We start from the raw sequence: 288,358 nt of genomic DNA, 5'->3' as shown, positions 1-288,358 counted from the left end.
AGCGGCCCAGGCCATCAGTTGCCCAGAGACAGGGTTTCGGCCATTATCTGTGCAGAAGGCATAACACTGGCTCTACAACAATCACACCCCCTTATCCCACCATCTAGATCCTGAGTAATGCATAGGGGAAACTGAGGCACCCACACAGTGTTCAGAGAAAACATTAAGAACATTCCCACTTCGTAACACCTGTATACAACTAGTTATGTACTTTAAAGGGTGTAAAATAATCAAGTATTGTGCTAAACATAATGATACTCCATACTGACCACCAAATTTAAGGTGCATGTTTTTTCCCCTCAGGTGAGGGCTCTGGGGTGGGGCTGGGGCTGAGGGGTTCACAGTGCAGGAGGGTGCTCAGGGTTGGGGTGCTGGGGGCACAGGCTCTGAGGTGGGGCATGGCTGGGGATAAGGAACTTGGGGTGCAGACAGGCTGCCCTAGGGCTAGGGCCAGAGAGGACTCCCCCACCCCCCACTGGCAGCAGCAAGCTCCAGGGAAGGGACCCTCCTCTTCCCCACCCCACCCCCCCAGGAGCACACTCACTCTGCACCACGGTCACTGCACATGCTCCTAGGGCCTCTCTCAGGTCCAGAAAGCCCACCTGCCTCCCCATGGTGGGTACCGGCGAGGGGGGTTGCCATCACGTGTGACCTCCCCTGCTGCTGCCCCTCACCATAGCCTCACTGGGGATGGGGGATGGGGCTGCCTCTGGCCCACCGTGGGGCAGGAGAGGGGACTGCAGGGTTGTGGCTGGGGTGGGAGGGTAGGGTGTCACAAAATTCACCCAAGCCCCAGCTGCTCAGGTCTAGGAAGCCCCCCTCCCCCATATCCCCTGTGGAGGGTGGGTGGGTGCTGGGGGAGGGGACTGCCATCACATGTGGCTTCCTTCCTCCCCTGCTGCAGCCTGCTGCCCCTCGCCCTAGCTTCACTGGGGATGGGGCTGCCCCTTGCCCAGCATTGGGCAGGAGTGGGGGCTGCAGAGGGGGAGGGCGTGGATCACAGGTTCAAACCTCACTGAAGCCCCAGCAGCTGCTCAGGTGAGTGAGGTCCACTCCAGATGTCCATCTCCTGGCTGCAAGTCCCCTTGGCATCTCCTCCAGGTGGGAGCGGGGGGACGGGAAAGAGGTGCGTGCCTCCTCCTCTCTCCCTCTCCCCCTCCTGAGGTGCTCCAACAGTCTGCCCGCTGCTGCTCTCTATAGCCTTAGGCAGAAGCAGCAGCAGCCGCAACACAAGCAATTGAGAGAGACACTAGCTGATTTTTTTTCAGGCAGGTAAGCTCCGAGGTGGGGGGGCGGGGGCAACGCTTCAGGGCGCGGGGGTGGAGGGCGCTCCAGGCAGAGCCAGGGAAGAAACTCAGCTCCAAATATTGGTGGAGCACAGCCCCCAGCCTTGAATATTCCTGGTGCTCGAGCACTTCGAGCTCATATAACTTGCCACCCCTGGTGAAGCTGCATCTGCCAGTGAAGAGGCAGCAAAAGCCTACCCCGAACAATTAAAGAAAATCATAGAAGAAAAGAGCTATCTTCCGGAACAAGTTTTTAATGCTGATGAGATTGGGCTTTTCTGGAAAAAACTGCCCAATTGCACTCACATTTCAAAATCAGAAAGACAAGCCCCTGGCTTCAAAGCAGCTAAAGACTGTGTGACTGTGTTATTTTGTGGCAATGGGGCTGGGCATTTAATAAAGCCGGGATTGCTCTACAGGGCTGCAAATACCTATGCCCTAAAAGGCAAGAACAAAAATCTCTTGCCTGTGTTCTGGCAATCAAATAAAAAGACTTGGGTGACGGCAGTATTATTTCTGGATTGGTTCCACAAGTGTTTCATTCCGGAGGTCAAGCGGTACCTCAAAGAGAAAGGACTTGACTTGGAAGTGTTGCTGATTGTAGACAATGTTCCTGGCTACCCTGCAGCACTCCAGTTTGCACATAATGACATTGAAGTCATGTTTCTCCCCCCCAATACCACCTCCATCCTCCAACCTCTCAACAAAGGCGTGAATCGCTGTTTCAAGGCCACGTACACGAGACTTAGGTTCTCACAGATACGTAGCACTGTGGCTGCTGATCCCAATCTTAATATGATGGAGTGTTGGAAGTCCTTCAACATTGTGGATTGCATCACTTACATTAAACAGGCAATGGATGCAATCAAGCTTGAAACAGTCAATGCATGTTGGCGAAACCTATGGAAGGAATGTGTAAATGATTTTAAGAGTTTCCCAACCATTGAAAAAGAAGTGAACTGCATTGTTCAGGTGGCCAGGCAAGCGGGTGGTGATGGTTTTGTCGACATCCTTGAGGAAGAAATTGAAAAATTAATTGAGAGCCATAGAGAAACATTGACTAACGAAGAGTTAGAGGAACTGATAAAATTGTCTACAGAAGATGAAGATGATGATGATGAACAGGAAGAGACAGCAAGTTGGAAATTGCTGAAGTATTCCAAACAGTGAAACAATTGAATGATTTAATTTCTGAATATGATCCCTCTATGGAACAAAGCCTCAAAATCACATGTAGTATTAGGAACGATTTGAGACCATATCAAGAAATGTTAGAGCAGCTCAAGAGACAACAGCGACAGTTGCTGATCACCATGTTTTTCAAGGAAAAACAGCCAGCAGCAGATGACCTTATGCAATCAACTTCTCGAGCTGAACCAGAGCCAACCACTTCGTCTACAACTTGTTCTCTGTCACCCAAGCTCTCCATCACCTCCATTTCCTAGATTGATATCAAGCCCTGATTACCCCCTGTAATTAAAAATACAGTACTGTAAAATTATATTTTGCATATGTACTCTATATACAGTACATTACTGTATACATTATACATATTACTGTACAGGGTTGTATGCACAAAACCATGTACAGTATACTGTACTTTATATGCGATTTAAGGGATTTTAAAGGGTTATTTTGACTATATGCAATTTTCACCTTACGTGCTGACTTTAGAACCTAACACCCGCATAAGATGCGACTCCACTGTATCTTCCATTTCCTGATGTATAAATAGAATACAAATTATTAGCAAATGCACATACCCCCTTCCCCTGACCAAACTAGCCCCTGGGAGCAAGAGCTCATCTCTATTCTCCAGTGCCCCGTTTCAGTGCCAGAGATGCCCAGCTGATCTTTGAATGTGCTCACAAACACCAGGGATAAAAGCACCTAGAGGACAAAGGAGCCTAAGTCTAATTGACTTTCAGGGGAACATAGACCCCTAGAGGGCGAGGTCCTGAAAGGTGTGTGGACATCTAACCCCCACTGATTTCTGTCTGGGTCTTAAGACACTTTTGAAAATGGGGCACAGACTGCAAAATCACGTAGGCCCTTTTTGCATTTTTTTTTTCAAAATCCTTCACCTAAAACAAACACACAAACAAAATACCCAACAAATAAGAGTGACCTATTTATGTACAAAACACGTTAATGTGGGCTTGGAAAATCTATTATTCAAATAATGAATTATGTTTAGAGTATCTAGTTTTCCTTAGAGTGAAACTTGTATAAGTGATAACTCTCCCTGTTCTCTGGAGGTCTCTTTCATGAGCTGTATGTTCAGAGATACCACCTTCAGTTCCAGAAATTAAGGTGAGGAAGTTGCTTGCAGTTGTTTTGAGAACGGTGAAAAGTGAGTGTACTGACTCCCAAAAAGATGCTTACAAATGTACTCTGTTGTTTTGCAGATCATGTACCCTTTCCCCTGGCATATTCCCTAAGTACCCAGTGTTCTCCAGAAGACTTCACTACTGGAAATGGTAAAGTGTTATTCCGTCAGCATATTCGGGGCATTTCTGAATGTGCTTTCATTAAAGACAATACATGTGAGAATCACAAATCTGCATAGCAGGGCCCAGTGACTTTGTAGGTGGAAGAGGTGACTAACACTTGTCTGTGAAACTTTCATTCCTTATTACCCTATCACATGGGGATTGGCCCCTTTGGGGGGGTGGTCCCCACCTGTGACTAATTAGCAGATTAGTTGACTGCAGGAGCAAGGGAAAGCAAACAAGCCTGTCTGGCTCTTATAGGAGTCCAAGGCTCAGAACAAGGGGGTGGGTGGGCTGAACGAGATGAGGGGACCATCTCTGGGAACTGTAGCCGATGTTGGGCTGAGGATCTACTTTATGCTGACATTTTTGACAACACTTCTGGTCAGCCAATACATTATGCCCTGAGGCAAGGGCCTGAAACCGACCCTGGGATGATATTGATGTTTCCTTGGCTAGTGGGAGCCCAGCAGCTTCCATGTGGTGGAGAATGCAGGCCAAGGATTGGGCCTTGGGTGTCTGGTGAGGCCCCCACTCCTAATAAATGGAAAGGATGGAGAACATTCTCTGCCTGCTGATGCTGAACCGGAATAACAGCTCCCTCCTGCAAAGTCAACAAAGAAGCAGAAGTCTCAAACACCAGCAGCAGAAGTAGTTCCTGAGAGTAATTTTCACAACTGTATTTTGCCCCAAATTCTCCCAGCCAGATGTGTACATTACATCATCCAGGAAGAAGAGTGATTTCCAGAGCTGGGGAGGACTTGTAGGTGCTGGAAGATGGGCTGAGTCGCCTTTGAGCAGGCCCCCAAAGTGATTCTGTGCGAGATGGCCTCTCTCAGATCCAAATGGAGGCTTATGGAGCACTGACTGCTTTGCATTTTAGTGTGGTCCACACAGGGGCAGAGCTACGGTGGCCCAACTAAAATGCACAGTCAACACAGGCTCTCCATGGGCCTCTCCATGCATCTCAGAGGGGCTTTCCCAGCTGCCCCTGCACCATGTGTAAAATAACCAGCGTTTAACCCAAGATAAGGAAAATGTGTGCCTCTGGGAGGTAACATACATAATGGTTCTGTGAAAAGGACTTTGCTTTGATTTTGATCTTGATATAATGAATTAACTGCAGCTCCTAGTTAATAAGAAGATTAGAAGAGAATTAGAACTCAAAACTGTCCTCAAAGATATTACAGCCCAATCAACTATAATTCAACAGGGACTGTGAGTTCAGAGCCTTGCTGATGAGACACTGAGTCCTAATCATGGAAATGAGCCATGGAAAGTCACTCATTTCAGCTGTTTCCTAGCAACACAGCCAACTATTAACAAATGCATGCACAAGAAGAGAAATTTGGACTTCTGCTTTTACTTTGTCTTGGCTTTACTTCCAGTGTGTTTGTAGTCAGACATGAAAGATGACTTTGATTGTTTCCATCTTCTCTTTCTGACAAGGTGAACTCCAACTCACCGAACGTTCCCCAGCTAATCTTGGTTTTGCCTGCACATGTGAGAAGATGCATTGCTATGTATGCAAATAAGGAGATCAAGGTCAGTGAAATGTACACAGAGAAATCTCATCCATTTACAGTAACTCCGCCTAGCACCTTGCATAGCTAATTATTTATGCATTCTTCCTCCTAGTTATCTGCACAACACTTTGTTCATTGTCCATCCTGCCTATCATTTTCCATCAACTTGCCCTTCTAGTTCTTGAGCAGACAGTCTCCTGATTTAGGGGCTGATCCAGCTCCCACTGAAGTCAGAGGTACAATTATTATTGCTTGGCTTTGACCACTAGGTCTGGCTGCCCATGACCTGGCTCTGACAGTGGACCAGGACCCCTTTGTACTAGAGGGGTACAGACACAGAACAATGCTCAGGTCATTTATTTCCTGCATTAAGAACATAAGAACAGCCAGACTGGGTCAGATCAAAGGTCCATCTAGCCCAGTATCCCGTCTTCCGACTGTGGCCAATGCCAGGTGCATCAAAGGGAATGAACAGAACAAGTGATCATCAAGTGATTTCTCCCAGGTCACCTATTCCCATATCCCCGTCCCCCAGTCATCTCTTTTCCAAGCTGAAAGGTCCCAGCCCTTTTAATTTCTCCTCAGATGGAAGTTGTTCCACACCCCTAATCATTTTTGTTGCCTTTTCTGTACATTTTCCAGTTCCAATGTATCTTTTTAGAGATGTGGTGACCAGATCTGCATGCAGTATTCAAGATATGTGTCAAGGTATTTTCCCCCCAGTTTGAACTTTAGCGTCCAAAAGTGGGGACCTGCATGTACCCTTCTAAACTTAATTCCTAGCTTAGACCTGATAGCGCCGCCACCAGCCAAAATATAGTGTTTGGCACACTTTCTGTTCTCCCAAAACCTTCCCTAGGGAACCCAAGACCCAAACCTCTTGGGTCTTAAAACAAGGAGAAATAAACCATCCCCCATCCTTTCCCCTTCCCAGACTTTCCCCTCCCTGGGCTACCCTGAGAGACTATACTGATCCAAACTCCTTGGATCTTAAAACAGAGAGGAATTAACCTTCCCCCTCTCTTTCCCCCTACCAATTCCTGGTGAGTTCAGACCCAATCCCCTTGGGTCTTAAACAAGGGGAAAAAAATCAATCAGGTTCTTAAAAAAGAAAGCTTTTAATTAAAGAAAGAAAAAAGCAAAAATTATCTCTGTAAAATTAGGATGGAAAAATGTTTACAGGGTATTCAGCTCATATAGACTAGAGGGACTTCCTCCCCCTTAGCCTGAGATTAAAAGTTACAGCGAACAGAGGTAAAACTCCTTCCAACAAAATACACATTCACAAGTTAAGAAAACAAACATAAGACTAATCCACCTTTTCTAGCTAATACTTACTATTTTGAACATGAGAGACTGTTTCAGAAAGATTGGAGAAAGACCTGGTTGCACGTCTGGCCCCTCTTAGCCCCAAGAGCGAACAACAAACAAAACAAACAGCACAAACAAAGACTTCCCTCCACAGAGATTTGAAAGTATCTTGTCCCCCCATTGGTCCTCTGGTCAAGTGTCAGCTAGGTTCACTGAGCTTCTTAACCCTTTACAGGTAAAAGAGACATTAACCCTTAACCATCTGTTTATGACAATATGGGTGTACCATGGATTTATATAGAGGCATTATGATCAGGGCCAGCGCTACTGTTTTTGCCGCCCCAAGCAGCACGCCAAATTGCCGCTGCGGGCAGCTGAAGACAGAAGCTGCCGCCCAATTGCCGCCGCTGCGGAAATGCGCGTGCCACCCTAGTGGCACAAGGACTGCCCCAGCTGTCCGCAGCGGCAATTCGGCGCGCTGCTTGGGGCAAGGGCGGGTGCAAGGAAGTTTTGTGCCCTAGGCGAAACTTCCACCTTGCACCACCCCACCCCAAGCCCTGTGGCAGCTCTTTGACCCCCTGCCCTGAGGCGCCCACCTAACCCCGCAGCAGCTCCCCACCTCTGCCCTGAGGTGCCCCCAGCTGTTTGGAGCCGTAAGCCTGGGAGGAAGAGAAGCAGAGCAGGCGGGCATGCTCAGGGGAGGAGGCGGAGCAGAGGTGAGCTGGGGCGAGGAGCGGTTCCCCTGCGTGCCATGCCCCCCCTTACTTGCTGCAGGCAGCCCTCCCCGCGCCCCCCTGCCCCAGGTCCCTCCGGCTAAATGCCGACGACGACTGGGGTGGCCAAAGATCTAGCCGCCATGGACGCCGCCGAAGGACCCGAAATACCGCCCCCCAAATGCTAGTGCCTTAGGCAACTGCCTAGGTTGCCTAATGGTTTGCACTGGTCCTGCTTGGGGCCACAGAAACACACGGGCTGCTGCCCCCTGCAGATTGCCGCCCCAAGCACCTGCTTGGAATGCTGGTGCCTGGAGCCGGCCCTGATTATGATCGCAGAGTTAGGGGTGCCTGCATTATCCTTGTCAGCGTTCTGTCTTTCTGCTGCAAAGCCCTTAGAGTCCTGTAATGGCTTTCTAGCAAACATGCTTTCCAGACTTAGGGTCAGATCCTGTTCGCCTGATGCATACAACTAGACTTCGATGTGACTTACATAAGATTAGCAGAATTTTTCCCTTAATGGAAAGTATTAGGGTTCTATAGTGACCTTACAATGGAAGTGTTCTCCGCCCCCACTCCTTTCCTATGCAGCTGCACACATCTGCCATGTGTCACCTAGTGGCTAGGGAACTGACGTAGAACGCAGGAGGTGTGGGTTAATTCCCAGCTCCGCTAGTGAGTTTCTGGGCAACCCTGGCTACATCAATTCCCTCACTATACCTCAGTTTCCTATCTGTAACACGGCGATGATACGACCTTTCGTATTGCGCTTTGAGATCGAAAGATGAAACTGCTAGATGAGACCTAGATACTATTATTGCTGTTGCTTCTAAATCTATCATAGCCACAATAGGCAATTAACAATCCTGAATAATTAAACAACACACCTGAAAAGCTCTTTTAAAAATTTTGTGAAATAATAGCTGCATCCAAATGGGTTAAAAATTTCTTTTGGACATTTCACCTCTTCAATAACATTAATCCATTTCTCTTTTTTGAATAGGTCGCCTGCGTAGCTGGAGTTTGGAAGCAATATGGTGATGTAACTCAACCAGTTTCACTTTTGCTCCTAACCTTATCTTAGCAAGGCATGTGTCACAGAGTCCTGTGTTGATACATGCAGTAGAATTTGATTCAGTGTAGTGTATGGTCTGCTAATAGTGTCCCATACAGTTTACTTTAGTGGTGTCAGAAAGCTGCTTTTCATACATCAGGAAACGTCTGTCTTTTGTCAGCTGCCTGAAGGGTCCCACTCACTGAACCCAGTTATCTTTCAATGATTTGGGCTAAGAATTGTTTCCATATCGTTGTGGATTTTCCTGTTACTCTGAATAAGAAGCCCTGATCTAGTGCATGTTCTGGTTTGCTTTCCACGTGGCAAGCAGCACAAATACACACAGGTTTTCTTTTATTCATTAGAAACATTGTGTGCAGATCATGCACATCCTACAATGGCACAGGTAGCACCAGGAATTTAAACACCTGTGTCAACATAACTGCTAACTATGCCTGCCAGTGACCTGGTTATGCTTAACAGAACATGTCAGCAGAGAGAGAAAATAATGCATAGAAGGTGAACAAGAATTAGGTCTAATAAAAGGAAGTTTTTGGAATGGCAATGAAACTTACAGGCCAGCAAGTGGAAAAGAGTGAAATCTTCATAACAAATTGTTAGTTTAAAAAATCATCCAGTGCTTTCATAGGCTGAATACTACTGTAGTTAATGGGTGTTTTGTGTGAGTAAGTACTGGCAGACTTCAAAGGTGAATCAAAGGGTTTTTCTACCTTCCAAAACCTGAGTGTAGTCATTCAAGAGTCTGTTTCCTAGAAATGAGCGAGTTGCGTTTTTCATGTGTTTCTAGAGCCCTTTGCTCTAGTCAAATGCAAGCCCCTGAAATCAAAGTTTTTTTCACAACTAGTACGTTGTACTGCTTTAACTATAGTGGTATATTAGTATGGTTAAACCGTACAACCTCCCTTACTGTCCCCCTCAGCCCCCCTAAAGGAATGCAAATGCTTTATTCTGGCAATAGCTCTGCCTGTACAGGAAGAGACATAACGATACCGGTATTAGGCACTGTTATACTGAGATAACTGCATCCACCCTTGGTTGCACTGGTATAATTGCATCAATTAAAAAATCACAGTCAGGCCTGATTGACCCTTCAAAGTCGTACCATTCTATGTACTGGCAGGTAAGCAAAGGGAAAACAACTTTTAAAAAAATATTTATTTTATGTGGTGTAGCTTTGTTATTTTAGAGACCTGAATGGGTCGTGTTTAAATGAGGAAAGGGAGCATGAGATCTGTTACTTTAAAAGTTTTCTGGCTGTATTCCTCAGAGTCTGTCTGAATAATGGAGCTCAGCCTTGACGGAGGCAAGGAGACAACAGCCATTGAATACAGCAAAAAAATCCGAACAAAAGACAGGAAACGGATCATAACACACGTACGAGTAGAGTGTGAGGCTGAGGGGTGGGGGGAGAGGAGGACTGCAAAGAGCTGTACCTAGGAAAGGAGACAATAGCACATATACTCTTCATTAATCTAGGCAAAGCTTTGCTCCTATTACTGCCATCCTTGTCTCTCCCCCTCACGTGTGTTCTACAACCTCATTGTGCCAAGGCCCCATTTAGACTGTAAATGTACATAGGGGACTGCCTGTATTTTTATGTGTACGATGCTTATATAATGAGGTCCTGATATTGACTGGGGCCTCTGTGCGCAAGTGGAATAAATGCTATTGCAGCTAACTGGTAATGTTAGAGTACAGAAGACCTCCACGGAGACCGTATGTTCTTGGCTTTGTGGTGAAAAGTAAAACAAATGGGATGGACAAACGAATACTCACCCAGCTTGAAACTCCTGCATGTCGGCCTTTTTTTTATTTTACATTTTCGAGGCTATATCTGCAAGGAATAGGACTTTAAAAACAAAAGGGGCTGAGATTCTTCTGGCTTTGCAATTCAGCAAAGGCCAAGTCTACATACATACCTACTCTAGGCAGGGAACACTTGCATAATTCACTTGTGATATCACAGTGTTTTCATCACCTGGAAATCCCTCAGGGCTCTGAGCTCAGGTGTGATAACTGCCTCACTTTCGCTTTCCCTTTCCAAACACTTTGCTGCTCTTTGCTGGGTGACAGCAGAGCTGGGGGGGGGGGGTTTGCCCTAGATTAAAGCAAAATGAACTTTCATATTATTTTTCTGAACCAGAAAAAGCCTTTGGGTATAAAAGCAAGAGCCGTGGAGAAGAAAAACCACATTCAGAGCCAAGAGAGAGGCAAAGCAGCCCTGAGACACAAGAGGCAACTAAAGCAACATCCCAGCAAATACACACCAAGATAAGGGTGACTAGTCTGGAGCCTCTCCTTGCTACATGATTTCTCTTTACTGAGTGATTATATTGTGCTCTATGGTAGACAGCAAGGAATGAGTGTTGTACAAGCAAAGTGCATTACATCTGTAATGTGTTATTAACAGCTGAATATTTAAACAAAAAAAACCCCTCTGATTCATGAATATTTTCCTGGAGAAAATCAGAGTTCAAGTTGCTATGATCTGTATGGTGTTTTAGTTTTGTATCTAGAGAATTGTTGGGTACTTGCAAAAAGTGTTTGCCTACCCCCAAAACTTTGACAAATGATGTTTCATACAGAAATGTGCATGGATTAAAAATAGTTCTGTCATCAAAGTATGGAGAGGAAACAATGCCCTGTGACTTAGGAGACCAGCAACAAAATATACGACTATCAAATTGAAAATAGACACAAAACAGTCATCAATTAAAAAATTAGGATTAGTTCACACTTTGCTGTACTAAAAGAAGCAAGATAAATCTGTAACAAATGCTATAGAATGATGTACCCTGCCACACTTACTAGCTACTTTATTGTTTGGCGACATCGTGTGCAAGTATTTACAACAGCTGAAGTCTGAAGGGTAGTCTGAAAAGAACAGATAATTCTGCTGAATGTCAATAAGTTAGTGTAAGAAAAAGAAGAAAACATCACTTTCGTCAGCTATTTCATTTCACAACCAATGAAATGAACTGGTTGGCTTGAGGAAGGCTTGAGAAATGGCAACAATTGTTTTACTTCCCAGTCCTCTATAGGAAGCCACAGATCAGAGCTGAGCATTTTACTGATTCTGTGTCACCAGCTGCCTCCTGCAGTAGATTTAACAATGTTTTAGAAACAATAAAAGGAAAATTTAGAGCTAGGTTTGTCTCCAGTGCAGGCCTAGCTTATAAGACACTATCTAACTCGCTGGCTGGTAAGCCTTGCAGCCTGGCATGGCAGTGATGTATCTCTCCCATTCTGTCTCCGGTAGGGAAAATGGTGAACGTAAGCTACAAAGTTCTCTTTGCTCTGGCCATCTGGACGGTGACAACAGAGGCCTTTCCCAAAGGCGCTGAGAGGACAAAATGCCACCTCGCAAAATACAAATCCCTGCCACCTCGGGAACTGGAGGCCTTCAAGAAAGCCAAGGACAAATTTGTAAGTGTGAAGAACATACACTGGGCAATAAGAGCACTGTGAGCCCTAGGCTGTCATCTGAACAGCGGCCCGCTCTGCATGTCCCTCTGGACTCAGGAACGAAGCTCAAAACCAACTACCAAGAAGGGTTTGGCTTTACTTTTCTGCCAGCTCGAGCACCCTGCTGGCAAGCACCAGGTCTCTAGCACAGCGCCTGCTGAACCCAGGTCCTCTCCTCACTGGAGGAGAATGACAAAGCACAGTTTAAACTTGGTCATGCATACCCCTGTCATATCCCTTGTGAATACCAGCCCTCGGGGTACAAGGGAGACATCTGATGTCAGCATCTCGTCTCCCTGCATCTCCACTGGGATTGCGTGGAGAGAACTGAGAGAAGAACTAGTACAGGTTTGTTCCTGCTCCTGCATAAATGTGGGTGTCTGTTCTTTCCTTCTGCCTCCAGGAGGACATGATGCTGTTGTCAGACCGAAAATGCAGCATCAGGATTTTCCACCGGAACTGGGAAGTCAAAGAGCTGTCGGTATGAAAAATCTCAGCCAAGAGGTACAAGAAGGTCACATTCCAGCACAGGGGTTCTTAAACTGGGGGCTGGGACCCCTCAGGGGGTCGCAAGGTTATTACATGGAGGGTTGTGAGCTGTCAGTCTCCCTCCCAAATCCTGCTTTGCAGCCAGCATTCATAATGGTGTTAAATATATTTTAAAGGGTTTTTAATTTATAAGGGGGGTTGCACTCAGAGGCCTACTATATGAAAGGGGTCACCAGTAGAAAAATTTGAGAACCACTGTTCTAGCAGATGGTTCTTTCCTAACATGTGTCCCTTTCTCACTGAATCTGATCTCACTTAGTGCTTGTGCTAATCTGACACATGGCACTTTGACCATTGATTTTGTAGTCATTGATTTAGTCAGGAGCATGTCAGATCTGACTGTGGCTCTTTCTCAGTGTAAATAAGGGTGTAACCAGGCGGTCTCACCCCCGCAGCGCCTCCTGCTGGTCACTTTAGGAATTAGCTCAATATTCCAGCTCGGAGCACCCTCTGCAGGCCAGTAATCCACCTGTCCCAGCTGGCCCCTGTGTCACTTTCTGGACCTGGTGCCCTTTTACATGGGGTTCTGCCCCCTGGCAGTAACCCCTTTTCCTTAGGGCTTCCCCTCCCTGGGAACCCCCCACCCTCTATCCCCACTTTGCTTCAGTATTGGCTACTGCCAGTCATTGTCTAGCCCCATGCCCTGGGGCAGACTGCACTATCAGCCACTTATCATCAGCAAAAGGGTTTGGACCTGCTGCCTTGGCCTACCCATGGGTTGCACCCTGCAACCCCAGTACCTCTTGGCCTAATCCTAGGCCGCAGCCTGGGGCTTTCCAGGCAGGAGCTCCCCAGCTCCACTGGCTTTCCCCAGCCCTGCTCCACGCTAGGTACCTTATCTAGTTCCCAGCAGCCAGGCCCTACTCCCTCTACAGCCAGAGGAAGACTCTTTTTGCTTCTGGCTCCCCTGGCCTTCTTATACAGCCTTATTGCTCAGTTTGGGGCGTGGCCCCCAGCTGCAGCCACTCCCGCCATCAGCCCAGGCTTCTGGCTCCAGCTCCAGTCCCCTCCTGGGCTGTTTTAAGCAGCAAAGGGCAGGAGCGGGTAACCACCCCGCTACAAAGGGTCACCCCACTTCCTCACCCTCGTGTCCCGCCCCGATACGAAGTGGAGGGACCTCCTGCCACCTCTGGAGGGTGAGGAGCCCCGGTGGGTCAGCCTCTACTCCACCTTGGTCCCAAGGCCCACTGGGGATATCAGTTGGCGGCTCCTTCATGGGGCCGTGAGCACCCCCTCACCTTCAGTTCAGGTGCCTTCTCACTGGCTATAAACTGGTGTCAAGAAAGATATGTGGAGATGAAGCTGTTTCCAATCAGGAGTGATTTTCATATTTCATTTATTGACAAATCAAGAAAGCCTTGAGTAGCTTTAGAAAATCTCCTGTTTCAATCTAGTCTACTCGCCCCTACGCATGGGAATTTCTAGTCCTGTATCTGCACAGCTGTGCATCTTTCTCCCATAGACACTCTCTTACCTACAAGTTTCTCTCCCCAGGTGCACGATAGTCATCCTGGTAGAGAAGGAGCTAGACTTTACCACTAACGTGCTGGAGAACGTTGAGGACCCCAGTCTGTCCAAGCTGCTCTCAAGGCTGCTAGAAATCCTGACGCAGATCAGGGGGGACCTGAGGGACTGTGTGAGTATTCAGTGCCAGATTTCTCTTTCAGTGCCAAATGTGAATCTCTTCGAGGAGAACCCTTAGGAATTCCCAACTAGAGCTGCTTGTCCTTGTATCAGCAAATACTTGCATGTGGCTCTTGCTTTGCGTCCATCCGTATATAGGACATTGAAAGCAGAAGTAGTTGATATGATATGCACAAGGATAGCAGCCTAGACTATGTCAGGGCAAGAACTGCTCTGCACCTGGAAAGAAAGGGCTTTGGTCCACTGTCGGCTGAAATCTCTGGGCACCAACCCATCTGTATCAACTTTGTTTTCAGACCAGACAGACTCATTCTCATCGACACTCCAGGAGGCTGAACAATTGGCTCCAAAATTTCCATGAGAGCAAAGAGACAGTGAGTAGTCATTGGAGACAATGAGGAAAGTGAACTTCCATGCAAATTAGAGATGGAACAAGCCTACTGGCTTCCCATCCAGAGGCCAGAGTGGGATTACTGTAATGTATTCTGTGGTGCCTTGTCCGGTCTGTTTCAATAATCCCAGGACTGTAGTTGTGCACAAATCTAGTAGATCTCAATAAAAAAAGCTTCCTGTGTCTGCTGCTAGACTGACTGTCTCTTCCCGGCACAGCCTGTAAGAAGATTATACCACCAGGAATTTTGACCCTTTGCAATAAATCAGGCTTTTTAGGAAATGAGGGGTGGAGCAGGGAGATTTCTATCATTATTATCTCTTAGATTTTATTTGTAAATAATGCAATAAAATGAGCCTGTTGATCTATTCAGATCCACTGTGCAATGACGTCACAGACTACAGCAACAGCTAATGTATGGTTTGAATTATGTTGCATTTCATGATCGCAAATTCAATTGCAGTTTGCGTGTGCATCTGCTTGTGTTACAGAAATCCACATTCACATTACTCTGTTTCCAGCATTCACCCTCTTTCCACATCTTCTGTGCTTCTTCTAGATATGCACTTGCCTCCTACTTATGCAACATATCCGTGGTGGCTTTAATTTGGCCCCATTCACGCTTCTTGTTGTAAATATTCTCTCATTTCCCAGGAAACACCTAACTGCCTGGAAGCATCTGTGACCCTCAATATCTTCCGCCTGCTGAACGAAGACTTGAGATGTGCAGCCTACATGGAGCTCTGTGTCTAGCATCTGGTCTCTGCAGTGCCCGTGTCCACATCTACTCTACAGACTGGAGAGTCTTTAGCCTGAGAGCACTGCATACATATTGGGAGAAGACGTGTGTGAACCAGGAACATTCATCTTCTTCCTCTGGCTTCTGATCATAGATCCCCAAGCAAACTGATATCATCCTTTTATGCCAAAGAATTACACAACAGTTGACCTCCAGGTTACTCCAATTTCCAGCTGGTACAGCCCTCTAGACTCCTTAGACTTCACAAGGATTTGGTCCTCTGGGGATATTATTTATTGAATGTAATTGTGTTGTCACTATATAAAAGCATTTTAGTCAGAGTAACATATCCCAAAATATTGGAAACATTTAATAAGGTTTAATTTTTTAAAAAACAACACTCCAGTTCTAGGTTTTATACACTAGTCATGGCTTCAGGTCTCTTAGAAACAACCTCAGGAAATGAATTAATATTGAAGTTTGGAAGTTCTTACTGTACAGATCCTCGACAGCTGTATTTATACAGAGTATATTTTTACCTTGCTGCTTCTTTATGTATTACCCAACTGAGAAGAGTAATTGGTTTGTATAACTTCCCATCTTGAACCAAAGTGTTACTTATTATGGATCAGCTATTTATTGTTATGTATTTATCTGTTATGAAGATTGTGCCTTTTTATCTATAATTGTGAACAAATAAAATTGTTTTCCCAGGCCTTGGCATTCCTGTCTTTTAAGCTGTAAACAGAAAATTGGGTAATAAAACCCAGCTCCAATACGGTGCTGTGCAGCAGTAGATCCCAAAGTGCTTGACAAAGGAAGTCATTTTCATTATTCCTGATTTCACAGATGGGGAACTAAGGCACAGAGAGGCAAAGTGCTTGTCCAAGATCACTCAGAAGGCCAGTGACAGAGCCAAGAATGCTGAGAGCTGGTCTCACACTCTAACCACTAGGCCACACTGCCTCCCTCTTGCATTGTGAAGCTGCTTGTTTTTGGATCATCCTCACTGCACTTCCAAACACACAACTAAAAGTAAAAAGAGAGATGTGACTCTTGTCTTTTCTCCTTCCTTTTGGCATTACCATTAGAGCTAGACCAGGGGTAGGCAACCAATGACACGCGTGCCAAAGGCGGCCAGCAAGCTGATTTTCAGTAGCACTCACACTGTCTGGGTCCTGGCTACCGGTCCGAGGGGCTCTGTATTTTAATTTAATTTTAAATGAAGCTTCTTAAACATTTTAAAAACCTTATTTATTTTACAAACAACAATAGTTTAGTTCTATATTATAGACTTATAGAAAGAGACCTTCTAAAAATGTTAAAATGTATTACTGGCACACAAAACCTAAATGAAGACTCGGCACACCACTTCTGAAAGGTTGCCGACCCCTGAGCTAGACAAACGTTCCCTGAGGAATCCAGACTCAGTTTCTGTGGCTGTCGATTCCATAAGAAGCTGGAACCTCAGACCAAACTCACAGGTTGCACACCATTTCAGAGCAACCCTGAGAGGACTTCTGCACTCATGGCAAATTCCAAGCAAAAACTAAGCTCCTACTTTGTGGCTTGCAAAGTTCACATGTGACAAGATTGCAAAACAGACAGGTTCCCACTGAACTGACAGCAATACCCCTGAACTGACAGTGCCGACTCCTGGAGCTCAGTGTAGATTGCTTTCCCCACAACAGCTGCTTTAACTACACACTGATCGGAGACTTTTAAAATACCAACCGGAAGGACTGTCACATTTTTCCCTGAATGCAAGAGTCATTCAGCTTCGCTCTAATCTCCACTCTTTGCCTTACAGGATGGAGGCCGGATGTCTCCGCTGAATGGTAGAGTTGGCACTGCCACTCTGGTGTACTGTGCTTGACCTGACCACAAAGGCATGGCTTCACTTGCTACTGGCTGGTTTTTGGATGGAACAGGCAGTAATGGATGCTAAACTGTATTATACTATTCAGTCACGAGGTGCTGTGTGCAAAATACCTTATTTAAAACTTACTGAGTCATACCTGGTAGAGTATTAAAGAATCTTATGTTGAACATATCTGGTATATATAAGCAAGGTCTGTAACCAGGCCATTGCTGGTACAGGAGAACATGACTTGTTGTCAGGAGTAAACTAAGAACAGAAACAGAAGGAAAACAGCACCAAAGGTTGTAGACAGAAGGAACAGAGCAAGAAAGGTTGCAGGATCTCATCAACATGCCACTCTTCAATGTCCCAGAGAATGTCTACTTTGGCAAACCTTTGCAATGGACAGGCTGGAAACAATATTTTGCAAGATTTCACATTGCTTCCAAGGTCCACAAAGAAATGAGATATGCAGGTATATTCTTTCATTTATGCTGTGGAGACGCAGGCAAAGTATATCTCTAAATCCTTTGATTTTTACTCAAGACAGTCACAAATAAGACTATGCAAGTATTCTGACTATGGTTCATGCATTCGTTATACATTAGAGATAAGTGGTTTATGAAAGCTTGAGAATTCAAGAGCCATGGGAAAATGTTGAATGTTTCATAAGAATTCTGCATACTCTGGCTGAAAACTGTGATCGTGGTAATGCAAAACATGAAATATCAGACAGTCTAGTTATTGCATTAACAGATTAAAAACCTTTCATAGGAGCTACCACTGAAAGATTTAATCTTAGCCACAGCTATTCAAATAACAAAGCCATTGGAGCTGGTGAGACAGCAAAAGCAATAGCAACTCGCTGACTTGAAAAGCAAAAAAACTAGCTTAGAAGCTGTTAACAGATGCAGCATGAGAATTAAAAGTCATTATCAGAGAGCTCCGTGACTAAGAGGGACAGATTCAACCTATATCAACAAGGTGTGGAAAAAGTCATAGTCCAAGAAATGATGCATTTTCAGCCAGAAACACATGGTATACTAAATGCACAAAATATGGACATTTTTCACCTGTTTGCTGCATCAAAGCAGTCAGGGAGTTGATCATATTACAGACAATTAAGAGTCATTGTTTCTGGGATCTATCACTTGGCATAATATAGACCCTGCCCGGTGAGTGAAACTAAATATTTTTGGCAAGACTGTTGATTTTCAAATTAACTCAGGAACTGACATCACAATCATCTCAGTTAATTAAAAGGATCCAGGGGAGCAAGACGCTCACCAGGCATGACATATATAGGCTAAGTGCAAGTTAGACTGGGTTAGACGGTTCTGAGATAGATGCAGCCAGAAACAGTCAGAGATGTGACTGGTATGAGAGGACAACAGAAGAGGCGGTAAGGTTGAAGAAAGAAGTATTCTATAGAGTCTTTGTCAACCAGCTTCTCTGCCCAATAGGCCCATGCACTCACAGCCCAACTGCAACAATTCCTTACTAGGCCTGGAAGAAATGAAAGGGGGCGAGTTCCCTCACTACAGTGGTTTGAACAGTTACAAGAAAAGATACATGTGCTGGTTCCAACTCTGCAACTTCGGCCACTCCTCATGCTGAATACAAGTGTATCCTTGCCCTGGGGGTGACTCGGGCCGAGACCTTGGCCTGCCCTTGGTAAGCCGTCCCTTTGTGGAGGGAAATTAAGTATTGGCTTGTAGGTCCCACTGGCCACAGTTCAGACTTGTTGCTGGTGATTTAACTGGGAGTCTCTGTGAATTTTCTTCCTGTTGGTCACCTGTCAGAGCCTCTGTTGCAAGCTACCTGCTAACAAACCCCTCTTGACACATAACCCTTATTTATGTCAGTACCTCTGAAAACACACAGCCCCTCCCCAGTGGTGAAGAAGAGTCCTTCTCTACACAAGTGCCCTGGCTCTGGAGTACCATGGAAGGCTGCTACCTCTGTGCCTCCACCCTCCAGTCTCTGCTGTTTCCCCCAGGCTATATTGTACTATTGCTGCAGTTTCTAATAATCTCCTGCCAGCTTCGGCCTGCTCCCCTGCGACACTCCCATTCAGCCTGGCCCAGCTCTAAGGCTGCTGGTTCTCAGCATCCCTGGCCCAGATCTCAGACAGCCTGTGGCTGGCTCTTTCTCCTTGCTGATCAGTGATGACTCGCAGAGTCACTCCTGAGAGTGGGGGAAAAAGTGAATGAAAAGGCTGCTCACTAGATTATTACAATAACACAGCAAACCTGGAAACTGGGCAATGCTAAGATTAGAAACAGAACTTGCCTACTCTAGGGCAAGGAAACCTTGCATCATTTGGTCATGATGTCATGCAGAAGTTCCCTCACCTGGGAATCTCTGGCAGTGGTAGTGGCAGGAGGGCAGAGGGTTATGAGCTAGATGCACCCGCCGTACTTTCACTTTCCAGTTTACATTGATCAAGCAGCAACATTAACGTGCGGGTTTTTCTCTTTTGACTAACGGAAAAAAAGATTTCATTTTGTTTTTTCCTAGAGAGTATAAAAGCAAGAGCAATGGAAAAGAGAGGCAACATTCACAGACCCAAGGGAGGACAAGCAACCCTGAGGAAGAAGAAGGGACTAAAGCGATTTCCCAGCAAACATGCTCCAAGGTACGTGCCACTAAGTCTGGGGTTTCTATCTAGCATCTGAGCTAACTAGACTGATCTGCCGTGATCTACTCTGAAGAGTGAGGCTCAAACATTATCCATCCCTCTAAGTATCTGACCAGTTTAGTTTCTATTATTAGTGCTGGGGGTTGTAAATTAAGAGGCCTGATCTGAAAACATTTGTGAATAAAAGAGTTGAGTTTGCTCAACTGTGATCTTTGGGGTCAACCTACCAATATATATATATTTGATTGTAGCCCTCACCTTCCTGCACCCCTTCTTCCCCCACTTTGTCAGACTGTTAACAATACAAGTTATACTCCTTGTAATCTGGAAATGGAGTGATGCGTGGAATTCCCCTTTCTGATTCAACAGGAAAAATGATGGGTTGCAAACTGCTCCTGGTCCTGACCCTATGGACAATGTCTACAGAGGCCTTTCGCAGAGGTGCTCCAATGAAGAAGTGCCACCTCTCAAAATACAAGTCCCTGCCACCCCGGGAACTGGAGACCTTCAAGAATGTCAAGGACAGATTTGTAAGTGCAAAGAAGACACATAGGTAGGGCAATAATAGTAATGTGAGTGCTAGGCTGTAGTTTCAACAGCAGCCTTCTATGCATATTATTATGGGCAGACAAAATAAGATGGGAGGCATATGCTTAGGAAAAGTTGGGGTATAGAGTTGCAGATAAAATAAAAGTCTCTCTGTCTGGATCTTCTTTTTTGGTGATTCCCCACCCAGTCTTAGTTAAGAAAGGGCAAAGCTCAGAATGTTCAGCTCCAGCAACAATTCAGATATTTGGGGAATGGGGATCATAGATGTGGAGAGAGTTATGTACAGGGCAGGAAGGTGGAAACTGATCTAAGGCAGAATCACAGATTAGACAATAGCAGGGAAAGAATGGGATTCTTACTATTAGAAAGGAGCTAGGAGAGAAAGTAGAGACAATCTGTCTAAGTGGGTGCTCCTGATCCGAGTCAGGCTAAGGAAGCTAGGGCCTGGCCAGCTCAGATTTCTTATAGAGTCAGTCGTCCTTAATCTTAAATCTCAAAAAGTTCTGAAAGGGGTTCAAACTCTGTCCTGAGTTATCATCAAACCTAGAGAATGAGACCCAGGTTTTAACTATCTGTGGTCTTTCCTTTCCAAAGAAAACTGAGTCTGGTCCCTTAAACAGACATTCTGAGGAGCCCAAATTCATGTCATGCCATCAAGCAGCATTAGAGAGATCAAGTCACTTATTTTTAAGTTGTGCAAACATTCCATGTTAACTAACGCTGAAGCTGAGGAAGTGCACCACTCAGCTTAGTGCTTAAGTTATCCTCCTTGTCAAGAGTTAAAGGATGCCGGTTCTCAGTTAAACTCCTGCACAAATGCAGTTCACAACGTGAAACCAGCAAAGCAATATGACAAGAGTGTGTTATTGACATCTGTCCTGTCTTTGGCACCTTCTTGGAAAGAGCCAGGACTCTAGGACAGCAGTATTGTTAGGGGATCAAGGTGTTGAGTCAAATTCTGCCAGGATTTTGCACCTTTGCTTGTCTCAGCGGGATTATATGATGTAACTGAGGGCAGAATTTGACACTTTCTCCCCTGCTTTGCTTCCTTTACACATTTCCCTGTGTTCTCATTTTGTGCCTCCAGGAGGACATCATGCTGTTGTCAGACCGAAAATGCAACACCAAGATTTTCCACCGGAACTGGGAAGTCAAAGAGCTGTCGGTAAGCAAGACCTCTGCCAAGAGAGACGAGGTTTCAAAATAGCACTTGCTTCTTTCCAAAGTTGCAGTACTGTCTCTTTCCAAGCTAGATTCTGATTTCAGGTGATCCTTTTGTAGATTCAGAATAACATGGACAGGGACTCCTCCACACCTGTCTTTTTCATCTATTTCCAGTCTGAACTTGGTTAACCTCCTTCACATAAACAGCTCCCAGTTGTGTGGCAGGAAATCCTCAGTTTCTGTGTTTTTGTTTCCCACGAGAGAATGTTTTAGTTCTCTAAAACCATATCCACATCTATGTACAGCCTGTCTGAAGATCCAGAAACCGTTCTCCAAATCACCAGCAAAAAAAAAAAAAAAAATGCTTGCACTGCCCAAATATGTCTTCAGACTTTTGTAACATAAAAAAAGTTTGAGATGGATCTGAAGCATAAAATGTTGTTGGATTCCAAGGAAGGAAGGTGTAAGTAACAGAGTCCAAGGGTTCATGACTAGCAGGCTCTGTGTGCAGAGAGGATTCATACCTCCCCTGCATCTTAGGTCTCTTCCCATTGGCCATGGCTTTGGAAAGTCTCCTTAAGCAAGCCACTCCTACCTGCTGCAAACACAGACATTCCTTATCTCCATGTCTGCCATTCCCCTGGACACACTGTTTTACCTGCACATTTTCTCCCTAGGTGCACGACAGAGTGATCCTGGTAAAGGAGGAGCTGCACCTCATTATTGATGTGCTGGAGAACATTAGGGATCCCAGTCTGTCTGAGCTGCTCGGGAGGCCATTAGAAATTCTGAAACAAATCAGAGAGGACTTGAAGAGCTGCGTGAGTGTTGGATTGCAAATGTCTTTTGCCACAGTGGGGCTGGGAGTTGTCTATTGAACTCCCAACAGCACTAATTTCTTAAGTGGATCCAGGATCTAGTAATCCTTGTGCCACTAATTGTGGACTTTGGTTTGCACTCCTCTGTATAACAATGAAAGTATCTGGATTACGTAGCTGCTGTGTGCCTTGCTCATATAAATAATCTAATTAGCTAATTAACTTGATTAACTAATTAGGGACAGATGATGCCCGACTGCTCTGCTACTGTGCAAGTGGGTACGTCCTCATGTTTGGCTCCTGGGGTGTAGTTTGGTATCACTGCAGACACTGTATCTGTAGCATAGCTCCTGTTGTTTCCATGCACCCCCCAGAACATCGCAGTGAGGTACGGAGGAGCCGGGAGGAGGCAGACCCATGGCTGGCTGCATACACTGGGGGAGTATGCTGCACTCCTGCTCAGCTCTGGGGCATGTTCTGTTTCTATTAAGTGGAGTTCCTCCCAGAGCTCTTCTGGGCAGTACAAGGCATTCCTCCCCCTACAGAGAGCTATTCCCACAGATCTCAGTAAAGCCCTTAGTTAATGCTTCAAGCACTTCTGAAGTTGAAAAATACCATACAAATGCTTGGTATTATTAATAGAACACAGCAGGTTAACATGGAATCCACATGTCTAAAGAACGAGATAAACTCAATCAAACCAATTTGTGCCTCAGGTCTTGTACCAAGAGGAAGGAGGCTCAGCCACTGTTCCTGAAATCTCTACTCATGTGCTCTACTCTGCTTCATGTATTGATTTTCTTTTCAGACCAGACATCAGCCTGACAACCATCAACGCTCCGGGAGGCTGACTAGCTGGCTCCAAAAATTCCACGCAGCCAAGAAGATGGTGAGTACATTTGGCAAACACACATGACGAACTTTCATCACATGTTAGTGGGAACAAATCTATACAGAATCATCAGCTCCATTCCCTTCCCATGGGGCCACAGCAGGATGGTGCCCTGTATATTGTCCCAGGCCTTCTGCAGTCTAGATGTCTTGAGGCTGAATTAGTTCAGAAAGCTGGTAAATCTCTCATATCAGAAAGGGTCATTACATCTGCTGCAGACTATAACAGACCTGGCATCCAGAAAACAGCCATTACCTTGTGGCCTAGTTTGGGTCCTTCCATAGGATGCAAATAGCAGAGTTTCACGTGGTGTCTGATCCTCCATTGCTTTGCACCTTATACTTGATGCAAAGTATTTATATTTGTGAAAAATGCTGCTGAATCTGAAATTTGCCCTCCCTCACACTGTTGGTAGAGCTTTACACCAACTTGCTATTTGCTTTGAAGAGGTGTAGATGCTGGGCTGAGAAATGGGAAAAGAGGCTCAGAGATAATTCGTTCATACAGATCTGCCAATCCTAGGCCTTCCTAGGAATCAGATATAGCCAAAGATAATACCCTTCAAATTTGCTATTACCCCAGATCAACCTCACTGGTTAATGTAATAGACTACAGCACATGTTGTTATATACTTAGAATTACAGCACATTAGAGCACCATGTAAATGAGTATTTCCTTAGGTTAGAGTGTTTGTAAGGTCTTGTCTACACAGAGACATCCAGGAAAATTAATCTGAATTAACTAGAGATGTGAGTTTGAAGTGGATTAGTTAAACTGCACTAAATCTCTATATGGATGCTGTTATTCAGAGTTAAAGTTATTTCTGGAAGTGAAGTGAAGTGACCAAATTAAGACCACTTTAATTTTGAATGAGGATGTTTACACGGGGATTTAATGCCATTTAACTAACTCATTTCAAATTCACACAGTTAATTCAGAATATCTTTCTTAGATGTCCCTGTAGACACTGCTCTGTTCACCCTTTTTCTGCATGCTCTGTGATCCCTATTTATTTGCACCTCCCACCTCCATCAGGCCCATGGTAGCTTTCACTGGCCCATTGCTAACCAGCCATTCTCTGTTACAAATGCGTTCACTCCCTCTCTCCTATCCCAGGAAACTCCAGGGTGCCTGGAAGCATCTGTGGTCCTCAATCTCTTCCGACTGCTGAATGAAGACTTGAAGTGTGCAGCCTACATGGAGTCCTGCACCTAAACACCAGGTCTTTACACCGTCTCACCTCATGCATCTAATCAGACACTGCAGAGCCCAGCAAATGGGAACCCTGAATCCTTCCTACAGGACACTGTATTTTAACCACCTTGGCTCTTTCCACCTTGGTATTTTACCATGGATACCCTCACCCATGATCTCTGAACAAAAGATTCAACAGACCTCTCCGACTCCAGTTGCCAGTAACTGATTGGTTCCAGGCCAATTCCTTAACTGCAGCTAAAGTCTAGGGCCTGTGCCCCCTGAGATCAATGGGAGATTTATTTCAGGGTGATTAAAATTTGGCTCTGGGGGATAATATTATTTATTGTTTTGGTTTATTGCTACACAAAACTATTTGCCAATAGTATGTTAAGTGTTGCCGTTATTTATATTAATTTAAAGAACTAGTTTTTTCACCCTGTTTCTTTGATTTACAGACTAGGGAGTATTTCATTAGTGTCTTAGAAAGATGCTGGAAAACACAGTAATTTTGATGCATGGAAGGTGTTGCTGTATTAGACAGATTCTGAGAATCTATTTTTGTTTCACTGGCTGACATCATGTTAAGCCATCTGATGCCATCCTTATTTAAACAAATCTGATTTTTATTTAAGTTATTTATTGTATCTATCATGTATTTATGTGCATATTTATCAAATGGACTGTTTTTATAATATTTAATGTAAAACTGGAAGATGTAAAATAAAAAGTGAAATGATACAAATTGACAGTTGGCCCTCTGCTTGCTGACTGCAGTATGTTCTCATCTCATCACCTCCAAAAATAGAAACCAGCAAAAGTGATTAGAGGCAGGGAAGTACTTCCAGATAAGGAGAAATTGGGGACATTAATACTGCTTAGATTAGCTGGATGGTGAGAGGGGACATAACAAAGATACTTAAAATAATGAAAAGTATAAAGTTATAGGTATGTTCCCACTATAGCACTTTTTATATGCATTTTGCATCACTTTGCATGTGTGTAAATGACACTACATTGTTCAGGAAAGCAGAGGATCAAGCCTGGACTCTCTAAATGTTGGTGAAGTATCATCGTCTTCCCCATGAGGATGAAATTCTGGAATTAAAAGCAAAAAATATTTTGGCTCTGAAGGACATATTCCCAGTTTGATTTAAAGTGACAGTATTGTCAACCCCACAAATTCAAAAATCATTAGTCAGGTCCCCCCCAAATCACAAGATTGCCTTTAAAATCATGAGATTTTTTTTTTTTTTTAAATAATACATGATGGGTTCTTTTGTAATTGTCTGCTGGTTATTGAGACTTTTGGGAGTCAGGTTTATTAGCCCTTTTCCTCAATCATAAGGCCTAGAAATATATATTTTTTATTTTAAATCAAAGCTGAGAGTCACACATAATCACTTGATCTAGGAGCTGGGGCTTTAAGAATAACACCAAATATCACAAGATTCAGAAAAACTCACAAGGTCTGGCAGCACTGCAAGATAACCTGCCTTTTACCAGGATAGTCCCATGTCTCAAGGGGCTGTCCAGCAAATTTGGAATTTGAGAACAAGACACCTAAGGGTCCTATTTTATGCTTAGTACAGCCCCTCATATCACCACTTCTGGAGGGAGCCGAGCTGTGGGATGTCAAATGCAGGAGCTCCAGGCTTGGCAACACATCAGGACAGGCAGGTGGTGGTGGTAGTGCCTGGTGATTGGTACCGGCATCACCCAGGCCAGGAGGAATAAAACCCAGTTGGCGACAGCAGCCCAGGAGACAAAGGAGGTAGGTGCAGAGAATGGCCTTCCCATGGGGGTGGGTGAGAAGGGAAAGGAGAGGCCCTGGTCCCCTGAGCTCTTAGCTGAACGTTTACAGACCAGCAGGAAACAGATGGGGAGACTTCACATAAGGGATTGGTTGATGCAGGTTTCCTCAGGGGTGATCAGTGGCAACCAGTATCAGAAGGGTAGCCGTGTTAATTTGGATCTGTAAAAAGTGACAAAGAGTCCTGTGGCACCTTGTAGACTAACAGATGTATTGGAGCATGAGCTTTTGTGAGTGAATACCCACTTCATCGGATATAACCAGGTGAATGATCTGTGAGAGTTGGGGGAGGAGGGCAGGGTGTGTGAGGCCCTGGGGGGCAGTGGGGGTTGAAGGAAGGAAGGAAGGAAGGGGGGTCACAGAGACCGGACGTGTGGGGCCCTAGGTGTGAGGGTTGGAGGTGAGAGTCTAACTGTGGCAGGGGGCGTGGGGAAGCATGAGGGTTGAAGGCAAGAGTATTACGAAGAAAGGGTGTGGGGCCCTGGGGGGTTGGAGATGAGGGTGTCACAGAGGCAGCGGGTGTGAGCCCTGAGGGGAGTGTGCAGGTTGGAGGCGGGGGGTTCACAGGTGCAAAGTATGGGTGGGGCCCTGGGGGTGTTGGAGGCAGGGGGGTGTCACAGAGGCTGGAGGAGTGGGACCCCGTGGGCAGTGTGGGGGTTGGAGGTAAGGGGTGTCACAGAGGCTGGGGGAGTGGGGCCCTGGGGGCAGTGTGGGGGTTGGAGGTGTGGGTGTCACAGAGGCTGGGGAGTGGGGCCCTGGGGGGCAGTGTGGGGGTTGGAGGTGTGGGTGTCACAGAGGCTGGGGGAGTGGGGCCCTGGGGGCAGTGTGGGTGTCAGATGCGAGGGTGTCACAGAGGCTGGGGGAGTGGGGCCCTGGGGGCAGTGTGGGGGTTGGAGGTGTGGGTGTCACAGAGGCTGGGGGAGTGGGGCCCTGGGGGCAGTGTGGGGGTTGGAGGTGTGGGTGTCACAGAGGCTGGGGGAGTGGGGCCCTGGGGGCAGTGTGGGGGTTGGAGGTGTGGGTGTCACAGAGGCTAGGGGAGTGGGGCCCTGGGGGTAGTGTGGGGGTTGGAGGTGTGGGTGTCACAGAGGCTGGGGGAGTGGGGCTCTGGGGGCAGTGTGGGGGTTGGAGGTGTGGGTGTCACAGAGGCTGGGGGAGTGGGGCCCTGGGGGCAGTGTGGGGGTTGGAGGTGTGGGTGTCACAGAGGCTGGGGGAGTGGGGCTCTGGGGGCAGTGTGGGGGTTGGAGGTGTGGGTGTCACAGAGGCTGGGGGAGTGGGGCTCTGGGGGTAGTGTGGGGGTTGGAGGTGTGGGTGTCACAGAGGCTGGGGAGTGGGGCCCTGGGGGCAGTGTGGGGGTTGGAGGTGTGGGTGTCACAGAGGCTGGGGGAGTGGGGCCCTGGGGGTAGTGTGGGGGTTGGAGGTGTGGGTGTCACAGAGGCTGGGGGTGTGGGGCCCTGGGGGGCAGTGTGGGGGTTTGAGGTGTGGGTGTCACAGAGGCTGGGGGAGTGGGGCCCTGGGGGCAGTGTGGGGGTTGGAGGTGTGGGTGTCACAGAGGCTGGGGGAGTGGGGCCCTGGGGGCAGTGTGGGGGTTGGAGGTGTGGGTGTCACAGAGGCTGGGGGAGTGGGGCTCTGGGGGCAGTGTGGGGGTTGGAGGTGTGGGTGTCACAGAGGCTGGGGAGTGGGGCTCTGGGGGCAGTGTGGGGGTTGGAGGTGTGGGTGTCACAGAGGCAGAGGTGTGGGGACCTGGGGGCAGTGTGGGGGTTGGAGGTGTGGGTGTCACAGAGGCTGGGGGAGTGGGGCCCTGGGGGTAGTGTGGGGGTTGGAGGTGTGGGTGTCACAGAGGCTGGGGGAGTGGGGCTCTGGGGGCAGTGTGGGGGTTGGAGGTAAGGGGTGTCACAGAGGCTGGAGGAGTGAGGCCCTGGGGGCAGTGTGGGGGTTGGAGGTGTGGGTGTCACAGAGGCTGGGGGAGTGGGGCCCTGGGGGCAGTGTGGGGGTTGGAGGTGTGGGTGTCACAGAGGCTGGGGGAGTGGGGCCCTGGGCGCAGTGTGGGTGTCAGATGCGAGGGTGTCACAGAGGCTGGGGGTGTGGGGCCCTGGGGGCAGTGTGGGGGTTGGAGGTGTGGGTGTCACAGAGGCTGGGGGAGTGGGGCTCTGGGGGCAGTGTGGGGGTTGGAGGTGTGGGTGTCACAGAGGCTGGGGGAGTGGGGCCCTGGGGGTAGTGTGGGGGTTGGAGGTGTGGGTGTCACAGAGGCTGGGGGAGTGGGGCTCTGGGGGCAGTGTGGGGGTTGGAGGTGTGGGTGTCACAGAGGCTGGGGGAGTGGGGCCCCGGGGGCAGTGTGGGGGTTGGAGGTGTGGGTGTCACAGAGGCTGGGGGAGTGGGGCCCCGGGGGCAGTGTGGGGGTTGGAGGTGTGGGTGTCACAGAGGCTGGGGGAGTGGGGCTCTGGGGGCAGTGTGGGGGTTGGAGGTGTGGGTGTCACAGAGGCTGGGGGTGTGGGGCTCTGGGGGCAGTGTGGGTGTCAGATGCGAGGGTGTCACAGAGGCTGGGGGTGTGGGGCCCTGTGGGCAGTGTGGGGGTTGGAGGTGTGAGTGTCACAGAGGCTGGGGGAGTGGGGCCCTGGGGGCAGTGTGGGGGTTGGAGGTGTGGGTGTCACAGAGGCTGGGGGAGTGGGGCCCTGTGGGCAGAGTGGGGGTTGGAGGTGTGGGTGTCACAGAGGCTGGGGGAGTGGGGCCCTGGGGGCAGTGTGGGGGTTGGAGGTGTGGGTGTCACAGAGGCTGGGGGAGTGGGGCCCTGGGGGGTAGTGTGGGGGTTGGAGGTGTGGGTGTCACAGAGCCTGGGGGAGTGGGGCCCTGGGGGCAGTGTGGGGGTTGGAGGTGTGGGTGTCACAGAGGCTGGGGGAGTGGGGCTCTGGGGGCAGTGTGGGGGTTGGAGGTGTGAGTGTCACAGAGGCTGGGGGTGTGGGGCCCTGGGGGCAGTGTGGGGGTTGGAGGTAAGGGGTGTCACAGAGGCTGGGGGAGTGGGGCTCTGGGGGCAGTGTGGGGGTTGGAGGTGTGGGTGTCACAGAGGCTGGGGGTGTGGGGCCCTGTGGGCAGTGTGGGGGTTGGAGGTGTGAGTGTCACAGAGGCTGGGGGAGTGGGGCCCTGGGGGCAGTGTGGGGGTTGGAGGTGTGGGTGTCACAGAGGCTGGGGGAGTGGGGCCCTGTGGGCAGAGTGGGGGTTGGAGGTGTGGGTGTCACAGAGGCTGGGGGAGTGGGGCTCTGGGGGCAGTGTGGGGGTTGGAGGTGTGGGTGTCACAGAGGCTGGGGGAGTGGGGCCCTGGGGGCAGTGTGGGGGTTGGAGGTGTGGGTGTCACAGAGGCTGGGGGAGTGGGGCTCTGGGGGCAGTGTGGGGGTTGGAGGTGTGGGTGTCACAGAGGCTGGGGGAGTGGGGCCCTGGGGGTAGTGTGGGGGTTGGAGGTGTGGGTGTCACAGAGGCTGGGGGTGTGGGGCCCTGGGGGGCAGTGTGGGGGTTGGAGGTAAGGGGTGTCACAGAGGCTGGAGGAGTGAGGCCCTGGGGGCAGTGTGGGGGTTGGAGGTGTGGGTGTCACAGAGGCTGGGGGAGTGGGGCTCTGGGGGCAGTGTGGGGGTTGGAGGTGTGGGTGTCACAGAGGCTGGGGGTGTGGGGCCCTGGGGGCAGTGTGGGGGTTGGAGGTGTGGGTGTCACAGAGGCTGGGGGAGTGGGGCCCTGGGGGCAGTGTGGGTGTCAGATGCGAGGGTGTCACAGAGGCTGGGGGAGTGGGGCCCTGGGGGTAGTGTGGGGGTTGGAGGTGTGGGTGTCACAGAGGCTGGGGGAGTGGGGCTCTGGGGGCAGTGTGGGGGTTGGAGGTGTGGGTGTCACAGAGGCTGGGGGAGTGGGGCCCTGGGGGTAGTGTGGGGGTTGGAGGTGTGGGTGTCACAGAGGCTGGGGGAGTGGGGCTCTGGGGGCAGTGTGGGGGTTGGAGGTGTGGGTGTCACAGAGGCTGGGGGAGTGGGGCCCTGGGGGGCAGTGTGGGGGTTGGAGGTGTGGGTGTCACAGAGGCTGGGGGAGTGGGGCTCTGGGGGCAGTGTGGGGGTTGGAGGTGTGGGTGTCACAGAGGCAGAGGTGTGGGGACCTGGGGGCAGTGTGGGGGTTGGAGGTATGGGTGTCACAGAGGCTGGGGGAGTGGGGCCCTGGGGGTAGTGTGGGGGTTGGAGGTGTGGGTGTCACAGAGGCTGGGGGTGTGGGGCACTGGGGGCAGTGTGGGGGTTGGAGGTAAGGGGTGTCACAGAGGCTGGAGGAGTGAGGCCCTGGGGGCAGTGTGGGGGTTGGAGGTGTGGGTGTCACAGAGGCTGGGGGAGTGGGGCTCTGGGGGCAGTGTGGGGGTTGGAGGTGTGGGTGTCACAGAGGCTGGGGGAGTGGGCCCTGGGGGCAGTGTGGGGGTTGGAGGTGTGGGTGTCACAGAGGCTGGGGGAGTGGGGCCCTGGGGGCAGTGTGGGTGTCAGATGCGAGGGTGTCACAGAGGCTGGGGGAGTGGGGCCCTGGGGGTAGTGTGGGGGTTGGAGGTGTGGGTGTCACAGAGGCTGGGGGAGTGGGGCTCTGGGGGCAGTGTGGGGGTTGGAGGTGTGGGTGTCACAGAGGCTGGGGGAGTGGGGCCCTGGGGGTAGTGTGGGGGTTGGAGGTGTGGGTGTCACAGAGGCTGGGGGAGTGGGGCCCTGGGGGCAGTGTGGGGGTTGGAGGTAAGGGGTGTCACAGAGGCTGGGGGAGTGGGGCCCTGGGGGGCAGTGTGGGGGTTGGAGGTGTGGGTGTCACAGAGGCTGGGGGAGTGGGGCTCTGGGGGCAGTGTGGGGGTTGGAGGTGTGGGTGTCACAGAGGCTGGGGGAGTGGGGCCCTGGGGGCAGTGTGGGTGTCAGATGCGAGGGTGTCACAGAGGCTGGGGGAGTGAGGCCCTGGGGACAGTGTGGGGGTTGGAGGTGTGGGTGTCACAGAGGCTGGGGGAGTGGGGCTCTGGGGGCAGTGTGGGGGTTGGAGGTGTGGGTGTCACAGAGGCTGGGGGAGTGGGGCTCTGGGGGCAGTGTGGGTGTCAGATGCGAGGGTGTCACAGAGGCTGGGGGAGTGAGGCCCTGGGGGCAGTGTGGGGGTTGGAGGTGTGGGTGTCACAGAGGCTGGGGGTGTGGGGCCCTGGGGGGCAGTGTGGGGGTTGGAGGTGTGGGTGTCACAGAGTCTGGGGGAGTGGGGCTCTGGGGGCAGTGTGGGTGTCAGATGCGAGGGTGTCACAGAGGCTGGGGGAGTGGGGCCCTGGGGGCAGTGTGGGGGGTTGGAGGTGTGGGTGTCACAGAGGCTGGGGGAGTGGGGCTCTGGGGGCATTGTGGGGGTTGGAAGTGTGGGTGTCAGAGAGGCAGAGGTGTGGGGACCTGGGGGCAGTGTGGGGGTTGGAGGTGTGGGTGTCACAGAGGCTGGGGGCATGGGGCTCTGGGGGCAGTGTGGGTGTCAGATGCGAGGGTGTCACAGAGGCTGGGGGAGTGAGGCCCTGGGGGCAGTGTGGGGGTTGGAGGTGTGGGTGTCACAGAGGCTGGGGGTGTGGGGCCCTGGGGGGCAGTGTGGGGGTTGGAGGTGTGGGTGTCACAGAGGCTGGGGGTGTGGGGCCCTGGGGGGCAGTGTGGGGGTTGGAGGTGTGGGTGTCACAGAGGCTGGGGGAGTGGGGCCCTGGGGGCAGTGTGGGGGTTGGAGGTGTGGGTGTCACAGAGGCTGGGGGTGTGGGGCCCTGGGGGGCAGTGTGGGGGTTGGAGGTGTGGGTGTCACAGAGGCTGGGGGAGTGGGGCCCTGGGGGGCAGTGTGGGGGTTGGAGGTGTGGGTGTCACAGAGGCTGGGGGAGTGGGGCCCTGGGGGCAGTGTGGGGGTTGGAGGTGTGGGTGTCACAGAGGCTGGGGGTGTGGGGCCCTGGGGGCAGTGTGGGGGTTGGAGGTGTGGGTGTCACAGAGGCTGGGGGAGTGGGGCCCCAGGGGCAGTGTGGGGGATGGAGGTGTGGGTGTCACAGAGGCAGAGGTGTGGGGCCCTGGGGGCAGTGTGGGGGTTGGAGGTGTGGGTGTCACAGAGGCTGGGGGAGTGGGGCCCCAGGGGCAGTGTGGGGGTTGGAGGTGTGGGTGTCACAGAGGCTGGGGGAGTGGGGCTCTGGGGGCAGTGTGGGGGTTGGAGGTGTGGGTGTCACAGACGCTTGGGGAGTGGGGCCCCAGGGGCAGTGTGGGGGTTGGAGGTGTGGTTGTCACAGAGGCTGGGGGAGTGGGGCCCTGGGGGCAGTGTGGGGGTTGGAGGTGTGGTTGTCACAGAGGCTGGGGGAGTGGGGCCCTGGGGGGCAGTGTGGGGGTTGGAGGTGTGGGTGTCACAGAGGCAGAGGTGTGGGGACCTGGGGGCAGTGTGGGGGATGGAGCCGTGGGGGACACAGAGGCGGGTTCTGGAGCCTGGTGGGGAGTTGAAAATGGTGGCCATCTTGGCTTATGAGAAGCTAAGTTGAGGGGGTGGGAGGGGGGCTCAGGACATTATTCGGGAGCAGGAAGAGGGGTGAAGTCTGGCTCGGGGGAAGGGAGCTGGGCGTGAGGCAGGGGACTCCTGAGTGCAGTGGAGGAAGCTGCTGCATCAAGTGCTAAGGATTTGGGAGAGGAACGCCGCCCTCCTCCTCTCTCTGCCCCCCGCCCCATGAAACACGCGTATCCTCCTGCTGGGATGAAGCCACATCAGCCTAGACGGGCTGAGAGCGTGGTCCTTGGAGCTGACTGGGCCTTTCCAAAGGGGCTCTGGCCCCAGCACAACCCACCAGCTCCTTGCCACAATTTAGCTCCATCCTCTGGGGGCAGGGAGCCCGCCTCCACTCCATTGGCCACAGGTTCATTGCACTCACAGGGGGGTGGCTTACATTACTTCCCTTCTGCTATAACAGAGGTGGGCAAACTACGGCCCATGGGCCACATCTGGCCTGCAGGACTGTTCTGCCCGGCCCCTGAGCTCCTGGCTGAGGAGGCTAGCCCCCAGTCCCCCCTCCCCTGCAGGCACGCTGGGTGGCGGGGCTGCGCACTCATACCAGGCAGCTCAGCAGCATGGCTGGCTCTGGGAGGCGCAGCTCCAGACAAGCTGCTCTGAGTGGCATGGTAAGAGGGCTGGGGGTCTGGATATGGGGCAGGGGGTCCTGAGGGGTAGTCAGGGGACAGGGAGCGCAGGGGTTGGATGGGTGGAGGGGTCTGAGGGGAGCAGTCAGGGAAGGGAAAGTAGGAGGGGTCAGATAGGGGGTGGGGACCAGGCTGTTTGGGGAGGCACAGCCTTCCCTACCCGGTCCTTCATACAGTTTCGCACACTGATGTGGCCCTTGGGCCAAAAAGTTTGCCCACCCCTGTGCTATAATAATTTATGCTGAGCCTTATCCTATACCATTCATTCTAGGGCGACAGTACTACTATGCATATGGTAAAGGGACCACTATTAGGAGAATTATGGAACTGGGTCATTGGTTGGTAGCTCACAAGCCTGTCCCCAGGTTGAAGGAAATCAAAAGCATCTGAACATATTCCTTGCCTGTAGCCATGGTGCATTGGTTGCTTTGGAGCTGAGCTGCAGGTAAGTGTTGAGCTGAGCATCACATGCCATCAGTAGGAAAGGAAGGGAGCTGGTGAGGGATGTGTGTGCTCCATGTTACCTCTGGGGTCCTGTTTGCTCTGACCAGCAATATTGAGCTGGCTCTCCTGTGAGGTTAAACAGAAGAATGCTCCTTGTGGGGCTGGCTGCGTGCAGTTCTTCTGTTTGTGTAGAGGTCTATGGAGTGAACACCCCATCCAGAGTGTTCTGCAGCTAATGTTTACAAATGTGATTTCTTCTCTTAACAATTAGAGCTGAGTGAGTAATTCACAGCCAGGGAATTTTGCCTCTATTTCTGTTTGCAAAATTCCTGCAAACCAATAACAAACACACTTGAGAATATTGCTTAGGAAAACATTCAACATCTTTTTGTTTACCCTATGGCTTGTTAGTCAACAAAACATTACATTTGAGCCATGAGACCTAAAACTGAGTGGCTTCATAATAATATCTAGCTGTTATATAGTGTTTTTCACCAGTAAAGCTTAGCATGCTTTACAAAGGACAATAGTATCATTATCCACATTTTACAGCTGGGGAAACTGAGGCACAGAGCAGCAAAGTGACTTGCCTAAGATCACCCAGGAGGCCATAAGTCATGTGATATGATAGCACTTCTATCCTTGTGTAGATGAGCATAAGTTATGAAACCAGATGTCAGAGAATCATAGAATATCAGGGTTAAAAGGGACCTCAGGAGGTCATCTAGTCCAACCCCCTGCTCAAAGCAGGACCAATTCCCAACTAAATCATCCCAGCCAGGGCTTTCTCAAGCCTGACCTTAAAAGCCTCTGAGGAAGGAGATTCCACCACCTCCCTAGGTAACGCATTCAAGTGCTTCACTACCTCCTAGTGAAAAAGCTTTTCCTAATATCCAACCTAAATCTGCCCCACTGCAACTTGAGACTATTACTCCTTGTTCTGTCATCTGGTACCACTGCGAATAGTCTAGATCCATCCTCTTTGGAACCCCCTTTCAGGTAGCTGAAAGCAGCTATCAAATCTCCCCTCATTCTTCTCTTCTGCAGACTAAACAGTCCCAGTTCCCTCAGCCTCTCCTCATAAGTCATGTGCTCCAGCCCCCTAATCATTTTTCTTGCCCTCCGCTGGACTCTTTCCAATTTCTCCACATCCTGCTTGTACTGTGGGGCTCAAAACTGGACACAGTACTCCAGATGAGGCCTCACCAATGTCAGATGGAGGGGAATGATCACATCCCTTGATCTGCTGGCAATGCCCCTATTTATACAGCCCAAAATGCCATTAGCCTTCTTGGCAACAAGGACGCACTGTTGACTCACATTCAGTTTTTCGTCCACTGTAACCCCTATGTCCTTTTCTGCAGACACTCTCAGAAAGTAAATTTACTGTTCACTCATTACAAAAACCTGCAAATGTGTATGCTTAACATTTGCATTCTCTGATCATTTATGCTGTTAATTCTCAATTACACCAGTGTTTGTGGAAAGCAAACACAACAGGAGTATGAACACAGCCAGTGTAAATGTGTTTAAAATTCAAACAAATTTTAATGGAAATTGTTTTGCAGTATTTTTCCAAGCCTAGTAACAAGTTACTTACTAAGCTGGCTTGTCTTTTTATTTCAAATGAGCCCTGTTGAATTGGCCCTATACACCCATGAAGATCCAAACTTGTCTTTGCATGCACTTGCTTGGGATTGCTGCCGGTTACAATCTGATCTCAGTTAAAGTAAGAAAATAGGAAAGCTATAGTATTTCTCATTTTAACATCTCTACTGAAGGATATTCAGCCACTGGCACTACAGGGGTAGGATTTGAATGCTCTACTTTTGACATCCTAGGCTTGGATATTATTGCCACACCAGGAAGCCACCTCATAAACTCAAAGAATCTGTATTACTTTACAAAAACAACAAGGAGTCCGGTGGCACCTTAAAGACTGACAGATTTATTGGGCATAAGCTTTCGTGGGTAAAACGCCCACTTCTTCAGATGCACTGAATTGTGGACACTGGTATTATTATTTATACCTTGTATTACCGTTCACATCTGCTGATGGAGTTGGGTATTATCGAAGTTCTCTTTTGTTATATTGAGTGAGTAGATCTCATGGGGGAATATTCACTTAAGGCTGCATTCTCAGTGGATGTGGTAAAGATACTCTCCATTATTACAGCTCAGTGAACTCACCCTGAGACAGTGGAAGCAGCAGTATCTGAGATTCCCATACTTCTTCTATACTGTGATAACACAGGAACTGGGCTGGATGCTGATAACCAAAATCAGGATCTGTCCCACCATGATCATTGCAGTCAATTAAGGGCTTTCATTGTTTTACTCTGGCAGTCATTTCTTCTAGTAATGACAGGAACAGGTATGTTAGCCCCAGGCTAACCAAATCCCTAGGACCCTGGTAACCAAATGGCAGTTGCTCCAGGTTAATCAAGACACCTGGGGCCAATTAAGAGCTTTCTAGAAGGCAGTGGAGATAGCTACATTGATTGGGCCACCAGAAGCCAATCAAGGGCTGGCTGGAACTAGTTAAAAACCTCCCAGTTAGTCAGTGAGATTTATGTGTGATTTGCTGGGAGCAAGAGGTGCAAGGAGCTGAGAATGAGATATGTATTGCTGGAGGATTGAGGAGTACAAGCATTATCAGACATCAGGAGGAAGGTCCTGTGGTGAGGATAAAGAAGGTGTTTGGAGGAGGCTATGAGGAAGTAGCCCAGGGAGTTGTAGTTGTCATGCAGCTGTTACAGGCGGCGCTATAGACAGTTGCAATCCACAGGGCCCTGGGCTGGAACCCAGAGTAGAGGGTGGGCCTGGGTTCCCCTCCCACTCCCCAACCTTCCCACCTCCTGATCCAACACAGGAGGAGTTGACCCAGACTGTGGGTTCCACCAGAGGGGAAGTTCACTGAGGTGAGCAAATCCGCCAGTAAGCGCAGGACCCACCAAGGTAGAGGAGGAACTTTGTCACACTATGTAAGCATGTCAGTAGCTTACCCCCCACCCCTGACCCATGATGCCTGTTCCAAAGCTGCCTCTTTCTTGACCATATCTCTTACACCAAGGGCCAAAATGGGTAAGAGGGAGGCACAGAGCCACTACTGCATCTGCGTCCCCTCCAAAGCTACTAGGGAAATTCCAGGTTAGCAGTTATGACAGCTTTGCACCAAGCTTTGTGCTTCCAAAGTAGGTAAAGCAGCTTGAATGAAACTGAGAATCAGCTCCCAGAGCAAAATATCAGTGTTGGTTGGCACAGAGCTGATGTAAGCCCATGGTGAGTGTGTGATACACGTCCCTGATCCAGAGGACATGAGTCTGTTACAGCTGCAGCTAAAGACGCATGCCTTTTTAGCTCAAACTGTAACAGCTCATGCTTTTGTCTCTGGGGGACTTGGTTCAGTCCTGGGTGTGGTGGACAAGATGGCAGCTATTGCATTAGCACACAGTGTTTTTTCCCCCTCTGTTGGCAAAGCCAACCCAACATTTAATCTTATGATTTTTAAGCCAGTCTGGTGATTTTCCAAGGCTTGACTCATAATTTTTAAACACCTTACCAGTATCCCTTTTAAAGGGAAACTGGTAATGTGTGTAAAGCACAACTCCAGAATCAGTTCCACCCATTCCATTGGCTAAGGCTGCATTACAGGTATGTTAAAGCCAAAAATACGCATGTGTCACATAGTATTAATCTAGCCCTTCTAGTCAGCCATAGCAATTATCCATTCCAGATTTGTTTCATGTAAGGTAAAATATGTCTAGTGGCTGAAATAAGAGTATCCATAGCCCAGCTCCTCAAAGATATCTGGGTGCCTAACTCCCAGTGGCATTTGGAACCTGAATACCTTTAAGGACCTGGGCCCACGTAATTAAATTAAACTGGGTCAGATCCACTGGTACTTTCTAGCTGCTTGGGTCCACTCCAGTGACTCAAAGCAGCCATGAACTCTGCTACTTACCCAGACAGTTTAACTGGGGTTACTGGTGCCTTGTGCTGTGTGAGCAGCTGGTGCATACTAGTTAATCTGCCTCACTCTTTTCTCACAGAATTACTGTATCTTCAGAATGAAGCTTAACATGATTATTACTATATGGATTTGCTAATAGAATTTTCCCTTTTTGGGACACAATATTGCCATAGGCCCTTGCCAATATTTTAGCTCAGAATTAACCACTCCATAACAATCTGAGTTACAACAGCGTTTATAATAATCACATGTATCGCTGTGCCAAACAGTTACTCTTCATATTAGCTAGTGTATTAAGTATTTAATGAAATTGGGACACAAGGAGACTAATAGCTCATTCTATGTTATAAATCAATAGCTAGGGCACATGCTGTTAACATTTCACTTCTTTTAATTAAATAGAATATTTGGAGGCTACGCTAGATTTGAATTAACTCAGTTGTAATTTAAGTTTACTGCTGTTAAAGCAAATTTTAATCAGAAAAATGACTATTTTTGAGGAAAATCACTGATAATATGGATGTTTTTTATTATAAATCATCTCCAGTTTTGTACAAGTAGTTACTAGCAGCGGGAGGTCTAATTCCTTGATTGTGCCTGTGAATCAGACAATGAGAAACCTGAGGGCTGGCATTTATACGTGCCCCATTTCAGTGCCAGTGATGCCCAGCTGATCTTTGAATGTGCTCACAAACACCAGGGATAAAAGCACCTAAAGGACCAAGCAGCCTAAGTCCAATTTCCTTTCAGGGGAATGTAGACCCCAAAAGCCCATATCCTGAAAGGTGTGTGGACACGTAACCCCCACTGATTTCCATCTGGGTCTTAAGACATTTTTGAAAATGGGGCACAGACTCCAAAATCACATAAGCCCTTTTGAATGCAAAATCCTTCACCTAAAATAAACACACAAACAAAATACCCAACAAATAAGAGTGACCTCTTTATGTACAAAACACATTAATGTGGGCTTGGAAAATCTGTTCAAATAATGAATTATATCTACAGTATCTAGTTTTCCTTAGAGTGAAACTTGTATAAGAGATAACTCTCCTTGTTCTCTGGAGGTCTCTTTCATGAGCTGTATGTTCAGAGATACCACCTTCAATTCCAGAAATTAAGGTGAGGAAGTTGCTTGCAGTTGTTTTGAGAACAGTGAAAAGTGAGTGTACTGACTCCCAAAAAGATGCTTACAAATGTACTCTGTTGTTTTGCAGACCATGTACCCTTTCCCCTGGCATATTCCCTAAGTACCCAGTGTTCTCCAGAAGACTTCATTACTGGAAATGGTAAAGTGTTATTCCATCAGCATCTTCAGGGCATTTCTGAATGTGCTTTCATCAAAGACAATACATGTGAGAATCACAAATCTGCATAGCAGGGCCCAGTGACTTTGTAGGAGGAAAAAGTGACTAAATACTTGTCTGTGAAACTTTCATTCCTTATTACCCTATCACATGGGGCTTGGCCCCTCTAGGGGAGATGGTCTCCACCTGTGACTAATTACCTGCCTCACTGGTAAGGCTGAGGGTCAGAAGAGCACCTGGTCCTTGAAAGGACCAGCAAGAACTGCAGATTAGTTGACTGCAGGAGCAAGGGAAAGTGAGTCTGTCTGGCTCTTGTAGGAGTCCAAGGCTCAGGACAAAGGGTGAGGGGGCTGAATGAGGTGAGGGGACTGTCTCTGGGAACTGTAGCCCATGTTGGGCTGAGGATCTACTTTGTGCTGACACTTTTGACAACACTTCTGGTTAGCCAATACATTATGCCCTGAGGCAAGGGCCTGAAACCAACCCTGGGATGATATTGATGCTTTCTTGGCAAGTGGGAGCCCAGCAGCTTCCATGTGGTGGAGAATGCGGGCCAAGGATTGGGCCTTGGGTGTCTGGTGGGGCCCCCACTCCTAGTAAATGGAAAGGATGGAGAACATTCTCTGCCTGCTGATGGCTGAACAGGAATAACAGCTCCCCTCCTGCACAGTCAACAAAGAAGCAGAAGTCTCAAACACCAGCAGCAGTTCCTGAGAGTAACTTTCGCAACTGTATTTTGCCCCAAATTCTCCCAGCCAGGTGTGTACATTACATCTTACAGGAAGAAGAGTGATCCCCAGAGTGGAGGAGGCCTTGTAGGTGCTGGAAGATGGGCTGGATCTCAGCTGAGCAGGCCCCCATAGTGATTCTGTGTGAGATGGCCTCTCTCAGATCCAAATGGAGGCTTATGGAGCACTGACTGCTTTGCATTTTAGTGTGGTCCACACAGGGGCAGAGCTATGGTGGCCCAACTAAAATCCACACAGTCAACACAGGCTCTCTATGGGCCTCCCCAGGGACCTCAGAGAGGCTTTCCTGGCTACCCCTGCACCATGTGTAAAAGAACCAGCATTTGACCAAAGATAAGGGAAAATGTGTGACTCCGGGAAGTAACAGACATAATAGTGCTGTGAAAAGGACTTTGCTTTGAAACTCTGGTGTGATGTTATGTTTTGATCTTGATACAGTGAATTAACTGCAGCTTCTAGTTAATAAGAAAATTAGAAGAGAATTAGAACTCAACTGTCCTCAGAGATGTTACAGCCCGATCAACTATAATACAACAGGGACTGTGAGTTCAGAGCCTTGCTGATGAGACACTGAGTCCTAATCATGGAAATCAGCCATGGAAAGTCACTCATTTCAGCTGTTTCCTAGCAACACAGCCAACTATTAACAAATGCATGCACAAGAAGAGAAATTTGGACTTCTGCTTTTACTTTGTCTTGGCTTTACTTCCAGTGTGTTTGTAGTCAGACATGAAAGATGACTTTGATTGTTTCCATCTTCTCTTTCTGACAAGGTGAACTCCAACTCACCGAACGTTCCCCAGCTAATCTTGGTTTGGCCTGCACATGTGAGAAGATGCATTGCTATGCATGCAAATAAGGAGATCAAGGTCAGTGAAATGTACACAGAGAAATCTCATCCATTTACAGTAACTCCGCCTAGCACCTTGCATAGCTAATTATTTATGTATTCTTCCTCCTAGTTATCTGCACAACACTTTGTTCATTGTCCATCCTGCCTATCATTTTCCATCAACTTGCCCTTCTAGTTGTTGAGCAGACTGTCTCCTGATTTAGGGGCTGATCCAACTCCCACTGAAGTCAGAGGTACAATTATTATTGCTTGGCTTTGACCACCAGGTCTGGCTGCCCATGACCTGGCTCTGACAGTGGACCAGGAACACTTTGCGCTAGAGCGGTACAGACACTGAACAATGCTCAGGTCATTTATTTCCTGTCTTAAGAACAGCCAGACTGGATCAGACCAAAGGTCCATCTAGCCCAGTATCCTGTCTTCTGACTGTGGCCAATGCTAGGTGCATCAGAGAGAATGAACAGAACAGGTGATCATCAAGTGATTTGTCCCAGGTCATCCATTCCCAGCTTCTGGCAAATAGAGGCTAAGGACACTGCCTGCCCATCCTGGCTAAATGCCATTGCCGGATCTTTCCTTTATGAACTTGTCTAGTTCTTTTTTTAAACTCTATTATAGTCTTGGCCTTCACAACATCCTCTGGCAAAGAGTTCCACAGGTTGACTGTGCATTGTGTGAGAAAAATACTTCCCTTTGTTTGTTTTAAACCTGTTGGCTATTAATTTCACTTGGTGACCCCTAGTTCTTGTGTTATGAGAAGGAGTAAATAACACTTCCTTTCTACTTTCTCCACACCAATCATGATTTTATAGACCTCTATCATATCCCCCCTTAGTCATCTCTTTTCCAAGCTGAAAAGTCCCAGCCTTTTTAATTTCTCCTCAATGGAAGTTATTCCACATCCCTAATCATTTTTGTTGCCTTTTTCTGTACTTTTTCCAGTTCCAGTATATCTTTTAGAGATATGGTGACCAGATCTGCATGCAGTATTCAAGATATGGGTGTTCCATGGATTTATATAGAGGCATTATGATCGGAGTGTTAGGGGTGCCTGCATTATCCTTATCAGCTTTCTGTCTTTCTGCTGCAAAGCCCTTAGAGTCCCGTAATGGCTTTCTAGCAAACTGCTTTCCAGACTTAGCGTCAGATCCTGTTCTCCTGACGCATACAACTAGACTTCGATGTGACTTGCATAAGATGAGCAGAATTTTTCCCTTAATGGAAAGTATTAGGGTTCTATAGTGACCTTACAATGGAAGTGTTCTCCGCCCCCACTCCTTTCCTATACAGCTGCACACATCTGCCATGTGTCACCTAGTGGCTAGGGAACTGACGTAGAACGCAGGAGGTGTGGGTTAATTCCCAGCTCCGCTAGTGAGTTTCTGGGCAACCCTGGCCACATCAATTCCCGCATTAATACTTCAGTTTCCCATCTGTAACATGGCAATGATACTGACCTTTCGTATAGTGCTTTGAGATCGAAAGATGAAACTGCTAGATGAGACCTAGATACTATATTGCTGTTGCTTCTAACTCTATCATAGCCACAATAGGCAATTAACAATCCTGAATAATTAAACACACCTGAAAAGTTCTTTTAAAAACTCTTGTGAAATAATAGCTGCATCCAAATGGGTTAAAAATTTCTTTTGAACATTTCACCTCTTCAATACCATTAATACATTTCCCTTTTTTGAATAGGTAGCCTGCATAGCTGGAGTTCGGAAACAATATGGTGATGTAACTCAACCAGTTTCACTTTTGCTCCTAACCTTATCTTAGCAAGGCATGTGTCAGAGTCCTGTGTTGATATATGCAGTAGAATTTGATTCAGTGTAGTGTATGGTCTGTTAATAGTGTCTCATACAGTTTACTTTAGTGGTGTCAGAAAGCCGCTTTTCATACATCAGGAAACATCTGTCTTTTGTCAGCTACCTGAAGGGTCCCACTCACTGAACCCAGTTATCTTTCAATGATTTGGGCTAAGAATTGTTTCCATATAGTTGTGGATTTTCCTGTTACTCTGAACAAGGAGACCTGATCTAATGCATGTTCTCGTTTGCTTTCCACATGGCAAGCAGCACGAATATACACAGGTTTCATTTTATTCATTAGAAACGTTGTGCGCAGATCATGCACATCCTACAATGGCACAGGTAGCACCAGGAATTTAAACATCTGTGTCAACATAACAGCAGAGAGATAAAATAATGCACAGAAAGTGAACAGAATAAGAGGAAGTTTCTGGAAAGGCAATGAACCTTAGAGGCCAGCAAGTGGAAGGGAGTGAAATCTTCGTAACAAATTGTTAGTTTAAAAAATCATCCAATCCCACTATTGAGAGAGTTTACAGAGACTTGGGCATGGGAAGCTTCGTGTCTGCAGTGCGTTCATAGGCTGAACACTACTGAAGTTAATGGGTGTTTTGTGTGAGTAAGTACTGGCAGACTTCAAAGGTGAATCAAAGGGTTTTTCTACTTTCCAAAACCTGAGTGTAGTCATTCAAGAGTCTGTTTCCTAGAAATGAGCGAGCTGCGTTTTTCATGTGTTTCTAGAGCCCTTTGCTCTAGTCAAATGCAAGCCCCTGAAATCAAAGTTTTTTTCACAACTAGTACGTTGTACTGCTTTAACTATAGTGGTATATTGGTATGGTTAAACCGTACAACCTCCTTTACCGTCCCCCTCAGCCCCCCTAAAGGAACGCAGATGCTTTTTACCAGCAATAGCTCTGCCTGTACAGGAAGACACATAATGATACTGGTATCAGGTACTGTTATGCTGAGAACTGCATCCACACTTGGTTGTACTGGTATAATTGCATCAATTAAAAAATCAGTCAGGCCTGATTGACCCTTCAAAGTCGTACCATTCTATGTACTGGCAGGTAAGTAAAGAGAAAACAACTTTTAAAAAAATATTTATTTTATGTAGCATTGCTTTATTTTAGAGACCCAAATGGGTCGCGTTTAAATGAGGAAAGGGAGCATGAGATCTGTTACTTTAAAAGTTGTCTGGCTGTATTCCTCGGAGTCTGTCTGAATGGAGCTCAGCCTTAACAGAGGCAAGGAGACAACAGCCATTGAATACAACCAAAAGATCAGAACAAAAGACAGGAAACAGATCATAACACACATACGAGTACAGTGTGAGGCTGAGGGGTGGGGGGAGGGGAGGACTGCAAAGAGCTGTACCTAGGAAAGGAGACAATAGCGCTCATACTCTTCATTAATCCAGGCAAAGCTTTGCTCCTATTACTGCCATCCTTGTCTCTCCCCCTCACTTGTGTTCTACAACCCCATTGTGCCAAGGTCCCATTTAGACTGTAAATGTACATAGGGGACTGCCTGTATTTTTATGTGTACGATGCTTACATAATGAGGCCCTGATCTTGACTGGGGCCTTTATGCATGAGTGGAATAAATGCTACTGCAGCTAACTGGTAATGTTAGAGTACAGAAGACCTCCATGGAGACCATATGTTCTTGGCTTTGTGGTGAAAAGTAAGACAAATGGGATGGACAAACGAATACCCACCCAGCTTGAAACTCCTGCATATTGGCCTTAACTGTAGTCTGCAGTGCACCTCTATGGTGTATCTAGACATTAAAGGCCAGCGCTGGTTTGCTGTGAGTAACCTGTGATCTGCAGGAGATTGGTGAGAAGGTTCCAACCCTTCTGATCACTTTACATTTTCGAGGCTATATCTGCAAGGAATAGGGCTTTAAAAAGAAAGGAGCTGAGATTCTTCTGGCTTTGCAATTCAGCAAAGGCCAAGTCTACATACATACCTACTCTAGGCAGGGAACATTTACATAGTTCACTTGTGATGTCACAGGGTTTTCATCACCTGGAAATCCCTCAGGGCTCTGAGCTCAGGTGTGATAACTGCCTCACTTTCCCTTTCCCTTTCCCTTTCCAAACACTCTGCTGCTCTTCGCTGGGTGACAGCAGAGCTTGGGGGGGTTTTTTGCCCTAGATTAAAGCAAAATGAACTTTCATGTTTTTCTGAACCAGAAAAAGCCTTTGGGTATAAAAGCAAGAGCCATTGAGAAGAAAAACCACACTCAGAGCCAAGAGAGAGGCAAAGCAGCCCTGAGACACAAGAGGCAACTAAAGCAACATCCCTGCAAATACACACCAAGATAAGGGTGACTAGTCTGGAGCCTCTCCTTGCTGCACGATTTCTCTTTACTGAGTGATTATATTGCTCTCTATGGTAGAGAGCAAAGAATGAGTGTTGCATAAGCAAAGTGTATTACACCTGTAATGTGTTATTAATGGCTGAATATTCAAACAAAAACCCCTCTGATTCATGAATATTTTCCTGGAGAAAATCAGAGTTCAAGTTGCTATGATCTGTTTGGTGTTTTAGTTTTGTATCTGGAGAATTGTTGGGTACTTGCAAAAAGTGTTTGCCTACTCCCAAAACTTTCACAAGTGGTATTTCATACAAAACCGTGCAGGGACTAAAAATAGTTCAGTCATCAAATTATGGAGCAGAAACAATGCCCTGTGACTTAGGAGACCAGCAACAAAATATACAATGACTATCAAATTGCAAACAGACACAAAACAGTCAGTAGCCTGAAAATTCTTTGTCAGAATTATTTGGCAAGTAGCATAACATTGGGATTAGTTCACACTTTGCTGTGCTAAAAGAAGCAAGATAAATCTGTAACAAATGCTATAGGATGATGTACCCTGCCACACTTACTAGCTACTTTATTGTTTGGTGACATCGTGTGCAAGTATTTACAACAGCTGAAGTCTGAAGGGTAGTCTAAAAAGAACAGATAATTCTGTTGAATGTCAATAAGTTAGTATAAGAAAAAGAAGACAATATCACTTTCATCAGCTATTTCACAACCAATGAAATGAATTGGTTGACTTGAGGAAGGCTTGAGAAATGGCAACATTTGTTTTACTTCCCAGTCCTCTATAGGAAGCCACAGATCAGAGCTGAGCATTTTACTGATTCTGTGTCACCAGCTGCCTCCTAGGGTAGATTTAACAATGTTTTAGGAAACAGTAAAAGGAAAATTTAGAGGTAGGTTTGTCTCCAGTGCAGGCCTAGCTTATGAGACACCATCTAACTCGCTGGCTGGTAAGCCTTGCAACCTGGCATGGCAGTGATGTATCGCTCCCGTTCTGTCTCTGGTAGGGAAAATGGTGAATGTAAGCTACCAAGTTCTCTTTGCTCTGGCCATCTGGACGATGACGACAGAGGCCTTTCCCAAAGGCGCTGAGATGACAAAATGCCACCTCGCAAAATACACTGGGAACTGGAGGCCTTCAAGAAAGCCAAGGACAAATTTGTAAGTGTGAAGAACATACACTGGGCAATAAGAGCACTGTGAGCCCTAGGCTGTCATCTGAACAGCGGCCCGCTCTGCATGTCCCTCTGGACTCAGGAAAGAAGCTCAAAACCAACTACCAAGAAGGGTTTGGTTTTACTTTTCTGCCAGCCCGAGCACCATACTGGCAAGCACCAGAGCTCCAGAACAGCACCTGCTGAACCAAGGTCCTTTCCTCACTGGAGAATGACAAAGCCCAGTTTAAGCTTGGTCACGCATATCCCTCTCACATCCCTTGTGAATACCAGCCCTCGAGGTATAAGGGAGACACTTGATGTCACCATCTCATCTCCCTGCATCACCGCTGGGATTGTGTGGAGAGAACTGAGGGAAGAACTAGTACAGGTTTGTTCCTGCTCCTACATAAATATGGGTGTCTGTTCTTTCCTTCTGCCTCCAGGAGGACATGATGCTGTTGTCAGACCGAAAATGCAGCACCAGGATTTTCCACCAGAACTGGGAAGTCAAAGAGCTGTCGGTATGAAAAATCTCAGCCAAGGGGTACAAGAAGGTCACATTCCAGCACAGGGGTTCTTAAAGTGGGGGCTGGGACCCCTCAGGGGTTCATAACGTTGTTACCTGGAGGGTCGTGAGTTGTCAGTCTCCATCCCAAATCCTGACTTGCAGCCAGCATTCATAATGGTGTTTAAATTAAAAACCCTTTAAAATATATTTATAAGGGGGCTTGCACTCAGAGGCTTGCTATGTGAAAGGGGTCACCAGTAGAAAAGTTTGAGAACCACGTGTGGCAAATTGCCGGTACTGTTATGGTGGGTCTCGCGCTTTCTCTTCTTTGGGGAAGGTTCAGGGCACCATTGCTTGCCTCTGAACCAGTGTTTTAATTACCCCACTAGCCTCCTTGAGGAGGGGAGTGGAAAGGGAGAGACCTGGGCCCACCTTCTTCTCCAGGTCCCAACCCAGGGGCCCTGAGGTTTGTGGTGAACCACCTGAGCTAGCGGTTCCTTCCCCTGGGCTACTTCCCTCTCCTGCCCTTCAGCTTGTGAAGGGGCTTCTTGCCCTCCTTCTACATATCCTAGGTAAGGGGCACCTGGCTTTTCTTTTGGATTTCTCAGCCCACCACAGCACTCCTCCAAACTTTCCTTTTGTCTCTCTTCAAAACTGTTCTCTTCAACTCCTTCAAACTGCTCTCTGCTCCAACTCCCACACTGTCTGACTGAAGCAGGGGTTTTTATCACATGACTGGCTTCAGGTGCTCTAGTTAATCTATAGCAAACCTTCCTCTCCTTGCAGGGAATAAGGATCCCTGCTAACACTCTCCTGCTACCCTCTGGCCATGCTGTATCACACACTGTTCTAGCAGATGGTTCTTTCCTAACCTGTCCCTTTCTCACTGAATCTGATCTCACTTAGTGCTTGTGCTAATCTGACACATGGCACTTTGACCATTGATTTTGTAGTCACTGATTTAGTCAGGAGCATGTCAGATCTGACTGCGGCTCTTTCTCAGTGTAGATAAGGGTCACCCCTCACCTTCAGTTCAGGTGCCTTCTCATTGGCTATAAACTGTTGTCAAGAAAGATATGTGGAGATGAAGCTGTTTCCAGTCAGGAGTGATTTTCATATTTCATTTATTGACAAATCAAGAAAGCCCTGAGTAGCTTTGAAACAGGGGATTTTCTAATCTAGTCTACCCGCTCCTACACATGTGAATTTCTAGACCTGTATCTGCACAGCTGTGCGTCTTTTTCCCATAGACACTCTTACCTACAAGTTTCTCTCCCCAGGTGCACAATAGTCATCCTGGTAGAGAAGGAGCTAGACTTTACCACTAATGTGCTGGAGAACGTTGAGGACCACAGTCTGTCCAAGCTGCTCTGAAGGCTGCTAGAAATCCTGATGCAGATCAGAGGGGACATGAGGGGCTGCTTGAGTATTCAGTGCCAGATTTCTCTTTCAGTGCCAGATGTGAATCTCTTTGAGGAGAACCCTTAGGAATTTCCCAACTGGAGCTGCTTGTCCTTGTATCAGCAAATACTTGCATGTGGCTCTTGCTTTGCGTCCATCCGTATATAGGACATTGAAAGCAGAAGTAGTTGATGTGATATGCACAAGGATAGCGGCCTAGACTATGTCAGGGCAAGAACTGCTCTGCGCCTGGAGAGAAAGGGCTTTGGTCCACTGTTGGCTGTAATCTCTGTGCACCAACCCATCTGTATCAACTTCGTTTTCAGACCAGACAAACCCATTCTCATCGACACTCCAGGAGGCTGAACAATTGGCTCCAAAATTTCCATGAGAGCAAAGAGACAGTGAGTAGTCATTGAAGACAATGAGGAAAGTGAACTTCCATGCAAATTAGAGATGGAATAAGCCTACTGGCTTCCCATCCAGAGGCCAGAGCGGGATTACTGTAATGTATTCTGTGGTGCCTTGTCTGGTCTGTTTCAATAATCCCAGGACTATAGTTGTGCACAAATCTAGTAGATCTCAATAAAAAAAGCTTCTTGTGTCTGCTGCTAGACTGACTGTCTCTTCCCAGCACAGCCTGTAAGATTATACCACCAGGAATTTTGACCCTTTGCAATAAATCAGGCTTTTTAGGAAATGAGGGGTGGAGCAGGGAGATTTCTATTGTTATTATCTCTTAGATTTTATTTGTAAATAATGCAATAAAATGAGCTTGTTGATCTATTCAGATCCACTGTGCAATGACATCATAGCCTACAGCAACAGCTAGTGTATGGTTTGAATTATGTTGCATTTCATGATTGCATATTCAATTGCAGTTTGCAGGTGCATCTGCTTGGGTTACAGAAATCCACATTCACATTGCTCTGTTTCCAGCATTCACCCTCTTTCCACATCATCTGTGCTTCTTCTAGATATGCAGTTGCCTCCTACTTATGCAACATACCCATGGTGGTTTTAATTTACCCCATTCACACTTCCTGTTGTAAATATTCTCTCATTTCCCAGGAAACACCTGGCTGCCTGGAAGCATCTGTGACCCTCAATATCTTCCGGCTGCTGAACGAAAACTTGAGATGCGCAGCCTACATGGAGCTCTGTGTGTAGCTATCTGGTCTCTACAGTGCCCGTGTCCATATCTACTTAGAGACCAGAGAGCCCCTAGCCTGAACGCACTGCAACATATTGGGAGAAGACGTGTGAACCAGGAACATTCATCTTCTCCCTCTGGCTTCTGATCATAGATCCCCAAGCAAACTGATTTCATCCTTTTATGCCAAAGAATTACACAACAGTTGGCCTCCAGGTTACTCCAATTTCCAGCTGGTACAGCCCTCTAGACTTCTTAGACTTCACTAGGATTTGGTCCTCTGGGGATATTATTTATTGAATGTAATTGTGTTGTCACTATATGAAAGCATTTTAGTCAGAGTAACATATCCCAAAATATTGGAAACATTTAATAAGCTTTAATTTAAAAAAAAACAACACTCCAGTTCTAGGCTTTACACACTAGTCATGGCTTCAGGTCTCTTAGAAACAACCTCAGGAAATGAATTAATAATTGAAGTTTGGAAGTTCTTACTGTACAGATCCTTGACAGCTGTATTTATATAGAGTATATTTTTGTCTTGCTGCTGCTTTACATACTATTATCCAACTAAGAAGAGTAATTGGTTTGTATAACTTCCTGACTTGAACCAAAGTGTTACTTATTATGGATCAGCTATTTATTTTTATGTATTTATCTGTTATGAAGATTGTGCCTTTTTATCTATAATTGTGAACAAATTGTTTTCCCAGGCCTTGGCATTCCTGTCTTTTAAGCTGTAAACAGAAAATTGGGTAATAAAACTGACCTCCAATACGGTGCTGTGCAGGAGTACATTCCAAAGTGCTTTACAAAGGAAGTCATTCTCATTATTCCTGATTTCACAGATGGGGAACTAAGGCACAGAGAGGCAAAGTGCTTGTCCAAGATCACTCAGCAGGCCAGTGACAGAGCTAAGAATCCTGAGAGCTGATCTTACACTCTAACCACTAGGCAACACTGCCTCCCTCTGAGTGTAGATTGCTTTCCCCCCAATATCTGCTTTAACTATATACTGATTGGAGACTTTTAAAATACCAACAAGGAGGTCTGTCACATTTTTTTCTGAGCACAAGAGTTATTTCAGCCTTGCTCTCATCTCCACTCCTTCCCTTAGAGGATGGAGGCCAGATGTCTCTGTTGGATCCTAGTATTAGCACTGCCACTGCATAGTGCCTCCTCTTTCCCCAGCATATATAGAATAAATATACTTGAAAGACATAACATGTCACAGTGTTACTGAGAAACTGAAGTGCACTTTTCCTCACTTTGGTATTCCAGAACAACTAGTGACAGACAACAGACCACAATTCATTGCAGTAGAATTTAAGTCAATCTGAACATGTTACTAGCAGCCCACATTACTCACAAGTGAAAAAAGAACTGAGAGACCTGTACGCTGCACTATAGCGTGGATAGAAAACTGGCTAGATCATCGGGCTCAATGGATAGCGATCAATGGCTCTGTGTCTAGTTGGCAGCCAGTATCAAGCAGAGTGTCCCAAGGGTTAGTCCTGGGGCTGGTTTTGTTCACTATCTTCATTAATGATCTAGAGGATGGTGTAGACTGCACTCTCAGCAAATTCGCAGATGACTCTAAACTGGGAGGAGTGGTAGACACGCTGGAGGGTAGGGATAGGATACAGAGTGACCTAGACAAATTAGAGGATTGAGCCAAAAGAAATCTGATGAGGTTCAACAAGAATAAGCGCAGAGTCCTGCACTTAGGACAGAAGAATCCCATGCACTGCTACAGACTAGGGGCTGAATGGCTAGGCAGCAGTTCTGCAGAAAAGGACCTAGAGGTTACAGTGGACGGGAAGCTGGAGATGAGTCAACAGTGTGCCCTTGTTGCCAAGAAGGCTAACGGCATTTGGGGCTGTATAAGTAGGGGCATTGCCAACAGATTGAGTGGCGTGCTTATTCCCCTCTATTCGGCACTGGTGAGGCCTCATCTAGAGTACTGTGTCCAGTTTTGGGCCCCACACTACAAGAAGAATGTGGAAAAATTGGAAAGAATCCAGCGGAGGGCAAGAAAAATGATTAGGGGGCTGGAGCACATGATTTATGAGGAGATGTTGAGGGAACTGGGATTGTTTAGTCTGCAGAAGAGAAGAATGAGGGGGGATTTGGTAGCTGCTTTCAACTACCTGAAAGCGGGTTCCAAAGAGGATGGATCTAGACTGTTCTCAGTGGTACCAGATGACAGAACAAGGAGCAATGGTTTCAAGTTGCAGTGCGGGAGGATTAGGTTGGATATTAGGAAAAGCTTTTTCAGTAGGAGTGTGGTGAAGCACTGGGATGCGTTACCTAGGGAGGTGGTGAAATCTCCTTCCTTAGAGATTTTTAAGGTCAGGCCTGACGAAGCCCTGGCTGAGATGATTTAATTGGGAATTGGTCCTGCTTTGGGCAGGGGTTTGGACTAGATGACCTCCTGAGGTCCCTTCCAACCCTGATATTCTATGATTCTACACACAACCAAGAAAATCCTACAGCACAAAAACCTATTGTTTGCTCTTCTGAGTTACAGATCAACACCAATAGCAACTACTGGATATAATCCAGCACAATTCCTGTTGGGAAGACAACTCTGACCCACTGTTCCAATGTTGGAAAAGAATCTGCTCCAGAGTGGCCAGAAATGAAACAAGTAGCAGATGCAGAACAAGAAGAAAACAGTTTAAGAAATCCAGATGAACCTAGTTGTTGCAACTAACAGACTGCCAGATGACCAAGTTGTTATGTGTTTGGGTTGTGTAATTAAAAAAACAGTATGATTCTGAGACACTTAAAAGACTAATCCATACTGAACTTCAAAGGTAGTGTGATAGTGTAAATATTGTAAATGGTCGGAATGTAGAACTAATAGGAGGAGATGTAATGGAATGCTAAACTGTATTACACTGTTCAGCTACAAGGTGATGGAGGAATTAGAGTTACTGGTGCAGGAAGTGAAACCGGATATTATAGGGATAAAAGAAACATGGTGGAATAGTAGTCATGACTGGAGTACAGGTATTGAAGTGTATGTGCTGTTTAGGAAAGACAGACATAAAGGCAGAGGTGGAAGAGTAGCATTGTATATCAATGATGAGGTAGACTGTAAAGAAATAAGAAAGGATGGAATGGATAAGACAGAGTCTGTCTGGGCAAAAATCACGTTGGGGAAGAAAGCTACTAGAACCTCCCCTGAGAGAGTGCTTGGGGTGTGCTATAGACTGTTGGGACCTGATTTCGATTAGGAGAGAGACCTTTTTAATGTGGGAATTGTGTGATCATGGGATACTTTAACTTCCCAGATATAGACTGGAGGACAAGTGCTAGTAATAATAATAGGGCTCAGATTTTCCTAGATGCGATAGCTGATGGATTCCTTCACCAAGTAGTTGCTGAACCAATGAGAGGGGATGCCATTTTAGATTTGGTTTTGGTGAGTAGTGAGGACGTCATAGAAGAAATACTTGTAGGGGACAACCTTGGTTTGAGCAATCATGAGCTAATTCAGTTTAAACTAAATGGAAGGATAAACAAAAATAGATCTGTGACTAGGGTTTTTTATTTCAAAAGGGCTAACTTTAAAGAATTAAGGAAATTAGTCATGGAAATGGATTGGACTGAAGAACTTGGGGATCTGAAGGTGGAGGAAGCTTGGAATTACTTCAAGTCAAAGTTGCAGAAACTGTCAGAGGCCTACATCCCAAGAAAGGGGAAAAAATTCATAGGCAGGAGTTGTAGACCAAGCTGGATGAGCAAGCATCTCAGAGGGGTGATTAAGAAAAAGCAGAAAGCCTACAAAGAATGGAAGATGGGAGGGATTAGCAAGGAAAGCTACCTTATTGAGGTCAGACCATGTAGGAGTAAAGTGAGAGAGGCCAAAAGTCATGTAGAGTTGGACCTTGCAAAGGGAATTAAAAGCAATAGTAAAAGGTTCTATAGCCATATACATAAGAAGAAAACAAAGAAAGAAGAAGTGGGACTGCTAAACCCAGAGGATGGAGTGGCAGTTAAGGATAGTCTAGGCATGGCCCAATATCTAAACAAATACCTTGCCTCAGTCTTTAATGAGGCTAATGAGGAGCTTAGGGATAATGGTAGGATGACAAATGAGAATGAGGATATGAAGGTAGATATTACCACATCCGAGGTAGAAGCCAAACTCGAACAGCTTAATGGGACAAAATCAGGGGGCCTAGATAAGCTTCATCCAAGAATATTAAAGGAACTGGTACATGAAATTGCAAGCCCATTAGCAAGAATTTTTAATGAATCTGTAAACTCAGGGGTTGTACCGTATGACTGGAGAATTGCTAACATAGTTCCTATCTTTAAGAAAGGGGAAAAAGGTGATCCGGGCAACTACAGGCCTGTTAGTTTGACATCTGTAGTATGCAAAGTCTTGGAAAAAATTTTGAAAGACAACATAATCAAGGACATTGAAGTCAATGGTAATTGGGACAAAATACAACATGGTTTTACAGAAGGTAGAGCGTGCCAAACCAACCTGATCTCCTTCTTTGAGAAGGTAACAGATTTTTTAGACAAAGGAAATGCAGTGGATTTAATTTACCTCGATTTCAGTAAGGCATTTGATACAGTTCCACATGATGAATTATTAGCTAAATTGGAAAAGATGGGGATCAATATGAAAATTGAAAGGTGAATAAGGAACTGGTTAAAAGGGAGACTACAACAGGTCATACCGAAAGGTGAATTGTCAGGCTGGAGGGAGGTTCCTAGTGGAGCAAAAGACTAACAAGATGGCCAAACTGGTTCTAGTGAAAGCAGCATAAATTCTGATATTAGTTGAATCAGCTAGGCCTGCCCCTCAGAACGGGGACAGCTGGTCACCTACCTGAGCAGCAGAGATGGCTGGAGAGTCAGTAAAACAACAGAAAGTCAAAGGCAGAAAAGGAGGAAAGATAACTAACTCTTCCACCAGCCCCATGTTCACACAGTCTTGGATTCAGAGTTCATATGCCATCAGCGTAGATTGCATCAGGGTTGAACTCAGGCCCACCTCATTGTTAGCCTCTGTTGAAGTTATCAGATCTGATGGCCTCATAGATTTCTCTTTGACCCATTTCATCTACAGCCCCAACTTTTAAACAAGGGTCTGTCTGTCTGTCTGTCTGTACTTGGTCTTGATGCTCCCACCAGTTAATTAGTAGCCAAAAGTAAATAACATGCCAAAGATTAAATGCTCTGCACCGCTGTTCCCCAGGCACCATCTGTTTGCAGGGGTTTGAATTGAGGGATACGAAACCATTCAAAGAAGTTAATTAAAAGAATCCATGGGAGTAAGACACTCAAAAGGCATGACATGTATAGGCTGAGTGCAAGTCAGACTGGGTAGAGGGTTCTGAGCTAGATGCAGCGAGAAACATTCAGATATCGGACTGGTATGAAAGGACAACAGAAGAGGCTGTAAGGTTGAAGAAAGAAGTATTCTGCAGTCTTTTTCAACCAGCTTCTCTACCCAACAGGCCCATGTACTCACAGCCCAACTGCAACAATTCCTTACTAGGCCTGGAAGAAATGAAGGGGGGAGAGTTCCCTCACTATAGTGGTTTGACCGGTTACAAGAAAATTTACATCTGTTGGTTCCTAACTCTGCAACTTCGGCCACTCCTCATACTGAATACAAGTGCATCTTTGCCCTAGAGGTGACTCAGGCCAAGGCCTTGGCCTGCCCTTGGTAAGCCATCCCTTTTTGGAGGGAAATTAAGTATTGGCTTGTAGGTCCCACTGGCCACAGTTCAGGCTTGTTGCTGGTGATTTAACTGAGAATGTCTGTGAGTTGTCTTCCTGTTGGCCACCTGTCAGAGCCTCTGTTGCAAGCTACCAGCTTACAAACCCTTCTTGGCACACGGCCCTTATTTATGTCTGTGCCTCTGAGAACACACAGCTCCCGCCCCCCAGTGGTGAAGAAGAGTCTTTCTCTACACCACTGTCCTGGGTCTGGAGTAGCTTGGAAGGCTGCTACCTCTCTGCTTCAGTCCTCCAATCTCTGCTGTTTCCCCTAGGCTGTATTGTACTATTGCTGCAGCTTCTACCAACCTCCTGCCAGCCTCGGCCTGCTCCCCTGCGACACTCCCATTCAGCCTGGCCCAGCTCTCAGGCTGCTGGTTCTCAGCCTCCCTGGCCCAGATCTCAGACAGCCTGTGGCTGGCTCTTCCCCCTTGGCGTAGTGGCAAAAGTGCTTCCCAGGTTCTTCTTCCCCCAGGCCCTTGCTTCCCAGCTAAATCATAAACATGGATAATTAACCTGAATGTTATCAAGACTGCAAGGGAAGGCTCCCTTCTGGGAACAGCCCCTTTCCGCCCATTTGTGAGAGTACTCAAATCACTATCCTCCCGTCCTTCGCTGATCAGTGATGACTCGCAGAGTCACTCCTGAGGGCGGGGGACAAAATGAATGAAAAGGCTGCTCACTGGATTATTACAATAACACAGCAAACCCGGAAACTGGGCAATGCTAAGATTAGAAACAGAACTCGCCTACTTTAGGCAAGGAAACCTTGCATCATTTGGTCATGATGTCATGCAGAGGTTCCCTCACCTGGGAATCCCTGGTAGTGGCAGTGGCAGGAGGGCAGAGGGTTATGAGCTAGATGCACCTGCCTTACTTTCACTTTCCAGTTTCAATTGCTCAAGCAGCAACATTAACATGTGGGTTTTTCTCTTTTGACTAAAGGAAAACAAGATTTCATTTTATTTTTTCCTAGAGAGTATAAAAGCAAGAGCAATGGAAAAGAGAGGCAACATTCACAGACCCGAGGGAGGCCAAGCAACCCTGAGGAAGAAGAAGAGACTAAAGAGAATTCCCAGCAAACATGCTCCAAGGTACGTGCCACTAAGTTTGAGGTTTCTGTCTAGCACATGGACTTACTAGACTGATCTGCTGTGATCTACTCTAAACAGTAAGGATCTATTATTATTCATTCCTCTAAGTATCTTACCGGTTTATTTTTTATTAGTGCTGTAAATTAGGAGGTCTGATCTGAAAACATTTGTGAATAGAAGAATTGAGTTTGCTCAACTGTGATCTTTGGGGTCAACCCACCAATGTATATATTTGATTGTAGCCCTCACCTTCCTGCACCCCTTCTTCCCCCACTTTGTCAGACTGTTAACAATACAGTTTATACTCCATATAACATGGAAATGGAATGATGCGTGGAATTCCCCTTTCTGATTCAATAGGAAAAATGATGGGTTGCAAACTGCTCCTGGTCCTGACCCTATGGGCAATGTCTACAGATGCCTTTCGCAAAGGTGCTCAGATGAAGAAGTGCCACCTCTCAAAATACAAGTCTCTGCCACCCCAGGAACTGGAGACCTTCAAGAATGTCAAGGACAGATTTGTAAGTGCAAAGAAGACACATAAGTAGGGCAATAATAGTAATGTGAGTGCTAGGCTGTAGTTTCAACAGCAGCCTTCTACGCATATTACTGTGGGCAGACAAAATAAGATGGGAGGCATATGCTTAGGAAAAGTTGGGGTATAGAGTTGCAGATAAAATAGAGAGAAGTCTCTCTGTCTGGATCTTCTTTGTTGGTGATCCCTCACCCAGTCTTAGTTAAGAAAGGGCAAAGCTCAGAATGTTCAGCTCCAGCAACAATTCAGATATTTGGGGAATGGGGATCATAGATGTGGAGAGTTATGTACAGGGCAGGAAGGTGGAAACTGATCTAAGGCAGAATCACAGATTAGACAATAGCAGGGAAAGAATGGGATTCTTACTATTAGAAAGGAGCTTGGAGAGAAAGTAGAGACAATCTGTCTAAGTGGGTGTTTCTGATCCGAGTCAGGCTAAGGAAGCTAGGGCCTGGCCAGCTCAGATTTCTTATAGAGTCAGTCGTCCTTAATCTTAAATCTCAAAAAGTTCTGAAAGGGGTTCAAACTCTGTCCTGAGTTATCATCAAACCTAGAGAATGAGACCCAGGTTTTAACTACCTGTGGTCTTTCCCTTCCAAAGAAAACTGAGTCTGGTCCCTTAAACAGACAATCTGAGGAGCCCAAATTCATGTCATGCCATCAAGCAGCACTAGAGAGATCAAGTCACTTATTTTTAAGTTGTGCAAACATTCCATGTTAACTAACGCTGAAGCTGAGGAAGTGCACCACTCAGCTTAGTGCTCAAGTTATCCTCCTTGTCAAGAGGTAAAGGATGCCGGTTCTCAGTTAAACTCCTGCACAAATGCAGTTCACAACGTGAAACCAGCAAAGCAATATGACAAGAGTGTGTTATTGACATCTGTCCTGTCTTTGGCACCTTCTTGGAAAGAGCCAGGACTCTAGGACAGCAGCATTGTTAGGGATCAAGGTGTTGAGTCAAATTCTGCCAGGATTTTGCACCTTTGCTTGTCTCAGCGGGATTATATGATGTAACTGAGGGCAGAATTTGACACTTTCTCCCTTGCTTTGCTTCCATTACACATTTCCCTGTGTTCTCATTTTGTGCCTCCAGGAGGACATCATGCTGTTGTCAGACCGAAAATGTAACACCAAGATTTTCCACCGGAACTGGGAAGTCAAAGAGCTGTCGGTAAGCAAGACCTCTGCCAAGAGAGACGAGGTTACAAAATAGTACTTGCTTCTTTCCAAAGTTGCAGTACTGTCTCTTTCCAAGCTAGATTCTGATTTCAGGTGATCCTTTTGTAGATTCGGAATAACATGGACAGGGAATTTGTTCCCAAATGACACAGGAGTCATCTGAGCTTGGAATCTGGCCCTTTTTCTATTTCAATATTTTGTATATCCTTAGGGCTGAGAAGCCAGACAAACGTTGAGACTGTGAATCTGTTTAAATATTGCAGCACAATATTTAGCACATGATAAGGCAAGGCACTGAAAAACAGGGGCAGGAGACAGAACAATATCTTGTCTGGCTTCAGATGGTGTCAAATAATTGAGCTAGGAAACAATTTACATCTCAACATCTCTAGCCTGGCCCTGACAAATTGAAATTACTGTTTCCTTTTAATACAAGGCATGATACTAACCTTATCCTCAGAGCTCAACAAACCAAAGGCTTTATCACCTCCAACTCATCCACACCTGTCTTTATGATCTGTTTTGAGTCTGAACTTGGTTAACCTCCCTCACATAAGCAGCTCCAGGTCGTGTGGCAGGAAATCCTCAGTTTCTGTATTTTGGTTTCCCACGAGAGAATGTTTTAGTTCTCTAAAACCATATCCAGACCTATGTACAGCCACTTTGTAGATCCAGAAACTGTTCTCCAAATCACCAGGAAAAAAAAATGCTTGCACTGCCCAAATATGTCTTCAGATTGTTGTAACATAAAAAAGGTTTGAGATGGATCTGAAGCACAAAATGTTGTTGGATTCCAAGGAAGGAAGGTGTAAGTAACAGAGTCCAAAGGTTCATGACTAGCAGGCTCTGTGTACAGAGTGGATTCACACCTCCCCTGTGTCTTAGGACTCTTCCCATTGGCCATGGATTTGGAAAGTCTCCTTAAGCAAGCCACTCCTACTTGCTCCGAACATAGATATCTCTGTGTCTGCCATTCCCCTGGACACACTGTTTTATCTGCACATTTTCTCCCTAGGTGCACGACAGAGTGATCCTGGTAAAGGAGCAGCTGCACCTCATTATTGATGTGCTGGAGAACATTAGGGATCCCAATCTGTCCAAGCCGCTCGGGAGGCCATTAGAAATCCTGAGGCACATCAGAGAGGACTTGAAGAGCTGCGTGAGTATTGGATTGCAAATGTCTTTTGCCACAGTGGGGCTGGGAGTTGTCTATTGAACTCCCAACAGCACTAATTTCTTAAGTGGATCCAGGATCTAGTAATCCTTGTGCCACTAATTGTGGACTTTGGTTTGCACTCCTCTGTATAACAATGAAAGTATCCAGATTACGTAGCTGCTGTGTGCCTTACTCATATAAATAATCTAATTAGCTAATTAACTTGATTAACTAGTTAGGGACAGATGATGCCCAGCTGCTCTGCTACTGTGCAAGTGGGTACGTCCCCATGTTTGGCTCCTGGGGTGTAGTTTGGTATCACTGCAGACACTGTACTCTGGAGCACAGCTCCTGTTGTTTCCATGTGCCCCCCAGAACATCGCAGTGAGGTACGGAGGAGCCGGGAGGAGGCAGACCCATGGGTGGCTGCATACACTGGGGGAGTATGCTGCACTCCTGCTCAGCTCCGGGGCATGTTCTGTTTCTATTAGGTGGAGTTCCTCCCAGAGCTCTTCTGGGCAGCACAAGGCATTCCTCCCCCTACAGAGAGCTATTCCCACAGATCTCAGTAAAGCCCTTAGTTAATGCTTCAAGCGCTTCTGAAGTTGAAAAATACCATACAAATGCTTGGTATTATTAATAGAACACAGCAGGTTAACATGGAATCCACATGTCTAAAGAACGAGATAAACTCAGTCAAACCAATTTTTGCCTCGGGCTTGTACCAAGAGGAAGGAGGCTCAGCCACTGTTCCTGAAATCTCTACTCATGTGCTCTACTCTGCTTCATGTATTGATTTTCTTTTCAGACCAGACATCAGCCTGACAACCATCAACGCTCTGGGAGGCTGACTAGCTGGCTCCAACAATTCCACGCAGCCAAGAAGATGGTGAGTACTTTTGGCAAACACACACGACGAACTTTCATCACATGTTAGTGGGAACAAATCTATACAGAATCATCAGCTCCATTCCCGTCCCATGGGGCCAGTGCACAATGGTGCCCTGTATATTGTCCCGGGCTTTCTGCAGTCTAGGTGTCCTGAGACTGAATTAGTTCAGAAAGCTGGTAAATCTCTCATATCAGAAAAGACGGTTACTCACCTTTGTAACTGTTGTTCTTCGAGATGTGTTGCTCATATCCATTCCAGTTAGGTGTGCGCGCGCCGCGTGCACGTTCATTGGAAGATTTTTTACCCTAGCAACACTCGGAGGGTCGGCTGGGCGCCCCCTGGAGTGGCGCCACTATGGCACCGGATATATACCCCTACCGACCCAGCACCCTTCAGTTCCTTCTTGCCAGCTACTCCGAAAGTGGGGAAGGAGGGCGGGTTTGGAATGGATATGAGCAACACATCTCGAAGAACAACAGTTACAAAGGTGAGTAACCGCCTTTTCTTCTTCGAGTGCTTGCTCATATCCATTCCAATTAGGTGATTCCCAAGCCTTACCTAGGCGGTGGGGTTGGAGTGAGATGTGGCAGAATGCAAAACTGCTGAGCGAAAGGCTGCATCATCTCTAGACTGTTGAACCAGAGCATAATGCAAAGCAAAGATGTGGACCGAGGACCAGGTAGCTGCACGATATATTTCCTGGATTGATACATGAGCTAGGAAGGCAGCGGATGAAGCCTGAGCTCTGGTAGAATGTGCGGTGAGATGGCCCGAGGGAACATGAGCCAAGTCATAGCAAGTGTGGATGCATGCCATCACTCAAGAGGAGATCCTCTGGGAGGAGATAGGTAGGCCCTTCATTTGGTCAGCCACTGCAACGAAGAGTTGGGGCTATTTACGAAAGGGCTTTGTCCTTTCAATATAAAATGCGAGCGCCCTACGGACATCTAGGGAGTGCAACTGTTGTTCCCATCGAGATGAGTGCGGCTTCGGGAAGAAGACCGGAAGGAAGATGTCCTTATTGGTGTGGAAGGCCGATACCACTTTAGGGAGGAACGCTGGATGTGGTCGCAACTGCACCTTGTCCTTGTGAAAGACAGTATACGGTGGGTCCACCGTGAGCGCACAAAGCTCAGAGATTCATCTGGACGATGTAATGGCTATGAGGAAAACTGTCTTCCAGGACAGGTATAGCAGTGAGCAAGTTGCCAACGGCTCGAATGGTCGTGACATAAGTCTGTTTAGGACTAGGCTGAGGTCCCAGATAGGGGCAGGGCGGCGTACTTGGGGGTATAGGCATTCCAGGCCCTTGAGAAATCTAGTAACTATAGGGTGTGAGAACACTGAGCAGCCGCTCTCTCCTGGGTGGAAGGTAGAGATGGCCGCCAAGTGCACCCTCAATGAAGATACCGCCAGGCCCTGCTGCTTAAGAGACCAGAGGTAGTCCAAGATGGTAGGGATCAAGACCTCAGTGGGAGTAACATTCTGCGTTCCGCACCAGCAGGAGAAACGCTTCCACTTGGCCAGATACGTTGACCGAGTGGAAGGCTTCCTGCTACCCAGCAGTACTTGTTGTACCGAAGCAGAGCAACATAACTCTGACTGGTTTAGCCACGCAGCAGCCATGCCGTGAGGTGAAGGGCCTGCAGGTCTGGGTGGCAAAGACTGCTGTGGTCCTGAGTTATGAGGTCTGGGTGGAGTGGCAGGTTAATTGGGTTGGCTATCAACAGGTCTAGCAGCATGGTGTACCAGTGTTGCCTGGGCCACGCTGGAGCGATCATGATTTGGTGTGCTCTATACCTGCGGAGTTTTAGTAGGACCTTGCAAACCAGCGGGAACAGTGGGAAGGCATAGAGCAGCCAGTTCTTCCACAGCATTAGGAATGCATCCGAGATCGACTCTGGTGAAAGACCCTGGAAGGAGCAGAACGTCTGGCATTTCCTGTTCTCGCGGGAGGCGAACAGGTCTATGTGGGGAAATCCCCACCTCTGGAAAACCGAATGAATAACATCCGGGCGTATCAACCACTTGTGGCACAGGAAGGACCTGCTCAGTTGATCCGCCAGAGTGTTCCGAACCCCTGGGAGAAAGGACACTTCCAGGTCTATCGAGTGGGCTATGCAAAAGTCCCAGAGTGGGATGGTCTCCTGACAAAGGGGGGAAGATTGAGTCCCTCCCTGTTTGTTTATATAATACATGGCCGTTGTGTTGTCTGTAAACACTGAGACACAATGGCTTTGTAGATGTTGCTGGAACGCCTGGCACGCCAGGCGGACTGCTTTCAGCTCTCGGACATTTATGTGTAGCTCCAGTTCCTGAGATGACCAGAGGGCCTGAGTACAAAGGCATCCGAGGTGAGCCCCCCAGCCGAGAGATGACGTGTCTGTCATCAGGGACATTGAGGGTTTAGGCGGATGGAATGGCAGCCCTGCACACACCAGGGAGGGAGTCAGCCACCAGTCTGGGGAGCCTAGAGTGCTCAGGGGAATGGTGACTATCATGTCTATTGGGTCCCTGCCCAGGCGGTATACCGAGTTGAGCCAAGTTTGGAGAGGACGGAGGCGGAGTCTGGTGTATTTGGTCATGAACATGCAGGCAGCCATGTGACCTAGGAGACAGAGACAAGTGCGAGCCGAGGTCGTCGGGAAATTCTGTAGACCTCGTATAATTGCTGCCATTGCCTGAAACCGCGGCTGTGGTAAGCAAGCCTTGGCTAGATTGGAGTCCAGGGTAGCTCCTATGAAGTCTAACCTCTGTATGGGAACCAGATTGGATTTCTCCATATTGATCATCAGGCCTAGACGTGTGAATAGGTCCCCGACGATGCCCACATGCTGGGTGACTTGTGTCTTGGAGGCTCCTTGGATGAGCCAATCGTCCAGATACGGAAATATGTGTATCCGACGTCAGCGGAGATATGCGGTGACTACGGCCATGCACTTTGTAAATACCCTTGGGGCTGTAGAAAGGCCAAAGGGCAGGACCGTAAACTGGAAGCCTTGACAGTCGGCTATGAAGCGAAGGTACCTCTTGTGTGGAGGAAAAATGGCGATGTGAAAGTATGCATCCTTCATATCGAGGGCAGCATACCAGTCTTCAGGATCCAAGGATGGGATAATGGTCCCCAGGGATACCATGCGGAACTTCAACTTTATCATAAACTGGTTGAGTCCTCACAGGTCTAGGATAGGTCTGAGACCTCCCTTCAACTTGGGGATTAGGAAATAATGGGAGTAAAATCCCTTGCCCTTTTCATCCTTTGGTACCTCCTCTATCGCTCCCATGGCGAGGAGCGTCCGCACCTCTTGCAAGAGGAATTGCTCTTGAGAGGGTTCCCTGAAGAGGGACGGGGTTGGAGGGTGGGAGGGCGGGGTTAAAACAAATTGGAGGTGGTATCCATATTTCACCGTGCATAGGACCCAGAGATCTGAGGTTAACTAGGACCACGCCAGGAGGAAGTAGGAGAGACGGTTGGAGAAGAGAGGAAAAGGATCCTAGCCTGTAACTGGTATGCCGACCTCGGGCGCACCTTCAAAAGTTGGACTTAGGTCCCGCTGGTGGTTTCAAGGGACCTTGGTTTTGGACCCCCTGGGGTCCTGACTGGCGTCTACGCCCACCTCGTCCGCACCACCTGCCAAAGTCTTGTCTGTGTCTAGGCACAAAGAACGGGCAGTGAGGCTGGGGACGGAAAGGCCTGCGTTGAGTCACCGGCATATGCATGCCTAGGGAACGCATTATGACCCTATTGTCCTTCAGGCTTTGCAGTCTAGGGTCAGTCTTTTCTGAGAAAAGACCTTTACCATCAAACAGCAAGTCCTGGATGGTATACTGCAGCTCCAGTGAGAGGTTGGAAACCTGCAGCCATGAGATGCGTCTCATGGCAACACCCGAGGCCAGAGTCCTGGCTGCTGAGTCGGCTGCATCTAGCGAGGCCTGGAGGGAAGTTCTGGCCACCTTTTTCCCTTCCTCCAAGAAGGCAGCGAACTCTTGGCAGGAGTCCTGAGGGAGTACCTCCGTAAACCTACTCACCTCCGCCCAGGTGTTGTAATTATAGCGGCTGAGCAGGGCTTGTTGATTTGCCACCTGGAGCTGTAAGGCGCCTGCTAACTGCACTTTACTGCCGAGCAGGTCCATTCTCCTAGCCTCTTTCGACTTCGGGGCTGGAGCCTGTTGGCCATGGTGCTCCCTCTCATTCACGGACTGAACGACTAGTGAGCAGGGTGGAGGATGGACATACAAATACTCGTACCCCCTAGAGGGTACCATGTATTTATGCTCAACTCCCCTGGCCGCAAGAGGGATAGAGGCTGGAGATTGCCATATAGCGTCGGCATTGGCTTGGATGGTCCGGATAAATGATAGACCCACTCTAGTGGGGGTATCCACCGACAGAATGTTCACTACCAGGTCCTCTACCTCTGGGACCTCCTCCACCTGGAGGTTCATATTGAGTGCTACCCTCCTGAGGAGGTCCTGATGGGCTCTCAGGTAGATTGGAGGAGGGCCTGAGGAGGATGTTCCTGCCACTGCCTCATCCGAGGAAGAGGAAATGCCGGGGATGAGCGGGTCCTGTGTGGACTGTTGCTCTTGGGTAGCCTCCTGCTCCAGTGGGACTGGGGAGACCGGTGGGTGGACTGGTGCTTCCTCTGTTCCAGCCGGAGGGGGACGGCTAGCTGTAGCCTCTGGCACTTGGTGCTCTGATAGGGCAGAGTGAGACAGAACTACTGGAGCACCTTGGGCTTGGTAGTACGCCAAAGGTGTCCAGAAGAACCACTGATGTGGGTCTTGGTCCTGGGTCTGGCCCTCCTGAAAGACTCCGGTGAGCACATCAGAATCGCAGTCCTGAGCATAACAGCTGTCCGCGTGGGACGACATTGAAGTGTGTTGCTCTACTCGGCACCGGAAACCGGTACCGGTAGGCATACCGGTACAAGGAACAAGATTGGGACCTGCGACCGGAGCGGTGCCAGGAGGTCGACTGAGATCTCGAGGCTTGAAGTCTGGAGCGGCTACGGGAGTCACGGTGCCTGGAGCGGTGCCGGGAGCTGGAACGGTGCCAAAAGTAGCATGCCTGTGAACGGGATGCCGACCAGTGCTGCGAGTGTGACCAGTACCGAGGAGAAGAACGGTGCCAGGACTGCGAGCGGCATCGGGAGCGGGAGCGCCGTCTGGACCTAGAATGTCTGTGGGACGGTGATCGTGAACGGTGCCGGTCCACTGTGCCGACAGAAGGTGGTCTTATCAAGGCCGGCTTGCCTATAGACTGTATTACCCGCACCGGCGGTGCCAGCGGTAGAGGCAGCGCCGACTCTGTCATGGCAATCAGATCCATCGCCGTTGAGAACGTCTCCGGCGTGGATGGGATAGTGAGCTCTACCATGGCACGCGCCGGGGAGCTAACAGGCGCTGGACTCGACAGCCCTTGTGGGTCTGGAATCGACAGTGCCAATGTTGTCAGTGCCGCGGTGGGTGTTAGCGCCGGGCGATCCAACTTAGACCAGCTCTCTGGCTGTGGTGCAGGCGGCACAGAAGCAGCAGGAGTCTTAGAATTTCTTGACCTCGGGGAGAGGGAGCTGCATGGAGCCAACTTCGGTGCCGGCGATGGCCGGTGCCAAGAGGCCTTGGCAGTACCAGCGCGGTCCGGTGCCAAGGAGGCACTTCTGCCCACCGATTGACCAGGGCTCGATGCCGAAGGCGGAGGGGTGAGAGCCGCCTCCATGAGGAGCTGTTTAAGTCTGAAGTCCTGCTCCTTTTTTGTTCGTGGCTTGAGAGCCTGGCAAATGTGGCACTTAGCTGTCAGGTGCGATTCCCCGAGGCACTTCAGACAGGAGTCGAGTGGATCTCCTGTCGGCATTGGCTTGCGACAGGCTGAGCACGGTTTGAAACCAGGTGAACCGGGCCTGGGCCGCGGCACCGGGTGCGGGGAAGGGGCTAATCCCCGAACCTCTCTTAACTATATTACACTAATTATGCTATAAACAGATAAACTAAGTATAACTATATAAAAAGTTTACAACTATCTACACAATAATGAACGAGAGAACTATGAGTAGCTAGGGAAGTGGAGGTCAGCTAAGCCGCGCTCCACTGTTCCAACGACCGACACGGGAGGTAAGAAGAAACTGAAGGGTGGCTGGGTCGGCAGGGGTATATATCTGGTGCCATAGCGGTGCCACCCCAGGGGGCGCCCAGCTGACACACCGAGTGTTGCTAGGGTAAAAAGTCTTCCGACGAACGTGCACATGGCGCGTGCACATCTAACTGGAATGGATATGAGCAATCACTCGAAGAAGAAAGGGTCATTACATCTGCTGCAGACTATAACAGACTAGGCATCCAGAAAACAGCCGTTACCTTGTGGCCTAGTTTGGGTCCTCCCATGGGATGCAAATAGCAGAGTTTCATGTGGCGTTTGATCCTCCATTGCTCTGCACCTTATACCTGGTGGAATCATTTACATTTGTGTAAAATGCTGCTGAATCTGAAAACTTGCCTCCCTCACGCTGTTGGCAAAGCATTACACCAACTTGCTATTTGCTTTGAAGAGGTGTAGATGCTGGGCTGGGCAATGGGAAAAGAGGCCCAGAGATAATTCATTTGTACAGATCTGCCAATCCTAGGCCTTCTTAGGAATCAGATATCGCCAAAGATAATACCCTTCAAATTTACTATTACCCCGGATCATTGTGCCTTTTGCTTCATTCATACTCACTGGTTAATATAATAGACTACAGCACACGTTGTTATATACTAAGAATTACAGCACATTAGAGCACCATGTAAATGAGTATTTCCTTAGGTCAGAGTGTTTGTAAGGTCTTGTCTACACAGAGACATGCAGAAAAAATAATCTGAATTAACTAGAGGTGTGAGTTTGAAGTGGATTAGTTAAACTGCACTAAATCTCTGTATGGATGCTGTTATTCAGAGTTAAAGTTATTTCTGGAAGTGAAGTGAAGTAACCAAATTAAGACCACTTTAATTTTGAACGAGGGTGTTTACACGGGGATTTAATGACATTTAACTAACCCATTTCAAATCAGGGCCACCCAGAGAGGGGGCAAGTGGAGCAATTTGCCCCAGGCCCCGCAGGGGCCCCCATGAGATTTTTTCAGGGCCCCTGGAGCAGGGTCCTTCATTCGCTCCAGGGCTCCGGAAAACTCTTGCAGGACCCAGGCCCCCGGAGCTTCTTCCGCTCCCAGTCTTCAGCTGCAGGCTTCCACCCCAGGGACCCGCTGCTGCCGAATTACCGCCAAAGCAGGGGGCCCCCCACCGCCGAAGACCGCAGGCCCCCTGAATCCTCTGGGTGGCCCTGTTTCAAATTCACACCGTTAATTCAGAATATCTTTCCTAGATGTCCCTGTAGACACTGCTCTGTTCACCCTTTTTCTGCAAGCTCTGTGCTCCCTATTTATTTGCACCTCCCACCTCCATCAGGCCCCTGGTAGCTTTAGCTGGCCTATTGCTAGCCAGCCATTCTCTGTTACAAATGTGTTCACTCCCTCTCTCCTGTCCCAGGAAACTCCAGGGTGCCTGGAAGCATCTGTGGTCCTCAATCTCTTCCGACTGCTGAACGAAGACTTGAAGTGCGCAGCCTACATGGAGTCCTGCACCTAAACGCCATGTCTTTACACTGTCTCACCTCATGCATCTAATCAGACACTGCAGAGCCCAGCGAATGGGAACCCTGAATCCTTCCTACAGGACACTGCATTTTAACCAGGCATGATGCTCTTTCCTTCTTGGCATTTTACCACGGATACCCATCACCCATGATCTCTGAACAAAAGAGTCACATACAACTGATCTCCAGGAACAGACCTCACCGACTCCAATTGCCAGTAGCTGATTCGTTCTAGGCCAATTCCTTAACTGCAGCTAAAGTGTAGGGCCTGTGCCCCCTGAGATCAATGGGAGATTGGCCAGTGATTTCAGTGGGATTAAATATGACCCTGGAGGATATTATTATTTATTGTGTTGGTTTATTGCTACACAAAACTATTTGCCAATAGTATGTTAAGTGTTGCCGTTATTTATTTTAATTTAAAGGACTAGTTTTTTCACCTGTTTCTTTGATTTACAGACTAGGGAGTATTTCATTAGTGTCTTAGAAAGCTGCTGGAAACCGCAATAATTTTGATGCATGGAAGGTGTTGCTGTATTAGACAGATTCCGAGAATCTATTTTTGTTTCACTGGCTGACATCATGTTAAGCCATCTGATGCCATCCTTATTTAAACAAATCTGATTTTTATTTAAGTTATTTATTGTATCTATCATGTATTTATGTGCATATTTATCAAATGGACTGTTTTAATAATATTTAATATAAAAAACTGGAAGACGTAAAATAAAAACTGAAATGATACAAATTGATGGTTGATCCTCTGCTTGCTGACTGCAGTACGTTCTGATCTCATCACCTCCAAAAATAGAAACCAGCAAAAGTGATTAGAGGCAGGGAAGTACTTCCAGATGAGGAGAAACTGAAAACATTAATAGTGCTTAGATTAGCTGGATGGTGAGAGGGGACATAACAGAGATACTTAAAATAATGAAAAGTGTAAAGTTATAGGTATGTTCCCACTATAGCAAATCCCAGGGAACCCCTGGTGGCAGGACTGTATATTTTGGGGCCTTTAAATTGACCAAAAAGCACTTACTATAATTAATATCCTATACTAACCACAGTATATGTGACACACTCCGCTTGAGTAAAATGCTGCTGTTTTAACTGGAGCTTGAATGTAATGTATTGTTGTTTACTTCCTTTTTATTTGTATGCATTGAAATCAGTGTGAAGACACAGCTCTGGAAAAAGTATTCACCTGCTGTTGCATAGTACATAGTGGCCGCAATTTGCCCTGTTTTTGCCTTGGGGGGATAGATACTGGGAACTGGCACTCAGGAAACCTTAATTCTCTTCTCAGCTCTGCCACTGACCTGCTGGAGTGGTGGATGACACTGGGGAAGTCACTTCACTGCTCTGTACCTCACTTTCCCCTGTAAAATGGGAATAATGATTCTGAATTCCTTTGTAAAGTGCTTTGAGAGTTACCAGTAAAAAAAAGCACTATATAAGAGCTGGGTATTATTAATATTATTATATGCACTATATAAAAAGCCTGATTCTCCACTGACCCAGTGTTGTCACGCTCATGACTTTTTCACAGGTTGCAGGATTTTAGCCAGGGCTGGAGCCTGTCAGGTGATGATGTGAGAATCTCCAGCTCTCTTGGGAATTTCAGCCTGGCTTCTGATAGGCTGTTTTTCCCACTATTTCTCTTGGGGAAGAGCAGCTAATCAAGGCTGTTGCAGGAAGCAGTCAGAGGTCTCTGCCCCTTAGGTGCCAACACCACTGTCACAGGAGTGGAGGACAGAGGAGCTCAGAGAGGCTCCACTCCCTGCCACACCCATCTCTGGGAGATGGCAGGGGAAGAGACACAGCAGCTTCAGAAGGAATGGAGGAGACAAAGAGGAAGTGGGGCAGAAATGATGGGGACCCAGGGGGCGAGTAGAGGTGATCTGGAGAGAGGATTGATTTGGGGCCAGGGTGCAGAATTAATTGCTGGGTATAGAGTGAGTAGCGGAGGGGCACAATTACCTTACACAATAAATAGTGTTTTTAATCTTTCCATATCTCACAAACACACTGGGGGTGGGCAGGGGAGTACAAAAAAAACAACCAAAAAACTACAGCATAATCTTTTTTTTTTTAATCTCATAATCTCATGATGTTTAGGGTTTGACATGATTTGTGAATCTTTGGGGGTGGGCTATATTGCTACCTTGCACTTGGATTTGTTATTTATACTACTGCAAAATGTTACCAATACAAAAGTGATCATTTTTTATCCTTTTGGGAGTCAAGTTTGTAAGCTTTATTCCCCAACCATGAGGGCTAGAAATGTACTTTTCTATTTTAATAATCACTTGACTCCAGGAGCTGGGGCTTTAAAAATAACACAAAATATCACAAGATACAGGAAAAACTCCCAATGGCTGGCAGCACTGCAAGACATCCTGCTTTCTTCCAGGACAGTCCCATGTCTCAAGAGGCTGTCCTGCAAATTTGGAATTTGAGAACAAGGCACCTAAAGGTCCTATTTTGTGCTCAGTATCGCCCCTCATTCCACCACCTCTGGAGACAGCCAAGTTGTGAGATGTCAAATGCAGGCGCTCCAGGCTTGGTAACACATCAGGAGAGGCAGATGGTGGTGATATTGCCTGGTGATTGGTACTGGCATCACCCGGACCAGGAGGAGTAAAATCCAGTTGGCAACAGCAGCCCAGGAGACAAAGGAGGTAGGTGCAGAGAATTGCCTTCCCATGGGGGTGGATGAGGAGGGAAGGGAGAGGATCTGGTCCCTTGACTGGGGTGAGCTATTCACTAAACATTGACAGGCCAGCAGAGAGCAGATGGGGAAAGTTTGTATAAGGGATTGGTTATTGCAGTTTTCCTCAGGTGGCAACCAGGTGAAGGATAAGTGGCAACCAGGTGAAGGATCTGGGACAGTTGGTGGAGGGGGTAATCATAGCAGCAGGGTGTGGGCCCCTGAGGGCAGTGTGGAGGTTGGAGGTGGGAGTGTCACAAATGCAGGGGTGTGGGGACCTGGGGGGGTTGGAGGCAGGGGGGTGTCACAGAGGCCGTGTGTGTGGAGACCTGGGAGGTTCGAGGGGAGGGTGTCACAGAGGCCGGGGATGTGGGTACCTGGGGTGGTTGGAGGTAAGGGGTGTCACAGAGGCAGGATGTTTGGGGCCCTGGGGGCAGTGTGGGGGTTGGAGGTAAGGTTGTCACAGAAACAGAGGGTGTAGGCCCCTGGGGGCAGAGTGGGGGATGGAGCCGTGGGGGACACAGAGGCAGGTTCTGGAGCCTGGTGGGGAGTTGAAAATGGTGGCCATCTTGGCTTATGAGAAGCTAAGTTGAGGGGGATGGGAGAGGGGCTCAGGATGTTATAGGGAGCAGGGAATGGGGAGTGAAGTCTGGCTCGGGGGTAGGGTAGGGAGCTGCACTGGAAGGCCTTCCCACCCAAAACACACGTATCCTGCTGCTGGGATGAAGCCACATCAGCCTAGACGGGCTGAGAGCGTGGTCCTTGGAGCTGACTGGGCCTTTCCAAAGGGGCTCTGGCCCCAGCACAACCCACCAGCTCCTTGTCACAATTTAGCTCCATACTCTGGGGTCAAGAAGCCTCCCCCACACATTGGCCACAGGTTCATTGCACTCACAGGGGCATGGCTTACATTACATCCCTTCTGCTATAAGAATTTATGCTGAGCCATATGTAATACTGTGCATTGTAGGGCTACAGTACTACTATGTATATGGTAAAGGGACCACTATTAGGAGAATTATGGAACTGGGTCATTGGTTGGTAGCACAGAAGTCTACCCCCTCTGTCTCCAGGTTGGAGGAAATCAAAAGTATCTGAACATATTCCTTGCATGTAGCAAGAGTGCAGTGGTCGCTTTGGAGCCGAGCAACAGGTAAGGATTGAGCGTCACATACCATCAGTTGGAAAAGAAGGGAGCTGGTGGGGGATGTTTGCTCCATGTCCTGTCTGGGGTCCTGTTTGCACTGATCAGCAATCTTAAGGTAGTCTCCTGTGAGGATAAACAGAAAAATGCTCATTGTAGGGCTGGCTGCATGCAGGACTTCTGTTTGTGTGTGTAGCACACCCCATCCAGAGTGTTTAGCAGCTAATGTTTACAAATGTGGTTTCATCTATGAACAATTAGATCTAAGTGAGTGATTCACAGCCAAGGAATTTTGCCTCTATTTCTGTTTGCAACATTCCTGCAAACCAATAACAAACACACTTGAGAATGTTATGATTAAAAAACATTCAACATCATTTTGTTTACCCAGTGGCTTGTTAGTCAACAAACCATTACATTTGAGCCATGAGACCTAAAACTGAGTGGCTTCATAATAATAATACCTAGCTATTATATAGTGTTTTTCATCAGTAAACCTTAAAGTGCTTTAGAAAAGGACAGTAGTATCGTTATGACAGGTTTCATTATCATTATCCACCTTTTATATATGTGGAAACTGAGGCACAGAGCAGTGAAGTGGCTTGCCCAAGGTCACCCAGCAGGCCATAAGTCATATGAAACGATGTAGCTTTTGTCCCTGAGTAGATGGGCATAATTTATGAAACCAGATGTTATCTGCAAACACTCTCAGAAAGTAAATTTACTGTTCACTCATTACAAAAACCTGCAAATATGCATGCTTAATATTTGTATTCTCTGATCATTTATGCTGTTAATTCTCAATTACACCTGTGTTTGTGGAAAGCAAACACAACAGGAGTGTGAACATAGCCAGTGTAAATGTGTTTAAAATTCAAGCAAATTTTAATGGAAATTGTTTTGCAGTATTTTTCCAAGCCTAGTAACAAGTTACTTACTAAGCTGGCTTGTCTTTTTATTTCAAATGAGCCCTGTTGAATTGGCCCTACACACTCATGAAGATCCAAACTTGTCTTTGCACGCACTTGCTTGGGTTTGCTGCCTGTTACAATCTGATCTCAGTTAAAGTAAGAAAATAGGAAAGCTATAGTATTTCTTGTTTTAGCATCTCTACTGAAGGATATTCAGCCACTGAGAATGCAGCCTTAAGTGAATATTCCCCCATGAGATCTACTCACTCAATATAACAAAAGAGAACTTCGATAATACCCAACTCCATCAGCAGACGTGAGCGGTAATACAAGTTATAAATAATAATACTAGTGTCCACAGTTCGGTGTCTGTAAAGTGATATGGACTCTGAGTTTATGAGGTGGCTTCCTGGTGTGAAGATGACATCTTAGCCTAGGATGTCAAAAGTACAGAATTCAAATCCCACCCCTGTAGTGCCAGTGGATGTGGTAACATGGATACCTTTTAGCGATCACATGGGATAAGCTATTCAATTTGAGTTCCTAGAGCAGGGATTGGCAATCTTTCAGAAGTGGTGTGCTGCATCTTCATTTATTCACTCTAATTTAAGGTTTCACATGTCAGTAATACATTTGAACATTTTTAGAAGGTCTCTTTCTATAAGTGTATAATATATAACTAAACTATTGTTGTATGTTAAGTAAATAAGGTTTTAAAAATGTTTAAGAAGCTTCATTTAACATTAAATTAAAATGCAGAGCCCTACCGCCGGACCAGTAGCCAGGACCCGGGCAGTGTGAGTGCCACTGAAAATCAGCTTAGATGCCACCTTCGGCACGTGTGCCATAGGTTGCCTACCACTGTCCTGGAGCCATGATGTGACAAAGTGCTAATGGAATCCTTGCAGATGTGAACATTGTGGAGATGATTTTACCCTGTATATGGTGTTGGAGAGACTGATACTGGAATACTGTGTCCAGCTTATAAAAGGATTTTGAAAAATTTGAGCGAGTGCAAAAAACAACCACAAAAATGATTTGAGGGCTGATGAAAATGCTTTGCAGTGCGAGACTTGAAGATCTCAATCTGTTTAGCTTATTAAAAAGAAGAATGGGAGGTGACTTTATCAGTGTCTTCACAGGGAAAATATACTTAGTACTCGTGAGCTTTTTAATGTAGTGGAGTAAGGTATACCAAGAACCAATGGCTGGAAACTAAAGCCCAATTCAAATTAGAAATAAGGCACGTATTTTTAGTGTTAAGGTTATTAAGGGAAAGGGAGGGTTCTCTATCTCTTGATAGCTTGAAATCCAGACTGGATGCTTTTCTGGAAGCCAAACCCATGATCTTTGGTGGCCCAACTTATGCTTTTAGACCATTTTGGGTTAGTAATGCCATACATGTAAAACAAATTTGTAAAACTGAATTACAGATCTAGCAGACACACTGCTGTTGTTTAAAATGCTAGCAAACTATTTGCACAATAGCTGTTTTGTTTGGCATTTTAAAAATTGATTTCTGTTCTAACCGTGTGTATCCTTCCATTGACTTTAACAGAGCTAGACTGGACCCTAGATGCCCAGAACTGAAAAATAAAGTGTGAAAAAAACAATCTGCACAGTTGTAGGGTTGGATGGATTGACTTAGGAGTAACTACTGAGAGCTATATGTGTATAACTTAGGTGATGGAGGCATAGCTCTAGAGAGAGTTGAAGGGTATTGTTTTGTATTGTACAACTCCGCAAAACTAGGAGTAGCAGGACAAAATTAAGAAAAGGAGAGTCAGATCTAGACAGTGGGATCTAGAACACTATGATGAAGTACTTTAAAAGTGGACTGGGCAAAGCGCTGCTGATACTTATATTTGATGAAGTGGAAGCTAGTGGAGGGTCTCAAAGAAGGAGTGGTTCTGGTCAGAGCAATGGGTAAAGAACTTGTTCTCCGTGCATAGACTCCACCTCCCCAGCCAAGTGTGGTGAGAAGCAGCAATGGTCCAGGGACGGGTGAGTGCAAATGGTCCAGGGACGGGTGGGTGACTCTTTATTGGTTTTAACTGTATATTGGAATGTGTCTCGTTGCTCAGGAGCCATATAGGTTCAATCAGCCTTCCCCCTTTGGACAGAGCTATGGAGGGTCAGCATAGAACCCAGAGTTTGCAGTCATTCAGCTTTACCCAGCTGTTAAGAGCAAGGCAAATGTTGGGATTTGGGCAGCACAGTGACTTCTGGGCAACATCTGTGTATACAAAGCGTTATGTGGTTTCTGCCCCACCAGCCAGGTCTCCCGTTGCTGGCAACCAAAGAATCAGTCTTAAACAATCTGCTGAACATGGAACTCTTCTGAATATACCTGACTTTGGACTTTCATCTGAAGGCATGTTAAGTAATGGCTTTGAAAAAAGCAGAATTCAGCTTTAAATGATCTGAACATGAGATGATCAAACTAACCGGGGGCTGGTTTTGAGCCAGAGAAAACACAGAGCCAGATCATCCTAACCTCTTTGAAAGTTTTCCATCCACTTCGTAGTGAAAGTGAATGCGTTTGGCTTTTCTCAAGAGATGAGCAGCTCAAGTCCCAGTACAAATTTCAGCTTTATAAGCCCAGAAAGCAGCAATAATACACCCTCTTTATTTGCCCCTGTTCTATCAAGCAAACTAAGAGACAAAAAGAGAGGACTTGAAATACAATATGGAAGAACTAGTAGCAGTTTCACTAGTCTGTCTGATTCATCTGGTGGGACTTTGAGGGAGTCCTTCAATATGAGTTCCATTACCAAGCATGGACATGAGGAAGCAGCAGGTTGGAGTGAGCTGCCTCTCAGCTTCATATAGAGAGTGAAAAGAGAAAGAGAATATGGGGCAGATGAGTGTCTCCTTGTTTCTAGGACTGACCATCACCCTTCCTAGAGCAAGAGGTTTGGCAGGTGGAACAGGCCCAGCAGAGGCTGATTGAGCTGAACATCATGGTTGGGTTATAATGGAACGGTGATGGACAGCTGACTGACAAGGAGTTGACCAACGAGAGAGTTACTCTTGAATCTGGAGAAACTATGCCAATTGCTTTGCCAGGGCTAAGCCCATCTATTCTTACAATGCCCTGGCTTTCAATGGCATTAAAGGAGGAAGAAACTAACAGGGAAACTGAGGAAGATGAGCACCAGGAACTAACAATGGTCTGTGAATCAGGTGATTGGAAATGAATACCTCTAGCAGCATAAGATAGCAGGGTGGCTTGTTTGCAGTTTTTCTTCTGCGTCTCACCTGTAAAACCTTCTGTTTTACACCTCCTCCCTTTGAGATAGTTGCTAGGGAAGACTGCCTTTTAAGGTATGGCAGAAAAAGCAATCGATAAAAAGGGTGTAAATAACACTTTGTTACATCCTTCTGTTAGTTGCTTCTGCCTCTCTGTGGACCCCTTGTCATGTATGTTACACCAACGCCTGCTCTGAGCTCTGTTGCCCTGTACCTTGAGTAGTGATGTACAGCTGCGCAAAGTGGGTGTAAATGCTACCAAGTCATAATGGTCATGTTGCACTGGTGTAAATGACAACAGACGGCACAGGGCAATGGTGACTGGGCAATAGACTCTCCTTGAGCCATCTGGATACAGAGGTCCAAATTCTAGGTGATGTAAGGGAATGCAAATTACACATTTCTAGCCAGCTGTGAATCCAGCTGGGTCTAAGGGAGTCTAAGCTTTGTCTACGTGTTATATCTTGTATACTGAGGGGGTGAGAGGAAGATGCACCTTATCCCAGCTTAGACTCCCTTAAAGCTTCCTAGATTCATTATGAATTTGGAGCATAATATTCATTAAATTTGGGTATCCTCCAGGAATATACTGTAATTCATAGACATGTCCAGCCTAAAGGACACACGCTATGTAAATCAGTTCTCTCTCTTCCTAGGAAGGACACACACACACATGCATGCACACACACAAAATTAAAATGTCTTGCAAGGCCATGTAGAAATTGGGGTCTGGACTTAAAGATAATCAATACTCGTCTTTGATGTAATATATCACAATATTGCATCAGCACAGTGGAAATTCATATCTATTGTGCATATTAAGTTAAACTGTGACATTTAGCCACAGCCCTGCATTAGTGGCAGTGCTGAGTAACTCTGCCCTGAAGGAGAGGCATCAAAAGGCATTTGGTTTGCGAGAAGCGCATTTTCTCCTGGATTTTGCTGCTTATGTGGGGAGGTGGTGAAGAAGTAATTTGCTACAGCCCTCTTCAGGGGATACAACCATGAGGTTCTTCCACCTCGTTTTTGAGGGTAGCCCATGAATTAAAGTACATGCTAAGTGCTTTGTTGAATTGGGGCCTCAGAATTGAGTTCTTGATGCTTATCTGCAGAAAAAATTACAATGGTCAGATGCAAAAATGTTCCCACCAACCTAAACAGGAAGACTATCCTGAAGAAGCATTTTGACAAGTTTGGGCAAGTGGAGCAGATTTATTTCACACAGGGAAAATAGAAAGAACAGGAGTACTTGTGGCACCTTAGAGACTAACAGATTTATTTCAGCATGAGCTTTCGTGAGCTACAGCCCACTTCTTCAGATGCATAGAATGGAACACACGAAAAACTCATGCTGAAATAAATTTCTTAGTCTCTAATGTGCCACAAGTACTCCTGTTCTTTTTGCGTATACAGACTAACACGGCTGCTACTAAGAGAAAATAAAGTTGGCAATTGTGTACTTCTGTGACCATGTGAGTATTTAAGACTGGAATCTTAAAAAATATATCAACTTCATATAATTGTAGGACATGGACCAAAACAGTCCACTGCTCTAAACTTCCACTTTTGAAAGCCTTGACTAGATTGTACATGTCATAAACAGATAGCTAAGGGTTAATGTCTCTTTCACCTGAAAAAAAAAGTAACCTGAAGCACCTGACCAGAGGACCAATCAGGAAACAGGACTTTTTTCAACTCTGGGTGGAGGGAAGTTTGTGTCTGAGTTCTTTTTCTTCTGCCTGAATCTCTCTCAGCTAGAGAAGGATTTTTTCTGTTTCCTGCTTTCTAATCTTCTGTTTCCCAGTTGTGAGTACAAAGTTGGTTTTTTGTTTTGTATTTACATGTCTATAGTTGCTGGAGTGCTTTAAATTGTATTCTTTTGAATAAGGCTGTTTATTCACATTTCTTTTAAGCAATTGACCCTGTATTTGTCACCTTAATACAGAGAGACCATTTGTATGTATTTTTCTTTCTTTTTATATAAAGCTTTCTTTTAAGACCCGTTGGAGTTTTTCTTTAGTGAGGAACTCCAGGGAATTGGGTCTGCAGCTCACCAGGGAATTGGTGGGAGAAAGAAGTCAGAGGAAAACCTGTGTGTGTTAGATGTACTAGCCTGACTTTGCATTCACTCTGGGTGAGGGGGGAAGAGAGATTGACTCTCGGTAATTCTGTTCTCTAGGCTGGGAACGGGGAGGGTGGAATCCCTCTGTTTAGATTCACGGAGGTTGCTTCTGTGTATCTCTCCAGGAACACCTGGAGGGGGGGGGGAAGGGAAAAGGTTTATTTCCCTTTGTTGTGAGGCTCAAGGGATTTGGGTCTTGGGGTCCCCAGGGAAGGTTTTTGGGGGGACCAGAGTGCCCCAAAACACTCTAATTTTTGGGTGATGGCAGCAGTACCAGGTCCAAGCTGGTAACTAAGCTTGGAGGTTTTCATGCTAACCCCCATATTTTGGACGCTAAGGTCCAAATCTGGGATTAGGTTACTGACATGGTGGCAGAGGTGGGATAGACAGAATCCAGAAGCCAGTAGGAATATTATATTTTTCTTTTCTCTGCTAGGGGCTTTTTAGCAGAGAGAAACAGTTTGGTTTTAAAAGGGAACCAGAGAGAATTTTTTTTTCTCTGCTCTCTCTGGCAGTTGTGGCTTGCATATTAAGCAAGAAACCATTAAGCTGTGACAAACAGGTCTTGTGTGAGACAATAGCACTCCCATTGAGAGTCATTACCAGCACTATATACATGCAAATAAAGTGTTTTTTCTGGTTTACTTTACATTAAAAAAAATTAGCTAGGAAGAAAGGGAAAAAGGCATTGTTGCTAGGCAGACCCCAGGAGGCAACAGAGCCTGCAGTTCAGAAAATAAACACCGGAGGGCACCCCAACACAAGAAAACAGGAACCATGCCTAACAAGACAAAAATGGAGGCTGAAGAACAAATAAAAGACACAGAGCACAAGCGAGATATGGAAAAAAAAATACAGGAACTAGAAATAAAACAAAAAGAGATGGAGCTAAGGGAAAGAGAAAAAGAGGCTACCCCACAGGAGAGAGTTGGAACTCCTGAGAGAAACCCACCGACAGGCCATGGAATTAGAAAAGGCTAAGCAAAACACAGCCAATCCTAGCAACCCTGCGCCAATGATTGTTCCACAGCACAGGAAATTTCCCACCTACAAGGCAGGTGATGACACCGAGGCCTTCTTGGAAAATTTTGAAAGAGCCTGTCTTGGGTACAGCATTCCTGAAGACCAGTACATGGTAGAATTGAGGCCACAGCTCAGTGGACCTTTAGCAGAGGTGGCAGCTGAAATGCCTAAGGAGAACATGAACGACTATAAACTTTTTCAAACCAAGGCCAGATACAGAATGGGGATAACCCCGGATCATGCCCGTCGGCGTTTCAGAACCCAAAAGTGGAAACCAGATGTGTCATTTCCCAAACACGCCTACTACGTTGAGAAAAATTATGAGGCCTGGATATCAGGACACAATGTTAAAACCTTGGAAGAACTGCACCTCCTCATACAAATGGAGCAGTTCTTGGATGGTGTTCCTGAGGACATCACACGGTACATACAAGATGGAAAACCCAAAAATCTCGCTGAGGCGGGGGAGATTGGAGCCAGATGGATGGAAGTGGCAGAAAGCAAGAAAGCTACTGTTAAGGGCAACGAATACCCCAAGGGGCACACCGACCATAAACCCTACAACCGAGGACAGCCAAAGAGCCCACACACAACCCAAGTAAAGCCACAGACGCCCTATTCTTCCACCTCACCAGTCTCCAGTAACTCACCTCGGCCCAGTAATCCATCAGATGGAAGATGCTTTAAGTGTAATAAACTGGGACATATCAAGGCCAACTGTCCAAAGAACGCCATCCGAGTGCAATTCATTACACCACCATCACACAAAAGATCCCCAGGTTCAGATGCCTCTCAAATACCCTTGGAGCGAAGGGAAAATTTTAGAGTGGGCGGAAAGAAAGTTACTGCGTGGAGAGACACGGGGGCACAAGTGTCAGCTATCCACCAGTCCTTCGTAGACCCCAAATTCATCAACCCAAAGGCCAAAGTGACAATTTACCCCTTCATGTCACAAGCTGTAGACTTGCCTACAGCTCAACTGCCTGTCCAGTACAAAGGCTGGTCAGGAATGTGGACTTTTGCAGTCTATGACAATTATCCTATCCCCATGCTACTGGGGGAAGACTTGGCCAACCAGGTGAAGCGGGCCAAGCGAGTGGGAATGGTTACATGTAGCCAAACCAGGCAAGCTTCCAGACCCATTCCTGTTCCTGAGCCGTCCACAGAGGCCCCGTCTGTGTTGCCAGAGACCCAGACAGAGGTAGTGGACCCAGATTCCATGCCAACCACTGAAACAGCCACAGCACCTCCAGTCCCAGGCCCGGAACTGGAACAGCAACCAGCACCAGCAATTGCAACCACATCTTCAAACTCAATGCCAGAGGGCGCCAGCGAGCCAAAACTGGCAGAAGCAACAGACAGCCATACCCAAAAGGCTCAGCCAGAGCCTGAAATACCCTCAGGTGCACCAGCGGAGAGCGGTTCACCAGCAACAGAAACCACCCCATCACCTACATCGCTTCCAGAGGGACCAAGTCCACAGTCTGAGGAAGAACTGGTGACCCCAGCCTCAAGGGAACAGTTCCAGACTGAGCAGGAAGCAGATGACAGCCTTCAGAAAGCTTGGGCGGCGGCACGGAGCACCCCACCGCCTCTCAGCTCTTCTAATCGATCCCGGTTTGTTATAGACCAAGGACTTTTATACAAGGAGATTCTTTCTGGTGGACACCGGGAAGAATGGCAGCCGCAAAAACAGTTGGTGGTTCCAACTAAGTACCGGGGGAAGCTCTTAAGCTTAGCCCATGATCATCCCAGTGGCCATGCTGGGGTGAACAGAACCAAGGAACGGTTGGGGAAGTCCTTCCACTGGGAGGGGATGGGCAAGGACGTTGCCAAGTATGTCCGGTCTTGTGAGGTATGCCAAAGAGTGGGAAAACCCCAAGACCAGGTCAAGGCCCCTCTCCAGCCACTCCCCATAATTGAGGTCCCATTTCAGCGAGTAGCTGTGGATATTCTGGGTCCTTTCCCAAAAAAGACGCCCAGAGGAAAGCAGTACGTACTGACTTTAGTGGACTTTGCTACCCGATGGCCGGAAGCAGTAGCTCTAGGCAACACCAGGGCTAACACTGTGTGCCTGGCCCTAACAGACATCTTTGCCAGGGTAGGTTGGCCCTCCGACATCCTTACAGATTCAGGATCTAATTTCCTGGCAGGGACCATGGAAAAACTGTGGAAAACTCATGGGGTGAATCACTTGGTTGCCACCCCGTACCACCATCAAACCAATGGCCTGGTGGAAAGGTTTAATGGAACTTTGGGGGCCAAGATACGTAAATTCGTCAACGAATACTCCAATAATTGGGACCTAGTGTTGCAGCAGTTGCTGTTTGCCTACACGGCTGTACCACATCCCAGTTTAGGGTTTTCACCGTTTGTACTTGTGTATGGTCACGAAGTTAAGGGGCCATTACAGTTGGTGAAGCAGCAATGGGAGGGGTTTACGCCTTCTCCAGGGACTAACATTCTGGACTTTGTAAGCAACCTACAAAGCACCCTCCGACACTCCTTAGCCCTTGCTAAAGAGAACCTAAAGGATGCTCAGGAAGAGCAGAAGGCCTGGTATGACAGACATGCCAGAGAACGTTCCTTCAAGGTAGGAGACCAGGTTATGGTCTTGAAGGCGCAACAGGCCCATAAGATGGAAGCATCATGGGAAGCGCCATTCACGGTCCAAGAGCGCCTGGGAACTGTAAACTACCTCATAGCATTTCCCAATTCCTCACTAAAGCCCAGAGTGTACCATGTTAATTCTCTCAAGCCTTTCTATTCCAGAGACTTACAGGTTTGTCAGTTTACAGTCCAGGGAGATGATGCTGAGCGCCCTGACGGTGTCTACTACGACGGGAAAAAAGACGGTGGCGTGGAAGAGGTGAACCTCTCAACCACCCTGGAACGTCTGCAGCGGTGACAAATCAAGGAGCTGTGCACTAGCTTCGCCCCATTGTTCTCAGCCACCCCAGGACGGACTGAACGGGCATACCACTCCATTGACACAGGTAATGCTCACCCCATTAGAACCCCACCCTACCGGGTGTCTCCTCATGCCCAAGCTGCTATAGAACGGGAGATCCAGAACATGCTACAGATGGGTATAATTCGCTCATCTACCAGTGCATGGGCATCTCCAGTGGTTCTAGTACCCAAACCAGATGGGGAAATACGCTTTTGCGTGGACTACCGTAAGCTAAATGCGGTAACTCGTCCGGACAACTATCCAATGCCACGCACCGATGAGCTATTGTAGAAGTTGGGACGTGCTCAATTCATCTCTACAATAAACTTAACCAAGGGGTACTGGCAAGTACCACTACATGAACCTGCCAAGGAGAGGTCAGCATTCGTCACCCATGCGGGGGTGTATGAATTCAATGTCCTTCCTTTCGGCCTTCGAAATGCACCCGCCACCTTCCAGAGGCTGGTAGATGGTCTACTAGCAGGACTGGGAGAATTTGCAGTTGCCTACCTCGATGATGTCGCCATTTTTTCAGACTCCTGGCCCGAACACCTACTACACCTGGAAAAGGTCTTTGAGCGCATCAGGCAGGCCGGACTAACTGTTAAGGCCAAAAAGTGTCAAATAGGCCAAAACAGTGACTTACCTGGGGCACCAGGTGGGTCGAGGAACCATAAACCCCCTACAGGCCAAGGTGGATGCTATCCAAAAGTGGCCTGTCCCAAGGTCAAAGAAACAGGTCCAATCCTTCTTAGGCTTGGCCGGGTACTACAGGCGATTTGTACCACACTACAGCCAAATCACTGCCCCACTGACCGACCTGACCAAAAAGACCCAGCCAAATGCAGTTAAGTGGACTGATGAGTGTCAAAAGGCCTTTACCCAGCTTAAGGCGACGCTCATGTCTGACCCTGTACTCAGGGCCCCGGATTTTGACAAGCCATTCCTAGTAACCACGGATGCATCTGAGCGTGGTATAGGAGCAGTTCTCATGCAGGAAGCAACAGATCACAACTTCCATCCTGTTGTGTTTCTCAGCAAGAAACTGTCTGAGAGGGAAAGTCACTGGTCAGTCAGTGAAAAGGAATGCTACGCCATTGTGTACACCCTGGAAAAGCTACGCCCATATGTTTGGGGACGGCGGTTCCAGCTACAAACCGACCATGCTGCACTAAAGTGGCTTCATACGGCCAAGGGGAACAACAAGAAACTTCTTCGTTGGAGTTTAGCTCTCCAAGATTTTGATTTTAAATTCAGCACATCTCAGGAGCTTCTAACAAAGTAGCTGATGCACTCTCCCGTGAGAGTTTCCCAGAATCTAGTAGTTAAAAAGTGTTCTTAAAATGTACAAGTCTGTTAGTTATATACTTAGTGGTATATGTAAAGGTGCATGTGTTGTATTAATCTGTTTAGTTTAAAGTTCTAGGAGGAAATCGCCGCCAGTGAGCTTCCCCACTGTCTGCAATTTGGGGGGCGTGTCATAAACAGATAGCTAAGGGTTAATGTCTCTTTCACCTGAAAAAAAAAATAACCTGAAGCACCTGACCAGAGGACCAATCAGGAAACAGGACTTTTTTCAACTCTGGGTGGAGGGAAGTTTGTGTCTGAGTTCTTTTTCTTCTGCCTGAATCTCTCTCAGCTAGAGAAGGATTTTTTCTGTTTCCTGCTTTCTAATCTTCTGTTTCCCAGTTGTGAGTACAAAGTTGGTTTTTTGTTTTGTATTTACATGTCTATAGTTGCTGGAGTGCTTTAAATTGTATTCTTTTGAATAAGGCTGTTTATTCATATTTCTTTTAAGCAATTGACCCTGTATTTGTCACCTTAATACAGAGAGACCATTTGTATGTATTTTTCTTTCTTTTTTATATAAAGCTTTCTTTTAAGACCTGTTGGAGTTTTTCTTTAGTGAGGAACTCCAGGGAATTGGGTCTGCAGCTCACCAGGGAATTGGTGGGAGGAAGAAGTCAGGGAAAAACCTGTGTGTGTTAGATGTACTAGCCTGACTTTGCATTCACTCTGGGTGAGAGGGGAAGAGAGATTGACTCTCGGTAATTCTGTTCTCTAGGCTGGGAACGGGGAGGGTGGAATCCCTCTGTTTAGATTCACGGAGGTTGCTTCTGTGTATCTCTCCAGGAACACCTGGAGGGGGGGGGAAGGGAAAAGGTTTATTTCCCTTTGTTGTGAGGCTCAAGGGATTTGGGTCTTGGGGTCCCCAGGGAAGGTTTTTGGGGGGACCAGAGTGCCCCAAAACACTCTAATTTTTTGGGTGATGGCAGCAGTACCAGGTCCAAGCTGGTAACTAAGCTTGGAGGTTTTCATGCTAACCCCCATATTTTGGACGCTAAGGTCCAAATCTGGGATTAGGTTACTGACAGTACATGCGAATGAGTTTGCAAAGGTGGTCTCATTTTAGTCAGATGAGAAAGTTTGTGTCACAAACCATTTCAGAATTGTCAGTCTCCTAGTCAAACAGGCCCACAACTGGAAAATCAGCGGGTTTACAGATCAAAACGGAGCTGTATTGCCAGAGCTGTGCATGTGTGTAAGATGGCACAACTCAGGTCTCAACTTTGCCTGACTCTACCTGTGCTTTTTGTCCCCCAATTTCATGAGCACAAAATAGTTCATAGTTTACAAATAGAAAAGCCTTCAGAGGGTGCAGGATCATCCCCTTAATACATCTCCCTATCAGTGTCCTAAAATATATTGTGATACAGCATGGCCAGAGGGCAGCAGGAGAGGGTTAGAAGGGAGCCTTATTCCCTGTAAGAGGAAGAAAGATTGCTATAGATTAGCTAGAGCACCTGATGCCAGTTAGAGCACCTGAAGCCAATTAGAGCACCTGCAGTCAGTCACATGATAAAAACCCCTGCTTCAATCAAACAGTGTGGGAGTTGGAGCAGAAAGGATTGGTGTTGGAGCAGAGAACAGTTTGAAGGGAAGCAGAGGACAGTTTGGAGAAGTGCTGTGGTGGGCTAAGAAGTCCTAGATCCTAGGTAAGGGGCACCTGGCTTGTGCAGAGGGAGGGCAGGAAGCCCCCCACAAGCTGAAGGGCAGGAGAGGGAAGTAGCCCAGGGGAAGGAACCGTCAGTTCAAGTGGTTCACCACTATCCTCAGGGCCCCTGGGCTGGCACCTGGAGTAGAGGGCAGGTTCAGATTCGTCCCTCTCCACTCCACTCCTCTAGGACACTAGTGGGGCAATTAATATTCCAATTTAGGGGCAAGAAATGGTGCCCTGAACGCCCCCCAAAGAAGAGAAAGTGAGAGACCCATCATAATAGTGCCGGCAATTTGCCACACATGGTGTCAGGAGTGGGATTTGCGTGCTGGGGACTTAAACCGGGGTGAGCCAAAACCCTCCCGTCCTTAAGATGGATGACGTGGTCAAGGCCCCAATACAGGCCACCGCGGCCCAGCAGTAGGCTACCCGAGTCCAAGCAACCGCCCAACAGGAGGCGACTCGAATGCAGCTGGTAACTAATCATCTGTTGATGAGTCAGGCTGCCCAGGACTGAGCCCTGCTGAAAGACCTGGTGAACCAGATGAAGGCCCTTATGGAACTGAACCGCAACTGTGAAGAGACTTGGATCATAGGGCCAGCCATTGCCTACAGAAAATGACACGGGAGGATAATGTGGAGGCATACCTCCTGGCTTTTGAAAGAGCAGTCCTGTGGGAGGCCTGGCCCCGAGATCAATGGTCTGGTATCCTCGCCCCATTTCTGTGTGGGGAGGCTCAGACGGTCTACTACAATATGGCCGCAGAGACTGCAGCAGATTACCCCCAGTTGAAGGCAGAGATCCTGGCCAGATCCGGAGTAATGACGGCATTTTGAGCCCAGAGCTTCCATGAGTGGCAGTATACAGAGGACAAGACACCCCGATCACAATTGTTTGACCTGATCCAGCTGACCTGTAAATGGCTGCGCCCTGAAGCCCTCAGCTCTGAGAAGATGATGGAGGTCCTGGTACTGGACCGGTATATGAGGGGGTTACCACCAGGCCTCAGGGCTTGGGTTGGCAAGAATGACCTCCTCGTCCTATGATGAGTTGGTCTCCCTTGTGGAAAGACAGATGGCAGCCTGTGAACTGTTCCAGACCGCAGGCAGGGAGACACGGCAATCCAGGAAGCCAACCCCAAGCCCACGGCCCTGGCCTGTCGAGAACTACAGGAGAACTGTAACAGGGAAGAAAGACCCCGAGGAATGGCCCGAGGCCAAGAAGGGACCTTGGAGTTTTATGAAGAGAGGTGAGGGACCAGCCAAGTAGCCCCAGGCAGAGGGTGATGACCAGGATAAGGGTGTGGTGTTATGAGTGTGGGGAATTGGGGCAGATAGCAGCCCAATGCTCCAACAGGGAAGAACCTATGCAGTATAATCTGGGGGATTACTGGGAGCAACGTGGCCTAATGAGCCTGGTAGGGGTCACAATGACCTCACATGGGTATACAAGATCAGTAAAAATGAATGGTATTAAGACCATAGCATTAATAGATTCTGGGAGTGCTGTCACACTGGTCTTGGGGAAGTTGGTGGGGCGAGATCAACTAACCCAGGCCAAAAACACAGGGATAATGTGCATTCATGGCACCGTGAATTTCTACCCCACAATCCCAGTATGGATTGAGATCCAGGGTAATACTATCAGGGTGACTGCAGGGGTGGTCCCCTATCCTGTCTTAATTGGTAGGGACTTCCCTGGGTTTGAGAGCTTACTTACCCCAATATAGCCAGGGGAGGGTAGCAACCCCCAGGCTGAAATGGAGGCACCTACAGATAGCCTCACCCCAATGTTTGCCAAATTTGCTCTAGAGTTATTCTCATCCCCTGGGAAACCCCGCAAGTCTAGGTGGGAAAGGAGGGCAGATAAAAGATTAGGGACCAGGATTCTAGCCAAAAACCATAAAACTTCCCTTGGGGGTAGGCGAACCCATTCAGGAGGCCAGGAGATAATTCAGGCCAGGGAGGACTCAGAGGCGGTTCCTAGCCCAAGTAGGAGCAACCCAGGGGGAAGAGTAGAATTAGGCCCCCTAGAAGTAGGTCAGATCGATATTGCACGTGAGAATTTCGGGCAGGGCCAGGCCAATGATCCGCTATATGTGAATGTGAGGGAGGAGGTAGTGGAAGTAAATGGCGTACCTGTGGAAGGAAAGATCAAAATCCTAAGGCCATATTATGTGCTCAAACGCGATCTCTTGTACAGGATAGAGCAAATACGAGGGGAAGAAGTAGAGCAACTCTTAGTCCCACGGAAACACACAAGGGCAGTATTAGAGTTAGCTCACAGTCATCTATTTGGAGGACATCTAGGAGTAGACAAGACACTGGATAGAGTCCTAAGAAGGTTTTATTGGCCAGGGATATGCGCAGAAGTCCAGTACTATTGTGCCTCCTGCCCTGAATGCCAGTTGCATAGCCCCCGACCTTACTTGCATGCCCCATTAGTACCTTTGCCTATTATTGAAGTCCCTTTTGAAAGGATAGCCATGGACATAGTGGGCCCACTGGAAAGATCGACACGTGGCCACCGAAACATATTAGTCATCCTTGACTACACCACGCAGTATCCAGAGGCCATTCCTTTAAGAAACCCCACATCCAAAGCAATAGCAAAAGAACTACTACAGGTTTTTGCCACAGTGGGCATCCCTAAGGAGATCCTGACATGTCAGGAAGGAACCCCTTTCATGTCAAAATTAATGAAGAACTTATGTGCCCTACTCCGCATCCAGGCCATAAGGACCTCAGTCTACCATCCACAAACAGATGGACTGGTCGAGCAGTTTAATCGGACCCTTAAAAGTATGATCCGGAAGGTGGTAGCACAGGATAGAAAAGACTGGGATACCCTTCTACCATATCTGATGTTTGCTATATGGGAAGTCCCCCAGGCATCCAATGGTTTCTCTCCCTTTGAACTACTATACGGACGCCACCCACGCGGGATATTAGATATTGCCAAGGAAGATTGGGAAGAACAACCCAACCCAGGAAAGAATGTCATTGAGCACGTGACACAGATGAGAGAGCGAATAGCTCGAGTAACCCCTATAGTACGAGAACATTTGGAAAAGGCACAAGAGGCCCAGTGGCCATATTACAACCGTTGGGCGAAAGTACGGAGACTTCAGCTGGGGGAATGAGTGATGGTGCTAGTGCCAACAGCAGAAAGCAAACTCCCAGCCAGCTGGCACGGACCATATGAGATAGTGGAAGTCATTGGGGAGGTGGACTATAAGGTCAGACAACCAGACCACCGAAAGCCAGAGCAAATCTACCACATCAACTTACTGAAGCCCTGGCATGACCGAGAGACGTGTCTGGTCATTCGAGAAGCTCCACCTTAGACAGACGACCCACAGGGGCAGGTAAAGATATCTCCTGAATTAACCCCAGAACAATGAACATATCCACCAGAACCAGGACATGTTCTATACACAACCGGGCCGTACGATACTGGTCCAACATCATATTGTCACCAGCCCTGGAGTAAGGGTGACAATAAGACCATACTGAATACCAGAAGCTAAAAGGGAAGAAATTAGGATGGAAGTGAAGAAGATGCTGGAACTTGGGGTTATCGAAGAATCCCACAGTCAGTGGTCCAGCCCTATCGTCCTAGTCCCCAAGCCTCATGGCACCCTGAGGTTTTGCAGCGATTTCCAGAAATTGAATGAAGTATCCCAATTTGATGCCTATCCGATACCACGCATTGACGAGCTAGTTGATCAGTTAGGCAAGGCCCGATACCTAACCACTCTGGATCTGACCAAAGGATATTGGCAAATTCCCCTGGCTAAGAATCAGGGCCGGCTTTAGGCCGATTCAGCCGATTCCCGGGAATGGGCCCTGCGCCTTAGGCACCTTTTTAATTTTTTTTACTTACCCCGGCTGAAGTCTGCTCCGGGGTATTCCATGGCCCCGCTCCCCTGACCAAAGCTCCGGTGGGAGCGCAGCAGCCCCACAGCCCCGCTCTCCCAGCTGGAGCTCCGGCTGGAGCGCGGCAAGCAAGCCCCACGGCCCCGGCTGGAGCTCCGGCCGGAGCGCGGCAAGCCCTACCCTGCAGCCCCGCTCTCCTGACTGGAGCTCTGGGCCCTTTAAATAGCACCCAGAGCCCTGGGATAGCAGGCGGTTTCGGGGGCTATTTAAAAGGCCGGGGCTCCAGCTGCCTCTGCTACCTCATTCTTTAAATAGCCGCCGGAGCCCCGCTTCCCCCATGCATTCCCCAAGGCTCCCGCGGCTATTTAAAAGGTCCAGGGCGGGGTAGAAGCAGGGGAGCCCTGAGCCGTTTAAAATAGCCCCCCAAGCCCTGGGATAGCGGGAGGCTTGGGGGCTATTTAAAGGGCTGGGGCTCCAGCTACCTCTGCTGCACCCTCTGCCTTGCCCGCACTAGCCCCACCCCCCCGCCTGCAGCCAGCTCTGCACCCCGTGCCCACAGCCAGCCCCTGCCAAACCCCCTGCTCTGTCTCCAGCCAACCCCTGCCACACACCCTTGTGGCCCTGCCCAGAGCCAGCCAGCCCCCCACACACCCCTGCCTGCACCAGCCCTGCCCACGCTGCCCTGCCCACCCTGCCCACACCCAGCCCCGCACGCCCTGCCCTGTCTCCAGCCAACCCCTGCTGCACCCCCCTGCCTGAAGCCAGCCAGTCCCACACTTCTCTGTCTCCAGCCCTCCCAACCCCTGCTGCATCCCCTTGAGGCCCTGCCTGAAGCCAGCCTGCCCCACATCCCCCTGTCTCCAGCCAGCCCCGCACCCCTTGCCCTGCCTGCAGCCAGACCCTACCTCCAGTCAGCCCCTGCCCTGCCTCCAACCAGCCCCATGTCCACTGCTGCCCTGCAGTTCCCAGGGCAGTAACCCTGCACACCTGATTCAATGAGGGCGGCAGGGAGCAGCTGGGACCCACACAGGTGCACACACCCGCAGGGAGTGGCGGGGACCCACACATGTGAAACGGCAGTCATTAATAACCAATCAACAGTATATATGATGCAATGCACATAATATATAATTGTATTATTTATATAGTTATGGAAAGTAAATAATACATGGAAGAAATGAAAGGCTTCTTTTTACCCTTGTTTCTTTTTTTTTTTTTAGTCATCCCTGCCAGGGCCCCGCTGAAAATGTTCGAATTGGGCCCCGCACTTCCTAAAGCCGGCCCTGCCCAGAATGCCAAGGAAAAGACTGCCTTCTCTACACCCGATGGCCTGTTTCAATATACTATCTTCCCTTTCGGACTCCATGGGGCCCCTGCAACATTCCAACGACTTATGGATAAGTTACTGCGACCCCATGCCAAGTATGCCGCCGCCTATCTAGATGACACAGTCATCCATAGCCCTGACTGGGAAACGTACCTACGAAAAGTAGAAGCAGTGCTAGATGCCCTGCGGAAGGCTGGCCTCACTTCTAACCCTCTCAAGTGCATGATAGGACTAGCTGAGGCCAGATACCTTGGGTATGTAGTAGGGAGAGGTTTGGTGAAACCCCAATGGAACAAAGTGGAGGCAATAAAAGGTTGGCCTCGACCAGTCTGCAAAAAGCAAGTTAGAGCATTTCTAGTGATAGTAGGATACTATCGGAGATTCATCCGTCATTTCGCTGCAAGAGCAGGGTCATTGACGGACCTGATAAAAGCTCGGGGCCCCGAGATAGTAAAGTGGACTGATGTGACAAAAGAAGCATTTGCAGATTTAAGGACAGCCCTATGCTGCCATCCAGTACTCATAGCCCAAGACTTCGAGAAGGAATTCATCTTACAAACAGATGCCTCGCAGGTAGGGCTAGGAGCCATCCTTTCACAGATGGTAGGGGAGGAGGAACACCCAATCTTGTACCTCAGCCGGAAACTCCTCCCCAGGGAACAAAAGTGGAAAAGAAATGTCTGGCTGTAAAATGGGCTATGGAGACTCTCTGCTACTATCTGTTGGGGCGGTGGTTTACCCTCGTGACAGACCACGCCCCACTCCAGTGGATGCACAGAAACAAGGAGAAGAACGCAAGAGTGACTAGGTGGTTCCTATCCCTGCAGCCCTTCCATTTCCGGGTCCAGCAGAGAGGTGGAAGCCAACATGGCAACGCTGATGGCCTATTGCGACAACATTGCCTCTCGTCCCAAGTAGCCCAACCCCATGGTGTTGAGCGGGGGGGGCAACAGGAGAGGGATAGAAGGGAGTCTTATTCCCTGTAAGAGGAAGAAAGTTTGCTACAGATTAACTAAAGCACCTGATGCCCATTAGAGCACCTGAAGCCAATTAGAGCACCTGCAGTCAGTCACATGATAAAACCCCCTGCTTTAATCAGACAGTGTGGGAGTTGGAGCAGAAAGAATTGGTGTTGGAGCAGAGAACAGTTTGGAGGGAGGCAGAAGACAATTTGGAGAAGTGCTGCTGTGGGCTAAGAAGTCCAAGACCCTAGGTAAGGGGCACCTGGCTTGTGCAGAGGGAGGGCAGGAAGCCTCCCCACAAGCTGAAGGGCAGGAGAGGGAAGTAGCCCAGGGGAAGGAACTGTCAGTTCAAGTGGTTCACCACTATCCCCAGGGCCCCTGGGCTGGGACCTGGAGTAGAAATCTGGCCTAGATTCGTCCCTCTCCACTCCACTCCTCTAGGACACTAGTGGGGCAATTAATATTCCAATTTAAGGGCAATAAATGGCGCCCTGAACTCCCCCCAAAGAAGAGAAAGCACGAGACCCATCATAATAGTGCTGGCAATTTGCCACAATATCTTCTGGTCTTAAACCAGACCAGCCGAACGTCTCTTGGATTGGGGCTTCCATTTCATCTGATTTTCAGATATTTTCCTGTATATGTAGCCTAAATATTACTCTTCTTAATTTCTTCTTAGTACTTAATCGTCAGTTATACACACTTGCATGATGCTCAGTAATTTCTCTCCATCCTTGGGAGTTTACAGCCTTCATATGTTTGTAGAGCCATGTGAGGAATGGCTTTCCCCAGGATATCGCTTCAAATAACGCAGATATCACAACCTCATCCATGGCATCCGCAAAAAGAGCGACAGCCTGTGACAGCTCAGCACAGAAACAGCCCTGGGGAGAAGGGCAAGGGTGCAGGCAATTCTTTCACCAGGGCTTGGTGAGTTCTACCTGTTGTGAGACAGTGAAGGGATATCCAGCTGACTTGTGCACTGGGAGCTGAATGTGTGGTTGTACCCAAAATCTCACTGAGGACACAAGGAGGTGTGGGCTCTGTGTGAGCATGCTGCCGTTCTGCTTTCTAGAAATGGGAAGGGTGCTGAGATTTAGTAGTGTCATGGGGAGCAGTCTCCGCCCTGGCTATGCCACCGTCTGTACTGGAGGGGTGCTGAAAAACGAGGCATGTGAACATCCCTTGAGTGTCTGCCCCCTTCTATTCATAACCCCCAAGCCCTATAATTCCAGTCTTGTCCCTTCCCTTCCATTCCTCTGTCAGCTCTTCTGTGCCCAAGGGAAGAGGTGTAGTCGTTGGGGTATCACCAACAGCAGCACAGCACACCCTAGTGGTGTGAGACCAGACAAACAGGTTCCTCTACCATTTCCATGTACCAAGAGCATGTGTTCTACTCATCTGTTCCCTAGAAAAGCGAGTGGACTGGTCATCTCCGAGTAGGAGCCCAGGCCTCACTTTGTGTGCATGTCTTTTTGAACCAAGACTTGCAGACAATCTGTGGGTGAAGAGCTCTACTGGAGCACACAGCATTGTGAGTTATCTGTTGGATGGGGTTGAGCACACAGTGCGATGAGCTCCGTGGGACGTCCTGCACCAAGAAATTATCTTCAGCTGTTCCTTTAAGACCAAGTGATATCACAATGGTGTGGGAAGATTCTAAGGTTTCCTGTGGGCCTTTCCGAGCCCTGGGACAGGTGACTCTTGCCCCGCTGAGGCTGTCTGCTACAAGTGACTCCACCAGGGACAAGGAGGATGACAATGACAGACGATAACGAGTGGATGAAGACAATTCAGAACGAAAATGCATACCTGAAAAATCAGGTTAGGTTGCTCCGGGAGAACTATGAATTACGTTCGTTACTGAGTCAGCACTATGAAAACAGCAACGAAGGGCAAATTGTCACTTCCTACCCTGCTCCCGTGTATCCGAATGCCTGCTCCCCAAGACAAGGAGGTAAGGAGAACCTGGATGATCTGTCTTGTTTGTTCTCTTGAGTAATGGCCCTCTAATGTAATAGGTTAGAGCCCTGGGTGAGCTCCCCCTAGTGGACAGTCCCCAGGCTGCTGTGCTTGGATCCACCTACTCAATGATCTGTGCGCTGGGTCTGGATAGAGTTCACTCATTGTTGCAAGCTCTGGGCTTTTAGGCTCATGCACCCAGCGTGCATATCCTCTATCTAGCCCCTTCCTAAGATATGGGATTCTGCAGTGCCACTACCTAGGCCCTGAAACCAGTGCCAGCTCTTCCCAGTCACTACTGCACGCTCCCCAGAGTTTCACCAAAGCCATGGACCCTGTGTGCTACTGTTTCACTCTTTGGGGATGACATGACAATTAAAGCAAGGGACACACAGGCTTTGCTAAAGAACTTCTCTTTCCACTGGCCCAGTCTTGAACTGTGGCTCTCACCTCTACTTTGCAAGAGAAAACTCCCTTCTAACAGCAGATTCTAAAGCCTTCATCTCTTCCTGTTCTTCCCTTGAGGTTTTTTCCATTCCTTGATCTTCGGTGTGCTGCGACAGATCAGTCATCAGCAAGTCAGTAGCCTTTGAATAATTGTCTCCATTGTTCTGCTTGGGCAAGGTTATTCAGTTATTGATGGCTCTCAATACCTGTCCCATTCAGGTATTGAACCCATTCAGGTTAAGGCCCTCTCGCCTTAACACAAGTGGGATGATGGAAGGACGTCTCTAAGGATGTAAATATACAGAGAACTCATTAAATCAATCTGGCATCCATAAGCTCACGTGGACAGACAGAGTTCTAAACTGTCACACAGTAATTCTCTGGCTGCAAGCAAACTGTGTGCGTGCTCGCACCCAGGCACACAATACAAGTCCTTCACTCCATCTGAGCCCCTCCTCTATCAGAAACTGGGTCTTTGTTCTTGCTAAGAGAGAGACACTACGGTGATGAGCATGGTATATGACCCTATGTAGATAATCTACATGAACAACGCACCCAACATCTCCCTTCTAGGGGTCCGTGGGTCTTACCAGCAGGTTATGGCACTTCCAGAACGTCATTGAGCAAAACTGGGAGGGACTTAGAAGACCTGGTATTCCAGAATCCTTTCTGAAATGAATCTTTTATCATGGAGATGGCCAGCCTTGTCTGAGGAGGTCTCAGTTTATTTTCCAGACAAGACTGCCCAGATTCACTGAGCTGTCCACCAAGCAATCCGCTCTACTGACTGCAGTGTCACATGTTCTAGGGGTGGGGGAGGGAAAATGCCACCCCCTGACAGATACAGATAAGATACAGATGAGATCCCTTATCCCTCAGTCAGATTCCTAATGTGATTTCCTTCAGCAATGCCCAATCTCACCTCCCCAGTCTCTCGTAGGTGTTCGTTACTCCAAGGTGACCTGCAGGTACAACAAAGATAGCAAGGGCTTGTCAGAAGACATAAAGCCAGATGTTCATCTGGTGCAAACCAGCATGGTTCCATTGAAGTCATGGAGCAAGATTGGCTTACATCAGTTGAGTGAAGATAGGATGACCATTGTCTATCATTCAGACAGATTATTGATAGGGTGCTCTGTTGTGTCTGTAGTTCCCAGGAGCTCCTTAAATCAAGGCTTTTGGGAGACTGAAGACTGAGGTGGGTAACTCTGAGCATTACTGCCAGTGGCTGCTCTGTACGAATATAAGCTTAGTACTCATTGAATTACATAGTCCAGTCCCTGCATGCTCTGGGCTCTGCATAAAACCTGGGCATCCCTTCCGTGATCTGAAATCCTCCTTGGGAATCTGGAAGAGGTGCCTCCAGCATGTTACATTTCTTCCTTCTTCCAGTGCTGAGAACTGGCTGTTGTTTGTGGTGTGGGCAGTGCAATAGATCTGTGGTTGAGCCCAGAAGCCCCCCACATTCTCAGGGACAGGGCATCTCCACCCAGCTGTAGCACTGAAACCAGAGGCCCCATTAGGGAGGGTGTTTTCATCATCACTTCCCTGAGGGGAATAGGGCTGACCCCCAGAGATGGGTGTAACGAGGCAGTTGTTGTGCCTGCCCTGATAAGTGTCATTGCAAGTGATGGGCTGATGTGGCTCGAGGAATGCCCAGCTTTGTCTGTGGTCCCACATCCCAGAGATGTATTGCCAATGTTCAGAACTGGCATTTCTGATCCCCAGCTCTGAACAGCAAAGCCCTTTCCTCTGCCTGTTGCTGCTGCAACATTGGTCCACGTGGACCCAGTGAAGTGTGTTCTGTCTAAGGCACCGCCCCTGGACAGAAGGGCACAGGGACTCAGGAAACAAGTTTTGCAACGCATGCCCATCCCTTAGCCACGTGGTGTAAGGTGGACACCTTCTTGTCAGCCTATTTAACACATCCTTTGGCAGGAAGGGCAGGCTTTAAAGAGAGAGAATACAGGAATTATCCCAAACAAGCACTCAGTCCTGGCAGTGGCTGTGTATGGGGCTGGGGTGTTCTGTTCCCCGCTCTCCTTGTTCCATGGACTGTTAGTAACAACTCACTAGCGAAGATTTCTGGCCGCAGAGAGGAATAACCTGATCTGACCTGTTAGTTTATTTTCTCTGATGACGGCCTTTCCAGTAAAAAGATTCTACTCTGGTGTGACAGGGTCGCCCTCCCTTTCTTCTAAGATGACCCCCACCTACCTCAATCTCTAACATGACACCAGCCAATTGTTGTTTGCTTTTCCCCCTCTCTCTCCAGGAGAGGGCGCTGTACTGTAGCTATAACATGTGACTGTCTTTTCACACTCACTGGAAATTTGGAAGGGTCCATCTACCCAGGAACACAATTGAAGGGCACCAATAAGATTCACTGGCAACAGGGCCGGCTTTAGGCTGACTCTTCCGATTCCCTGGAATTGGGCCCCGCGCCTTAGGCTCCTTTTTATTTATTTGTTTTTACTCACCTGGTGCCGGTCCTCTCTGGGGATCTTCGGTGGCATTTTGGCAGCAGGGGGGTCTGCTTTGGGGGTCTTGGCAGCAATTCAGCGGCAGGGGGTCCTTCAGTGCCGGAATGGACCCCCCGCTGCTGAAGTGCTGCCGAAGCCCCAGACTGCCACCGCGTATTCAAATTGGGCCCCATAGTTCATAAAGCCAGCCCTGACTGGCAATGTGTCTGAAAACACTGCCCTGCTTCCAAGCTCTGGCAGGCACATGGCACCTCCCATGGGGGATTCATAGTCAGTCATTCTAGCACCAGAGAAAAAGAGATCAGCTGTCAGAATAACACTATATGAATGGTAACACTCTATGTTCTGTTCTCTGTTATAGCCCCGCCTCACGGAAGAGATATCAAGCCACCAGAGAGTCCAAGTCACCTACAACCTTCGCTGCTGCAGGAGTTCAGTTATTCCCCTCTCCACATTGCAAATGAGGAAGCAACTCTGTCCAGCCCCAAAGCCCAGGCAGAGGCTACATTTAAGGGGATTCCCAATAATCCCGCTTTGTTTCAGCCTACACCCAGGGAGAGGAAACCAGTCCTGCTTTCCAGCACTTCCTGGACCACCAGGGTGGAGAAACAGCTTCCAGAATCTATAGACCTCTCAAGGTTGAAGAAAGTCTGCTTCACAGATGTCACTTCACCTGGAAGAGATAAGGCTCGTTTATATAGGATGGGTAAGAACTGACCCCTCTACCGTAGTTCAAGATTTCAGGGAGCTCTCAACATCCAGGTGACTACAGTAAGCATTTCAAGTGGTGTTCTCAGGATCAGATCACGAGGGCAGGGGCATCAGTGCTGTTCCGAGACCATGTCCTCTAGAAGCCATGGCGAGCCCTGAATCTGTGTTATATTGCATTTAGGTTTGTGTCTCATATGGGGGTTTTTTCAGCTGAAATGACTAGTCCTCTTCCTCTTGTTCTGGGGTGAACAAGTTGCTTGTGGCAGATGCAGGACATAAATCTGGGCTGTGGCACAGTGTGTCCCCTGACTTCCAGGAAGACTTGAAAGTGATCCAAGTGAGGCAATCCCCTTGCCTGACCTGTGACTAAATGCTACAGTGGCAAAAATGTTAGTGCTGGGAACCTCCCAGGCCAGCTGGCTCTTGGCCCCAGGCTGGTTTCCCAGCAGCCTCACTGCACATAGGGGGGCATTCAAAAGGGACCACAAGGAAAGACGAGATGGAGAAGGGGTCAAGGCTGACCCAGCTCTCACCAAACCTTGCATTCTCCAATTACTCTGCTCAGTACATCCCCACCAAACTTCCCAAATACATTTGTCCTTGGCTATGGGACATTCTGTGAGAGCAGTGACTAGAAAAAGCCATGGAGTTTCCAATGCCACTGACACCTCTGCCAGTGCCCCTCAACTCTGACCACCTCACCACCTGTTCTGCCAGCCAAAGCTCTCCTTGAACAAAGAAAACCCTCTTGAGTTGTGTCCAGTTTTGTTTGTGTGACAAGAGCTGGGAAAGAGGGTGTGTTTCCAGTTTTGAATGTTGTCTGATATCTTCTAGAATCAACACTGAGATCCCCAAAATGGGAAGCACTAAGCAGGCACTTGGATTTACATTCATAAACACCTAGACATATAATCAGAGTTAGGCCCTCTAGATTTCTAGGGTCCTCTTCACTGGAAATCTATATGAAGCCGTGGCTAACTCTGATCCTATACCCCCCTTTTGCTTTGTTGTAGCTCACCAACAGCATGGAAGTGTCCTCAATGCACCAGACCTGCTGAGTCAGCCCCAGCCATCGTCCCTGGGAGAATTTATTTCTTCAAATCCCCTCAGCATTTCAAACAAGGAAGGGGCCCAAGCACAGCTTGTGTTCCCAGGATACTTCAAAACATCTGAGCCATTTTCCCCAGGAATTCCCCCAAGGAAGCCAGTCCCCCTTATAAACAGCACACGGGATATAGTGGGTGAGAAAATGTCCTTGGACTTGGAAGAGATGCACAGGAAAAAGAAAGTCTGGTTCTCAGAGAGCCCAGGAGGAGATGAGCCGCGGAAGCCCCATACCTATTATTTAAACGGTAATGATGTGATTTCACCCTGGCCTTGCTGCTAATAACAGTAGCTAAGGATGGGCTTAACTGACTCCAGTCACAAGTTATCTCAGCAAGCATGGAGGAGTGGAGTTTTTTGATGCCCTAGAGCTTGGCCACACTAGAATAAAAGGCATCTTTTTAAAACTTGATCACCAACACTTTGCATTTAAGGAAAGGAAGGAGTGGTGAGAGCAGCGGAATAAGGACAGTTGATTTTTAAAAAGCAGACTTTAACAAACGCAGAGAAGTGGTGGGTAAGGTTCCGTGGGAAGAAAATCTAAGGGAAAAAGTTTAGAAGAGCTGGCAGTTTCTCAAGGAGACAATATTAAAGGCACAACAGCAAACTATCCTGATGCAAAAGAAAGATAGGAAGAATGATAAGAATATAACGAGTCAAAAAAGAAAAACTGGATAAGTTCACAGAGGATAGGTCCATCAGTGGCTATTAGCCAGGATGGGCAGGAATACAAAACCATGCTCTGAAGTGCCCAGAAGCTGGGAATGGGGGGCTGGGGGGAGGATGAATCAAGGGGTGATTACATGTTCCATTCATTCCCTCTGAAGGACCTGGCATTGGTCGCTGTTGGAAGACAGGATACTGGGCTAAATGGACCATTGGTCTGACCCAGTATGACCATTCTTATGTTCTTAAGAGTCCAATATGGCTCCATCAGGAGCTCTTTAATGACCTAAAAATCAAAAAAGAATCCTACAAAAAGTGGAAACATGAACAGATTACTAAGGAGAAGTGCAAAAGAATAGCACAAACAGGTAGAGACAAAGCCAGAAAGAATAAGGCTCAAAATTAATTGCACCTAGCGAGAGACATAAAATGCAATAAGAAGAGGTTCTTTAAACACATTAGGAGCAAAAGCAGGATGAAAGAAAGTGTGGGTTCCCTACTTACTGGGGAAGGTGAGCTAATAGCTAATGACATTCAGAAAGCTGAGGTGTTCAATGCCTGTTTTGCTTCAGTATTCACTAAAAAGGGTTTAATGTTGACCATTTATTCAACACATTTAATATTAATACCAAGGGGGAAGGAGCACCGGCCAAAATAGGGGAATAACAAGTTATAGAATATAACCTAGGTCTATCCAAGTCAGCGGTGCCTGATAAAGAACTAGCTGAAGCAACCTGGGAGCCTTTAGCATTTAGTTGTGATAATTCATGGAGGGTAGGTGAGATTGCAAGGACTGGAGAAGGACAAGCACAGTTCTAATCTTTAACAAGAGGAACAAAGGGGACCTGGGATATTATAGCCCAGTCAGCCTACCTTTGATATCTGGAAAGATACTGGAAATTACTGAAAAAATCAATTTGTAAGCACCTGGAGGGTAATAGGGTTATAGGGACTAACATGGATTTGTGAAGAACAGGTTATGTCCAAACAACCTAATTTCCTTCTTTTAGAGGCTTACTGACCTACAGGATAAGGGGGAAAGCAGTAGACTTGATATACCTTGATTTTAGTCAGACTTTTGACACAGTCCCCCATGACATTTTCATAATCGAACTAGGAAAATATCTAGATGTACTTATTCCTGCCTCAGTGCAGGGGGCTGGGCTGGATGACGTCTTGAGGTCCCTTCCAGCCCTACATTTCTATGATTCTATGTTTTAATTAACATGTTTCAAAGTCCTAGTGTACCCAGGGCAAGCATGTATTTTAACATGTGTTCATAAGGGCCAGGTGAACCTGGGGTTCCCCAATATGATTTTTAAATACCTCTATGCTACAGAGCCTTTGTCAGCATGGCTTTATCACTACAGTATGCAGTAGAGCCCCCTAATGCAGACACCGCTTATGCTAATACAAGGAGTTTTTCTGCTGGCGTGGTAACATCATCTCCCCATGCGATGTTGCCTATGCTCGCAGAAGCACTCTTCTGTCAACATAGCTGTATCTATACTGGCAGTTCTGTTGCCGGGAGGGCATGATTTTTTTTCCCACCTCTGACTAACATAGTGATGCCAGCAAAACTTTGTAGTGCAGGCCTGACCCTAGTGTGGATAAGCCCATCTGGAAGGGCAGTGGGGCTTTTATAGCTGAGAAAAGCCTTGAATGTGACCTGCTCCTTCTCCTTATACACGTATTTATTTCCAAATTGTATTTCCACACGTATTTACAGAACCAATCCATTTAAGGAGGCAGATATTATCCAGTTTGTGCATAGCACTGGGAAGTCAGTGCTGTGTTTGGTTGTAAATGTGCACATCTATGCATATAACTTGTGTGATTATACTCTCTCCTGGCAGCTGGCTCAAACCAAGCTGTAAAACTTTAACCTGAATCTAAGCATGGTGAAAACATTTGGTCTTCCTGCCTTAAGTTACTATGTAACTAACAACCAGCTTGTCTTTCATATAGAGCTTGAGCTGAACAGCAAGAAAAATGGCCGCATAGTGGGTGAAATTGCCTTCCAGCTAGACAGGCGCATCCTTGCTTATGTATTTCCTGGAGTAACGAGACTTTACGGCTACACAGTGTCCAACATTCCTGAGAAAATCAAACAGGTAAGTCCTTCCTTGAATCTCCTGAGGCAGAGGATGGTGCATAGAGCTGGTTGGAAATTTTCTGATGGGACAGTGTCCATTTGCTGAAAGCAAAAAATTTCATGGAAACATGTCATTTTTGGTGAAAATTCATTAGAAAGAAAAATAGAAAAACAACATATCAATCAGGATGAAATGGACCATTTCAGAACAGAACCTTTTTGGGATTTTTGTCCATTTTGAAACAAATTTTCATTTCAGTTTTTTTTAAACTGTATATTCTGTTGCATAATATATAGTGTTTTAAAAGTCAGAATCAGAACAAAACATCTTGATTTTTGACAAAATGAAAGATTTCTATGGACATTTTGAATTTAGTCTGCCATGGAAATGGCTGTCAGGGAGAAATACTGATTGTTAAAGTTGGTAACTGAATGAGGGGAGAGGCACAAACTCCCTCCCAGCTGGCAGGTCTGCCCTCTTCCCTGGGACATCCAGCCACACGGGGGATGACAGCCGGGTAGCCAAGGGGCAGCGGTGAAGCTTGTGTTGCACAGTAACAAGCATGGTGAGAGCTAAAAGAACTCCCATGTTCTGTGGGGGGTTGGTTCTCCATACAGTCGCTCGTTAGCTGTGTGTAGAAAACCTGGAGTTCATAGAGGCGTGGCCACTGCAGCCCTCCAGCCAGGTGAGGCCTGCAGAGTCTGGGACCTCACTCAACTTCAGCTATCGCTGCATCTAGCCAGGTGCAGCTTAATTCATCCCTGGCCGGCCCTGCTGTGTCCCTTCCGCAGCTGTACTGGGACTTCATTCTCCAGCATGCCAGTTTCCAGCACTGTCATCGCTAAGCTGCAAACAGACTGGGATGCTTTGGATGCAGCGAGAAAGTGGTGGCTTTAGGAACCCCCGGGGCCTGCCCATAGTTATTCATGAAAGGAGCCAACAGCTTCTCCCTGGTTTTTTAAACCTCCTAGGCCTCCATGAAGTGCCTGGATGGCTCCATGGATGAGAAAAAGCACCGAGCCATGATGCAGCAGTACCTGTCCCTCACCGCACGCCTCGAAAAGATAGGCTACAACCGGGATGTGCACCCGGTGTTCAGTGAGTTCCTGATCAACACCTACGGCATCCTGAAACAGCGGCCAGATGTGCACTCCAGCCCGCTCCACAGCAGCCCAGCGGATCTGCGCAAGGTCGTGATTGACATCGTCCCATCCAAGTTCCTTGGCGACACTTTGCTGCTGCTGAACTGTTTGTGTGAACTCTCCAAGGAAGACAGTAGACCTCTCTTTGCTTGGTAGTGGACTCTGCTCGCCGTACCCCCCGCTGGCAAAACAATCTTCCCATAGACATGAACTCAAAAGCATGAGTTTTAAATACAGACATGGATTTTTTTATCTATGTCACAAGGCTCAGTCCGAGCAGTTAGCTCCAGCAGGAATACTGTGTGTGTTTGTTTTTTAATGTGATAGGTTTCTAGATTTTCCCATCCTCTTTTCTATTATCCTATCCTAGCCTCTGTTCCACTTCCAACTGAAAAAGCCAGCAGGCCAAGGGCAGTCCCTTCTCTCCCCCTCCCCCCTCATCACACTTTCCACCCCCTGAAATGGCAGGATCAACTTTGCACTCAAAGCTGGGAAAGCTTCCACCTGTTGTGGCTAGCTCTAAAGTCACTAGGAGGTGCTGTGACAGAGACTGGGGAAGGGGATGAAACACATCCTGCTTGTATGTACTCGCCTTTCTGACTGTAACTAATAGTAAGAGCCAAACGGGCTGGTGCACCAGCCATGCCTGTCCTGCTGCTGGATGGCTTTTCATGCCCTCTTGATGATGTTTACAGAACAAAACACAATCCAAAAAAAGAGCGCAGGGGAGAGACGCACTGGGGTTACACAGCTGCCTTTGACTCCATTGACTTTAAAGCTGCCACCTTTTTCATCTAGGGCTGCGGAAGCTCATCTCATTGCGTATCCTATGGGCCAGGAACCTGGCTTGGGCAGACCATTAAACTGAGTTTATGGCCACTCTGCGTTGGAGGCCTGGTGCATTGGGGCCCTGCACCACTGTTCACCTGGAAAGCTGCAAGCCTGTTGAAGTTTTAACTGGCATTGGGTAACAATGATTACTGTTTGCTTTTGCATAACAAGTGCCTTCAGACCTAATCTGTATTTAGCAGAGTAGCCCTTGCTTCTCTGAGTAATCCCATTGGTATGAAGAAGGATTACCCACGTGAGTAAGAGTTGCAGAACCGGGTTCTTTATTTGTGAGGTTTCTAGCTACTGCAGGAGGATCCAACATGAACATGGGTTAGGAATCCTCTAGTTCCTCTGAAGAGAGGAAAGACACCAGGGCTTTGACATTGGGATCTGAGGATGGGGGGTGCTAGGAGAAAAAGTCACAGGGCCTCAACAGTAATCCAAAGTACTCTCTCGCTCAGTAAGAAAATTAGTCTGGTCCGAAAGCTGAGCAGTGTTATAACTAATGCAGCTCTTCTTGTCTGGAATTCCTTCGCTCTTTTCCAATACACCACATAACACTAGAGATGGTGCATGTCTCTGCAGTTACAACCAGGCTGTATGTTGATATAGAGGAGCAGTCCTCAACTCCTGGTCTGCAGACAAGTCTCTCGTATCTGCTCATTGGTTGCCTGAAAATTAGCCATACAACAGAATCTTTGAAACACGTTGGTTGCTGCAAAAGTATTAAAGAATCTGCAAATTAACTGGCCTGGTTTTCTTCTATGGAAATGGAAGAAAAGGTGGTGAAATAGTGAAACAGCCCGTACGTGGGTCAGGTGCCTGAACCTTTATTCTGTAACCCCGAAGTGCAAGGCTTGCTCATGCCACTGCTCCTGAGTAGCACCACAGCCCTAGCGCTTACTGTGTGCTGTGCCGCCTCTGCGGAGGAAGCTCGCCACATTGTGGTGCAGATGTTCCGTAGAGCATTTGTGTGTCTGCTGCAGAGGAAGCTCGCAATCCCGTAGCCCTGATACTCCCATAAGGCCTCCGAAGGCTTGTGCCATAGCTGCTGAGGAAGCTTGCAGTACTGCAGCTCAGATTCACCTGCACAGCTGTGGAAGGCTTGTGCCATTGCTGCTGAGGAAGTTCACAGCACTATGGCCCCAGTGCTCCAATACAGTTACTGAGCACTTGTACAACTGCTGCCTAGGAAACTCCCAGTGCTACAGCTCCAGTGTTACTGTAGAGCAGGCCTGCACAACTTGTAAAGCGACGAGGGCCACATCACTCCAAAGAAAACAGCTGAGGGCCGAAACGTCCCAGCCCCGTGGAAACACCCCCCACTCCGTCCAGCACCTCCCGGCCCCGCAAAAACACCCCACTCCAGCGCCGCCCAGCCCTGCAGAAACGAACCCTCCTTCCCCAGCGCCGCCCCACCAAAACAGCTGTGGGCCAAAATGGAAGGTTGGAGGTGGGGAGGTGATACTTGATTTTAAATCAACCAGGGGCTCCCAGCTGAAGAGGTGGCTGGGAGCCCTCAGGGGCAAATTAAAGGGCCCTGGGCTCCGGTTGCTGGGGGAACCCGGAGCTTTCTGGGGCTGGGGCAGGGATTTAAAGGGCCCAGAGCTCCTGCCACTGAGGGGAGCCCAAGCCCTTTAAATCCCAGCCCCAGCCCATCCGCTGGAGCCGCGGCTGGGATTCAAAGGGCTCTCGGCTGCCCACAGCGGCGGGGAGCCCTGAGCCCTTTAAATCTCAGCTGCGGCCGGGAATCTCTGCGGGCAGCCCAGAGCCCTTTGAATCCTGGCAGTGGCTCCAGCAGATGGGCTAGGGCTGGGATTTAAAGGGCTCTGGGCTCCCCACCACTGCGGGCAGTGCAGAGCTCTTTGAATCCAGGCCGCCGCTGGGATTTAAAGGGCTCTGGGCTGCCCGCAGAGCCCCGTGTGCGGGGGATTTAGAATCCCCCCACAGGCCGCACAGTGAGGCTCCGCAGGCCGCATGCTGTGCAGGCTTGCTGTAGAGCCATGTGGTCCTGTGCAAGCCCTGTGGATATGCATAGGAAAGTCAGCTAAGAGTAGTTTTTTGTTTTTGTTTGTTTTCTGTGTGAGTCTAAAAACATCACACAAATGCCACAAGTTTTTCCTTCCCCTGGCTAGTTTTTGTGAGAGGCTAGAGCATAATGCAGTACGGTGTTCTCTGCAGCCTGACGTTCGGAAATACCATTTCTCAGGAGATATAAAGGAGGGGTGCAGAGGTGGTGCTGAGATTGCTGCCTTCGTCTGGGTATGCACAAGACAGGTGTCTTTTTGTCTGCATGCACAAAGGGATATGCACCTAGGCCCTAATTCACAAAGGTACTTAGGCACCTATGTACCTTTTTGAATCTGGGTCTGTGATGGGGTGTATCAATCCTACACTGGTAACACAGGGGTTAACAAACTGCTCTGGGCCCAAGCAGCCCTGCCCCCTCACCCTTGCTGGGCAGGCTCCCAGTGAAGGGAGTGTATAAAAGGAAGCAGCTCAACTCAGTCTGGGCTGGCTGAGGAGGGGAGCAGACACTTGCTGCAGGATCCTGCTAAGAAGCTGCCAGGACTCCAAGCTGAGGTCGAAGACCCTGATTACCCCTGAGGAGCCCAGGTGACCATGGGGACCGAAGGGGACGACGCACCTCTACCAGCAGAGGAGATACCAGAGCTGGGACTAAGGGTAGGAAGCGACCCAGGGGATGCGCTTGGGGATATGGAGATCTGAATCCTGCAAGAGGATAACTGGTTTTGAAGAGCCCTGGGTTGCAACCTGGTGGAGTAGGGTGGGACTGGGTTCCCCTGCCCTCCCTGGACTTGCCCGTAGGCACTACTGCTGCAAGAGAGGGTGGCTTCTTGGACTCTTCCCTACTACTTCCTCCTGCCAGAAGAGGCACCCTTTTAGTCCCCACCGCTGGAGGCACTGCTGTCCTGGAGCCAAGCAGCGCCTCAGACCCCATTCCCTATGTTTCTGCCAAGCAACATTAAAATCCACTGTGGCTCTGAATCAGGAAAGGCTGCTGAGGGTATGTGCCGAATCGGCTGCCCTGGCCCAGCCCATTTAATCTCTCATGTCTTTTCTTGTCCTCAAACAAAGTAGTGCAAGGGGCCACGCTGGCGTAGGCTGTTGACACTTCTGAGGATCTGCCCCCCTCTTCCTTTTTTTTTTTCCAGCCTCCCATTGTCTTTGAGAAGCTTCCTATGATATACACCGTAGAGCAGAACTTGGCATGATGTTAAATCCAGTGACTCGGAGCTGCCCCATTTCCAGGGGCAGAGTGGGAGCTGTGGCAGCCTCACGTTCTGGCGGTGCAATATTGCACAGATCACTGCATGCCTGACAAGACTCTTTCCTTGCTGACGCACAGCTGTGCGTGTCTCACATTTATTACCCGTCACCTAGGAAGGACACACTCAAGTGCTATTTTTATAGCTTTCAGATTTGTCCGAATCCCTTTTGTACCTTTTCATGACAGCATCCATCTCCATGGGGGGGCACCCAGCTGGTTGGTAATAGAGGGGGAACAGAGAGCTCACCTTTGCTTTCCCCAATCCTGCCACCACTGTGTGCCTGGGCAGAGCTGCCTGACAACTGCTAATGGCTCTAAGGATCAGAAACCGCAGCTGGGGCGAGATGTCCCTGCCTGCTGCAACTGAGCAGCATAGGCCAGCAGAGGGCAGTGCGGTGAATGTATTTGCGGCTGCTTATGTCCCCTTGCTCAGGAGTGATACAGCTCACCAGGAGGGAAGGTTCTGTGGGGCACAAGGGCAGGAGGGCCATGTGGGACCTAGGTGCTAGGGCTTCCTGTGCACGACATGGTACGGAGAGTACTGTCCTGTTCACGGACTCAGTACACAGTCTGGTGATCCCTCGCCCCCACCCCAGGGGCGATGGATTCACAGCCGCCACTCGGAGAGCTGCACTCTTGGCGAGTGACTTCTCTCCTTCACACACAGCTGCCTGGGACTGTCTTTTCATGGCAATATTTTTCTTTCAGTGAAATTTGGCTTTTTTGACGCAAATGAAAATTTGTTGCTTTTTTGGGGGCAGGGGGGAGGTTGGGGAAGGAATGTTATGAAAAGCTAACCCCCCAAAATATTTCAGTCAAAGTGTTTGGGGTTTGGTTTAAAAAAATGGTTTTCAAAACCAGGTTTTCTTAATAACTGCATTTTTAGCAAAACGTAGCTCTCAACACTGGATGGTAGTTCAGGTTTCTGTAAAATATTCTTGGAAAGTTGTAAAAACCACAACAGCCGCCAGTCCTGCTCTGAGCCAGCTTCCCCGTGGCCGTCTGTGGGTTCTGCAGCTGGCTTCTTGGTCAGAGTTGTCTGCATGCTGAGAGGGTGGGGTTCGCTGGACAGCTGTGGAAAGGCCAAAGGAAATGAGCTGTTGTCAGCCCAGAGGCCAGTCCCTCCCTAGCACTTGACTCCTGAACACCAGTGTGCTTTGGCGAGCCTCAGGCCAGTGTGAGTGGATGCAGAGGATGCTGGGGAGGCCAGTGTGAGTGGATGCAGAGGATGCTGGGGAGGAGAGGCGCAAAGAGGTGGCTGAGGTCCAGCCCTGCCCCTTTCTGAGTAAGGCGGGAAAGCCAGGCTGATGGTAAGGCTAGGGTGGGTTGTGTGATGAATGCTGCAGTACAGAAGAGTGGGTGCTACAGACACCACCATTCGTGGGAAGGGCCAGGCCATCACCTCCTGCCTCCTCACCCTTTCCTGGCTTGCCCCTGGGATTGTAAACCTGCCAGTCTGCGCAGACTCCATTGCCTGCCTTCTGCAGCCATGGGCCTGTGGGCTAGCAGCTGCAACATCCCCACTGGGCACTCCTTGAAGTGGGGACAGGCGTCGGAGCACAGCCAGCCAGGCCTTCAGGGAACAATCTGCCTGCAGGCTGAAAACAAGGGACCTGGACAGGGATATGTGGGGAGATGAATTTTGGTGCTGTGGGCCTGGAGATAGAGGGCTGCTTGGAGTGAGAAAAAGCCAAGGGAGGAGGCAGCAGATGGGAAGCCCTTGACACCTCCTCTCACTGTCTGATGTGCATTTCAGGTTTAACAGGGGCATTCCCCTAAGATCAGAAAGCAGCTTGACACCCCTTCATCCCTCCCAGCAGAGGTGCCTGTGATAGCAGGGGATTGGACTCGAAGACCCAGGAGTTTTGTGTTCTTAATGGACTGAGCCCATTCTGTGTTCTTCACGTATCGTTTCAGTCTAAGAATTGATGTCTAGAACTTCCTGCTGCTGCCCTCGCACTTAAGCAACGTGCTGTAGGGGGTGTGGTTTGCGTGGCTGGGTTCTGTCAGCTGCTTCCTGCCCAACCTGTACTGAAAGCAGCAGCTCTGTCCAGAGTCCCGGTGATGTGCTCTTATCATTCATCATCAGCGGAGGTGCCATTCATTGAGGCCTGCATTGCTAGTGTGACCATATTTCCCAAAGGGAAAATGAGACACCCGCAGCTGCTCGCTGAGGCCTCCCCTGTCCCTGCGAGGCTGTTGCTGCTCACTGGAAACCTGCTCCCTCCCCTCGCTCATACGGGACTGGCATCTCCCCTCGCAGCCCCCTCCTTCATGTTCTTCCACACACACCCCCCAACTTTTTTCACAAAATGGGCATTTGTCCCCTTTGCTCTTGCCAACTGATCAAGCTGGCAAGAGCAAATGGGGCAAATGCCCATTTCTGGGGGGGAAGGAGTAACTGGTGTGTTTGTCCCAACCCCGTTGCAAACTGTGATTTCTTGTGTTTCATAGAGGAAGCCTATGAATGTGACTTACATACAGGCTGTAGGCACCGACTCTGTGGGTGCTCTGGGGCTTGAGCATCCATGGAAAAAAAATAGGGGGTGCCCAGCACCCACCAGCCACAGCTGTTCCATGGGGCTGCCGATTGGCTGTTTGACGCCTGGCAAGAGGTGCTCAAGAGAGGGTGGGGTGGGAAGAGGGAGCAAGGGTGGGGCCTTAGGGTGGAGTTGGGGTGGGAGCACCCACTGGGAAAAATAAAAGTCAGCACTTGGGAAACTTGCTATACAAAAGCAGTGTGTATCCATTCATCTGGGAGAGTAGATATATACTGCATTTGGCTGCTAGCTCCTTTCTTATGCCTGATCTAAATAACTTTGTGCACAGTGTAAAGCAGTTTGTTGCGAGGTACACTGAGTGGCACTTGGTTGGCTATTCCCTGAGAGAAAATGTTTGGAGGTGTTTGCTTATGTGAACAAGCAGTAGGTACAGGAGAACCTCAGAGTTAGGAAGACCTCAGGAGTGGAGGTTGTTCATAACTCTAAACAAAACATTATGGTGGTTCTTCAAAAGTTTACAATTGACCATTGACTTAGTACAACCTGAAACTTTACTACGCAGAAGAAAAATGCTTTTCTTAACCATCTTAATTTAAATGAAGAAAGTACAGAAACAATTTCTTTCGGGGTGCCTGTGTTCATACCTACATATTCAGCAAAGGCATTTGAAAATGAAAGCACATTACTAATCCCCTGGAGTCAGCTTGTACCCGCCACAAATAGTAGGTTTAAGAACAATAGGCCTGTCTTCACATGCATGTTTTATACCAGTGCAACTCCAGGCGGTATCCTGGGTGGGTCCAAAGGATTATTCACCCACAAAGAGATTAGCAGAGGATGGTACAGAATGGGCTAGGATGCAAACCTGTAATAGCGGAGATGCAACATAAAAGTCAGTGGGGTTCTTAGTCTTATGAAGCTATTCCTTATTTACACCAGTTTAAAAGAGAGGGCTTAGTATCGGCAATATAAGGAGGAGTGTCTGCATGAGCGGCTTGAGACTGCAGCAAGATTGCATACCTTCGGAGTGACACTTCAGTCCCACTGTGCTGCCATTTTGCTGAGAAAAACATCTCGCTGTGCCCCAACTAGCTATAAGTATCACTCTAGTTTTGCTGAGGTGGACACTTGTCTGCAGGTGAAGTTGATTCCCTCTTGTGAGGGCGGCCTGTGCCCTCCTAGCTCTGAGAACGCCCACAACAGCTCCACAGGTGAGGTGGGCTCAGCTGCAAACACACCAGGGGCACTGCTACAAAGGCAGAAAGACGTGAACTAAAGAACAAAATGGCAGGACCTGAGAGAGATGTGGGGAGGAGCTGAGGGCGGCAGCCAGCTGGAGAGAAGGAAGTCAATAGCTAAGTTCAGTAGCAGGCTGAGTAGCTGGATGTGATGTGACATGCTGACAATGGCAGTTCTATAAACCTCGAGAAACCGTTCCTCCCTCAAAGGGCTTGACGTTGCCGGTGTTATTTGCAGCTAAGCTGCTAGTAAAAGTCTGCAGATTTGGGCAATACACCTGCAGCAACAGTCCCCATAAGACCAGGGAAAAGAGTAAACCCTGTTTCTGCCCACTTAAAAGGATCCTACAATATCTACCATGCCAGTGCTCAATGCAGTACTTTTCCCCTCCAAAAAGCTTCAGCAACGAGTAGGAGCTACTCACCTGCTGCTGTCTAAGTCCCAAATACTGGACACGAATGATGATCATCTGGGGATGAAGTCCTGTGTCTGAGATATATAATCTCCTTTTGGATGAGTCCCCTTCCTTGGATTTTATGTAATGAATGGCTTGGAGATTTCTTTTTAAAAGCATTTTGGGGACGGAGCTAAGCTGTGTTACCCCCTTTAGTTAAAGAGCTATAGAAGTAAAGCCTCCAAGCAAGATGTCCCACATTATTTGGCTTGGACAGGAAGTCAAAAGGGTTGATATCACTTTGTCTTTCTGCTCCTGTACTGCTTTGATATTTTCCTTAAAAATTTCTGGCTCCGTGATTATAGCATCTACTATTCATCAAGGGCCAGGGCCAGCTGTTCAATGCCATTTGTGACAGCTGTTCAAATTCAGGGGAATAGAGGAACCAGAGGACTGAATGGCTTAGAGCCCCTACTTGACAGGAAATTAGTTTTATTCCTCAAATGTCCAATGCATCACAGTCTAGATTTATTAAAGATAGAGAAGAAATGACTCCTTCCTTATCTCCCTCTGTAGCTCCTGGGACATGATTTCCTGTCTTTATCTCAGGGGATATGGTTTTCGTGTTTGATTCTCCTTGCCCCACATTATGTGACTTCAGCAGGAAATAAGAGGCATTGATATCATTTTGTCTTTCTGCTCCCATACTGCCTTGATGTGTGTCATCTGACTTCTGCCACAGAAAAGCTTAATGATGGCTGAGAAGGTTTGCAAAGCCGATCTGTTAGTTCATCCTGACTGTCCCTCCTCCCCCACGTCCACCTCCTTATTTCTTATGCTTCAGCTAGACAGGCTGGTAAGATCTTTAGACAATTATCACCCTTTTTGAAACACTGAAATCACAGTCAATGACCGTTCCAGCCCCCAAAAAAACACTTCCCTCCTCCCCCCCCACCAAAAAACCAAACCAACCTTCTTTGCCTAAGTGTTTGGAAACAGTTTGGAAGAAGGAAGGACTCCACACAGGATGTGAGGAACTGTCTGTATTATCTTAATTTTGAAGGGATGATTCTGACTCTAGCCAACCAATTAAAAAGTGTGCCAAATTAATTGGAAAGAGAGTTTAAGGCACAGTTCTATCCTAACATAACTCTGCAAAAATGTCTTTGTATAGTGTTCAAAGTGACGGTTTAAAGATTGCATCACTGGTCTTATGTTATCCCAATAATTTACATTTGAAATATGCCCAATTTAAAACAGGGTGCTTTTTTCTGTCCTCCCTAAAAACTTAATTTGGGATCTGGAAGTCAAGCTGGGTCCTTTCCTGCTCCCACATCATCGCCATTAATAAAGGCTCTGCAAGCCAAATTAGGCACTCAGCAACAGCTGCACAATCAGCCCATGTTGCTGTGTAAAGGTTTACACAGGTGTAATCACTCATCCCCAGACTGAGAACTTAATGTGACAGATTATCAGCTAGTTCAAATTGTCCTTAATCCAGGGTACATGGGTGTAACTCCATTGGCTTCAATAGAGCAACAATGACTTACGCCAGCTGTGGATCTGACCCGATATATCATTCTGTTTGATGCAGTAGAAGACCTCTAAGGCAACTCGCTCTCTCCTAACTCTGGTGGCTGCCTAGGGCTGAGGGGAGTAAAAAGGAGTTGTGTTACTCAAGTAGGATAACCATATTTCCAAAAGGGGACACCGTGTGGGGCTGGCCCAAGCCACTCGCCTGAGCTCCCTCCCACACCGGGCTGGCCTTAGGGAGACCCCCCTCCCCGCCCACATGCGGGGCTTGCCCGAGCCGTCTGGCGTCACTCCTCACCCAAACCTCACCCTGCAGAGCGGGCATTGCTGCTTGCTCCCCCTCCAGATATTCCTCCGTGTCCCACTAGGATCTGGACTGCAGACTTTGTTCATCTAGCTGGGAACATCTTACAGTGTTTTCGCTCCATGCAGTCATGACTCCTTTCTTCTGTTAAGGGGGAGTTATCCGCCTTGCACAATCATGAACAGCTCTTAGATTATTGTTTCTAATCATTCCCTGAGAGGCCTTTTCCCACAAGCAGGCACCCTGGTCTCTGTGAACATCAATCAGTATCAGCTTTGAGATTGTTTAACTGTCTGATGTGTTTCTTAGGGCAAATGTGATATGCATTTAGCAAATATCTTTTGATCCATGTACCATTTCTTTGTGTCTCTCACGAAGCCTTTGCTTGAACTAACATGCTACAGCTAAGACTGGAATGTTCTGCTTTGTGATTTTTATACCTTATTAGCACTTTCTGCAACTCCGCAAAGTTTGCAGGATAATTGGCTTCTAGCTATGTATCTAACTTATGGTTTTATATTGCCGTCCAGCACTGTCATATCTCATCACCTTCCATATCGTCAGAGACTTCAATATAATCACTACTGACAAACCTCAATACTGGATTTTATTTTTATGCACAGTCGCCCTGCATCACACACTGGGCTACAGAACTAGCTCACAATGCTACACTCCAGAGCTGAATATCTTTGGGTGACAGAACTCTCCGACTGAATTGTATGACAGCCCTTTGCACCCAGTCAGTGGTAGCAGAATTACCAAAGCTTAGAAGATCAGGAGCCGCATGAGGACTGCTCAAGGCAAATATTTCAAGTAGTTGTAGTTTTGTGGTTAACTAATACATGGAAGTGTGTGCAGCTGCTGTAATCCAGGAGAGCGCTGGCATAGTGTGTTTGTTCCCCATGCATGAGGAGCAGCCATGTACTTTCCATCAAGATTAGTTTCGTTTTTAGATTAAAGATAATAAGAAATAGAGAGAAGAGAAAAGAGTGTAGAATCTCCCTGTTTCTCATTCTGGAAGAGCTTTCACCTTGCAGACTCCTTAGAGTTGCAGCACACAGAAACAACGTGGCTACGTGCAGCACAATAGACATTACCCCTTCAGGACAGATAAATGGAACATGAAAGCGATCAAGGACTGTCTCCAACAAATATACCTGTAGCAAAAATCAGCATCTCTTCTGTAATTCTGTCGCACACAGGATTCTATGTGGGCAGACTGGCGATCACAGCTCAGTTAAGCAGATGAGACTTCTGGGCAATACCTGAACTAACTCCAGCCTACCCGTCACAGTCACTTTACCTCAATGCTCCACTCGGCTCGCTCAGCATTTTCCAATTCCAGCAGTAGGTTTCATGTCTTTTGCCTACATCCCTTTCTTTCTGTAGATAAATGAAAAAGAACTCAAAACAAAAAAAACCCCGACCTGTCTGGCATTAATCACTGCGTACGCTGAGTCCATTCAGTGAAAACTCTACCATTAATATTCTGAAAGCTGTTTCAAAGCTACGTCAGTGTCAGTCTTTTCCTAAACTTGGAGCAGTCGACCTGGGGCTGATGCAACGTGAGGCTCTAAATTACTGCCAGGCATAGTTCACTAGGTAGCTGTTCATCAGGAGTTTACTTCTAGAGTCATAATGACCCAAATGGAAGTGTCACCCTCCCAGCTAAACTGCATCTGCTCCCATTTAGTGAAATGAAGACTGTTGGCATATGTGTCACTCTGCAGTAGTTCTGACAGGTTGCATGTACCCTCCATCTCTGATAGGCCTATGTTTAGTCTTAGATGGGGCTGATGCACAAGGACATGGGGGGCTGAGGGTGTGTCTGTAAGCAACAAGGGAAGATTTCTGAGTCATGCTCAGGAGCACTGGGAGTAATAGGCAGCTGCTGTGGTGACCCACACACTATGTGGGTGAGACATATCTCAAGTGCCTTAGCCAGCTAGAGGGTCTGCTGCTGTCAGAAATACTTTAGTCCTCTTCAAGGGAGCAGCATAATGTGCTCCGCACCTCTTTGCCCTAGCTATCCTCAGGCACCCGGCCACGCCCAGCATAGAGTCATAGATATTAAGACCAGAAGGTAGCATTCTGACTATGTAGTCCAGGAGTTCCCAAACTTGGTCTGTGGCTTGTTCAGGGTAAGCCCCTGGCGGGCCGCAAGACACTTTGTTTACCTGAGCGTCTGCAGATACGGGTGCTCGCAGCTTCCAGTGGCCATGGTTTGCCATTCCCGGCCAATGGGAGTTGCAGGAAGCAGCACGGGATGGGCCACCGCTTCCCGCAGCTCCCATTGGCTGGGAACGGCAAACTGTGGACGCTCAGGTAAACAAAATGTCTCGCAGCTCGCTAGGCGCTTACCCTGAGCAAACTGCAAACCAAGTTTGGAAACCCTGGATCTAGTCTGACTTCTGACATGCCACAGGCCAGAAGATTTCACCCAGTGGTCCTACTTCAAACTCATAACTGCTCACTGAGCCAGAACAAGTTCCTTTATGAGACAATGTCTTTGGCAGAGTTTCTGCTCCCCTTAGCTGTGCTAGCTGGGTAGGGCATGGCACACCTGGTGTGATAATTGGGCCAAAAATTTACCCTAATTGTGAGCTTAATTGTAAACAGTCAGTTCCCAGCAACCTATAATAATAAATGTTGATGGGAAAAGATGTAAAAGGGACACAGACTGAATTAGTCCAAACATAAAGATTGACTGATGTAGCTCAAGGACTGTGTTCAGATCATGCCTCATAAACAAGAGACGTGTGGAACTGGAAATAATGGTCCAAAACTTGTGTGTCAGAAATTAGGCCTAATTGGTGGGAACAAAGTAATGAGGGGCTGGGCTATCCTGCTACTCCCTTTGAGTCCTGAAAACAAAAGATTTCTGAGAGAAAATTGAGGCTCAAACACAACAATTGTTGACTGAATCAAAAAGAAGATGTCTGCCAACAACCACCGAAGCAAACGTTACCATCCTGGCTGCTATTCCATCATTTTCTGGGACAATGAGATCTACCCTAACAGCATCGGGTCTTCATCCTCCTGATCCTGAGAGATCCAGACCAGTCCCGGCCTGGTAGAGGGACTCAGCTGACATCGGCATCTCCACCTGCTTTGGCTAAATCCCTAGAATGTGAGACTTTGTCACCATCACCCCTCTCGCCATGTGCCTTTTCCTGCCTCACCTTATTTCATCTCTTTCCTATCCCTCACTTTTTTCCTTCAGTCTAATAAGAGTCTGGCTTACTTGGCAAGGACGGTATATTTTGCAACTGTGGTCTAAGGCTATCATAAACATACAGCTAAGGATAGCATAACATCCCTCTTTACCCTGTAAGGGGTTAATTCCTTTTTTACCTGTAAAGGTTTAAGAAGCTCAGGGAACCTAGCTGACACCTGACCAAAACGAGCAAATCTGGAGGGGGAGGCCTGTTCTGTGTGCTTGCCAGACACAGATCAAGAAAGCAAGCAATCCAACTCCATTAGTTTTAGTAACTACTAGTGAAGGAATGTGTTACCTTACTTTTATTTTGGCTTGTGATTTCCTTTGTAGGAGGAGGGAGGTTTATCCCTGGTTTTGTACTTTAAGGTTTTGCCTAGAGGGGAGATCCTCTGTGTTCTTGAGTCTTTTGTTATTCTGTAAAGTACTTACCATCCCAATTTTACAGAGTTGATTCCTTTACCTTTTCTTTAATTAAAATTCTTCTTTTAAGAACCTGATTGATTTTTCATTGTGTAAGCAGAGTCAGGATAAGCTCTACCCTGACATCTGGTGGAAAGAATGTCAGAGAGTGTATTTGCATAGGCACGCCTACCCTATCCCAGACTGCTGAGCGGTGGGACTGCTTGGTGACAAATGACTCACCCTCAGTTGGGTGGTACTTGCTAGACAAGGGACATGGGTTCCAAAACCCAGTGAAGTAGAGAGGCTGGGGACAGGTATCTGTGCCTGGTGGTGCAGTCTCCTTGTGGAGCCAGAAGCACCAGTTGCACCCCCACCTCTCTCCACTGTGGAATGTCAGAGTTGATCTTTTTTATTCCCTCAAGAATCTAAATACAGGTTACTGAGCTGAATGTACTTTGGGCTAATGGTGCACTAGCACGGGGGCTCCCCCACTAAGAGCTGAGATCACTAAGAGTTGAAATCACAAAAAAGCTGAAATGACTGAGCTGAGAGCACTGAGCATTGTGCTAACTAGTGGGGGAGCCTGAAGATATGCTGTGGAACAGAGCAGCTGGTGGAGTGGAGCAGTTGCGGGGACGGCTGGAGCGGATCATGGGACAGCTGGTGGCGGCAGAGCGGAGTAGCTGTGGGACGGGTGGAGCGGCCCACAGAGCGAGCAGAGCCGAGCAGTTTTGCAGAGCAGCTCATGGAGCAGAGCAGCTGGTGGAGTGGAGCAGTTCCTGAGGACAGCTGGAGGAGCAGAGTAGAGCAGCTGGTAAAGCGGAGCAGTTCGTGGAGAAGGCGGAAGCAGAACCCACGGAGAGGCAGGGCAGTTGGCCCTGGACCACATAAGGTGCCCCTTTCTACCCAGGCTGGGGGGAGGGACCTTTACAGATAGACTCTCGAACTCTGGGGTGGCATTGACCAGAGACTTTTGGGTTGTTGGACTTTGGGGTGATTGGACTTAAAACCCTAAGCGGAAAAAGGACAGTGCCAAACGTACTTGGAGGTGGGTTTTTGTTTATGGTTTGTGTTATAACCCTGTTTGTGGTGTTTCTCCAATGGGATGCCGCATTGATTCCTTCCTTTATTAAAAAGGATTTTGCTACACTCAGACTCCGTGCTTGCGAGAGGGGAAGTATTGCCTCCTAGAGGCGCCCAGGGGGGTGTGGTATGTGAGTGTCCCAGGTCACTGGGTGGGGGCTCGAGCCGGTTATGCATTGTGTTACTGAAACGGAACCCCTGGATACTGAACCCGGCCCTTGTTGCTGCCAACTAGAGGGGCAGAAGGGTTACAATTGTTTGAAGATCCAAGGGTTTGGATCTGTGATCACCTGTACCAACTGGTGAGGAGATTATTCTCAAGCCTCCCCAGGAAAGGGGGTGTAGGGCTTGGGGGGATATTTGGGGAAGGTAGGGCTCCAAGTGACTCTCCCTAAATGTTTGTTTAAATCACTTGGTGGTAGCAGCATTACTTAATCCAAGGTATAAGAAAGAATTTGTGCCTTGGGGAGTTTTTAACCTAAGCTGGTAGAAATCAGCTTGAGAGGTCTTCTTGTGGGTCCCCACGTCTGTACCTAAAGTTCAGAGTGTGACCATAAGGGCAGCTAAAAGCAATGCCCTAAACAGCCTGACACAGATACAAGTTTGCCAGGTCTTGGGATGGCTAATAAAGACCATATGCCAGGCCTGTGGCTTGTCCAGCAATAAGGCAGCAAGGAAAAGTCAGCCCCACAGCCACAAGCTGCATTTTCCATCTTAGCTGTTGTTCTTTCTCCCCTCTTGTGTGTGTTTGGCTAGGAGACGGGATGAGACTTTAACACCAACTGCTCCAGCCTGTCTCTGCTAACTAACGTCTGCTCTTTCCTCCCCAAAAGACAGTTGTTATCATATAAACGGCTATCAGCTGGGCAGAGTGTCGTCCTAAAGAAAAAGGGAACAAAGAATGATGTTGAAAGTTCCCTTCTCTCTTTCCCTATTGAAAGAGGCCCACAGCCACAGAGGTATTTCGGAGCCTAGCTCCCACTGAAATCATTGGGGGTTGGGTGCCTAAATATCTGTAAGGATCTGGGCCTTAGGCTTTTTACCTGAGGCCTTGCTGAAAGGCTGCAGTTTCCCCCTTTAAAATCATTCTCTGCCTTCACTGAGGAAATTGCAAGCTGCTACTCCTGTCCTGCAGCCAAAGCCTAGGCAGAATTATAATGGACAAGAGGAGAGAGGGGTACATGACCCCAGGCCCACATTATTACTATCCTGTTGATATCCCTCCACAAGGTGGTTGCAGGACTAGTGTCTTCCCACTTCTAGTGTCTTCCAGCTTTTTTCAAATGTGGCTGCACCTCTGAGCAAAAGCCTCTTCAGACCTCACCCTCTATTGTACCGTAGATTGGTCCCCTTGCCACTTTTCATTGCATTGTAATCTTGGGCTCTTGTCCAAGGCATGAAATCTGTTGGGAAGCAAGCTAAAGCAATGTGCTGATGGATGAATTAGCTGTCTAATGTAGATGCATTTCGTTTGCAAGACGGCCCTGAGGGAAGACTCAAGCAAGGCAGGAAAATATTAAGTTAAAACAAACAATTAGCTGAGAAACATTAAAGCCAGGGCATGACTTACTGAAATGTTGCGTTATGCTAATCAGTGGATAAAACCGTATAAATCACTTATAGTCCTGTGGTGTGATGGGAGAAATGGAATTCTTTTATCATCAAACATAATAGCGATCTTTGATCATAAGAATGAACTCTTTAGGCAGAGGCTGCAAGGATTCTAATGAAGACTGTGCAAAGGCAAATTTAAACAGCAATATTCTTCAAAGTTATTTCAGCTATTCTTTAGTGTGCAGAGGAAACGTAGCTGATTTATTAACAAATTGGAAAGAGTGTTATTGTGTAAACTCAGAGGGCATATGTGTGCAGTAGTGTACCATGGATTTAGGATTTGCTTCGGAAAAAACTCCCATTTGCAGTAATAAAAATTTGGCATGTAACACTGTGATGAGGTGTCCACCCCACACAGGACTGGAAGGGGTTTAGGAGGCCAGACAGGCTGCACCTGGAGGAAGAGCCAAAGAGCAGGGGATTGATTGCAAGCAGACTCAGCTGGGTAGGAACAGCCAGGGCCTATAAAGCCAGGAAGTTGGCAACAGACAGGGGCTACTGGTGGGAAAGGGGGTGTTTGGAGGCTGCAGGGACTTCCCAGGAAGAGGGATGCCCAGAACTGCTGGGTGGAGGGATCCTGGACTGGAACCTGAAGCAGTGGGTGGGCCTGAGTCCCCCTACCCGCCACCTAGGATGTGGTATAGCACGGCGGCACAGTGACTAGGAAGACTGCCTAGGTGACTGTGGGAGTGACAGAGAATTGAAGGACTGTACCCTGGAAGGGGGGGACGATGCAGAGTGACCCAGCCGGAGGGCAGCCTCACGTGACGGATGCTGTGGTTCCTGGGATGCAAGAAGAGCGGCACACCTGAGAGAAAGACAGCGTGACAGCATGCGACCCTGGGAAGGGTGTTAACCTCAAGAGCTAATCCCCAGAGTGACCAGGAGGAGACACCAGACAGGTGGTGAGTGGAGCACCCCGTGACAGGTACTTGGAGCTGAGCAAACTGGTTTTTCAGTTCTGTAGCTGATCTGAAAAATCTGGTAAAAACCTTGGTTGGTTTCAAACCAAAACTGGGTTTTGGGTTTGGTTGATTGGTTGATTTTCTTGATGAAATGAAAACCTTTCATTTGGGTCAAGTGAAACACTTCAAACATACATTTAAAATTTGATTTTGAAATAAAATAGCAAATCAGCATTTTCAACTGTTTTGACATTTTAAAAAAAAAGTTGTTCTGATATTTTTGTTTTCAGGGGGTTTGGGGCCAAAACTATTTGCCAAATTCAGCCTGAATGTGTGTATAGGTTCAGTGTCCCGAAAGTGCTTTTTAGCAAAATTTAATATTTGCCAAAAAAGCTTGTACAGTTTTAAGCCCTTACTGTACAGTACATAGCATTCTAACTCATGAGCCGCGTACTTGGCTGCTGTGTATTTCCCTATTATTCCAGTGAAATAAACAGGTAGCCAGAAGGAACATTTCAAATAAGAATTGAATAGTGTTGGAAAAGATCGTCAACAATCTTTTCCTCTTTACTTGTTGCTGCAGTACTATTCAATACACAATGCTGTGTGTGTTTTGTGGCTTAGGGCCATAGCAGTCAGCTGCTAAATGGGATGTTTAATTAGCAGTCCAGATTTACTTGGCTGGAACACAGTAGAATATGACCCTTGAATAGAGAAATAAGTGTGCGTGTGTGCGTGTGTAAGTAAAATCCTGTCAATATTTGTTTTATTTCTTCTTGCAGTCAAAATACAATTCCTTTCTTGAATAGTATAAACCATGTAAACAAAGGAGATAGAACCGCATGGAACTCCGCAAGTGACTGGATATGTCAGTAACTCCTTCCACAAAAGAACAACTCCTAGCTGACTTCAATTTGATTGACTTCTCTCAATGCTCTGCTCATTTACATTGAGGGAGGGCTTCTGATGCTGGAAAGGAGAGGTGTAAGGACTCTGAAACTGTGGTTGAGGTTGATGTTGGAGCAGGAGGAAGACGAGGATTTTCTGTGGAGGGAAGGTGAGTTAGGGGAATTCAGGGTGTTGCACTATGAGGAAAGAAAATAAACAAACCTGTAACTAGTAAGCTCTGTGCCTGCCATCATGCTAATCCCTTTGCTCCTACGTTGTGTTCCTTCCCCCCACAACTTTAGTCTCTATCTTTTCAGATTGTTCGTTTTTTCAAGTCTTCTGTGTTTGCAAAGCATCTGGCATATTTTGGGTGCTGCTGCCAGTCTGAGTAATAATGGTGGTGATGATGAATAGAAAAAAATCCTAGTCTTCAGGCAGAAGCAAACAATAGAATAGCAGTTATAGGTTCTTATGCCGCCCATCACTGTGGTATCTGAGCACTGAGCAATGTGTGACTAATATCTTTTATTGGACCAACTTCTGTTGGTGGGAGAGACAAGCTGTCAAGCTACCCAGAGCTCTTCTTCGGGCCTGGGAAAGGTATTCATAGTGTCCCAGCTAAATAGTCGATGTATTTAGCTGTGACTCTGAGTACTTTTCTCAGACTTGAAGAAGAGTCCTCCTCTCACCAACAGAAGTTGGTCCAACAGAAGATATTCCCTCACCCACCTTTTTGTCTCAGTAATATCCTGGGAGTGACACGGCCACAACAACAGTGCATATGACTAACATCTATCATGTGAGATTTGATCTTAGTCTCATCTACTCTCTATGGGAAGAATTGTGTGTGCAGTGGAGTGTTGTATTTTGGTAGGGCTTTTCATTTTATTTATGTATACATTGCTCTGTGTCTCTATTAAAGAAGTCAGGTCTGACTAATGAGATCTAGGGGCCAGAGTTCTCCACTTTCACTCAGAGTTTTGCAGAGTCAAGACTTTTGAAGAAAAATCAACAAAAATGTCACCTGAATTTTACTGGTGGGCCACATTATACACTTGATGACATAAGTAACTTCTGCTTGGAATACTACTTGGAAATTGAGATTTATGTGGTAAGTAATGAGAACTCTGTCACCTACTGATAGGGACATTTCTCAGGAATAATTGAAACTAGGGAGAAATATAACTATTTATAAATATATTGATTTAGCCATGTTCTGTGAACAAGACTGTGCCTGTGTATAAGGATTAAATAAAGCACGTGCAGCAAGAGAGAAAGAAAGGATTGTTATTAGCATTTTCCCCAAAGATCTCAATAGCAACTGTTAATAATACGCTGCTTTTATTACTGTTAAATACTTACGACAGTATCTCCCACAGACCCCTTTGCACTGGATATTGCACAAACACATAGTTAAGAGGCAGTCTTGTCACTATTCGCAGGTTACCGATAGGCATCTGAGTGAGTGCTGCTAAATCCATAGGGCACCCATCTACATAAATAGGGGTCTTCTCAATGCTGGACTAAGCCAACCAATCTATCTGAGTTGGAAGGGGCTGGGATCCTGGCTCCCATTCCCAGAGTCCTTTCAGTATAGTCCTGGATTCACTGCCTCTGGGAGGGATGACTTTATTGAGGGCAGTTTCCCTGTAGAGGTGCTGTCTGCTCTGTCCCAGAGCTGCCCACCAACCGTCTGGCACTTCTGGCTTTTAAACCCTTATTCCAACCATTGATATGATTGACATGGATGGAGGGGCAGGGCCCACATGGCCCACAGCAGCTCTTTGACCCGTTTGTCCCCAGGTTGGGCTTTATATACCCTGTCATGCAGTGCCTGCCCTGAGCGGTTACATTCTAGAGCCCAGATCTGACAAACACTCCTGTGAGTAACTTCAGACATGGGTGTAGTGCCACTGAACTTGAGTAAATAAGGAACAAACTGCCTGACTGCTGAGACTCGGTTATGTGTGCAAGTCTTTGCAGGGTTGTGGCCTAGGATAGCATGAGTCCTGGTTGAAACACTTTTCACAAAACAGTTTTCCATCAGAAAGTATCATTTTTGTCAAAATCAAAACGTTTCACAGGAGAGGCTATTTCAATGGCCTTTTTGACAGGAAAGTCAAAACAAATTGTGGCCACTTGTTTTGTTTCAGTCATGTCAAAACATCTTGTTTTGAGTTTATCATTTTGATTGTCAATCTTTATATTCTATTAACATGAATGTTAATATACCATTCTATTTCTATAATATTGTAAACATCTTACCTTTTATCAAAATGTGTCACCATTTATTAAAAAGAAACTAGTCAACATTATCAAAACACATTTTGATAGTTCAAAATTTAAATTTTTCTGAACTTTAATTTCACTGGAAACTTTTTTGAGATTTTGTTTTTTTGTTGAGATGGATGGAAATTCCTGGGTCCAATCAGTTGAAACAAGCTGCAACAAGTGAACGTAAGAAACAGACTGAGGGAGTGAAGAAAGAAAGTCAAGAGTAGTAGCGATAAGAACTCAATGCTTTGAGTATTGGCCTGTTAACCCAGGGTTGTGATTTCAGTCCTTGAGGGGGCCACCTAGGGATCTGGGGCAAAATCAGTACTTGGTCCTGCTAGTGAAGGCAGGGGGCTGGACTGAGTGACCTTTCAGGGTCCTTTCCAGTTCTATGAGATAGGTACATCTCCATATATTTTTATTTTTTTATTTATATTTACCGCTTGTTGTAAAAATATATCCATGTCTAGGGATTGTTATCTGATTCTCATTTACACCAAGGTCACTGCTCTGGCAATGTAAAGGAGCTGAAAGTGGAGTAAGGTACAGTTATACCCCTTTAGCCTGCTCAAGCAGTGTGTCAGTGCAGATGTCATCTCCATAAATGAGAATCAGACCCATTTGTTTTAATCCTATGTGAAAAAGGATTTAAAGTGTTCATTTCATTAAAAGGCTTTTTCAATATTAACTTTATGAAACAATATCCTATTCCTCCTTCAGGAAAATCTACTCCTCTTTCAGCTTTGTAGTTATTCTACATGGTCAGAAATAAAACTGTTGCCTCTTCCAGTTGCAAGATGGTACTATGACATTATTGATTTGCAGATATTAAAGCCAGAAGAGACAAATGATGTAGTCTGACCTCCCCCATAAGTCTCCCCATAGACCCTCAGCCAGAAATTTCTCCATCAAGCCCAGAACTTCTCGTTGAGCTTTAGTATATCTTTTTAGAAAAAGACTTCAGATGATAAATATCCCACACACCACTAGGTAAGCCGTTCCAATGACACTCGCTGTTAAAAATGGGTGCCTTGTTTTCAGTCTGAACTTGTTTAGCTGCAGCTTCCAATCGCTGGATTTTGTTATGCCATTTTCTGCTAGGACAAAGAGCCTTCTCCTATTTCAGTTTTGTTTGTTCCTGATATATTTAAAGAATTCCTTCGTATTATCCTGATTGCTACAAGCCTTAGAGTTTTCATTGATACCTTTGGCTTTCTTTATCAATTGTCTATATTCCCTAACAGCCGATTTGCACTCATTGCAATCAACTTTCCAATTTTTTCCATTTGTTCCAGATGGTGGGGTTTTAATTATTATTTCTAAGTTCTACATTTACTTCCCCTCTTAACCAGGATGTTTTTTTTGTAACCAATAAAGGCTTGTTATGTGATTGCAGGATTATGGAGAGCTGTCGGAAGGGAGGGGGCCCTTAGGCATCTAATAAAGCATTTTTAAACAACTCTCAATTACCATTCTCAATTCCATCCAGTGAAGTCAAGATGGATTTTACCATTGATTGCAATGGCAGTAAGACTGGGCCCCACTAATGCTGGCAATCACACTGCATAGTGATTATTTTATTATTTGCACCACAATAGCACCTAAGGGCCCAATTTAGAACCAGAGCCCCATTGTTCCAGGAGCTATACAAACATGTTCGAACAGGACAGTCCTTGCCCAAGTTCTTTAGATTCTTTTCTCTGGATTACAAGTTAATGTTGTTCATCTTGCACATAATAGGATGAAAATAAGAACTGAAAGGTGAGATTTGTCCTCACGTCGTCATGAATTATGGTGAATATGCCAGTCATTTAGATGAGCCACACATTACACTGCTTGTTCTGCACAGGCAGAATTTAGACTGGATGGCTTGCACTGGTTGTTCTAATAGACAAGTTCAGATCAGTGATTTCCTGTTATGCATTGACCTCCTTTCCCTGGCCATGAACACTGTTCAGTTCCCCATTTGTAAAATGAGGGAAATAATATTGCTTCACGCCTTTTCTCTCTCTACTTCTTCAAGCTCGGACCGCATCCAGCGGTGTATTATCGCCTAGGCTGACAAGGGGTGGCAAATTTATGGGCAGGTCTTCACTACCCACCAGATCAGCGGGTGGTGATCGATCTATCAGGGATTGATTTATCGCGTCTCGTCTAGACACAATAAATCGATCTCCAAACGTGCTCCCTGTTGACTCCGGAACTCCAGCTCATGAGAGGTGGAAATGGAGTCGATGGGAGAGCGGCAGCGGTCGACTCACCACCATCCTCAGGGCCAGGTAAGTTGACCTAAGATACACTGACTTCAGCTACGCTATTTGCGTAGCTGAAGTTGAGTATCCTAGGTGGACCCCGCCCCCCTAGTGTATTAGCAGCTCGCCTCTGCCTCCGCCTCCGCCTGCTCCACGAGCACGCCACTGCGTCCTGCTTCTCCCCACTCCCTCCCAGTGCTGTTTCGGGAGGGAGGGAGTGAGGGGGGGGAGGAAGGGGAATGCGGAACACTGGAGGAAGAGGCGGGACTGGGGTGAGGATTTGGGGAAGGGATCCAATAGGGGCAAGGAGGGAGCGGAGTTGGGGTGGGGACTTTGGGGAAGGGGTTGGAACGGGGGTGGGGAAAGGGTGGAGTCAGGGCGGGGCCAGGGACAAGGGGGCGGCATTATTTCAGGGTCTAGAGGTGGCAAAATCGTTAATCCGCCACTGACCGCATCTCATTTTGTGTGTCTGTACAGTGGCTAGCATAATAGGGCCCCAATCTCGGTTGGCACCACTTTAATCCTACTGATTTCTTGTTGAGATTTCTGTTCATCATTTTGATTTAACATTTACAATATTTGTTACTAGAGAGGGTTTGGATTGATTCAGTTTCTTTTCAGAAAGGTCCTTTCTTATTGCCCTGCTGCATATTGGTACAGGAGTGACTGACACGTGCCCTATTTTGTGCATAATCTTTTATATTGCTACAGCAATAATCTAAATCTCTGCTTCAGATAACCGCTTTAAACTTTATAGCACCAGAACAATAAATCTGACCAAAGACTGTGCTAATCTTTCTGAGAGGGAAAAACAGACCATTGCAATTTCTAGCAAAAGGGATGAACGTGACAGAGGGAACATCAGAATAATTTAACAGGGGACAGCTTTGACCAAGGTGTTGTTTAAAAGGCCCAAAGGTGTCAGAATCAACTGTTTGCCCTTCAGGACCTTGAGAAAGAGTAATGTCATAGGACTTTGAAAAAATGGGATTAAATTTCAATGCTGCACATTGGTGTCCTTGAAGCATTTAAAAATAGTCCTACAGTAATAAATTAGGTTTTATTTGAGTTTTTAGAAATGGTTTCTTGCATTTTGTAGACAAAGCACCTCCGTCACCAGAGTGTAAGATCAGTCTAGTTGTTTTAGTGAAGGTATGCAAAAAAAGCCATTGACTTTTTTTCTGAAAATGGAGCTCCCATTCTGAAATGGCAATCAGCTGCTGAATAATAAACTCTTTATTAGTGACATCTCTTAGCTTTGAGGGTGCATCTGATTTGTGGGAGGAGTTAGATTAATTCAGGAAAGAATGGTTCAAAATAGCCCAGCCAAACAGCTGTAACTTCTAGAAGGAGAATTTCAAAGCAATCATTTTATGTAACAAAATGAGAGAATCTGTGCAAGTAACAGTGACTCAGGTGCTCTCTGTGTGCACCTAAATTGAATACCTATTGTACAATTTTACGGGCTTTTTCTCTTTACAACAGCCAAGGAGAGTGTTGGCTAACACGTTGACTCTCATAGCATAGTTTTAATGGTGCAAAAGCAAGAGGTGTGACACACACAGTGGAACTTACTCTTTTACCTTTGTTTTCCCTGACTAGAGTTCTATACAAAACATAATATACTATGTGGCTATACATATGCTCTATTACTATATTTTTCCTATTAAATACAAAAGTTGCCCATATTCTGTGGGGTAGATGATGTGACAAAATTCCTCCTCTACCTTGGTGGCTCCTGCGCTTGTTGGCAGATTTGCTCACCTCAGTGATCTTCCCCTCTGGTGGAACCCACAGTCTGGGTCAGCTCCTCCTGTGTCTGATCAGGAGTTGGGAGGTTTGGGGGGAACCCAGGTCCACCCTCTACTCCGGGTTCCAGCCCAGGGCCCTGTGGATCGCAGCCATCTATAGTGCCTCCTGTAACAGCTGCATGAGAGCTACAACTCCCTGGGCTACTTCCCCATGGCCTCCTCCAAACACCTTCTTTATCCTCACCGTAGGACCTTCCTCCTGGTGTCTGATAATGCTTGTCCTCCTCAGTCCTCCAGCAGCACAGCCTCTCACTCTCAGCTCCTTGCACCTCTTGCTCCCAGCTCCTCACACACAAATCTCACTGACTAACTGGGAGGTTTTTAACTAGTTCCAGCCAGCCCTTGATTGGCTTCAGGTGGCCCAATCAATGTAGCTATCTCCACTGCCTTCTAGAAAGATCTTAATTGGCCCCAGGTGTCTTGATTAACCTGGAGCAACTGCCATTTGGTTACCATGGTACTAGGGATTTGGTTAGCCTGGGGCTAACATACCTGTTCCTCAGTACTTTACTGTAGCCATCTGGCCTTGCCCCATCACAATGGTTAATGCAGAGGGCACCATCTACTGGCATTTAGCATCTCTAGTACTGATATGTTTGTAAATTCAGTGAAGTTTATACATTGCAAAAAGACTCCCTAACTGCTGCATTTAACATGATGCCAAAATAACATTAGTTCTGACTCCTGCCAAGGCGAATTGCAGCTATGAGCAACATTCCACTCCAGGCAGCAAGGCAAGTGGATGCGGACTTCTGTGGTAGGAGCTTTTAATGGCCAACAGAGACAAATTAGGAAATGGCTGCAAGACTGAATGAAGAGATGACACTTTTGGCCTGGTTGTGTGATACAGCATGGCCAGAGGGCAGCAGGAGAGTGTTAGCAGGGAGCCTTATTCCCTGCAAGGGGAGGAAAGTTTGCTATAGATTAACTAGAGCACCCGAAGCCAATTAGAGCATCTGAAGCCAACTGGAGCACCAGCAGTCAGTCATGTGATAAAAACCCCTGCTTCAGTCAGACAGTGTGGGAGTTGGAGCAGGAAGGTTTGGTTGGAGCAGAGAGCATTTTGAAGGAGTTGGAGCAGAGAACAGTTTTGAAGAGAGACCAAAAGGAAAGTTTGGAGGAGTGCTGCGGAGAGCTGAGAAATCCAAAAAAACCCTAGGTAAGTGGCAACTGGCTTATGTAGAAGGAGGGCAAGAAGTCCCTTCACAAGCTGAAGGGCAGGAGAGGGAAGTAGCCCAGGGGAAGGAACTGCTAGTTCAAGTGGTTCACCACAAACCTCAGGGCTCCTGGGTTGGGACCTGGAGAAGAGGGTGGGCTCAGGTCCCTCCCTCTCCACTCCCTCCTCAAGGACACTAGTGGGCTAATTAAAATACCGATTCAGAGGCAAGCAATGGCACCCTGAACCTTCCCCAAAGAAGAGAAAGCGCGAGACCCAGCATAACAGTACTGGCAATTTGCCACAGTTGCAAGTGAAACATTCACAATGAGAAGCATTGCTGGGCTCTCCAAAGTGATTACAGCTGAAGCATCTCAAATGCTGGAAGGTAAAATATAACTCTGTGTTTCCTCTCATGTGACCGTTGCTGTAGCCTCTCGATGCCACATACATTAACAATGTCATGTTTACATTACCAAAAGAGGACCAGCCTTCCCACCTCTCCCTTATTTTATGCTGGTTTCCTTGGCAATATTGTATGAGTGGAAGTCGTTTTCAGGAGGGATATCGCTGGGACGTTGTGCAGGTGCTGTTGCTGAGGGAAAGTTTATGCAAAGAGGTGTCATGGGTTGCTCTCTAGGAATGAGAAGGCATAGGCTCATCCTGATCTATGCTGAGAACACCTTGCTCCAATCCCCAAAAGGTGTCATCCTGGGTATCACTAGTCATTTACCGTGGGAGGAGGAGTACTGCTCCTGTTGTTATACCAAAAAAGTGGACAGCTCCATGTTGAACCCAGTGAAGCCTGTGTCAGGTACAGCATGTTATAGAAGAGTACTCTGCGGTAAAAAAGCATGGCTCACCATGACTAGCTACATATGCATGTGGAAAAGCTGTTGTCACGGCTGAGTCCCCACTCTGGCACTTTGAGTGCAGAAGGTGGTGGCCCCCAAGGATTCTAAAAATGTCTACTGGCCACTCCAGGCTTGTATTAAACTCCCAGGGTTACAGCTTCTCTCTGACCTTGGATGGGTCTATGCTGCCACCACCCAAATGCAAAATCCCTTGGAACCCAGGAAGGCTCACTTGGGAGTTCCTTCCTGTGGAGTACCCTCAAGCCCTTTCACCCCCCTCCCCGGGAAGAGCTGAGAAAGAAAACAAAGGAAATTAGGTGTTGCCCCCAGCTAATTAAACAATATATGCACAAATCTCTTAGGACACCAAAAATCCAATCCTGTTCTTTAAAAAGGTATATTTTATTAAAAAGAAAAAGAAAGAAAATACATTTGGAACTTAGGCTTTTGCTTGATTTAAAAAACCCACTTACAAAAATTAAACATCAAGAATAACCTTCTTGAGGTCCAGCTATTTTACAAGCAAAATAAAAAGCATTTGGAGTTAGCACAGAGGAGTCCACAAGCCAATAAAAAATAAACAGAAATAAACCTAATTGTGTCTTTCGAAACATTCCTGATCTACCTACATATCTGGGTTCTTAAATAAGTAGTTCTAGATATGATATGATGATTTTCATATCTGGCTTAAAGCTTCTCACAGCATAACTTCTCCTTGTTCCTGTCTTTCCCGGAGAACAACAACTGCACAAAAGGAAAGCTTTTTCCCCCAATTTTAAAAAGCTCTAGCCTTCCCATTGGCTCTTTTGGTCAGGTGCCTACTCCCTTCCTTTTACCTGGACTTTTTTTTAGCCCTTTACAGGTAAAGCAAGTAGAGAACAGCTACCAAGAGAGAATTTATAGCTAACTGGCTGGCTGGGTGTCTATAAAAGGGAGCTCCCCACCCCCACCTCCCTTCATTTATCACAACTGTAATCTCCTGGCTAATGCTATCTAGACAAGCCATTTCAGGACACTGCTCATACTTTGTATCCAGAAGCAGCAATGAGTTCTCACTGGACCACACTCTGACCACCACTGTTTACCTACTAACACTCCTCCAGCCTGCTGTCACCTGAGACTAGCTCATGGATCCAAAGAATGACTGTGATGTTCTCCAGAGGCACTACTCTGTCCTTGGTCTGTATTACATTGTGGGAATCAGATGCAGCCCTCCACAAAGCCCAGCTCATAGGAGATGATGGGGCCCAGACTACAACTCCCATAAGGCAATGTACTAGGGAAATGCTGTTTAACTTTTTTATAACTGATTTGAAATTAAACATTTTGGGTCAGTTCAATCAAATGAAATATTCCAATTTGGATCAAACCAACCTGGAACAAATATATTTCAGTTCAATTTTTCTGCTGGAAAGGCAAATGTTTTTAGCAAAATTGATTTTTTTTTTCCATGGGAAAATTTTGATTTTTTATGGAAACTGCATTTTTCTCTTCGAAAATCATTCCAAAGGAAAATTTTGATCAACTCCGCTCAGAACTGGTCTGGGCAAGAAACCTTGAGTCAGGGAACATTGTGATGTTTATCGTTTTTTCTCTGATTGCTGGATAAAGATTTCCTTGGGAAAAGGGAGAGTGACTGGGTGACCCTGTGTTTTTTGTTCCAATGGCTTAAGGGAATTTTTTGTTTATGGATTCTGGGCCAATGCACCAATATAAACCACTGTATGAGGTGCAGAGAATGGGAGTATTTTGCCCTGCTCTTCTCATGATGAGAGAAAGGAAGTTACTTAAAGAGTAAAGGGCAGAGACTGGCTCTTCATCTAAGGGTGTAAATTCACTGATTGTCATGAGAGCTCTTCAAATACCCATTTAATTTGACTTTCAGTTTAATAAAGCAGTTTATGCAAAAGGCTCTGCTGGAATAGTATTGAAGACAGCAGAGAAGTTCATTCATTTGCACTTGACACAGTTCTAGGTATGCAGGAGGGAAATGTCACACACAGTAACAATCTCTTTGTTGCTTATGTCTCACATTGATGGTACCTACTCTTTCCTGACAGGAGGGTTGTGAACTTCCGGCTGTAACACTGTGAGTGAAAATTGCCATAGTCACTGCTACAGAATGTTTTCTCAGTTTTTATACACACAGGTAGTTTGTACCTTTCAGATTTTGTATGACACATCAACTCTTCAATGATGGCCTTGAATTTGAATCCTTGGAAAAAACCACTGAGAGCAGCCAGGGGAAACAAGGTATACAGGAAAAAGGGAGAGTCTTATGAAGTGGTTCTCAAACTTTTGTATTGTAACCCCTTTCATACAGCAAGCCTATGAGCATGACCCCCCCTTATAAAACAAAAACACATTTTTTATTCTAGACACTATTATAAATACTGGCGGCAAAGCAGGCTTTGGGGGTGGAGGCTGACCGCTCACGACCCCCCATAAACCCAGCTAACTAGCTAGACATTTGGTACATAAATTCACTGGCTTTCTTACTTGGTTTCAAACTCTGAAAATTGCTTTATTGAATTTTGCTTTGACTTGCAGACTTAATGAGATCCCATAGTTTAAAGAGCCCTACATATTGTGTGTATCTCTGTCCTTCTTCTTCTTCTTCTTTGTAATGTCCAAAGATGGCGTAAGGTGTACGTGTTTGAGGTTTTAAGGTTTAGTTTTTATTTTTACAGTAGAAATGTCAGCTGTTCTCTTCCCTGTTTTTGCTAGAAGTCTCCATGGTCCAGATAATACTGAGTCCTGCCTTAAGTGCAAGAGACTGGACTAGAAGACCTCTGCAGGTCCCTTCCAACCCTATCCGTCTGTAGACAACTAAAGAACTAATGAGATGATGACCTCACAAGAGACCAGAAACTGAAACCTGAGCAATTGAGAGTGGAATGGATTCTTAGTTAGGCCTTTGAAAACTCAATCTCTTTGTTCATTGCTCCTGATGAGCAATGAAGAGAAAAGCTCTTAGTTAACAATTCGTCTGAGGGCAGAGAACGCTTACACTCCAGTTCTCTAGCTCTCCAGGAAATATAGATTTGCCTTAGTCTTATAAAGGGGTGGAATGTCTAGGGAATGGATGTGAGGGAGCTGAAGACAAGGGGCAGTCCAAAAAGCATTGCTGTCCTGATTCCTAGTGTGTGTTAGGTAGGTGTTGCAGGGACAATGCTGGGCCAGCTGTGCAGTTATCTTTTCTTGAGCCCTTACATACTCATTGGAAATTTCCTATTGGAATGTTTCAGAGTAGCAACCGTGTTAGTCTGTATTCGCAACCTCTATTCTTATTTCCCTCTCTTTTAGAGGAAAAAGCCCAGTATCAGACCGTGGCCGGTTGGAAATTGTCCTGGCCTTGCAAAATTGGCCTTCATTTTGTGCTCCTCAAAGTGGCACATTTAGTCAGAGTCTCTATTCATGGATAGAAATGGGTCTTCTCCATATTGCTTTTCAGCTTTGTCAGCTGTTCTCCTTGCCCCACACCCCTCTGGTGATGTATTTGTAGGTTTGCAATGTGAACTGTGGGAAGAAATGCAAGTTAATAAATACAGCTGTACACCATCCAGCCATACCAAGGAATGCAACAGAAGTAACCGTCTGTGTGTTCTTGCCAGGCATTACTAGTGAGGGTAAGAAAATGCCTGTGGAATTAGCACTGAGCATGTAAAGCACTCAAAGGAGTGGGAGGGCTGTTGGTGGTTAGTGATTGTAATTGGATTAACAAAGATTACATATTGTAGGCAAATGGAAGACTTGAGAACTTCTCTTTGCAGGGGCTCCCAGCAGGAGGAAAGGGATCTCACTTTTGATCAAGTGAGGGGAAAGGTTAATAAGTTTGCGTTAGAGTCATTCACACAGAGGAATTCAAGAAACAGCTAGAGTTATGCACATGGATGAGTCTGAGGAATGGAGAGATGGTGTGAATCTGCGTGGGGGTTAAGGGTAATATCTGCAACCCTCTGAGGGCATGTCACAGGTCACCTCTATGCAGAGCCACACAGGATATAAGCTGTTCTCCCCCCTTCCCCCAGCTATGCAGGTCACGCACTTAGCTCTAGAGGTTCCCAGTTCAGTCCCTGGTTTGTCGGCCACCACAGCAGCCATTGTCCCAGAAGGGGATTGCAAGGCTCAAATACTTATTCAAAGGTTTTTGGACATGGCTAACTTTTCCCAAATTCTCAGTTTTGTGGATGGACATGGGGGACTGGCCAAGGCAGGAAGGAGATTTGACAGAGCAAAGGAATAGATAGACATTTCCACTGTCTTCCCATGACCCCCAAACCTGCAAAATTAACCCCTACCCATACAGTCTGCTATTAAAAAAATTGCAAACTTTGTGTGGAGATGCCCTTACCCACCAGGCTTGTCTGCTGTCTCCACTGTTCTATCTGGATCCTAAGATCCTAGCAATTTCTCAGACATCTACATCTGGTCTCTTGTCTGCTCAGTTCATGGAGACAGTGGTCTCCTCATACCTCAACGCTGCAATGTGAGGCAGTGCTGGGTTATCCAGCTGCATGGAAGGGCGAGTTCCAAGGATTCAGTCCCGTTCATCACAGTGCAGACATGCTTTCTGCCCTGAGCTGGGCCTTACTGTTGTTCTGGCCTAGTTACATTGGGCCTTTTGTCCTATGTTCTCTCCTCTGCACCATTTACCCCCTGAGCGATGCCTGTCTTGGTTACTCTTGCAGGCACCTGGTAATATACTGAATGACTGAATTCAACTAAACCTGGGTTGCTTCAGCTCCCCAAGAGGGCCACGTTTGTCCACGTGTCCACCTCCAACCTGCTGGCAGTGCCCTCCAGGAAGGTCCACTCTGAGACATGCTGTCAACAGCACTAGAATGGAGTGGAAGAAGTTGCTCTCTCGGAAACTGAGTTCTCATGTATGCTGTGCTATTTGTACGGCTATGCGGCTTCTAGCAAACTTACACCCTTGGGTAGGCGTCCAGGCAGTAGACAGGAGAGGCCACCCAAGCAGTGACCGGTGTGCTGCAGGAGAAAGGTGCTTTGTACTGCTGAGGCCATTAAACCAGCAATCTACCCATATGGATGCAGTGCACCAGTAGAAACTGGCATGGCAAAGGACTGCATTATGGTTAGCCTTGCTCAGTGCAAGTCCAACAAAAGTGATGTAACTGCCTGTACAACCCAGGGAGCATGGACACAAAGTGTGGTACAGACATGCCAAAGGGCAGCTGGCAAGCCAAATGTCTCTAGTGTAGACAAGGCCCAGTCTTGCAATCCTTGTGCAAGTAAATCACCCATTACCTTCAGTCCCATTGTAATGAAGGATTGTAGGCTCGGGCCCGGAGACTCTAAAAAGGGAATTGCATTGATTCTGGCTTTGGTGGAGTCTGAGTGCTTTTATGAAGATATGTTTGACAGTTTTAGCTGAGCTTTTCCTTGCTGGAGAAGTTCTTTTCTTTCCTTTATTCCGCCCACTTCTTCCTTTACCTTGAGCCTTTTGAAGAATGGCTGAAATCCAGCCAATTAATTTTTGGATTTGTTTCTTAAATTAGCGTGGAGGCTGTAAGCCTGCAGTCACATAAAATAGACTAGAGCAGGCTTTTTCCAGCTTTACTGTCTGTCATGTGAACTCAAAGTCCTTGGGGTGTCCAACAGTTTGTATTGAACTGCTTGGATAAAGCAAACCTATTTCAATACAAATTCAATTGGGGTGTAGCAAATCCAGAATCAGAGTAATGCAGCTTAGCGTTAGATGCCTAGTTAAAGCTTTTTATTTGACTGGTTTGGTTTCCTCAGGGATTAGTTGTCTCCAGAGAAGATAGTTATTATGATGCTTCTTTGTGAATGCTTCTATGCTATTTCTTTTGCAGTATGCCCATTAGGGGAACCATCTCATCATCAAGAATAAAAATAGGTTTCCAGTTTGTCTATCCCCTTTTGAACTTCGAACTGAACAGGTAGATCCGCTGTGATACAGTGAGAAAATATTGTAAGGAAGGGTGAGCCACATTCCTTATCATAGGAGAATCTGATTGAAAGAGACTCTGATTCCCATTGAGCTTTATGAATCAAACTAAAGAGTATGGTCATTTTTATTTGTATATGGGCCAGAAATATCTAGTATTAACACTGCCAAATAATAGGTATCAACCCAGATCGCCAGCGCACATCAGTATCCAAAAGATCCAGTTTGTTGGAGTCCAATTAATTTTTGAATTTTCCTTTTAGACTCACTAGCAGATGTTGTCTGACTCACATCAAAGTATATATTTCATTTGCATCCCATCTTCTTTGGGAGATTGAAATGCACCTAGGGTAAAATAATCCAAATAACATTGCATGAAGTTTGCAGCATGGCTGAGAAGAGGATGAAAGTTGAATTATTCAAAGAACTCCAGGCGGTAGCTCAAGGGGTCTAAGCTAGAGCTGGTAGAGTAGTTTTATATTAAACATGGTGGTGGGGTGTGTGTTTGGCATTTGCTAACCAAGAACAAACGAAAAAAATTAGTCAAAACTAAAACTTTGGAATGTAGGCATCCCAGGTTCAAGTCTGCACTGATTCTGGCGGGGACTTCAAGCTATTTCTCCCACGAGTGCCCTAACCATCAGGATATAGACTGCTCTGAGGTGGTGGCGGGGTGTCTCATTTTGGGAGGGGGGCGTTGTTTTGGGGGAAGGAGGTTGTGAGTTTTTTGCAGGGTCCTGATGCAGAAAACTTCCTGTCTAGCTCCACTCTAGACATGTAGGAAGGCAGATAACTTCAAATGATATGAAATCAGTCTTGACTGCTTCTCAGGTTAAAACTATATTGTGAAGCTAGCTTGTAGGCTTCCCTGATAAGTCCATGCCAATTTCCATTCCTCCCAATAAAAGGACCTGCCTTCAGTTTTTGTTTTAGCATTGTTCCAGATTGAGGAATGATTACAGCAGGGGCAGGCAGACTACGGCCCGCGGGCCACATCCAGCCTGTCAGACCATTTAATCAGTCCCTCAGCTCCCGCTGGGGAGCAGGATCAGGGGCTTGCCCCGCCCCATGCAGCTCCCAGGAAACAGCTGGCATGACCACCCTCCAGCTCGACCCCCTGCCCCAGCTCCTACATAGTATGTGGATGTGTGGCCAGGCAGCTCTGCATGCCGCCCTGTCTGCAGGCGTCACCCCGTCTGCAGGCGCCACCCCTGCAGCTTTCATTGTCCACGGTTCCCAGCGAACGGGAGCTGCAGAGGTGGCGCCTGCAGACAGGGAAGCATGCAGAGCCGCCTGGCCATGCCTCAGAGCCGGAGTGGGAACATGCTTGTGGGAGCTGCTTGCCGTAAGCGCTGCCCAGAGCCTACACCCCTGAGTCTCACCCCCCCAGTTCCCTGCCACAGCTCTGATCCCCCTCCTGCACCCCAAATCCCTCATACCCAGCCTCATCCCAGAGCTCACACCTCCAGATGGAGCCCTCACACCCCTCCTCCATACTCCAACCCCCTGCCCCAGCCCTGATCCCACTCCTGCCCTCTGAACCCCTTGGTCCCAACCTGGAGCCCCCTTCTGCACCTCAAACTCCTCATCCCCAGCCCCATCCCAGAGCCTGCACCCCCAGCCAGAGCCCTCACCCTCTCCCATACCCCAATCTCCAATTTTGTGAGCATTCATGGCCTGCTATACAATTTCCATACCCAAATGTGGCCCTTAGGCCAAAAAGTTTGCCCACCCCAGATTCGAAAATGTTGGTAAAAAGCTGATCAGCTGATGTGCTGTTGTTACCCAAACATATTGTTACCCTTTTGACTCCAGCAACTAGCCAAAGTTCAAGGCCTTGTAGGTTGCTCTGACTGGAAGTAGAAATTGATGATGGAGTTTGGTATTTTCTTTGATGCAATCTTGTTTATTTACAAGGAATGTACGTAGTCCTGCTTCTCCAAACGTAGGAGGAACCAAAACCCAAGGGACATAGTTTCTTTGCTTATAGTCTCTAACCTCATTAGCTCACTCCAACCCCAGAAGCCCTTCCTAGTGTCGCCTCAGGGTCCTAAACTGAGCTTGTCCAGGCTCTCTCTCCTTGGTTTGTCTTTATTCAGTTTGTCCTGTGTTTCTCTCTCTGGCACAGGCACACACTGACAAAAACAGTTCTGCCAATCAAATCCTTAGCCCTTGCATTTTAAAACCCTTGGGTTTCACAATTCAGTGCTACTCAGTGTTTCTATGTACCTGTGTTTTGGGGTGCAACAATTATTGTTTCAGCCACCTGCTTATGATGGCTTCTGAATATCTATCCTTAATGGAAGGCAGCAGCCATGTCTGACCCATAACAATATGCTTACTCTGCTTTCATATTGGGGCAGTCAACTATTTGGCTGGTTCAGCTGGGCAGGACTGGGTTCTCTTTTCAATATACTGACACTGCATATTCAGACTTACTTCCAGAACCTAACCTTTACATCATTTGAGAAGAGGCTTTTTAACATAAAACAAAGCTTGTGTGGAAGTTGAGAAAAAAGCTGTAAGCCATATGAAAGTTCTCAAAATTCCCCTGTACTCCTGACTTAGATGATCACAATATTTCATAAGGCAGCACTGTTAAAATTGTACTTAAATGCAGAAGCTAGGCTCTTTGAACATCTGCATTCATCCCTACCAGAATGGAACTGAAACTCAATGTTAAATGGAAGCTTGATGACTTTTTGAAAACAATGTTGGAAAGGAAACAATCCCCTATAAACAATCTTTAAGTACTGCTGTAGTTAAATGTAAGATTTTATATTTCAAGTTTTCTCCATCTTTGGTTTCAGAGAGGAGGAAAGAAAACAACTCATAATTCCAGCAAAGATGATTTCTTTGTTCTGTCTGACATGCTGGCTGATATCTGGGGAGGCTTAAAGTCTTGCTTTCTTAAATATGAAATATGTTCCAGATTGAAGAAATTGATGTGAAAAAATATTCCACCTACTCAACTGTCAGCTGAAAGTGAGTTCTAATTGTTTAAGAACATGTGCTTAACTATTCATGGCTTTTTAATAGTAAATAGGAGGTACTTTTTATGAAATCTGGGATTGTAAAATCATTCTAATTTAAAACAGAATGCTGCTCCTGTGGTTACAGCAGGGAACCTGTAGTCATGACTTCTACGTTCTCTTCCCAGGTCACTTACTGACTGACTCTGTGACTATGGGCAAGTCATTTAGGCCAACATTTTTAGAGTCTACACTCATTTTGGGTTCCTCAGATTTTGGGGCTCAACTGCAAACACTGAGGAGCCTGATTTCCACAGATGTTGTGCACCTGTGGCTCCCACTGAGTTCAGCTGGAGATGCTCTGCACTTCTGAACATCTCTTATTGAGGTACCTAAATATGGTGCTTAACTTAAACTAGGTGCTTAACTTTAGGTAGCCACGTTAGGAATTTTTTTTAGCTTGGGATGTCTCAAGTTGGATACTACAAGCTGAGGTACCCAAAACTAATTGACACTTTTTGAAAACACTGGCTGTAATCTCTCTCTGCCTCATTTTACCCCTCTTCTGCATAAGGGCCTGATCCTCTGGTCCTTAGGATACAAGTACAAAGCCAGAGAAGTTAGACACAAGAGTGACTGGGCGCCTACCCTCAACTGGGAATTGCCTGGTTGCAGAGTTGCTGAAAGAGGACAGAGAGAAAACAGGGTGAAAAATGGAGCAGAACAAGAAACAAATACAAGAGACTGGGCTGAGGGAGAAGGGAGATTAGATAAAAACACCTAAAGAAAAAACAAATACAGCATGACAGATGTGGTGTGTGCGTATACAGAGAGAGAGAGAGAGAGAGAGAGAGAGTGCACACACTTTTATGCCAGCCTAGATTTTGAGGGCGGGAGGGAACAGGACACTCTTCCAGATTTCTCTTTAGTTAGATTTTTCTCTTTCTCTCTTTTTTTAAATCAAAACTACTCTTTAAATAAACCACAGTCTGAGTCTGCAAGCACTTTTTTCATCATATCTTGTAAATGCACTTAACTAGATAGTTCAAGAAGGTGACAAAACATTAGACTTCATGAGAGTCACTCATCATGAATAAGAGAACTCATTACGGCCTCATTACACAGTCTGACAATCATTATTATAGATGTAACTTGAATCTATTTGCTTGGTTCTAATTCTTCAGAGAACGGAACAGTTTGTGGAAATCCAGTTTATGAACTGGCTCATAAAAATATCTTATTCCCAGCAGAGGTCACTACTACAAAATAAGAACCAAACTGCTCTACCACAAAAAGCAGGAGAGAAGATTTGTGGTGCATAAGAAACCTGCTTTGCTTTTTCTCTCCATCACACCCACATTACAGCTAGACAGTCATTAAGGTTGAGCTGGCATTGTTATAATACTCACAATAATAATGCTGTCATGGCTTCTGAACATTCAGCAAGATTTGAAGCCTAGCAACAGGTTTTCTTCATGAGAGGACTGAGAGACAATCTCATTGGGTCTGTTTATTATATATACAAACTTTCGTTACAAGACTGCTAAGTTTTTAATGTCAGGGTTACACAAGTGAATACAGTCATTTCCTAACTTTTCAGTGCTTACTTGTCTCCCGTGTGCATAAACATTGTGATACAGTCTTTAATTACATGATCACATGCTATTTTTTCTGCAGGATCCCTGCCTCATTCAGTGTGCAGGATGGATGGTGCTCATTGAATGAACAGCTATTCAACATTTTGTTTTATCCTCATGTGGCTTTATCTACTGAATGCTATTCAAACCCTGCTCTGAAGACAGAATTATTAATTGCCCCCTGGGCTTGTCCATGATGCTCTTCTCATTTCACAGTATCTGAGTGCGCCACGTACATTAATTAATTTATTTTTGAGCCCCCCTGTGAGATAAGAGGTGTTACTGCCTCCATTCTACAGACTTGGAGTTGAGGCACAGATTAAGACCAACTAATCTGATATGCCTAGCCCTGATTTTTTTTGAGTACTTAACATTATATAGCACTTTATATGTTCAAAGCACAGCTCCCATTGACTTCAGTTGCAGCTGTGAGTGCTCAGCATTTCTGCAAATCAGGCCTCAAGCTGGACACCCAGAAAATGAGGAACACAAAATTCGTGATTATGACAGAGAGGCCCTTTGGTACCTACTGGCAAAGAGTTCACTGTTCTTTACAATCAATTCCTGTCTCAGACCTGACAAACTCACTACACTTAATACCTTGCTTTCATGGTGTTATTAATCCATGAAGGATAGCATATGAAAGCTTGTAACTTACTGATACTCATAGTCATTGCAAGATGTGCATATAGGTAACATTTAAGGAATAAGGTAACTATATTGGAAATTATGCCCTTATGATCTTGAAGTGAAAGTTGGTCATCAGCGAATCCTATGCCTTGGCGATGACTCATTCAAGCAGGAGAGAGTTGGCTAGCCAATCATGTAATGTATTGCTCAATTGTCCACTGTTGCAACAACCCAGAAAAGTCTATGGAAAATCATCAAAGATGAACTGTAAACATTGAAGCCCCTTGGAGGTAAAAAGGAAGATAACAATAGACGGGGGCTCACCCTGTCTATGAATAAAGACAAAAGACTGAGTCGGCGTATCATAGGGTAGAGAAAGGCATTCTGTATCCATTCACAGAGGAGACATCTCATGGCCCGGGGCTGTTTTTCATGAAGGGTTGGCTCCGGGTTCCTGGGAGGCCAACCAGTTACGGAACAGACTGAACTTTGGGGGGAAACCTACTTTATTAGCTAGGGAACGTAACTATTAATAAGTTTAGGCCCTGGATTGCAGCAGCTCCCATTGGCTCGGAGCAGCAATCCGCAGCCAGTGAGAGCCGCGATCACCTGGACCTGCAGATGGGGCAAATAAACAAACTGGCCTGGCCTGCTAGGGGCTTTCCTTACACAGGTGGCGTTTGTGAAACCCTGTTTGAGAAACCCTGAAATAGTATATGACCATAGAAGTGAAGACCAGATCATAATTAGCCTTGGAGAACTGGATTTTAATTGTCCTTGTAATTCTGATGGATAATATCATTTTTTAAGCATTTTTCAATGGTTATTGATTTTTATATTTTCACAACTGTGCAACATTGTGTTAAACGTTTTTATCTATTTTGTACCGATTTAAATTTTCGCTATAAATGGTGTGTGTGGGGGGGAGAATATCACTTTCACTGCTTTATTCCCCCGCCCCTCCACTTGCCCCACAAAAAAATTTCCCCTAGAAAAAGTTAGTTTGAAAAGGGGGGACGGAACACTTTTTCTTTTTTATCATTTCACACTTTTTCCATTTGAATAAACTAAAAAAGACTGTCCCCTCCCCCAAGTTCTCTCCCTTCTCACCCCTTTTTCATTTTAAAAAATTTATTTAAAATGTTTTTCAAAACAAAAATCAAATTCATGTGTGTCTGGGGGTGACTCGGGAAGGGGGAAACAAATTTCAACCAGCTCTACTTCTTACGGTCTTCTATAATTACAGTAGTGCAAGGGTTAAACTTGTTTAAGTGCATCTTTTGTGCTGTTGCATTGTTTTAACTAGATCAATTTAAAATCAATTTCATGAAGCTGGTGCAACTTGTCTAGTACAGACAAGGACTAGGCAATGTTTGGCATTATGTTAAGGATGTACTATTTTAATAACTATGGACATGACAATTTCCTTGCATGTAATCTCAGCCACTGCTTTATCTATTCTTTCCAAGTTGGAGGGCTTTAATTCTTCCTTTGTAAGTTATTCTTAGGCAGCAATTGATACTGGTGTGTGTCATTTTTAAAGTGTTGAGGAATGGAAGATTGTTTTTCATTTTAAAAAAATTCTCATTCTAAAAGAGGCTCTGGACCTGTTTTGGTCATATTAAATTCTAATCAATCTGCTGATCTGAATGCCCTATCTGTATACTATTATAAATAGGATTTCTAACATTTACTTCATAATGTCAAGCATATCCTCAAGGTAAGTTTCATATCCTTTCGTTTTGATGGATTATTTGCTTTTGCCAACTAGGAGCTGTAATCCTATTAAGTCTAAATTTCAATTAATCATTTTTTTTACAGAGGTAAAGTTAAAATTGAACAGCTGTGATTCAGTGACTGGTACTACAGAAAGCTACCATTCAACTTCTCCCCAAACTCCCACACACACAAACAGTGTCCCTCCTTTCAGTATAGTTCTATTTACAGTATCTGCCTGATGAATCAATTTAAATTAATTTGTCACATGTCATCAACATTTTGACTGTTTCTTCAGTCCAGGGAGTGGAAAAATCTTTCCAGACTATGTGAAACTGCAGCTACATGGCAACAAAACTAAGGCTGCGAGTTTGTCACGGAGGTCATGGAAGTCACGGATTGGTGACCCTAGCCTCTGTTTGTCAGAAGGTAGTTATGGACGGCAGGGGATGGATCGCTATTGATCATTACCTGTTAGGTTCACTCCCTCTGGAGCACCTGGCATTGGCCACTGTTGGTAGACAGGATTCTGGGCTGGATGGACCTTTGGTCTGACCCAGTTGTACGGCCGTTCTTATGTTCTTACCTTCGGGACTTTGGCAGCAGCTGGTGTGGCTGGGCCAAGGGACACTGATCCAACCTGGTCTTTTTGAAAATCAAAGAGCAGGTTGGAACTTTTTGTACTGAAAAATAGCTTTATTGAAACTGATTTGTTGTGTGGCAAAAATGTCAGATCAACTCAAAATGTTCATTTTCCTCTGCTGGAAATATTGCAATGAAAATATCATTTACTTTTCAAAATGTTGATTTTAAAAAAGTTTCATTTCAAATTGGTTCAAAACTTCCTGGGGGGGGATTAATTTTTTCAACTGAATTTTCCAAATTAGGATATTTTATCTGAAATTTCTTGCAGGAAAATTTTTTTTTCCCGGAGTGGATTTGATTTAAATCAAATTGATTTAAATCATGATTTAAATCACTAGTCAGGAAGACTCAATTTAATCATAGAAAGTACACATTATACATTTTTAAGTGATTTATTTTAAAAACTTTTTATATTAGTTTTGCAGCTATATCAGAAAATTAATGATAGTTTGGTTATTTCACTTACCAAAGGTAACTGAAGCAGATATTTATGAAGTCATTAGGAGGTGAACTATTTTCAATTCAACAGGTTAATCATTAATATTTGGAGGATTTTCTTGCCATGCTGTATTAGGAGGAGAACATCACCAGACAGACATTTAAATTGTTTTATTTAACTAAAACAACAACATTATGTATTCTGTATTTTTTCTTCAACAGCAAAAATATAATACTGGTATTTTAACAAAACAAGCATATGAATTTTTGAATTTAGTTAAACATTCAAGTTTTTTAATATCAGGTTTGTTTTTGTTAAAATTGTTTAACTAAAATAGTTAAATGAAATATTTAAAAAACAAAACAAAAAAATTAAATAGTTTGTCAGTGAGGTCAACATGAGAAACGTAAAATATTGGCTTCAGCTAACTCAGTTGTCCTCACCTTCATTTCACTGTTTGTTCATAATCTTGAAAAGGAAAACATACTTTCCTGCTTTTTCAGGTCCCAAACGATTTCTAAATTTGGAATTAATTAGTCCAAAGGAAGAAAATAGTCTCTCTACACGGGCAGAAGAAGCTACTGCTGTTAAAAGTGAGATTATCACTTCAATGGTCTCTGACTCCAAGTGCTTAAGTGACTTCCACAGTTCACTGGTGTGACTTTCTTTAAAACATCATCAGAAAACATATATTTCTTGAATGGTTCTTATTCCCAAACTGGGTCTTCTTTATGGCCTGCTGCCATTATAGATTTTCCCTTCTAGTGAGAGAATGGTAGATCTCAATTCAATGAAGGTTACACTCAGAAAAGACCTCAAGACTTCTGGAATATGCTGCTCAAACAGTTGCCCTTTTGTTTCTACTGCCTGTCCTTTCCTTCTCACATTTATCTCCAGACTTCTTCTCCTTGTCCAAACTATTCCGCCCCCAACAATCTTCTATTCATTGAACTTTTTGAAACTTTGCACTTTTAGAGAGAAGTAAGGGATTGACTCTGTGTACACAAATTTGCAGAGAGAGAATAGGGTTGAGGTCTGTTATTTCTCACCTCTATATATTATTTATTTATTTAAAAATCATTTTTTGCTGTTAACAAGAAACAAATCCACAGTTTAAGAACTGAAAAACTAAGCATCTTTGATGGTATGTTCTAGACTGAGCACTGAGTCCCATTGGATAGATAGAAAGATTAACCTAAATAATCTATACAGAAGCCCCTGAAACCCGATAAAATTGGGTCCCTAATCCATGAACTATTGGAACTCATTTACAAAACTTTTCTTAAACATTATACGAATATATTGTCTCATACTATAGAATTAGAATTTATTCCTTGATGAGAGATCTTTGAGCTATAATGTATCTTAATTAAAACTATCTTTAGATAGCTTTTTTCCTCAAAAAGCATTTTATCAAAAAATCTGATTTAAATTGAAAAAATCCATTTTTTTAAATAATTGATTTTTATCCACCCTGTTTTTTTCTAACCTGCGCTACAAAACCTGGACTTTAGATTGTGAATTGTTTGAAGCAGGGATGGTCTCTTTTTGTGTTTGTGTGTGCATGTGTGCACATGCACACGTGCAGTGTTGTAGCTATGTCTGTCCCAGCATATTAGAGAGACAAGATGAGTGAGGTAATATTTTTTTATTGGATGAGCTTTCAGATTTCTGCCTCAGGTCTGAGGAACTTACTGGATGACCCCTTAGGCTATGTCTACACTACCGCGGTAAGTCGACCTACGCTATGCAACTCCAGCTACATAAATAACGTAGCTGGAGTTGACGTACCTAAGGACGAGTTACCACGGGATCTACACTGTGGGTGGTCGATGGGAGAAAATCTCCCATTGACTTTCCTTACTCTTCTCGTTGTGGGTAGAGGACAGGGATCAACTGGAGAGTGATCTGCAGTCGACTTGGCAGGTCTTTACTAGGCCCACTAAATCGACCGCCAGAGGATTGATCTCAGAGTGTCGATCCCTGCAGTAGTGTAGACTTGCCTTTAGTAAGTTTCACAGACCTGAAGAGAGCTAGGTGGAGATGGATGGCAGGAGAGAGATCCCTTAATCATTACCTGTTAGGTTCACTCCCTCTAGGGCACCTGGCATTGGCCACTGTCGGTAGACAGGATACTGGGCTAGATGGACCTTTGGTCTCACCCAGTATGGCCATTCTTATGTTCTAGCTCTTTGTAAGCTTGAAAGCTTGTCTCTTGCCACCAAAAGTTGGTCCAATTAAAATAAAAATTACCTCACTCACTTTGTCTCCCTTTGTGTTTGTATGACACCAAGAACAATTACACCCTGATCCCTTGGAGGATCTAGACACTGCTATTAAGTAAATGATAGCAGTTATGCTCGTCCCATGAGGGAACAAAAACAAAAATGTGCCCAATCAGAACTGACCAAAGCAGCTTGAATTCATAATATTCACAAGCCCATGAACTGGAATTAGCCAAAAATTACTCTATGAATAACAAATACCTTTAGAAAAAAATCAGTCTTTGCACAGAGAAGTCATAAAAGTAGATAGATGTGAATTCCGTTTAATAAATGGTTCTGTTCAAATTCATACTAAGTTCAAGTTCATACTAAGATTGCAGGGCCTATAATGAAGGGGGATATAGTAATATCAGGTACCCCATGAACTCTATGCACAATGGGACCAAATTCAGCTGCAACAATGATAAACTAACCATACCATGGAACTTCATTTATCACCATGGAATACCCTTCATTTTTATCAGCCCCATCCCCAAACATCCACACAACTGTGGCAGTTAGCTGAAAATCCTCATTGATGTAAAATTTCAGCAGTTATTTTTGACAGTGATGATAATGAAGGCTGGATTTGTTATGCTTTTCAGGTGGGCCATCTCCGCTCCACTCCCTAGGCTTAGGTCCTGCAATGCTGCCCAGGTGACCTGGCTGAGAACCTCCAGGGGCATAGAAAGTTTATTATTTATACTGTTGTGGGCTGGGTTAAACCTCTTTGAAACTGGGCAGTGTAACTGCTGCCTTCATTTAAGATGATTGTAAGAAGCCATTAAACTTCTTTATGTGGGCAGGTAGCTGAAACAAGAGGCCTCCACCCCAAACACAGGCACTCACTGTCTCAAACTTGCAGGGTACTTTTGGGCAGACAGGTTGCTCTGTGTATTGTTTTGTGAAAGATTGTGAGTCTGAAAGAGAGCTGGGGCAGAAAAACTAAGGGCACACGCAGAACGAGCACTGGGAACCTCGCCCTGAGAAAAGCTAGGGGCAGGTCTATACTTAAAACTGCATTGGCCCAACTGTGCCGCTGCACCATTTTAGCAAAGATGCTTCTACACTGCTCCTGTTGGTGTAGTTAAGTCACCTCCATGAGAGGCAGTAGCTATGTCGACAGGAGAAGCCCTCTGGTTGACAGAGTGCTGTCTGCACCAGGGACTTCAGTTGGAATAACTGCATTGCTCGGGGGTGAGGATTTTTCAGATTTTCTGAGGGCTGGTCTACACGGGGCGGGGGGAAAAGATCTAAGACACGCAACTTCAGCTTCGTGAATACTCAAAGAATCTCAGATCAATTTGCCTTGGGTCCTCACGGCGTGGGATCAACGTCCGCGGCTCCCCCGTCAACTCCGCTACCGCCGTTCGCACTGGTGGAGTTCCGGAGTCGACGGGGAGCGCATTCGGGGATCGATATATTGCATCTAGATGAGACGCGATATATCAATCCTCGAGAAATTGATCACTACCCACCGATAAGTCTGGACATACCCTGAGTTCTACCAATGTAAGAGAGCTTTTGCTGACTGGAAATGGGGCTTGGAGCTGTAAGTGAACAAAGACCCTGTCTCTTGTTTGATTCCTGCTGCGTTCATGGAAACAGGATTTTGTACATTCTTTGTCAACAAATACGATTATATCAGATACCTGGCTCCATCATCAATTTCAACTTCTAATTGGAACAACCTCTAGGGCCCTAAAATTTTGGCTAGCTGCTTGGGTCAAAAGAGGTAAATATATTAGTCCTATTTAAGAACTCCAGTTGAGGGTCAGAGCACCATTTTCAGGGGCGGCTCCAGGCCCCAGCACGCCAAGCGCTTGCTTGGGGTGGCATGCAGCGGGGGACGCTCTGCCGGTCGCCGGGAGGGCAGCAGGCAGGCAGCCTTCGGCGGCATGCCTGCGGAGGGTCCGCTGGTCCTGCAGAACTGGCGACCAGCAGAGTGCCCCCCGCGGCCTGCCACCGTGTTTGGGGCGGCAAAATGTCTAGAACCGCCCCTGACCATTTTACAAGCAGTTTACAGGCATATAACGAAAAGGACAATCCTTGCCCCTGAATGCTCACAATCTCCAGGTCAGGATGGTGGAGGTGTGTTGGTAGGATGATGTAACAATAAGTCAAAGAGAGCTTAGTAGAACAGAAATCTCAGTTCATCCCTAGCGGAGCCAATAGCTAATGGGTTTGTTTTGTTGGCATCACAGCAGAGGTTAGTTTTGAGATGGGTTTAACGAGAGGATAAAGTGGCAGTTTTACAGATTCTGACAGGGAGTTTTCATCATGCATCAGAGGCAGCAAGGGAGTAAGCACGTAGGTACTTGGGAGAAGGTGACTGAGGTTGCTGTAATTCAAGGGTTCTTAATTTTCTTCCAGAGACTCCCAACATGCTATAAAAATTCCTTGGTGCACTTGGGCCACAACTGTTTTTCTGCATACCCAGTAGCTTAAAAGCCAGGACCAGCATTACCGGACAGCAAGCAGGGCAACTGCCTGTGGCCCCACGCCACTGGGGACCCCTCAAAGCTTTGTTGCTCAGGCTGCGGCTTTCTGCTCCGAGCCCAGCAAGGCCAAGCCTACCCTGTTCTCTAGTTTATTGTGGCAGATTCCCCCGAAACCTGCTCGTGGCCCTGCAGGGCTCCCCGACCCGTGGCTGAGCCCCACTGTTGTGACAGCCGAGAGAAGGGTCACTGCCTTGGCAAACCGGTAGCTCTGATACTGGGGGACGAGCTGGGGATGCGCCTTAACGACACCCCCCCGGGGCTGGCATTTCCTGCAGGGGAGGGACAGACACAAGGCGGCGATGGAGCAATAAGCCAGGCGGCCCCGGGGCGGTGGGTAAGCGGCCCGCAGGCTCAGTGCAGACCCGTGGCGCGGGCCCGGCAGGCTCGGTACCGCGGGGAGCGGGGGCGCGCGCTGCGCTGCGCTGCGCCCCGTGATTTGCCCCCGCCCCGCGCTGCGGACCGGGCCGCGCTCAGCACCGGGCCCTGGCGAGACCCGGGGCCGGGGCGGGGCCAAGCGGGACGGGAGCGCGCAGCGGCGGCTGCTGCTAATAAAGTTGGTGTTGAAAGGGCGGCCCCGCCCCGCGGCCCGGCGCTCCCGGAAGTGGGGGCGGGGCCGGGCTGCGCAGGCCGGGATGGTGGGGGCCGCTGCAGCCGGGACCTGACTCGGTGCCCAGGTGAGTCCGCCCGGCTCGGCGCCATCGAGCGCCCCTGCCCCAGATAGACCGGCAGACCGACGCTGCCCCCTTCCCCCCCCGGGGGGATAGGCCGAGGGACGCTGCCCCCCTTCCCTCCGCACCCCCCCCGGGGGGGACAGGCCGAGGGACGCTGCCCCCCTTCCCTCCCCACCCCCCCCCGGGGGGGACAGGCCGAGGGACGCTGCCCCCCTTCCCTCCCCACCCCCCCCCCGGGGGGGACAGGCCGAGGGACGCTGCCCCCCTTCCCTCCCCACCCCCCCCGGGGGGGGACAGGCCGAGGGACCCTGCCCCCCTTCCCCCCTCTTTCCACCACCCAAGGGGGACAGACCGGTGCTGCCCCCTTCCTTCCCCCCCGGGGGACAGGCCGAGGGACGCTGCCCCCCTTCCCTCTCCTCCACCCCCCCCCCCGGCGGGCACAGGCCAAGGGACACACGTGCCATAGGTTGCCTACCCCTGCTCCAGATCATTTTTGTCACACTCTGCTGGACTCTTTCCAGTGTAGAAAAATTGGGAAGAGTCCATTGGAGAGCAACAAAAATGATTAGGGGGCTGGAGCACATGACTTATGAGGAGAGGCTGAGGGAACTGGGATTGTTTACTCTGCAAAAGAGAAGAATGAGGGGAGTTTTGATAGCTGCTTTCAACTACCTGAAAGGGGGTTCCAAAGAGGATGGATCTAGACTGTTTTCAGTGGTACCAGATGACAGAACAAGGAGTTATCTCACATTGCAGTGGGAGAGGCTTAGGTTGGATATTAGAAAAAACTTTTTCACTAGGAGGGTGATGAAGCACTGGAATGGGTTACCTAGGGAGGTGGTGGAATCTCCTTCCTTAGAGGTTTTTAAGTCCCAGCTTGACAAAGCCCTGGCTGGGATGATTTAGTTGGGGATTGGTCCTGCTTTGAGCAGGGGGTTGCCCTCCTGAGGCCCCTTCCAACCCTGATATTCTATGATTCCCATTGAAATCAATGTAAGTGAGGCACCTAAACACCTTTGGTGATCTGAGCCTTACTCTCTGCCAGGATCTGAGGGGACAGGAGCTGCTCTTCCTCATGTGGTCATTCAGTTCTTTGTTATCCTACCCCTCTGGGTAAAGTAGTGGGTGCTCCAGCTTTTCCCTTCTTCTCTCTCGCTCCTTGTAAAAGTAGTAGTGCCTTTGCCACTCATTCCTTGTTCTTCCTCTCCTGTTCCCTGGGCTGCTCTCTGGTCCTTTCTCCTCCCTCCAGAGAGGTGAAAATAATGGTTTCCCATCCTAGCTTGGCTCACTTTGCCAAGCAAGATTTATATTTCCCCTAGGTAAGTGGATATTTCAGGACCAGATTAAGATGCTACTACACCCAGTGCATTCAAGCTCTGCATTTCTTATCAGTATAATATGCCACAAATATGATTTGTGATTTAACTTTATTATTCAGTTCTTTGCTAGATTTTGTTCTTTTCAGCATTTCCATTTTGTTCTTGTTTAATGCCTTCATTTCTCTTTCTGTGCATCTTCATTACCTAATTAATGGAATGGCATTTTGAGTTTCTAAAGTTTGGCATATAAATCATAGCCTGGATTCATACTACTTTCTCCCCAGATTTTTGGAAAATAACTGCTTTTAGAGGTGTACTATCTAGATTTGCAGGGCTAAAATGTTTCCCTGCCTGTCTATTGTGTAGTTTAAATGGATATGCTAAGAAAGTGAAATTGCTGGTGCACGAATCAGGCACGTTTTACTTTACCGCTTGTTCACAAGAATGGAGCATACAGGTACAGAGCTGAAGTCTACACAGCAAAATCTCTCAAGTCCCTCATGTTATATTATGATGAATGTTGCCTTACCGGCCTCCTTGAGGCTTACATTGGCTCTATTTTTGATCTGACCACATTACCTAGCTGTCAAGTGGCTCATCCTTCTTCACTATAAGTTCATGCTGCTTAAGAATATCTTTAAGGCCCTACTTAACTGTGCCTCTTACCTTTTTTCTAGTTTTAACTCAATTTGTTAACTTGTATGAAAATGGCAAACTGCTTTGCCTTCACTCGAATTTTACCTTGAGATAATCTAAGTCAAGTTACTAATGTAGGAACACATCTGTTTTCCTCCAGTGAAGACAAAGTCTTTCAGCTTGTGGTTTCCCCAGGCCTTGGTCCTGACCTACCAAAGAGAAATTTTCTCTAGAACTACCAGTGGTCTTGCATAAGTGCCTTCTGGCTGTTTAGCATATTGATTATGTTTTGTGTTTGTAATTTTCAAGCATTAACCTTTATATGCCTTTATGCAATGGATGTCCATAGTGATATATCACAGAAATCTTCACTAATTCCTTTAAGGGAAGACTGATGTAACAAAATGATCATTTCTTATCTTAGGAGCTCTGGCTGGCCCTCTATATCTATCCAGATGCTTAAGGTTTGTCTGCACTATGGAGACTATGCTAGAATAGCTATAGCCATAGCTATACCGGCATAACTCAATAGTATAGATCGGAGTGGGCAAACTATGACCTGGGGGCTGCATCCGACCCTCAAGCTCCTGCCGGGGAGTGGGGTCTGGGGCTTGCCCCACTTCACGGGGCTCCCAGAAGCAGCAGCATGTCACCCCTTCCGGCTCCTACCCGCAGGGGCAGGCAGAGGGTTCTGTGTGCTGCCCCTGCCCCAAGCACCGCCCCCACAGCTCCCATGGGCTGCGAACCGCCAATGGGAGCTGCAGGGGTGTCACCTGCAGACATGGTAGCATGCAGTGCTGACTGGCCGTGCCTACGTGTAGGAGCTGGAGGGAGGACATGTCGCTGCTTCTGGGAGCTGCTTGAGATAAGTGCCGCCTGGAGCCTGCACCCCTCACACCCTCCTGTGCTCCAACCCCCTTGTCCAGCTCTAATCCCCCTCTCAATTCCCAACCCCTCGGTCCCAGCCTGGAGCACCCCCTTGCAACCTGAACCCCTCATCCACAGCCCCACCCCAGAGCCCTCAACCCCTTCTGCACGCCAACCCACAATTTCATGAGCATTCATGGCCTGCAATACAGTTTCCATACCCAGATGTGGCCCTTGGGCCAAAAAGTTTGCTCACGCCAGTATAGATACACCCAGCTTGACAGAAGTGGTTTTCAGTCAGTATAGGAATACCACCTCCCTGAGCAATGGTAGCCAAACCAATGGAAGCATTTTTCCATTGTCATAGCTGAATCTATTCAGTGAGTGAGGTCAGCATAGCTACATCCTTCAGGGGTGTGTTAGTTTTTTCCCCTCCACACCCCTGCCCAACGTAGATATGTCCACCTGCCTTCTAAGTGTAGACCAGGTTGTAGGGCTCTACCACCCCACAGTGCACTTTCTAAATGGGGGGTGGGGGGTAGGTCAGTTTAACTGTCTCAGGGGTGTGGATTTTTCACACCTTCAGCAATGTAGTCATACTGACCTAATTTTCTAGTGTAGACCAGGCTTTAGATGGCCATCATCACCATATATCTGAGTGGTGTGTCTCCATCCACTATAGTTGTTTGGAATGCTGGCAAGTGTGGGGGAGGGCCTGATGGGAGTGTTGCAGCAAGACTGGAGATTTCATATTATCCCTCCCTACAAGGGGATTGTCCCCTCTCCCCTTTCTGCAGGGTCAGAACTGATGAGAGGATTCTTTTTTAATGCAGTGCTTAACACCTATAGAATATTAGCTTCCAGGGATATGCAAATACCCTCTAATGCTTGTAATTACTTAAAGATTCTGTGACCACCCCACCCCACCGAAACATTTTCTGTGTAATTCTGTGGAGGCAATGACACCAAGAAGTGGTATATTTTAGTTGATTAGCACAGTAAAACTTCACTGGAATCAGAGCGAAATCTACTGAATGCGTTAAAACAATTTTGAATTCTCTCTACTGTAATCACTTGCACAACAACTTAATGCACTAAAAGCCAACTCCTTAGTATTTACACCTGAAATTGTCTCAAGTTGTCCTGAGCACCATAGTGAAGCTGACCTAAGTCTCTATGTAGGTCGTGCTACCTCAATGGAAGAGTTCTTCTGTCAGCCTAGCTACCACCCTTTGGGGAGGTGGATTAACTACACCAACAGGAGAACTCCTCCTGTCGGTACAGATAACATCTACACGGAAGTGCAACAACTGTGCAGATATGCTGCTGTAGCCTTTCAAGTGTAGACAGGCTGTCAGTAGGATACCACTTGGCTCTGCATTTAGTTGTAATTTGAAACTTTTGACTATTTTGTGACTTATCAGGCACTTTGAACTGTAGTAACTACTCTTATTTTGATGCTTGTGTTCCAGGTTGAAGATAGCAGTAATGCTAACGTTGGCAAGCAAACTGAAGCGGGATGATGGCGTCAAAGGGCCCCGTACATCCAACCCAGCTTCTGATTCTACTCGGAGAGTGTCTATTAGAGATAAATTGCTTGTTAAAGGTAATTGATCCTTATGTTTAAAAGATTTGCTGTTCCATTGAATATAGTTACTTCATCACTGACAAAACTAAATGCTGTACATGAGTTGATATCAATGTTTTTAAAAGGGCTTGCTTACGTCACAAGGGTGTTATGAAGTTAAATGCACTAAAGATTGCAAGAGACGAGATGCGTGAATTAATATCTTTTATTGGACCATCTTCTGTTGGGGGGAGAGACACGCATACGACAATTACAGATTTTAGGCATGTTGAGATCTACTGATAAGTGCTATATAAGAGCTATGTATTAATACTACTATTAGCGTTATTTGGACACACGTCGTGCACTGTACATTATTTAAGCAGTAATCTCCAGATCTGAGATTCAACCACTGAAATGTTAAATTCAAACTTTGTGTTACTAGTAGCTACTTAGGTGCAAGTAATGCGCCTTCCCCCCACCCCCCCCCCCAAAAAAAAAAAAAGAATTCTGTCAATAGACCATTCTTTTATATTATTTAGTGCTAAAGTCCGGTGTTTGACAGCGCAGTCATCATAATCAATTGTGGTTATATGGTGACAACATTAGTATTACTGAATAAACTGGACGAGAAGATCAAGTTGATTCAGAAAGAAAATATTTGTTAACAGAAATACAAATAACTGGCTACGACAGGAAAGCACGTTCTGAAAATAAGTGACGGATGGAGGTAATTCTCAGTGACTTCTCAACTATGATTAAATGAAATCTTCGAACATTAATATCTTTGAAATGAAAAAGAAATAGCCAGTTCAGACTATTATGCTATGGCCTATTTTGGGTCAACGGAAAGTTGTGGGTAAGAAATGTAGATTTAAAAAAAAAAAATGTTCAGCAGCACATCTTATTGATCTCTCGGAGGGGCTTTTGTAGACTGCAGTGAGCTGGATATCAGTCTGTGGGAAGATCCCCTAGTTTCTGCAGATTTCTACTACAGCAGACTAAAAATTTTGTAGCAATTCTGTGTAAATGGGGAAAAAGGCACTGGCCAGTGAACTAAATATGCAATGAATAATAAAATCAGTATAGCATTTTTATATTAAAATCAATAATTTCCTGCTGTCAAATCTTGTGTGGTACAGGATATTGCCTTTAAAATCTCAAAGCACTTGGCATTTTGAGGGTGGGATGTGGCTTAACTCCTCTTTTCCCCATCCTTGCAACACTACACAGCTTTTCACTACCCCAGGTGTCCCACCGCATATAATAATGGATAACCTGGTTAGGTTGATGTTTTTGCTAAAAACAGTTAGTGAATTTTTCAGTGTTGACCTGTAAGTTGTCATAGTGAAGTTCCGTGGTCTGTTCAAATGCAACCGTTCATATTTCTCAGTCCCATTGTTTCAGGATTACTTGAAACTGACCTCAGCACATCAGTTTATATTAATTTTGTGTTGGGCATATTACTTCCCAACCATAGTGCTAGAAACCTGTTTTTTAAAATGAAGGCTTAGATTCTGTCACATAACAGCACAGCAGTGAATCAATTTGTTGTAAAATTTGCATTTTCCTGTAGTCATGTCCCATCTTCCTTCATTTGTGTAGCCGGGTGGGAGGAGGTTTCAGTTCAGGGTACAGATGCTTGTGACCACTGTTCAGGTCTCTCAAAAAGCTTGCCAAGAGCATCTAGCGGAAAGAGTTAAAATGAGGATTTGCTTTGCTTTGCAGTTTAGTTATAAGTGTGGTTCTGTGTGTCAAAGGAAAATGGTGATGTAGTATAAAGTACATTCTAATCACTATTTATAATACAAAAGGAGTAAAATAATATATTTAAACCTTTCATTTTCTGTCAGATGCATTTTCATAGCAACCTTCATGGCAACAATGTACTTTAAATTACAAAAATGTAGAAATATATATTCATATTCTTCCTCCTGCATTCAGTGGGAAAGTGACATAAAGATATAGCCATTGCTGTAACCATCACTAACAAACTTTAATAAACTGAATGTTAGGCAAGTGGCAAATCCCAAATTGACAATTGAAATTAGAACTAAAAGCAGCAAGCAGACAAATCTCAACCACAGCAACCAATTATTAAATAAAACAAGCCTTATGTCAGGACCAGAGTTGAACTGGTCCAGAGGGAGAAATTCTGGGGGATGGGTGTGCTGGCCATCAAGGGAACTGACATCAGAACAAACAAGCTGATCTTAACTGTTGCTGTGGGTACAGGTGGAGAGGGAGTCTCATGTAATTGGGTCCTGGAAGATTTGAGGCTTAAAAGATAATTCGCTAGCACATTCATTGCACAGATCTTGTCTGAACTAGGTACATTTCTGGAAAGTTTCCCACTGTTAACATTAATTCAGCTGACCAGGTGTTGTCAGTGTAATGAGCCTTAGTGTAGATGGGGTTTCAGCTGCTGATGTGGTTTTCACACCTGTTATTTAGATCTGCAGAGAGCAAATTTTAATTGACAGGGAACTAAAACTGTGTTGGCAGCCAAAAGCCTGTATGCACTAGGGCTTCTAGCATTGCAAACAACAGTTCAGCTGAACCAATGTGAGCAATGGTGAGACATTCTTCAAAATTCTTTCTATTTTAGAGGGGACAGTGATGACTCAACCTGTACTCAACTTCAGGCAGCTGCACTATGCTCAAGCCAAAGCTTCTGGGTGAATTTTATGGGGAGCCTTAAGTAGAAACAATTACCTTAATTTATTTAGCCTGGAGGTTTTTCACTTATGGATGCCTGTTGCACAGTATGTCAGGAAGGAGTGACCAGTGTCCTGGGAATTGTGTACATTAAAGGCAGTGATCCAGTTGGTTTTTACTTCACATGTTGTCTACGGTGCAAGAAATAAATACTCCCTGTTCCCAATGGGTGTCAGCAAGAATTGATGTTGAACCAGTGCTGAAACATGATTTAGCTGTGAGCATAGATAGGCAGGAGCAAGCAATGTTCAGCACCATTTTCCTTGTCTTTACTGTGACAAAGTTCCTCCTCCTACCTTGGTGGGTCCTGCGCTTATTGGCGGATTTGCTTGCCTCAGAGATTCAGTATGTGGGTCAGGAAACAGCCCAGAGACCTTCCCCTCTGGTAGAAGCCACAGTCCAGGTCAATTCACTCTTGTGTCTGATCAGGAGTTGGGCGGAACCCAGGCCCGGCCTCTACTCTGGGTTCCAGCCCAGGGCCCTGTGGACTGCAGCTGTCTAAAGTGTGTCCTGGTACAGCTGCAACTCCCTGGGCTACTTCCCCATGGCCTTCTCCCAACACCTTCTTTATCCTCACCACAGGAGCTTTCTCCTGGTATCTGATAATGCCTGTACGCCTCAGTCTTCCAGCAATATGTCTTCTCACTCTCAGCTCATAGTGCCTCTTGTTCCCAGCTCCTCGCATGCGCACTACAAACTGAAGTGAGGTCCTTTTTAACTCAGGTGTCCTGATTAGCCAGCCTGTCCTAATTGATTCTAGCAGTTTCTTCTTAATTGGCTCCAGGTGTCCTAATTAGCCTGCCTACCTTAGTTGGTTCCAGCAAGTTCCTGCTTGTTCTGGAACTGCTCCTGTTACCTTACCCAGGGAAAAGGGATCTACTTAATCTGGGACTAATGTATCTGTCTTCTAACACTCTCCTGTAGCCATCTGACCTGACCCTGTCATAATATATATAGCGGAACCAGTATTAAACACAATTCAACTGTATCTGTTACCTATTGCTGATGTTTCTTGTCAGTTACAGATATGTTTTGTAGTACAGACAAGGCCTCAAAATCCAGGAGTAGAGATGAATCCAACAGGATACCTAGACTGTAAAGTATTTTGGTGATAGATGGGCATTCCTTTAATTGGGGCAGATAGTCTCAGCACATTCTACTAGATGTTTTACACTTTCAACAAGATATCACTTCAGTCTTGATATGATAATCACAGCCAGTTCATTTTCATGTAGGTGTCTATTTTGGCCAGACTTTGGGGAAGGAATGAAACAGTAGAATCTGTGTTTGGTGAAAGAAGTGGAACTGGATATTGTTAGCATACTAATCACGTTGCAACCTAAAAAATATCTAGCTATCAGCCAGCTGTCACAAATAACCCAGATGCCATTTTGACCATCTGATGTAGATTGAGACATAGCTGGCCAGGGGTATGGCCCCTAACTTGATTTTTAAAGGTTTTAAACACTGTGTACACTAAGTGCAAACAATATTTTAAAGAGCACTTAATTAAAACATTCTAGATAGTGTAGATTTCAAATTAGCACCTTTTTTCTAATCTAGATGAGATCTTAATAAGTTTGAAGACCGCATATGAATGAGGTGGTAACTTTAACATCTAGTAACTTAAATATCATGACTAACTCATTATTTTAGTAGAATTATTCTTATCAGCTAGGGATTCCCATAATCAGTTGTTCTGGGATGCATTGGTGGATATAGGAGTTTAAGATGGCCTCTCTAACTTAAGTTTTAAAAGGTTCTGCTAAAAATAAGGGGGCTTCTCTCCCATCCTTTTGGTCACTATCTATCTGTAGGCTTGCCTTTGACCAATCCCCTGTGCCAAGGTTAATATTATTAATGCTGATACAAGTCATGGATAAGGCTACGATTATGTCACAGAAGTCAGGGAATCTGTGACTTCCATTGACCTCCGTGATGTTTTCTTCCCTGTGATTGGCACTCCCAGCCAGCCCTGCCCATGCAGCTCCCAGCACCTCCCTTGGTGGGGGGACCCTGCAGCTGACCAGCCGCAGCGGGCAGGGGAACCCCAAGCTCCCATGCACGCCAGTGGTGGGGGACCCGGGAGCCCCAGCAGCAGTGGGTGCTCAACCCGCCAACCCTTTTTGTCAGGGATATTTTTAGTGAAAGTCAGAGACAGGTCACAGTCAGAGACAGGCTTCCCTGAATTTTTGTTGGTTACCCGTGACCTGTCCATGACTTTTACTGAAAATATCCATGATGAAAACTTAGCCTTAGTCATGGACTAGGAGGACCCTGTTGTACTAGGGATTGTACAAACACTGAACAAAAAAATGGTCCCTGCCCTGATGATCTTACAGGGGGAAATAATTCTATGGGAGTTCAGGATGTTGTTTTCCAGCTGTTACCCTCTGGCCACTGATGGCTACTGTCATGGCTGATAAGCAGTAATTGATGGCTGCTTCTCCCTTGCTAATTGCTTCTGCAATTGATGTAGCACAGTTAAGAGCTCCATAATGATTGCCAGGTCTGGGAGCCAAACAGGAGGTATACACAACATCTGGGGAGAGGAACAGATCAGAACTTGGCAAGATCTGCAGCCTGAAATCCCTGGGAGAGACTGTTCTTTGAGGCTTTCACTGAGGTAATATGATAGAAGAGGATCAGAAACAAAGCCCAGGGTTGGAAGAATTGGGTGTCTGAGAGTAGAAGAGAATGGCTTGTAGTAGTTCAGGCTGTGCGCTCCTGAAGAGAAGCTACGAGGGGGAAAAATGGAGAGAGACCAAATAGAAACTAACATAAATTGAAGGAGAAATGCAGAGATGAGACAGATGTACACAGTGGGGCTAAAGAGTGATGGAGGGAGCAGGCTGGGGTAAATGAAAGAGGGCAGAAATAATTGTCCTAAAAGGTGCTCTGCATTTTTGTCGTCCCCCTCCCGCCGCCTCCCCACTGAAGAATGCTGAATGTAACGTTCTTGCAATAGCAACTTGTCTTAGGTCATATCTATGCTAAAAAGTTTTGCTGGTGCAAGTTATGTTGGCATACAGCCACCGCAGTTAGTATATCACTTGAGCACATGCTTACGTGGCTCCTTGCGTCGGTGCAGCACGTACTCACCAGGAGTGCTCAAGTTGATACACAATGCAGCGCACCATGGATAGGTACCTGAGTGTGCAGCACTGTCTTTTGGGTAGTTTTGGCAATGCATGGTGGGGCAGAAATGACTTGTGCAGGGGTGTGTGAGAGCAAGGGGTGAATTTCCCATAATGTAGTGCTCTCTGTGCCATAATATCTCTATCCCATCATTTTCCTGCCTATTTTCAATTTCCTATGAACCCAGCCATGACTTATCACAGTCCACCATCTCTGACAGAAACATGGAAACTGCACAGCTCTGCACCGCTGTCATGTGTTTCAAGCACAGGATGCATGATCCTACGGTATTTGCAGAGCCTCAGGAAGAACAGGGAGCATAGGGAACATGACCGTTTCTTGGTGGTCAGTTGGTGGTGCGACATAGCGAAAACCAATTCAGGGTGGTTGGTGGAGTTCATGGAGCAGCTGCAAATGGTGGAGCACCACTTCTGGGCTGAAGAAACTAACACTGACTGACAGGATCGTATCGTAATGCAGGTTTGGGATGATGCACAGTGGCTGCAGAACTTCAGATGAACAAGGCCACGTGCCTAGATGTGTCCTGAGCTTGCCCCAGGAATCCACCTCAGGGACTCAAAATGAGAGCTGCGCTGACAGTGGAGGAGGGAGTTGTGATCCAGATTGCTATCAGTCAGTTGGAGGTCATTTGGAGTGGGGAAAAATCCACTGGCCATTGTCATGCAGGGCCGGCGCTTCCATTAGACGACCCTAGGCAGTTGCCTAGGGCACCAGGATTCAGGGGTCGGCATTTTGTGCGCGCCCCACAGGGCGCACGGGAGCTTCCGGTTCCGCTGCCGAAGGACCTTCTGCCGACGTGCTGCGGAAAACAGCGACAGGCAACTGAGCAGCTCAATGGCTGCCGCTGTCGCCTGTGGCATTTTGGCGGAGGGTCCTTCGGCGGCGCGATGGGAGTGGAACTGGAAGCTCCCGTGCGCCCCATGGGGAGCGCGCAAAATGCCGCCCCCCAAATCCTGCTTAGGGTGCCAGAAACTCTGGCGCCGCTCCTGTTGTCATGCATGTATTCAGGGCCATTAATTGTCCCCTGCTGTTCAGGACTGTGATTCTGGGAATGAATAGGACATAATTGATGGCTTTCCAGCTATGGGTTTCCTGAATTATGGTGAAGCAATAGACAGCACATACATCCTCATTTTGGCCCAGAGCCCTTGCCACAGAATACATCAACAGAAAGGGCTACTTTTCCATGGTTATGCAGGCCCTGGTGGATCTCCTGGGATTCTTCACAGACTTCAGTGTTGGCTTGTCAGAGAAGGTGCATGACACTCACATCTTTAAGAACAGGACTGTTCAGAAAGCGATAAGTGGGGAACCTTCTTTCCCACAGATAGATTATTACCACTAGTGATGTTGAAATGCCAGGAGTGATCCTGGGGGACCAGCCTACCCCTTTCTTCCCTGGCTCATGAAGCTGTGCACTGGCCATCTCAACAGCAGTCAGGAAAGATTCAACTACAGGCTCAGCATGTGCAGAACAACAGTCGAATGTAAGGGCACTGACATTGTTTACTCACCAGATTGGATCTCCGTGTGAAAACAATCCCAAAGGTTATAGCTGCCTATTGTGTCCTGCATAATAATTGGGAAGCAAAGGTGGAAAACTTGCTGCAGGGGTGGAGAGTGGAGGCAGAGCCACTGTCTGCTGAGTTTGAACAGCCAGATACAAGGGCTGTTAGATGAGCTCAGCAAACAGCTATGTGGCTCAAGGAGGCTTTGAAAGAGCAATTTAACAGCGAGCCAAATTACGTGCTGTGGTGTACTGTACTCAATCTGGGATAGCAGCTTGGGGGCCTGTTACGAATTGTGTGATGTTTGCTGCACATCTGTGTTTATATCAATGACCATACACAGGGTGGTGGTGGTGGTGGTGGTGGAGGGGAGTTGCCGTATGTTTGACAACTATAGTGTTTGGCAGTGATCCAGGGTGAAGTGAATGTACTACTTGGGAGCTGGGTCCCCCATGATCCCTACTGGTATTTAATGTGTAGTGAGAGCACTACTTTATAGTTTATAAACTAATAAAGATGAATAACTTTAAAAACACAAGCATTTTATTCACCAACAAAAACTGATTCAAAAAATAATCTGATGAACTTAAAAGTTAAATACATTTTCATTTAAAAAAAATGTAGGAGCCTTAATTAATAAACCAGAGGAAGGAACATGGATGTCCATTGTAGCTACGCATACATCAACTGTTGCTCTCATAGGTCACTGTAAGTAAAGCTGCTGTTGTCTGTGCTTTTCCCTGGTGTTGAGTGGTAGGGGTAGGCAGGCTGGCCCTGAAGCCATGAGGAATGCTGAGGGAGTGTCAGTGGATTGGTTTGGAGCAGGAATCAGGCCTAGTAATCAGAGTCCGAATGTCAGAGAAAAGAGTTGAGACAGAGTTGAAGTCAGGAGTCAGAGCTGAAGGCTGGAAGTGGATTACCAGGAGTGAGGAGAGGCAGGAGCAAGGTTGGAATAGGATGGGAACAAAGCTGGATGCAGGGCAGAATCTGGGCTGGAGTAGTGGAGGAACAAAGCAGGAGTGGGGCTTGGAGAGTCATAAGAATGGCCATACTGGGTCAGACCAAAGGTCCATCCAGCGCAGTATCCTGCCTACCAACAGTGCCCCAGGTGCCCCAGAGGGAGTGAACCTAACAGGTAGTGATCAAGTGATCTCTCTCCTGCCATCCATCTCCATCATCTGGCAAACAGAGGCTAGGGACACCATTCCTTACACATTCTGGCTAATAGCCATTAATGGACTTAACCACCATGAATTTATCTAGTTCTCTTTTAAACTCTGTTATAGTCCTAGCCTTCAAAACCTCCTCAGGCAAGGAGTTCCACAGATTGGCTGTGCACTGTGTGAAGAAGAACAAAGTCAAGCAAAGGGCCGCAGAGTGTCCATTGGCACGTGCATTGAGCAGCCAGCAAGCTGCATCTGCTAGGTTTAATAATTGGCCTGCTGGCCTCCTCAGCCAGTTAGGCAGGGCAGTCCATGAGGCAGCCTAGCTGGTTTGTTAGGGCATCAGAAGTACTGAGCAGGCACAACTGAGGGCCTTACTCATGACAGAAGGGATGTAGGGAGGCACTATATTGCAGTTCTTCACAGAATGCGGTGACAGTCAAGCCAAGGATTGTTGAACCTTGAGCTTTGCAAGAGTCTGCAGCACCTGAGTTTGGTGTCAGAGAAGCCCTATTATGCTCTGGTGCATCTTCCTCTCCATTACCTGTGCCTTTCTCCTGTCCACTCTTTCTGTCTCTATACAGTCTGCAATATTCACCCTCTAGGCCCTCTGTTCAAGGTGTGATGAAGCCCAGGCTTGCAGGGTCTTGCAGAACACGTCCTCCCCGATCCTCTGTTTTCTTGTCACCTGGGTCAGTCATTTTGCTGCTGGTGTGGAGGGAGTCCCCCTCAAGGCCACAATGGCTGCAGCTACAGATGAAACACATCAAGGTTCCATTGTCAGGATAGTAGGAACAAAAGGTGAAATTTAAGTTTCAGAACCCTCCCCCCACCCCTTTCTCTTGCTCCCTTAGTTAAACAAGATAATGTTATCGACACTTCTGCTTTTGAGTTCCTGATTCCCAGTGCCACACTCAGCTCAAGCCATGGTGAGAATGATCCACCACTGGTTAGGGAAACAACGAGAAAATTGCTTAGTTGCATGGAACTGAGTATAGAACAATGGCACTGAATATCGGCACCATTTTCTATAGGAGGTGGTGTTAGCTGATACCTCACCCCGAGAGTAACAATGGCAGAGAGAACTTAGCTACTGCTGACATCCTGAAGCTGCTCGACCCTGTATGCTTCTAGACTGTGTACTGCAATGGTGCCTGCTGAAGTTATAACCTCCTGGTGTGGGAAAGTGTCCTACCACGGAGGAAGAAATAAGTCTGCCATCCCTAGAAACCTTTGGGAGAGGATTGTAATGTACCTCCATGGAAGTTTCATTGAGAGCTCTGAGAATTCAAGGAAGAGACGTGCACATAAACTGTTGCACACGGCCCATCCTGCCTAACTATAGGTGAATGAAAAGCTGGTAGCAACTCTGTTTCTGTTGTACTGCTACCTCTTCTAGTACGAGAAAATTAATAAAAGGCAAAAGCGGCATCCTGCTAATTTGGGAGTGCCGTTCTTGTCACGGAAAATTTATCTACACGCTTACCCAACAGTCCTTCCCCTACATTGGGCTCACCTGACGGGACTGGTAAAACTGTGATCAGGTCAAAAACAGATCCTGTCCTTTATACTCCTCCTCTTCCTCATTATCTGCCACTACCACCACCTTATTGTTCTCGGCAGAGAGCCTGTGACTCTGGTTCCTTGGAGGTATCCACAGTGGTGTGCGGGGTGGTGATAGGGTCTTCGCTATCCAACTCATTTTAAAAGTGGCAGGTCTGCGGTTGGGCACCAGATTGTTGGCCTCTCTGGCCTTCTTTTACGCCTGCGATAGTTCTTTTGCTTTCACATGGCACTGCTGCTGTTCCCTGTTATACCCCTTCTCTTGCATCACCCAAGCAAATTGCTCATAGATGTCTGCATTTCTGTGGCTGGTTCAGACCTGTGTCTGCACAGCCTCTTCTCCTCACAGACCCAGGAGACCCAGTATCTGCTCTAGGCAGGAGTGCATCTGGAGCATGATCATCTGGGCAGATGTGCACAGCACTGGAGAGCAGATAGAGGCGTGCTCACCAAGCTGGACAACCAAAAAAAAAATCATTTCAAAAACTTACGGGGGTTTTAAATGTGGGGAGGTGTGGGGGTTCCAGTCTCCATGACCTTGTCAGTGGAACTCACAATTGTGACCAGCGTGGACAGTGTTGGACATTGTGGGACAGCTGCTTGGAGGACTGTTAGGGTTGACCTAAGTAATGCAGTGTCCACACTCAAGGTGTGTTGACCGCCATACATTGACCATGGCTCTTTGCTGCAAAGGGAGGTGGTGTTACTATGTTGTTGAAATGGGTCACTTATGTCGATGAGAGACAGATTTAAGTGTAGACACGTACATAACTAGGGCAATGTAAAGCAGCTTATGTCAGCCTGACTTTGTAGTGTAGACCAGGCCACATACTCTTGCCCCTTTTACTTAGCCACCTGTGTGCTGTTCTTCCCATCTGTTCCTTGAAACTGACAAACTGTGAGCACAGGCTAGTTTTCAGAGACTGGAAACACAGCATTTATAACTTTTCCTGTTCAGGTTTTTGAAAGCCATCAACTTCAGCTGAAAGAGAGAAGTCACTTTTTGGAATTACCATATTTTCATTTTTTGAAGACCAGCTTTTGCATGAGTCATGACTGCTGATAGTGCCTGATTGTTCAAGATGGTCAGTGCTTCGCAGGACTGGGCCAAAGACAGAATGTTCTTGAATGATTTAAAGAGCCAGGGGACTGCAAGCAAAAATACTGTGAGAATTAAATTTTATAATAAAGTTAAATTTATTTTAAAAAATAACATGCCAGAGTGTCAGTGATAGAAGTATAATGTGTGTGCTTATGGGATCATAAAGACACTTTATTCAGTTGCATTTTTAGAAGTACATCAACATCTATCTTTTCATCACATGTGCTCTCATATATTTCATTCTGTTAAAGAGAGATTTGCAGCTTGAAATTTAGTCAAATATTAAAGCAGAACTAATAGTTCCAGGTACTGTGCCTGCCCCATAGGCATCCTGATGAGAGAGAGAGAGAGAGAGAGAGAGAGACTGACCGACTCTGTTCTGTTACTTTGTGAAAGACTCAAAACTGGGAAGTAAAAAAAAAAAAATGCAAGTAAATGCACTATGTGAATAAACTGGGAAAAACAAAAATTAGTTTTTACTCTAATCTTTTAGTTACAGTAATTGTGCACAAGGTGGTGCCGGGGCTCAGCCCTCCCTGGGGAGGAGGGGAGCCACACCGGCCTCGTCTCGTCGTCTGAGGGCCTCTGCCCTTGGGACTGCAGTCCGCTCTGGCGGTTCGGGCCCTGTGTGTGGGACCGAACAGCGACACAGTTAAATAATAGGGGCCCAGCCCTTGGGTCAGGCGAGGCACCAACAAACGCAGCAGTAGTTTCTCGGCTCTGGCCCTTTGGGGCAGGGCAGAACAGTGGCAAAGTCAATAGGGGCTCAGCCCTTGGTTCGGGTGGGGCACCAAACACAGTTACAGTTAGCTCTGGCCCTTTGGAGCAGGGCAGAGCTCTTGGCACTAGGCTGGGAAGAGGGGGAGTCTGCCACCCGGTTACGGGTGGCAGGGGGAACGCAGGCCCACCCACTCCTCTGCGTTCCAGCCCGGGGCCCTAGTAGCGGCTGACGCTGCTAGTGGCGGTCAGTGGGGAGGTCCTGACCGAAACACACTGACATAGGCGCAGGGCCTTCTGCAGCCTGACTGTAGTCAGCTGCCCCCGGGCTACTTCCAGCCTCCCCCTTGGTTCCTACCTGGTCCGCTTGGGCGTCCAGCACCATGGGTTCCTCCCGGGCAGGGCGGTAGGTCCGGGAACACCTCCGGGACGGTGGGCCAGGTCTGGTCTGGCGGCTCCTCGGGGCCGTAGTAGGGACGGGGTAGCTCCGGCAGCTCCTTGTTGTACCGGCCTCGGTGGCTTCCCGGTGGTGAGGGTCAGAGGGCACGTCTGCTCCTGCCGGCGGCCGAGCCCTGACTGAGGACTGGGGTCCGGCTTTTATCCTTCCGGGTCGCCGCCTGACCCTTTGAGAGGCGGGACTTCCTCCCAGTGGTTCCGCCCTGGGGGGTGATTGACGGGGCTCAACCCTCCCTGGGGAGGAGGGGAGCCACACCGCCTCGCTACAGTAATCCTAGTTGTTGCTTACTATTATTCTGAGTAAGAAGATCAAAGGGTGTGATTGAAAGAGAGAAAGATACTTTACATTTCCATAGCATTGTTCATCTAAGGATTGGAAAAAAGTTCAATTATGAATTCATATATCTTCTGTTATGTTCACAACAGGCCTATTTCTGAAATGGTCACATAAGACATTGCATGCTGAAAAGGGAATATGATTTTATGATTTCATAGCATCATCTTAGAGTGAAATGGTGCTTATTTGTGAAGAAAGATAAGCTTCAGGGTAAATTTAAAGATCAACCCTTAATGATGGAAAACTAAAATGGAATTACATGAAAGTATGTGACAAATACAGTAAAACCCACATAAATTAGTTGTGGTAAGAAGAATTGGAAGAAATTCAAAGGAAAGTATTGTCAAGACTTCCTAGTGTTTAACTTATAAAAGAGAGATCCGCTCTGATTAGGGTGACCAAATGTCCCGATTTTGAGGTCTTTTTCTTATATAGGCTCCTATTACCCCCACTCCCTGTCCCGATTTTTCACATTTGCTGTCTGGTCACCCTAGCTCTGATACGTTATCCAATTTTAATTTTAGTCATTGTTTGTACCTAATTTTCATGTGTGCATCTCTGTGGCACAAGTAAAGTGACTTGTGCAAGGTTGCATATTGGGTTTTTTTCCTGGATTGGGGAGAGAGAAATTTCTGGCTTCCATGCACAGTTAGCCTGCATGGCTTATTTCACTTAGTGCTGCTAGTTTTCTGATAATTCGGTAGGCAACTGTTATATTGCATATAGAATAAGTGTGTGATTTGACAACATTCTCTTTTAAGGTAAGCATTTGGAAGAGAAAGGAATAAAGTATACATCTTTTAATTAAAAATGGATAGTATTGGACAAAATCTTTTTCAGACTTTACAAGTTCTCTTCATTTGTAATACCAACCCACAATTTAATTATATAGCTTGGGGGAGCAAAACATCCATCTGCCTTGAATAATAGAGTTGATATAGTATTTAGTAAGAAGACTGAAAATGGAAATGTCAATGTCAGTGTTCCGTTACTGAAACTGGGATATGGAAAGCGGAGTTGCTTTGTCATAAATGTCAAGATACATATCTTGAACTCAGGCAAGATCAAAAGATGTACAAAACAAAATGTACTTTCCCTATACGGCAGGGGTGGGCAAACTTTTTTTGGCTTGAGGGCCACATCAAGGTTCTGAAATTATATGGAGGGCTGGGTAGGGAAGGCTGTGCCTCCTTAAACAACCTGGACCCAGTCCTCATCTGCCCTCCCTCACTTCCCGCCCCGACTCCCCCCCCTCAGAACCTCCAACCCCTCCCCCTGCTCCTTGTCCCCTAACCGGCCCCCGCAAGGACCCCACCACCTATCCAACCCCCCCCCGTCCCCTGACTGCCTCGACCTCTATCCAAACCCCTGCCCCCTCAGGACTCCCATGCCTATCCAACCCCCGCATCTCCTGACCACTCCCTCCCTCACCCCAGAACCTCTGCTCCCTGGGACCCCTGCCCCTTATCCGCCCCCGCCCCTTACCATGCCGCTCAGAGCAGCATGTCTGGGAGCTGCACCACCCAGAGTGCTGGTATCATGGCGAGCTGAGGCTGCGGGAGAGGGGGGACAGCAGGGGAGGGGCCAGGGGCTAGCCTCCCTGGCCGGGTGTGGCCCAGCGGGCAGGGTGTGGCCTGCAGGCCGTAGTTTGTCCATCTCTGTTATACGATCTAATAAAGAGGGATGGAGGGGAATCTCATCATAGGTAAATTTGTTGTGAATGTAGTAATTTTGCGGGCTCCATTCTGACCTTCATGCTCATGCATATGTCATGTCAAGATTATGCTTTGTGTTCATATCCATACCACTGGGGAATTTTTACAGTGGGGAAGGAAGAATTTACTGGTTAAAACACCCTACTTTTATGACTGACTTTATTCATGTTTAACTTGATTTTTTTTTTTTTACATTTGTTGTTTTGTTTAAAGAAGATTAATCAATTTGGAATTGATTCTGAAGAAGAGTTAATGGTAGATTCAGTTTATCGATTATCGTTCCCCTCGACTCCATTCCAACCAATTTTTGTGGTTTTAGAATCACGTTCCAATTTTTTAAATGTTTTCCACTTCCTTGTGTGAAAGACTTATGCAAACAGGAAAACACTGTACTATGCATGGAAAACAGTGAAATGGACTATAAGCAGAAGTAAACAAATTGAGAAATGGGGAGAGATTTCTCTCCAGTGTGTTTGTCATGTGCCAGGTCTCGGAGAGAGCCCTTAAATTTAATGTCACAAAACTTACTTTTCCTTAAAGAGTTGTCGTCTGATCAGTTTAGGTTCAGTACCAAATATGAATGTAAAAGCCTAAAGTCAATAGAAATATTTTTGTGAAATCTAAAAAAGACAATTATATATTTTAAGTTAAGGTTTAAACATCTGTTCTGCACTGTGGGAAGCTCATATATAACAGTAGTTGATACTTGTAACAGTACATATATATTTTCAGATTTTTAAAAAGAGGGTTGAATTATAGTAATAGCTGCTTCTAATTGTGTGAGGCATTGTATTTTGAAGAATACTCTCCACAAATGAAATTGTTTTGAATGTCCAGCTAGTTGCAATGTATCTATGTAGAACATCAGTAGGGTAGTAAAACATCAACAGAGTTCTAGTGGTATTTTTAAGGTTTTGGTTGAAGTATTGATTATTCTTGTATTTTACTTACAGCAAAGTAAGAGATATGTAATGAAATGGGGGGTTGAACAGGAAGTCTGTTACATTCTGAGATAATGTATGGCATTTAGCCTAACTGAATCATCAAATTCGGATGCGTTCTGCATATAGTAACGTGTCCCACCTGATAAGTTTGACAAACACTTCAGTATTTAGCCTTAAAGCAGATAAATTACTGTAAATTAATTTAAAAATTAATCTCTTAGCTGTACATTACTAATGTAAATATCAAGTTGGAATGGTTTCTTAAAGTAGAGATCAGTGTGATACATAGAGTTGTGTAACCAGGGCACTGTAAATGTCTTCCTTGCCTCTGTTAGATCTCACGGTTGCAGGTTTAGCAATCTACTTATGTCTTCCTTTTTGTCATTCCTATAATTGCTATACTAACTTTATCAGTGATTCTCAAACTTTTGTTTTGGTGACCCCTTTCACACAGCAAACCTGAGTGCAACCACCCCTATAAATTCTAAACACTTTTTTATATTTAAAATATGATAGGGCCCTACCAAATTCACGGTCCATTGTGGCCAATTTCACAGTCATAGGATTTTAAAAATCATAAATTTCATTATTTCAGCCATTTTAAACTGACATTTCATAGAGTTGTAACTGTAGGGGTCCTGACCCAAAAAAGAGTTGTGGGGAGGGGAGGTTGCAAGGCTATTGTAGGCAGAGTTGCAGTACTGCTACCCTTACTTCTGCACTGCTGCTGACCTTGGTGCTGCCTTCAGAGCTGGGCAGCTGGAGAGTGGTAGCTGCTGTCTGGGAGCCCATCTCTGAAGTGAAGTGAAGGGCCAAGGCACATTGTTTCGTTTTGTTTTTATGACTTTAAGATCAGAAATAAACAACCTCTTGCAGCAGCTAATAAAACCATGCTCCAAGGGATCTTGAAAAGCGTGTCTTGTCCTCTGTTCCCTTTAAGCTGTGTGGTTGGGCAGCCACTTAGGAGAGATTCAAGTGCTGCGCAGTTGATTAGTAGAGCATACACATCCAGCAGCATGTGCCCCTCCCCCCATTGCTTTGTAGCCGCATTGCTTCTGCAGCTGCTCCTGGGACCCTCCTGCTGGCTGTGCAGAGCGGGGGTGCACTAATGTCAGGGTGTCCCTTTTCCCCTGCCACTGTACCCCATCTCTGCAGAGCAGGGGAGAGGGGACAGCCTGGCTCAGGACTTGGAGCTGCTGAGATCTGAAGGACTCCAGCCTCCAGGCAGTTAGTGAGTGCTTTTCTTAGAGACAGCGCACGGTCTCTGAGACTTCCCCAGCAGCCAGCTCTAGTGTGTGCGCTCTCTCTCTCTGTCCCTCTGTTTGTTTTCTCTCCCCCTCCCCAGTTCCCATGTCCCCATCTCCGCAGAGCAGGGGAGCTTTCAGTGAGTGCCTTAAAGAGACAGCGCACTGCATGTCTCAGAAACTTCCCCAGCAGCCAATACACACACACTGTCTGTCTGTCTCTCTCTCTCACACACACACATACTCACTTCCCAACACATACTTGTATTATTGTTGTTACTTCTTGGTACCTCCTGCAATGCGCACATTCTCTGTAATTTTATTCTTTCAGAGTGTGTTATTTTAGTATTTTGACTTGTCTGTGCATTTCATAATTTTTATTTCTCTTATACTTAAATTTAATTCTTTGAGTAGTGAGTTCTAAAATGCTTAACCTGTACTGGCTGGAGTAATTATCCCTGTAGTAACTTTTAAAAAATATATATTATATCTGGGTCTTTTGTTTCTACTGGTGGCACACATCTGCACATACCTCAGTGCACACAACAAAATTTATTCCGCACATGGAAAAAATTAGAGGGAACACTGGTCTTGTCCCACCTCACAGTACATACCTTCGAGGAATGCAGTTGCCATCGGGATTCTCCTGTTCCTTCTTGTAAACTCAGTATCTGGCTCTTTCCACAAAGTAATTCTTAGTAAATAGCTATGGTCTCATTGATATTCATAAAATCAGGATTATGATTACTGAATAATCAGATCAAATCATCCACATGATTGCTGTACATTTGACTTTTGTAAGACTCATTTGCGCTGTATTGTGCTCAGAAATGTAATTATCTGCATACTAAAGTGTAATGCAGGGATCGGCAACCTTTCAGAAGTGATTTGCCAAATCTTCATTTATTCACTCTAATTTAAGGTTTCGCGTGCCAGTAATACATTTTAACATTTTTAGAAGGTCTTCTTCTATAAGTCTATAATATATACCTGTTGTATGTATGTAAAGTAAATAAGGTTTTTAAAATGTTTAAGAAGCTTCATTTAAAATTAAATTAAAATATAGAGCCTCCAGGCTGGTGGCCAGGACCTGGGCAATGCGAGTGCCACTGAAAACCAGCTCGTGTGCCGCCTTTGGCACCCGTGCCATAGGTTGCATACCCCTGGTGTAATGTATACGTCCCCATGCCTTTCCTGTGAAGGCTTAAAGAAAAATAAAAGCCCTCTTACACAGCAGGAAGTCACAGTTTTGAGTTGTGGGAGGTTTACTCATTTGTAAATCCATAATGAATGCTTGAACATAACTAGAGACTCAAGATGAGTGAGATGCTATCTTTTATTGGGCCAACACAGAGCTCTTCTTCAGGTCTTTGACCTGAAGTAGAAGACCCAAATAGCTCTATGTGACTTGAAAGCGTGTCTCTCACCAACAGATGTTGGTCCAGTAAAAAGATAGACAAGGTGGGTGAGATACTTTCTTAATATCCTGGGACCAACAGAGCTACAGCAACACTGCTATGAACATAACTAGAAGTGCTAAGAATTTTGTCTCCAGCAGAACCCCTAGTAATGTTTTACGATTGCATCAGTTCACAGTATAATCCAGTTCTCGGTATCTATTGAAGCCAGAAGAGTTACAAGGATGCATTAGTCCAATGACTGAGAAATATTGAACTCACAAATCTTAATCTGAGAATAATTTCTGTCATGAAGTGACAGAAAATACCTGACAGAAAATGGAGGGAGAAAAGCCCAATTTTAATATTAATTGTAGTAAAGCTCACATGTGCTGGAAATAGCTCTTAAATATTTCAAAACTTACTTTTCCTTAGAGCCACTATCAGATCAATTTAGGTTCTGAACTAAAAAGTTTCTAAAAGTTTCAAGTCAATGGAAATATTTTTGTGAAATCTAAAAACGAAAATTTTATATTTGGGTTTGGATTTAAACATCTTTCCTGCATTGTTGGCAGACAATTATGTAACTATTGTGCTAGACAGTGAGTGAGTCAGAAAATGAAACTGTGGTAATTAATCTGTTTTATAACCTTTCCAGGATGAAATGAAAAAAGCCTTGATTTATTTTTAAAAATATATATATTTTTAATATTTAAAAGATTTGCTGAAAAAACAGAAATCTTGTGGGAAGGAGTAAATATAAATAAAATTGAAAACAAGGAAATCGTGCCGAGACTTTTGTCTTTATACAGAGTAGGTGGGATGAAAGGGTGAAAAAACTGCTGTACTTTTTTTCTATCTGACCAACAGAGATTGCTGCACCAAATACAATCATTGGCCTGTCTGTCTCTTCTGGGGGTGTTCGTCACTCTTCCTACTGCTGGCTTCCACCAGCAAGGCAGTAGACAACATGGCAGCAGCTTTGGTGGGGGAAATGATTTGATGGAGATAACAAGGGACATCTGTGTTGGGTGAGGGGAGAGCATAGGGGCCGCAACAAACTAAGAGAAGAGAAGATGCAAAAGGAAGAAGGAACTGGAGGAGGGAAACTTAGTTAAGTAGTGTGACCAAAAGGATCCCTGTATTCACATGCTGGACTGTTGTAATAATCTTTGTACAAACTGGGTCTTGTGAGGTATGGTTTGAAAACTAATAACTTGCTGGTCAATAATATTGTGAAATGTACTGTAAGTAGCAACATTATATGTAAAGTTATGAATGCCCCCTGTGTGATGATGATAGCACATGTTCAAACCCTGACTAGGCAAATTTGTTAAACAAGTCTATCTTAAATAAAGGAGTGTGTGGTGCCCTCATTTTACACATAAATAGTAAACAAGGTCCTTGAGAGAGCAGGAGGGGGAAGTGGCAGGAGGCAAGGCAATTTTGCATTTCAGCATACACAGGGGAAAAGAGAGCATGGGGGTGCCTTCCCTGTTGGACTCCATTGCCTTCTTTTCTGTTTGAATAATTTTTTCTTTGGGGGTAATCCTCAGAAGAAGCCCCTGTAAATAGGGTGACTGGACTATAAAACTGAGGGGCAAAAACACCCCAAAGCATCTCTCCTCTCTCTTCCCCACATAAGACAACAAAGGAACCAGCCCTTTGACACTGGGGGAGATCCTGACCTGGGAATTTGGTCAGCCCTATTGCTGGAACATGTGGTAAGGATCTTACCTTGAACCAAGTCCCACTTGTTAAATTTTAGCTCCTAAAAAGAGTTGTATCTTTTTCTCTTGTAACCGTTTGAGTTTAATACCTTATGCTTGTACTCACTCAAAGCCTCTCTTTAGTTAAATAAATGTGTTTTGCTTTTAGACTAAAGTAATCCTTAAAATGAACTGTTTGCTAACTCTAGTTGAAGCAGCAAACTGTTGAATATTGACATATTAGGTCCAACGGACCTCTAATATCTGAACAGCCCAGGGAGGGCTGGACAGTGCAGAACACACATTTTTGGGAAAATTCGGGGCTAGGAATGTGTTGGGCTCACTCTGCAAGTTAAGTAATCAAGGCTGGTGGAAGCCAGCGTATGACTGGTGTGTTGCTGACAGGCTGCTGGAGTCACAGTGGCTGGACCAGGGCTGCAGCTCTACACAGGCACTCAGGGTGTAGCCTGCATACTGTTAGGCTAGATGGGAGCAGTCGTGGTTGGGAGGTACAACAGCAAAGCATTAAGAGGCACCCAAGGTTGCAGGGCAGGTGGTGACTACACCCTAGAATGTGACGAGGGGATAAACATAGGAAGTTGTTGACTGGAGGAGGTTTAACTGGCTGGTTTCAGTCACACCTGATGCAGTATCAGGCTACTAGGCTTCCCTCGAGAATCCAACTTAGGATCTAGGCAGACTTGGCCATTTCCTGGGGAAAAAATAGTTTGGGGTGAACATTAGTAAGTACAGGCTTAAACCCAGGTTAAACGGGAAAAATAATTACACCAGTGTCCAACAAGTGCAGCAAGCACAGAACAAATCTTTTTTCAAACTTTGGATGCATCCGTTCAAAAGTCAGGAATAGGCTCGGTCTGTCCACTACATCAAAGTTGGTCTTCTGCTGCAGAATGCTGAATGGTCAAATCGACCTGGACTGGTAATCTGCAATTCTGCATGCCTCTGATTGCTTAATGCTTCAAGCCTACAACTCTGCATTATTGTCATTTTCAATTAATCAGATGTTTTCAACTTTTGTTTATATAATACTGAAAACTGAACTGAGTCATGATTTATAACTTCCTTGAGGAAAATACCAAGCCAAAATGTATATGGACATTCTCTATTATAATTATCGTGTGTGTGTGTGTATGTATGTATGTATCGTGATGGGGCAAGGCCAGATGGCTACAGTAAAGTACTGAGAAACAGGTATGTTAGCCCCAGGCTAAACAAATCCCTAGGACCCTGGCAACCAAATGGCAGTTGCTCCAGGTTAATCAAGGCACCTGGGGCCAATTAAGATCTTTCTAGAAGGCAGTAGAGATAGCTACTTTAATTAGAACACCTGCAGCCAATCAAGGCAGGCTAATCAGGGCACCTGCGTTTAAAAAGGAGCTCACTCCAGTCAGGCAGGGAGGAGCCAGAGGAGAAGGAGCGTATGTGAGGAGCTGGGAGCAAGAGGGCAAGGAGCTGAGAGTGTGTACTGCTGGAGGATTGAGGAGGACAAGCATTATCAGACACCAGGAGGAAGATCCTGTGGTGAGGATAAAGAAGGTGTTTGGAGGAGGCCATGGGGAAGTAGCCTAGGGAAGGGCTGTCATGCAGCTGTTACAGGAGGCACTATAGACAGCTACAGCTGCGATCCACAGGGCCCTGGACTGGAACCTGGAGTAGAGGGTGGGCCCAGGTTCCCTCCCAACTCCTGATCAGACACAGGAGGAGCTGACCCAGACTGTGGGTTCCACAAGAGGGGAAGCTCACTGAGGTGAGCAAATCCGCCAATAAGCACAGGACCCACTAAGGTAGAGGAGGAACTTTGTCACAGTGTGTGTGTGTGTGTGTGTGTGTTATGGCCACTGCAGTTTTGTTATTTGTATAACCTTAAATTAAACTATGAATCTACTGTCTTATGTAACCACAATTTAAATATGTAATTAAAACTAAGTATAATGTGGTGTGCCTTAATAAAACAGAGTTTTTAAAATAGAAAATGTCTTAAACTTGGAGTAACTAGTTTTTCCCGGGGTGGTAAAAACCATGATTTTACCTGCTAGTAGCATATACCATGTCATTCTTGGGTCCAGGGGAGGGTGGGGCTTAATGTGGAAGCCTTCAAACTGTCAAAAAAGTATCTAACACTTAGGGTGTTTATCCAGTCCCTGAGTATTTGGAGTTTTCCCATCAGTGATGTGACATGTATTTTTATTTTGTGGACAGTGAGGTTTGCTGCGTATATGTTTTTGTAGCTATGCATTTTTGTGCAAAGCATTGTATACTGATGCAATACACCGCGGAGATAATTTAGGTTTGAGAGCAGTGTTGATCTGATAGGTTAAGAGCTCTTTAAAAATGGCCTAAAAAGTATCATTTAAGTGGAAGCCAATAGAATGACATGAAATATTTTTTTTTCTGCCAGTAATGTTTTTCCTCAACTGTTAGGCTTAAGCACAATCAGATGTGTTTACTTTTTGGTAATAACTTAAAATTCTCCCACTAGTAGGTCCTATGAATCCTGAATGTGGAGCTCTATGCTCCCAGAGACTTTCTTCCCCAGAAACACTCTGTTTTAAAAAGAGCTAATCTCACAGCCCTTCCCCTAAGCATCTGTCCAAGGGGTATGAGCAGAATTTGAACTTGGTGATGAACATATAAAAATAATTTCCAGAAGAAGTGTGGTTTAAGGAGGGATTTGAAGAGATGTCTTAAATACAGTAAATGTTGTCTTTAAAGCAGTAAAAATGTTGCTATCTTTGTGTTTAAAAGTTTGTTTAAACTGAGTACATCTGTCCATTCAGATCTTTTTATTTTCACATGCAACATGAAGCCAGCATTAACAGTAATCTCTTTTCTTTTTAACAGAGGTTGCAGAACTTGAAGTTAATTTACCTTGTAAGTATGGCATTTGATATTATGCATTTTAGGAAAAAGAATAAAGAGCATGGAGATTGATAATTTTGAGCACTGTGACATCCTTTTTAAGCATTCACTGGGTTGACAATGTATATATCTCTTCTAGGGGTTAAGTTATCACAAAGCAATTATTAGCCTCACTTGGAAACAGCAGTAACTATTTTTAATTTATACTACTCTAGATTTGGGGAAATAAAATTATCTTCTCCAATAATATTCCAGGGAGTAAAGGTTTTCCGTTATCTGAATGGGGATACTTGCAGGTACCTCCTCCCTTCTCTCCCTATAATTTCCAGGGTAAGAGAGATTCTGAATTAAAGGATAAAGGACAGTAAACAGTTAACTGTTCCTATAAAACAGATTAAATAGATGTAGTTCTTCATCTCTTTGAGGCTGCTGTCACTTGACACAATCACTAGATTAGAATATTAGGGACGCTACTTAAAAATCCTGAGAGGTGAGCCCAGCATGTGTGTTCTTACCGGAGCAAGGAATGATAGGTACTGCTGTGAAAACTAGTACCTGTAAAGCAGATAGTCATGTATTAAATGTGGAAAAACTACTCTTGCTGAGTTTTGGTTGGGATTTTAAAAGCATTGAATCTTGGAAATTCAAAGTTGCTGTTTTCACAGCAGTCATAATTTGGACCCCTTGAGTATCTCTCTTATTCTGTATTAGCATAAGAGGGAAGGACTTGTGCTGTCTTGGAGTGAAACAAAAAGCTGTTTTAGCACAGGATGATGAGGCAAGTTTCTAAAGCCTTGTATTTATTGTGTACAATGGGTACTGTCAGTGGATACATGGAACCACTGCTGGACACTATTGTCCTTGTTTGTGCTTGCAAGGAAAACAGCGTTCAGCACCATTTCAGAAACCGTAGTCAAAAGCATAGCACTGAACTCTGTTTCCAGTTAGATCGGCAGAAAAACTGTAGTGTAGATGAAGCTAGTGTGACATTTTTCTATATGACAAAAGCTTTTAAAAAATGTTTTTCATGTAGACAAAGCATCTGAGTGGTACTGCTTAGGTCCCTGACTTTTTACTTTCTCTCTTGTAATGTTTCTGAATCTGGAACAACTCCTTACCTTCAAATTCAGTCTTCCCAGTGTAAGAAACTCCTACTAAAAAGAATTGCCTTCTGATGGCTGGGTGGGAGAAAGGAAGATGTATAAAAGTTAGTGCTTCCCACTAGGGAAGGTGAGAAAATGCCAGAGGGGAAGATAATTGAAAAGAGAAGATAAATTAATGCTGATATTTCAGTATCTCTCATTTGCACTGTTTTGTTCAGTTTTACCTAAGTATGGAAGTATTTTGTATTGTGCATGAGTATGTTCAACTTTATTAATAAAACACATTTAATACATTTTTTTGCATGGAGACACTTCATAAGCTGATTCATAATAAGCATCATGTACATGCCTGTAAATAAAATATTTATATTCCTTGCTGTGCTTTGCTGCTATTTCAGCTTATTGGATGCCTTATTTCTTGAAGTCAAAAGCTAGGTTAGTGCAGACATGGTGATATCTTTGCATAATACACATTTGGCTGTCTGCTTAATTTTATGAAGGAACCTAGGTGTGTGTTTGTGCATTTTGGTATGTAGTAGAAATATTACTATATACTACTTGTTTACTCAACTTAAACATAATTAGGTTTCAAATAAATACCTATAAAATGGCTATATATCAGTGTCATCTGATATTCCAATCTGGAGTCAGATATATTGGTTTTTCTCCTTCCCTAATATGTCTGTAACTCTGGGTAATATCTGATGTCTAAGGCATCTTTGTATGCATGGGTGGATGTTAGATTTGTTTACCACAAAATAAATTACACAGCCAGACTAAAATATCTAAATGTGTGTGGGGTTTTAAAATATGCAGGGAGGAAATGTTAATTAGAAATTTGAGGTAGTCCATTATAACTGATTTAGATTTAATATTATCTATACAATATCCAATTCTTATTGTGTGTTGGTTTTTTTTAAAAAAACCTGTCTTGATCATACATCTGAAAAAGATTTGGGGGTGGTGGTGGATAATGAGCTGAACATGAGCTCGCAATGTGAGGCTGTGGCCAAAAGAACTCGTGATTCTGGGAGGCATAAACAGGCATCTCAAGTCGGAGTAGTGAGGTTTTTCTACCCTGGTATCTGGCATGGTGGGACCACTGATGGAGTATTGTGTTCCTTTCTGGGAAGGTGCTGATCAGTTACATGGGGTTCATGGAAGAGCCCCAGAAATGATTTGAAAACATGCCTTATAGTGATCAGGGAACTCAGAGACTAAGGGGTGACTTGATTACAGTCTATAAGTACCTTTATGGGGAACAAATATTTAATAAAGGACTCTACAGTCTAGTAGAGTGAGGCATAATATGATCCATTGCAGGGAAGCTGAAACTAACAAATTCGGAGTGGAAATAAGGTATACCTTGTAAACTATGAGAGTAATTAACAATTAGAACAATTTACCAGGAGTTGTAGTGGATTCTCCATCACCGACAATTTTAAAATCAAGATTGCATGTTTTTCTAAACGGTATGTGGTAGAAATTATTTTGAGGGAAGGTCTGCGGCCTTTGCTATTCAGGAAGTCAGACTTGATGATCTCAGTGGTCCTTTCTGGCCTTAAAATCTATGAATAGTTATGGTTTTGTGCTAAATCATTGCTCTTGCATCAGCACTGTATCTACATTTGCAGAGAGCTTAGTGCTATTTTATTTCTCACTTTAAAAAAGTGTAAGTTATTAGCCTGGAGGGTGAAATCCACATAATAGGTATGGTCAGGGCAGCAGCAGTGCAGGTTTTTCAAATAGCATCTTGCAAATGTATCTCCATCCTGACCAGCAAAAACTCCCTCTGTGGGTGAGAGTGTATTTTAGTTTCCATGTCCATTTATTGTTTAGTCTGTTTGCGTAGTTTGCAAACAAAGGTGCCATTATACTACAGTCTCATATCCATCATTCATTCCACATAGGCCACCAAACAGCCTTCAGACTTTTGATCATTGTTGGTCTGGGACCTAGAGGAGAGAGACTGTATCCCATTATCAAATTCCTTGAGAAATCCTGTTTCCCTGTTTTTTTTTCTTACTGTACACCTCTTCCCACTATGGTTTAAAACTTGTCTGTACCTGTGTTGTCTCAAGAACATAAGCACAGTAACTAGCTCTTAGTGTCAAGTATCAGAGGGGTAGCTGTGTTAGTCTGGATCTGTAAAAAGCAACAGAGTCCTGTGGCACCTTATAGACTATCAAATGTATTGGAGCATAACACCCATGAAAGCTTATGTGCCAATACAGTTGTTAGTCTATAAGGTGCCACAGGACTCTTTGTTGCTTTTTATAGCTCTTAGTGGGCTTCGGATACTGTCGTTATGGTATAACATCTTGAATAGAATATAGGCAAAAATATCAAATACTCTTGGCAAAGTTTGTACTTTGATGGTAATAAAGGAGATCTGGCCTGTTAAAGAGACAGGTTAAATGCTGTTTATACCTTCTTTCTTAGAAGACATTGAGATTAAAACACTGCATCTTTGCATGCTGCCCTTGTATTTTGGAGTTAGCTTTGTAGGTACTGACTGTGTAGCTTTATAAATGAATTTGAAGACTTAAATGGCTGCAGTTACTCTGAAATGAGATTCTGTGGTCACCAGATTCAGGTAGTCCCTGCCAGGCTATATGATGTCTTAGATGTTGAAATGTTGTTTAACAAATTAAATTAACTTTTTACCTTAAAAGGTACATGCAGGCAAAGCAGGATTTCAGCTTGTTTGGTCTCCTAAAAATACTGTTTTAAGTCCAAAAGAGTTCAAGAAACTATGTAATTGAAATTTGAACTCACTGACCTTTACGTTATCTTTTAAAAGTCACATACAGAGAAAATGATTTAGGTAACTGCTTTCAGAGGGAGAACTTATTGGTCTGGTAACTCGTTACGGCTTTGAAATTGTTACTGTGGCAGGCATAATGGTTTTGTGAGTTCATTGTGCCACCATGGTGGGACCAAGGTACAGACAGATTTGCTCTCTAAGACCATGGAAATAACACATTTTAGGAGGCTGTGATGCTTCCCGGGGAACCCCGAGTTGTTAATCACCTTGCTATTTAAATGTGCTGCCGTTACCCTAAGGAAGCCTTGTATGTGACTGCAATGGATCAGCTTCCTAGCTCTGCCAGTCATTGGCAACACAAGCGCTCCTCTCTAGGCATCACAGGCCCTGATGTCACTCTTCAGATTAGTGATAGGCACTCTCCAGACCTCGAGCCCTCCAAGTATCTCCTTGGATGTCCAGCTGCTGCTTAGGAGACACTCAGTATCCACCAGCTCACTGCTTCCCAAGAAACAGTACTCCCTAGCCTATCAGTCTCATCTCTGATCACCACTCCACGCAACTTACAGCACTTAATTTGTTATAGTGAAATCGTATTTCAGTTTATTTAACCAAGTATGGAGATTCAGTTAGTAGCAAGTAGAAGTATTGGAAATGAATGGTTGCATATAAAATAAAATCATAATATGCATTCTAGAGCTTAGACTTTTATTAACGAGATACTCTTATGTCAGAAAGTATTGCTCCCCAAAAGTACTTTGCAGAGCTTTGTAGCAAAGTTGGCTGTGGCCCTTCTTTCATCGATATGCTCTCTGTCGTCTGGCCTCCTAAGAGAAGGATTCAGTGTGCATCTCTGTGCTCCATGATATACCAGACCAATCCTTTTTCAGAAGCAAGATGCCTCCTTGCTGTTTTTCTTTCAGTAGATTTCTGCTCTTGTAGATTTTGCAATCACTCAATTTGCATCTGTCTCAGTATCCAAATAGGCATACAGTGAAAGGCCTGCAATATACAATATGCTAATAGTCAGATTTCTGGTGACCTGCCTTCACCCCAAGACCTTGGGAGCATAATTTTCAATTTGGGTACGTAGCTCTTTAAATGGAGCAAAGAATCCTGTGGCACCTTATAGACTAACAGACGTTTTGGAGCACGAGCTTTCCTGGGTGACATGCATCTGACGAAGTGAGTATTCACCCACGAAAGCTCATGCTCCAAAACGTCTGTTAGTCTATAAGGTGCCATAGGATTCTTTGCTGCTTTTACAGATCCAGACTAACACGTCTACCCCTCTGATACTTAACTCCTTAAATGTTATCCATACCTACATTTCACAATTATGATGACCAGTTGGCTCCTGGCTCTCGGTAAAGAGTTCACACGCCACCCTTGGGTCGGATATCTGCATAATAATTCACCAAAGGGATCTCTGTAAAATCACTGCCAGCTGGCACCAAGGCTGGGTCACAAAGGCATATTCTGTTCACTACTGCTCAGCTGTTGTTACACTTTGTGGGTGTGAACAGTATTTTTAGTTAACGTGATGTGGAATGCGGAACAGCATGATATTGTACCATAGGCTGTAATAGAAGTTATTGTCCCAGTTGGAAACCCTGATGTTCAGAAATATTAACTATTAACCTTCAATGCCACAAAAGACATGGTTTGTCACACTAGGACTCTCCTTGCTATAACAGTATCTTATGCCAATCAGCTCCTGAGTGATTTACAGTACATTACAGTCTTGGGGGCTGCTTTTCTTTGCGGGTACAAATGGTGTGGCAAGGGGAGGTTTTTAGACAGTATAAAATTAAATTAAAATGTAGAAGTTTGCACAGTGAATTAGCAGTCTCTCTCTGTTCGATTTGGGAAGGAAGTGACTTAGGAAGCATACGTCTGAGGGATTTAGGCCTTGCGTTTAAAATGTGAAACTTTCTATAGTGGGGGGGAAAACAGAATATTGCTACGTTTCTGGGGTGACAGACATCATATGGCCTGGTCTGGTGTATAGAGAATCCCAGAATTGCAGTTAACCTTGAGGGCTACCAAACTTTTATATAAATCTGTATGAATGTATCGCATTAATCTCTTCCCCATTTACCTAGAAAATCTTTTTACTCTCCACAAGTGATTAGATTATTTCCCTTCAAGTGCTGTTTTAAGGGAAGAGGAATATTTGCAGTTGCTCAAACTAGATTGTGAAAATTACAAGTTAATATTTGTCATTGTGCTTCAGGGCATTAATCTGATCATGGTCTGGGGTTGGGAGGAAACAGTATCCATCTGAAGGTTTATATTTGTGTAACTTGCCAAATCTGCTCTGGATTTTGAGACATATTTTGAAGCATCAGCTGCATGGCACTGCCAGAGGCTCATTACTGTACTTGGATAGACCACCGGTCCGTTTCAGTATGGCAGGTCACATTTGACGTTCCTTTAAGGAGACTACAGTTAAGGAATTGCTTGGGACAGAAAAGTTTATAGCAGAGCTGCCACTTGTAGAACTTTGAAGGAAACCCTAGTGGTTCTGTATGTCCCACCTTTCTAAATTTTGATTAGTATTTGACTTTGGCAATAGTTTGTTTGCATGCTATAATTGGACCTGATTAGCATTTTAAAAGAACATAGCCTATTTTCCTTTACTGGTACATCTTTCCTCCTTCATAACTGCAGATCATAACACCAGCATGTGGGTGATTTGATGACCTAAATTTCATTGACCTCAAGCTATTTAGGGAAGGGAACAAAGGGAATTGGAAAAAAAAATTCCAGCAAATGAGCTCACCAGAATGCCTTCATTCAGTGAGTAATGCTTTCAGAGTACTTGACAAGGTTTTACATTTTGGGCCCTGGAAGATTGAAAGAGGAGATTATCATTCATTGTTTGATGCAGGTTTTTTTCCTTTGCAGGTACATGTAAAGTGAATTTTCCAGATTCAAACAAGCTCCATTACTTTCAGCTAACTGTAACCCCAGGTAACGTTTTAAAATATTTTTTTTAAATGAAACCCGGGAATGGATTAAGATTAACCCATACTGGCAAAGTTGTTCATGAATTGCTTGGGTTCTATAGGTAATATACAACTTTAAAAAAAAAACCCAAAAACACATTTTAAGCACTGAACTTATGCTGAGGCATATAGGAAAGTTTAGATGTTGTTTCTGAGAACTGAAGTCTCGTTAAGGTAAAAACATCAGTAGAGGCTAGAAAGATGTTTAGATCTTGTTTGCTAGTTTTTATAGGCTGAAGCAAACTGGATGTGGCTCAGTGTCAGCCTTTGCGGAGTTTTTTAATTGCCAAAATAGACACTTGAACTATTCTCAGCAGAAATGATTTTATGCATGGTATGTCATAAACTGTTTGTTTTACAAGGAACTGTTTATTGCAGACTCTTTTGGGGTGGTTAATTCAACGGAGACATGACAAAATAGATGAGAAATTTAAGAAGTATTTTAGGAGTATTTCACAAATCTGCACACTTCAGAAAAAGGGTGGTCTCTGCTAGCTTCTTAGCAAATATTAGTAACTGTGCTGTCCATGCAGTCTCATACTGCAGCCATCCTTTTAAAAACAAATATAGAACAAAACATTTGCTAGTACACCATGAAATAGATCAGTAATAAGAACCAAACTACAGTTTTCAAAATGAAAAATGCTTTTTTGATGCACGTCTGAGTTTTACGTATTGATTTGCAGAGTTCATTGTTTTCTGATGAGTTCTGCTGTGTAAAAATTAAAGCCACTACATTTGAACAGGAAACAGGAACTGGGGTATATCCCTACATAGCTTTTTGGTACAGTTGTGCAGAATTTTAGCTGGTTAAGACCCTGATCAAACTCCCACTGAACCTGATCCTGTCTCTGAGATTTTGTGAAACTACAGTTAAGTGTTTCCATGTAAATAAAGTATAAAGTGCTGAGGTTCATTTGTTAAAGTGGTGTGTGGTGGCAGTAGATAGTCTTCCTTCTGACTCTCCATTCTTTTTGTAGTTTAGTTGCACTGAGCTTTTAAGATCTGTCCCTGTAATTTTGTGCTAATCTCTTTTGCCAGCAAACATGCTGATGAGTGCAGGAAACATGTCTTATCTATGTAAAGCACAGTTTAAACTTAAGGTGCTATAAAAACGTTTTCAATAATAATGACAATTCTAATTTGGCGTTGGTACCAATAGCTAAACCAGGCAAACAGTAGAGGTCATTGTTACTCATTAGTAAAGATAAAATAACATGTAGTTGGCAATAGAAATCTTGGATCTTTCAGTTTAATTTGTATTTTCTTGGATGTCATCAGGAACAGTCAGCATGGATTCTGCAAGGGCAAGTCATGCCTGGCTAACCTAATTGCCTTCTATGAGGAGATAACTGGGTCTGTGGAAGAGGGGAAAGGAGTGGATGTGTTATTCCTTGACTTTAGCAAAGCTTTTGATATGGTCTCCCACAGTATTCTTGCCAGCAAGTTAAAGAAGCATGGGCTGGATGAATGAACTATAAGGTGGATAGAAAGCTGGCTAGATCGTAGGGCTCAATGGGTAGTGATCAACAGCTCCATGTCTAGTTGGCAGCCGGTTTCAAGCAGAGTGCCCCAAGGGTCTGTTCTGGGGCCGGTTTTGTTCAATATCTTCATTAATGATCTGGAGAATGGCGTGGACTGCACTCTCGGCTAGTTTGCAGATGACATTAAACTGGGAGGAGTCGTAGATACCCTGGAGGGTAGGGATAGGATACAGAGGGACCTAAACAAATTAGAGGACTGGGCCAAAAGAAATCTGATGAGGTTCAACAAGGACGAGTGCAGAGTCCTGCACTTAGGATGGACGAATCCCATTCACTGTTACAGACTAGGGACCGAATGGCTAGGAAGCAGTTCTGCAGAAAATGATCTAGGGGTTACAGTGGACGAGAAGCTGGATATGAGTCAACAGAGTGCCCTTGTTGCCAAGAAGGCCAACGGTATTTTGGGCTGTATAAGTAGGGGCATTGCCAGCAGATCGAGGGATGTGATCGTTCCCCTCTATTCTACACTGGTGAGGCCTCATCTGGAGTATGGATCCAGTTTTGGGCCCCACACTACAAGAAGGATGTAGAAAAATTGGAAAGAGTCCAGCGGAGGGCAACAAAAATTATTAGGGGGCTGGAGCACGTGACTTATGAGGAGAGGCTGAGGGAACTGGGATTGTTTAGTCTCCAGAAGAGAAGAATGAGGGGGGATTTGATAGCTGCTTTCAACTACCTGAAAGGGGGTTCCCAAGTGGATGGATCTAGACTGTTCTTAGTGGTAGCAGATGACAGAACAAGGAATAATAGTCTCAAGTTGCAGTGGGGAAGGTTTAGGTTGGATATAAGGAAAAACTTTTTCACTCGGAGAGTGGTGAAGCAGTTTAATGTGTTACCTAAGTAGGTGGTAGAATCTCCTTCCTTAGAGGTTTTTAAGGTCAGGCTTGACAAAGCCCTGGCTGGGATGATTTAGTTGGGAATTGGTCCCGCTTTGAGGAGGGGGTTGGACTAGATGACCTCCTGAGGTCCCTTCCAGCCCTGATATTCTATGATTCTATGAGTGGAAAATTTGACAAGACTGCCCCACTGAGTACATTAAAACTGATAGCGAAGACTGAATGTATTAAATGTGACAAAAGTTTCATATTAGCAACTGGTTGCGTGTAGAGGGTATGCTAATTAGATACATGTGACGGTCATCAAATCTGTTGGTATGTGCCAACTGTTGCCCTTTAGTTTAAGAGATGCCATTTCATAATACTGTGGGCAATTGTTTACTTTCTGGAGGGTCACCAGGATCTAAATTAACAATATCATAACAAAGATGACTTTTTCTTTTTTTTTGTATTAAACCTCAAGTGGCTTAGGTAGTGCACCATTGTTTACTTCTGTAACTGTAAACTACAGCCAAACAAGGGGACATGCACTGTTCACGTTCATGACGATTGTTGTGCTAGCTTCATTACTGAGGTGAAGTTACAAGGAGAGGGGTGATTTTATTCCTTTTAGTTCACATTTTATTAACCTAATTATAGTTGCACAGCTGAAGTCCTGACTTTTACAATCTGATCAAATAAACATCTATTTTCAGCTGTGCATAATTCAGTTACAAAACTTGTGATCCACTGCCACTTAAACTATGCATCTATTCATGTGAACATAATAAAAGTACCCTTTTCTTTTAACGTTATGAAACAAGCCAAAAAGAACCTCCCAAATAGCTACGGTTTGTGGGGCACACAATCAATGTTCTCTTACTGAGACAGCAGAGAGTTGAGTAGGTATTTCTCCCAGAATTGTCCTGACTCAGATTGGTATTATACATGCACCGGAAGAACCTGTTACTGTAATTACCTGGGGAACCTTACACAAACTTACCTGTTCAGGAAAAGCCAGTTTTCCTCCTCTTTCCCATATTTAAAAGTCACTTTGAGTAGTTTAAATTCAAGTGCTCACTTCTAGAAGTGTCCTAATGTGGCCATTCTCCAGGATCAGCTTTGCAGTTTTCAAATTACAGGGCAAGAGTTGGACTCAGCATGATTTTTGGGCCAGTGCATTCTATACCTTAAACCTTTCCTGTGGTATTTTTATGGTACATCGCAATTCAGGATTTGGAGATCCAGACTTTGAAGAATAACTAGGATAGGATTGATAGTCAATGTAGAGCATGGAGAACCAGTGTTGTTTCTTGATGGTTCACTCCATTTAGCAGAGGGTCTGCTATGTGTTTGGTTTATGTATAGGCTGGATGACCATCTGTGTCTGGCCAAGGTATGGAAGTTGCCATGAAACAGCCAGTAGATGACAGAAAAGTTGAGGATGGGGTTAAACTTTCACACTGTTCACGATTTTAGAAGCTGGAAAATGATTTAGTTAAAAATTCACCTCTAGTACAAGTTGAAAGTTGCAATAAATTGTACTAGCTGATCTAATTTCTGGAGGAATTCTAAAGTGTAAAGCAGAGGTGGGCAAACTTTGGCCCGAGAGTCACGTCTGGGAAATTGTATGGTGGGCCATGAATGCTCATGAAATTGGAGGTTGGGGTATGGGAGGGTGAGAGGGCTCCGACAGGGGGTGTGGGCTATGGGGTGAGACTGGAAATGAGGAATTATGGGTGCAGGAGGGTGCTCCAGGCTGAGGCTAAGAGGTTTGGAGGGCAGGAGGGGGGTCAGGGCTGGGGCAGAGGGTTTGGGTGGAGGGAGTTGAGGGGGCAGGCTCCAGGTGGTGTTTACCTCAAACAGCTTCCAGAAATGGCGCCTATGCGGAGGCGCAGCCAGGCAGCTCTGCATGCTGCCCTGTCTACAGGTGCCGCCCCTCAGCTTCCGTTTGCTGCTGTTCCCAACCAATGGGAGCTGCAGGGTGGCGCTTGGGGTGGGGGCAGCGTGCGGAGCCTCCTGGCTACCTCTATGTGTAGGAGCTGGATTGGGGACATGCCAGTGCTTGCGGGAGCCACATGGAGCGGGGAAGGCCCCTGACCCCACTCCCAAGCTGGAGCACCAGAGTGAAGCAAGCCCTGGACCCTACTCACTGGCGGGAGCTCATGGGCCAGATTAACAAGTCTGGAGGGCCGGATGTGGCCCCCAGGCCATAGTTTTCCCACCTCTGGTGTAGAGGGCCATTACAATTGCAGGGAAAGAGAGAGGATGGCTCCATTTGGGGTTTTTAACTTCTTAAAATTATCTGATGTAGAGAGTTGGTGCACCTGATTTTGTTGTATTTTGCTTTGTGGTTAAAATCTGTTCTTAGATGCTTTTCCTTTTACATAGTCTTGGTGACTATGGCACGTTCTTAACAGACAATCAAAATGAGTTTCTCTAGACACTTCAAGAAAAAGGTAAATGGGAAAATAAATTTTATCACAAATTCTAAAGCAGAAACATGTTCAATAGTTTACAGAACAAAGCTGCAGCTCTTTGCTTGTTCACTCTCCACCGAAGCCTTTGTCAGCACATATCAGTATACATTTGTTTTAATTCCTGCAACACATAATTATCAAGGAAGGATATGAATTTGAAATGCAAATGCTTACATAGAACATCTTGCGTCAGGAGGCTGAATACTTATTTTATGTTAACAAGTTTTTACTTACAGTGAACCTGTGCTCTGGGGAGTATCTTGTCTATGATTTAGGAATTAGCTTTGTGCAATACAGATAAGCCACGCAATTGTAGTTTAATGTCTCTAACGATGAAATTAAATGTGTCAGCTGCGACAGTAAAATATTCTTTAGTATTTAGAAGCATCATTGACTTTCATTATCTGGATTGCTTCCTCCTCCTGCCGACTCCCTGAACCAGTTGCTCTGCCTTGCAAGAAGATCATTATGGCAGGAATTGCTTCTACCAGTTACTGTTTGTTTTTCATTTTTTGTAGCAGTAGTGGGTTAAAAACTGAGAAAAGCATGGAGATACCTGCAATGTAGGCCTCAGTTACTGATAAAAATTGCAGGGTCAGCATTACCAACTTCACTCTCATCCTGAAAAGGCTGGAGCACAGAGTTTGGATGTGCTAAGCTGCTGCTTGTTCAGTTGCTAGGGTCAGATGCATGACTCCACAATTAATCAGAGGCCAGAGAGGGAATTGCTCATGAGCAAAGTTGAAGGGATGCACGAGATTAATGTGATGAAACAGTAAAAGAGGCGAGTGTCTGCTTCCAGATACACAACCCCATTTGGGTTAGTAGTTGAGCCTGCATCAGCAGTAGGATGCAAGTGCCACCAGACCTTGAAAGAAGACAGGGAAAGCCAGACTAATCTCTTATGATTAACAAAGAGATTTATAACAAATGTGATCTGCTTTCTGCGGATGCTTTAATAATCTTATTTGACTCTAGAAGTGGATCTTAAATCACTAGAAGAAAATCTGGAAGGGTTATGCCTACTTGTCAAAACCGTCAGTCTACTTTCTGCTTTACTTACTACTGCTTCTATAATTAAACCTCCAGTTAAGAATGTAGTTCTCATTTGGATCCTAATTTGCAGGCTGTAACTTCCAAGTTGCTGCTGCTATTCTTTTTCACATAATAACTTGAAAGGTATTCTATTTGTTGACTGTCTTGGCTTGTGAACCTTCAAAAGTAGAGAAGTAGTGATGTTATCTTATAAGCCCCATAACCTTCATAGGGCAATTATAAAGCTAGAAATTTCCAATCAATACCACGTCATCAGCATAGAAACTACAGAAGATACCGGATATCTTGTTGAATGAAATGGAGACGTGTATATTGGATTGAGCAGCCAACCAAACTTAAGAAAATCAAACTTGCCCACGAAGAGATCTTCAGTAGTCCAAGGAAGACAGACAATCCTCATTGAGGATTATATGCTAAGAAGAATGGAAAGAATGTTCTGCAAGGCACAGGTGGCCAGCAGAATGGTATTCTGTCATCTCAGAGCCAAGATATGAAATGGCCCTCTCAGTTTGAATAGGCTGATGTTGATGGGCCAGGATCCACTGATGATGGTGTACATCAGCACTAATGTCATTGTATCATGGGATATCTCTGAGTATAGATGACTTCAAGAACTCAAAAGGTGTTGCAGAAGAAGGAAGTCCAAATAATCTTTCCTGTCCTGAGAGTGAAGGAAGATGCAAAGTAGAAGATGCAGGAAATAAACCGCTGGCTAGGTAAATGGTGTAAGGCAGAAGGCTCTGATCTCACTGAACAGTGTTCTACTTTCTGTGGAGAGTGGTGGTTTTGTACAGTTTGGATGGCTTCTGGCCTCCATTCAAGTTCTCAGAGGCAGGCTGGCTAGAGTAGTTAGGAGGCCTTCAAACTAATAAAAAAGGGGCAAGGTGAAAAAGGGGAACATACAGACGCGACGCTCCTTTCACACAAAATCATGATATTGAGAACAAAATAAATAAAACACTGAAAGACTTGAAGAGAGATTCTGTATTTGCCTATAAGCCAGTGCTAGGAGCCTGGGTAGCAAACAAGAGGAATTGGAATTGTTCAATTATGCACATAAATTTGATCTAGTTGGTATTACTGAAACCTGAGGGATGAGTCACATGATTGAAATGTTAAAATCAATGACTATAACCTGTTTAGGAAGGATAGTGGGGGCAAAATTGCAGAGGAAATGGTACTGTCAAAAATGGCATTATCCGTTTGAGCTGTTGGCAACTCAGGGAAAAAAAGATCTTAAATGTTTATGGATTTGTGACCTAACACATAAAGACCAAAATGGGATGATAGTTGATGTCTGCCACAGATCACCAAATCCCACTAGAAGCCAGGATGACCAGCTTCTGAAGTACCTATCCATAACATGGTGGAGGGGGGGAAAGCTATGTGACCATGGGGGAATTCAGTCTGAGTGACGCATGCTGGAGGTGTTACACTGCCAGTACCAAAACATCCTCATAATTTCTAAATATTAAAGGTGATAATTTCCTAGTTCAAAAAGTATTGTATCCAACACTAAAGGGATTCTATATTAGACCTTGTCTTGATGAAAGAGGAATTGATCACAAGACTAAAATTAGTGGTTGCTTAAGTACTAGTGATCATGACACTATCATGTTTGTTACATGCAACAGAATAAAGTCCAAACTAGTCATATATAGATGTGTGGTGCTTTAAAAGGGCCAATTTCACAAAGCTGAAAAAAAACTGAGTAAAGTCAGTTGGGAAAGAGAATTTAAGCAGAAAATGTGAATGATAATGAGGAGTTGTTCAAGAGCATTTTGCTAGATGCTCAAAAAGCTACAACCCAGCAAGAAGGCAGCGTTGGTTAAATCCAACCTGTCTTAGAAAGGAAGTGAAGAGTTGAGGGACGGGGGTGTGCATGTGCAAATAGGAGAAAGGGGAAATCACATAAGTCATAAATATAAATCAGAAGCTCAGAATGGGGAAAAAAAATCATGGAAGCAAAAGGACAAATCTGTAATCAATAGAGTTTAGAACTGTAAGAATGAGTTTCTAAGTATTTTAGGGACAAAAGGAATCCTAACAATGATATTGGACATTATTTACTTCATGTAAATGGTAGAATTATCAATAATAATGCAGAAAAGAAATATTTTATACACATCTACCCCAATATAACATGACCTGATATAACATGAATTCAGATATAACCTGGTAAAGCAGCGCTCCGGGAGGGTGCTGCACACTCCGGCGGATCAAAGCAAGTTTCATATAACGCAGTTTCACCTATAATGCTGTAAGATGTTTTTTGGCTCCCAAGGACTGCGTTGTATCAGGGTAGAGGTGTACATATTTCTGTAATGTATTTGGAAAAAAGCCAGGTTATCTTTTCATATCATATGATGAAATATTTTCCATCCCCATTGTAATTCCAGAAGGATTTTGAACAGCAGCTTCTAAATTTAGACTCTTTTAAAGAAGCAAGTCCGGATAATTGGCATCCAGGAATTTAAAAAGTGCTGTCTGAGGAGCTTGCTAGCCCACTAATGTTGATTTTCATTACTCTTGGAATACTGGGGAACTTCCAAAGGACTAGAAGAAAGTTAACGTTTTGCCAATATTTTAAAATGGTAAACAGGTAATCATCGGCCTGTCAGCCCAACATTGATCCCAGTGAAAGTAGTGGAGTGACTGATATGTGACTAGATTAATAGAGTTAAAGGAGGGTAATCTAATGCCAGTCAACAGGGGTTTGTGGAAAATAGTCTTTTCTCCTTTTTCTCCCTGAGCTATTCTTGTGCTGCTTCATTATGACCACTCCTTGTTCTAGTTACCTGTAATCCAATGGAACTACTCAAAATAGCAAACACTTGGTCTAGTTGTAAGTATTTGCAGGATCAAACTCTTATTATAGGAAACTACTTTCAAAGCTTAATGTCAACTCAGTTTGTAGCAGGAGGAAGCAGCCTAGATATAGCCAAAAATTATCAGAGTTCTGCTGCTTGTTCATGAAAAGGAAGATCCTATCACATACAAATTATTATACTAAACTGCAGAAATCCAGTTAGTACAGTAATTATGCATTTTATTTCTCTCTCACAGGAGTTTAATTGTTCTGAACATGTGCCTTTTGGGCACATCAGAATTATAATTGATTTATTTACATTAACATAAATGATTTGCATTTAATGAATGCTGTCTCTATCATCTGATTCAGGACCTCTATGTCAAGAATTAGGATGCTTGTAAATTATGATGTGCCTCAGAAATGGTTTTATAGTAGTTAATATGTAAAGTGTGTGCCCTCAGACAGATGTGCAAACAAGATTCTGAGTTTTAAGTTTGAAGAGAAGAATATTTGGTCTTCATGAAAATACACCTAAATACTCAAAATGTAACATGTATGCACTATTGTAGCTGTATTGGACCCAGAGTATTAGAGACAAAGTGGATGAGGTAATATCTTTTATTGGACAAACTTCTGAGGGAAACAGAAGTTGATCCAATAAACGATACTATCTTATCTGTAAAAATATAATTTTTTTCTGGGGTTGATTGTTTGCCCAGGGGGCCAACAGTCCTTACAGATCTTTCTTGCTTTCTGGGAACTAACTTTGTGGGAGTATGTTGTTCCAGAGGCAGTAAGTTTTTTTTATATAGTTCAAGGCAAACAATTTAAAACTAATATTTTACTCAAAGATATTTTGCCTAAAGATAACCCTCACTAATTAAAAGCTCTCTTTATAAATGTTAAAATATGTGCTTGTTAACCTCTCATACTAAATTTTTTTATTTCCAAATCCTGCAGGAGGAAAAACTATTTTTTGTTTGTTTGTCAGAAACTATATCTGTTTAAATTAAGAAAAGGATAAGTGTTTGCTATAAATGTAAGTAAAGTGTCTGGTATATATAACTTTTAATATATTGAAACATTAGAGATTAGTCTGTGTACAGTAATTTATATATAAAACCCTGAATATTAGATGAATGTTCGGGATATTGTATCATAGAATATCAGGGTTGGAAGAGACCTCAGGAGGTCATCTAGTCCAGCCCCTGCTCAAAACAGGACCAATCCCCAGACAGATTTTTACCCCAGTTCCCTAAGTGGCCCCCTCAAGGATTGGGCTCACAACCCTGGGTTCAGCAGGCCAATGCTCAAACCACTGAGCTATCCCTCCCATCATTGTCCTGCTGTCACAAGATATTCAACACTGACACCAGTTGTATTTACTGATTTAAACTTGTTAAGATCTTGCTTGGAAGGTCCAAGAGGTGAAATTGGAAAGCTAGTACAGAAGTACTATCTGCCCCTGTTTGAGTAACAGTTGCCACTTTTTAAGTAAAATACATGTTCTCCCAGTTGAATGTTTTCCCCACATTGCCCCCATAATTTAGGGTGTTCAGACACGAGTGGGCTTTGTTTCAGACCTACCTAACATTTCAGTTGAGTTAACAGGTTCTTTTCCCCCCCCCACCCTTCCCCAAATACACCTATTTATAGCTTTAAATATTGGCAAGTATAGAAGTTCAGAGCCACTGACTGTAGGACTTGCTTTCAACTGTGTCCTTTGTGGCCTGTCCTAGTTATCGGACGTGCTTCATTTAAAACAATACATTGGATGTAATAATACTTCGCACTTACATGGCACTTTTTAATCCTCCAGTCCTTACAAACATTAACTAATTAGTAATACATTTAGATTATAAAGAAAAATAAATTTAAGACTAAATCGAAGGGGAAGGGATGAATATGCTCTTGGAGTGCTTCTTAAAGACACAACTTTATCTAGTAAAAGGGAGGTCTCTGGCATTAGAATGGTTATCACATATCCCTCCCCTTCCCTTGGACATTAGTCCCTCCCCCTTTTTTTTATGGGTCATCCCTATATAGTAGCCTTCTAAAAATATTTAATTTTTTTTTTTTACTTTAGAACACTATTTTTGGTGGGTGCAATAGCTTCACATATCTCAACTTTTCCCTTGTATTGCCGTTCTTGAGAAAAAATGGTATCCTTATTCTTTCTATTCCAATCCATAGTAGTGTTGTGACTCAAATGTAAAGAACTACCATTATGGGGAGGTTAACCACTTGTTGGAGGATGCCATGTTGTAACATGAAACCGGCCAATGGGAGCATGTAGAGATGTGCCAGCAGCAGCCAGACACAGCCACTTCCGGGAGCAGCATGGGACTATGGCAGTCAGGCAGCCTTCCTGAGCCCTGCTGCACCGCAGTCCAGGAGCTGCCTGTGGTAAGCACCTCCCGGCCAGAGCTCGCACCACAATCCCCTGCCCCAGATCAGAACCCCCTCCTGCATCCAAACTCCCTCCTAGACCCTGCACCCCCTCCTACACTCCAATCCCCTTCCCCAGCCCGGAGCACCCTTCTGTACCAAACTCCCTCCCAGACCCCACGTCCCCTCCATTAATATAGTAGAAACGTGCGGCCCATGACAACTTGCCAAAATTCGTGAAGTGGCCTCTGCAAAAAATGATTGCCCACTCCTGCTATAAGGCAAGACAATAATACTGGTTTGTCTTTTGAGAAAGTTTATCATGCAAGTCTCTTTAAAATGAGTGAAACATAATATGTAGTATGTGATTTGTATTCAGATTTAGAACATAAGAATGGTCATACTGGGTCAGACCAATGCTCCATCTAGCCCAGTATCCTGTCTTCCAACAGTGGCCGATGCCAGATGCTTCAGAGGGAAAGAACAGAACAGGGCAATTGTTGAGTGGTCCATCCCGTTTTCTAGTCCTAGCTTCTGGTAGTCAGAGATGTAGCCATCTTGGCTAATAGCCATGGATGCACCTATCCTCCTTGAACTTATCTAATTCTTTGAATCTGTTTATTCCATTTTCTAGATCATTTATGAATGTTGAAAAGCACTGGTCCCAGTGCAGATCTTGGATGACCCTGCTATTTATCTCTCCATTCTGAAAACTTCCCTTTTGTTTCCTGTCTTTTAACCAGTTACTGATCCATGAGAGGACCTTCCATCTTATCCCGTGACTGCTTACTTTGCTCAAGAGCCTTTAGTGTGGGACCTTGTCAAAGACTTTCTGAAAGTCCAAGTACACTATATCCACTGGATCACCTTTGCCATGTGTTTGTTGACCCCGTTAAACAATTCTAGTAGGTTGCTGAGGCATGATTTTCCTTTACAAAAGCCGTGTTGACTCTTCAACATAGTGTTCATCTATGTGTCTGATAATTATGTTCTTTACTATAGTTTCAACCAATTTGCCTGGTACTGAAGTTAGGTTTACTGGCCTATAATTGCCAGGATTGCCTCTGGAGCCTTTTTAAAAAAAATTAGCATTTACATTAGCTATCATCCAGTCATCTTGTACAAAGGCTGATTTAAGCAATATATTACATACCACACTTAGTAATTCTGCAATTTCATAACTGAGTTTCTTCAGAACTCTTGGGTGAATACTGTCTGGTCTTGGTGACTTATTACTGTTTTTATTTATTGATTTGTTCCAAAACCTCCTCTATTGACACCTCAGTCTGGGACAGTTCCTCAGATTTGTCACCTAAAAAGAATAGCTCACATGTGGGAATCTCACATCCTCTGTAGTGAAGACCAGCGTAAAGAATTCGTTTAGCTTCTTCACATTGGCCTTGTCTTCCTTTAGTGCTCCATTAGCACCCCGATCATCCAGTGACCCTGCTGATCATTTGGCAGACTTCCTGCTTCTAATGTAGTTAAAAAAATGTCTGCTGTTAGTTTTGTCTCTTTTGCTAGTTGGTCTTCAAATTCTGTTTTGGCTGGCCTGCCTAATTATACTTTTACACTTGACTTGCCAGAGTTTATGCTCCTTTCTATTTTCCTTAGTAGGATTTTACTTCCAATTTTTAAAAGATGCCTTTTTTGCTTCTAACAGCGTCTTTTATTCTGTTTATCAGTAGTGGCGTGTTTTGGTCCTGTTACAATTTTTTTAAAATTTGGGGTTGACAGTAGGACCTCCGAGTTAGGAACACCTCGGGAATGGAGGTGGTTTGTAACTCTGAAATGTTGACAACGCTGAACAAAACGTTATGGTGGTTCTTTCAAAAGTTTACAGCTGAACATTGACTTAATACAACTTTGAAACTTTACTATGCAGAAGAAAAATGCTGCTTTTCCTTTAGTTTTGTAGTAGTTTATATTTAATACAATCCTTTATTTGCTTTTTTTTGCGGAGGGGGGGATGTCTCTGCTGCTGCCTGATTGCGTACGTCTGTTTCCAAATGAGGTATGTGGTTGACTGGTCAGTTTGTAACTCTGGTGTTCCTAATACTGAGATTCTGTTGTAGGTTTAATTTGAGTCTGTATTAGCGTTTTAAAAAAGTTTCCATGCAGCTTGCAGGCATTTCAAGCCCATGACTGTTCCTTTTAATTTTTGTTATCTAGCTAGCTTAATTTTTGTATAGTTCCCCCTTTTGAAGTTAAATGCTACTGTGGTGGGCTTCTTTGGTGCCCTGCCCCCCCCCCCCAAGGATGTTAAATTTAGATTCCTGTACTGTACCTTTAACTATATTTTTTTAAAAAAATTATAATATGAAACACAATAAAAATATAGACGTACATGGAGTTGTAGTATGTGTAGTAATATAGATGGTTTTAACAATCCCTTTAAGAGAGTGAGAGAGAAGTTTAATTTCTTTCTCCGCAGTTGAGAATTGGATTCCTTTGCTCCCTCCTTAAGGCAGCCTCCCAAGATGATGCCATGGGCCTGTACTGTGACTGTATAGGTCTCTTGTAGTTGTTGGATCAGAGGTATGGGAGTCCATACTGACCCATGCTCTTTGTAAATGAATGAAATGTGCTGAGGTTCACTAGTTTCTTTACCTTGAGATATACTTTGAGGGTTACCTAACTTTCAGCCCTCTCTTTGTATCTGCAATTTTTTGTGCACTTTTCCTTAGGAGTGTGGTTTAACAGGCCCATCATTCCTATATGAAATTGAGGTCCTGTGTTTCCTCTGGGGTTCTTGAACTATTTGGAGGATTTTTGTCGGCCCTGATGGCCTTATGTACAAGGAGATAGTTGGTGTCCTTTGTTTTTTCTCCATGTCTGCATCTGGCGGGAAGGTGGTAGTCTACGTGCACGCTCTTGTGCTTGCTTGGAATCCTTTGGAATTTGTATTCCTGCTCTGTGGGTTTGTCAGTTAAGATTCTGTAGATCTTTTGGTGGATTTAATTTTCTTTTACATAAATGCATGTGTGTATAAATGGACATTTGCAAACACTTTTTTTTTATAAAGGCGAAAATAATTAATACAAACGAAATTGTGAAGCAGTTAGGATTGCTGCATACATGATGTACCTGACTGGAAACCCACCAAATCAAAGATATGAAAAGTTGTCAGTTGCCATTGCATGCACCCTTTACTCCACTCACTCGCAGAAAAATTACCTTTACCACAACTATCATATACCATGTACTGCAACCTTAATTCTGCATGCCTTTCACCTTGCTGTACACACTCCTTTAACATATTATTCCTCTCCAGTACCCACCCAAACACTAGTAGTTGTGGATGTTTGGTGGTATGGCTGGTTATATTGGAGGAAGGTAGTTTGGTGAAGGGTTATGAACAGAAGGGCAGCTGAAAGGGAAAATACAATGCTGGAATCCCCAGTGGCATGGAATTGTGGTGCATAGTTTATGATGTACAAAAGAATGAATAACTTACTTTATTTTTTTGTTGTCTCTACCATATTGTAACTATTTGGTGTATATACTAGTAACCTTCTGAGTAAGTTTAGCCTTTGCAGGGCCTAACACAACTGAAGGATCAATTGAGTATGCACACTGTTTGCTATTATATTCAGAGGTTTTCAGAACGCTTAAGAATTAGTTGAAGAATGGATACAGTGCAGTAGATGTCCATCCAGAGCACTCAGAGTGCAGCTGATAGGGGTGGTTCACCATTATTGAGCTGCTGCAGTCTAGTGGAATATAGCATTTGTTTTCCAGAGTTAGAAGCACATTATCACCAGTGATTCATGCTTTATTTTTATTGGTCTTTTATTTTTATAAGTTTTGTACCACATTTGAGATTTAGTATCCTTGAGTACACTGCACATCATTGTCCTCGACAAGTTCTCTTTCTAACCCTATGTTATGCTGGACAACAACTACATATACCTCTGTATATAGTCTGGAAAGGACACTGTCTGATCAGTTATTGACTTTGTAGCTATTAAAAACAAAAATGAGTGCTTAAAATTAGGCTCCAAAATCTATATTTAGAATCCATATTTAGACAGCTGAATAAAGGCTTAATTTTCAAAGTATTGAGCATCCAGCAGCTCCCTTTGACTTGAACTTTAGGCATCCATTTTTTATTAGACCATGGTATCCGACTGAGTTTGTATGTCAATAGTACAGCACTTCGCCTTGTTGTAACAGAATGATTAAGTTCAGTAATACCTGTTTTGATAGCTTGCTATAATGAAACCCAATTGGCTGCTGTCTCCATTTAATCAATAGGAATTAGTAACTGTAAGGATAAATGTATATATTAACTAAAACTTTAATTAGCATTAGCAGCATTGCCAAAACAAAAATCAGTGGATGGAAGTTGGCAATGTATTCATTTTATTACAGTGGTTGGCATATTGAAGACTCCTCCTTACTCAAAAATACTAAGAAGAAAGATGGTAAAATCTGAAATAATTTGTTGGAGAGAAGGATTGATAATTCTGTAGCAAGCTGCATAATTTAAGTCAAAGATGTTTTGTTGAAAGACTCTTCAGTCGTGTGTAGTAGTGATTTTCATTTGATATGAGTTGTATCTAAAGAGAGCATTTTGAAGATATTCTATAGGGCTGTCAATTGCAGTTAACTCACGATTAACTAAAAAAATTAATTGCTCTCTTGATCACTGTTAATCAACAAGAGAACACCAATTGAAATTTATTATAAATATTTTTGGATGTTTTTCTACATTTTCAAATATATTGATTTCAGTTACAACACAGAATATGAAGTGTACAGTTTGTGTGGCTTGTGTACTAATGTTCTGCATTGAGGCAGCTGGAGATGCTGCTTGAGGGAGTGGGGAAGATCAGCCTCAGCCCCAGCCTGTCCTCATAGTCTTTAGACCCCATCATATTATTGAAGCCTGACATATTTTGTTTGGTCCTGGTCATTTGCAGTGACTCCTGCAGCATCCCACACTCCGCAGACAGCAGGAGAGCCCCAGATCGTCAGCCTCTGACCATCTCCTTTTCCATTCCAGGAGTCTCTCCTATGCCTCTTACACTATAACTCAGGAGGTCATCTACTCCAACCCCCTGCTCAAAGCAGGACCAATCCCCAGACAGATTTTTGCCCCAGATCCCTAAATGTCCCCCTCAAGGATTGAACTCTCAACTCTGGGTTTAGCAGGCCTGTCAGGGTTCCTTCCCAGCTCTGAACTCTAGGGTACAGATGTGGGGACCTGCGTAAAAACCCCCTAAGCTTATTTCTGCCAGTTTAGGTTAAAATCTGCTACGCTGCCACCAGCAAGTGATTTAACTAGAAACAGGGAAAGAACCACTTGGAGTTCCTCTTCCCCCAAAATATCCCCCAAGCCCTTACACCCCCTTTCCTGGGGAGGCTTGAGAATAAACTCCTAACCAATTGATTACAAAGTGATCAAAGACCCAAATCCCTGGGTCTTTGGGCATGGAAAAATCAGTCAGGTTCTTAAAAGAAGGATTTTATTAAAAAGAAAATGTAAAAATCATCTCTCTAAAATCAGAATAGAAAATAACTTTACAGGGTAATCAGATTCAAAGAGCCCAGAGGAACCCCCTCTAGCCTTAGTTCAAAGTTACAACAAAACAGGGATAACCTCCCTCTAGCAAAGGTAAAATGCACAAGCTGTGAAAACAAAGATAAACCTAACATGCCTTGCCTGGCTGTTACTTACAAGTCTGAAATATGAGAGACTTGTTCAGAAAGGTTTGGAGAACATGGATTGATGTCCAGTCCCTCTTAGTCCCAAGAACAAACACCACTAAAACAAAGAGCACAAACAAAAGCCTCCACTCCCCACCCCCTGCCGGCAAGATTTGAAAGTATCTTGTCCCCTTATTGGTCCTTTTGGGTCAGGTGTCTGCCAGATTACCTGAGCTTCTTAACCCTTTACAGGTAAAAGGATTTTGGTGTCTCTGGCCAGGAGGGATTTTATAGTATTGTATACAGGAGGGTTGTTATCCTTCCCTTTTTGGTTATGACAAGGCCAATGCTCAAACCACTGAGCTATCCCTCCCTCTCTTTCTCCCCCGCTCCCCAACATAGCCAGCCCATGTATTGTCTACTTTGAATAAAAAATCTGTAGCACTGAGGCTCAGAGCTGAGGTCATCTGACATGGGATCATGGAGCTTGGGCTGTAGGACCAAAAATATTGGTGTGTAGATGTTCAGGCTTGGGCTGGACCCTGGGCACTAAGACCTTCTCCCTCTTGCAGGATCTCAAAACCCAACCTGAGCCTCAGGAGGGTGAGTCAGCTGACCTTGGCCAGCTGAGGCCATACCACAGGTCTTTTACTGTAGTGTAGACATAGCTCGTAAGATGTCTCTATGGGCATCTGCTCAACAGGAAGCTTAACAAAGAGACAGAAGTAGTCCTGGTAGCATGACATCATGAGTAAGACTGAGTGTCTGTCACAGAGATCATGGAAGTCATAGATTCTGTGACTTTCTGTGACCTCCATGACTTCTGCAGCAGCCAATGTGGCTGATCCCAAGGCTGCCCAAGCAGCTGGCTCTGGGACCAGCCACTCAGGCAGCCTGGGGGCCCTGGGCAGCTCCCCACAGGGCCCTCTCACATATCAGCCAGGGCAGTTGGCTCCAGGGACTGCCTGAGCAGCGGCTGTTGTGTCTGGCCCCGGGGACCAGCCAGGGAGCAGCAGCCCTGGGTCCCCCAGCTAAGATTTAGTCAGGGGTATTTACAGTAGAGATCATGGACAGTGAATTTTTGTTTATTCCTGTCCATGGACGAATTGGGAAGTATTGTGGACAATATTTTGGAACAAGAACATAAGAACAGCCATACCGGGGCAGACCAAAGGTTCATCTAGTCCAGTATATTGTCTTCCAACAGTGGACAATGCCAGGTGCTCCAGAGGGAATGAACAGAACACGTAATGTTCAAGTGATCCGTCCCCTGTCGCCCATTCCCAGCTTCTGGCAAACAGAGGCTAGGGAAACTGTCCCTGCCCATCCTGGCTAATAGCCATTGATGGACCTATCCTCCACAAATTTATCTAGTTCTTTATTTAGCGTTATTATGGTCTTGGCCTTCACAACATCCTCTGGCAAGGAGTTCCACACATTGACTGTGCGTTATGTGAAGAAATATTTATTTTTGTTTGTTTGTTTTTTAAACCTGCTGCCTATTAATTTCATTTGATGACCCCTAGTTCTTGTATTATGAGAAGGAGTAAATAATGCTTCCTTATTTACTTTTTCTAGACCTCTGTCATATCCCACCTTAGTCATCTCTCTTCCAAGCTGAAAAGTTCCAATCTTATTTATCTTTCCTCATATTGAAGCTGTTTCAAACCCCTATTTATTTTGTTTCCCTTTTCTGAACCTTTTCCAATTCCAATACATCTTTTTTGAGATGGGGTGGCGCATCTGCATGCATTCAAGATGTGGATGTACCATGGATTTATTTAGAGACGATATGATATTTTTGTCTTATTATCTATCGCTTTCTTAATGATTTCCCAACATTCCCAACAGTAGTTTTTTGACCGCCACTGCACATTGAGTGAATGTTTTCAGAGAACTATCCACAATGACACCAAGATCCTTCTTGAGTGGTAACAGCTAATTTAGACCCCATCATTTTGTATGCATAGTTGGGATTATGTTTTCCAGTGTGCATTACTTTGCATTTATCAACACTGAATTCCATCTGACATTTTGTTGCCCGGTCACCCAGTTTTGAGAGATCCCTTTGTAGGTCTTCACAGTCTGCTTTGGACTTAACTGTCTTGAATAGTTTTGTATGATGTGCAAATTTTGCCACCTCACTGCTTACCCCTTTTTCCAGATCATTTATGAATATGTTGAATAGTACTGGTCCCAGTACAGACGCCTGGGGGATACCACTATTAACCTCTCTCCATTCTTTTAACTTATCGTTCCGTGAGAGGACCTTCCCTCTTATCCCATGATAGCTTCCTTTGCTTAAGAGCCTTTGAGGGCCCTTGTCAAAGGCTTTGTGAAAATCTAAGTATGCTATATCTGCTGGATTCCCCTTGTTCACATGCTTGCTAACAGAACTCTTTAGATAAATTTATAAAGTACCAAGACATGTAACATTTTATCTGTTTTCTAAGGAATATTTATCTCAAACAGTTATGGGGAAAGGGGGAGAAAGCGAGAGAGTGGGGGAAAAAGAAGAACACTACAGGAAGTTGGGAAGCCACAACCTCATTTTTAGGCTCTACTGTGGAAAAATATTAAACATAAAACCAATATCCTTTGGTTTTCTTACAATCATGTTGCAAAGCCCAAACTTTTTTCCATTGAAGATATTTTAAATATAAGGAAATACCATAGTTTCTCAGAAACCACTTTGACAAAATTCCTTGAGTTTTTAATCAATCAGTAGCATCTGAATTTTCAATCTAACCATTGACGGCTTTGCAGTATTTTCAGGGCTGAATTACTTAGGCCTGGTCTTTTTGTACTGGTCTGATTTTAGTTAAGTGTGATTTTTTCTTTTTAATTAAACCAAATTAGTTATACTTTAAAGATCCTTTAGATGGTAAAGCGTATTCCCTTCCTATATGGGTATAAACTATACCTCTATAAGCATCTGAATATCAATATAACCACACCAAGGAGATTGTACTGCTTTAACTATATCTATATAGTTGTTACTGCCAAGTCTTCATAAAGTTGGTCTTGCAGATGGATTTCTCCATCAGCTCGGAGTAGGTGCTCTATGCAGAGGTGTTAAAGTGGAAGAAAGCATGAAAGCCAGCAAGGGTAGAGATGTAAGGCTGACAGTAAAATGACATATTTTAAAAAGAGATGGTGCAAGTATAATGGAATATTTCAATGATGTTGCGATTATCATAATCTAAGTAATGATGACTAGACTGTATCTTCTTTGTGCTCATTTAACATTTCTCTTTTTTTCTTTAATTGTTTATGTTGTGTTTCTTTAATAGATGAGGGTTATTACCAAGGAGGAAAATTTCAGTTTGAAATTGAAGTTCCCGATGCCTATAACATGGTGGTGAGTATTTAAGTCATTTTTCTCAGTTGAGATAAGGTGAATTAAGTAATATCTTTTATTGGACCAGCTTCTGCTGTGTCAGAGACAAGCTTACACAGAGCTCTTCTTTGTGTTGTGATTTGCATTTTCTACAAATAATGGAATTTCAGACAACTCTGTGTTTTGCTATGTTGTAGGTAAGAATCTCCCATATCTAGTGATATCACCAATTTTATACTTCTGTGGCTAAAGTTTCATAGGAATGTTCCTTTAAAGATGAAAAGATCTGTTTTGGAGGCTTTCTATTTGCAACAATCTGGAATAGCCTACTCAGGAGTACAGACTAGAAGTTACACCAGTCTTCACACAGCGCACAGTCAACCTGAGGAACTCCTTGTCTGAGGAGGTTGTGAAAGCTAGGACTATAACAGCGTTTAAAAGAGAACTGGATAAATTCATGGAGGTTACGTCCATTAATGGCTATTAGCCAGGATGGGCAAGGAATGGTGTCCCTAGACTCTATTTGTCAGAGGGTGGAGCTGGATGGCAGGAGAGAGATCGCTTGATCATTACCCGTTAGGTTCACTCCCTCTGGGGCACCTGGCATTGGCCACTGTCAGTAGGCAGGATACTGGGCTAGATGGACCTTTGGTCTGACCCAGTATGGCCGTTCTTATGTTCAGTCACATGTGAAACTCTCCCTGCGAATTCCTCCCATTCTCTCTGCCGCCTTATGTTTAATGGATGCTTAAGCATTCCTGTAGAAGAAGAATGAAAATGTCTCCTTTCCAAGGTTGTCAAACTGGTGCACTTAAGTCAGGAGGTTCATTTATGATGTTTAACTCCCTTGAAAAGGAGCAGTGATGACCCGAAGCATATGAACAGTGACATTTCTCACTTACTCTTACGTGCTTTATTTGTTCTCTCCTATTTACTTACTATAGCAGTGTTTAAGTTCATGTCCCAGAAAATAAAACACAGTGGAAATTTTGGCTAAACTTGTTTTAAAAAAATATTTTTTTGTTGCTAAATGCAGCACACTTCTTGTAGGTAGGTATGGAGTTTGGCTGGGCATGTATTGCATTTAAACAATTTGCCCTTTACCAGCCTCAACATTTTTTGTAATTCATGATTTTAGTCTTGATTCTGCATGGATCAGTTTTACATAGAAAGCCTAGCATGTTGGCTACTCATCCTGATTGGGGACTCCAGATGCTACTGTAATACAAACAAGTATTCCACATTGTTAGTGCTTTCAGCTGAGATTAATTGTCAGAGAACCCTGATCTAATGAATCTAATTTGAAGTGAAAGAAGATCAAAGAATTCTTCTATTTTCTTGTTCTATTAAAAAATGGCTTGGTTCTCTTGATTTGCCATTGCTAAGTAGCTGATTTTGTGTGTTGTGACCATTCAAGGTGACATAGAGTATAGGATCATGACTGAAGGGCTGTCTGAAGGCTTGGCACTGACACTGAACTATTTTGGGATAGGGTCCAAGCATTCCAGCCTTTAGATTTTCTCCAGGACCAAGATTTGGATATAAAGCATCATTTTAAGGAGCTGTGCATGCCATAGAACTAACAGGCTTCAGTATTTTCCTCTGTGCCAAAAATATCTGCTTCAGACTCTGTGCTTAATTTGGTGTGTCTCTAGCATTTTCCACTCCCTCTTCGTTGAGAGTGGAAGGGGAAGAGAGCTAGCTTTCCATTTCGAAATCCCTAAGTGTCCTTTTCCTCATTAAAGCGAGGAGTTTCCACAATCCTCTAGCCACAGAACAGGCACTGCAGAGGCAGTGAATTCCCACCACCTGTTCCCTTCACCTTATTCACAGGGAGCTGGAGTGAGCGTTTAGAATGTGTCCTTAAAATTTTGAAGACCATGAAGACTTTGGATTAACGGACAGAGACCAATATATGAGACAAGTTACAGGAAGATTATTTCTGTGGAGCGATGTTACCAGAACCATTTTATATCTTGGCTGAGGACTTTATATAAAAGTATGGGGAAATTGTTTAAAAAAAAAAGTTACAATTGTTACAATACATGATTTATTTGAAGTTTATGAAATGTAATGGCTAATTCCTGAAATGCAATATGCCAGCTGAAGGAAATCAGTCGCTTGATGTGAAAAGTGAATATTGTAATATGGAGAATTTGGATGGAATAACTTGCTGTTGCTAATCTATTAGAATTCTTTGACTTAGAAAACTAGAGCAATGAGGCTGTGTTTTGAAATCTGATTTTTTTAAACATGCATTTATCAACATGCGTTAAAAATGAGCTATAGCATCTGTTGGAGCTACATGTTGAATTGAGTTTAGTGATGTCACTGTAAAATAATACAAATCTGCATCAAGATTTAAAAACCCAAGAAATAGTAAAATGGAACAGTTATCCTCAGTACTTCTGTGAACATTTTAAAAATAGGAAATACTTCCCTTATCCAAAAAATTATTGAGAAGATGAAATCACATTGGAATGAATCTTTGCTCTTCCTGCACTTGTTTACAAAGCCAAAAACCTGAATATAACACTGAATGGGAAAGTAGCAATGTTACTGTAGTTTTATATCCTGTTCTGCTCAATTTAAACTGCTTCATAAGATAACTGCCAGATTAGCATTAGTACTTGGACTGAGATCACCCAAATTTAAATTTTAGCTTCCAGGAACTGTACAGCTCGTAATGGTTTGTTGGTGATTTAACTTATTTGAAAGGACAGCATTGTAATCTGTTTGTTTATTTTGGCAGCCTCCAAAGGTAAAATGTTTGACTAGAATCTGGCATCCGAACATCACAGAGACGGGTGAAATCTGTTTAAGGTAGTTAACAGCCTTCTTTTATTGTTACTTCAAAGTTTTTGTAGCGATCATTACCCTGGTACATAATTCTCACTTCAGCACCAGTAGACAGATCATGTCTCATACTTAAATTTGATCCTTCAAAGCAAAGGAAACTTCTTGAAAATATTTTAGACCATTGTGATACCAAACAGAATTGCTGAGTATGCTATCAGTTGTAAACCCAGATATATCCAAACTGCATTTCTGATTCAGAAGAAAAAAAGATCATAAATGCATCCCAATCAAATATGCTATGGTGTCTGATATCCTTTTGAATCCACCCTTCCAAAATATAGCAGTGCCCTCTAATTATTCTGAACACAGTCCTTTAAAATTTCTCCCAATCTGCAGAAGATTTTCTTCCCTGCAACATAAATTCCATTGAATAACATTGATTTCCTCTAAAAGAGATTTGCTTCTTGTAGAAGAGAGTTTTAAAATCCTAGTTCTGTGTGCTTTTGACTAAGACCTGGCTTTGCAACCATTTATCTAACTAGCCAATTTAAAGGATTCTATATCATTGCATGCTTGCTATTGAGATCTCTTGCAGAAAAGAACAAATAAACTGTGAACTGGCCAAGCATGTTAATTTTTTCCTTTTCCATCTATAGTGTTGCTACTGGAGAGACATAAAGATTGAGCCTGCATCAAATTAAAGGAGGTTTAGAATTTTCTTATGTCTAGAATCTTAAGAACCCATGTTCTTATTTAGCATATGATGTAACTATTTGCATTTGATCTTACACTTTCACCATTTCCAGATAAAACCAAAGGTCATTTTTCCACAGTAGAAAAATACATAACCTCTATCTTTGTAATTGTTAATTTGAGGCAGAATTAACTTTAATAGCGCCTATTCTTCTCCCAAGTCCTCTACTTGAAAAATTCCATCAATGTCCTCTCTAATAATTTAAAACCTTCTGAATCCTATTTCAAAACATCTCACACTTTAAACTCTATTTAGTTTAAAGCCTAAAATATTTTAAGTACTAGGAAACTGTTTAAATTTTCCAGGGGAAAAAATGAGTAGTATTTTAGTTATGTTAGACAAAAATATTGGATTTAGACAATAACAAACTACTGTACTTGATCATAAGCCGGTTTGTTTATAAGCCGACTCCCTCCCCATCCCCTAAGATGGCTAAGTAAAAATAGAAAAGATTTATTAACCTGTTCATAAGCTGTCTCTGTAATTCAGGGGTCAACAAACTTTGGCTCCCGGGCCATCAGGATAAGCTGTTGGTCGGCTGAGATGGTTTGTTTACCTCGGCGGAGGTAAACCTAAGTAAACAAAGTATCCTGACACATCAGCTGCTTACCCTGACGGGCCGGGACAGCAACTGGTGGGGAAATGTTTTGAGGGGGACAAACTGGGAGCTAGGGGAGTAACCTGTGACCACCCCCCACATGAACTTATCCCTAGCCCAGGACCCCCACACTCTTCCCTTCCCACCTTATCTGGGGAGGGCCAGGGGAGGATGTCTCTGGCCTGGCTGGAGCCGTTACGGCAGGCCGGGCAGCACAGCTGCAGTCTGCACACCGTCCGGTCTGGCCCGCTGGAGGCCGCAGCATGTTCCAGTGGGCTGGGCCGGGCGGCACAGCTGCAGTGTGCACCGGCAGGCCGGGCGCGGCCACCGCCTGCTCTGGGGGGCAGGGCCGAGCAGCACGGCTGCAGCCTTGCCAGCCCCAGAGCTGCAGCTGCTTCAGAGGCTGGGGGGAGAGCAGCGTGGCCAGAAGCGGAGAGACATTTCCCTTCTGTCTCTGCTGGTTGTGCTGCCTCTCCTTCCTCCATCTGTTGGGGAGAGGGGCTGTGTCCCATCTCTCCCTCTCTATACCTGTTCATAAGTTGACACCCTTCTCTGATGCTTCCCTTTTTTACTAAAAAAAAATTCAGCTTATGAATGAGTATATACTGTAATTTTTTAAAAATAAATATTGCTTTTTGTTTGTAACCTAAATATTACAGCATGAGGACCCAATAGTGAATTGATTAGAAACTGATCATAAGGAAAAATCAAATGTGCAGCAAGTTTATCATTTTCCAAGCTCGTAGAAATGCAAAAAAGAAATACAGCATAAACTGTGAAAATAATCAATTAATAAACCTGTTTTAAAATCCAAGATAGGGCTTATAACATATGGTAGATAAGGACATTAATTTAAGAAAACCCTGGTTTTCATAAAGCTGTGCTCTTTAAATTTAAAGTTTGTAATATCTTTATGCACCATATTGGGCAGAAGACTATGATGTTTTAATAGGAAAGCTTGTCGTACCTTAAATATGGCATCCAGGCATATAGTCTAGTAAGCTGCAAGGCATGTACAAACTATTGTTTCAAAAGCATGTTCTATATTCTGTATTTCTAAGGAGTTAATTATTATCAAAGTGCTAAAGCATTTTTGTGTGTGCTTCTTACCATGCTGGTTCTATGCCTGTCGGAGTGGTCCATGGGAGGAATAAAGTGTGTGGTGGTGCTGCATGTCTTAGCAGTAGTGCGCATACATTTTACTTACAATAAATATTTGCTTACATAAATTGGCTTTGGAAATGCAGAGCTTTGCTCGCCAACGTGCAGCCTACCCTCACCACTGGACCTCTGCCTCTCCACTGGATCTGCATACAGATGATAGTCCCAATCATCAGCACAGTAAAGAACATGAAGAGTAGGACTTGAGCGTTGGCACTGAAATGTAGAATCACATCTTTATCATTAAAGATTCAAACTTTTTTAATCTGTGGAATAATTACAGAACAAGGAATGCTGAGGTGAGCTATCTACAATATGGAGAAATGTAACAGTTATTCCATGGGCATTTTTAACCTGTTTCCCTTCAAACAGTTAATTCAAGTCAGTCTGTGCAACAGCAGAACATATACAGAAGGACCATTCACGTAGACAACCTTAATGTAAAGATACAGGATTGCTAGTCATAAACTTAAGAGTTCAAATCTGCACAGTTTCTTCAGAAATCTACCAGGTACCAAAACCTTTGCACTTGATGACCTAGATGAATTTTTCATTCAAGCAGTAGAGGGGTTGTTTTAGATTAAGTGGTCAGATTAAATAGTTTTTATATTATTTACCATTGGAGGTGTTTTTCCAATATTTTTTGTTTTAATTAGTTATCCGTCAACATTAAAACCAATTGAATATTGGAACGTTGTAATTAGGCTGCTTTATGCAATATACAAGGAAGGGTAAGTCCTTTCGTTCTGAGTCTGCTAAAATCCCTGAATTGGTCTGATTGTGAAAGATTTTACTTTAAAAGCAAGAAATCTTTAATGTACTAAAGACTGATGAAGTTTTCAGGACTATCTTTAATTTTGATTAAATTTCAGCTAATCCAAATAGGAGAATACTATATTTTCTGTGAGAGACAGTTATTTTGGCGAAGTTCAATATCAGAGAATTTGGTACTAGATTTGGAAACAAAAGACTACAATAACTACTGTTTTTTATGGATCTGATTCTCAATTTTTGTAAAAATATTTTGTGTCTGCAGTGGTTTTTCAGGAAATAAAATTAATGTATATTAGGTACAAAATTATTCCTGACTTATTTTCTACTTAAAATACTTAACTAGCATTTTTTTTTCAAACTTGAATTTCTGCTTCCTAAATAAATGTTTATATTATGGTATGTGATCATCATAAGAACATAAGAATGGCCATTCTGGGTCAGACCAATGGTCTAGCCCAGTATCCTGTCTTCCATCAGTGGCCAATGCCAGATGCTTCAAATGGAATGAGCAGATCAGGGCAATTCTCAAATGATCCATCCCCTGGTATCCAGTTCCAGGATCTGGCATTGAGAGACTTACGGACACCTAGAGCATGGGATTGCATCCGTGACCATTTTGGCAAATGGCCATTGATGGATCTATCTGCTGTGAATGTATCTAATTGTTTTTTTAACCCAGTTATACCTTTTGGCCTTCACAACGTCCCCTGGCAAAAAGTTCCATAGGTTGACGGTACATTGTGTGAAGAAATACTCCTTTTTGTTTGCTTTAAACCTACTGCCTATTAATTTCATTGGGTGACCCCTGCGACGTGTGATGTGAAATCACACTTCCTTATTCACTTTTTCCATACCATTCGTGATTTTATAGACCTCTATCATATTCCACTTAGTCGTCTCTTTTCCGCGTTGAATGGTCCCAGGTTTTTTATGGGAATTTTTTATGGAAGTCATTTGATACTGTTCATCATATTTGTTGCCCTTGTCTGTAGTACCTTTTCCATTTCTAATATATCTTTTTTGAGATGGGGTGACCATAACTTGACGCTGTCTTCAAGCTGCGGGCGTGCCATGGTTTTATATAATGACATTATAGTATTTTCTGTCTCCTTATCTATCCCTTGCCTAATGATTTGTAACATTCTGATAGATTTTTTGACTGCTGCTGCATATTAAGCAGATGTTTTCAGAGAACTTGATGTAGAAAAAGTAAATAAGGAAGTGTGATTGACTCCTTCCCATAACACAAGAACTAGGGGTCTCCCAATGAAATTAATAGGCAGCAAGTTTAAAGCAAAAGGAAGTATTTTTTCACACAACACAGTCAATATGTGGAACTTCTTGCCAGAGGATGTTGAGAAGGCCAAGACTATAACAGGGTTCAAAAAAGTACTAGATAAATTCATGGAGGATAGGTCCATCAATGGCTGTTAGCCTGGATGATGTCCCTAGCCTGTATTTGCGAGAATGGGAATGGGAGACGGGATGGATCGCTTGATTACCTGTTCTGTTCATTCCCTCTGGGGCACTTGGCATTGGCCGCTATCGGAGGACAGGATACTGGGCTAGATGGACCTTTGGGTCTGATCCAGTAATGGCTGTTCTTATGTTCTTAACTAGCCACAATGACTCCCAAATCTTTCTTGAGTTGTAACAACTAATTTAGACCCTATCATTTTGTATGTACACTTAGGATTATGTTTTCCAATATGCATCTGATAGGAAACCATTCCATAATAAGAACCAAAAAACATGTAAAACTCACCTTAGCAAATTTTATAAAGATTTGGTTAGGAAAACTTAGAAATATTTTGAGGATTACTATGTTTTACTCAAATATTGAATAGCCTTCTTCATTGTGATGTTGCCTCCATTGATGCCAGCTTCTGGCATATTTCAGGAACCCTCAGGAATATACAATTTGTGGTTAGTTTCATGCTCCAATATACCTTTTTCTTGAACCTCTGCTGTACTTTTCTGATTTTTCTATTTGATCTCATCCACTTACTTTGTTGGCCATTATTATTAATTGATACATTATATCAGAATGTCTGAGCCTGGAGATGAACAACACTCCAAGATCTTACTGTGTTTTGCATTTGCTTTTTCTGTTGTGGAATCAACTGGTCAACATTGTTGAAAGTGGTTCTTTTTTTTTTCCCTGGAAATTGACTCTGATCTTAGCTTGAGAAACATTACTTCCAATGCTGAAAGGAAAATATCTAGATTTTTACAGAGACTCTAAACTGGTGTTCAGTTGTCAAAGAAGGTGTATATCACATGAAGTGAATCTTTTCTGAGGCTGATCTCTCAATCATATTTGTTTACTGGTGTAGGATGTAATTTTTATTTTATAAGCATTTTTTGCAAATTCTTTTCAGATACTGTATATAAAGAAAGCTGTGCCCACTTTGTTCACCCTGAACAACCAGACAACAGAGTGGGTCAGTGTGAACACTGGCATGTAACAAGGCTGTATTTTATCTTTTATTTTATTGTTGTTTGAGATTCCCATGGTCTGGGTACTGTAGAAGTGTATTAGCAACACAAACAGTTGTACAGCATGGGTAAATGTCAAATGCCTAGAAGACCTAGACTTTGCTGATATTGCATTACCGAGTGACATCTACGAACAGTTACAAAGACAGCCCATCAAAAACCTCAGACCATGCAGGGCTCAGAATTAGCAATGATAAAACAAACACCCTTGAAACCCAGACATCAAGTAGTAACATCACATTAGAATGCAAAAATATCAAGGAATCATCTATCTGGGCAGCACCATATTGGCCAATGGAGTCCTCAAGAAGGAATTGACATCAGTGGTAGAAAAGGCATCCATAGCATTTACTAAACTTAACAACGTACAGAAATCAGATATATAGCACCAGAACAAAATGGAAAATTTTCAATTCAAATGTAATCTGTGCTAACATACAAGAGCTAGAGATGTTGTTGGGTATTGGTTGGAAAAACTTCATTATCAATGAAGAGATCTAAGAAATCACCAATCAGCGGCTTGTTTCCGCCCTCAGAAGAAAGTAGTAGACATTTTGGGGGCATGTACTCCAGATGCCAACACACAGACTCCCACATCAAGTTGTCCAGTGGAAACCAACCAGTGTGAGGAAACGAGGGCACCCAAAAGAAATCTTAAGAGAAATCTTTAGCTGGGAGGGCAGAACAGTCAATCTCAGTACCATAGAACAGATGGACGCAGTAGCAAATAGCAGAGGAATGGAAGAGACTAGTTTGCCTCCATGCACCAGCGTTAGCCTGGAAAAGATGTGACGTAAATATATGTGCTTCATTGCTGCCAGAATTGGGTCACGTCTGTAGATAATTCTGAAAGTTAGTGAGTGCTAAGGATGGGTGGGCAAACTATAGGGGATTGCCACCCCTGTGGTGTCGCAGGCCCTGTGGTGTCGCAGGCCCTGTGCTGCAGGTGGAAGCGGCCAGCACTACGTACCTGCGGCCCCTGGGGAGAGGGAGCAGAGGGTTCCATGCACTGCTGTCAATAACCTAGTCACAGATTTGGACCTTAGCGTCCAAAATATGGGGGTTAGCATGAAAACCTCCAAGCTTACTTACCAGCTTGGACCTGGTAAGCTGCCACCACCCAACAAATTAGTGTTTTGGGGCACTCTGGTCCCCCCCAAAAACCTTCCCTGGGGACCCCAAGATCCAAATCCCTTGAGTCTCACAACAAAGGGAAATAAACCTTTTCCCTCCCCCCCCCCCCAGGTGTTCCTGGAGAGAGACACCGAAGCAAGCTCCGTGAATCTAAACAGAGGGACTCCACCCTCCCCGTTCCCAGTCCTGGAAAACAGAATTACTTCCCTCTTCACCCAGAGGGAATGCAAAGTCAGGCTAGTAAATCTAACACACACAGATTTCCTCCTGACTTCTTCCTCCCACCAATTCCCTGGTGAGTACAGACTCAATTCCCTGGAGTTCCCCCACTAAAGAAAAACTCCAACAGGTCTTAAAAAGAAAGCTTTATATAAAAAGAAAGAAAAAGTACATAAAAATGGTCTCTCTGTATTAAGGTGACAAATACAGGGTCAATTGCTTAAAAGAAATATGAATAAACAGCCTTATTCAAAAAAAACAATACAATTCAAAGCACTCCAGCAACTATAGACATGTAAATACAAAAGAACATATAAATCCCTATCTGATCTTTGGTACTTACAACTGGGGAAACAGAAGATTAGAAAGCAGGAAACAGAAATCACTTCTCATCCGAGAGAGCATACAGGCAGAAGACAAAGAACTCAGACACAAACTTCCCTCCACCCAGAGTTGAAAAAAATCCTGTTTCCTGATTGGTCCTCTGGTCAGGTGCTTCAGGTTATTTTTTTTTTCAGGTGAAAGAGACATTAACCCTTAGCTATCTGTTTATGACAACTGCCCTCCCCTGCAGGTACCTCCCCCCGCACCTCCCATGGGCTGGGAACAGGAAACTGTGGCAAATGGGAGCTTTCGGGGAGGTACCTGCAGGGGAGGGCAGCACATGGAGCCCTCTGCCCCCTCTCCTGAGGGGCCGCACGGACATGGTGCTAGCTGCTTCTGGGAGCGGTACAGGGCCAGGGCAGGCGGAGAGCCCACCTTACCCTTCTGTGTACCACTTCCACCCTGGAGCCACTCCATGTAAGCAGTGCTGGGCAGAGCCTGCACCACAAACCCCTCTTGCACCCCAGCCCCCTTCCCTGAGCTCCCTCCTGCTCCTCAACCCCCTGCCCTGAGTCCCCTACCGCACCCTGCACCATCCTGCATCCCAACCCCTTGTATACCCTGCACTCCAACCCTCTGCCCTGAGCCCCTTCCTGCACACCTCACTCCCTCCTGCACCAGCCCTACATTCATGGCCCTGCATGCAATTTCCCCACCCAGATGTGGCCCTCGCACCAAAAAGTTTGCCCACCGCTGGCTTAGGAGGAGCCATAGAGTAGGATTGATGGCTATTTTGATTTCAGAACCTTTGTTGGAAGTGGTACTTGACAATTTAAATGTAACTAAATTTTAAAATGTACTTCTGTGTAATGAATAAATCTCCTTTTTTATATTCAAGGAAAAACAGATAAGTGTGACACAGAAAATAAAATATGCCATTTTTAAATTTAAAAATTCCAAATACACCTCTACCCCAATATAACACTGTCCTCGGAAGCCAAAAAATCTTACCACATTATAGGTGAAACCATGTCATATTGAACTTCCTTTGATCTGCCGGAGTGAGGCCCCCTCCCTCCCAGAACACTGTTTTACCAGGTTATATCTGAATTCATGTTATATTGTGTCACATTATATCGGGGTAAAGGTGTATTAAAATGTGGACATGGGAGTTTCAACTCCGCTGTGATTGTGAATGGTCTGGCTTTATATACTAGGAAGGGTCCCAAATTTAGACAAAGGAAATTGGAATATTTTTTTATCTTCCTCCCCCTCCACTCTTTGCGAAGGGCCTGCCTATTTGTAAGCTATTTATTCCTGAGCAGCACAGTCTCTCTTTCAGTCTGCATCCCCTGCAACCTGAAATTACATCTGTCAGTGACCCAGCCTATACTCATCCCAAAGTCCTGATGCGTCTGCATGGTTCACCCTACACCCTTCATGTTCCCTTCCCACTTCACTTTCTCCTGCTGCTCTTGGCAAGCATTCAGGTGTTTATTGTAATTACACATATGCAGTACCTGAGTGTTAATTGTGTGTGTAAGAGAGCTTTGGAAAGTTATCCTGTAGAAATGTTGCCAGAAGACTGTGGAGACAGGAGAAAGGAGGTGTACTCACTAGGAATGTCTGCTTCCAGCTATTAAACTTAAAGTTCACTGTATTGTTAACTTTTTAAAGTTAAGTGCATACCGTTGGTGTGTGTTCAGCAGGAAGATACTAAACATCATGCCTGGAAGGAAAGCTTGGTTTGGGCAAGTCTGAAAGGAATTGCGAAGGGCTTGTCCACTAGTATACTAGTGTGAAGGTTCCTAAGTGTATAGCTTATTCCCCCAAATGAATTATCTCAACCAAACTAGAAGTTATACAGATTTAACTTAAAAACAGTTGCCTCTAACCAAAATAGTTACATTGGTACAAAAATTTTATTTAGATCATGGTGTTGTCTATTCCTCAGAGCTTTGAGTAACTTATTGGAACTAGTTTCAGAGTGGTAGCTGTGTGTGTTGTTTCTGCTGATACAGACTAGGAGTCCTTGTGGCAGTAGAGGTATAAACACACAGCATCCCCTGCTGATACTCTCACCTTCTTGAGGAGGGATAGCTCAGTGGTTTGAGCACTGGCCTGCTAAACACAAGGTTGTCAGCTCAGTCCTTGAGGGGGGTCATTTAGGGATCTGGGGCAAAAATCTGTCTGGGGATTGGTCCTGCTTTGAGCAGGGGGTGGGACTAGATGACCTCCTGAGGTCCCTTCCAACCCTGATGTTCTATGATTCATAGTCACAAAGACTTCAGAGAGAACGCCCTCCCAGCAGGTCCCCCCTGCTACTCCAACCTTTTAATAAGCTAAGGGGAATCAACTCAGTGGGCCTTTTTAACCAGAGATGTACTCATTCACGCCCACTCTTGCTTATTCAGATCTTCTTCACATTGTCACTCCCTGTCAAGGTTTTTTCCCCCACTTTGAACTTTAGAGTACAAAAGTGGGGACCTGCATGAACACTTGTAAGCTTAATTACTAGCTTAAGATCTGGTAACGCTGCCACCAGCCAGAAATTCAGTGTCTGGCGCACTCCCTGTTCCCCCCCACCCCCCCCGACTTTCCCCTCCCTGGGTTGCCTTGGGAGGCTTCACCAATTCCCTGGTGAACACAGATTTAAACTCCTTGGATCTTAAAACAAGGAGGAATTAACCATCCTCCCTCCTCCCCCCCCCCCACCAATCCCTGGTGAGTTCAGACCCAATCCCCTTGGATCTTAAAACAAGGTAAATCAATCAGATTCTTAAAAAGAAAGCTTTTAATTAAAGAAAGAAAAGGTAAAAATTATCTCTGTAAAATCAGGATGGAAAATGCTTTACAGGGTAGTCAGATTCATATAGACCAGAGGGACCCCCCCGCCCCAGCCTTAGATTCAAAGTTACAGCAAACAGAGGTAAAAATCCTTCCAGCAAAAAGAAACATTCACAAGTTGAGAAAACAAACATAAGACTAATCCGCCTTGCCTGGTTATTACTTACAATTTTGACACATGAAAGATTGATTCAGAAAGATTTAGAGAGCCTGGATGTACGTGTGGTCCCTCTTAGTCCCAAGAGCGAACAACGAAAAAAACAAAAAGCACAAACAAAGACTTCCCTGCACCAAGATTTGAAGTATCTTGTCCCCCTATTGGTCATCTGGTCAGGTGTCAGCCAGGTTTACTGAGCTTCTTAACCCTTTACAGGTAAGAGAGACATTAACCCTTGACTATCTGTTGATGACACTCCTGCTCAATTCTTTCACTATGGTCCCTTTCTCTTGTACTTCCCTGTCCCTTCCCCTCATGCTGCCCCATTTACCTGACCACAATACTTACAGTGGTGCCAGATGTGGACTGGGGAGATGAGAACAAATCTTCTCATCACTCCTAAGACTGTGACAGGAAAGGGGGTACCACTGGGACAGCAACTTTTTTCCCTAAAAGAAATAATCTGGAGCAATTGCCAACCCTTCCTTCTCCCCCATTATATTCTTTACCCTGTCCTCTATAGGCCTCTCTGATTTTTATTTTTCTTCCTCACATTTTGTTTCAGACCTTCTCCTATTTCTCCATTCTCTCTTCTTCTCTATGCTTTGTCCTTGTCCTTTGGGTTTTTTTTCTTTTTGTCACTCTCCTCCTGCTCTCCTTACCCACTCTGTCCCTTCATTTCTCCTTTCCTCATCCTTCTATCTGAGCTCTTAAATGCTCGCTTGGTCTCCAGTCCTTCCCCAGTTCTGTCATCCTCTTTTTGGGGCCCAGAATGGCCTAAGTGCCCTCTCCTGGCCCTGGGCCTTAGAGTAGCTTTTGTGGGATGAAACGTCCCTGGAGCAGCCCAAATAGCCGCTCAGCGCATGGCACCTGCTTTCTGCTGCTTTGCACCTTGGCACTAGAAGTTGGGTTACACTTTGAGTCCCCCCCCCCACCAATTCCTCCCCCCATCCTTTGGAGGGATTATAAACTCCAAGCACCTCAGTTGAATATAGTGATAGAGGCCTCTGTTCTGGAGGTGTAGGGGGAATGACAGGTCGGCAAGCTTGGTTGGAAGTTCTCTGTCTGCCTAGATTCAGGCAAAGCAGGGAACTTAAAAGGTTTCATATGTATCAGCTTCATGCTCCATGTGCTGACACTGCATCAGGGAGAGCAAATGGAGCCACTCTGTGGGGTGGAAAGGAGAGCTGTGTAAGATCAGACAGATATTTGTGTGTGCTGTCAGAGCTGTGAACCTTGGCCAGGACTGTTGTGGGGCTTTATATGTGACCAGTCAATCAACCTAGTTTGAAACTTGAAAACTGGCAAGTTTTTGCTGTTCTTTTTCAGGCATTCTAATTATTTGTGTGAAATTTCTTTTTAAAAATCATTCAATAACTCAAAGCACATTTTCAGCTAGACCCGACTACAAGCTCATGAAAGCTTTCTTGCGAAGCAGTGCTGCAGGGGATAAGAAAGCTTTCATAGCTTGTAGTTGGGTCTAGCTGAAAATGTGCTTTGAGTTATTGAATGATTTTTAAAAAGAAATTTCACACAAATAATTAGAATGCCTGGCTATGAACTTACCTGCTGTGACCTTGGGCAAGTCACTTCCTCTCCCAGAACCTCCATTTCTCCATCTCTAAAATGGGACTAATGATCCTTGCAGCCCTTTGTTAAAGCACTTTGAGATCTATAGATTTATAGTGTTAAGTACTTTCTGCTTTTTGTATGTAAATTTATTTAATCCTGATTTTAAAGCACTGTAAATTATCTGAACAGGTTTGGAGATTGTCATATTTTAAAACTGAATAGGTCACCAGATCAACCTTGTCTGACCTCTTGTGTGTCATCGCCACCACCCAACACCAATACACTAAACCCAACAAGCGAAGTTGGACCAAAGTTTGACAGCTCGCAGGAGACTAGACTTTTTAAGTACCACAGCCAGACGATAGGGGGAATTGAGATGCAACAGTGCCTGAGGTCCCGCAGACAAATGATGAAATGAGATATAGCAAGATAATCCTCAAGTGACCTGCACCCGCACAATGCAGAGGAATGTGAAAAAAAACCCACGCTCTCTGCCAATCAGATCTGGGGGGAAGTTCCTTCCTGACCCCATATGTGGTGATCTGTTTAGACCCTAAGCATGTGAGCAAGAACCAGCCAGCCAAGCACCTGTGAAACAGGGTAGTTGGTGCGACATCCAAACCCTGTCCCACCAATTAATTCTATTGTATTAATTTAGTAAAGTTTTATAAGGGCAGCAATACTAAAATCAAGCTAAAAATACCACTATCCTTTACATACTCATAAAAATCGTTTTTCAGATCATTCATACTTTATTTTCCTGCTATAAGAATATACTCCTGGGGGAATTCTGCACCACTATGTAATGTAGAATTTGGTCAGAATTAATGCTCCCTGCAGAACTCCATTTTTTCCTGCAGAATTTTTGATTTCCACCAAAATGCTTCCTTTTGGAGGAAATCACAAATTTCAGCCACCCAGGCACAGCGGTGCTGCAGAAGAACCTCAGAGTTACAAACACCAGAGTTACGAACTGACCGGTCAACCCCACACCTTGTTTGGAACCGAAGTACGCAATCAGGCAGCAGGAGAGACAGAAAAAATAAAGCCAGTACAATACTGCATTAAACGTAAACTACTAAAAAAAAGGGGGGGGGAAGCAGGATTTTTCTTCATAGTAAAGTTTCAAAGCCATATTAAGTCAATGTTCAGTTGTAAACTTTTGAAAGAATAACCGTAACATTTTGCTCAGAGTTGTGAACATTTCAGCATTATGAGCAATCTCCATTCCCGAGGTGTTTGTAACTCTCAGGTTCTACAGTAGTTCATTGTGCTATTGAAATAAATCTTGAATCATATGGTGATCGTTGAAAAATTTCTCTATATCAGGGCCTAGCAACGAGACTAGCACCAAGGCAACAGAAGGATGAAGGTAATTAGTGGAGTAGCACAGCTAGCAAGGATTCATGTTGCCTGGTGTCATTGCTAATGAATTTTAGGGAAAACTTAGGGCATTTTATTACAGGTTAATTTCCTAATATACCTATACTTAGAATACTGGCTAATCACAAAGTGATTACGTTGTTACTACCATATAGGAAAGCTTTGGTTACTGAATCATGTTGTTTATGCAGTCAACTCTATCAACTGTAATTTAGGGAGGGTTGAGGGGGTGGTGAGGGTGGTTAAGATTTTGTTGTGGTTTAGTTATGGATGACACCAGAGGCAGCTAAAATATGGCAAAGTAAAACACCAGTTCAGTTTCAGAAGTGAAAAGTAGAAATGTATCTGTAGCAAGATGGTAGTAAATTGGCAGTACGTTTTATTGCCAAGTAGGCATGGGGCACTAGCCTTTTATCTCTGCAGATCTGAGGCCTGGTCTACACCTGAAAATTAGATAGACCTAGCGACATTGCTCAGGACTGTGAAAAATGGTGTGCCTTGTGCAGCATAGTTAGATTGACCTAACCTGGTATAGATTCAACTAGGGCAACTGAAAAAGGCATCTCGGAGAGGTAGATTAACTACATTAGTAGAAGAACCCCTTCCGCTGATGTGCCACTATAGTATAGACTTGCCCTGAGTGAAAATTTGTTCCGTTCACAAATGAAAGCGCATTTACTCTTACCCTTATCTCTATTTGAGTACATCACATAATTACCAAATAGTCTGGCACAATTAAGAGGGGTCCAGGTGTTTTCAATGAAAGGCTAAAAATTAATCTAAAAATCTGTTCAACTGTTTTTCCTAATTATTCATCTTAAAACTAGGTGAAGTATTTAAATAATGGACTTCAGTACTAAACAAAAATGTACAGTTTGCACAGATTAATCTCTTCTATACAAGGGTGGCTCTAGGCACCAGCAAAGCAAGCAGCTGCTTGAGGCAGCCCTTTGCAGGGGTGGCAGCTGGCAGGGATCCAGCAGGGGAGCTGAGAACCAACAGGGGGCCCTGGGAGCTGTAGTTCCTTGGTTAGCTCCCTGCCGATAGAGCCAGCCCTGGATCAGGAAAAGAACTATATTTCCCAGCATTCCCTTGGCCATTATCAATAGGAAAGGGGGGGGGAGAGAGAGTATGGTAGCTAAAACCTCATGCTGCAGCTTGCTGTGAATGGAGAGCTCACTGCTAGCGTGGGGTGGCACTGTGAATGGGGAACAAGTGTGCCAAAGAAGTAGAAGGCTTTGGCCCCGGTATCCCCTTCAGAAGACATCCCCAGACTGGATGAGGGATACTGATGTGAATTGAGTGGATCAAATGGACAGTGCCCCGCTCTATCTGAAGCCTAGCAAGGGAGGGGAGGCTCTGGACCTGGGCAGTTTTAGATACAGTACCAGGCACTTAGGCGGATTTCCACTTCTGAGCCATGGAAGCAGAAGTTGACTTTTCCTTTCCAGATTTAGCTAATATTCAGAAAGGGAATCTAGCACCTGCCTTCCAGATTTGATCACCTCAAAATTCAGGAGTGCTCAAACTCAGTTTGGACAGCTCTTCATTTCTCCCAGATTAAATATACTGATCCTCTCTAATTTGCTGTAGAAAAAGTAGGATAAAATTGAGCAAGAAATGCTTCCCAGGGATTTTTAGAACTGGAATTGCTATTTTCAACAGCCATTGCCTGTTTTTATAGTTTTATTTGTGTAAAAGGAAGACAGTGATATTGCATTGGCAAATTCCCCATAGAAACAAAGAGTGGAATAAAAGAATAATAAAGGCACCTCAAATTTTCCTCATTTATGGAGAACAGACTTATAATATGCATCCAGATACCCTCCAGTTACACAAGCTGAAAATTGTTCCACTTTACTGCAGTTCTGTAACCATATGTGAACCAATCCTGTCTGTGTTCTGTGCGCATCCAAAATTCCTGCTGAATAACCTGCCCTGGGAGCAAGTTACCAGCAACCCAGGGCTGGGGTGGAAGGAGATGCAGGGGAACCCAGGGCTGGGTTGGCAGGGAGGTGCGGGTGGGAAAAGGCCCAGGGCTGGGGCAGCAGGGGGCCTGGCGGGGGGGAGCCCAGGGCTGGGGCAACATGGAGGTGCCAAGGGGAGCAAGGGGCAGCCAACTCTTGTTTGGGGCAGCAAAAAACCTAAAGCCGGTCCTGCTTCTATCCATTATATGTAGTTATAGCAGAATTCAGCAATATGTAATTCATACAGCTGTTTCCACATAAATCCACATGGATTAGGTATATTGTGTGGGTTTTAGCACAAGTAGCTCATAAGGAATTTCTTTCTCATTTCCCCCTTTTATTCCTGCATTAACCAGTGTTTCTCAGCTAGAATGTGACATCTGTGCTCTGGGATTCACACTGATGGCCTCTTTACTACCAAGTGGAGTTAAGGTGTTGGGTTTGATTCGTAAAGCCTTAAAATGGCTTGGGTCCTCTCCTCTTGCAATATCACTTCTTTCTTCCAACCACAGTGCTACTGTTGATCAGCTGAGGCCCTGAAGATGGAGATTCCTTGGCATAAAAGAGGAGGAGTGGCCAACAAGGGATTGTATGATTCATTGGACTTTTACCTGGATTTTTTCATCTGGATTTGACACAGATTCATATTTCAAAATTATGGCTATTGCAAAATTCTAATATGTAAATTTTAGACACACTTAAAAGTCAGGTTTTTCCTATTCCTGATCAACAGGGGCACTGAAAATGAAGCTCTTTCAACATAAGGGATGCCGCTACTGGCAAAATGCATCTCCCCTTCCCCTGCCTTACCAGAAGCTGGGAATGGGGAACAGATCACTTGATGATTACCTGTTCTGTTCATTCTCTCAAGGGCACCTGGCATTGGCCACTGTCGATAGACAGGATACTGGGCTAGATGGACCTTTGGTCTGACCCAGTATGGCCACTTTTGTGGTCTCATGGAATAGTCTACATTTTGGTGAATCTCAGGGTGCTCTGCAAGGCCCACCAATTCACCCAGGCTACCTGTGAGAGGGACATACTAGAAACTACTTGCTTGTTTGTATGTCTGTGTGTACAGTGGTTAAGAAGGGACATTGTTAGGCTTGTTATCTCATTTGTTATATCTATACATGCTTGATTATATTTTTGTTTTCAGTTCTGTAAACCCCTGGATTTTTTTTATAGTTTTTTTTCAATTATGCTGTGAAGATGGGTAGGAGAGGAAGGGTAGGAGAGATTTAGGCTTCTAGGGAAGAGACTGAAATCCAGGACCTCTATGGTGGCATTCTCAGAAATGCTCCCAGTTCCACGCGCAGGGCCAGATAGGCAGGCAGAGCTTCAGAGTCTCAATGCGTGGATGAGACGATGATGTAGAGAGGAGGGGTTTACGTTCATTAGGAACTGGGGAAACTTTTGGGATGCGGGGAGCCTATACAGGAGAGACAGGCTCCACCTAAACCAAGTGGAACCAGACTGCTGGCACTAAACATTAAAAAGGTTGTGGAGCAGTTTTTAAACTAGGAGATGAGGGAAAGCCGACTGCTGCAGAGGAGCATGTGAATCGGACACAGACTTCTCTTAGGGGAGAGTCTGATGATAGAGAATCTCCAGGTTATAGTCAGGAACAGAGGACGGAAGAGGATAATGTAAGGGCCGGATCAGATGATAAACAGTCACATAAAAAAGAATCGTGCACATCAGAAAAGGGCAGACAAACAAACAGGGACAAGTTTTTAAAGTGCTTGTACACAAATGCTAGAAGTCTAAATAATATGAGTGAACTAGAGTGCCTTGTGATAAAGGAGGGTATGGATATAATAGGCATCACAGAAACCTAGTGAACTGACACAATGGCACACAATCATTCTGGGGTACAAAATATATCGGAAGGACAGAACAGGTCATGCAGGGGAGGAGTGGCACTATATGTGAAAGAAAATGTAGATTCAAATGAAGTAAAAATCTTAAGCGAATCTACATGTTCCATAGAAGCGCTATGGATAGAAATTTCATGCTCTAATAAAAATATAACATTAGGGATCTATTATCGACCACCTGACCAAGACAGTAATAGTGATGATGAAATGCTAAGGGAAATTAGAGAGGCTATCAAAATTAAGAACCCAATAATAGTGGGGGATTTCAAATTATCCCCCTATTGACTGGGAACATTTCACTTCAGGACGAAATGCAGAGATGAAAATTTCTCGATACTTTAAATGACTGCTTCATGAAGCAGCTGGTACGGGAACCCACAAGGGGGGAAGACAACTCTAGATTTAATCCTGAGTGGAGCGCAGGAGCTGGTCCAAGAGGTAACTATAGCAGGACTGCTTGGAAATAGTGACCATAATACAATAGCATTCAACATCCCTGTGGGGGGAAGAACACCTCAACAGCCCAACGCTGTGGCATTTAATTTCAAAAGAGGGAACTATACAAAAATGAGGGGGTTAGTTAAACAAAAGTTAAAAGGTACAGTGACTAAAGTGAAATCCCTGCAAGTTGCATGGGCCCTTTTTAAAGACACCATAATAAAGGCCCAACTTCAATGTATACTCCAAATTAAGAAATACGGTAAAAGAGCTAAAAAAGAGCCACCGTGGCGTAACAACCATGTAAAAGAAGCAGTGAGAGAGAAAAAGACTTCCTTTAAAAAGTGGAAGTCAAAGCCTAGTGAGGCAAACAGAAAGGAGCACAAACACTGCCAGCTTAAGTGCAAGAGTGTAATAAGAAAAGCCAAAGAGGAGTTTGAAGAACGACTTGTCAAAAACTCCAAAGGTGGTAATAAAATGTTTTCTAAGTACATCAGAAGCAGGAAGCCTGCTAAACAACCAGTGGGGCCCCTTAACAATTGAAATACAAAAGGAGCGCTTAAACACGATAAAGTCATTGCAGAAAAAATAAATGGATTCTTTGCTTCAGTCTTCATGGCTGAGGATGTTAGGGAGATTCCCAAACCTGAGCCGGCTTTTGTAGGTGACAAATCTGAGGAACTGTCACAGATTGAAGTGTCACTAGAGGAGGTTTTGGAATTAATTGATAAACTCAGCATCAACAAATCATCGGGACCAGATGGCATTCACCCAAGAGTTCTGAAAGAACTCAAATGTGAAGTTGCGGAACTATTAACTAAGGTTTGTAACCTGTCCTTTAAATCGGCTTCGGTACCCAATGACTGGAAGTTAGCTAATGTAATGCCAATATTTAAAAAGGGCTCTAGAGGTGATCCCGGCAATTACAGACCTGTAAGTCTAACGTTAGTACCAGGCAAATTAGTCGAAACAATGGTTAAGAATAAAATTGTCAGGCACACAGAAAAACATAAACTGTTGAGCAATAGTCAACATGGCTTCTGTAAAGGGAAATCGTGTCTTACTAATCTATTAGAGTTCTTTTCAGGGGTCAACAAACATGTGGACAAGGGGATCCAGTGGACATAGTGTACTTAGATTTCCAGAAAGCCTTTGACAAGGTCCCTCACCAAAGACTCTTATGTAAATTAAGCTGTTATGGGATAAAAGGGAAGGTCCTTTCATGCATTGAGAACTGGTTAAAAGACAGGGAACAAAGGGAGGAATTAATGGTAAATTCTCAGAATGGAGAGGAGTAACTAATGGTGTTCCCCAAGGGTCAGTCCTAGGACCAATCCTATTCAATTTATTCATAAATGATCTGGAGAAAGGGGTAAACAGTGAGGTGGCAAAGTTTGCCGATGATACTAAACTACTCAGGATAGTAAAGACCAAAGCAGATTGTGAAGAACTTCAAAAAGATCTCACGAAACTAAGTGATTGGGCAACAAAATGGCGGGTGGAATTTAATGTGGATAAATGTAAAGTAATGCACATTGGAAAAAATAACCCCAACTATACATACAATATGATGGGGGCTAATTTAGCTACAACGAATCAGGAAAAAGATCTTGGCGTCATCGTGAATAGTTCTCTGAAGATGTCCACGCAGTGTGCAGAGGCGGTCAAAAAAGCAAACAGGATGTTAGGAATCATTAAAAAGAGGATAGAGAATAAGACTGAGAATATATTATTGCCCTTATACAAATCCATGGTACGCCCACATCTCGAATACTGTGTACAGATGTGGTCTCCTCACCTCAAAAAAGATATTCTATCACTAGAAAAAGAGAAAAGGGCAACTAAAATGATTAGGGATTTGGAGAGGGTCCCATGTGAGGAAAGATTAAAGAGGGTAGGCCTCTTTGGCTTGGAAAAGAGGAGACTAAGGGGGGATATGATAGAGATATATAAAATCATGAGTGATGTGGACAAAGTGAATAAGGAAAAGTTATTTACTTATTCCCTTCATACAAGAACTAGGGGTCACCAAATGAAATTGATAGGTAGCAGGTTTAAAACAAATAAAAGGAAGTTTTTCATCACGTAGTGCACAGTCAACTTGTGGAACTCCTTACCTGAGGAGGTTGTGAAGGCTGGGACTATAACGATGTTTAAAAGGGAACTGGATAAATTCATGGTGGCCAAGTCATAAATGGCTATTAGCCAGGAAGGGTAAAAAATGGTGTCCCTAGCCTCTGTTCATCAGAGGATGGAGATGGATGGCAGGAGAGAGATCACTTGATCATTGCTTGTTAGCTTCACTCCCTCTGCGGCACCTGGCATTGGCCACTGTTGGTAGACAGATACTGGGCTAGATGGACCTTTGATCTGACCTGGTACGGCTGTTCTTATGTTCTTAAGATCAGGAGTTCTAAAATGAAATTGAAAGAACAATTTGGGGGCGTTTTCCCCCTTTTGTCATTTTCATATGGATTTTTAACAGCTCACAATACTTCATATAATACATAAAAGGTGTAATTTCTGCATCCCAAGAGAAACCAATATTTTCTAATTTTCTGAGGGATATAAAAATTTAGTGTTCTGGTTTTGTGAAGAGATTGCAGTCAATAAAGTTTTAAGTAAGCTTAACTGCTTCTCAGTTTCAGATTGTATTGTATAATGTATGCCTCCTTGTCTGTTCCAGTTTATTGAGAGAACATTCAATTGATGGCACTGGCTGGGCTCCAACTAGAACATTAAAGGTACCATTTCTTTTTTAGCTGTAAAAATTTGTTTGATGTAGTTACCTTTTGAACAGTTCATATTTATAAAATATACGCTTTGCCAGGTTCGGGGAACAGTATTGATGTTTCTATAAAAGTTAGTTTAATATTTTTGTCTTCACTAGAGCCTCAGTGCCTCATTTATTAAAATATGAAGATCTTTTTTTAGTACTTAGCACTGTTTCTTTTCTCTGCCTTATAATCAAAATATTAATGTTAACTTTATTTGTTAAAACCCATTAGCCTAGCTGTACAGACAAATATGGATAGAAAATAAAAACCAGTGCTTTGGCGAACCAAAAAGCTAGTCATAATATTCTATCTATATTGTCTTGTAAACTGTCTCTTTGCTACTAACGAAGAAACTTCATTTCATCTGCTTTAATGTTCTTTTAGTGAGATCTCTGTACTCTTGAACTTCTATTTATAGGGCAACATTTTACCTGCTGAAAGACTGGTTAATAGTAAGGATTGATCCTGCAAAACCCTATTCATAGGAATAGCCCTGTTGACGTGAATGAAATTCAGATGTTTGGTATTGTCTACATGGAGACTTGGTGCTCAATAAGCCAGGATGTAAATCTCCAGTGTACTAGCTTGCTGAGCGCTGTCGACACTGCTGTCACTCACTAAAACATCCATAGTGCACTTCGACGTTATACAGTTTGAAATTTTGAGATTTTCTGTAGAAGTTTCTGAAGAGGTGGATCAGTTAAATATCTAGCTATTATCTTCAAAGTAGATAGACTCCAGTAAAAAGAAGATGTAGTGCACAGATTTTGTTCTTGTCAATACCCATTCAGGAAACTTGTTTCACCTTAGTGTTAGGAACAAAATTGCCATATTTGGGTATTGCATAATCAGAGCACGATTTGCTCCGATGTTGTTCATGTGGGGAAGAAGCTGCATCCCAGCAACATAATAGCCACAAACTAGAAAGCTAGAACTAAGGACAGGTTTGAGGATGCGGTTGAGAGAGAATCTCCCTACCAATAAACCTTTCATGTGCAGTGTAATTGAACATATTTTATTTAATCTTATCACTGTTGTGGATACTACAAGACACACACAAGTTGTGTAAATGCATATAAATAAGGACTGTGCTTGTGAAGCAGACACAATATACAGTAAAATACAGTGCTCATGCTATAAAATAATCACAATAATATATTTGGCAGATTGGAATTTGATTTTGAATACCAAAAGTCATAACTTTTAGAACTTTAAAATCATGTTTTTAATTCTGTAACATCTCCATGGTTAAATGTTAGAATGTTAACTTATTTTTCAGCTTTTGTCCTTCACAAGAAAGCTTAAAATTATTTTTTAATTTTTAATACACTGTATTTTCTCTCTGTTTTTTAAAGAAAATAGATGAAGTTGTCTTCATGCCACCTCAATCTGATTAATCATTGTTGGATAGCTGGAGACATCAGCCCACACAGTGCTAGTATCAGGAGTATCTGCATGCACTTTTTTAGTATATTATTGTTTTCACTACATACACACCAAAGTTGTCTGAGAAATCAGCCATGGGCAAAAAAACCCATTGGATATGTAACTCCAGGCTCCAGCTTCATTTATGAACAATTTCTCCTTCTCTTGTGAGTTTTGCAACTTACTTTCTTAGAACATCTAATAAATCTCCCACCATATAACTTGTATGACAATAAGCACATTAGATGGCAAACGTGATTTTTATCAATATTTAAAGTCTGACTGCGCGTTACGTTTTTTAACCTTGACCTCCATCCAAACAGGCTTTGTTGTGTCATCTAAAAGGCCAATATTTTCCTTTTGGCTCAATATTTTCTTGCCCATATTGCCCCCTCCTTTTGCTTTGTTGTATCTATTATTATTTTATTTATTATTCTAACAATTTAATTAGCCTGTCAATTTCTTGATTTAACCAACTCTGTCACTTTGCCGCCTCCTTGTTTCTTGGGGCTTGTCTTCATGTACAGAGCTACAATGGCACAGCAGCAGCACTTTAGTGAAGAAGCTACTATGACAACAGGAGAGCTGCTCCCGTTGGTGTAGTTAATCCACCTTCCTGAGAGGTGGTAGTTACGTCGACAGGAGAAGCTCTACCCAGAGGGAGCTATGTCTGTATAACCGTCGCTCAGGAGTGTAGATTTTTCACACCTCTGAGCAATATAGTTATACCACCTGGCCTCTGTAGCTTCGTGTTTTTATTAAATCTGTAAATGGTCAGGCTGCCACCATCACAAAACTGTTCCTTTCAGATGCCATCGTAGAGACTACTGCTCAAACCCTTGTGACCTTGAGATTAAACGATTGCAACACACATTGGGTCACACTTAAGATTACATGGAAGCTTTGACTCATGCTCATTGGCTATATAATGTTTTTCTCAGACGTGTTTTGAGATCCATGCTGGTTACCCATTGGTTGCTGGATGGAGGTTAAGGTGTTGTTTATGACATAAGGATGAAGTTGTTAGGACCCTGGCATGCCAGAGTGATATGTCATACACCAATTGTGATCAGAGGCATTAGAGCTAAAACCCCTGTAGTAAGAGAGAGGAGGTTACTGACATCTCCTTCCAGAAGGGTTCTTGACCATACAATTCCTTTTCCTCAGAGCCTGGATTTATTGACCTCCAAAGCATGCTGCAAAGCATTTTTCTTGCGTCTTTTGAGGAGGGGTAGAATGAGAACTTCAGATAGGGACTATTGTGGGCCTTACTTTGTATTTAATTGTCCTTGTCCCGTGATTGTAGAGGCCAGTATAAATTCTGTCTCCCTACTTCTTAACTCATCCATTTCCCTTCTCAGTTGAATCACCCCTCATGGTTTGTTTTGTAGCATCTGGTTGGGGCATGTTTAGTTCCATAGAGTGAGTGTCAATAATCTCACATTTAGTAAACTCAGAATATTGGCTACCCTTATTATTGGTGAAATTGGTCTTTCTACCTCTTACCATTTTAAAAAAACCCAAAAACTTCTGTGTGAATGTTTTTCATGAGCACTGAAATTTAGCATTCAACAAAAGAAAGGAACCAGGTAGTGTTTCTAATACCTTTTAAAGAAAAAAATAGTTAAATCATTTCCCCAGTTTCTGTAGAGGATGAAGATCTGTTGGGATACAGAATACTAAATGGTATAATTGTCAGGATGCTGTTTTAGAGCTAAGAAATCACTGTACATTTCCCTGAAGGTCTTCTCTTCATCTACCTATAAGCCTTTTATTCTTATATTTTTGCATGTTTTTCTTCTAAAATGTTTTCTCTGTGTTGAAGCAATTTTTCCTTCAGTTCTTTCTCACTTGTCACACAATTGTTGTTCATGATGTCAAAATATCTTGAAGTGCAAAGAAATTTCATAAATACATTTATTTTGGCTTCAACAGTTGTTCAGGGTAATTGTGATATATTTCAGTAAGACCTGCATGTCAGATTTCAAAATTAGACCCTGAATAGGAGCACAGTAAATTCATTCTTCTCTTCAATACAGAAGTGGCTTTAAAAAACAAATGTTGAGGCTGAAATAGCCGCTTTAGTAATGGCAAATGCTTATAGCTTGTTTTTTAATATGAAGTGTGACTACATAAAAATCCAGTGACTGATTAATCCTTTCCCCTCTATTCGTAATCCATCCAGTTAGTATACACAAAATGAGCACATTGTTTGAAATACAAATGTTTTATTTTGTGTATCAAAGGAGGAAAAATGTTCCATGGAAGGAGTCCTGTCATGGATTTCTCTGTGGTCAAGGCTAAGTCGCTTAACTATCCAGCTGAGTGTCTGCATCTGTAAAACCAATATCATGCCTCCTTGCCTGCCTCACAGGGATTTTGTGGCTACATTTTTCAGTGTTTGTAAAAGAGATCCTTGGATGGATCTTCATAAACTCTAATTATATTCTTCGTTAAACACATGGAAGTATGTTTTGTGTGTGTGTATAAATTGTGTTAGTATTATTCAAACACACAATGGTTACTGCATATGTACTGTATGTATACTAGGTACATAGCATAAACTGGAAAAAATGCATTTAGTTGTGAGCTGTGTGTAAAACTGTAGTCATGTGATGATAAATTTAATTTATTGTTACCATTTCTTCTGCACTCTGACCACTAATCCATCTCCCAAAACTTAATCTAATGTTCCAAACTCCTGAGCTTCTTCAAACAACTGCCATTTTGTAAAACCCTGTCTGCCATATCAATAGTATGTAATGTGTTCTCTTCCTTCAAAATGTAGAATCTTCCTCCAGAATTTCACTGATTACCTGCAAGACAGGTAATATTCAGTCATTTACCAGTGACTAATTTAGAGTTCAGTATCTCATATTGGAATCAGGACTGGTGATTTGTAATCTGCCTAGTTTTGCAGATGGAGGGATCCAGCATTACCCAATATAATGTTTCAGTCCCACCTAAAACATGAATTTTTTCTGAAAAAATGTGGCATTTTCAGATTACAAGATTGTACCATAAAGGTTTTATTGATAATATAGCTATCTTGAATTTATCCTGATAAAACCTTGAAAATGCGCCACACTAACATGTATATTCCAGGTGTGTGTTTGTTTATATTAACTGAAAATATTACTGTTCATATGCTAGTACTTTTTTGAAAGACAGTTGTTTCAGAAGAAGTGACTAAAATCCATTGCCTCATCCTCTATGTCCTTATGGTGGCAGCAGAGAACTCTTACGTGCAAATATATAGGGGGAAAATGCTTTAAAATAGGGTTGTAATAAAATACTAAACACGTTTTCTTTATCATTAATTGGATAGCCACTTGTACAGGCATTTAAATTATGCTTTCTTTAAATTTTCTCTCACTTGTATCAAATATTTCATTAAGTTCTCCTTTGATTAAATATGCTCTGACAGAATATAGTATTTTCAGTCAGAAACTCCCAGCCAACTTTAAATTCATCATTCCATCACATTATTGCATTTATTTCAGTTAATGTCTTAGATTCTTCTCATTTTCATGGTTGGGGGTTCTACATATATCACTCTATCCTGAAGATCAACCAATTCTTTTTTACTTGATACGTTCTCCCCTATATCTTCAAGGCCTCATAATTTAACAATAATCCTTCTGACAAAGAGGACACTCCTTTGAGAACTTCACAACACAACTTCTTAACTCACCATAAGTATTTATCTTTTAGCAATATGATGTGCTTGGTCCAAGGGCACAATGTGTGCTACTTTCCCAGCTTTCATAGCAAAGGGAGAAGATTAAACAACATGGGCTTGGAACTAAATGAAGAGCTCCTGTATGGCAAGTTGTGTCCAAACAATGGTCCAGCCTAAAGTTGGGCCCTGGATAATATACAGTTGATGTTCAGTACTCATAGGGAAGTGATGAGACAGGAGAAGGGTGTCCAGTTTACACCATGGCCATCTTGAGACAAAAGGAACACTCAAACCCTTCAGAATACTCAAGAAATTCATATGTTGATTAAGACGTATAGTTGAGTTGTAGTGTACTTATAAAATTTTTTTCTTCTTGATTGGATTATAACTTTTAAAGAAATGTGTATCTGGTACTTGACGCCATTTGTGGAGCTAAGTTTTTCAGACATCATTCCAAATTCTCCTTTTGTTCCTGAGGGGAGGATACTTCCTACCATGTTTTTCTGAAATATGCCCTAGCATAAATGTCTGGAGGAACCTTGTCCATGATCAAATGGGACCATGTGTGAGACTTCATAGATTGTGTCTGGGAAAGCAACTCCTTTACATAGCATAAATGTTCTTAAAACGTGAAGAAAGCAATATGTTGTGCCTGTGGATGCACATAGCTCCCATTGAAATCCATGACATTGATTTTCATCCAAGGACAGAAATTGGTCACAAATGTAAAAAATGAAGACATTTTCTAGAGTGCAAAGACATAATGATTTTATTTGCGTTGTGCCATATCTGAAGCTGCTGCAGAACTGTTAAAATGTCAACAAAAGAATATTTTCTTAAAGCAGTGATTGTGTTCTTGCAAAGGAAGTATTTCATGTAAATTATACTGTTGTAAGGGGAAAATAACAAGACCAAAGAATTTTGAATTTGTTGGGGGTACATACAAGCTAACAGGTTTAGAATTAAGGAACATAGGAATTGCTATACTGTGTCAGGCCAGTGGTCCATCTAGTTAGTATCTTGTCTCTGCCATTGACCAGTCCCAGATACTTAAGAAGAAGGTGGTAGAATTAGAATCCCTGGAATGGACAATTTTGAAATAACCTGCCATGGAAAAAGTTCCTTCTTAACTCTAGGAAGTTAGTGATTACTTTATACCCTTAGGCATGAGGCTTTTAGCCTTTGTTTTTTATTTTACCTAACATAACTGTAGACATTCTCATTTTTCATGTGAAGATTGAATCTTTTTTTGAATCCTAAATTCTGAGATATTATTCTATCTTGTACCAGTGTGGTCCACAGATTAATTATGGATTGTATAACAAGTAATTTCCTTTTACCAGTTGTAAATTGTTCCTATTTCAGTTTGTCTCCCCCATTGTTCTTGGATTATGAGAGAGGGCAAATAGGAGTGCCTAATTTACATTCTGCATACCATTCAGTATTTCATATACTTCTGACATGTACCCTGTTGTTCATCTTTGTTCTAAACTGAACAGTCCTAAACTTTCTGATCTCTTATAGTGAAGTTTTTCTGTGCCTCTAGTAATTTTTGTAGCCTGTGTCTGGATCCCTTCCATTTCTGCTAAAATATAATTTAAGACTGGGTGATCAAAGCTTAACACAGTCTTCAAAATGAGGGGTATACAAATAATTTATTTTAATTCCATTTTAACACTTGAAGTTTATTCTCCCGTTGAACGTGTATCTTAACATTTTATTTGCTTTTTGGAAGGCTGCTATGCATTAAGCAGTTATGTCCATAGATCTAGCCACAATTATACTGAATTCTTTTCCCTGAGTGATTAGTTATTTAGAACCTAGAAATATGTATGAATAATTCATATTATCTCTCCAATGTGCATTTCCTTGCATTTGTCCACATTGAATTTCATCTGCCCTCTGCCTAGTTTAAGTAGGGCCCCTGATATTCGTCAGTCATTTCTAATAATACTAGTCTTGACTCTGCTAAATAAAAAATAATTGTCATTACTGGCTGTTACTTTAAAAAATATAGGAAAAATGAGTTCTCATGTTTGTATAGGTCAGTGACTCCCTTATCAGTTCTGAAAGTCAAACTGTGTTCTTTCTGCCATTATAATCAGTAATAATCTACAATTGGAAATTAATCAGTATGTGTTGATACACGAACCGTGAAAATACCCAAGGTATTTCTTATAGCTGTATTGGCTCTGCAGTGCTAAAAGGAGTAAAAAGCATTAAAAACCTTTATTTTTAAAGAATGCGTAGAGAACATTTGCAAGGATACCGAATGCTTCATTTACTGCTAAGTAACCCTACTTTGGAGGCAGTATATTGGTTATATATGGACAATTGGAGGAATTTACTGTTTCTGGGACTTTCACATTTACCAGTGAGGTGTGTGCTGTCTTCAATTTTTACTTCAAATTATAGTAGGTTCTGTTTTGAAGAGCTTCTTTTGTTACTTTAATGTCACTACCTCAAGGAAAGTTGAGAGCAGGAATGAGATCAATGGAGATTACAAGAAGGAAATCCCATATTAGGCTTTAGACTCGTGGTCTTAGACCCGAAAAATAGTGGCAATTTTTTAGTATTTATTTTCCTATGATTTTCCATTTGGATTACCTTTTCGTCCTGGAGGATGTATTGCTTTAATCTAAAACCATAGTCACTCAACAGACTGTATCTAAATTCTGCTGGGAGTAGTGGCAACTTAAAATAATTGGAGAAAAAATTCAAAAGCAGATGGAAATAAATTTAATATGAAAATAATCAGCATTCAGTATCAGTATTGATTTTTTCATGTTGATTTGAATCTAATCTGTTTTTTAATGTTTTCCATTTTTTGTGGCTATAGAAATGTCTGCATATATTTGTTTTGTAACAGCTTTCCAAGGGAGATGGGGCACTGTGAGAGCAGTTGTGGCAGGGAGGGGAAGATAAAGGCTTTATTCTGAGAGGAAGGCAAAACTGAAGGCTTCACAGCTGTGATGAACAGTACGAAGGTCAGATCTTGTTACTAAGGAGTACAAAGTAATAAAGTCTAACCTAGGCAGCAATCCTGCCTTTGCATGGACATTGATTCAGTGTCTAGTATTTTCTAACTCCTTCTGTGACTCTCTCACACACACATCTACACTAGAAGAACATTATTAAGATTGCAAGGTCAAGCACTCAAAAGTTAGTAAATGCCATAATTAAGATTGCATGTGCAGCCTTAATTTGCCTTCCTTGTGCATATGCATTGTGATATAATCTTTAACTACATGAGCCCATACAGATTTTTCCAGAATCCCTGCCTCATGCAATGCACAGGATGGAATTGCTCAGAGGACGAATCGGGTTGTATAGTAAAGACAGTTGTTTTCTGTGGGACCCTGTCTCATTTGTTGCAGAGGTTGGAAGGTGTGTAGTGAATTAAAGAGAAGACTGTTGGAAGGAAAAAGGGGTGTTTTCATGGCTAAGGCAGTTGAAGGCTGCTCTGGAGAATTTTATTCTATCCCTGCCTCAGCATCACATGGCAATTCTAAGGAAGTCACTTAAACCAAACATCTCACAGGTCGTAACTCTGTATTTTTCATTTTTGGGTGTGTAGGTTGAGGTCCTGGAGCCTGACTTACAGAAACTCTGAGCACTTGCGGCTGAAGTCAATGGGAGCTGTGCTTTGAACCTACAAAGTGCTATACAATGCTAAGTGCACTGAAAAATCTGGTTTTAGGCATCTCAAATTGGGCAGCCAAAATAAGCAGATACTTTTGATGTTAGTCTTTCTGTGCCTTAGATCCCAGTCTGTAAAATGGGGATAAAACCACCTCAGTTCACAGGAGGCTTGTGAAAATAGATCAATTAATGTTTGTAAAGTGGTAAATGCCATAGAAAAGCCCATGAGGCAATTAATAGTACTATCTTCAGAGCGGGGATTGAAAAGCATGAAATAAAAAGGCCTAGGGGCACACAATTAACAGTTAGGATAAAACAAAATATTGAATAACTGCTCATTAATTGAGTACTGTCCATATTGTGCACTGAATGAGGCAGAGGTCTTGTGGATAAAAATTAATACATGATTCTGTAATTAAAGACTGTTTAATAATGCAGACACACAAGGGGGGAGGTGAATTAAGGTTGCAGAGGCAACCTTAATTCTGACACTTCCTAACTTTTGATTGCTTGATTTTGCAACCTTCTATTCTTTTCACATATATTTGTGTGTGTGGTTTCCCAGGTATTTAAAAAAGCAAGCTGAAAAAACAAATTCCATCATGTGGTGTAGGGGTGTCAATTAATCTCAGTTAGCTCACACGATTAACTCAAAAACATTAATCAGGATTAAAAAAATTAATCTCGATGTATCACAGTTTTAATTGCACTGTTAAATAGTAGAATACCAATTGAAATTCATTAAATATTTTTGGATGTTTTTCTACATACTCAAATATATTGATTTCAGTAACACAGAATGCAAAGTGTACAGTGCTCACTTTATTTTTTTAATAGTAAATATTTTCACTGTAAAAATTATAAACAGAAACAAACATGTCCTCTGAAATGGTCGTTGAAGCATGAAGGGACATATGAATCTTTAGTACACCTGGCACATAAATATCTTGCAACGCCAACTACAACAATGCCATGCGAACGCCTGTTCTCACTTCCAGGTAACATTGTAAACAAGAAGCGGACAGCAGTGTCTTCTGCAAATGTAAGCAAACTCTTAAGTGATTGGCTGAACAAACAGGACTGAGTGAACTTGTAGGTGAGGAAGGAATCATCAGGGATTTTTGCTGTTAAAAATCAAAGTCTATTGAGCGTGTGTAAATTGTGATTTTTTTTTTCCAAAAGCTTAAACTTAGCCAAATTTGGGTGGATTTTCACGGGAATGACAAAAGGCACTTCTTTAATACAGAGCCCACTCCCTGCCAAATTTCAAGGCCCTGCTCCAAAGTACGGGGTCACTAGACCATTTCAAAGAGAATGTCTCATTAATTTTTTTTAACATTTACAAACCAAGATATTTTCCCCTAAATCCCATTCTTGGGAATAGTTGAAGCATTTTTGGCTAAAATGGTATGGCTTTAAAAAAAAAAATATGGAGACAGACACCAACATGGAAAATTTCAACCCGAATATTCAGTTTGGCAAAGATATAAACAACTGAAAACAGTGTATTGCAATGGGAAGTGCAGGGTAAACTTAATAATAGGTGGTTCTACAAGCCCTGCCTATATATCACTGTAGAATCTTTATTACTGCCACAGAAAGAAAGTAAATGTGTATGCTGGTGGTGATCTGCCCAGTCAGTGTGTAGGAGTCTTCAGAGCTATCAGTAGCAAGTAGTGAACTTACTGCTGTGTCATCTCGCATGTAAGGATTATGAGAGGTGTGATAATGAGAGCCTAGTTTAATTTACTTGCAAATTTTCTGTTGCTTAGCACATCTGATAATTCTTCCTTCTCTGTATGCAGAGGTGTGTTTTTAGTTGCTCTGATAGCTGACCCGGAAGTTCAGGCTTCAAAAGAAGGGGAGTTCAGTGACCTGGGTCTGATGTCATTGCTTGCGATTGACAACTTTGATGACTGTCTTGAGAGGGCAGGGCTGAATAATAGCCACATGTTAATAGTTCCCGACATGTTGTTTGAGAGATTAAAATTGCTGGTAAATGAGATGGAGAGAGGAATGATTTTCTGCCCCCTACTTCAAGGATTTTTTTTTTCTTAGCTGGTTCTGCTTACTCTCTTTTCCCCTAGGGAGAGGTCACTGCATCTCTTTTTTGTGTGTGTATGTGGGAGGGAGGAGGGGCAAGGTTGCAGGGGAGGGGACAGAGCATGGGGCCTGTTGGCACCAATGCTGCTAGTAATTCCCCTATTTTATTATGTTCAGTGCATTCCTGGTACTTGCAGGTAGAACAAATAAAACGCAGGTCAAAAAGTTTAGTATGTGCAGGTGTGAGGAAGATTCTTATACTGCCAGGCATAACAGAAAACTGTTTTTGTATGTCCAAATACAGTAGCTAAACTCTGTAACTATTACATGGGTCTCATGATTCCATGACAGTAATGTTCATATTTTTAAAATGTTTAGAAGAGAAGTGTCAAACCTTTGAGTATAAAATTCATGCTTGAAATGATCTGTAATTTATCATTTTGTGAAGGCAACAACTTGAGGCAGGGTAACAGAGTAGTTAAGCATATTCTCTTTTCTGATGTATGAGACACCCCCAGGCTGCAGTCTGGACTGTGGAACCACTGTGACCCCTTTAACTCTCCTGCCCAGACCGTCACCTCACTGATATGCTGGTGAACAGCAAGCTACTTCAGGCTCTGTTCTCTCAGCCATCAGCATGCAGAGCTACACCCAGCAACATACATGAAGGCTCTCGCGGCCACTCATGAACTATATATAGAGAGACATCCTCGAATTCCCCCTTCCCCAGCCTTGCACCCCAGAAATGTAGTCTTACGCTGCTCAAGACCCCTTGATCAGAGTAAGCTCACTTAATTAGTCAGTCATATCATCAAGGGGTATGAATATGCACCAACCTTTGTAACCTGAGTAGACTTCAAATACTTCTATTTATCTGTAAAACAATGGCTTTATACTTCAGTATCCTGTCATCTATACTATATACTGCCTGGTGTAATTCTGTGCAACAGTTTACATCACTAATTTTAATAAAAATATTTTAGTTTGCATTGGATACATTAATAAATATGAATTGAGTTGCCCCAACTATTTTAACAAAATGTTCACTATTTTGAGTCCTTATTGATGGTACTAGTAGAATGACATCTATCAGATCCCTGCAATTGTTTTTAAACCAGATTTTACCCATTGTCTTCTATACCAATATAGCCTTGATTATATTAGATTCTTGTTTAAGATAACCTTTCTGTTCCATTTACTAGCCATGGCTACATTTCATAATTTGATTCCAGAGATGAACAATTAGACATAACAAATCTCATTTAAAGTAAACTTAAAAAAAAACAAGTGCCAACTCTACTAGTAAACAACATTTAAAAAGCTGTGGTCTGGACTATTTTTAATAAAGATAAATGCAGTACAGTTTCATGATTTCATTTTTATATATTTGTCAGGATTGTATTTTGTTCTGTTGTATCCTAGAGTACAGCAGAGGATGATTCTGTGTTTGCAGCAGAGCACCAGAGCAGCAGAACTTTTGTATAGTTGTGATTGGACAGTCCTTCAGTGTAGAGATTTGAATACCTTACATAACTAGTCAGACCAATACTCTCAACTTCTATTCTATTGTTGAGATGAGCCAATAGAACTAATTTAATTACTGTGAGACCAAGAGCTGTTTATAGCCAAATGGCCCTTGGTCACCTCAGGCACATGGCTCCTGAGCAATGTTTGATGGGCTATAAAATTAGGCTTTCAAAAAGCTCACCACATTTGTCCCTGTATGTCTGAGAAAACTGTTGAGCTACTCCTTATCAGGAAGACATACTGTAGAAAATCAAATGTCTTCTGGCCAAAGAGAACCAGCCCAAGCCACCACATTCACCAGGTGCGATTTACATCGACTGAGGACTTTTTTTTTTTATACTACTGTTGTCATAAAATGTACTTTCACTTTGAGTCTGATATTTCTCCTTTATCTAGTCTTAAGACTATGGGTTTAAGTACGCTGATTTGATTTCTATAGTGTAACTGCATTACAGACTTTTTGAAGGAGTGACTTTCATTTTTGTAAACTTTATGGGAAAATTAGCTTATAGTGTCCCAGGATATGAGAGAGTCAGAGTGCACCTATCTTGCGTCTCTGGACAATTAGTGACAGAACACTTATTTGTTTAAAAAAAAAAACAAACAAAAAGCCTATGACCGTTGTTAATCCCTGCTTCGTACGAAATGTGCAAAAATATACCATTTCTTTTAACTGCTTCTTGCACATTCTCTGTTTTTTGAATTATTATTGCTCCCAGACATGTAAAGGACATTTCATGAGGATGACAAAGTACACTAGAAGAATTTTAATGAAGCCATTCCTGTTTTCCAAGACTCTTTGCTAATACTTTCTGAATACAGAATTCTTTAGTGGGAGTATATTCCTGTTGACTAGTCTCATGGGGACCATTGCATTTAGTTTTCATTATCATTGTAGTGTTGCTCATTCTGAAGCTAGTTCAGAAATCCGGTGGGAGCAGTGGCTTATAAGAGTGTTATGCTGTAATGTAACTGGGGGACAAATATCAAGAGCTCCAGTAAGAAGAAAGTATGTTGTTTTGTGTGCACGCTGTTACAGATTTGGAGCTTGTGACATACATGGCTGACCGTCTCTCCAAAACGAAAACAGACCATGGTTACTGCTTCTGAAATTCTTAGGGAACATTCAAATATTACTTTGGAGCAGTGGTCTCCAACCTGTTTAAGCACAAGATTACTTTTTGATTTTGAATGCAACCCAGGATCTACCCTGCGCCACTCACTCCATCTCCCCCTCCCTCCGTCACTCTCTCTCCCCCACCCTTACTCACTTTCACCAGGCTGGAGCAGGGGGTTGGGGTGCGGGTTCTGGGCTGGGGTCGAGGGGTTCGGAGTGTGCATGGGCTCTGGGCTGAGCCTGGGACAAGGGGTTGGGGTGCAAGAGGGGATCAGGTATAAGTTCTGGGAGTGAGTTTGGATGCAGGAGGGGGCTCAGGGCTGGGGTAGGGGGTAGGGATGTGGGAGGGGGGTTGAGGTGCTGGCTCCAGGTGGGGGCTCAGGGCTGGTGCAGGAAGAGGTACAGGGTGCTGGCTCTGAGACGGGGCTCAGGGCTAGGGCAGGAGGTTGGGGTGTGGGCTCCTGCCAGCACTTACCTCGGGTGGCTCCCAGTGGATAGTGCAGCAGGTCTAAGGCAGGCTCCCTGCCTGTCCTGGCCCCCTGCCATTATCAGAAGATACCAGCACGTCCCTGCAGCCTCTGGAGGGGGTCACATGGCTCTGTGCACTGCCCCTCCCTTTAGACACTGCCTCTGCAGCTCCCATTGGCTGCAGTTTCCCATTCCTGGCCAGTGGGAGCTGCGGGGGCAGTGCCTACGGAGCAGTGCGTGGAGACATCCCCCTTTCCCCCAACGCAGGGACATGCCGGCCGCTTCCAGGAGTGGTGTGAGGCCAGGGCAGGCAGGGAGCCTTCCTTAGCCCTGCTGCGCCACTGGACTTTTAGCGGCTGGAGACTGTTGATTGATTGGCAGGCGCTCCATGATCGATTAGTCGATCACGATCTACCAGTTGGTGACCACTGCTTTGAAAGGAAGAAAATAAATGAGCATAGGAGGAATTGTTTCCCAGTCTTTCTTCCTTCTTTCATGCTAAATAGTGTTTTATACTAATATTTTAAATATTCTGTAATCTAGATAAATATAAAGAGAATGATGCACACCTTAAATAAATTGCTTTCTTTTGGTTAGTAAGTAATACAAATAGTATTTTAAATAAACATTAAGGTTGCAGTGTCAAGCACTAATAAATGTCTACTGAGCATGTACAAATAGATTTTTACTGTTGATCACTACTCTATTTAAAAAAAAAAAAGTAACAGGAGAAGTCTGTGTGTGAATATGACTGTATTTCCTTTTCTTGATTCCAAGTGATAGATATTTTACCAAATGTCTTGTCAAACATATGTTAGCTACAAGATGCAAAGGTCTCAGTTGTCAGTATAATTAACTAGAGTCTATTAGATAAGAAGTACTCCTTAAGAGTTTTCTTTAGGGAGTTTCCATGGTGTAGTTCTTTAGCTGCTTTTGTCTGACTTTTTTAATTAAACAAAACATTAAATACGTCTTTCGTGTAAAAGGAAAATCTTACTTGGTAATTTACATTTTTACACACTGAAAAACGCTATGTAGTTAGTCTTTCAACATCTGAGAACATAGTTATACAAGTCAAAGGCAGTGTTTCAAAGGCATAATTTTGGTGTAGGTTTGATAGCAGATTGTGAAATGGGTGTGAGTTACCTACCTGCTAAGGTTGGCGACTAGAACAGAAGAAAGTCTTCCTAACAAATGAGATGCTTTAAAATTCTTTAATCTCAAGAGAAACTATTTCACAAGCAGCACTTTGTATTTTAAGTCACTATTGCTAAATTTGAAAGGGAGGCATTTTGGAGTTGCAATTTTTTCCTTATTTGGGGTGGCATAAATAAATCTGTAAGGCGTTTTTGGTGTTTTCAAAGTAATGATTTTTAGACCAGCACAAGCATGAAACAATGTGACAGGGCAAAGAGAGAGAGAGAGATCTTCATCAATCAGCCTTTGTGCTGACATGTTGATCTTCTGATGTGCCTTAAGTTGGATTCACCATGCTTTGGCCCAAACAATTGCAGCAGTAAGTGATGGTCACACTCTTGGTCAGCATGCCAGGGACTGCACCATTGACCTCCAGAGCCACAGCACTCTGCAGGGCTCATGTTATGTTGTTTGTTTTTATTTTCATAATTTTGATTTATATGCAAACAAAGTTTTATTTAACCACGTAGATATATTTGTCAGTTATAAAATACACTCCATACAAATATAAAAAATAATAAATCAAAATAAAAAATAGATAAACATTTTTGTTTAACATTTGTTACATAAAATAGCCCACATGCTAATACCAATCATCTTGCATCTCCCCTAACCCCCAAAGCCTGGTTAAATGGATGGGATTTGCGATGTGCTCTGACAACCTTGCAAATCTGCATATTTAATAGGCAAAATCCTGTGTTCTCTGGAGCTAGCTTGACCGAAATACAGTATCTAGGGTCCTGAATTCTAAAGAACCTCAGTACAGCAGAGAGGAAATTTTGGAACACCCTGAGATAAATGATCAGCAGGGGAATAGTTAACGATAGGCTGAAATTTAAATTGTTGCTCTTTTTCTTAGAATTATTGTCCTGCAGATGCCACTGACTGGTTTGTGCTCTTGGTTCCCATTTGGATTGTTTTGTCACAACCAAAAGAGCAAGAAACCTACGGTCCCCTCTCTCTCAGACCCCCCTCCCAAAAAACGGCTTCAGTTCTGTCTAGCACAATTCTGCATCAAGTTCTACAGCCACCGACTGCAGTCACATGCTATATGGGTGGTTGTTAATACACAAACTGCTAGTTTCTTTCCGCTTTTCCGAGGAACAAATACTGTTATACTTTTTCATGCAGGTATAGTATTCATGATTTAAAAATATACTTCGCATGTTCTTTCTATTTTTAGTTCTATTTATTCACAGATTCATGGATTTCCAATGGGTCCCTAACCCGTTTGGGTCTCCCAGCAGTCTACTGACTATAACTGTTTCACATGTTTCATTGTTTTCTGCATAAGTAGCCTATATGTATGTGCTATTGGCATTCAAAGTCCCATATATTGATGTATACAAACATACATGTACAGTGTGACCTTTTTACACGGGGCTAAATTTTTGGTTGGCTCTGTGCCAGTGTGGTAGAATGATGAAGTGGGCAGAGGGAGCCTTTTCCTCTTCAACGCATTTGCACTGTAGAGGAAACCATAACAAAGCCCTGGCTGGGATGATTTAGTTGGGATTGGTCCTACTTTGAGCAGGGGCTTGGACTAGATTACCTCCTGATGACCCTAGAGATTCATTGCCATGGAAGCAAATTGCAAATAGTAGCCGCGATGGGAGCCTTTCGCATTTATAAAATGATCGCTGTTATAAAAGATTCACTGTTATCACAAACTACTAGGAAAACTGACCCAATCCTTGGCAGGAGTGACTTGATTTTGTTTCCACAGTGATTATTCATTATTTTCCATGACGACTTGATTAACACACTGTCCCTTGTCAGCTTCTTGGTTTCCTTAAACAATGTGTTGAAGTTCAGCCAACATACTTTCATGTAGCGATCTTCCCAGGACACAGACGCTTTCTCCATTTTACAGTTGGGTTAGCCTGGCTACAGCACTAAGACTGTTTACCAAGTGCATGGCGGTAGTGACGGCCTATCTCTGGCATTGGGGTATCCAGATTTACCCATACCTCTGCGACTGGCTGGTGAAAGGCAACGTCAAGGCTCAGGTCCAACACGACATCACTATGCTACAAGCCACGTGCCGCTCCTTGAGACTGCTGGTCATCACAAAAAGTCCACATTAATTCCAGTTCAAAGGATAGAATTCATCGGGAGCTTGCTCAACTCGACCTGGGCAAGAGCGTTCCTGCCATTTGACAGGTTTCAGGCCCTGATGGACCTCATTGTGGAAGTGTCCAGGTTTCCCCTGACAACAGCCCAGATGTGCCTGTGCCTACTAGGCCACAATGCAGCTTGCACGTACATGGTCCGCCATGCCAAACTCCGCATGTGGTCCCTGCAGCAATGGCTGGCATCGACCTATTCCCAATCCAGGGACCACCTGGGAAAGATCATAATCCTTCCTCCGGCAGTTCTCACCCCTCTGCAATGGTGGACCGATCGCAAGAAGGTCCTGGAAGGAGTCCCATTTGACAGTCCCGCTCCAATTGTCGAGCTAGTGTTGGACGCTTTGGACCTCGGTTGGGGGCGCACCTCGAACATCTCCAGACCCAGGGGATGTGAACCCTGGAGGAGGCAACATTACACATAAATGGCAAGGAGCTCAGAGCAGTCTGGCTGGCCTCTGGGGTCTTCCTGCCGCACCGGTTGGGCAAAGTGGTGAGAGTACTGACGGGCAATATGGCCTCGATGTTCTACATCAGCAGGCAAGGAGGCGCACGCTTGTCGGCTCTCTGCCAAGAGGCACTCCATCTCTGGGACTTCTGCATCGGCCATGTCTTCCATCTGGAATCGTAACCTCCCTGGCATCAGGAATGCCCTAGCAGGGACTTCTCCTCTTACCACGAGTGATTGCTCCGCCCAGAGGTGGCCCGCATGATCTTCCAGAAGTGGGGAACTCCGTAAGTAGATCTGTTTGCCACCAGACAAAACAGAAAGTGCCACTGGTTTTGCAGGGCCTGAGCAAAGTCTCCCTCTCCAATGCCTTCCTCCTGTCGTGGGCCAAGGGTCTGATGTACGCATTCCCGCTGATCCCTCTGGTCAATCGGGTCCTAGTAAAGATCAAGAGGGACAAGGCACAGGTTATCGTGATTGCCCCTCCGTGCCTCTTGCCAGCACTGGTTCAGCATGCTCATGAACATGACGGTGGCCCCTCCCTGGCCCCTTCCCGACCATCCATACCTGCTGTCACAGGATCACAGTCAGCTCCTACACCCCTACTTCAAGTCTCCACACCTCTTGGTGTGGATGCTCTGTGGTTGAACCTGGAGGAGTGTATCTGCTCGGAGGAGGTCCAGCATGTCCTCCTGGGAAGTAGGAAGCCATCCACGAGACTAACATACCTGGCTAAGTGGATGAGGTTTTCCCACTGGGTGTCAGAGCATGGCATTTCTCTCTTGCGTTCTTCAGTGCAGTCATCTTGGATTACTTACTGCAGCTCAGGAACCAGGGTCTGGTGCATTCTTCCATCAGAGTGCACCTTGCGGCCATCTCTGCATTCCAGCAGCCAATCCAAGATCAGACGGTCTTTTCTAATGACATGACTGTCAGGTTCCTGAGGGGCCTCGAAAGGCTTTACCCGCAGGTATGAGCCACTGGGTTTCTGCTCCCTTTCCTATTTGTCCTGGAAGGTCATTTTCTTGGTGGCAGTGACATCGGTGAGACAAGTCTCAGCAATTAAGGCTTTGATCTTGGAACAGCCTTATATGGTGTTTTAGAAGGACAAGGTCCAGCTGTGGCCCCACCCAATCTTCCTGCCGAAGGTGGTATCTTCCTTCCACATGACACAGGATGTATTCCTGCCAGTGTTCTGTCTCAAGCTGCACAAGACTGCCAAGGAGAGACGTGTGCACGTGCTGCATGTCCGGAGGGCCTTGACTTTTTATTTGTAGCATACCAAGCCTTTCCGTAAATTGACCCAGCTGTTTATCGCTACAGCAGATAGGAGGAAGGGCCTTCTGGTTTTTTTGTGGAGGATTTCCAACTGGATCACCTCTTGCAGGAAGCACTCTTGCAAGCTAGCAAAGGTCCTTCTGCCGCCAGTTGCACTGCTGTACAGCCAAAATGCTTCTGAAATAAATGTAGTCCAACTTTACTAATTCTGGGTCACTGAGAACAAAAATGATGCTTAAAATTGTTGATTGGCTCTAGTTTTCAAGATATGCTATTGGGTCAGTGTATATGACCCTTGACTTGGGAATGGCGGAGGATAAGTGAGTTATAAAGGGAAGGGATCTCAATTTAAACCAGAAATGACTAAAATACATCTTTGACTGGATCTATGAATAAATCTATGACTGGGTTTGGACAGTATTTGCTTTTGAGGCAAAACAATGAATGATGCAATCTGAAGCTGGTATTGCGTCATACATGATATGAATTGCATCATGTTATTCCTAGAAGTCATGGATGATGCAGTCATAACGAAGCTTACATCACTCTGCTGAACAAATTGCCCTATATCAGCTCTAGAAATCATACAGTGTCGTGCTCTCTTATTTGTCAGTGTTTGATTTTGCAAAGGGACACATTTCTGTTTAGCCAAAGTCAGCAGAGATGCCTTGTACTTGTGTGAACAGTGCAGATAACTTCTGCTATGTTTGTGGTGAAGTGACTTTTGCATCACAAAAGTGCAGTATAACCACTATGGTTAAGAAAGCCTATCACTTTTATTTTGGCTGCAAAATTGGAGCTCAGGACAAGAGGTGGGCCCCACAGATATGCTGCAGCACTTGTGCAACAAATCTTCGCCAGTGGTTGAACAGGAAAAGGAAATCTGTCTTTTGCAGTGCCAATAATTTGGAGAGAGCCAACAGATCATACCAGCAATTGTTACTTCTGCATGGTGCCTCCAGTTGGGAAAGGTGTGTCAAAGAAGAAAAAGTAGACTGTGCATTATCCAAACATTCCATCAGCTATACGCCCAGTACCCCACGGAGAAGGACTGCCGGTTTCTGATGCACCAGAATCATTCTCACTTGAGTCAGATGAGGAAGAGGATGAAACTTCTGGTCCTGAACCATCAATGGCACAGGACCCACATTTTCTCCCATCCTCCTCCTCTGAACCACACTTCATAACACAAGGTGAACTGAATGACCTTGTCAGGGATTTGGAACTACCCAAGAGTAAGGCAGAGCCGTTGGGCTCCAGACTACAGCAGTGGAATCTCCTGGCAGGCTATCAGGGCAAATGGAGCCCATCAATGCTTGCAGACTATTGCTGGACAGTGACAAGAGATGCTCCATTTAATGAATACAAGAGACAAGCCAAGAAGCGCCGAGTAGACACTGAATAGGACTAAACTCTGTACATAGTTTTTTGCCTTTTGTTTCATAATCAGTTTTATTTATATAACCCTTTTGCTGATTTTTAAAGTGTTACATAAACAGGACAGGTGAAATATTATCATGTAAAGCAACCATAAACACATGAAAAGACCTAGGTTTACAATTTATGATTAAAACTCTACTATCTACACAATATACATAGACATAAAATGTAAAAACTTAAATATCTTAGAAACAGTAGCCAATCAGTTGTTTTAATTGTCATATTTGAATTGAGCACGTCAAAATACATAATAAATATCACATTTTATCTCTGAAACAGATGACTTCTCAAAAATTGTAGACCAGTGTTGTCAGGGCCCATTCAACTAAAGTGCAGGCATCCTTGGCAGCTTTCCTGGCATACATCTCGAACCAGGACATCTGTAGAGCTGCGACGTGGTCCTCGGTCCACCCACTCACATCTCATTGTGCCATCACTCAGCAGGCTAGAGATAACGCTGCGTTCGGCAGAGCTGTATTACAATCAGCGCAGCCATGAACTTCTACCTGCCTGAACAGGAGCTGCTGGGAGTCATCTAATATGGAATGGACATGAGCAAGCACTCAAAGAAAAGACAGTTACCTTTTCTGTAACTGGTGCTCATGGCCATTCCACGACCCGTCTTCCTTCCCCACTGTCGGAGTTTCTGGCAAGAATGAACTGAGCATGGGGGGAGCCAGCGGCGCCTGTATGGCATGGTATAAGGGGCGTTACTCCAGAGGGCACCAGAGCCGGTCCCTTACGGATACTGCTGAGGGAAAAACTTCCGGCACCAATGCCTGTGGCAAGCGCATACACCTAACGTAGAATGGACATGAGCAACGCATCTCGAGGAACACCGGTTATGGAAAGGGTAACTGTCTTTTCTCCCTCTTCCCGAACACTTTTGTTTTCTGGCCCTGAAAATGAATGATAGCATGCCAATTGGATCATTTCTGGTGAGGATGACTGCTCACCACCACATTCTTAAGAATTCTAGGCTGTTTGTGCACCTTAAACATCTGAAATTCCTACTCTTTTACTGTGAATTTAAACAATAATGTTCCGTCCATGTGGAATACCTTAGTGACTTCAAGAGGTTTGCAGTGTTTACTAGCGCTGATGACTTTAGAAACTCCATTAGATGAAAGTGCTGAACAAGCTACAATATTATTCCCTAATGTTGCTTTGCTGATCTGCGTTATTAAAAATGGATGAACAGAGCGTGTTTTTATATAAAATACATACAGGGCCAGGGAAAATGTGGTAGTGTTTAAAAAAAAAAATACTATTGGTCAGATAATGCTGACACCATGTCCTCTGCCAGCCTTTGTAATCAGTACTATTGATAGAGTTGTTAAGGTATTGTTATATATTACAACAGCTCATCATTTTGACTAAGTTCTGAGAGACCAGAGTAGTAAACAAGCTAAAATGCATCCATTTATTCAACCTTTTTTATAAGCAATATTGCAAGATGTTAAATGAGAATAAATGCATTTTGTTTTCTATACCATAGTAAGAAGGTCTATTTCTCTAAGGGTTTGTCTGCACGGCCAAAAAAGGTGTGTGTTGAGATTAGGAAAACTAACTCACCTGAGCTCTCCAGGTGTAAAATCCTAGTAGAATCACAGCACTGTAGTTTTACTGTGAGGTGAACTAGGTGAGGTCAGTCACAGGCTAGTGGGTATAGTGGTGACTTTGTGTATCTCATGGTAAAAACTACAGTGCCTCATCTCCAATACGTGTAAGATATCTTGCTATATAAAACCCACTTTTTTTTAAAAATTGGACATACTCCGAGAGAAGGTTTTCTAGAAGCTCTGTTTTACAGTCTCTGATTCAGTTCATTGTAGTAATGTCTTGTCACTTAATCTTGCTTGTTGTTTGTCAGCGTCTGAAATTTGTAACTCAGGACACACACCTATAGGCCAGACGCTAATGGAGCTGGAGTTAAGCAAAGTGTTACATCAAATGAGGGAGTCTCAAGGGGCAACATTTCCATCTACTTCACTGATTTCTTACTGTGAATCTGTAATTGCACATTGACTGTCCCTATTCAATTTAAGAAAACTTGGAGGTAGAGCTGAGCAAATAATTTGCAATCAATAATTAATTTGAAAAATGTAGCCTCTTCTACTTTCAGAATATTCACATATAGATCAGTTTTCTCAAATTTGATATTTCGTGTCTGTTTGACAAATATTTTGTCACATTTTTGTATGTTATGGATTAATCATGTACAGGTCACCGCATCTGATACCTCCTATTTGAATTCTGAGCTGTGATGCTCAGTTTTTATTGGCGTGGTCAGTCAGTTGGCATTGTTTCTTTTCTTTGAACACAGAAGGGGTGTGAGTGTGGCGGCAGAGAGTGAATATTTATACAAAATTTTAAAATGGATGTGTTTATGTTCACAGAAAAATTATTCATCATGCTCTACTTGTACTTGATGGTTTTAAATGTGTCAAAGGTGTTTAAAGCCCTGGATAAGTGCTTTTTTGCATGTTATATATTGAAATAAATATTGGATATAAAGAAAAGCCACCCAATACTCTCTTCCTTTCCTAGATTTAAGACTTTCCATCATTTTGCTGGGTTAATAGAAATGTAAAGGATGTTAAAATGTACAAGATACTTTAAATGCACATGACTGATTCTGTTGTTTTTCCTTTTCAGGATGTTGTTTGGGGATTGAACTCTTTATTTACAGTAAGTAAGATGATGCAATAGATACAGCTACATTTTGTTTTCCTTGCCAGGTGGTTTCTGAAGTTACTTGGTATAGACCTGATTCAGTGTGTCTTATGGTTAAATTTTTGTGTTCCTCCTGTCTTTAGCGGTGTTTAATTAGCCCTGTTTATTAGCTAACCGTGGGGATTATCATACAGAAGGGCATATGCTGCCTTCTTAATATTTCTTTTTACTTATAGTTATAAATCTGTGGTGCGGCCTTTGGTAACGAGTTGCATAGGGTTTTCCACAAATCCTAAATTCCTTCAGTGAGTTATTGTGCGGAGTTAGGGGAAGGAATGTGAGGGTTACTCTGGTAGATAATTGGCATTGCTGTACCCCTGAAAAATTGAGGGTTGGGATAAACAGTTGCCCAATATAGGTTCCATTATTGACAATTATAATCAATAAACACATGTTGAAGGAGACAGGAGCTCCAAGGAGCTCCCACCCCCAGAATGAGAATAGGGCCTGACACTGAATTAAAACATGAGATTGCCCCGTGGAATCCCACATCACATGAAAGGAGTTGGCAGGACCAGGAAGCCCAAGTCTCTTATTTATAAGAGGCAGCTGTGGGAAGTGGAGGGAAATGTAAAACCCTGGATTAATGTCAGGAACAGGCAGGACTGGAGCCAGCAACCCTCACCTCAGATATACAACAGAAGCCAAGAAACTGCCCCCACTGATCGATTAGAGGCAAGTCAAGGTAGCCCTCCTCCCCTCTGAGGCAGAGGTATGGAGTGTGACTGTCATGGATAACCCTTGCTGCTGCCTGGTGGAAGTGGGAAGGTCAAGGGAGGAGAGCAGAGGGATCATGGTCAAGCGGAGCACTCATTGCCATTACGCCCTTCAACTGCAGTAAGGGTCACTGTAGCTTCTCCAAAGAGCTACCCCAGTGCACAGTGAAGCACCTGGGACAGGGAGCAGAGTTGCTGGCAGTGTCTGCCCAGCCCTATTTTCTCAAGCTCCAGCTCAGACAGAAGGATTCTGTCCCTCATTTCCTGAAGGAGGAACTGGGTAGCTGAACCATCACTGCTACCACAAGAAATATTTTTCCAAAATGTGTTGAATAGACAAATTATGGCTGCAGGGCCCTGGGAAACAGAGCTTTCATGGGCCAATGAGGCTTAATTTTCCTGGATTAGGGTCTTTAGTAAATTAATTTGGAAAAAGATTGGAGAGCACATGCTTTTCAATTCAGAGTAATTGTGTTTGTGCTGTATTCTAAATAACTAAAATAGGGTGAGTCTGTTTTAGAGAAACACAGAGTGCAATCCTGCAATAGAAATACACACAACTTCTATACAGTGTGATCATCTGAAAAGAGTGGTGATTGTGTATGACAGACTACAGAGATTTGTAGTGTCCTAGAAGACTCTTCAGCTTTACAGCCTGCAGCTTGGATTTCCCCTGTGCATATGCTCAATGACTTTTTGTAAATAATTATGCTTTGAAAAGCTGGTTTGGGCTTGTTTCTAGAAAGAAAGGAAAATAGGTGAATGATTGAGAGTCTTGCTCAGCTTTTGGTTTGGAAAGGAAATTGAAACTTGTAAATTAGTTAGGAAAAAAAAATTCAATGACCATAGAGATTCATTGCCATGGAAGCAAATCTCAGATAGTGACAGTGATGGGAGCCTTTCACACTTATAAAATGATAGCTGTTATAAAAGATTCACTGTTACCACAAACTACTAGGAAAACTGACACGAGACGGGACCAGAGAAACTTGGTTTTGTTTCCATAGTGATTGTTCATTATTTTCCATGACTTAATTAACACACTGTCTCTTGTCAGGTTCTTGGTTTCCTTAAACAATGTGTTGAAGTGCAGTCTTTCTGCAAATATGGCACAAATCGCAGTGCAGGTGATACCTATTACAGACACTATGCAAGCCATGCCAGTAAGCTGTAGAATGCACTTGCAGTGTTGTCAGCTAAAAGGAGACAGCTGCTTTTTCTAAGAGAGGAATTACTGAGAGATAGATGTGTAGAAGTAAAATTTAGAATGTTTAAAATGACTGCATATAACCCTTTCATACAGTTTATGTGTATTCACCTTCAGCTCCCCCACATTTCTTTTTCTTTTTTTCTTTTCTTTTTTTTTTTAGTTCAGAACACCAGTTTTCCTGGATTCACAGAACAAAATTTCAGAAGAAATAATATTGAGGCTATGTGATGTGGCCCAGCATTAGAAGGTCACACTCTTTGTTGCCTCTCTAAGCTAAACTATACACCCAGAGAGAGAGAGAGAGAGAGAGTGAGAGCAGCATATTAAGGTGCTGTCTGTGATGAGTAAGCAGCAGCAGAAAGCTCCAGAGATTCTTCTGCCTGCAGCAATTTGAAGGGTGGGGAGTAATGTGTAGGGATGTGGAGGTGGGGTAGCAAGGACCAGATCATGGGGAGCAGAGATGGGAATCATGGGCAGTTATAGGCACCCCAACCTCGCACTCAGAACTGCTTTGTCTTCTATCTTCTATGTCTCTGCTTTTGCTCCCCCCTTGTCCCTGCTTCTACCTCCACCACTCCCTTCCAGGTCTCTGCTTCTCCCACCACCTGCCTTACCTCCACCACTACTACCCTATTCCTGCAGTGCATGCTGCTTCCCCGACTCTGTTCTCCCCGTTTCCCCCCTAAAACTCTCTAAGGTTTTCATGTCTGTCAGACTTCAGACAACACAATCTCCCCACTCAGGAAGTTACACAGTTGCCTCTAATATCTATAACCAGCAGCAGGGGCCCATAGAGATTCCTCTGCCAGCAGCACCAGCTAGTTTGGGGGCTGATTTTCCTCTAAATCGTATTTTTCTAGTTTTCCACTTTTCACCAAAATCAGTGGGGCTCCGCCAATTGATACCTAGAATGTTCCTGGAAATTTTGGACTTGATCAGAGGTGATAGTCAAAAATAATCGTGTGATATCCAGACAATCAGAAAAATGCCATCAAGTTGAGTGTAGAGCCTTGCTTCACTTGGCCAATAATTAATCAAGGGTTGGATTGTGACCATCAGACTCATTTGAATTTACCCCTCATAGGATCTAAACCAGAGATCTGGAGGGATAAAAGAAGCAATGTCACTAAACCTACTGCATTTGCTGGCCTCATCTGTGTTTCATCACACTAAATACATTTTCAACCTCTTACATAATATGATAACTAGATAGATAGTTATTTTTTTTTCTTACTTAAAAAAAAATCCCCTGGCTCTTTTCCAGGATCTCTTGAATTTTGATGATCCTTTGAATATTGAGGCTGCAGAACATCATTTGCGGGACAAGGTGAGTCAGCAGCTTACTGAAAGTGTTTTGTTCCCAAACCAGTATACAGCTTGTGCTTTAGTGTTCTAAATCAGTGCTTTCCTCGCCTTCTGATAATGGGAAGATGAGTGACTCAATATACCAACTTTCTTAACAAAATGTAAGGAAACAAACTTCTTATAATAGCGATGATTCCAGTATATTGTGCTTATTTGTCAGACTATGATCCATTACACACATTTTGCTATGTTAAAACTTACCCAGGTGTAATTGATCTCACTCTTTCAAAGGTACACTTTCCATTAAGAGTCCAATATGTTCTGTAGATGGTCGTTTATGGTTCTGAAGCTGTTACCTCATACTGCCTTAAATTTACATCACTGTCTTTGAGCAGACCACCTCCTCTGCCTCCCCCAAAGAGAGACCTGTTTCTTGTGTAAGTCTTATACAGCCCCTGCGTTGCATGTTTTTCGTTAAGCCAGAGGGAACAGGAGGCTTTTAAGGATGGTGAGTAGTGTGAAAGCTGGCTGTTGGCCCCCCTTAATAGTTTACAAGCGGCCAGTAGGGGGAGGAGCAGTACACAGTACTGCTCACGGACACAGTAGCCTGAACTTTTGCACTATCTTTTCCTTTCTGCCTCAAAGCAAAGAAATCTTGCTTCAAACCAGTTTTTACTAAACAGATAACGGAAGCACGAGATTTTATATCTACCAATCAAGTGTTAACATGCAAGGGTTTTTGTCTGAATGTGTATAAAAGGTTTGTGAAATTTGTGTAAGACAGAGTCTTTTGTATTAAAGTACAAGGCTCTCCTTTTTTCTGCAGAATAAAGCATTTTTCCTTATCCTTGTCAGGCTGTTAATTGGCTCTCAGCTAGGCAGACCCGATATTTCGGTAGCAGTAGCCCTGCTCTTGTCAAAACAGTGCTCACTGATCCAGTTTTTCCCATATAATATATCCGTGCATATTCCTGTGACATATATTCGGGCAGGAGAGAAACCAAACAAGATGTTTCTACTGTTTTGTGGAGTCTCAAAATTATGTCTTGTTCAGCACACATTGTCTAGGGACATGCTATAATTCATATGCAGACTCTCCCATGCATAGCAACTTCCATTTGAACTAGTTTAAGATCAATTTATCATGGAGGGTTGTTGAAGGCACTTGAAATCTTAGTGAGTCTTTAACATGATTTTATGTGGAAGTTTTTGCAGAAGATTGGCTAGAGATGTCCTGCATAGCTTCAGTTTCCCATTTTAGCCTGAATAGTTATACTTTTGGGGCCTTGGAGCTCTTATGGTTTAGTGTTGAATTGCAAATTAACCTCTTCTGGCGTTTTTGTTGTTGTTGTTCACGTTAAGCACAATGATTAAAGAAATTCTCCAGATTAATAGTGATTGGAAGAGTTCAATTAAAACAAGAAGTCAACCAGCAAGTACAATTTCTTTAAGAGAAGTGCCAGTATATCTAGCTTAGTTTTCCCACTATTTCTTATAACAATATGGTACAGTAAATTCTGGTATTAATCTGTGTTTATGCTTTTTAGAAAAACAGAGTGGAGACACTCAGCATGAAATTGGGAAAGTTTTAGTCCAGCTTCTGCCCTGAGTTCACCTTTTAAGGAATTTATTCCCTGGAAATATGATAAAACCAAAAAGAGAATCCCTTTTGAGCAGAGGATGTCATGGAGCTTTACTAGCCACTAAATAGGAGAGAAATTAGCCATAAATAAAAAGACAAGAAAATAGAGTCAGTACATCTAAGAGAGAGTGAGCTGGATTCTCTTCCTTCTTATGCAATTTAAGACAGAATTGTGCAGTAAGGTATAGTCATTTAAATCTGTCTAAACCCTCTGAGGCAGTGAGGCTACACAGGTGTCCCTGAAAGTATAGTTTGACATGTCTAGAGACTTTACTGCTCGTTGTGAAGTGCCAGAAGGAAAGAATTCAGTTTGATATTAGGTTGATTTACAATGATTTTACTACTCTACTTGCGAACAAGGATTTGCATAAAATATGCTGAGGCTGTAAACATGGGTACCCACAATACCATGCACTCTGAAATAAACCATGCCCATCATGCAATAATGTCTCACTCATCAGAGAATGAAAAGCCAAGAGTTACTATCCTGTATCTCTATAATTAGACTCACAAATTAAAATCTGTAGTGATACTAAGAAAATGCTTGGCAAAGCCCTGGCTGGGATGATTTAGTTGGTGTTGGTCCTGCTTTGAGCAGGGGGTTGGAGTATATGACCTCCTGAGGTCCCTTCCAACCCTGATATTCTATGATTCTATGAAATGGTAGTAATAGGCTTTTCAGGGAAAGATTTGTTTTAATAGCAATTGGAGAATGAGAAGTGAAGTTTGAAAATACATACTGCTATACCTCGGACAGTGTCAAATGCTTCTTCAGGTGATATGCAGTATAGTTGTAGCCATGTCGGTCCCAAGATGTTAGAGAGACAAGGTGGGTGAGCCAATATCTGTTATTGGACTGATTTCTGTTGGTAAGAGAGACAAGCTTTCAAGCCACTCAGAGCTCTTCTTCAGGTCTGGAAGTACCTTCAGGATGCTGTAATGCTTTCCCAGACCTGAAGAAGTTCTGTGTGGCTTGAAAGCTTGTGTCTCTCTCAAACAGAAGTCGGTCCAATGAAAGATATTACCTCACCCACCTTGTGTCTTTTCAAGTGATAAGCAGTCTTGGGAAGGTTTATCAGGTTAAAAAAGTTTTCATTTCTGAATGAATTTTTTTTTCCTATTATGCAGAGGCTAATAATTTTTTAAACTGCTTTAGAGAAAATTTATAAATTTCCTACTCAGGTAGGTTGACTTGTTGTAGCAGTTGCATCTTTGGTTCACTTTTCATCATGTATCATGCAGAGGCTGCTTTAATTTATGAATACACGGCACAGTGTTGGAGGGCTTCTCAGGAGGTCCCTCGCTGACAGTAACACTTACTGAGGTGACTCGACTGCAGTAGCAGAGGATCTATACTAGCTAATGGTGCATCATAATCATCATGCCAGCAGCCAAGGTAGATAATGGCTGCCACCTGAGGGGAATAAAAATGTTTACGATAAACAGAAATTAATGTGCCCAACAAGCAACCTCAGAGTGGGAGATGAAGAGAAGTTTGTGATGGTTTGGTCTGTCTTTGGTATAGATGCCTCATGTAGTGTACATATAACTACCCTGAAGTTAAAACTCTGCAGTATTTTTGTCCTGTCTCCTCATATGTGTATTTAGAAATGTTTTCATGCCATTAAGTTATTGAGAATTTTAATGAATAATTTTTACTAAGGAGATACTTTTAGATGTGTCTTTAATTTCAAGGGTAGCCCTAGAGTCTGAAACACATGTTTCAAGAAAAGAGTTTTTGTATTAAGTATTTTGTGTGTTTGGCTTCCAGCAGCAACAGAAATGCACATTAAGCGTTCCCTTGTGATTCGCTAAAGGAAGTGATAGTGTTTTATTAATGTCATTTCACTGGACTCAGATTTGAAGTGCTGAGATCCTCTTGCTGCCAATTTGGCTAAATATCCCTGTCTGATAGGAGTAGTAACAGCTAATTAAAAGCCAGCCTCTAGTTATTTATGTAGAAAAACTGAAGTTTATATATCTCATTAGGCCGGGTTACATCATAACAAAGATGTCTGCTCTCTGAGTCTGGAAAAAGTCCTTTAGTAGTTTGTGTTAAGGCACAGAATTTGAAACCTTACTATTTGATTCTTAGAAAACAAATGTTACATTGTAGATAAAAGCAATAAGGAAATGCCTCTGAATTTAAGGCCAGAAGGGACTGTTATAATATTCTAGTTTCACGTCCTGCATAACAGAGACCATAAAAGCTCAGCCAGTAACATTTGCATCAAGCCCATAACTCCATTTGAGTGATAGTATAGCTTTTTGAAGGACATCCAGATTTAAAGACTTCAAGTGATGGAGATTCCACTATGTCAAAAGGTAAGTTGTTCCAGTGGTTATTTACCCTCACTGTCAAAAACACACGTTATTTCTAATCTGAATTTGTCCAGCTTCGGCTTTCAACTATTGTGCCTTTTTCTGCTCAATTAAAGACCCATCGACTATCAGAAATCTCTTCTCTTGCAGATACTTGTAGATTATCATCAAGGCACCTCTTAACTATCTCTTGCATAAACTACATAGATTTAGCTTCTAAGTCTCTCACTCTAAGACATGTTTTCCAGACCTCAGATCATTCTGTAGTACTTTTCTGAACACTTTCCAATTTTTTAGTACCTTTTTGGAAGTATGGACGCCAGAACATGGACGCAGTATTCCAGGAATGGTCTCAACTAATGCCACAGAGAGGAGTATTAGTACCTCCCTACTCCTGCTTAATATTTGCCTGCGTATGCATCTGAGGATTGTGGTTGTCATCTTAGCAACAGCATTCCATTGGGAGCTCATGTTCAGATGTCTATGAACCATTAATCCAAAGTCCTTTTCAGTGTCTCCATTCTAGGATACTGTCCCCTGTCTTCTAAGTGACCTGCATTCTTCATTCCTAGGTATATGATCTTGCATTTGGCTGTATTCAAACGCATACTGTTCAAATAAGCTAACTTCACCAAACTATCCAGATCAGTCTGTATAACTGACTGCTCCCTGTCATGATTTATCACTTCACCAATTTCGGTCATCCACAGATTTTACCAATAGAGTTTATACTTTTCTTTCATATCATCGACAGTTTTTGAATAGTGTTGATCCAAGCCTGTTTCCTGCTGGGCCCCAGTAGAAACATCAACGGAGCTGGGATTCTTTAGTTGCCCAAGGTAGTCTCTGTGACCGTAACTATCTGAATAGCAAGAGAGACAGTTGTAAATTTAAGACCAACTACACTGGATTCTGAAACTGCTCCACAGGATCAACATGGCTTAATTGCGATGATTTTTTTGTTTAAACATTAGATGCTTCTGCAGTGCTTACTGTTATATGCACAGCAGGGTTTAAATTCAGTCGGAGCTATCAGGAGCAGAGTTCTGATAAATATTTTCAGACAAATGGGATGGAAGCCCAGAGCTCTGGGAAATACTCTGAGAATTTAAACCTGAGTGCACAGTGCAGCTTGGAAGTAAATCAACAAATGGACTTGAATTGATTCACTTTCTGTGGTAGCTGAAGAGAATGAAAATTGAAAAAGCAGTGGTATGCCTCTGTTGTAAATAGAAAACCAAAACAATATAATAGTTTGAATACTGAATCCTATGCAGCCATATATACTGTATATTATAGATACATTTATTTGTCATCTAAAACTTAGAAAATATTTAGCATAGGTATGGAAATCAAGAAAGTTTATGAACAAACAAGCAATTATTTTAAACACTCTTAGTAGTAATAGTAAATAATTATATTCTGATGGCTCCCAAAGGCCCCAGGCATGACTGGGGCTCCATTGTTCTGGGTACTGTACAAAAACATAGAAAAGAGACAATCTGAAGGGAAATTCTTGTGTTCAGGCATCGCAGAGGTGTATGTTTATACTGTAGAGGAAAATCTTCATTGAGTCCTATTTCAGACAACTCCAAATGCCTGCTTTCTATAAACCAGACCTCCCCCGTTCAAGTCTGCTGGTTACTTGATGAAGAGGTGGTGGTGATGATGATGATGATGATAGTCCTCATCATCAAATGCAAGGAGTATGCAGAATAAACATGAATAATTGGAAGTATTAGCTCGTAAGTTAAATTATGACTAATAATGCCCACAAACAAATAATAGGTACTGCAGGTTGCTGACTGTGTATCACTGAAATTTGATTGTACTAAAGATGTTTCTTAAATAACATCAGAGCTAGCTATACTTTTGTCTCCTGGCTTGTTATGTCTCTGCTCATACATGGGAAGGGCATTAAAACCCTAAGAGTTGCTAAGTTTCCCTTGAAAATCCAATTGTTCTAACTGAAGAAGAAAAGCATTTGAAACACAGATAAGTGTGTTCAAACATAGCTCTTTCTTGATCTTTTTTCAGTGACTACCTTTTGAGATTAGTTTTCCTCATTAGATATAATTTAGCCAAAGTAGTAGATTATTTTGCATTAAACTGCATCTGTTTTAACATGAAATCTTCTTTGATGCATCTGTATGAAAAGCACAATATGGATGTAAATGCATGTGTTACAATACATTGAGTCAGTGATTGAAGCCTTTCATAGGCAAAAGAATAATAAATTATATTCAGGATTTAAATACAGTTTATATGAGGGAAATGTCTCTGATTATCAATATTTCTGTTGGATCTTTTAGTATGAACAAAAACAAATCTATTCACAGTAAGCACATGATCTTACTGTAACCCTTTTCCTACCACTCCCCGTAACCAATGTTGTTTTACTGTCACTTCTTGTCACATCAGAACTTTAAAAATTAGAAGCCCTTTAGAGCACGTTCTTGTCATGATACTATGAAGCTGTCAGCCATATCTCTAGGTGCTAAAAATACTTATATATTTAATAGCTTAAATCATTAAAGTACTCTTTTGGGTAGGTAGTCTGCATGTTAATAGTACAGCTTTTTTTCCTCCCTGAGCTTTGAAACAGTAAAATATAAGTTTTTAATGTGATGAGGTTGATATTGAGTTTTGTCTTTAGAGGATAAAATATGCATACCAAATCCCTGTGGGCCTGGTCCAAAATGTACTGAAGTCACTGGAAAGAACCATTGATTTCTGTGGATTTGTGGCCGATCCTATAACGAAATCCCTCAATATGAAGGTGTTCTAGAGTGCAGATTGATGTTTTCTTAAGAGATGTATAAAGTGAAACTAACATGGAAACTGACTGGTGCTTACTCCTACAGTCACCAGCCACCTGTTAGAATTGTGATAATTAGTGGGAAATAGTAGTTAACTTGCGTGTTAGCTGTCTACAGTGCATCTTTCCTATAATCAGACAAGACATCAGCTTCCTTCTTCTCCACCCTCCAAACAACACCACTTTAAATTTAATGAAAAAGGGGCATTTGGAAATGACTTCGGGCTGAAGTATGTTTGTTTACTAATAATCTAATTCTTCAGTTAAATATTGGATGTGCTGATCAGTTTAAACAATTAGAAAGATCAACTATTGTTCGGTTGCTACACTGTAATATGTGATGTTGAACAGAGCATATACATTAGTTTTTTATTAAATTAACCCCTCTGATTTATTTTTCTCTTCTGAGCTATCTGGATTGGAATTCTGCCATTAATTTGGGGCTTATGTAAAGTCTGAATAAAATTATTAATTTGTAATGTTCTATTCATTATTTTCATTGTCCATTCTCTTTATTCAATTTGAATATGATACTATGCCGTACGAACCAATCTTGCATTGAAAACCATGCAGGTACAGGCTCTACTCAGAGTTCTAGGTACAGGATCAGAACCTTAGTGTTAAGGAAGCCTTTAGGGGTAGCAGGATAGGTATCTTTTTTTTGAGAGGGAGGGTAGGAAGTGGAAGTTTGTAGCCTGACAGTGTCTCATTTGTTCTTGGCTACATTTTAATCTAAGCTATTGCGTGCTCACTACCTAATTTTTTCATAGTTGGTTTTCCCTATTAAATATATGGGGAGCATTTAAAAAATGAAGAACACATCTAAATGTCGAGTTATAAGGAATTTCATAGCAGCAGTTTAAAAAAAAAAAAACTTTAGACACGTTGGATGTCTGACTGCATTTACAGTCTTCATTTAGGATTTGCATATTAAGTGACAATGGAAGAATTGAAGCTTGAAAATATCTGTGTTGTATAGTATTTTAGATGTCTGAGTGGAAAGTCTGTAATGCTTTTTGTCTTTTATTCATGTCAGAAATGCATGGTGATCCGATTAGAACATGGAAGACGATATTTCATGACCATCATAAAAGGCAAAGTGGCATATGGGATATCAAGATAATGTTTTTCATTCCTTTGGTGTACATTAACTTTTTATTTAAAACTTTTTGGTTTGTCTTTTCTGGGAATTGTTTATTCACAGGTGACTCAGTCTCACGTCTTCAGTCACAGCGCTAAGATAATTAGGTTTGTGTGGTTGGAGACAAAGATCGACATCATTAGTTGACCCTAATTCATTGTATTGTATGCTTACTAGTGATCAGGAGTCAATCATATTTTTGTAGCTATTCCCATGTACAACATTTGGAATATTAAACACTAAATTGTAGTGATTACTAATAGTGTCACAGAATTAATATTTTGCTTGGCTATAGGTGGCTAACATTGGTTGAAATTCAGTAAAAATACTTCGGAGCAAAACATGTATTTTGTCATATGAGTATTACAAAATGATTTCTGACCCACATCTTTTAGCAGACTTTTCATCATGAAAGGACAGATGATAAACACATGGCAAACAGTTGCACCAAAAAAAATTCTAAACCAGCGCTTAATTTTTCTAGATAATTAACTTTACTTGAATTTAGATAAGCAAGATATCTGAATTAGCTGCATGTTCTCTGGCATAACATTCTTTGAGGAAATGATGATTGCAGTTGAAATGAATTATTTTGCAAAGTAAACAAGAGCATATGCATGCTGTAATCTAATCACCAGCGATGTTTTCCTAATATGTAACATATTTGTATGCTAATAATAGTATGTGCTTTCACTGTTGATTATATTAATTTTGACCCACTGTTATTCCATAAATCATCGTGAAGGTAAAACTGTAAGAGCAATAAATAAAATTCACCATAAGAGAGCTTTTCTCCACTTTTCTGAGTATAGTATTCTGAAATGTATAGAGAGGTGCCTAACTGTATATAAAGAATTTTGAGACTGAAACTTGATTTAAAAGTGCATATTAGTCAGTTGACTATTTTATTTTTCAAGTTCAGTTGTTTAAAAGTTAGTGATGGCTCAAGGCAGCTGAAAATTCCAGTCTCAGAATATAAAATATTCTGAAAAATAAATGTTTTAACTCATAATTTCAACACAGCATGCCTTTAAAATGTCTTACTTAAAATCCCCTTCTTATTGAACTCCCTTCTACAGTTTTTTCAAATAAAGTTGTCAGTTATGTGGGAATAAAAGAATTCTAGAAATATTAGGGCTGGAAGAGCCCTCATGAGGTCATCTAGTCTATCCCCCTGTGCCATGGCAGGACCATCCCTGACTGGTGTTTGTCTAACCTGTTTTCAGATGATGGGGGATCCAAAATCTCCTTTAGAAGCCTATTCTAGTGCTTACTTATCCTTATAGGTAGAAAGTTTTTTCCTAATATCTCACATAAATCTCATTTGCTGCAGATTAAGCCAATTACTACTTGTTTTACGTTCAGTAGATGGGGAGAACAATTGACTATAATCTTTTTTTGTAACGACCCTTAACATATTTGAAGATTGTTCCCCCTCAGTTTTCTTTTCTCAACATTAAACTTGTCCACTTCTTATAATAACTTTCCTCGGAGGTCACGTTTTCTAAACCTTGTATTATTTTTGTTACTCTCCTTTGGACTCTCTCCAGTTTATCTACATGTTTCTTAAAGGATGCTTCCTAGAACTGGATATAGTACTCCAGCAGAGGTCTCAATAGTGCCAAGTAGAGCAGGACAGTTACCTCATGTGACTTACATATGATAGTCCTGTTAATATACCCCAGAATAATATTTGCCTTTTTCGCCACTATACCCCATTTTCGACTCGTATTCAGTTTGCGACTCTCATACAATTTATAACCTCCAGGTCATTTTCAAATTACTACTGCCTAGCCAGTTGTTCCCGATTTTATAGTTGTGCAATTGATTTTCTCCCCCCCCCCCCTTAAGTGTAGTAGTTTGTACTTGTCTTTAATGGATGTTTGCACTGTCCAGAATATGAATATATTCTCTCTACTAGCAGAATTAACAAAGGTTCTTAAAAGGTCAGTGCACTCTTTGGCCATTCCTCAGTTGTCTTTGCAAACTATTGATCCACCGTGGATCAGGATATGGTATTCATCCTGATGTTGAGACTTTTTCTCTCTGTTTTGTTAGCGATCTGTTCCAGCAGTCCCACAGGTTCTTTGGTTCTTCAGGCTTTAATGGGGCCTCCTGTTGAGCTCCAAGGGAAGACTTTGTTATGGTTATTGTCATTTTAAAACTGCCTTCCCGCTTGCCACCATCTCTGCTAGATGGATTGGGGAACTCAGCTTCCTTGTTACCTCTGCCAGTTATCTCTGTTATCTCTGCAGTTTTTCCCCTTTCCATCTTCTACCAATATCCTTTCCCAGGGTGAATACCAAATTCCATCTCAAAAAACCCATTGTCATCCTTAACATATGTCCTAATTCAGTAACTTCCCAGCATGGGAAGTTACACCTGTTAAGTGTTCTGAAGTTTTACAAAAGCAGAAAAGCAACAAAAATATTTGTCTGCTTTTGGGGGTGGGGGAACAAACGAAAACAAGTAGTAAAACCTTCACTGTGTCTGATTTAGTGACATAACGCACAATATTTAGATAATCATAAACACGACTTTTTCTTAATGTTCTGAGGAGGGCAAACATCTTTATCAAACAATGGCAAGAATCGAGCTACAAGGGCTGTACTACTTGCATGTTGGAAATGTATTCATAGACCTCATTGAGATTCTTATTCTGCAAGGTCCTAAGCCCCTTCTATTCCCATTTGAAATAAAACCACAATTCTTAATCGAGGGTGCACAGCCTCCTGAGGATCCATAGGCAGGTTCCAGGGGTCTGCCAAGCAGGGCCGGTGTTAGACTGGCTGAGGCCCAGGGCAGAAAGCTGAAGTCCCATTGCAGTGGGGCTGAAGCTAGAGCAGGACTGAAAAATAGTTGTTGTGGCACAGGTGGGCTGTGGAGTAGTATGTTGGGGGGGGGGGTGGAGGGGAAAAAAAAGATTGAGAACTCCTGAAATAAAAGACCACATTCAGCACTTTGCAAGATCAGGCTCTGGTTTTGCTCTGATTGTATTATACTGATTTTTCCACACAATACTGTAAATAAACTGTCCTCCTTCTAATTCAACCTGTCACATCTACATGTATTACAATATCCCTGCAAGACTAAAGCACGTCTTCAAGTGAGAATGTCATTCATATCTTGCTACACTATGTAAGGAAGAAAGGGCTAATTACAATATGGAGAGAGAAGCAAGCTGTTAATGATATTCTTAAAATTGTCCAACATAATCTTGCATAAATGAATGGAGATGAAACAAAATGTAACTTGACGTTTACTGAAGAGATGTTGTGTAATATCTGGCTCGAAGGCAATGGAAATAGCTTGGTATTTGTTAATTGTATTGATAAGTTATGGGACTTGGTATTTCATTTTATCAACCTGTTTCCTGCTGAGTGCTTGTCAATGACCTTGAATTCACGACTTACATCTCTGTGCTGCTTGCTTGAATTGCTGCCTTTGTCTAATTTATTTTCTAATTTCCTGAGACATACTAGCTTTCTTTTCTAACATGGCAAGGCAATAGATGAGGATACTGTCAGAGAATATGTAACCTTCAAATATGGCATGCACAATACAGAAAAATAAATGTCTGCAATGAAAACCTCAAAAACAGTAACATTAAAGTTGACATTAACATATCTATTGCAGTTAAAGGTTTTCTGTTCAGATACAGCAAGTTTACAAAAATCTTCCTTTTTTTACACTTTCAGATAAACCTCTTACTGCAGATATGGCTATATCAGTATGTCAACACTTCCTTCCCTCCCCCTTTACCCGCTCCTAAAAATTCCCAGCAATGTTTGGCAAGGCAATAATCCTGAGTTTTAACATTGTGGGGTTAAAAGAAAATTAAAAACCACAAAGCTGGAAACAATTCAAATAGCCTTGTATTGAGTGCATCACGCTGCCATGTAGAAGGTTTAGGGTTTTGACTGTGTTCTCCTTGGGGCACTATAGAGTAGGATTGCCTTGTATTGTTCTGCAGTGACCTCTGCCCCCCACCCTGCACTCACTCCTCAGCTGAAGTAATGATGAGCTCTACTGAGAGCCTTATCTCTAGTTTCTTAGATGAAAGAAACGTCTGTCCGATAACACACTATTGAAGTTGGGGGCATCCTATATATAATTAAAAAAATAGAGAATACCCTCAGGTCTTTCATCTGTGTCCTGTCAGATGTTCTGCAGATATTTTTGTCATTTAACTACGGAAAGAAAAAAATCTTCCTTTCCGACATTAGAGGCAATCAATTTAACATGGTTAATTAATGCAAATTATTATAAGTGGCGACAGGTACAGAATTTCAGGGCACTTCAAGTTCCAAGTAATATTTTTAGATTAGATTAAAAATGTTTAGGATGCAAAAATGTGATTGGCTATGAAAAAAAGAAAATCCACAGATAGGTTATAATTTGGTCCTGAGGACTATAAATGCGGTTGTGATTATAAAATACAATCCTGTTATAGAACTAGAATCTTGGCATATAGATGAGAGCAAAGGAATTATCAACACTGACAAACCCAAATTTTACTCCTCCATTTATCCAAAACTAAACATCTCAATTTTAAGAAGAAATGTTCCCATGTTTGGTGTGTGTCTCAGTTGTGTAGCTGAAATGTCAGCATTGGTGTTGCTGTTCCTTTAGAAAGCTATTGTTTTGTTTTTTCTACCCTTAGCTTTTATAATAAAAGTTGGATATGATTTTGGCGACTGTCAGTCCTGGACCTCTGCAGCAACACACACACACCCCAAAAAAAAAAGTGGAGAAATGAGAAGTGAATGATTAAATACTCGCCTAGCAAGCTTTTTCTAGGCAATTTGCATGATACAAGAAGATAGGTAACTTGGTTCTAGATTTTTATTTATTTTTTAATGTAGCTGTAAAAGAGAGACTGTCTGTCTTGTTCTTTCCCTCCCACCCCTTGTACATCCCAGTAAGCAGAAGCCGCGAGCCGTTTAAGAGTGAGGCTTCTGTCTTTAAAGGTAGTTTAATGCTTCCTAGACACTTTCAAAATTTGTCCTGGGGAGTCACTAGCAAACATTCATTTTCTTTTGTCAGGTGAGGGGAGAGAAGTAAGAGCTTGGTTCAGTTTCACTTTATCAGAAATAGTATTTTGTTGTTAGGGAAGTTTTGTCAAACTACCTTATTACATGTGGGTGAGATGTCAGAAGTGCCCAGTGTTCACGTTTCAGGCTGGATTTTCTGAAGAGCCCAGCTCCAATTTCAGCACCTAAATAAATGGGCCAGATTTTCAAATACTGTTACAGCAGCCAGCAACTCCTATTCTCAGTGTTAGTTTCTGGGTGCTGGCACTTTGAAAAAAATTCAATCACTTATTAAGGCATCCAAAGGAGAGCTACTGAGTGCTCTGATCTTTTGAAAATTTGATTCTCCACTGCTAGTATCTAGGTCATTTACCTGTCTGTTCGTTGCTATTGCTCTGATATTTCCCTCCACCAGCTCCTGTTTTCGAACAGGAAATGGAGGCCAGGGATGGATAAAAACAAATCTATGTAATCCCAGGCTAAGTAATTTTGTTAAAGCTCTTGGAGGCTTTGTTAATAATCTGTAACTATCTTTATAAAAATGGAGGTGGAGGGAGTTGCAAATAAAAACACTCGCCCTTTAACAAAATGGGCTTCGATCCTGTGAAGCAACAGTTCTCAAGCCTCCCAAGGGAGAGGTCGGAATGTGCCAAGGAAGGTGAGAGTTGTGTGTTTTGGTGGATTTTTTTAAGAGCTCTGGCTGTCAGCTCTGGGTGGCTGGAGTTTGTGCATGAGGGCTGTGCACACCCAGGAGGCAGGGATAAAGGGGACAGCTGGAGCCCCACATCTCAGGCTCTCCTTCTGCCCTCCCCTCAATTCCTCACCAGGAGGTAGCCCAACCTTAGGCTCTCCTCCTTCCTCCCCATCCCACCCCCATCCCTCACCTGGAGGCAGCGGGAAAGTGATATTGGCAAATACCAGTTTTCACCTTGCCACCCTTCTCTGCTGCTGGCATGGTACTGCCTTCAGAGCTGGGTGCCCAGCCAGCAGCCACCGTTCTCCATTCTGCTTTCAGAGCTAGGAGATGATGTATGTACTTGTGGGGATAAATGACTACAGACACAAAGAAGGGGGGCCCAATCAAATATGTTTGAGAACCACTGCTGTAAAGGAATCTTGCTTGCAACCAACATCATGCTTCCACACTGTTCAGGGTGTTAGTGTTTTGGTTTGGGGGTTTTTGTTACCAATGGTTGTGCATTTTTTGTCATGGTGTAATTACAAAGAAAGACATTAACATGATTTTGCTAAACAGGCTCTTGTAGGCACTAATTTTTCTGACCTTTTTTCAGGACCTAATCCTTAATTCTCAGTATTGCATACTAATTGCTGTTACAGCACCAATAGAAAACTGTGTTCCTCTAAGCTTTCTTTAATGATAATTGAGGTCTAGGCATGTAAGTGCCTCTTAAATGACTGATGATTAAATTTTCCAGATTTACAAAAGCAGGGGTATGTAATGAACTGAAAAGGCATATATTTCTTATGCCTGCTGCTCCAAATACATGTATCCTATTAACTGCTTTTCCAAAAATGTTGTCTTAAATTATCACCTTTGCTCCCTCTTTAGAGTTTCACTTTTAAAAAAATTATTTTCTGCGACATATGCTAGTTTTTGAAGATATTAAACAGGATTTTCTCCCCCCACTGTCCATTTTACACTTTTGCATGATCTTGCAATTATAATGCTGAATTTCTGACATCACAATAATTCCATGGAAAAAAATTTGTCACAAACACAAGGTTATGACTTTACTAGAGGATCAAGTTAAACGAAGACAAGAGTTTGGGAAAGGTGGTGGCCTTTCACGGTACCTGCAGTAATAGCAAAAGAAAATAGCTGCTGAAGCACATTATTTGAAAAAAATGTCTGGGCATGTGAAAATTCCTCTTTAAAGGCCTGTATTTCAGCAGGCCTTTGGATTTTTTGTCCTCTTTATCAAGCTGCCCTGAAACATGCATATACGGTGGAAAACTGAATGGAGTTATTTCCCTTTTTCTTTTAAAAGTGACTTTAGGATTTGGTGAGGATGAGGAACTCTTGTAATTAAAATCAACCAGTCATGGTATCTGTGCAATTGAAACCTGCATTTTGTGTTCATATGAACCCACTGCTTGTATACAACCAACCTAGTTTTTTAAATTTTTCAGTAAGTCCAAGAATACTAGTGACAGTTTTGGATCGTGTAGACTTTCCCTCTTGTCCTGTGCAACCACCACAGGAAATATGGAGTTTGACACTATCCCAGTGGCTTAAAGTCTGGGCTTCATGCTACAGTGGTAGCATGTGGAGTCACAGTTACACACCACCTGAAGGAATCCACAGGCAAATGATAAACATTTCTGTCTGGCTGTTTTTCTGTGAATCTCCAAAAGGGTTTTGTGTGGTTAATCAGATTTGGGCTTTTCCCCAGCACGAAGATCAAATAACCACAGCTGATAGACCACAGTGGTGTCTTTACTTTTGTATTTACTATATGTTAGCATTATTCTCTGAGACATTTCTGGAGGAGACTAGAAGGGCTAGGGAGGAAATGCCAAACTATGAGAGGCCTATATTGGAACTAGCTGAGGATAGAGAAGTAGAGTCTTCAGATACTTTCATATGTCCAAGATTCGATTTCATATTTAGAGCCTTTGTTTCTGATTATAGGTTTTTTTGGCACTGGAATTACCTACACTCCATAAAATAATTGTATTGGATTTTAAAACTCCATTTTTTTATCATCAATTCTACAACATAAGAGTTTGGTCTATTAGTTTAAAGACTTGCTTTAATGTTTCAAACCTTCACATGCTAGAAGTGAACTTGATTTTAAAGGTTTTCAGACATTTTGTTTTCTCGTTGAAATTATGTTCAGTTGCAGTATTTTGTATCATTACAGTTTAAACTGTCACATTGATGGCAAAGGCCTTCTTTCAGTAAACATTCACCTTGGTGGTCATATTGCATTAGTTTATCCCAATAATATTTATTACAATAGGTCCTTCTCTTCTTCTGTAGAATTACCTACTGTGCATGGTGTTTTTCCATAGGAATTTTAGCAACTGCAAATGAAAATAGGTATTTGGGTTTTGACTGATAAACCTCCCAGTTTAATGAACTAGTTACTTTTCGTACATCCTTATGGTTTTTTCTAACTCTTCCCTCTTTTGTGCTGCACATGCATACTGCACACTTTAAAGCCCTCTTCTAATGAGCTTAAAGTGCAGTAAACAAGATAGCAGCGTATCTGCTAACTGTGCTAATGGATATACATAAGAAGGATTATACTATGACCCTTCTTTCATAAACATTGTAACTATGGATGGAACTTTACTTTTCTAGTTCAGTAAAGTTGATTTAAAGCTTTGCAGATGTGAGCTTTGTCCAGATAACAGCCGAAAATCCAAGGGAGACAGATCTTTATATAAATCGAAGCTCTTATTTTGCATTAGAAAACTCTTGTTTAGATAAATTTAGTTTGGGAAAGTAAGTAATTTCTGTACATTAGCATATGTCATACGTGTTGCATACATACTGGTTCATGGCTGTCTTGACTCTAAGGCCTGGTTTACACACAATAGGGTTTAGCTAGACAACTCTGCATAGTAGTCCAAGTGACATCTCCTCAGGTATTCTCTCCTCTGTATGCACACTAGGCAGATTGGCACCACTTGCTGCTTTGAACTCAATTACATGTGTTGATGCTTATGCGTCAAAAAAGAATATCTGAGTATTGGATAAAAGGAAGACATGGGAACATTGTCTGTCAGTAAAACAGATTAAAATGTATGCTCAGGACTCAACCACTCAGTGTATCAAACAGATCTCAGAAAAATATTTGGGCACACTTTTATTACAAACCCATAGCGAACAGCGAGAAAGAAAGTAATTCACAAAAGGGATTCCAAAAAAAACGTTCAGCACAAGTTGTGCTGCTTCCCTGAGAAGGGGGCTGCAAGTCAAAGGTGTATGAACTTGAGGAGTGAAGAATGGGCTATACACACTTTGCTTGTGTTCATTCGGCATAGGTAACCTCTTTGATTGTATGAGAGATCTGAAGATAACGTCAATAAGAACCGTTTCCTACCTTCATCAGGATGCTCAGGATGTTGCTCAAACAGCTTAAAATGCCACTATAATAGATAGCAGCAGGCAAGAGAGGTAGTTGGTTTCCTACTGTGGTCATTGGGTGGGTCAGAGTAGGTTGACACATGTGACAGATATGTCTGACTGTTATTCTCTAATTTGTAAATGTTGGTTATGAAAGCATCAACAGACAACAAATAAGGAATTGTTTCTGTATAGATGAGACGTTATGGGGTTGTTAGCTTCCCCATTAGAACTCTTCTCTGTGTCAAAGATCAATGTTCTCTCAATGTTCAGTTCAGTTCAGTTAGATTGTCATTGTGTTCTATAGTCACTGAAAAGACTGGGGCACAATCACACTATGTAGGTTGTGAGTTGCCAAAGCATCCATTCTAAATACTGTCTGAGCACCATTACTACTTCAGTCAGATTTGGGTTCTTCAGCAGGCTGGTTGTGGGTTTTATTTTCTTTTTGTTTAAGGCTTTTCTACCCAAACATACAGAAATCATTTGATGAGAAAAGAGCCTAAAATGAGTGTCCAGTAACTGATGCCAAGTTAGGTTAGTTGTAGCATTTTCTAGTTCATCTGAATATCAAACACTCGTGGTGTTTTCATTACCATTTCACACAACTATTGGAATGCAAAATTAATTGTAATGTTGATGCAAATGATAGATGTTTCTCTTCTGTGGAGGAATTTCTAAGGCAACGGCTCTTCATTCTTTGGCACATGAATATGAATTTTAGGATTACAAGGATAAATAAAGTTTTATAAATAAAACATATAACTGCTGACAAATCTTTATAATGTAACTTATTTAAATAGTGTCTGATCTGCAAAGTATCCTACATGCCTCATGCAAACCAGTTGTCTCTATTACATCAATACATTCTTTAAATTTAATTTTTTTTAAAACTTCCAAAAATATTTTGTGCCAAAAACTTTAGGCTATCAGCTATGGATAGATTTTCTAAAGAGCTTTGCAGCAGTTCAATCTCAGTTTCACAAAGGAATGTATTATAGTTTCCACATCAGAAGGAGAAAAACAACAAAATGTCACACATAGTGAGGGAAATGGCATTCTCCCCACATGCGCTGGCTTAAACAACCCAGCATAATTTCAATTTTATGCTAACATAACTGCAGCCAACTCTGGATATCCAGCCTTGAGTATCGGTAATGCTGTCAGTTCAGATTGAACCGGTTCATGATGATACAAAGTACTACCACTTCTATAAAAATGTAAAGTTGGCTTGATTCAGATGTACAGCTATTGATCCACTGAAGCCAGTCATAGCTGCATATGCTCAGATGTTCTTAAAATGAAGCCACTTCTAATCTAGGTGCTTAAATTGAGATTTAAGATCATAATTTAGGCATCCACACTGAAAATGTTGGCCTTAGTTTGCAGCTCTTATGGCTGCAGAGATGTCACTGAAAGTGACACAGTGCAGTGCTGCAATACAGACTTCTGCCAGCACAGCTGGGTCAGTCAGGGGTGTGAAGAGGTGTGATCCCTTACCCAACATAGCTATGTCAGCAAAAGCTACTAATAGAGGTCAGTTATAGTGGCAAAAGTGCAGTTTTGCCAGCATAACTAATTTCACTTGAGGGGAGGGGGATGCAGTGTGCTGTACCAACCAAAGCCCGGCTTTGCCATTAGAACTGCGTGCACGCTAGGAGTGCCTTACTGGCACAGCTATACCACCAAAGCGCTCCTAGCCTGAGTCTGCAGATAGAGCAAATGAAACATTGGCTCAGAACTTCAGTAGCTGACACCATCCATTAGCTTCCTGCAGGAATGGAAGGCCCTAATGCAGCACAACTGCTGTAGAGCCACGGCTTCTGGAGAATCAAGGGACTTCACATTGAGGCCCTTGGCATAGTGGGGGCAATGCAGAGAAGAACCTTCACTACATTGATCTTCACATCCAGTACGTGGGCTATTAAAATTGGCACTGTGATTTTGTACACCTTGCAAATGTACTAAAAGTTTCTAGGGGAAATCTATAAATCATTCCTTCATTGCTGCCACAAAACAACTCTTCATACAATTAAAATGTAATGTCAATGCTTTGAGATTCTTAAATGAAAACAGTTAAATAGGGTGAGGGGGACAATGACCAGGAAGAAATCTGAATTGGAAAAATACCTTACACCTCAGATAATTTTGCATTATTTCAAAGTATTCATTCGGATCTTTGTGTGTATGTGTATATGCAGTTTTGACAGGTACTCTTTTTTTTTATATGAAACAAAACAGAGGAAAGGTTTTTCTTTAAAGGTAGTATTTCATTAAGTCAGCTGGATAAATCTGCCTACTAGTTATCTCCACTTTTAAAACTTTTTTACAACTGAGTTGTTTAGGATGTCTGATCTTCTCTTGGTTAACATGCATAATTCTAAAGGACCCTTAATTATTTAGTTTAGCTGCATCTTCTGTAATAAAGATTCTGACATCTATTTCATTATCTGTCAACTGCAACTTGACCATAAATATTTGTTATTTTATTAAAATCATCTTGTTATTGACTTTGTTGCAATTTTCTGTTTTTAATGTGTTTTCCCCCAAAAAAATGGTTCTGGCCATTTCTATAGTCTATGAGCTTTTAACAAATACTTTGCCTGATTTATCTATTAAATTTTAATTGTGGATTTTACTGTAATGTAATGTTGGAAGATTTAACAATGTTCAGATGAGTACGTAGAGGGGCATGGAGATGGTTGTGGCAAGAGATGATGCCTGTTCTACTAGTTTGTATAATATTGTGAAAGGTCCACTGCTGTTTTAATTCTTCACAATTACAAACTGGAAAACATGTTATTTATTCCTCAATCTAAACAGTGGCAAATCCAAAAGAGCAACTGTGCACACACAGATTGTTCCAATAGCAAATCCTTTAGCGTGTTTGTGCAAATGCAAAAATTGAATGTAGACTGCAAGAAAGTGCAAATGGTTAATGGCTGTAAGTGAGGAGGGATTGCCAAACAATTAGGTAGTCTCTGATTGTCATGCTGTTTCTGCTTAGGGTGTCATGTTTGTGGTTGGGTTATTTTGTGGTTTGGCGGTGGTTTTATTTGTAATTAAGTGCTTATCAGTAGAGAACTCCTTGCCATTGTAAAATACTCCAAAAAATGTTAATTTCTAATCATTTTATAGCCCCGGCTCCAGAGTACCTTCTGTTCACGCTCATGCAAAGACCAGGATCACAGTAGCATTTCCTACTATTCAAGCATTTGTAGAAGTATATTGGAATTAAATTCCATCAGGAACTTTTCACTTCATTTCTGTATTTTTCAGTATATTCCTTCCGCCTCATTCCTCCAGGACTTATAATTAAGGCTACAAGTATGTCACGGTGGTCGGGGAAGTCATGGAATCTGACTTTCAGAGACCTCCGTGACATCGAGCACCCCAGCCTTTGCCAGCAGCGGGGGACCCTACAGATCCCAGCCTGGGTCAGGGGTCCCTCCCAGCCACTAGGCAGGGATGGGGGCTGCAGTGGGACAGGGTGCTGGAGCATCCTCTCTCCCCATTTTGTCAGGGATGGTTTTAGTAAAAGTCAGGGACAGGTCACAGGCCTTCCATGAATTTTTATTCATTGCCTGTGACCTGTCCCTGACTTTTTAGTAAAAATATCCATGACAAAACTGTAGCCTTATTTCTGATGTGTAGGTAATAGTCTTCCATTCTGTTAAATTCTCAGTTTATTGATATGCTGTATTGAAAATTTATACAGTAGTCACAAATATGTACAGTCAGTAGCTGTATTTCTTAGGCCATATTTTTTTAAGCTCAGTTCAGTTTCCGCATATCCTGCTATTGACATACGTGCATCAACTGAGATGCAGGTATATTGGTGTAACACTGGACTTTTTTTTTTTTTTTTTTTTTTTGCTATTACTTGTGCGATCATTTACTTAGAAACACTTGAGTTCAGTTTGTTCAATTTTCTGTTAATATGGTTGACTCATTACATGTAATCGTGGGTGGCCGGTATCAAAGGCCCGTTCACCCCTGGACCCCATCCTGCTTCCCAGAGCTGTGCTGCGGGCACTCTTGCTCTGTGGCCAGGGCCCCAGCCTGGGGTTAATGGGGGCCAACCTGCGGCCAGGGACTCTGCCCTGGCATTCCAGGACTAGGGAAGGGGGCACTCCACCTGGTGCTCTGGGGCTGGGAGGACCCTTGCTGCCTGTCCACCCTTCCAGGGCTTGGGGGTGGAGGGGTGTTCCTTGCCATCTTCCCACCCTTCCGGGACTAGGGAGGGGGGCGTTACCAGTCACAGCTAAATGCGAGGTGGAACAGATTGTTTAGCATAAGTAGTTAACACATTCTAGGTAACCATTCAAGGTAGGGTAGCCCGTTAACATCTCTGCAGTCCTAGGACAAAAAGGGGGGTTAGTGGGTTACATATTGTTGTAATAAACCATAAATCCAGTGTCTCTGGATAAATAAGCCCATGATTTTTAGTAGCTAGCAGAATTATGAGTTTAAGCTCCCAGGCTCATCTTTTAAAAGTGTTGCATCTTGCATTTAGCTGTGATGCTCAGAGTACCTTTCCCACACCTGAAGAAGAGCTCTGTTTTGCTCGAAAGCTTGTGTCTCTCACCAACAGAGGTTGGTCCAATGAAAGATATTATCTTCCCCACCTTGTCTTTCAGATAAATTTGCACTTGCAAGAGTACTGCATGCTAAAAATTAAACAAGACAAACTAAATTTAAAGAAAGTAAAACTACCAATAAATATGGAAAAATCCTATCATTTGGTATATTCAATGTATATTTAACTTAAGTTGCCCATACAGTTACACAGTTTTAAATAGATAATATTGTGGAATAGTCCATATCAGATATGCTGGACATGTTTCACAGTTTTCACTCTTTAATGAATTCTTATGTTTTTACAATGTTCATATTGAGGTTTCGTATTAACCAGTTTATAATGCAAAACATGTACACCTCTGATTATTATTTCTGCTTGATTGTTCAGTACTGCATATAAACAGATGTGAGCATAGGCAAATATACAATGTTAATAAGAAACTTTTAAACCATATGGTGTGCCTAAAATTAGTGTCTTGCAGTTGTGTAATGAGAACCTTCTGTTCGGTAGCCAGATTCACATGAAACGCAATCTGCTTAATATACTCTGGCCAATGCTGTCATTTCCTTGATCTGGAAGGTAAGCAGAAGTGACAGACTGCCTTTCTAGAGTATCTTTGCTGTATAGAGACTGTCTCTGCCTTTGATTAATGCAGAGAGCTTGTGTTCTGATATAACACTTCGGATTCATTGGTGAAAAACTATGGTTTTCAACTTCCTGTACTTTGCTGTTGCCACTTCTCTAATTCTTTCAGTAATGAATATGCAGTCATTTGTAATGGTTTATATGCATCTTCCTTCATCCTGCCTCTTAACTTTGTTTGCCTCTGACTGTTTGTTAAAGTGACTTCTCAGACTGAGGAGATGAGATGTAATAACCCCATGCTTACTTTATTTACGTGTGGACTGCAAAGCCATTTGTATTGTGAGCAGTTTCCATTGACTTAGGGCTTGAAGCTGATAGTGTTTTTACTCTAGATAGTTGCAAACAAAAAACCTTGATTCTTTTACAATATTGACTCCCAAAAATTAAAATGACCTTTCACTTTCATAGAGATTGACCTTTCATTTCTTCATGATTACCACCTCTTGGTTAGCTGAGGCCATGGCTACACTGGAGAGTTGCAGCGCTGGTGAGGGAGTTACAGCGCTGCAACTCAGTCTGTGTCCACGCTTGCAAAGCACAGCCAGCGCTGCAACTCCCTGGTCTGCCTCGGGTGTAGCGATTCCAGCGCTGGTGATGCAGCGCTGGTCATCAAGTGTGGACACCAACAGCACTTTTATTGGCCTCCAGGGTATTAGGAGGTATCCCAGCATACCTTTTCAGCCACTCTGCTCATCGTTTCACACTCCACTGCCCTGGGCTCAGGTGACCCCCCTCTTTAAATGCCCCGGGAATTTTAAAAATCCCCTTCCTGTTTGCTCAGCCAGGTGTGGAGTGCAATCAATCAATCAGTGACCATGCCTCCACGCCCCAAACGAGCCCCAGCATGGAACACTTCCGAGCCGCAGGACCTCATCAGTGTTTGGGGTGAGGAAGCTGTGCAGTCACAGCTGCGCTCCAGCCGTAGAAATTATGATACCTATGGGCACATATCAAAGTCCTTGCTGCTAAGGGGACATGAACGGGACGTGTTGCAGTGCAGGGTAAAAGTAAAGGAGCTGTGCAGAGCCTATTGCAAAGCCCGTGAGGGAAACCGCCGCTCAGGAGCTGCCCCCATGACCTGCCGTTTTTACAAGGAGCTGGATGCCATACTTGGGTGTGACCCCATTGCCAATCCGAGGAGCATGATGGAGAGTTCAGAGCAGGGAGAAGTGGGGGAGGGTGTAGAGGAAGCGGAGAGTGAGGCTACTGGGGTGGAGGGAGACACCCCGGAGTCCCAGGAGGCATGCAGCCAGGAGCTCTTCTCAAGCCAGGAGGAGGCTAGCCAGTCGCAGCAGCTGGAACTTGTTGGTGAAGAAGAAGCAGAGGAGCAGGTTCCCGGTAAGCAGATTTTATTTTTAGGATGGCAGTGTTTTGTGAGAGGAGGATGGGGGTTATGGCTGCCTTCCTGCATGCCTAAATGTGGAATAGCCCATTGATTTGGTCTATCACGTCTCTGTAATCGGCCTCGGTAATCTCTTGAAAAGTTGCAGCCAGAGCATGGGCAATGTGCTTGCGCAAGTTTATAGGGAGAACCACCATGGTCCTTGTCCCGGTCAGGCTAACTCATCCGTGCCACTGTGCTGCGAGGGGTGAGGGGAACATTGCTGCACACAAGGAAGCTGCATAGGGACCAGGGCGGAATCCACATTGCTGTAGAAGACCCTCCCTCTCTTGCCAGGTAACACGCAGCAGTGATATATCTGGCAGTAGAAAACCCTGTTGAGAATGTAGGGATAGTGTTCAGTGCAGGTTCCTGCTCTCTGCTTTCCCCAGTGCAGTTCCCAAAGTACCTGCTCTCTGCTTTCCCCAGTGCAGGTCCCTGCTCTCTGCTTTCCCTGTTGCACAGAAACCCCAGTGAGCCCTCAGGCAGTTCCCCTTCCCAGGTGAAGTCGCGGCAGAAACACTCACCCCATTGCTCGCCATGCCTTCGCTGGTGTGGCCTCTCTGTGCTATGTTAGGTATGTGGGAATGATGCTACAAAAAGTCTACAAACTCCTTCACTGTGTGATGATAAACAATGTAACCTCTGTGTATTAAATGTTTCTATTTATGTTTTTTTAAGTGACCTTCAATAATCCAGCAGTATCACCGCCTGCCTGACGGTTACAGAACTTGAGGAAAAATCCTCGAAAATCAAAAGAAGATTTGATCAAAGCAGTTATGAATCAGTACGCCAGAGAGAGTAAGATGATGCAGGAATGGAGAGAGAAAATGCATGAGTGGAGGCAAACACAAAGCAGGAGAAAGGAATTGACTACCAAGAAAAGCACGAAGCAGCTGATAAGCCTCCTGGCTCGCCAAACTGACTGTATGCAGTCTCTCATAGCCATGCAGGCAGATCGGTACCGTGGTAACCCCCACCCCTCCCAAAGCTCTCTCTTGTTCCCCAGTATTTGCACAAAACACCTTTCTCCAGCAGCCTGTTTCTTACCACCCCCAGCTGCCCCCAACACCTGTACGATCACCTACCAGCCCTGATAACTGCAACCCTTACCCTATGCACTCAACCCCCATCACGATGCAGCATAGTAATCCTGAAGTGCAGCAGGCATTGAACAGCAATCCAAGCAGGACATATTCATACCTCTGAATGTACAGTCCACCACCCTACTCCCCTGCCCTTTTATGTACTGTATTTTGAATAAATGATTTCTTGGCTTTTAAAACATTTTTTATTATTGCACAAAGTGATAAATACTGTACCCCAAGGGAAAAACGGGCACAGCAAAGGCACCAAACATTACTGTTGGCTTTCAGCCTCAAATTGCTCCCTTAAGGCATCCCTAATCCTTGAAGCCCTTTGCTGGGCCTCTCTAGTAGCCCTGCTCTCTGGCTGTGCAAATTCAGCCTCTAGGCGTCGAACCTCGGAGGCCCATTCCTCACTGAATCTTTCACCCTTCCCTTCACAAATATTATGGAGGGTACAGCACGCGGATATAACAGCGGAGATGCTGCTTTCCCCCAAATCTAGCTTCCCGTAGAGACACCTCCAGCGCGCCTTTAAATGGCCAAAAGCACACTCCACAGTCATTCTGCACCGGCTCAGCCTGTAGTTGAACCAGTCCTTGCTCCTGTCAAGCTTCCCTGTATACGGTTTCATGAGCCATGGCATTAAGGGGTAAGCGGGGTCTCCAAGGATCACAGTGGGCATTTCGACGTCCCCTACTGTGATCTTGCGGTCTGGGAAAAAAGTCCCGGCCATCAGCTTCCTGAACAGGGCACTGTTCCGAAAGATGCGTGCATCATGCACCTTTCCAGGCCATCCTGAGTAAATGTCAGTGAAACGCCCACGGTGATCCACAAGCGCTTGGAGAACCACAGAGAAACACCCCTTGCGATTAATGTACTCTGATGCCAGGTGGGGTGGTGCCAGAATAGGAATATGCGTCCCATCTATTGCCCCTCCACAGTTAGGGAAAGCCATCCACAATGTCCTGCACATTCCCCAGAGTCACAGTTCTTCTTAGCAGGGTGCGATTAATGGCTGTGCAAACTTGCATCAACACTATTCCAACGGTCGACTTTCCCACTCCAAACTGGTTCGCCACCGATCGGTAGCTGTCTAGAGTTGCCAGCTTCCAGATTGCAATAGCCACCCGCTTCCCCACTGGCAGGGCAGCTCTCAATCTCCTGTCCCTGCGTCGCAGGGTAGGGGTGAGCTCAGCACACAGTCCCATGAAAGTGGCTTTTCTCATCCGAAAGTTCTACAGCCACTGCTCGTCATCCCAGGCTTGCAGGAGGATGTGATCCCACCACTCAGTGCTCGTTTCCCGAGCCCAAAGGCGGCGTTCCACGGTGCTGAGCACGTCCGTTACTGCCACAAGCAATTTAGTGTCTTGCGTGTCAGGCGAATCAATATCATTGACTCCTCACTGTCACTTTGGAGCTGAAGGAATAGCTCAACTGCCAAATGTGATGTGCTGGCAACATTCATCAGCAAGGTCCTCAGCAGCTCGGGCTCCATTTGTAACAGAAATCGCGCTGCAGACTCACAATGCCGCCAAACTGCTTGGAATGTGTAGCAAAGCACCATGGGGCGTTGGAACAAGAAGCGGAAAGACCCGCACCCTTCCATCCCCTTCCCACAAGCCACAGCGCCAAAATGGGACGAGGTGCTCTGTTGGATAGCTGCCCACAATGCACCACTCCCAACAGCGCTGCAAATGCTGCAAATGTGGCCACACTGCAGCGCTGGTAGCTGTCAGTGTGGCCACACTGCAGCGCTGGCCCTACACAGCTGTACGAACACAGCTGTAACTCCCAGCGCTGCATAAATGTAAGTGTAGCCATACCCTCAGTACTGTTCAGTAAACAGGGCAATGAGCCCGGGAGTCCTGTAATACATCAAGTACCTGATTCAATGTTCTGAGGGAGCGGATTAATTTAATTTCATTATTATTACACAAGAACAGCCTGTGAAGATGAGTTGCAGTGCTGAGAGGCTTGAGTCTATGAAACTGAGCGTTCTTAGTGACTGCTGAAGAGAGGTGCTTTATGATTAGTAATATTTATTTGTACTATGGGTAGCTCATAGCATCCTTGATACTGTGTACAAATGCGAAAGGTTATTTTAATTTTTTTGTTCAATATTCAAAAAGCACCAAGCTACATCTGGAAAGGTGCTATCCTAGTCCCAAACAATTTCCCATCTGGGAACCATTCTGACAATTAGATTTGCATTGTCACAAAATATTTCCTGTATTTGTGAGGTAGTTTTAATGTGGAAACAGGTGTTTTTGTAACCATTGTTTAAGGCTCTTAAGTTTCATGTTTTAAAATAAAAAGCCAGCCAGTTAGCATTAACTGAGACTTTGTTGGCATGTTTAGCCCACATGGCAAAGAATTTGGTAGAGTTGAGGCCCTCTGGCAGGACACTGCTGCTATTTGGGCTGTAATTGGTCTGTGAATAGATGGATAGTCTTCCCTCTCCAGAGCTGTCAATCCTTTCTTTTCAATAGCACTACACATTCACTTTATATGAGTTCATATCCTTCCAATAACTTTATTTGCTTTATTTTTATTTCGTATGAGAATAAACCTGGCTGGAATTAATCTGATTCAGCAAGCGAATGGGTGAATTCTCTAGTTAAATGCCCTGATAGGGAGGGAGTTTTGTTTGACTCATCTAGGCAGGCCAGCTACAATGCTTTGAACAGTCTTGAATTATCCAGTGATTAATCTATTTTTGAACAATGGGGAGGTGAGATCTAACGTCCCTTACTGAAGAGGTGGGCAAATTTGTATTTTAATTAGAGCTTGTCAGAAATTTTCTAATGAAACAGTTTTGTTGGAAAATGCCAGTTCATTGAATCCAATTTTTTTTATGAAAGAGAATTGGGTTTGACAGACTTTTTCACAGAATCACTAGCAGCTGTGAAACTGACAAGAATGTCCAGCTGAGTCAGCAGCTGCCTCTCTGGGGAAACAGTTGTGTCTGTTTCTAAAATATCTTTTGATTCTTAAGCTTTCTGATTTGCAAGAAATTTTGACAAATTTGGTTTCATTCCAATTTGGAACGAAACCAGATTTTGAAATGCCATAACTTCTCATGAACTGGAAATCCCAAGTTTCTGCCAGCTCTAATTTTAATAGGGTTAGGAGATGACGTCTTAAAATCAGAGTTGTAGAAGGAATAGGTTAGTTGAATGCAGTATTCTGTTAAACTCATCAGTTCTTTCCTGTGAGAGGGAAGAGGACTGCATAGTTCTGAAGAGTCAAGCTGCAAATAAAAGACATGCAGTCCCTCTGTCATTTATGTGCAGTGAGGCCCTCAGCTCCTGATGCTAGTCAGACATGACATCTAATGATGGGTGCTTGTGATTTGTGTTATCTGGTTTTATCTTTTTGGAAACCTAGCTGCTGCTTCAAGTGCGGTGGATCCCTATTTCATTCCACTGATGGTGCGCATGCCCCCAGAGAATTTGAAAGCTGTGTCCACTGGCCTTCGCATGTACTCTGGCTCACCTCATGCCTCCCACTGAAGGGATAAAGGGCGGAGTGAATCTGCTGCCTCTCCAGTTCCTTCCCACGACTGCATGGTCCGCTTTAGACCCTTACATGTTTGCAACTTCAGTTTTGGTCTACAAAATACGTTTTTACGGTTTAGCATTACATTAGCCTCTTAAGAGGCCTGCCCATCCCTCTTCTTCTCCCTCCTCCCATCCGGTATTCCATTCGGGTACCAGACTCAGCCCAGGACTCTGGACTTCACACTATGTGCTTCCTGCTTGCAATCCTTCTTGGTCAGTGTCGACCACCAGTGCTGCCTATACTGCCTTGGGAAAGCTCACATCATGGTGAGGTCCAATATCTGCCGATTGTTCCCCAACTGTACCTGACAAGGCCGGGAACTTCATCTCCACAGAAACCTCGTGGAGAAGGCCATGAGACCCCAATCAGACCCAGGCCGGGGAACCCCCTCTCTACGTCAGTCTGAACCATAATCATCCTCATTGGAAGATTCTGAGCCAGCCAATGAACCACTCTTTCCTTACCCTACATATCCTCCACCATCAAAAAGGCCCATACCAGTTTGGGACCAACCTCTGCCTCATCTAACTCAGAGCCACTGGGACCCCATACCATGGGGTCCCCCATGCCCAACTATCAACCCCTTCTACTAGCCATATTGGGGGACTACTAGCCGTATTGGGGGACTAGAAACCAGTATCCCCTGCAGGGTCAATCCAACCTGCCAAGGAGCCACCCCTTGCTTCCCTGCTAAGGGGATGATCAGATCTGCCCCCAGATCTGGCAGAGGAGGAGGAATATTACACTAAGGTTCTGGCACTTCCATCATCCCTAGATGAAGCCGTGACTTCTAAATCCCCTCCCCCCTGAATTATTTCAGGCAGTTCAACTCTCTGCAAAGTTGTTGGAGAGCTTCTGATTTCTCTCAGAGATCCAAGACTTCCAGCACAAACTTCTAGACATCCTGCATACTTCTGGACCCAACAGAATAGCTCTCCCTGTTAATGAAGCCATACTGCAGCCAGCTAGCGCAGTTTGGCACATCCCTGCCACTTGTGCTCCTACTCCCAAAATGGCAGAGAAGCATTATTATGTGCTGGCCAATGGTGTGGAATTTTTGTTATCTCACTCCCTCTTAATTCACTTGGTCCATGCTGCTTCTGAAGGGGCTAGACAGCAACATCTCCAATCTACTCCTGCTGACAAAGAGGGCATAAGCCTGGATCAGCAGGGAAGACAGAGTCATGGCACCATGCAGCAGGGTTCCCTAGGAAGGTCCACAATACCATTGAGGACCTGCCCTTTGATGAGTCACACCTCTTCAACCAGAAGATGGACAAGTCCCTCCATACCTGAAGGATTCCAGGGCTTTCCTCCATTCACTGGGGATATACACATCTCCCTCTAAGAGGAAGTTCCACCGCACATCAGTCAAATCTACATATGTGGCTCAGCAGTTTTTCTATCAAGGTCCTATGAAACACCATGTAAAAGACAGAGGGTTCAAAAGTTCCTCTTCCCTACACCCCCTGCAACAGACTCGTCATCTCAACCCCCGGCTCAATGTTGTTTTTGATGGGAGCTCAAGAACCTCAAAACACTAAGCCCAAGACCTCCCAATCCCCACACCATTTGGGGGTTATCTATCACTCTTTTTCAACACAGACTGTTGATGCTGATCATCATCCACTCTGGCTATATGATAGTTTGCATCCCTACCTTCCACCCCCCAAAAAAACCCTCCCCACTCCCTTTCAGGGGGCCCTCTCATGACAGTATTCTCAAACAAGAGATGAATATCTTACTGTAGCGAGGAGCAAAAGAACATGTCCCTTCTCAATACCGAGGGAGAGAGTTTTATTTTACTTCCTGATATCCAAAAAGAAGGGTAGCTGGAGACTGGTTCTCAATCTCCATCATCTCAACCACTTCATTCCCAGACTCAGATTTTGCATGGTCACGTTGGCAACATTTTTAGAAAAGGGATGTGGATCTCAAGTCTTGATATGAATGATGCCTACTTTCACATAGAGATCCCACCCACAGACACTTTCTCAGATTCGTTGTAATCTCTGACCATTTTCAGTACAGAGTAATCCCCCTTGGAATAGCAACCTCCTCAGAGTCTTTACCAAGATATTCTTAGTAGTAGTGCTCCACATCAGATTTCATGGTCTCATTGTCTTTCCCTATCTTGATGGATGGTTGCTTCTTGCCAAGTCTCACCGAGAAGCCTCTCTCTCAGCTTCCATGATGTTACTACACCAATTCTCTTCACTAGGAGTCAGAGTAAACATTGAAAAATCTGTTCTCATCCTCCTACAAGCTCTGGTCTTCATTGGGGCAACCTTAAATTCTGTCACTGCAAGAGCATATCTCCCAAGGACAAGTTCCAGAGCCTGAACAATATAATAGCTCATGTCACAAGCAACCCTCAAGTACCGGAAAAGCCTGTCTGTCTGTCATAGGTCATACGGCCCCATGCACCTGTGTCACCCTGTTCACAGGACTCCACCTTCGTTGCCTTCAAGCTTCGCTGCAGTCGGTATACTGCCCAAGCTGTTGTTCCATGAACCACATGGTAACAGTTTAGGTCAGGGTACTGTCTTGTCTTCCCTGTTTTGGTGGGCAAATACTCATCAGGTATGTGTGTCCATCCCCTTTCTCCGTTCATCTCCAGACCAGGACCATTATTACAGATGCATCCAATATGAACAACCACACAGCGTAAGGTGCCTGAACATCTCAAGGATCCAGGGTGCACATCATTATTCTGGAGCTGCAAGCAGTATGGAAAGCATGCAAGTCCTTTTTTCCTTTCATCCACACTCACCATGTCCTTATGTCAGACAACGTCATGACTGTTGTCTTCATCAACAAGCGGGGGAATGAGATCTGCTTCCCTGTGTGCAGAAGCAGTCAGCCTCTAGAACTAGTTTTAGAGTAGTAGCTGTGTTAGTCTGTATCCGCAAAAAGAATAGGAGTACTTGTGGCACCTAAGAGACTAACAAATTAATTGTAGCATAAGCTTTCGTGGGCTACATCTCACGTCATTGGGTTCATGTAGTGGAAAATACAGACGATAGACACGTGTGTGCGTGTGCACACACACACATAACATGAAACAATGGGTGTTACCATACACATTGTAAGGAGAGTGATCAGTTAAGGTGAGCTGTTTGTCAGCAGGAGAGGAAAAAAAACTGTTTGTAGTGGTAATGAAAATGGCCTATTTCCAGCACTTGACAAGGAGGTATAAGGAACTGTAGTGTCGGGGAAAGATGAGCATGGGGAAATAGTTTTACTTTGTGTAATGGTCCATCCACTCCCAGTCTTTATTCAAACCTAATTTAATGGTGTCCAATTTGCAAATTAATTCCAATTCAGCAGTCTCTCATTGGAGTCTGTTTTTGAAGTTTTTTTGTTGTAATATTGCGACTTTTAGGTCTGTAATCGAGTGGCCAGGGAGGTTGAAGTGTTCTCTAACTGGTTTTTGAATGTTATAATTCTTGACATCTGATTTGTGTCCATTTATTCTTTTACAATGTACATGGCAGAGGGGCATTGCTGGCACATAATGGCATATACCACTTTGGTAGATGTGCAGGTGAATGAGCCTCTGATAGTGTGGCTGATGCGATTAGGTCCTATGATGGTATTTTCTGAATAGATATGTGGACAGAGTTGGCAACGGGCTTTGTTGCAAGGTTAGGTTCCTGCGTTAGTGTTTTTGTTGTGTGGTTGCTGGTGAGTATTTGCTTCTGGTTTGGGGGTTGTCTGTAAGCAAGGACTGGCCTGTCTCCCAAGATCTGTGAGAGTGAGGGATTGTCCTTGATAGGTTGTAGATTCTTGATGATGCACTGGAGAGGTTTTAGTTGGGGGCTGAAGGTGATGGCTAGTGGCAGTCTGTTACTTTCTTTATTGGGCTTGTCCTGTAGTAGGTGACTTCTGGGTACTCTTCTGGCTCTATCTGTTTCTTCACTTCAGCAGGTGGATATTGTAGTTGTAAGAATGCTTGAAAGAGATCTTGCAAGTGTTTCTCTCTCTTTCTTTCTGAGGAGTTGGAGCAAATGTGATTGTATCGTAGAGCTGGGCTATAGACAATGGATCGAGTGGTGTGGTCTGGATGAAAGCTGGAAGCATGTAGCTAAGTATAGCGGGCAGTAGGTTTCCGGTATAGGGTGGTGTTTATGTGGCCATCACTTATTAGTACTGTAGTGTCCAGGAAGTTGATCTCTTGTGTGGACTGATCCAGGCTGAGGTTGATGTTGGGGTGGAAATTGTTGAAATCATGATGGAATTCCTCAAGGAATTCCTCTTTTCCATGGGTCCAGATGATGATGTCATCAGTGTAGCCCAAGTAGAATAGGGGCATAAGGGGACGAGAGCTGAGGAAGCATTCTAAGTCAGCCATAAAAATGTTGGCATACTGTGGGGCCATGCAGGTACCCATACTTTAGAACTAGTGTATCCCCAATCAAGTCACCCTATCAGCAGCCTACCTTCCTGAGAAGCCAAATGTGCTTGCAGATTCCTTCAGCAGACCCTTTGTGGTCGACCATGAGTGGGAGCTCCACAATTTGTAACTGTGCAATATTTTCACTCTGTGGGGGACCCCGACCAGGGATCTTAGTCTCTCCAGCAAACAAAAATCACCACATATTGCTCCAGAGGAGCCTACATCACCACTCCCAGAGTGATGATCTGCTTCTTCCTTGGTCAGACCACTTCAACTATGACTACTTCTTCTGCCATGAGTTCTACACAAAATCCTGATTGCCCCCTTCTGACCCAGACAGTTCTGGTTTCCCAGCCAGGTACATGTCATCCCAACCACCAGTCATCCTTCCAACATTCCCCAAGCTTCCCGATCCAGTGGAATGGCTAGATCAAGCACCCCAATCTGTCTGTGCCACCTCACACTTGGTATTTGAATGGGCATCATCCTTAGAACATTCATGCTCCACTATCCACCTTCTGCTCAGTCTTTGCATGTACACCTACCAATAGATTCTGGAAAGGCTTAATAAGAACCTTCCCACCTACTCAGAAGCCTACCTCCCCAGTGGAACCTGAACCTTGTTCACTCAGTACTCATAAGTCACTCATTTGAGCCTTTAGCTACTTGCTCCATGTCCCTCCTTTCCTTGTAGCCATCACTTCAGCGAGAAGAACTGGCAATCTTAGAGTGATGATGGCAGATCCTGCATACACTGTATTCCATAAGGATACAGTGTCTTTACATCTATACCCCAAATTCACCCCTAACGTAGTTGCAGAATTTCACTTTAACCAATTCATTCATTTACCTGTGTTCTTCCCAGCACTGCACGCTTCCTCAGAGGAACAAAGACTCCACTCCCTCAGCATTTGGTGGGCATTGGCTTTTTACCTACAAAGAACAAAACCAATCAGGAAATCTCTGAAACTGTTAATCACTATAGCAAATATAGTCACAAGGCACCCTTATTTGTCTTCTCCACATTCAACTTTAGACTATATTCTTTGCCATATGCATATTTAATCTTCATTAACTTCATCAGACCACCTGAATCAGCCAACTATACTGTTTCATCTGCATAGTGAAAGTCATTCACTCATTTTTCCATTCATCTTAATACTTTTTTCAGTTATTTTAATCACTTGCTATAAATGTTGAATAATCAGTGACATACAACTGTGTCTCACTTCTCTCTTGATTACTATTGGATTTTATTTGTCACTCACTGTAATCACTATCTGATTCCAGTATAATTTTTTTTATTATTCTGAGTTCATATCCCTCAGTCCCTACAGATCGAACTATATTGAGCAAAGCTCTGTCAAATGCTTTTTGGAAGTCAGTGAAACACAAGTATACTGTTTTCCCCATTTCAATTGATCTTTCTGATATAAGCTTCAGGTTCATAATTGTGTGCTTGAAACTATATTGTTGGCTTATTTTCTTATTAGTCTTTACTTGTATTCAGTCTTGAACAATTTGCAGGAGTATCTTAGAGCCATGCTATACTAGGCTGATTGGATTGTAAAAAATACAGAACATAGCACTGTTCTTTTTAGGGGGATCTGAACATGCAATGAAATCGTAAAATCTTCTGGTAATTCTCTTGTCTAAGACATTCTTCGCCACCTCTGACAGAGCTTTCAGGTCTTCATCCCCTTGTACTTTTTAACAGTTAAGCTGGTATTACATCATAAGCTCATGCTTTTCTGTTCAGAAGTCTTTTTATTGGTACCATGATCAGGGCCGGCTCCAGGAGTTTTGCCGCCCCAAGCAGCCAAAAAAAAAAAAAAAAAAAGCCGCGATCGCGACCTGCGGCAATTCAGCGGGAGGTCGTTCACGCCGAGCAGGAGTAAGGGACCCTCTGCTGAATTGCCGCCGAATACTTGAAAGTGCTGCCCTGCTCTGGAGTTGCCGCCCCAAGCACCTGCTTGATAAGCTGGTGCCTGGAGCCGACCCTGACCATGATTTCTTGATCCATTATTGGCAGGCTAGTTAAGGTTTTTCAGGCCATGATATATTCTCACCATCTCTCATTCTTGTCTTCAGGGTCTGTCCGATATTGTCCATTTTTGTCCTTAAGGGTAATATTAATAATCTTTCTGTAATTAAGTCACTCTAGCAAACTATTACCACTTGTTACCACTAGATTAGTCTAGACAGTTAAGATATCACAACTACCGTATAAATAAGCGATTATGCAATTGTATAGAAAAGAGGGGAAAGTTATAATGTGCATGCCATCTGCTAATAGTGTGTTTCATATCATTCCCCATTTGATTAAAGACTCTTTCCCTCTAAAATGATATGACCATGGCTACATTATACATGATGACACATTCATAGTTAGAACCCATCTGATGGTAAAGGAATCCTGTCAGAGCTATTCAGACTGTACTGCTCTTGACAGGTGTCCATAGTCAAGTGTTACTTCAAGGATTCTAAGTGTGGTATTTACATATTTTTTCCAGTCACTTTTGCTGCAGTGTGAAAAATGCAGTCTCCGCCAGTTTTCAGAGAGATGCAAAGATGCTACGATACACATTTTTGCAAGACATATGTGTTTATGAGAGAGAACTGCAGACCAGCTTCCTTGAGTACTTAACATGGAGATGTCACCCCTCCAGAACTCTGAGTATGTGGTGTAATTCTGATTCTTCTTTTCTCTAGGAGGACTTTCGGAATAAAGTTGAAGATTACATTAAGCGGTATGCAAGATGATGAAGGAAGACTGATGGCAGGACCATGGATTTCAAACTATAGAGTTGTCTTTATAACTTATAAAACAACAACAAAAAACCCAGATTGTACTAGTCCTGTGTCCATGTTGTACTGAAGAAAAAAACTAATTTCGTAATTGTCCAAGGTAAATGGACAGTTCAACATAAATAAGGCAAGAAATTGTGTATGTTGGTTAAAACAAAAGTTGTTTGCTTCCTTTTAAAATGTTTACCCTTCTGAAACTGTACTGTATATCTTGTTGATGAAATATGCTTGAGAGTTAAAAGAAATCACTATTGAAGTTGTACTACACTTTTCTTCTTGCCTAGTAAAAATAGTGATGCGTTTCTGGAACACTTCAGGTTGGCAATAAAATGGTCTCGCTCTGAACCAAATTATACTCCTATTGCCTTTCCTGGAGCAGAAATAATATCAGCTTTTCCCAGGAGTCACTAGAGCTTGTCAGAATGCATAAAATCAACTATCTAATACTGAAAATCTAATTATATTTAATCTAAGTACATTTTGGCACAAATTTGTGACTTGTACATTGCTACTTTGAGTTTGAGCTACAATACTTTTAGTTTGTATTGTTTGTGCAAAATAGTGAAGAAATATAGGCTAATTCATAATCTAAAAGTCTAAATTTGTAGTATTAGGGAAAAAATTATATATTCTGTGCAAATGTACCCAACGGCTAACTTTTCATAACAGGCCTTTCAGATCCAGATGTGGAGAGGAAATTTTTGGAGACTTACATAAATTGACAATGCAGTTTGGATTAATTTTCTGGTGAATGACTCAGGGTGTTCTGTAACCCTGTGCCCTTGAGCACAACATACTGACAGCGCATATAACACACTGCACCGTTGTTGTTGTATTATTCTGTGAGCCTAGGTTTTATTTATTTTTAATTTTGCAGAGGGAGGGATTATGCTGAAGGAGTGATGCTATAATCCCTCTTCTTGTAAGTAGCTGAATATCAAAGAAGAGTAAGGACATGTGAATAGATTCTGCAGAGAATCTGTTCAAAGTTAATGGCATGAAACACTTGGAATCAGTGCTGTGAAGAGCATTGTGTATTGTCTACTGTCGCTCCCTATTGCTCACCTATGCTAATCAGAATGATGCTCAATATCCTGTTTGGCCTAATGAAAATGAATGGATACAGCCATAGACATCTCAATGCATTGCATGGTGGGATCAGAGAGTGGAAATGGATTTGATTCAAGTTTTTATAAATAGATGGAGCAAAAAAATAAATGTTTGTGGTTTCATACAGACAAAGTGTGTGTGTGTGACACTTTTACATTTTGCACCACCTGGAAGGCTACTTGATTCTGCTTGTCATCTTAGTTTCTCATCATTGCTCTTTGTTAAATGCTGGGGCTTTCATTCGCCAGTGAAATTACCTGCTGACTATCCAAAACCAGTTACTAGATCACCGGCACATTCTAAACTTAGGTAATGCATTCTTAAAGTAAGTCTGCTGCATGTGGCTGGACCCTGAAAGTTATACAGAGCCCTAGTGACTTCAGTAGGACTCCAAGGATCCAGAGCAGCTTGCAAGAGGGGAGCCACACTGAGATTTAAAAATAAAAAAATACTAAAAAGCTGCTCTGTGAGAATATAGTGTATCCCTCCTTAATTAAAGTAAAACCTGGATAATGCACTATTTTAACACTAGATGCAGAAAATCTTTAATACTCATTCCTACCCAAAATTATTATTATTTCCAAAATGCATTTCAGGAAAGAGGCAGCGTACTGCTGCTGTTCTTAAAGTTGTATAGAAATAGGATTCCATTATGTTAATAGAAAATACTGAAAGAAGCTGTGCCCTAAGCACCTCCGATACCCATTCTTCTATGATAGGCCATGCACCTGCCAGGAAGAGGGGAAAATGGTGCAGTTTTCTCTGAGCAAGCAAGTGCAGGCTTCTCTCCAGAATCAGTGAGTGTACCTTGTACCACTGAGTGGCAGATGACTGGAAAAGGGAGTGTTTCTTCACACAGGCAGTTTGTCATGAGGATACTTGGTATTAATGCATGTCAGTCACCATGCCCAGCACTCCATAGCCAAGCCTAATATTAATAATAAATTAATGCTCCAGTTTGTACACAGACACTAGTATTGCAGTTCTGTCTGTAACAGAACTGGTCAGGCTGCCTGTGCTAGGCTGTCCAGCAGATTCTTTGGATGGTTTTAAGCTTCTGTGGA

The 288,358-nt window shown here is 44.2% G+C and overlaps 4 protein-coding genes and 2 pseudogenes across 5 annotated transcripts; all 6 read left to right on the top strand.

The window, feature by feature from the left end:
• Positions 1-11,667: 11,667 nt before the first annotated feature.
• On the top strand, positions 11,668-15,906 carry LOC127030164 (interferon lambda-3-like; annotated as a pseudogene).
• A 3,774-nt stretch (positions 15,907-19,680) lies between these two features.
• Positions 19,681-24,331, top strand: LOC127030174 (interferon lambda-3-like). The gene is made up of 6 exons (XM_050916240.1): positions 19,681-19,690; positions 20,063-20,223; positions 21,330-21,407; positions 22,084-22,227; positions 23,033-23,113; positions 24,233-24,331. Exons 1-6 carry the CDS (start codon positions 19,681-19,683, stop codon positions 24,329-24,331), a joined length of 573 nt encoding a protein of 190 aa, XP_050772197.1.
• Positions 24,332-45,763: 21,432 nt separating this feature from the next.
• On the top strand, positions 45,764-49,120 carry LOC127030167 (interferon lambda-3-like; annotated as a pseudogene).
• A 6,682-nt stretch (positions 49,121-55,802) lies between these two features.
• On the top strand, positions 55,803-67,191 carry LOC127030176 (interferon lambda-3-like). Its single transcript, XM_050916241.1, has 6 exons — positions 55,803-55,812; positions 56,173-56,333; positions 57,441-57,518; positions 58,542-58,685; positions 59,491-59,571; positions 67,093-67,191. The coding sequence occupies exons 1-6, from the start codon at positions 55,803-55,805 to the stop codon at positions 67,189-67,191; spliced, it is 573 nt and encodes a 190-aa protein (XP_050772198.1).
• Positions 67,192-92,234: 25,043 nt separating this feature from the next.
• LOC127030142 (speriolin-like protein) lies at positions 92,235-101,246 on the top strand. The gene is made up of 5 exons (XM_050916182.1): positions 92,235-92,436; positions 95,733-96,077; positions 97,096-97,434; positions 99,821-99,966; positions 100,920-101,246. The coding sequence occupies exons 1-5, from the start codon at positions 92,235-92,237 to the stop codon at positions 101,244-101,246; spliced, it is 1,359 nt and encodes a 452-aa protein (XP_050772139.1).
• Positions 101,247-146,961: 45,715 nt separating this feature from the next.
• UBE2F (ubiquitin conjugating enzyme E2 F (putative)) lies at positions 146,962-287,416 on the top strand. 2 transcript variants are annotated; one of them, XM_050916221.1, is made up of 10 exons: positions 146,962-147,056; positions 151,348-151,481; positions 174,037-174,066; positions 180,835-180,900; positions 200,976-201,043; positions 203,775-203,845; positions 224,215-224,272; positions 247,360-247,392; positions 250,628-250,690; positions 286,089-287,416. In XM_050916221.1, exons 2-10 carry the CDS (start codon positions 151,364-151,366, stop codon positions 286,137-286,139), a joined length of 558 nt encoding a protein of 185 aa, XP_050772178.1. In that variant the 5' UTR covers positions 146,962-147,056; positions 151,348-151,363; the 3' UTR covers positions 286,140-287,416. The 2 variants fall into 2 exon arrangements, with proteins under 2 accessions (XP_050772178.1, XP_050772179.1); XM_050916222.1 differs by lacking the exon at positions 180,835-180,900.
• The last annotated feature ends 942 nt before the right edge of the window (positions 287,417-288,358 follow it).

The sequence above is a fragment of the Gopherus flavomarginatus genome, chromosome 10 (assembly GCF_025201925.1).
Source record: "Gopherus flavomarginatus isolate rGopFla2 chromosome 10, rGopFla2.mat.asm, whole genome shotgun sequence".
NCBI lineage: Eukaryota > Metazoa > Chordata > Testudines > Testudinidae > Gopherus > Gopherus flavomarginatus.
Note: the sequence above shows the minus strand (reverse complement) of the source record. Positions and strands in the feature narration are given on the sequence as shown.

Excerpts from the sequence above, each read along its gene's own strand:
- LOC127030174 (XM_050916240.1), top strand. Across the intron at positions 21,408-22,083 it reads GGGAAGTCAAAGAGCTGTCG|GTGCACGACAGAGTGATCCT; the intron begins GTAAGCAAGACC and ends TTTTCTCCCTAG. Across the intron at positions 23,114-24,232 it reads TCCACGCAGCCAAGAAGATG|GAAACTCCAGGGTGCCTGGA; the intron begins GTGAGTACATTT and ends CTCCTATCCCAG.
- LOC127030176 (XM_050916241.1), top strand. Across the intron at positions 56,334-57,440 it reads AGAATGTCAAGGACAGATTT|GAGGACATCATGCTGTTGTC; the intron begins GTAAGTGCAAAG and ends TTGTGCCTCCAG. Across the intron at positions 57,519-58,541 it reads GGGAAGTCAAAGAGCTGTCG|GTGCACGACAGAGTGATCCT; the intron begins GTAAGCAAGACC and ends TTTTCTCCCTAG.
- LOC127030142 (XM_050916182.1), top strand. The coding sequence starts at position 92,235 with ATGACAATGACAGACGATAACGAGTGGATGAAGACAATTCAGAACGAA. Across the intron at positions 96,078-97,095 it reads GGCTCGTTTATATAGGATGG|CTCACCAACAGCATGGAAGT; the intron begins GTAAGAACTGAC and ends GCTTTGTTGTAG. Across the intron at positions 97,435-99,820 it reads CCATACCTATTATTTAAACG|AGCTTGAGCTGAACAGCAAG; the intron begins GTAATGATGTGA and ends TCTTTCATATAG.
- UBE2F (XM_050916221.1), top strand. The coding sequence starts at position 151,364 with ATGCTAACGTTGGCAAGCAAACTGAAGCGGGATGATGGCGTCAAAGGG. Across the intron at positions 224,273-247,359 it reads CTCCAACTAGAACATTAAAG|GATGTTGTTTGGGGATTGAA; the intron begins GTACCATTTCTT and ends TTTCCTTTTCAG. Across the intron at positions 250,691-286,088 it reads AACATCATTTGCGGGACAAG|GAGGACTTTCGGAATAAAGT; the intron begins GTGAGTCAGCAG and ends TCTTTTCTCTAG.